We start from the raw sequence: 288,358 nt of genomic DNA, 5'->3' as shown, positions 1-288,358 counted from the left end.
CCGTAGAAACAACTAGTGTTCTTGTACCAGAGGATGAGACTACAGGTCTGCTAAACAAGCCTGCCTACTTTCTCCCACAGCTTTCCAGCTGGAGCAACAGAATTTCAATCGTTCAGGAAGACAATTAACCCTAAGACCATTCGAACCATGGAGTTCTCACATAGAATAATTTATCTATAACTTTAGCCAAAAGAAAGGGCTGCCTAGTTATGGCACCTATAATTCACACTGTGTCAGTGGAGAGACCTTGCCACAGCCCCTACTATCCAAAAGTCACAAGGTTGAGAGGGGCAGGAGGGAACAGAAGTGGTGAAAATAGCAGTTGAAGATGCTGAGGGCAAACAAAAATATGTCCTCAGTTCAAGCTTTGGAAGGGTTAGAAAACTCCAGTTAGCTTTTAAAGCGAGCACTCCTGAGTCCTTAGCAAAAGGGACCAAATAATCTAACCATTACCACAACCATGAGACTCAAATGGAGAGAGCAGGGGGAAGTATAACAACATTTCCTGATTGTATCAGGTGCTCGTATAATATAAAACTTCAGATCTGCTGTGAATAAAACTAATTACGTGTCATGTAACTGGGGAGATAGAAATGCTCATTTATATTATTTATTTATATATAAATAAATCTCTCTGGCTGACAGATGAGAGAATACAATGGGAATAAAACAATCAAAATAACCAACAAAGGGAAACCAACAAAGCCCTTTGAACATATGACATTTGAACATATTTCAGATGGACCTTATAACATCCTGGAAGACCGTATGGTGTGGGTGTGTCACTCCTCTCTACGGGATGGAATCTGAACTGATCAATTGAGTGGCAGAGCTTCAGCCCTCATAATACCAGAGGTAAAGGATTCTCCTGTAGCTGAAGTTGTAGGTGCTGCTCCACTGGAATAGAACCATCTCTGGTCAATCCTTGTTGTTGCTATGAAGTTCTGTGTGGCCACACTGTGCAATACAGCAAAGTCCGAGGGAGTCAGAAATCTATTGCAGCTGGTTGATCTGTATGTCTGTGAACCCCAGATAAGCTTTGCTTAAGTGTGGGGAAAATGTAAAATATTGGCTCGTGTGTATGTGTATCACTGCCCTCTCCTGGATGGAATTAAACCTGAACACGTGGGTTGTAAGTCTTAATATTACTCCAGTTAAAGGAGCATTATCTCAAGTGCTAAGGGTTGTGCTTTTAAAGCAGAGGAATCTGAGTTCTAACCCCACTATCACTGTAAAATTCTGGGTGGCCAGTAGGTGCACTTTAGTAATAACTATGTCATCTTATGAGAGCACAGATTTTTTAGATCCCACATCCCTAGTGGATGCTGATCTGTGATGCAGTATTCCTTTCTCGGCCTAAACTCTGCTCAGGAGTGGGTGGCACCGCTGATTTCCCAGAAGTCCCACAACTGCAGTGACGCCATTTGCAATGGAGTGGATGGCAGCCTCCCATAATTACTTAATATTTATACTGTAGTAGCACCCAAAACCTTCTCTCAAGACCCCATTATGCTGGGCACCATACACAGTCCAGAAGGCAGTCCCTGCACCAAGGAATTTGCAATCTAAATAAATGAGACAAAGAAGGGATGCCCAGTGGCCAAGGTGACTGGCAAACAGCATTTTGGTTCCATAAAGAGACAGTTTATACCACCCTCAGTGAATGGCAGCATTAACTCGGCCACTATCATGCGTGTCACCAGTGGGTCATATTAAACTAAACTTCTGACTTACATAAAAGGAAATGGGGACCTGACCTACATTTACGTACACCCCAGTCAGTGTGCACACAAAGACACGCAAGAACTCTGGCTTCACGTCATGAAAAACAGGCCATAAACAATGATGCCGAGCAACCAAAACCAGGACCAAGCAAACTCCCTCCCAGAGCCTGCATCCCATCCCCACACACCCCCTCCTGGCCCCAAACTCCCTCCCAGAGCCTGCACCCCCCATCCCTCCGCACCACCTCCCATCCCCAAACTCTCTCCAGACCCTGCACCCCCAACCCCAGCCCAGAGCCTTCACCCAAACTCTTTCCCAGAGCCTGCACCCCCACCCCTTGCCCCAGCCCAGAGCTTGCACCCAAACTCCACCCCAGAATCTGCATCCCTCACCCCCTCCTGCACCCCCACCCTCTGCCCCAGCCTGCACCCAGCACACAAACTCCATCCCAGAGCCTGCACCTCAAATCCCCTCCCCCACCCAAACTCCCTCCCAGAGCCCAACCTCTCACCCCTTCTGCACCCAAACTCCCGTCCAGAGCCTGCACCTCTCGTGCACCCCAATCTCCTGCCCCAGCCCAGGGCCTGCACCCCAGACCGCCACCCCCACCCAAACTCCCTCCCAGAGCCTGAGACAGGTGTGGGGCAGAGTTTTGAGGGGGTGGGCTCTGGATGTTCTGAGCACCACCAAAATTTCTACAAACCTGCCGCCCCTGGGCAGGGGTAGGACAAAGCCAATACTGGGTGGAAGGCAGAAGCAGGAGGAACAAGGTAACAAAGGAGCAGGCACAGTGGTTGGCATGAGCGTTGAAAGCCAATGACCTACTGCTGTTGCTGGCTTAAGATCCAGCCTGCTGGCCCCAATCAGGGGGCCTGCTGCAGGCCAGCTGTACTGCAGAGGCTGCCTGGAGATTAGCTCTGCTACGGGCTCCGATTCCTGACACCGCCTCTGTAAAATAGGAATATTTATTTATCTCACAGTGGAGTAAGGGGGTTGAGAACTGATAAATTAGTATTTGCAGCGTGATTGGAGATTCTCTAATTATGGGCTCTATATAACAGTATGATACGATCATTCGCAGGTAACATTTGGCAAGAACTACAGCACTTAGCATCTTGTGCTTCATTTGCAAACAACCACAACAGAGAGAGAGAGTCTTTGCTTTTCCAGAAAGAAAATAGATGCTGAAGTTTTTACTGTGTTGACAATAACTAAATTATTTAGAACAAAAGACAAACTGGTAGGAACTGGAGAAAAATCTGTCAATGCAAATATACCAGCAGCAATACTATAGCCAATTAAACTGCATATGGTACCTGCCGAGAAACAGTAGTCCGTAAGGGACAAAGACTACACTGACGTACATTAAACTACTAAAGTGGATTCAAGATAAATAAGGATCATCAGAGCTTTGCAGACTGACTTGATATTTGCTCTTGGTTTCTCTACTACAGCATTCTCCATCATCCTAATTCTATTACCAGTGCTCCTAGTGCCTGCTTTATTTCACTTGAAAGGGCAAAATACGGTATTCCTGACTCTGTCATCATGCTGTCTGAAACTAACTTTTGCAGACTGAACTTGTCATCTATATTTACTCTTTGTTACACCATGAGAGTGTATGGTAATGTGTGGGAGTTGATAGAATAGCTTCTCCATTTACACATTAGTAGGCCGAACAGTGACTTTCTCTCTCCCAACCAAACTGAAAATGGTGTTACTCTTCCTAGCAGCAAACACACACTGCATATAGTACAATTTTACCCCCATCCTGGAGTTCACCTTTATTCTAAACTGAAACAAACTTAGGTTAAGATTCTTCCCTTACCTTGGCTATTCCTAGGGTTTCTCCCTGCAGGATTCCTATCTCCAGCTCCTAATTCCTCTGCCTCAGACACTAAACTCCTTTTATACTTGTTGGTCAAAAAATAATATAATGATCTGGCTGGGTGATTCAGCCAAATAGCTCTGCATCTCTGCCCAGGTTCTAGCACTTGACACAAATGCGGCAGGAATAAGCTTCAGTGCTGAAATTTTCATGTATATAAAAATTTCACCCCCTCAGTTGTCATAGCATGTAACTCCAAAGCATAAGGACTTCATCACTGGAATTACCACCTGTTGATTGTTGGCACTGCACTGGGTCTCCTGCATGAGGAATGGGCAGTGGGCAACTTGAGTGGGACCACATTCTCTCTGGGCATGGAAGGAGTAAAGATAGACATACAGTAGATGGGACACTGAATTTAATTTTACATGGAATACTTTAAATTAGGAATGGTGGGTGGTTTGGTTTATGGCTAGCATATACAATAAGTCTGATCTGAATCTTTCCTGTGCTCTCAGATGTTAGAAAATGAACAAGGCTTCACCATTCCTCTACATCATGCTGTTTCCCAAAATGGCAACTTTGTTGTGTTTCTATAACTTAACTGGTTTATGAGGACAGGTTGTTGGCCTACTGCTCAACCCTCAACCTGGAAGACCCATAGTCTTTTCATCTGGTGTTTACCCTTTGACCTCTGTGTGGGTGGTCCTAACAGGAGTTAGAACTCCCATTGGCACAGCCCTCAGTTTCACTGGCGAACGCACACACCCACACCGCCCTCACCATCCCACTGTGTCAAGATGCAGAACACAAGGAAGGATACTATGATAGGTTGGGTCACAGAAACCCCCTTGGGACTGCCACCGGATGTGCTGGGACTACCTCTGACCCCGTTTTCCCGGCAGCTTGGGACCTCAGTACCTTGCCTGGTTGTACCAATCACACTAGCCAGCTACAAACAGACCCAGGTCTGAATCATGTTCCCCAAAAGCTGCAGGCTTGACTGAAAACACCTTAAGAAGTGCTCCTGTCTCCAACACCCAGATACCCAGTTCCCAATGGGATCCAAACCCCAAATAAATCTGTTTTACTATACCTCCCTACTGTATGTTCCACTCCATGCATCTGATGAAGTGGGTTTTAGCCCACGAAAGCTTATGCCCAAATAAATTTGTTAGTCTCTAAAGTGCCACAAGGACTCCTCATTGTTTTTGCTGATACAGACTAACACGGATACCACTCTGAAACGTGTCATAAATTGTTCGCCCTCTATAACACTGATAGAGAGATATGCACAGCTGTTTGCTCCTCCAGGAATTAATACTTGCTCTTGGTTAATTAATAAGTAAAAAGTAAAGGAGTACTTGTGGCACCTTAGAGACTAACCAATTTATTTGAGCATGAGCTTTCGTGAGCTACAGCTCACTTCATCCGATGAAGTGAGCTGTAGCTCACAAAAGCTCATGCTCAAATAAATTGGTTAGTCTCTAAGGTGCCACAAGTACTCCTTTACTTTTTGCGAATACAGACTAACACGGCTGTTACTCTGAAATAAGTAAAAAGTAGGATTTAAGTGGTTCCAAATAATGACAGACAGAACAAAGTGAATTAGCAAGCAAAATAAAATAAAACACGTAAGTCTAAGCCTAATATAGTAAGAAACTAAATGCAGGTAAATCTCACCCTCAGAGGTGTTCCAATAAGCTTCTTTTGCAGACTAGACTTCATCCTAGTCTGAGTCCAGCAATCACTCACACCTCTGTAGTTACTGTCCTTTGTTCCAGTTTCTTTCAGGCATCACTTTGGGGTGGAGAGGCTCTCTCTTGAACCAGCTGAAGACAAGATGGAGGGGTTTCCCCAGGCCTTATATAGTCCCTCTTGTGGGTGGAAACCCCTTGTTTTCCTATGTAGCATCACAGCTACAAGATAGAGTTTTGGAGTGACATGGGCAAGTCACATGTCCATGCATGACGCAGTTCTTTACAGGCCGACGCCATTGCTTACATGTTAGTTTGAACGTTCCCAGGAAAGCTCAGATGTGGAGTGGTGTCTCTCAAAGTCCATTGTCAGTTTAACTGTTTCTTGATTGGGCACTTACTGAGAATAGTCTTTTCTCAAGAAGCTGACCAAATGCTTCACTGAGGCTACTTAAAATCAAAAAAGTACATAGCCAATATTCATAACTTCGAATACAAAAATGACACACACCTACAGAAAGCATAACTATAACCAGCAAATTACAACCTTTCCATAGACACTCCACTTGGCCTCCTCTATACAAGACCAGGTGTAACACTGATCTATACCAGAGGTGCGCAAACTACAACCCGCGAGCCACATCCGGCCCACGGGACTCTCCTGCCCGGCCCTTGAGCTCCTGGCTGGGGAGGCTAGTCCCTGGCCCCTCCCCTGCTGTCCCCTCTCCCCCGCAGCCTCAGCCCACTGTGCTGCCAGCACTCTGGGCAGCAGGACTGCAAGCTCGTCAGGCAGCACAGCTGCAAGAGTCACCGGCCTGCCCCCGTGCTCTAGACTGTGTGGCAGTGTGGTTGGCTCCGGCCGGGCGGCGCGGCTGCCAGTCCTGGTGCTCTGAGCAGCATGGTAAGGGGGCGGGGAGCAGGGGGGTTGGATAAGGGGCAGGGGGCCCCAGGGGGCAGTCAGGGGATGGGGAACGGGGGGGGCGGTTGGATAGGTGTGGGATTCCCAGGGGGCCTGTAAGGGGGCGGGGGTGTGGATAGGGGTTGGGGCAGTCAGGAGACAGGTGGGTTGGATGGGGGTGGGGTCCTGGGGGGGCGGTAAGTGGGAGGGAGCAGATAGAGGGCAGAGGTCAGGCTGTTTGGGGAGGCACAGCCTTCCTTATCCAGACTTCCATACAGTTTCGGAACCCCGGTGTGGCCCTCAGGCCAAAACGTTTGCCCACCCCTGCTCTATATGGTCACAGTTCCTGTCAATAACATCACAGATACAAATTACGTTAATTGTATCTTTTGGTTGATAGGGTGATTTGTTTCCCAGGCATTGGACTTGTGCTTTGACATCTTGAGTTTAATTACTCACATATTACTAGCACTGCAGAACATGTGATGTAAGTAGAAAATTCTTTGATTGTTCAATGGCCATTTCATGTAAAGCAATATGACTGGCGACAACACTTCAGTAACAAACACTGTTGTGACCTACAGCTGTTAATCATAAAATAGCATTTCTTAATACCAAAAGGTTTATGTGCTGTGTTGATTAGTACTGACTTCTTCTTTTGTTTCATGACTTTTGAAGAAGGGCCAGGAAGAACGCTGTTAGCATCTAGTGGAAGCTGGGGAGCAGTTGTCAAGGATGCCAGACAGGTACTCTAATAACCTGCAAAAGCAGGAAAAATCTGATAGCATGACACAAGGAAACTGGAGTGTTTTGTCAGGAATTCCTGTCACGCTGCATTCACAGAGGATACAGCACACCTTAGAATTGCAGCTGTATATGCTTAAAATCCTGATTCTCAGTTAAAACTTTAAAACAAATAAAGACAACACAGCGTAGCGGCATAAATTGGGTTGGGAACCTTGTTCCTGTTGTGTGCATAAGACACAGTACAATGGAGCCATGACACTGGATTAGGGCCAGTGGGCACCACTATGATACACATAATGAATATAAACTGGCCATCGGGAAGTTTAGACTTGAAGTTAGACGAAGGTTTCTACCCGTCAGAGGAGTGAAGTTCTGGAATAGCCTTCCAAAGGAAGCACTGGGGGCAAAAGACCTATCTGGCTTTAAGATTAGACTCGATAAATTTATGGAGGAGATGGTATGATGGGATAACATGATTTTGGCAATTAACTGATCTTTAAATACTCATGGTAAATAGACCCAATGGCCTGTGATGGGATGTTAGATGGGGTGGGATCTGAGTTACTACAGAGAATTCTTTCCTGGGTATCTGGCTGGTGAGTCTTGCCCATATGCTCAGGGTTTAGCTGATCGCCATATCTGGGATTGGGAAGGAAGGTTTATCTGAGAGGTTTATCGCAGGAGTGGGTGGGTGAGATTCTGTGGCCTGCGTTGTACAGGAGGTCAGAATAGATTATCATGATGGTTCCTTCTGACCTTACTATCTATGAATCTAGAATGATAAATTTTACTGCTTGATCTTACAAATAACTGGGGAAGGTTAATCTATAAAATGGTGGCAAGTAGAGGGAACTAGATACATTGCTCTGTATCACCTCCCTTTAATTAAAATAACCTCCTGTGCTCTTTCAGTTATATTAAAAATGCTATTGTGTCAAATAGTTTTAAATGGTCACTGATACAAACGCACTTGAAAACCAATTCAATCCCTCTGTGGAACAGGATGTCATTAACCCCTTAGCTCCTCCTGTCCGTGATAATTTATTTGGCTTTAATGTGTCACTTCTGGGTCATTAGTTCATATTGTAAAATATAATGCAACAGTAACTAAGGGGCCTGCTGCACAGTATGGAAAGACAGTGTGCAGAAAGACTGTGCTCCATGCATTTAACATACAGCAGAGGACAGCAGCCCAGGTAATGGCAGAATGGCAGGGATAGACTGTTGTGCTGCAATGTGTTGATTGTGTGTGGGGGGCTGTGCTAGGTTTAGGCACTGCTTCATTCTGCTGTCACCCATACCTGCTGCAAGGGAACTTGCATCAGAGCAAAAGTGGCTGAATGAGCTGTCTAGGCGCCATATGGATTCATCACTGCTGTATCCAAGTCTGCGGCCTTCCCTTCCAGGGCTTTCTACACACAAAAAAGGAGAACAGGGCCCTGCACCTTCACAAATTCTCTCTGTTATTGCATACAGGGACATTAAAAAAAAATTATCTTCCATTATGACTGATCAAATGACTATACTGGCCTAAATTTAACCTCTTGTCCCTTTCCTCCTTATCATTCACAGACCTAGAAATTAATCACAAGGGCAAAGAATAATGACAGGTTTCAGAGTAGCAGCTGTGTTAATCTGTATCCGCAAAAAGAAAAGGAGTACCTGTGGCACCTTAGAGACTAACAAATTTATTTGAGCATAAGCTTTGGTGAAATGAGCTGTAACTCACAAAAGCTTATGCTCAAATAAATTTGTTAGTCTCTAAGGTGCCACAGGTACTCCTTTTCTTTTTAAGGGCAAAGAAGTGTACATTAGCGAGATAAACGGAACCAGGGAATAGCCACAGATACCAGGAGAATTACTGCCTTCAGGTCAGCAGTCTATAACATCTTGCTGTCTGGGGAGCGTTCTTTTGGTTGACAACACAAAGAGATCCTGCTGGAACCTGGAATGGCTCTGATGGGCCAAATGCTCCTAGATCTTTAATGCCAATAATACGCTCTCCATGGACAGTGCAGCAGACTATCACACACTAGAAGAACTTATTGTCCAACTCCTTTTTAGCTTTCAGATTTAGAAGGGTTGGGAAAAAGTGAACATTTCTTTGAAAAGTGAGAGGATTTGGGCACATACAAGGCAAAAACCTTGTTTTCAGTTTTAGAAGCTTTCAAAGTGTCTCAAAAAAAATCCATAACTGACTCACTGGCAAGCAGAGGTTTATGCACTGCAATGCAGTAGAACTAGGCTCTGCAGTAATCTTGCTTCCTACACAAACAGAAAACTGAATGCATCGTAAGTGCCACAGGGACTTATGGGACCAGGGCTAATAAGTGATCTTGGGATCCAGTCTCCTCTCCATGCACTCAGTTTTCAATAATATTAAACAGGTTTTACGTACATGTATATACAGAATTGGGAGAATACATTTCATTATGTTAAAGGCCAATTCCCAGAGACACATAAGGTATTCCCAGAGACACATAAGGGACAGGTTACTGAGGGCAGGGGTTTGTTCAATAGCTATCAATGGTTGCAGGGAGAACAAAATATGAAAAGGAATGTGGGTACCTACAGGAAACTAGTGCAGACTTATCAGCTCTGTAGCCCTTAAGACTCAGCCACAGAGACTGTGTCAAATACTCCCAGTAGGGAGCAAACAGTGAGTAACATTACCACAATCCACTAGGTAGTAATGAGGGTAACACACTGTGCCCAAGAAGCCAAGACACTCATATAGATGCTGGGGGAGCCGTGGCTCTACTGCATTCTCTCCCTGACCGGAAACACCACAGAGACCAGTGGGGTGAGGTTCTTTGGCTCTAGGGGGCTGAGGGTGAAGCCACTCTATCTTACATGTTTCCCTCAGCTCTTGGTAGATTTCCAAGAATCCTCACCCCGGCAGTGGGTATCCAAAGCTCTGCACAGCTTTTCAGACATCCATAGGTTTAAGGGATGAAACCCCTTGCTAGATGCACAGAGAGTAAACCCTGCCCCACACAACAGAATGATTCTGAGAAAATGCGGAGAGTGCATATTCTGTTTCCTATCATGAGCCAAGGTATGGAGGCCAAGCTTACCCCTATAAAATAAAACGAGAGCTCCAAAGACACTAGATTATATTGTTCAGACATAATTTAAATCATTTCAGGCTTTCAATAACACAACGAACTAGCAAGCCATAGACATTTCCCCATCCATTTCTTTAGGAAGTCTGGGATGGCCAGGACCATCTTTTGAACTGTGTTACTGAAACTATAAAAATATTTCACACGACTTGAATAAAGATTGTAACAGGACTTTGGTATCTTATGCTTATGTAGAAGACCTGAGCAAATCCATATACAAAACAGTGAATATCCTGCACTAAAAATCAAGTATCTTAATTTAAATTATAACACTGGATAAATGCTTAAAAAAAATTCTCCTCATACCACCAAGCTGATAATGGTACAAGCAGAAAAGAGGTTGCCTTTCCCCAAACAGCTGACATTCAGGTTGTAACATTTTCTCCTTCCATGTGAACGTCCTGCTCATGAAATATGCTGAATTGAGAGCTCCAGAATTTGTAGTTCTCTATTTAATCAAAGAACAGGTACAGCCAGAGGTGCAAGCTTTCCCTCAATGCCCCACGAATGTGTCTCCCTCCAGACTGGACAGGGCATCTCTAGGAGAAAGTAGTTCTACTTCCATGTCTGCTAAATCCTTCACCTCTTTGCTCAGACTCTGAACAAGGGGTTACTGAACTATTATTCTGATAGTTTTTGTGATGTGGACACCTGTCCACCAGGAACTAGACTGACATTACTTCACATAGTTCAGGTGGTAACTACAGTAGAACCCCGTTTATCTGACCCTCCATTATCTGGCATTCCTATTAACTGAACAACCAGCCCACACCAGTCCAGAAGCAGGAGATCTCTCCTGTGGCCACTAGATGGTGCTGCAGCCTCGTACTTTTCCATTCTCTGGATTATCCAAATTTTCCGATCTGGCCAGAGGTCCCAATTAAATCAATAAATGGGGTTCTGCTGTACTTTCTCACTGCCAATCTGGGCTGGATTGTTACTGTTATTCCTTCTACACCAAATCACACTGTGTCAAAGCCATCCCTTCAATTTGTGCTTATACTGTAGCAGTTACCTATGACATAAACAACTAAAATACACACATACGCTAGGTTGTACTATAGATCACACATCACCATTTATACAGCACTCACTAGTTAGGGGTTGATAGTCACAGTATACTACAGTGTTGATAGAATAATTTAAAAACACTGTAGTATATTCTGACTATGGCCTGATAATTCCATTGTAATGGTGTGATGTTGCACATTGAGCATGCTATTCTACAGATGACCATCACCATAGTATCTGGGTTCTCAATGGTATAAGGCTCAAGTAAAAAAAATATACCTCAAGGGGAAAAAAAAAAAACAGAACGATACACCATCTTACATTACAAATATACTGGTGAAACTCAGAAGGATGGGAGAGTATAGAATATCCAGCAGATTGGATAAAATAAAGAAGATATGTAGAAATTGATATTTCAGTGTCAGATGCTGATCACAACCCCAGTGGAACAAGGGGTTAAAGATGGTGTAAGTCTGCTTACTGTTAAGGCACTTATATGTAAGTAGCAGCAATTAGGTAGGTTGAGATTTGACCACCACCAAAGACTTTTTCCTTCACTGTCTCGTTACAGGCTCAAGTTTTAAATACAGATCCACCTGATTTATAATATTACAAATCAAATCTTAAATGAAGGCTATTTGCCTTTGAACGCTTGCTGCTATTACTGATAGGCCAGGTTTGGCATGCGTCATGAAAGCTGCTTGACCTAGATCACGTGTTAACAGGGAAATCCAAGCAAATTGTATCACTTGATCTGATAAGATCATCCCATAATCATATCGTACACCCCACTAAACACACACCACTCCTTCCTCTACAAATGTTTTTGAAGCAGTGGAGAAGTGTACTATATCATAGGGACAAAGTGGAAGCACTGTTCTAGATTCACGAATTTACATTTTAAAAGTTGTCAGAAAAGTTTATAGGAACGTATTTACATGCAGTGTTACCTCATCTGTGTTCAAGATTAAAATACTGCAAAGTGAGGCACAGATACAAACTAAGAAATAATTAACTTAACTAAAGCACAGTAAAACACTTATTGCAGCCATTTAAAAAAAAAAAGTCACCAGTCCAGTTTCATCCAATGGTCACAACAACATGACTCAAACAAGCTCTTTATAGTATATCCCTTTAAGAAGCCGCATGAATGTCTGAGAGGACATTTTTACATGGTGCAAAGCAAAAAAATATATACACTATAGATTACAACCTACATATTGTACAGCTAAATTATAGACTATTCAAGCGTAAATTTATAACTTCACACAAAGTAGGAAGTCAGAAAAAAAAAAAAAACCTAGTAGACTCCAGAAGAAATACAGAAAAACTTCCCAACAAAAAGTGAGATGGGGGAGGGGGAAGTCAAGATGCTCTCTGAAGAGAGATTAGAAATCTGCATCCAGAGTGAAAACATTGTCCGTTGTTTCTGCCATAACTGCAAAGCGCTGATACTCTGAAACCCGCTTCTCAAAGAAATTCGTTTTTCCTTCCAGTGAAATATTCTCCATGAAATCAAAAGGGTTTTCTGCTTGAAAGACCTGAGAAAAGCAAACTTTATTAAATTGGAGTTCCTGAAATGACAACATGATGCTCCTACAAATCCTCATATGCATAATCCACAAAATGATGTTACTTACCTGTAACTGGGGGTTCTTCAAGATTTGTGGTCCCCATGTGTATTCCACACATGGGTGCGTGTGTGCTCCATGTGCCTGAAACTGGAGATCTGTAGCAAGTAGTGTCCTTTGGTCCATGCATGAATTGCTCTCCTTGTGCTCCAAACCGAGGGCAGAAAGGGTGGCGTGGACAGACACCTTTCCAGTTCCTTCTCTTACCATGAATTAGATCCACATCCAAAGCAGAGGGGAAGGAGGGCGGGTAGTGGAATGCAGATAGAGACCACACATCTCAAAGAGCCTCCAGTTAAAGGTAAGTAACTTCCATTTCTTCTTCAAGCGCTGGTCCCAATATATATTCCACATGAGTGACTGGTAAGCAATATTCAAAGAGGAGGAAAGTGCGAGGATACAGTTGGTATGGATATTATAACACTACTGTGCCCACTGCTGCATCTACCAAGGAAGCCCAGCCGAGGGCAAAATGCTTTATAAAAGGTGTGGCTGGAGCCCCAGATAGCAGCTTTACAAACATCCAGCACTGATACAGCTCAAAGAGATGCCACTGAGGTTGCTTGTGCTCTCATAAAGTGGGCCCTCATACCCATCTGGGCGAGTTACATATGCCAACTGATGAGACAGAATAATGCATCCAGAGATCCACTTAATGAGTCACCGGGTCAGTAACGTTTGTCCTTGTGAGCGCTCTGTTATGGTGACAAATATTCTTGGTGTTTTCCCATTCAGTTTCATTCTTTGTAGATAAAAGACCAAGGCCTGTTTGACACTGAGGGAGTGTAGTCTCTTTTTTTTTGCTGGAAACATGAGGTTTTGGGAATAATATTGGTAAGTGAGTAAGCTGGATCATGTGAAACTCTGAAGAGAGACTCTCTCTGTGATATATGATATATGGCAGGTCAGCCATGAGTGCACCCCATTCATTCACCCATCTGGCTGACTTGATGGCAAATAAGAAGACAACCTTCATGGAAAGGTGTTACGTGGAACATGTGACCATCATTTTGAAAGTAAGAGCTGAGAGTACCAAGCTGAGGTCCTATGTAGCATGGGTACTTGTCACTGGTGGGAAAGTCTTAATGAGTCCTTTGAGGAATCAAATTGTGGCAGGGTGAGTAAAGATAATGTGGCTTTTCACTGGATGAGGGAAGGCACTGACTGCTGCCAGGTGGACTTTCAGCTAGCCAATGGAAAAACCTGACATCTTGAGGGACTGGAGATAGTCTAAAATGGCAGTGATACCCGCCAATTCTGGTGAACGCTGTTTATGTTGTGACTAGATAGAGAAAGGCCTCCATTTAGCGAGAGAGCATTTTCTAGTGGAGATTTTTCTGCTGTGATTAAGAATATTTCAGATAGCCTCTGAATATGAATGTTTCGGGTCTGATGACCATCCAAATACCAGGCCATGAGACGAAGAGAGTCTGGGTTGCAATCTCTGATCCTGCCCTTCTCCTGATCAAGAAAAGATTGTATATAGGTAGGAGGATGGGATGACATTCATAGGAGGCCCACAAGCTAAAACATCTAGGCCGATTGGATACAATGAGGATAATCTTGGCCCTGTTGTGGCAAATTTTCTATAGAACCTGAGGTAGCGGGGGATGGGAGGAAAGACGTACCTTAGATGGTCAGTCCAGGATAACAGAAGAGCATCACCCCTACAGCCTCAGCCTAACGTTGCTCTGCAACTGTAGAGATTGAATTTCTTGTTTGTCTGGGAGGGGAACAGGTCCCAAGATGGTGTTTCCCACTGGGTGAAGATTTCAGTCAAGACAGAATTGTGTATTTCTCACTCATGGCCTGCTGAGATTTTCTGCCAATCTTCTGCACACCAGGTAAGTATGTCACCAACAGCAAGATATTCTCCTTGATGCACCAGTCTCATGAATTCAGTACCTCTATACACAAAGGAAGCGATCTCGCTCCAGCCTGTTTGTTTACACAAAAGACAGTCAATCATGTTGTTTGACATTAGCTGGATATGACAGAACCATATGAGGGGGAAGAATGCATTATAGGCAAGGTGAACTGCCCTCCTCTCCAGTAGATTTATATGTATTCTGGTCTCACATGGGAACCATGTGCCTTGTGCAGTGTGACTGTCCATATGGGCTCCCCATCTTAGGGATGCAACTATGATTATGGTTGCATTGGGTAGGGGTGGAAGAAAGGGGACTCCCGCTCACATCTGATCCGATTTTGTCCACCATACAAGAAAGGTTCTGACCTTTTACAATATTGTTACCCTGGTATTCATGTTGTCCTTGTCCGGTGAATAAACAGACCAAAACCAGGCCTGGAGGCAACAGAGATGGAGTCTGATAAATGGTGTTAAATACACACACGCAGCCATGCGGATTAGTAGGGAAAGACACACTCCTCAATGTAGTGTGAGGTCTAGGGGTGATTGCTCATGGCCTCAAATCTGTTTATAGGGAGATAGCCTTTACTGAGGATGAGTCTAAGGTTGGTCCTATGAAATCTATAGTGTTGGTGGGAGTGGAATTTTCTTTCTTTATACAGACTCCCAATGACGTCAGAAATGGCGTAAGGACAAGGTCACTGACTGGGCTTCCTGACTTGTTCAGCACGTTAGTAGCCAGACGATGTAGCTGTTGTGCCTCATCTGGGCTGCCACCACTGAGAAGACTTTTGGGAAGACCTTGGGTTCTCACCATCCCATACGGGAGAACTCTGAACTGGTAGTGTTCTTGTCCTACCATGAATCTTAGAACTTTCTGTGGTACCCATGAATATCCACATGAAAGTAAAGATCTTTCATGTTGAGGGTTGCAAACAATGTGTTCTTCTCCAGAGAGGGAATTATTGATGCCAGTGTTACCATGTGAATTCTGATTTGTGAATAGAGACATTTAGCTGGCATAGATCAAGAATTGGTCTCCATCCTCCATATTTCTTGGGATCTATGAAATATGGGGAGTAGACCCTCTTTCCTTGATGTTGGGATGGCACCTGTTCTACGGTGCCTCTCTGAAGGACAAAGTTCACCTCCCGACGAAAGATCTTCTCGCGAGAGTGGTCCCTGAGAAGATGATTTGTGATAGGGAGGTGAGACAAACTATGTTGCGTAACCTGCGTGGATGATCTCTAATACCCCCTTGTATGTTATTATTGCCCTCCAGTTGTGTTTGAAGTGGCTATCAGCCACCAAAGATCTGCAGGGCAGTACGGCATGGCATCAATATCAGCATGCAATTCTCAATGAAACCCTTGGATAATGGGTGAGGGCAGACAGTGGTTGCAGAGTTGGAGGAAGCTGCATACCTGGATGTTTGAACTCTGTCATCTGCGAGGTGATTCATGAGGGCACTGGTGATAAAGTGCCGGGGGTGGAGAGCTGGGGAGTGTGGGGGAGAGGCTTGGGGCTATAGGTTTGCTTGTGGAGCTCTCTCTTCAGGGCCAGGGTATAAATCTCCAGGAAGCAAAGTTGTTCTAGAGTGCTTAAGAGAGCATAGTGTAGCCATACGGCTAAAGCTGCTGACTCATTGCTCTTCTTACTGAAGAGATTATACTCAAAAGGCAAATCCTCAGTGGTATTATGGACCTCTGTGGAGAACTAAGAAGCAAAAATATGTTCCAGAGAGGTAAAGGTTTTAGTTCTTCCTGGAGTTCCAGGAGTCCCTGAGGTGGGGACTGATGGATCTGGGGCCGAGCCTCCAATGCTCTTGAACTCAGAGTGTGCCAGAATCACTGACTCCCAGGTGTACAGTGTAAAGCTCCCAGACAGGGACAATCTGTCCTGTGGGAAGGAGTGGGAATCAGAACTGTTAGATTCTTCTTCCTTTGCACCTTTTCTTCTTGGACAGAAGGTTTGTGCAGACCTAATTCCTAAGGACCAGCGAATGAGGACTTACCTAACTTAGACCAAGATGGAAGGAATCCTTTTTCATAGAGGCAAATCTGGATGGAGATCTCTTTATGCCTATACTTATGTTCCCTACTTTTATGAGAAGGTTTCTTAGGCTTAATTGTTTTGACCTCTAGTCCAGAGCTTTTACTCAGCAGGGGCACAACTCGCAACAAGGCAACTATACTGAGATTCTCCCCAGCCTGCATCCGACTGAGATCTCAAGGCCAGCTCTATGAGGTGCTTCCACAGACGGAGCTCTCATCCCTCACAAGTTTGAGGAGAGAAACTGTGGCTGATGCTGCACCCCAAGTCAGTAAAGGAAGTGCTAGTGTTCATTGCTGAAGCAGAAGGAACCAGGGCGGGAGATACAGTTCTTGAACTCTGGGACTCTTGGCATAGTCCTTTTCCACGGGGAGAAGCTCCCAAGAACTAAACTAACTAGACTAGCTATGAAAATACTAACACACTTAAACACTAGGTCTAAACTTACTAAAAACTATTTACAATATATAATTACAGATATTGTAAGCAGAGAAAGATCAAAGTGGACACAAAGAATTCAAACTAGGCAGTGGTAAGAAGGAACTGGAGAGGCATTGGTCCGTGCCACCCTTTATACCCTCAGTTTGAAGCAAGAGGAGAGCAACTGCAAATGTGAGGACCAACAGACGCTACTTACTACAAATCTCCAGTCTCAGGCACTGGAAGCACATGCGTGCCCATGTGTGGAATACACATAGAGACCAGCACTCGAAGCAGCAGCACCCACTTACTGGTAACTTTCCTTGGTAAAAATAAAGCAGGAATTCTCCAGCTTCTCATAGATAATATCTAGACTGGTTCTCCCCTCCTCAAACCACCAACCCTGGCAACCAGCAAGGAAGCATGAAATATCTCAGGAAACAAGGTATTAGAATAGACTTGGCTCTCACTCCACTAAAGCAGTGCAATATAAATGTTTACTTTTCACACCCTTGAGAGCGCCACTCTACCCTGTATATTGATTAGTGTTTTTTTACTTGGGGTTTGTACCAATGAATGCATCCAGCACAAAAAACTCTGTGCAACCCTTAACTTATTTCTCAGAGGTTCACTCTGTGTAATTAAAGGATTTATCCTCAGAAAGTTCTCCTGTCAGCATTATTAATAGATCTGTTTTCCTCAGAGTAACAGTATTTTTTAAAGGTCACTTGCTTCCATCTAAGCAAATTCAGCGTTTTACTGATGGGCATGCTAATCTGTTAACCTTGTGCAATGAATATAAGCGGTTCTACTTCATTATAGCTTCGTAGAACCAGAGCAACTGAATGCAACACACACTTCCAATTTAAATCCAAGTAGTAATTACAGGGCAACTCTGGCCAGAGAAACAATGGTTTCATCTGTTCCAAATAATGAAATCTGTATATTGACATTGTTCTCTATGTGAGACACAGCAGAACACACAAGTGCGATACCCACACCTGTGGTAAATTAGTGCAGCACACAGACAACTTTGCTTGGCCATTTTAACAGGCCAGTATTTCTTGGAAGGGTCATCTCTCTCAACTTTCTTACCTTAGGGAACCCAAGTTCTGTAAGTAACCGGTCTGCCACAAATTCAATGTACCGTTTCATCAAAGTGCAATTCATTCCAATCAGCCCTACTGGTAAAGCCTCTGTTAAAAACTCCTGGAGTAAAACACAACAGTGACATTTAAAGAAGGGACACTGCAACTTAAGGGGAACAAATGGTATCTACTTGGTGTATCATTTGTGATGTTTTTATGAAATCAGATTCAGCAGTTGTTTACTACTTCAATAACTTGTATCACAAAAAACAGCAAATGTCTCCTGTTTTGATCAGCTCTTTGCAACTTTCTATATTTTAGTATTTATTTTGTGAAAGAGTCAGTGAGAACTTTCATGGGTGTTTTTTACTATGTGACAGATCCAATTCTCACTAACGATCAATGGAAGTTTTGCCACTGAATTCAATGGGAGCTGGATCAGATCCTATGTGTAGCAACAAAAGAGTCTTACCTCTAGGTAAATGTGACTGAACATGAAAGAAAACCCACCTGTGCTGGCTTTAGCTTGTTCTAATGACTTGGCTAGTACTGTCAAAAATCATCTCTGCCTTTTATTCTCTGTGACAATCAAGAGTACCAAGAGACTGATTATAGGTGGTGTGTTGGAATTTTACAGTGGTTTACATGTGTGGACTAGTCATTTATTAGGAATTCCAGAAATTCTACTAGAGCATCACCTTCTTTACACATGAAAATCCTCTTGTGCCATCAGTGACACTGTACTGATCAGTCTTGTCTGCTCACCTGCTCAATTTCAACTGCATTAACAATAATCTCCTTGACCCTCTCTTCTGAAGGCTTGTTCACTAAATAATTAAATATTAGACAAGCAAAGTCACAGTGCAGACCCTGAAATACAAAAGAATGAAAGAAGTTTAGTTTCTCCTGCCCCTCATGATTTGCTATTTAAAGACTTGTACTGATAATTGTCTCTCTGAGAGGAATAAGCTTCCTAACTTCCTGCTTCATGACAATCAGGGTGGATAAAAATCAATGATTAAAAATCAGTTTTTATTTAAATCGGATTTTTTTGATAAGTTTTTTCCTCAAAAAGCATTTTATCTAAAGATAAAGATACATTATAGCTTAAAAGATATCTCATCACAGAATAGGGATTATAAATTCTGATTCTATAGTATGAGACAATATATTCATGTAATGTTTAAGAAAAGTTTTGTAAATGAGTTCCAATAGTTCATGATTAGGGCCCCAATTTTATGAGATTCCAGGGGTTTCTGTATAGATTATTTAGGTTAATCTTTCTATCTACCCAATGGGACTCAGTGCTCAGTCTAGAAGATACCATCAGAGATGCTTAGTTTTGTAGTTCTCAAACTGTGGATTTGTGTCTCCAGAGATAACATGCTTGTTAACAGCAAAAATGTTTTTAAATAAATAATATACAGAGGTGAGAACAACAGACCTTAACCCTATTGTCCCTCTGCAAATCTGTGTACACAGAGTCAATCCCTTACCTCTCTCTGAAAGTGCAAAGTTTCAAAAAGTTCAATGAACAGAAGATTGTTGGGGGAGGAATAGATCTGGACAAGGGGAAGAAGCCTGGAGATAAACGTGAGAAGGGAGGGACAGGCAGTAGAAATAGAAGTGAAACTGTTTGTGCAGCATATTTCAGAAGTCTTGAGGTCTTTCTGAGTGTAGCCTTCATTTATTTGAGATCTACCATACCATTCTCTCACAGGAAGGGAAAACCTGTAATGGCAACAGGCCATAAAAGAGACCCAGTTTGGGAATATTTTAATGAAGCTCCTCTACCTGTGGGTAAAACAGGCATGCATGCAAAATGCAAACAGTGTAACAAAGAAATGCAAGGCTTGGTTGCCCGAATGAAACATCATTAAAAGTGTTCCTTCTCAGGGGGAAGCTGCATTGAAGATGATGAAAGGAACATGTTTGAACATGCAGGATCTTCAGGTTGGTAAACTTTTTTATTTCATACTTCTTTCTTAAGGATTGCCTGTCTTCCTTCTGGACTATTCTTGAATTCTCATGTTTGAGCAATAAATATACTTGTTACTCTATGGTACTATCATTTTAGAAGCAGTTGTGATAAAAAAATAAATAACTGAAATAGGTAGATCTTCCTTTTACAATTTCACCTTTAAAGTAGTACTGAGTGTCAGTGAATGTAATGAGTAATAATAAATGAGCACTATGGTAATAATAATTAAATAACTGCATTGACTTATTTTGTTTAGGAGAATCCATCCTCAACATACAGGATTCTGAAGATGATCCACCTTCAAGATCACCATCATTTGCTACAGTGTCAGAGTTATCTGCCAATGATAATGTTTCAGTCACATCATGTATGTCACATAGCGACAGTATATCGTCTGCAGCAAAAAGAAAAAAAAACTCCATCATTCAGAAACAACTATAGATAAATTTGTGATAAGAACAAGCAGATTACAAAATGAGGTAATTGATGAAAAAACTGCCCTGTTTGTTTATGCAACAAACTTGCCTTTCCGTATGATTGAGAACCCACACTTCATTAACATGGTTCAATCATTAAGACCAGGATACAGTCCACCCAACAGATGTCACAGGCAAATTGCTGGATAAAATGTATGAAAGAGAAATTGAGCAATGTGCAAAAGGTCTAGAGGATAAAATTGTTAACCTGAGTCTTGATGGGTGGAGCAATGTCCACAATGAGCCTGTTGTATGTGCTTGCATGACAACAGAAGAAGGGAATGTCTTCCTTACAGAAATAATTGATACACTAGGAAATGCACACACAGCTGAATACTTACAAGAAGTAGTAAAAGCTCTAACAAACTGTTAAAAAAATTCAAATGTCTAGTATGCAGCTTGGTCACAGACAATGCTGCAAATGAATCCAAGATGAGAAGAAATTTAGAAGACAGTCTCAAGCTAATAACATACGGTTGCAGTGTTCATTTGATGCACCTCCTAGCCAAAGACTTCAGTATTCCAGAAATAAAGGCTAATGTTGCTGAAATTGCAAAATACTTCCGTAACAACCACTTTGCAGCAGCTGCTCTGAAAAAAGTGGGAGGAACCAAGCTAACTCTCCCACAAGACATGCGATGGAAGTCAGTAGTGGACGGTTTTGAGCACTATATCAAGAACTGGCCTAATCTGATGACAGTTTGTGAACAAAATCGTGAAAAAAATTGATGGCACTGTCAACATGTTCTCAACATTGGGCTTAAGAGAAATGTTGAACACATGCTGAGTACCCTGAAGCCTATTTCTGTAGCCTTGAACAAAATGCAGGGAAATCGCTGTTTTATTGCTGACACTGTTGAAATTTGGAAGAAACTGAGTGAGATCTTAAAAAGAGAAATATGCAATGGCAGAGTTAAATTACAAGCATTAAAAAACAAATGAAACAAGCACTATCTCCAGCTCATTTTCTTGCAAATACTCTCAGTACTCAGTACCAGGGTCAAAACTTAACTGCTGAAGTAGAGGAGTTGGCTATGACATGGACATCCAGCAATCATCCCTCCATAATGTTAACTATAATAAACTTCAGAGCTAAGGGTGAGCCATTCAAGAAATGTGTCTGCTGATGATGTTTTAAAGAAAGTCACACCAGTGAACTGGTAGAAGTCACTTAAGCACTTGGATTCAGAGACTGTTGAAGTGATAATCTCACTTTTAACAGCAGCAGCTTCTTCTGCCGGTGTAGAAAGAACATTTTCTTCCTTTGGACTACTTCATTTCAAATTGAAAAATCATTTTGGCCCTGAAAAAGCAGGAAACTTCTTTTTCTTTTCCAGATTATGAACAAACAGGAAAATGAAGGTGAAGACGACTGAGATAGCTGCAGAAGCCAATATTTTAAGTTTCTCATGTTGACCTGGCTGACCGTCTATTTAATTTTTGTTTTTTAAAATATTTCATTTAACTAATTTAGTTAAAAACAATTTTAACAAAAACAAACCTGATTTTAAAAAAATTGAATGTTTAAATTCAAAAATTCATATGCTTGTTTTGTTAAAATATTATATGTTTGCTGTTGAAGAAAAAAATCCAGAATAACGTCGTTGTTTTAGTTAAATAAAACAATTTAAGTGTCTGTCTGGTGATGTTCTCCTCCTAATACAGCATGGCAAGAAAATCCTCCAAATGTTGATCATTAACCTGTTGAATTGGAGACAGTTCACCTCCCAATGACTTCATAAATATCTGCTTCAATTACCTTTGGTAAATGAAATAACCAAACAATTATTCATTTTCTGATATAGCTGTAAAACTAATCTGAAAAGTTTTCAAAATAAATCACTTTAAAAATGTATAGTGTGTACCTTCTAAAAAATTAAACCTACATCTATCTGAGTTGTGAAGACTATGTATTAAGGTTATGACAACCAACAAGAACGCACTTTTATCTAGAAATCCGTGATTTAATCGAGTCTTCCTGACTAGATTAAATCAAATCCACCTTGATGGCAATGTTGTTGTAATTGTATTTCTCAAATCTTAAAAGGGCACTCATCTATACTGGGCAGAAATATAATTATTTAAAATCTACAAATCGTTATGTTGAAAAACAGAAGACAGGAAAAAGCAGCTGACTTTCTTCGATTTGCTGATATTAAGCATTTTTGAACAATCCTTTAATACAAATGGTATTTATGTGGAACCAAATTTAGTACTATCCTCCTGTTATGGATCATACTTTGTAATCATGTTATAGCAGACATTAGAAGTAGATTTGTGAACACTCACGGTTTCAAGATATTTTAATTATCTTTATTAAGATTTTTTCCTTCTCTCACGTGCCCTCCGAGCTCTTGCAGAAAGGAGGAGGGTTAATTTAACAAAACAAGTTCCATTACTGGGATCAAATCTAACACTGAAAAATACATTTTCATGCAACATGCAGTTAGTGTGGAGGCTTCGTTGCCACAAGATTTCATCAAGGACATTAAGAATAAAAATAAAAGAGAATTGGATAGAATATGGACAATAAAAAAAACCAGAGCGACAACAGTGAAGATTAAAACAAATCAGCCAACCAAGAGTTTTGGAAGGGTTATAGATTTCAGATAAGCCAACCTTGAATGGGCATTAGAAATAAAATTCCCAGAGGAAAATTTCTCTCTTAACTGCCTGCTGCAGGATTTCTTGCACATTCCTTCGGTTCAACAGTTGCTGCCCACTGTCAAAGAGATAATACTGCACTAAATGGACTACTAGCATAAGCCAGTCTGGCACTTTCATTATGTTACCTGATATTTTAATGGATTTTGGCAAATTTTTAAGATCTGTGGCTCTCCCGCTTAAAAGGGAATGACTGCTTGTGCATTCCCCAAATAACCATGCATTACGTGGTGCCCACAATCTATCTAACCAGTTCATCAAAACAATTCACATTTTCTTTTCTTTACAGGATTTTTATTGCTATTTTATCATTTTAGTTTTGTACTGATCCTCTCCCAATACAGATGCCTTGTGCACTTTGTACTTTTATTGCAATAACTAGCTATTTAATTACAATTATGCCATTGGAAATTGAACTGGAAAACTACGGGTTTTTTTGGTGCTGAATGACATGCCACAAACGGGCAGTTGGACCTATCGTATTTAGCATCCTACATCACATTAATCTGAAAGTAAGTTTTATAGAAAACTTCTGCTGAAAACCACACACATATTGATTGCATGAAAAAGGTTACAATAAAAATTAAACTGGATCTTATTAGTGGACATGAAGTAGAATTTATTTTCCCAAGCATTAAAGTTGCCTCAGGCTTGAGCCATACCTTGCTTTATTTTCCAGTCCTATCATGTACTTCAATAATTCTTTCATCATAACATAGCTTCTTTCTAAATTAGAGTAAATGAGAGCTACTGGCTATTTTCCTTGAGATGGAATCCTTTACCATTTTAAGCCAATGCCAGTAGATTCAACCATTGCTCTGTTGATCTTGCAAATTAATCTGTCCTTCAGCTTCTGCAGTGCTCCAGATTTTAAACATGATGTATTTTTTCCAACAGCACATTAACTGTGCAAGGCCCCGCCCATGAGGAGCCATCACTACAAGATGGGGTGAGGAGGGAGTAGGAGGATACATGTTACTACAGTGATTGGCATATTCAATATCAGAAAGATACTGGCAGGTGCAGCCTTACAAATATATTACAAGCCACCATACTTTTTAATCTCTTAAAAATATTTGAAGTTAAAAAGCGTTCCCCACTAACAGTGCCAGTAAGACAGAACCGCAGTTGTTCCACTCCACAAGATATATTTACAGTATGTTACTAGAGGAACAAGAAGGGGAGCAAGGTCAGCTACTTCTGTAGAAATACCCCCTACACTGGACCAAGCACTGCAGAAGGCCCTGTGCAAGTACTGTGTTCTGTAACTGGAGAGAGCTTCAGAAGGGGACAAGGCAACCTGTACCATCCACCACCTGAGTGCTGTGGTAGAAGCCAGTGCAAAGCCAAATGCATTCATAGACACACTCGGACCCTAGGGTGAGCAGGCTGCACCTCCATTGTAAAGCTAGAGGACACAGCCTGCACTGTAGAATCCCAGGACTGGCAGTGCAGTCCAGTACACGTGCACACCTGCTGCTCTCTGCTGCCTATTTGACTTCTGCTGCCCTCAGTGCTGGAAGCTGAGCACTGTGCTGGCTCAAGTCTGCTCTCTCCCATTACTCACCATCACTTTGTTTCTTGGGCCATGTGTCTCCAGTTCCTTCCTTACTCACACTGTGAATTAGGATTTTTTTTTTCATCTTATTTCTTTTCCTTTTAAGATGATTTAGGTGAATAGTTTTATTCAGGATGTTGATTATTCTTGCCTGGGAACATGGTGGTATTTAAGCTCTCCTACATTCATTTAACATCTGCCCAGTGATAATTTATTTCTCAATCTTGTTCCTACCCCTTCTCCCTTTAAACGTGTTCTAAAAATAGCCTACTCCCTCACAGGATTTCAGTGCTCCTGCAGTTCCCAGTAATGTCAAGGTTTGCAGACTCAGGGCTACATGCTGCACTGTGTGGAAGAGTGACCACCAGCAGAGAGGGTGGGTCTTCCTGGTGCTGCCACCATCCACTGCCTCTCACTGCCTCAGCCGAGCTATGGCTGAACGGGTGAGAGGATACCGTGGGTGTGGCTTAAAGTTAATGGACAGGTCAACCAGTTCCTTCACCCAGTCAAGATGCTGCACCTGTCCATGTAACAAGCTCTGGCAGAATCCTACTATGCATGTCAGGGTAGGCTGGGTTTCAGAGAGCTGACTCAGGCCTTTGCCCTCTTCCAGCCCCATCAGCAGTAACATGTCAAAACAGCTCCATCTTGCCAGCAACTCACCCTCTCTGCCCTGCTGGATTTCCCCTTCTTTCACTGGTGTTTGCGCCCCCCAACCTTCTGCATCCACTTACCTGCTTTCTCCCTTTTCCCCCGTGAAACCCCACCTCTTCAGCACCTGACGCAATTCTTCCTTTCCTCTCCCACAGCTGCTGATAGAGGTGGATGAAGTATTGCCCTTATTAGCATGGCTATTAGGCTCTGCTCAAATGTGTGTGGGCAGCAGCTCTAGGGGGAGAGGGGAACATGCAAAAAAAATGGTGCCTCTCCCCTCTGGCCTGGGGATTCACTGAGAGCCCAGCCACGCGCTGCTCTCAGCTAGAGGAGCATTCCCACCCCCCACACCCCCCGGCCAAATGTAACGTTCCACATATTACCTCATCTCGGCTAATGAGCTCATTGGAGAATGTCAGTCCAGGCATCAGACCCCTCTTCTTCAGCCAAAATATAGCAGCAAAAGAACCTGAGAAGAAGATCCCTTCCACGGCAGCAAAGGCAACCACTCTCTCCCCTGTTTAATACAATACACTGGCAATTAAGACTCAGAAAAATCAAATTTGCTTCTAGTTTGTCAGTCGTGCAGCTTACATTAGATACACACTGATACTGAACAGCATGAAATCATCATCCACTTAGGTACCATATTTCACATTTCATCACATAGGATCCCACAACATGCATGTACGTGCACACATCATTTACCCACCAATGAAATGCAGCCACTTTTGGGGTGAAACAGGACAGCTATTAAAAGTGTTCAACACACAGCAGTTTAGACCAGGAAGAGAGGAAAAATAGCACATCCAATTGAAAGTAAAGGGAGAATTTCAGAAGGAAGAATTTAATTGCTCAAACTGAAATCTGGCCAGGACATCAGGCCTAATACCCCTGTTCCTCTTAGTAAACGGTGGCTGTGACTAATTGACAAGACTGGGAAATAGACTTCCTATGGGAGCCTAATCTGTCTGGGTCTCAGGTTCCTACATAAAGGGAAAAGTATTCTCCTCCCTGACAGAGGCAAGACAATTCATTAAGATTTGTGAAGTACTCTGCTTCCTATAGCTTCTTCCATCTGGGAAGTTAGAGCATTATTATTTTGACTCTTGCAAAAATAGCTGAAACTCTTTAATGACCACAAATGATCTGAATCTGTTTTATGCCTTAGCCTAATGACAGCACCACCCACTGCCCAGTAGCCACTGATCCACAAAGGCTATTGATGTTAACTGCAGAGAACAGTGCCACCTACTGAATCCCCAGCACCACTTCCTGCATCATCAGGAGTGCTTCTTGGAGATCTCTCATCCAGGTAATGACTAGCCTAAGCCTGATCAGCCTCTGAGATTTAACAAGTTCACAGCCCAAGGAGTTATAGCTGTGCATGTAAACCCATACACTGAGAGGCTTAAAGGCATTTACCCAGAAAAAAATCTACACACGTGCAGGAGATTTAGTATAATCTCAAGAGCAAATACAGCAATACTTAATGATTTGTTATGTTCAAAATTCACCAGAATACTTTAATCTTAAAAAGGCCTAATCAGAGCTGAATTAATGGTGAAATCCTATAAGGCACTGTACTTTGACATCCATATTATCAGCAGATGTATTCACAATTAAAGTTGTTACAACTAACGCTAAATGAATTTATAACCACTGGGTTGAGATTTTTGAAGTCTAACAAAAATTCTTAATACATAACTTGGATGCAGAAAAATTTGTTTTCCGTGTCTAACTTTTAAGAGGTGCTCATTTATAAATGCTCCATTTTAGGAAATACATTTGCATATGGTATAATGGAAGTGCAAATATTCCTTTTCTATTACTTAATGCTTATGATAGCCAAACAGGCTAATCTCTTCAGCGGCCATTAATCTGAAATGGTTCCACTGCCTTTTTAGCACATAGGTTTAGTTTGCTGTGCAAGAAGAGTTATTCTTCTATCTGGTCAATTCCTTTCAACTGTTTTCTCTTTCCAACAGTGGCAGCGAAAGAACCAGAAAGACAAACAATGGAAGTGACTTGGGGAGGTCCACCAAGGCCCCTGCAAGGGGAATGCAGAGAAGGGTGATTATGGACTCGTGAGAAAAGCTCATGATAAGGACAACCTGCACAACTCTAGTAATCAAGCTGTCTTGCAAACCAATCAGTGGAGCATATGGGGGGTAAAAGGCACAATAGAGGTGGAATATTTTTCGTAATGGAGACATCACCCTGCAGCGAGCAATTGGGAAACGGCTAAAGGAAGAGGGTCTACGACGAGTCTTGAACCGCTACTCTATTTGCAATACCCCTTTAATCACAATAAAGTATTTGTAACACATTCTGTGCATTAGCTAGGTGGCACAATGACTCAACTTGTCTTCCACATAGGATAGACCCAAACTTTCCTCCTCACATTCCCTTCCAGCCAAAAATATACACCATAATATTCTTCATGGCATTGCTCTCCTAAGATTTAATCATAAAAGTCTTAGCAAGTTCTCTGGGAAGTGTCCCAAGGCAGGGCTCTTTCACTGGAGATCAAATAGCAGCTTGTCTAAATAAGCAAAATAATCTGTGTATCTCCACTATTAAGATCAGTAACATCAGTGTAGAAACCTCAGCTGAGGAGGGCCAACTAGACCATACTGTATCATACACAGGAAAGCGGAGTTGAGCCCTCAGTCTGGGGTTATCGATTATCATCTTGTGAGACCTATTAATTCATCTAGCCCCATCCTCCACCACTGTGAAATTCTTTGCACTACCTATTCTAGTGCTTTGGCCAGCCTTGTTTTAAGTAAATCCCAATTATGGAGCTTCCTCTACTTAAAGCATGCAGTCAGGAGACTGAGTCCTACAGCGTACCTGCCAGACAGCCAAGCAGAAAGCACTTACCATTAGCCTAGGTACTAGTGGCCTTCCTGAAGGGTGTGTACTGGAAGTTAGAAAGATATATGCTACAATACATCAATATCAGGGTATGGAATCTGCACCTGCCCCTCAACATCAGAGCTATTGTGGTGCAGGCTAGGGAAGTTGTGATCTCTATGGCTTGGCTCTATAAGTTTAGGCTAGAAATAAGAAGGTTTCTAAACATCTACAGAATAAGGTTTTGGAACATCTTCCCAATAGGAGCAGTGGGGGCAGACAATCCAGATACATGTTATTTACATCCCCATCTTGAATGTAAAAACAGTAACTGTATAACCATCCCCTCGCCTGGGGTCCCCCCCGGCTGCCAGAATGGACCCCGGGTGCAGGGCCTACAGCCTGGAGGGACCCTGGGTGTGCTGGGATGCCAGGCAGCAGCCAGGCTGCTGGGCATGCAGGGATGTTGGGTGCACAGGGATGCCGGGCGGCAGCAGAGTCCCGGGCGCGTAGGGCAGCAACCAGGAGGGACCACGGGCAAAGTTTAATCATTAACAGAAACCGATAAGCATCAAGCTTGTTGGTTAACCAGTTAAACTCTTACATCTCTAATTCAAGATAATAAATTTATGAACAGGACTATATGACAGAGTTGTCTGTGATAGCAGGGAAGGGGACCCTATGATCCAAGAGATCCCTTCCAGTTCTGTGTCCCCAAATTCACTCCTACTGCCTCCTATTTCTGCTGCCATCTCTTCTTCACCCTACCTTGGGCCACTGCATACTCTGCCTCTCTTCCTCCCACTCTACACCCCAGTGCCTTCAAGCCCATGTACTCCTCCCCATCAAAGCCCTGTTTCCATAGAAATGCATATTGTATTTTAAAGCATCCTGATGATGTATATCGATAAATATCCTGGTCTCCAGAGGTACACAGTCTGTGCCTTAAACTCTGGCACCTTTGCCCCCTGCGCCATGCACAGATCATTTTAAGAAAAGGACATTTATTTTTCTGCTCCAATGAATGGAATGCAGGTGCCATCTGCTGGTTTATTTAGGGAAAGGTCATATGGAGAAAACAATTAAAAGACAAATAGCATATTTACTGTAGTTCACACGGAAGAAATATAATTGACAACTCTAAAAACATACCAGACAATCCTAAAAAATAAGTGTCCATAAAGCTAACGATCAAATGCAATACCTGATATTAAAACCCATATAGCAAAATTTCTTGCTGAATGCCTACTGGCTGGCTCTTGCATACTGAAATATGTAACAAAGTTTTTAATATGCTCATTGGAAATCTCAAATCAGGAGTGTCTATTTCTGAATGCTCCTGAAAAAAAACAATGAAGTTGGGCTAATGGGTTCTTTTCACCCCCCTAGCAATCACTTTGCATGAAGAAGAAACAGGGTCCTGCTGTACTTTAGAATGAACATACTGAGCAGCCAGCTGACAAAGTCAGAGCTAGTGAAACATCTATGCAACAAACATCTGGCAATATGTCTGGTAAAAAGTGAAAAAAAAGTACAGAAAATACAAGTTGCCAGAGCCACTAATAGGAAAATAAGGTATAAATACCTATGTTACATCTGGCCAAGGCAGCTCTACCAGCAGATTGAAGGAAAGGAAATGGTTCCCCCCACAACTGACATTTGGAACTTGACTAACAGTTCTCAATAGTCTCACTGAAATATTTTCAGGAAAGCCACCAATAATCACTACGTGGTCTAAATTTTACCAAAGAAAAACCTTACTTGGGATGATCCCTCTTTCCCCCCCAAATACACAACGTACCCTGCACCTCATTTCTTCCCACCCAAGAGTGTCTACGCTAGTGAATCAAACAAGTTCTCACAGTAACATGACTTCATTTTTGGGGGTGGGGGTGTGTGTGTGCGCGCACGCTTGGACATGCTGACACACCCAGAGTATTAGTTGAACCCATGTTAAAGTCATAATTGCCTTTTTTATCACTTATTCATAACACAAGAAGCCCCCAGAACTTTTACACCTATGATCCCCACTGGGCCTTGACATTGGCACACATCATTAGCTCAGGATTAAGATCTACGCACTGATCTGATTTTTTCTTTTTTTAGAAATCACGGCTGGACTTGAAACTCAAGATACACGTAACCCTTAAACATAGGAGAAATTCTGCTCTGGAAGGTTGCAGCTCAGACCCAGAAAACTCCATTATATATACCTCAGATTAACAAAGGGTAATCACCTAATTAAAAAGCTACATACCAAAAGTTGAGTCTCTGTCTGCTATCCACCTCAGGGCCCAATCTGCTTTCTTCTTGACACAAGGCATTGTTTCAATTGCATTAAATAAAAATTCTCTATAGAATGAAACAAAGGTAATATTACAAACACTTATAATTTATTTGTATTATATTAGTACCTAGAGACACCAGCTGAGATTGGGATCCCACTTTGCTTGACACTATACAAACACAGTAAGAGACAGTCTTTGCCCCAAAGTTTTTACAATCTAACAGACAAAAGCTACAAGGGCAAACATACAGAGAGAGGGAAAGTCACTTATCCAAGCTCACACAGCTGGTACATGGCAGAGCCAAGAATAGAACCCAGGTTTCTCAACTACCAAATCAGTGTACTATCCACTAGAGTATGGTGCATCTCACACTATAAGCCAGATAGTAGCCAGTTCCTCCTCAGGGAGACTCCCCGTCCTGGCTCCCCTTGCAGGCCCACACAGGAGCTGGGTACAGTTTCAGCCCCTGTGGAATACAACTGCTGATTCTGGCTAGCAAAGCTAACTGTGTTCAGTACCCCCAAAGGTTGTAGAGACATACGCTTACAAGATGACACAGCAGCCATCTCCCTACCACCCATGTACCTTGGGAGTTCCAGGAGATATTGAGCTTCTCCAGTGTAGGATGCTGCCCTGGAAATGCAGCTCTGCGTGACCCTCACTACAGGACCATGGTATCTCCACACATCTGTAGCCACAGACTAACTTTTTGCTATTGTTATTACTGTTAATATTTACATTAGACTCTCTTGTTGACATATAGGGCAAAACTGATAGTCAAAGGTCACGACATTTCAATTTATAAATAACTGGCTAGGGTAGTTTTAAAGGAAGGTTTTGAAAAATATTAGCAACAAACAAGTTGTATGCAAGTAAAGTGACAGATAGCATTATTACCAAACCCAGATCAGTAAATAGCATTAAATTCATAGAACGATCCATAACCGAACTGTTTCAATCTATCAATTATATTGCACTGTACAAATATTAACTAACCCTGATAACAGTCCTGTGTAGTAGGTATTATTATTACTCCATTTTATAGATGGGGAATACAGAGCAGGAAATGATAAATGATTTTCCTAAGGCCACCCAGCGAGTCAGTATGGGAAAGAAGGCAGGTGATACTGGCATGTGCTACATGACTAGCCCTCTAGACTGCACAGCCAGTACTGAGATAATATGTTCAATGACTTTGTGACAACTTTGAGAATTACCGTTTCTTGGGATTTTTGATGTACGTGTCTATTAGCAAACTGTACATCTCTGAGTGAACATTCTCAATTAGAATCTGAAATCCATAGAAACAGCGAGCCTCTGGGATTTGCACTTCCTGGCTGAATCGCTCCACCTACAAAAAAAAGTGCCAGTTAGGGTATTAGCACTACCCGAAAGAATATTTTCAAGCCCTGAGATGAACAAAAGCAACCCCCTTGCCTTGGAGAAAGGATGGGGGCAGTTGGATTGAAACATTTCACAAACATGCATGCAAATAGCTAGCAGATTGTGGAATTATTCTTTGAGAAAGTGAAATAAAGCCGCTGTATATGTAGCTTATAAAACTGTAATCAAGAGGTATGATGTATAAGTACTGAAAGTATAAAGCAGAATACTGCAACACTGAAAACTTCACATTACACAAACACTCAGGATTTTGGTTTGATATTAAATAAAATGAACCAGTACTTCACGAAATCTCTGTGTCATAGAGAATGTGTGTCTCTTTCTCCAACCTCACCCCATACTATAATGTATTCCCTAGATGTGCGCCCAGAAGTTATATATGCACAAGGTCCAGGATGGGCCATTTTCAGGCCTACACCATGGACGGTTTAAGGTCAGATATCTTGCAGCCACAGCGTGACTACAAATGGAAAATCCATATAATCAGAAAGGGGAGATGCATCACTTCCTTGTAGACCTGGTAGATTCAGAGATATCCCCAACAAGTCACCTTCGTAAACACTGGTCCTTAGAATAAGGTTTTACTGAGATAAAGAACACTGGCAAGGACATGGTAGTATCCCCTATGGTTTTTTAAAAGTGCTATGTTAGGGAGAGAGAGTATGATTTTAACCAACTCAAAGAGAAACACTGATGACACCACTGGAGAAGTTCAATCCCATCTTCCATTCCTAAAGAGCCAAAAATGAACACAGTCCCCTGGAAGGGAGGACTTAAAGATTGTTTCCAGGAACGGAGTGGTTGGAATCCTTCAGACTATACTGGTGTGAGCCTTATGACATTTCACTCCATATTCTTTATGAAAATATGCTTATGATATGAATATGACAACTGAGATATACTTTATGCAAGATGGGTCTTGTAAGATAACATTGGAAAGGTTATAATTTACTGAATGTGATTAACCAATTTGTACGCCTGTATCTTTTCTGTATTTGAAGTTAGGAATATTGTCTATGTATCTGTATTTCAACTATGCTATTTTGGGTGATGCCCACTGCTAATACTTCAGGTACAACAATGGAAAAGCAAGACAGGGCCAATGGCCCATGAGCGAGGACAATGGACTGTGAAAAGGCTTGGCCTTCCTGCGGGCCCTTGATACTGCCACTGACTCATGTACGCTGTGATACTACAGAGTCAGGTGGTCTTATCACCTGATAATAAACATTATCTGGGACTTCTTGTAACTTTCCACTGGAAGGGAAGAGGGGTCAAGTTTGGGAAACAAAGGATTCCCGACTTATGTAAATCCTATTTAAGGGTAGGGAAGAAGGCAAATGGGACTCCTCCTCTCCATGACTTGTCTGCTCAAGAAGAAAGACTGCTAAAGCCAGCTGAAGGGAAGGCGGGGGCGGGGTAGGGGGTGTCCAGACTGAGACAGGGTTCCAGTCTGAAAAGGAATATAACTGGAACTCTGAACCACAGAAACTTTGCAACCTGCCTAAAATAACATTTAGGCTGAGAATTTACATTTCGTAACCTGTTTCTTCAGTATATTGAGCTTAGCTTGCCTATTTTGCTTTATTTGGTCAGTAATCTGCTTTGTTCTGTCTGTTATCTCTTACATTCACTTAAAATTCACCTTTTGTAGTTAATAAACTTATTTCTTGTTTGTAATATAACCCAGTTTAGGTAATTTCTAACTGAGAGGGCAAGAAGTTGTGCATATCTCCCTCCACATTGAGGGAGGGGTCAAATTTCATAAAACCTTTGTGTTTGTACCCCTTAAAAAGAGTGGGCACCAGAGCGTTGGAGCAAGCCCCTAAGGCTGAATCTTTCCAGAACGGATCTCTGTCTCTCTGTGCAGCTCGGTATGGCCCTGCCTGTGTGCTTGGCTGGAAGAGGCTTGTGAGTCTAACCCAGCAAGGTCAGGTAAAGGGGACCAGACTGGCAGAATAGGCCGACTCAGTGGCATGCGAGCACATCAGGTGACATCCCAAAGGGCCCAAACCTGTCACAGGCCTAATTTGTCTTAAACAGTGGCCCAGGGAGAACAGGTTGCTCAGATGTCTAAGCAAAACTGAAATGATGTGGAAAAGAGAAAATGCAACCTGTAAACAATAAAGAGTCACTTGATTATATTAAGTCAAAATTGAAATGAAGAGTTTTTGCTAGCCAGATGAATGGTAACTCTTGAGAAATGGGCTCATTGTAAAGATGCCTTACCAAATTTTCATTTACAATTCCATCGCTGGCTGCAAAAAAAGCCAGGACATGAGAGATGAAGTATTTTTCTTCTGATTTCAGCTTGTTCCAGTGAGGAAAGTCCTTTGATAAATCAACCTTATGGTAAAAAAAAGAAAGAAAAATATAATATTACTGTCCGTTCATGTTGATAACTCATGAAGAAAAATAGAAGAAGCTTAAGCAAATCAGTGATGCTGGGAATTATTTGAGATCAAACTTGAAAATGTTTAGAGAATTTTATTACATTTGTAATTGAATTCAAAATCAAACACAGTGAAAGCAATGAAGTACGGTAGTGTATCTGCCACCATAACATAATTTAATTGCTTTGCAGCTTATAAATGACCCCTTCCCCTCCGCCCTCCCCCACACAAATACAGATCTTTGGAAACTCAGAGAATATGCACACCATTTAGAGTCACTAGAATGACCACTAGATGTCTTATACTATAGTGTGTCTGCAAAGATATTTCTAATGGCAGAGTAGAACAATTTACTTTTACATAGCACCCTTCATCAGTCTGTGAAGCACTTTAGGATGAAAGACACTACAGAAATGGAAAACTACTTTAGATATTGAACCATACAACACTGAAAGTGAAAAACATTTCCTCGCTGTAAAGCAGCAGGATTTCAAAACTTCAATATGTGTCAAACAACAGAGATGCTTTCCAATGTGACTTTAATGATACTTGCAATTAAAGACCCCATTTTGCAACGAGCCTTTAAAATTACAAGGATTTTCTTTATGTGACATCTAATTTCTCCCACAAGGCTACTGTTTGGGACAATAAGAAAGCATTACATGTTTGCTCTTCTATAAGACAGTGAATTCTGGCTGGGGTAGAAACCACAGCTTCCTTAGCAGGGGTTGTATTTTTTTTTTTTTAAACCACGGCAGCAGTTAGGTAGGGCCAGATGTGAAAACCAATGAGACACCAAAAACTTTATTCTTACAGTTAGATTCCCAATTCAGTCAAGCATGGCACTGGTGCTAAAATGACAGCGAGTGGGAGGAACTGGTAGGATAGTTAAGTCCAAAGCAGACTGCAAAGCATTACAAAGGGACCTCACAAAACTGAGTGACTGGGCAACAAAATGGCAGGTAAAATTCAATCTTCATAAATGCAAAGTAATACACATTGGAAAACATAATCCCAACTATACATTATAAAATGATCAGGTCTAAATTATGTTACCACTCAAGAAAGAAATTTTGGAGTCGTGGATAGTTCTCTGAAAACATCCACTCAATGTGCAGTGGCAGTCAAAAAAGCAAACAGAATGTTAGGAATCGTTAGGAAAGGGATAGATAAGACAGAAAATACCAGATTGCCTCTATAAATCCATGGGATGCCCACACCTTGAATACTACGTGCAGATCTGGTCGGCCCATCTCAAAAAAGATATACTGGAGTTGGAAAAGTTACAGAGAAGGGCAACAAAAATTATTAAGGATATGTAACAGCTTCCATATGAGGAGAGATTAATAAGACTGGGACTTTTCAGCTTGGAAAAGAGATAACTAAGGGAGGATATGATAGAGGTCTATAAAATCATGACTGGTGTGGAGAAAGTGCGTTAACTTAGAGCTAAGGAGTGTCATTAGGTAGGAAGGAGTATTTAATCAATTCAACTTGGAGTAAACTACATGTATATTTAACAGCTGTCACCGTTTACAATCATCTGCCTAAAAAAAAAAATAATAATAATAGTGGCTAGCACTTCAATAGAGCATTTTCATCCATATATCTCAAAGCATTTTACAAGTGAGGAAACTGAAGCACAGAGAGTGTAAGTGTCCCATCAAAGGCCACATGCAGCAAGTCAACTGCAGAGCCTGTAATAAAAGTCAGGTCTCCTGACTACTAAATCATGGGCCTTGTCCACTGGACCATAGTACTCACTGTGTCCCTAAGACACCACACTGCAACACATATCAGGCCTGACACACTCACTAACCCCAACACACTTATCATAATATGTATCTAAAAGGTGTCTTGTAAGGTATAATATTTAAACTGATCATATGCCAGTCCTGAAAATCATTGTGTGATGTATGTATGGGTTGTGTACAAAGAGTTACATGTATTTCTAGTACACACACTCTTAAAAAGTGTTTGGAAGGCAGTGCACAAACCCTGCCTGCCCTAGATAAAGAAATGTGTATTTACCGGTCTGACCTGCTTGATTACAGGCAGGGGACAATAAGAGCACATTTACACATAAGGTAAGTAAAGCTATCAAGCTAACAACCATGGAGGAGAGAGTTTAGTGAACAAGCCAGGGGAAAGTCTCTGCATCCCAGGGAGACTTCCTGGTTCTTGAGGCAGAGACAATGGACTTTGGGAAATATAAGGGTAACAAAAAGCCATTAATCCATCACCTAGAGGACAAGAGACCGGAGCTCTTGGAATCTGTGAAAGGTGGATCCTTCAACCATTTGGGCTGAAGTCTCTGGAACCTGACAATAGATGAGAAATTGCCTCAGACCAAGATTGTAATCTGTTAAACTTTAGATACTAGAAAGCACGTTTTATTTTTGTTTTGTCTGCAATCATACCTGTCTTTTTCTCTTGCTTAGTATCACAGAATCATAGGGTTAGAAGGGACCACAAGGGTCATCTAGTCTAACCCCCGGCCAAGATGCACGATTAGTTGTGTCTAAACCATCCAAGACAGATAGCTATCCAGCCTGCTTTTGAAAACCTCCAGTGAAGAAGCTTCTGCAACCTCCTGAGGCAGTCTGTTCCATTGCCCTACTGTTCTTACGCTTAGGAATTTTTTCCTGAGATTTAATCTAAATCTGCTATGTAGTTTGAACCCATTGCCTGTTGTCCTGCCCTCTTTGGCAAAAGAGAACAACTTTTCTCCATTTTTTTTGTGGCAGCCTTTCATGTATCTGAAGACCACTCTCATATCCCTCCCTTAATTGCCTCTTTTCCAAACGAAACATACCCATGTCCCTTCAGCCTTTGCTCGTATGGCTTGCATTCCTTTGAACATCCCTTTGATCATCATTGTTGCTGGCCTCTGGATCCTTTCCAGTTTCTCTACATCCTTTCTATACATTCATGACCAAAACTGGACACAGTACTCCAGCTGAGGCCTAACCAGTGCTGAGTAAAGCGGAACTATCACCTCTCATGACTTGCATGCTATGCCTCTGTTAATGCAACCTAAAATTGCATTTGCTTTTTTTGCAACAGCATCTCATTTCTGACTCATGTTGAGGCTGTGATCCACCACAACTTCCAGATCCTTTTCAGCAGTGCTGCTGCCAAGCCAGTTTTCCCCCATTCTGTATTTATGCATTTGTTTTTTCTCCCCCAAGTGCAGCACCTTAGATTTGCCTTTGTTGAATTTCATTTTGTTGTTTATAGCCCAGTTCTCCAATTTATCAAGATACTTCTGAATGTTAGCTCTATCCTCCAAAGTATTGGCAACCCCCCTTCCACCCCACCAAACTTTGTCTCATCTGCAAACTTGATCAGTATGCTCTCTCTACCTATATCCAAGTCATTAATAAATATGTTCAATATTGGACCCAGAGCAGACCCCTGTGAACCCCACCTGAATCACTTAAATCTCTGTTCTTTATTAATAAACTCATTCTTGTTTTATTTACAAAATAATATCAGTGGTATACTCTAAAGTGAAGTGTGAGTCTTCAGCTAACCTAACAGGCTGGCGTGTACACTCTCTTTGGAGGCAGCAAACTTAATTTCTGTGAGCATCACAGTGAGACGTCTCTGGGGTTCGCTAGCTGTTAATTGTATGGGCAAGGTGTAGACCAGCAGAGTGTCAAGGACAGACTGGAGTGGCAGGCAGTTGAAAATCTCATCTCCAACAAGGCTGAGACTTGCTGAGGCAGAGAAATCACACTGTGGCTTACGGTTCTGAGTGTCCCAAACAGAACATCACACTCACCTCTTCTGCTGTCCAGAAGGAAGCCTGTGCCTTTTTATACATGTTCCATATATCTGGGTATTGGAGTGGGAAGATGACAAATCTACGAGGATTTTTTCTGAGAAGAGGCTCTTCATTTGGTTTAAAGTCATTTTCAATAGCATCTGAAGGGAAACCCTAAAGAAAAAGCAGTGTCATTTCAGAGGATTATTTCCCCGTTATTATTCCACCACTTACTTTCTTTTTAAAATAATTCATCTGAGGAAAGATAAAAAAAATTCCTCTGAATTAAACCACTGAGATATGCACATGCCTAAACCAAGTAACTGGAGGATCTTCTGCTGTAACCCTTGCTCTTCCTTCCGCCATCCCTACTATTTGTTACCATAGCTTATTGCTTTGTCTTTCTGCCTGGCTCTACCTAGAACAATTTTGAGTGTTGTAAATTAATAAGTAACATCCCTAGAAGTTTGCCTTGTACTAGGTGCAGCAATGTCAGGAAATGTCTGATTCTACACTGCAAAAAAGTCTCTGTGCAATACCATGGAGAAACCCAACTTGTATTGCCAAGATTCATGGAGCAAACAACGTTGAACTGAATGCACATGCAAGGTCACATAACCCCACTACCAGTTTGTGTCTAGCACAGCTACTCAGGGCTTGTCCATGCAGGGATGTTACATCTGATTAGCTCTGGTTTGCTCCCATTAAAGTCCTTGTGTCCACACATACTGTTTTTAAGTACATTATTTGGCGTCTCAGGTTGCAGTAATTAACCCTGTCTGGAACAGGAAAAACTTTACAGTAAGGTTCCCCTCCCCCCACCACTTTAGCGTTTGTGTGGATGCCTTCCTAACTACTCCAAGTCTGGCAGTCCTCCGACTGCTACCAGACTGCAATGCTTCATACATGCATCAACCTGTCTGTGTATCTGTGTGCCTTCGACTGCTCGGATTTCATCTTCACTGGATGTCATCCTCCTATTTAAATGCTGATGGGCAGCCAGGTGTGCCCCTGTTCAATACCAGGAAGTAGTGAGTTCACACTCCCAGGCTCATATTCCCATTATATCAGTCATGCACCTTGGTGCTTCTCTGTGGACCCCTGCAGAGCTCCTGGACTTGACTGCCCTCTTTGGAGAGCTGCACATCCAGTTATATCTGCATAAGAGTCACCAGAATGCAAACATCCTCAAGCCATTGTCATAGCAAATGACTGCAAGGGACACTCCCAGACTTGGTTCCACTGCCATATCAAAGCAAAGGAGCTCTGGCAAAAGTACCTGAAGACAAGGGACAAGAACAGGACCACTGATAATGCTCCTACCACCTTGTCCATACTAAGAGCCACTGGACAGCATTTTTGCAAACAATGCCACCTGACCCAGAGGATTTTAGATATTATACAAGAACCCCATATGGACAGCCACCCTGAAACTGCTGTGATGTAGAACTCTACCAGGAAGTATTACATGGTGTAACAGAATAAAACTGAACAAGGGGATTTAAACAACATTTTCTGGTAGTGGCTGTCCTCTGCAATGTTGAATGGAGCTGGGAGCCCCTCTCAGCCTGCTCAACCTTTAAACACTGCCCTGCCCCACTAAAAATGGTACCCACAACAGAGACTTAAAGCTATAAAGTTTTATTTCTCTGAAGTATAAAATCCCACAACCATCATTAATCATTCTCACCCCGTAAATTCCTTGGGAATTTTGAAAGTCCCCTTCCTGCTTGCTCGGTGATGCGTGCAATGGTCTCAGCGCATCTTTCCAGATGGCCAGGCCTGCTGCACACACCAGGCAATCCCCGGCTTGGAGCAATGCCGAGCTGCTGGACCTCATTTGGGGAGAGGAGGCTGTCCAGTCCCAGCTGTGCTAAAGCCAAAGGAATTATACCACCTACGGACAGATTTCACGATGCATGACAGAAAGGGGCCATGACCAGGACACACTACAGTGCAGGGTCAAAGTGAAGGAACTGCGGAACGCCTACCACAAGGCACTGGAGGCAAACCGCTGCTCCGGTGCTGCGCCCATGAGCTGCCGGTTCTACAAAGAGCTGCACATGATACTCGGTGGCGACACCACCTCCACTGCGAAGTCCACTGTGGATACTTCAGTGGCTCGCGTGCCAGTCAGGAGTGGACCAAGCCAGCAGGATGAAATCTTGGATGAGGATGTGGAGAGGGCGGGGGACCCAGAGAAAGAGGATGACTCGGAGACCTGAGATGCATGCAGCCAGGAGCTCTTCTCTACCGCGAAGGAGGCAAGCCAGTCACAGCTGTTGGAGCTTGGCGAAGCGTAAACAGGAGAGGAGACCCCTGGAAGTGGCTTTGATTTTGGGAATCACTGAAGCGAGTTATTGGGGGCAGAAGGGTTGCAGAAAGCAGACTTGTGTCTGTGATGCGCATACCACCACGTGCCTAGTCTGAATGACGGAACAGGCTGTTAATTCCCATGAAGTGAGGGAGTCAATCTGCCTCAGAGATCTCCAGGAAACTCTCATGGAGATACTGGGCAATCTGCTACCGTGGGTTCTTTGGCAGAGCTGCTTTGTTTCTTAACCCCATTAAGTGTAACTTTCCCACGCCACATTGCCATCACTGGGGGGGAGGGGGGGAGCACACATTGCTGCACACAGGCAAGCTGCATAAAGGCCAGGGTGGAAGCCGCAGTCTTGGAGAAGACCCTCCCTTGATTCCCTGCTCACCCTCAGCAGTGAGATATCTTCCATAATGAACACAGCCTGTGGAAAATGTGGGGCCCCAAGACCCATGTGCCCAGTGTACAGTAGGGTCCAGGAACACCTATTTCCCCTGCGGCTACTCACCATTTTGGGGGTCTTGTGGCTCATGTGTGCTGCCTGGGGTCAACCAGTTAGTGACACGTATGTGAATAGTGGCTGTGTTTTAAATCACTGACTCAGTGGTCTGTGTGTTGCAAACAATACTGCTTCCGTAAAATGTTGCATTTTTGCTTCACAGATATGACCTTGGGAGCCTAGTCTCCATCTTTGTTATCGCCGGCTGAACGGCTGCACAGAATTAGAAAGCAGCCATGAAGAACTAAGGAGGACTTTCTGTGTGAGGTCATGATGCACTCTGCAGCCAAAAAACAGGAATTGAAGGAGTGGCGGGACAGCAAGAGGAGGGACCGAAAGGAGAATGCGGCACACCAGAAGGAAGCCAGGGAGCGGCTCTTAAAACTTATGGAGCACCAAGCGGACACGCTCCAAGTGCTACTAGCACTGCAAACTGAGCAGCTTCGCACCCGCCATCCCCTGCAGCCACAGTCGCAAAACTCTTTCCCATGCCCCCCCAGACACCATCAACACAGACTTATCAACCTTCTGGCTCCAGTCTGTACCCGCAGCATTCCACTCCTCCCCCATCACAGCACTGCAGACTCCCAGTACCCGCTGCACTCAACACCTGTCCCTCTGCAGTTTAGCTCTGCTGAAGTTCAGTACCCACTGCATTGTACTCCAAAGGACAAGGCTGCATATGATACCTGGACATACACAAATCTTTAACTGTCCCGGGACCCCACCTCCTCCTGGGACCTTCCCTTCCCCCATCCCCCTCAGTGCTGATGTGCTTTTTTGTTTGTCTCTCTCCTCCAGTTTTTGTTTTATTAATAAAAGAATTGTGTTAGTTTGAAAGCAATCTTTATTCCATTAATTGAAAGCAAACAGTGACCTCCAAAGCAAGAGGAAATTTTCTTAAACCTTCACAGTGCATCGTCTGCACCAATCACAATCACCTCCTAGCAGTATAAGCACTGCACTCCTGAGCATAGCAACAAATATTAGTGGCTTTCAGCTTCGAATTGCTGCTTCAAGGCATCCCTGATCCTTATGGCCCCACGCTGCGCCCTTCTAATAGCCCTGGTCTCTGGATGTTCAAATTCAGTCTCCAGGCACTGAGACTCAGCAGTCCAGCCCTGAGTGAAGGTTTCACCCTCCCCTCCACAAATATTATGGAGCGTACAGTACACGGCTATAAGTGGAGGAATATAGTCATCAGACAGGTCCAGCCTCCCGTAAAGGCAGCACCAGAGGGCCTTTAAATGGCCAAATGCACACTCCATAGTCATTCTGCACTTGCTCAGCCTGTTGTTGAACCGCTCCTTGCTGCTGTCAAGGTGCCCCGTGTATGGCTTCATGAGCCATGGCATTAAGGGGTAGGCAGGATCTCCCAGGATCACAATGGGCATTTCTACTTCCCCAACAGTGATCTTCTGGTCTGGGAAGAAAGTCCCTGCTTGCAGCTTCCTGAACAGTCCAGTGTTCCGAAAGACCTCGTCATGCACCTTTCCGGACCAGCCTGGGTTAATGTCCGTGAAATGCCCACGGTGATCCACAAGCGCCTGGAGAACCATAGAGAAATACCCCTTGTGATTAATGTATTCGGTAGCTAGGTGGAATATGCATGCCATCTACTGCCCCTCCGCAGTTAGGGAAGCCCATTTGTGCAAAGCCATCCACATCACACACTTTGCCCAGAGTCACAGTTTTTCGGAGCAGGATGCGATTAATGGCCCTGCCCATGTCCGACAACATGAGTCCAACAGTCGACTTTCCCACTCTGAACTGGTTAGCGACCGATCAGTAGCAGTCTGGAGTAGACAGCTTCCACGGTGCAATCACCACGCACTTCTCCAACTACAGGGCAGCTCTCATTCTTGTGTCCATGCGCCGCAGGGCGGGGTGAGCTCATAACACGGTCCTGTGAATGTGGCTGTCCTCATCCAAAAGTTCTGCAGCCACTGCTTGTCATCCCAGACGTGCATCACGACGTGATCCCACTAGTCAGTGTTTGTTTCCCAAGCCCCAAAGCAGCGTTCCACTGTGGTCAGCACCTCCACGAATGCCACAAGCAATCTTGTGTTGTAGCTACTATGCGTGGCAAGATCAATATCGCACTCCTCGTCTTTGTAGTTTAAGAAATAACTCTACTGCCACGCCTGATGTATTAGTCAGAGTGAGCAGCATACTGATAAAAAACGTGTGATCCATTCCTGCAGACCGAAGAGGCAGAGTGCGCAGTACACAAACCATTGAGAGATGGCGCCAAATGCGGACGGAAGCACAGGGATTGCTGGGATGTGAAGCAATGCATCACGGGGCACTGGGATAGGACCCAGGATGCCCCGCAATGACCTCCGCCTTCCCACAACTCTTAGCGGCAGAAAAGGAAGAGATGCTCTGTGGGATATCTACCCAGAGTGCACTGCTCTGAATACCGCCACAAGTGCGAACACACTATTGCGCAGGCAGCTGACAGTGTGAACACACAACAGCGGTTTTCCTTCAGCGCTCTCTGAGCGGTTCTGTTAACTGCTGGCACTGTAACTCTGCCAGCATAGATACACCCTAAGGAATATTGGCTACAAATAATTTCTCACCCTAAATGTTGTTTCAAGCAGGTTGCAGAGTTTCTTGAAGGTAAACTGCACTGCTTGCAGCTTAAATCTCCAGAAATTCCTTTTACAGGCTGACCTTTCTCGCCTGGGCTCAGCCCCTGCCTCCCCCAGCTTAGTTCCTTTGATCCTTCAGGTGTTTTCAGCAGTCTTCCTTCTTGGACAGGGAAGCAGTGGAGAAGAGCCCTGATTAACTCATTCCCCAGTATTAAACAGGATTTGAATATGGTGGGAACCTTGTTTTCTAGTTTGTCCCCCCACCCCCTTCCTGTGGAAAAGTACCAGCATTTCAAGATGGTATCCTGTACCAGGTGACATGATCACATGACCCTGCAGTGTCAACACAGCATCCCAGGAAACCTCTCAGGAAGGAGGGAGATTAGTAGCTTCAAAGTCCTATTGTCCTTCCTAATGGCCCATACAGGCTGATTACATACTGTCTGGTGGGTGTTCTCCAGGTGAAAACACAGTTGTAATTATTACATAGCTAATATTTCTAACTTCAGATACAGGCCTACAAATTGAATAATTACATTCAGTAAATCATAACCTTTTCAGTGATACCTCCCATGACCCATCTTGCACACAACATATCTTAGTTATGCCATATTCATATCATAAGAATATCTCTAAGAAGAATATGGGGTATAGGGTCACATTAGGTACATTAAATTTTATGGAGGTACATTGCCAAAAATCAGCCTACAGAGGCATTCCACAATGCACAGAGATTGCAGAGTGCAAGATATTACCTCATCCACCTTGTCTGTCTAGAGACTGCAAGGCATTTTAAAGCACAATGCTTTGTGTCCAAACCAATAATTGAAAAAGTTTATTATGCAGTGCACTCTGCTGATCTACAGGTGTTTATAAAAGAGAATTTCAATCAGAGTGAGCTCTATTTTAGCATGCACATTGTAAGACAAAGCAGCTCTCTCAGGGCTGTCCATATAGCTAGTGTTTCTATTCTCCTCCGGCACTAGCTAAAAGACACCATCCTGGCAAACAGAGGTGCAGCTTATTTTCCCAGTTTGCCCATTGTCTTTTTTAACAATATCCTTCTATGTCTTCTAGGGACTCACCTCAAGGTAACACCCTCCAGTGCAAGGACAGCCTGCAGGAGTGAACATGCAACCTCACTGTCTTCCACCCATTCACCCCACAACTCCCCACCCTCCTAGCTTTGGTACAGGGGGCATACACAAGAGGGAAATAACCTCGAAAATGATGGAGGAAATCTTAAAGCAAACTCCAGAGTAGGAAGAGAAGATGGGAAGGACATTCCAAAACAGTGGGAACAATAACATTTTATCATCAGTAGCATGGAGACCAGCATTGGGACAATAAGTACTTGTCCCTTTTCTGATTTCCCTCAGCACCTGTAAGACCCTGACCTGGGCATACAAGGGCCTTATCTGCTAAAATGAGGATGATTTTCCAATTACCAATAGCCTTCTACTGAAAAAAGCAGGGAGCTCAGCTGCTTGCTTGGTGTCAGGATGGTCCTGCGACTAAGGTAATGACTGGGATTCAGAGGACCTAGCTTCTAATCCTGTGTAGGACAAATATGCAATTAAAGAATTAGTTTGATTAAGGACATGTGTGTTGTAAAGAAAGGCCCTGACTAGCAAGTACAAGGAAGGTGTAGAAATGATCAATGAAATTGTTTTTAATTGTTCACTTTCATTCATAAAACTTTGCTTATGAAGTTATATTAATAAACAACATTCATTCATAAAACTGGTTACCCAATAACTGGCTAATAGAGTTTCACTTTCAATCCAATTGCTGCTTAAATCACTGAAACTTACACTGTTTCAACATTGTAACTTCTGTTCACTGTTTGCCATTCCTTACACTTATCCATGTTGTAACCCAAACTCCACTTTAACTTGTCCCAAACTCCATTTTAAAATGCTCACTTCATTTTTGCAAAACCCTGCTGTAATCTGATTAGTGTAGTTTAGATGTGTGAATGAGGTATGTATGGATGATGGAATCAACCTCCAGCCCCAGACCGTCCTGATGAAATAAAGTGTAAACACCAACGACTGAAGATCCAGACAACAGCCCTGACAAAGCAAGAAGAGTCCACCCTAAAAAAAAAAAGAACAAAAGTACAACTGAAGAAACATCAAAGCCAGGTCCTAGGCTGAAAGTCATGTCTGCAATTGATGGGTGATCAATCACACGGAACCCAGAGGCAGCGCGACACAGCAAGACCTACAGTCTCTGGATTCAAACTGAAGCCTACAAAAAGGATGGGTGAGATGGAAGACTTTGGAGGATAACATTCTGCTGCCAACATGGAAGGCATTGGTGCATGCCCAACAGAGACCCAGCCCTTCCTTGTGCCCGGCTTTCCTGGCCAGTTAGCTGCCACAAGCTACGAACCTAAGCCACGAACTCAGGCTACAGTCAGGACTGGTAACTACCTAGCAGCTGCAGAACACAGAGAGAGAGAGAGAGTGTGTGTGCACGCACATAGGTATTAGATATTAGTTATTGTTCATAAATCAAATTGTGTTATTATAATAAACGTGACATCTTGTCTTGTCCCCTGAAACGATCCTGTGCAGTTTTGTCAGTATAACAAAGGCCTTGAAAATAATAAGTTACAAGGCCAGAAGTAATAAAGTAGGGAGGATGTCTGGTTGAAAGAGTAACTAATGAGTAAGATTAACATTTTGTCACAATTATTTTTAGTAAAAGTCTGGGATAGGTCACAGGAAACAAACAAAAATTCACAGAAGCCCATGACCTGTCTCTGACTTTTACTAAAAATAACTGTGACAAAATGGGGCTGACGGTGGGATGAGAGTCTGAGCCCTGCTGCAGTTGGGATCTGCGGGGGGGGGGGGGGGGGAGGGAGGAGGAGGGGCCTCCCATCAGCTGATAATTACAGCCCCACCATGCTGAGGCTGAAGCAGAAAATGTTTCAGAAGTCTCTGGAAGTCATGGAATCTGTGACATCATCTTAGCTTTACTAATGAGATAAGGGGAAGTTTCTAAAAAGAAGGCCTCTGACCCACAGGGGTAACTGGAGATGGTTTTAAATAAGACAAAAAAAATCTGTTTTCAAATGAGCCAACATGGCCCATCCCAACCTGTACACCTGTGTTAAAATCTATGTGAATTCAAGTGCAATGAAAAAACTATTGAGCAGCAAGGAGGAGGAGAGGAAAGGCCTTGGGAAGAAAGTCGGTTGTAAAACTTATCTGGGTTAAGACTAGAATCAAGGATGAACTGTCTCAAATAGGCTTTCAGCTGAAGTCAGTAATTGGCAATGACATCACTTGTTTGTTAAAGGACATAAGAAAGAAAACTCTTAAAGGGTTTAATACTAATACCTGCATGACCGCAGTGGAGCCAACCAATATGGGTCTAATAACTAAGGCTACGATTATGTCACAGAATCTGTGACTTCCAGAGACCCCTCTGATATTTTCTGCCCCGGCCCGCAGCAGCTCCTATCTGCTGGGCAGCAGGGGGACCCCAGAGCTCCCTGTGGGTCCCCCAGAGCTCCCACTCACCGCAGATGGCTGAGATCCCTGCTGCTGCCCAGCCGCAACAGTTGGCAGGAGCCTGCCACCCCCACCTCAGCAGCAGCAGGGGGACCCCGCAGTAGCCCAGCCGCCAGGGTAGGGATTGGACCCTCCTCATTTTGTCAAGGATATTTTTAGTAAAAATCATGGACAGGTCACGGGCTTCTGTGAATTTTTATTTATTGCCCGTGACCTGTCCGTGATTTTTACTAAAAATATCCATACAAAATCTGAGCCTTACTAATAACCCCTGGGTTTAGCCTGTTTGTAAGTAACTTGATCAAATACTTATGAATGTTTTGTTACTGTTTAGGTGTAGTAAACTGCTTATTATTTAGGCATTTTAGCCACATTTAGAGCAATTGTATTGGCCTTTGGATTTAATAAAGGTATCAAAGCCATGCTAACTCACCCATACTGCACTACGCAGACCTTTTGAACTGGATCTGCAGTTTGACTTGTGTCCACACTGCAAAATGACAAGGCTTGGATCTGAGCTATAGCAGGACTCGGGCTCTGACTCCCCCAGCAGGATCCTAGAACCCCAAGACCAGAGTGCTTGCTGACCCAAGTTAGACTGAGTTGTCGTGGACAGAAGGGGGGCTTGGGCTCAAACCTGATCAGAGCCTGGACTCAATGTGCCACGTAGATGTACCTTAAGTCTTTGTACAGTACCTAGCACAACGGGATCCTGATCTTGGTTGGGGCCTCTAGGCACTACTCGAATATAAATAACCAACAAATTGTGCTGGGATCCCTGCATACCTATCAATATCTAAACAGTGGGGTAACAGACAAATCACCAAACATACTTGGCCTCCAACTTCTGGAGGGTTTTGTTCAGATTCTAGTGAATTTCAGCACTTACAGAGTGCATTACAAGCAAATTAATTATCACAATGCTCCCAAGAGAAGATAGTATTTACCTGTCTTTTTAAGTCAAACCCCTTAACATCACTTTAAGGAGAGGGCTTAACCAAATTTCTTTATTTAAATTTAGAAAAGACAAAATACACATAAACACTTAAAATTTATTTGACATTTCCCTAGAATTTAGCAGCTACTATATGATAGAGTTCAAAAGCTCCCCAAGAACCTATGTGTTCCTGGTGTAGCCGGAACTCCCATTGAAATCAAGGAGTGCATGCTCAGACTCAGATCAACAAAGATATCCCATATTTTAAAAGCAAAATGTTTTATTATGAACTTAGCCAAACTAAGGAGACCAAATCAAAGGATGTTTGGCAGTCCCGGTGTCCATTTTTTTTAGACTTTTTTCTATGCAAAAATGTATTTCATTACACAGATGCAGTCAACTTAAAAAACAAAACACACTTTTGTTTGAATAACTTTACCAGTTATTGTTAGTAGTAACACCCTAAGTCACCAGGTCCAAGGAGAGAATGCTTCAATGCTTCACAATGATACTGAAACAATAGAGGACAGCACTGTGTCAGCACACCTGTTGTCCCTGGGAGTCATTCACACAACAGAGAACTACATTAAAACACACACACAAATAAATCCAGGAAGATATGGCTGTAAAAAAGCAAAAAGTCATGACTGAGGCTTGGTCTACATTAGCAACAATATGTTGGTATAACTACGGTGGAAAATCTACACCCCTGGGCGATGCAGTTATGCCGACCTAACCCCTGGTGTAGACAGTGCTATGTCAACAGGAGGGCTTCTCCTGGCTCCCACCTCTCAGGGAGGTGGAGTACCTCTCTCGTCAGCAGGTATTGTCTTCACTGAAGCGCTACAGCTGCCCTGCTGTGGCATTTTAAGTGTGGACAAGCCCTGAGAGCAGGAGTGCCCATTGGATACTATGAGCATAGCGCTGCCAGCCCCAAGCACTCAGACACCACAAGTCCCCGTTCACCCCCAAAAGCCATGAGAGCGTTTTTAAGCCAGTGAGATTTTGTATAGCCTTAGGGCCCGGGTTCTTCATAGCTGCCTTCTGGGGCACATTTTCCAGCTTTACTTCACCATCACAGCTCGAGGCTGAGCGGGAAGGGAGCCATGCGAGTCTAGCGAAGCTCAGGGCTCCAGGAACTGGGGGGCTTGAGAAGAACACACCCGAAGCCAGGGGAGCCGGTAGCCCCGACTCACTCCCCCCTCGCCAACCTCCGAAGAGCCGCACTTGAGACGGACGCTGACCCGTCGTCAGCCCCAGCGTCCGGGTGAATAACGAACCGGCGCTGGGCGGAGATCCCGGCTCGCCGAGCACCTGCCGCACCGCGCTGCCCACCCGCGGTAGGCCTGGCCCCGAGCCCGAGCCCCCCCGAACCAGGCTGCTAGGGGCCGGCCGCAGCGCGCTCCCTGCCCCGAGGGCAGCGCAAACCAGCCTGGCGCGTGACCCGCTACAGGGCCAGGCGCCCCGGCAGCGCTTACCCGCTCCGGCCCTACGGCCTCCTGCGGCGGAGCGCGGCCCCGGCGCTCGCCCATGGCGCGCGGCGGCCGAGCGGGTCTGCGCCACTGGCCGGAGGGACACGCTCGACCAGCGCTGCGCAGCCGCTGGAACGTTACAAACGGCGCGGCTGCTCGGTTGCGAAGGCGCGTGCGCGTTCCGACTGAGCATGCTCAGCGAGCTCGGCTGAAGCCGCTGCCCTCCCCCGGGCGGGGAGTCTGTGCGCGGCTGCGCACGGGGGCGGCGCAGAGGCGCGAAGGGGCCTGAGGGGGCGGGTGAGTCGGTGAAATGTTTTACACCCCCCCTCCCGAAGTGACAAGGGCCTGCCCGGGTTTGCTGTTCCCAGGAGCCCCCGGCCCGGCCCATGGCTGCAGGCGGCCTCCGGCAGCGGGCAGGCTGGGCGCTGCGTGGGCTGCCCTGGACCTGCACACCTGCAAAGGGAGAGGCCCGCCTCTCGGAAACTGTCATTGCCCCCAGCACCGCAGCGTTGCCCCGCGTTAGCTGCATGCAGCCCGCTGTTTAGCTGAGCTTTTCCTCGCACCCAGTCCCTGACTGTCTTACGGGCTGCCAGGAGCTTCAGCCATCAGCCCTCGCCCTGGCTCTAGTCGAGCACCTGCTAGTTGATGCCTGAGATTTTAAGTCTTAAATTTTTGTTCTTTCTCCTACATGTTTGTTCCTTGGGATCATGTGACCTCGTGGCAGAATGATTTCGTGAGTTGGTGTCAAAACTTCTCCAGCTTCCTTTGATCCACACAGGGGGATTGCCTGCAGCAGCAGCTGTCATTTTGCCTCTTTCTGGCGCTGTGTAGTGCTTTCTCTGTGTTGAACCTGCATCCCACATGTTCACTACAGGCCAGGTTTTTAAAGGGGGAAAGTACCTAGTTGATGCTTTTGAAAATTAGTTGCCTAAATAGCTTTAAAAATCTGGCCCTATACTATCACAGAATATCAGGGTTGGAAGGGACCTCAGGAGGTCATCTAGTCCAACCCCCTGCTCAAAGCAGGACCAATCCCCAACTAAATCATCCCAGCCAGGGCTTTGTCAATCCTGACCTTAAAAACTCAAATGAAATCCTTCTAAAAGGCATAGTTATACAACCTACAATATAGTTATACAACCATGAGATAGAGTGACAACAAGTATTCAAAAATCATGACAGGTTTCAGAGTAACAGCCGTGTTAGTCTGTATTTGCAAAAAGGAAAGGAGTACTTGTGGCACCTTAGAGACTAACCAATTTATTTGAGCATAAGCTTTCGTGAGCTACAGTTCACTTCATCGGATGCATACTGTGGAAAGTGTAGAAGATCTGTGTATATAAAAAGATCTTCTACACTTTCCACAGTATGCATCCGATGAAGTGAGCTGTAGCTCACGAAAGCTTATGCTCAAATAAATTGGTTAGTCTCTAAGGTGCCACAAGTACTCCTTTTCTTTTTGCAAAAATCATGAGTTATACACTCAAAAGTTATGAAATTGAAATACATACATGTGGGTTTCTCTTACTTTGCCATTCTGTTTCTGAGCCTTTAGAGCAGGGGTGGGCAAACTACGGCCGCGAGCTCCCACTACGGAGTAGGGTCTGGGGCTTGTCCCACTCTGGCACTCCAGCTGGGGTGCAGGCTGTGACACGCAACTCCCAGAAGCCACAGAATGACCCCCTCCAGCTCTTACACGCTCCAATGGGAGCTGCAGGGGTGTTGCCTGCAGAAGGGGTAGTGTGCACAGCTATCTGGCCAAGCCTCCGCATAGGAGCCGGAGTAGGGACATGTTACTGCTTCTGGGAGCCACTCGAGTTAAGCACCGCTCAGAGCCTGCATCCTGGAGCCTCTCCCCATGCCCCAAGCCCCTGCCCCAGCTCTGATCCGTCCTCCAAACTCCTCAATCCCAACTCAGAGCACCCTCCTGCACCCCAAACCTCTCATCCCCAGCCCCACCCCAGAGCCCACAACCCCAGCCAGAGCCTGCACCCCTTCCTGCACCCCTAACCCCTGCCCCAGCCCAGAGCATCCTGCACCCTGAATTCCTCATTTCTGGCCACACACCCTCCCATACCCCAACCCCAATTTTGTGAACATTCATGGCTCACCCTACAATTTCTATTCCCAGATGTGGCCCTCAGGCCAAAAAGTTTGCCCACCCTTGCTTTAGGGTACACTAGCTTCATATTTTTGCTGTCTTCTTTCCCAAAGAATCCATATATCAAAAACAGGTCTACATTTCTATAACATTCAATACCATTTTGGACTTGCACTCACATGCAATTCCTCCCTCCTTTTATAATTGAAAACTTATTAAAAATCCTTATGGCTATAAGTAATTCCCCATCCTGCATACACCAAAGTACACACTTTACTCCATTTGTTGCGTACATAAAAGTTGATCTTTCTGCTGAAGTGTGTATCCTTCTAATTACATATTTTAATTTTGTTGCCTTTGTGTGCTATATATTTGTTATGATACATTTCAGTGATGTTTTTCATTCTGACAAGTGTATTGTTCCGTCTTGCCAAAATCAAGGATTTTCTAAGATAAATTATCCTGTTACTCCTTTGCATTGGTTGCCTTTTGGAGAAACTAAAGTGCCTTTTCTCCACTATAAGAAAAGGAGTACGTGTGGCACCTTAGAGACTAACAAATTTATTTGAGCATAAGCTTTCGTGAGCTACAGCTCACTTCATCGGATGCATTCAGTGGAAAATACAGTTTTTACAGGGAGATAGCTAATGCATTAGTTATCCCCTGGTAAGAATACACATTTCTCCACCCTGAGGGGACAGACTATAATGCTGACTTAGATGTTAAATTAACCATTATGCATAGCTCTCCAACACGAGTTTCTACAAGCCATTACCCTATGATCCCACTGAGAGTTACCAAAAGCAACTACAGCATTTGCTCAAGAAACTTCCTGAAAAAGCACAAGATCAAATCCGCACAGACACACCCCTGGAACCCCGACCTGGGATATTCTATCTACTACCCAAGATCCATAAACCTGGAAATCCTGGGCGCCCCATCATCTCAGGCATTGGCACCCTGACAGCAGGATTGTCTGGCTATGTAGACTCCCTCCTCAGGCCCTACGCTACCAGCACTCCCAGCTACCTTCGAGACACCACTGACTTCCTGAGGAAACTTCAATCCATCGGTGATCTTCCTGATAACACCATCCTGGCCACTATGGATGTAGAAGCCCTCTACACCAACATTCCACACAAAGATGGACTACAAGCTGTCAAAAACACTATCCCCGATAATGTCACGGCTAACCTGGTGGCTGAACTTTGTGACTTTGTCCTTACCCATAACTATTTCACATTTGGGGACAATGTATACCTTCAGATCAGCGGCACTGCTATGGGTACCCGCATGGCCCCACAGTATGCCAACATTTTTATGGCTGATTTAGAACAACGCTTCCTCAGCTCTCGTCCCCTAAAGCCCCTACTCTACTTGCGCTATATTGATGACATCTTCATCATCTGGACCCATGGAAAAGAAGCCCTTGAGGAATTCCACCACGATTTCAACAATTTCCATCCCACCACCAACCTCAGCCTGGTCCAGTCCACACAAGAGATCCACTTCCTGGACACTACAGTGCTAATAAACAATGGCCACATAAACACCACCCTATACCGGAAACCTACTGACCGCTATTCCTACCTGCATGCCTCCAGCTTTCACCCTGACCACACCACACGATCCATCGTCTACAGCCAAGCTCTGCGATACAACCGCATTTGCTCCAACCCCTCAGACAGAGACAAACACCTACAAGATCTCTGTCAAGCTTTCTTACAACTACAATACCCACCTGCAGAAGTAAAGAAACAGATTGATAGAGCCAGAAGAGTTCCCAGAAGTTACCTACTACAGGACAGGCCTAACAAAGAAAACAACAGAACGCCACTAGCGGTCACCTTCAGCCCCCAACTAAAACCCCTCCAACGCATTATTAAGGATCTACAACCTATCCTGAAGGATGACCCAACACTCTCACAAGTCTTGGGAGACAGGCCAGTCCTTGCCTACAGACAGCCCCGCAACCTGAAGCAAATACTCACCAACAACCACATACCACACAACAGAACCACTAACCCAGGAACTTATCCTTGCAACAAAGCCCGTTGCCAATTGTGCCCACATATCTATTCAGGGGACACCATCACAGGGCCTAATAACATCAGCCACACTATCAGAGGCTCGTTCACCTGCACATCCACCAATGTGATATATGCCATCATGTGCCAGCAATGCCCCTCTGCCATGTACATTGGTCAAACTGGACAGTCTCTACGTAAAAGAATAAATGGACACAAATCAGATGTCAAGAATTATAACATTCATAAACCAGTCGGAGAACACTTCAATCTCTCTGGTCACGCAATCACAGACATGAAGGTCGCTATCTTAAAACAAAAAAACTTCAAATCCAGACTCCAGCGAGAAACTGCTGAATTGGAATTCATTTGCAAATTGGATACTATTAATTTAGGCTTAAATAGAGACTGGGAGTGGCTAAGTCATTATGCAAGGTAGCCTGTTTCTTCTTGTTTTTTCCTACCCCCCCCCCAGATGTTCTAGTTTAACTTGGATTTAAACTTGGAGAGTGGTCAGTTTAGATGAGCTATTACCAGCAGGAGAGTGAGTTTGTGTGTGTATGGGGGTGGGGGGGATGTGAGAAAACCTTGATCTATGCAGGAAATAGCCCTACTTGATTATGTAAAGAGTTGTCACTTTGGATGGGCTAGCACCAGCAGGAGAGTGAATTTGTGTGGGGGGTGGAAGGTGAGAAAACCTGGATTTGTGCTGGAAATGGCCCACCTGTTGATCACTTTAGATAAGCTATTACCAGCAGGACAGTGGGGTGGGAGGAGGTATTGTTTCATATTCTCTGTGTGTATATAAAGTCTGCTGCAGTTTCCACGGTAAACATCTGATGAAGTGAGCTGTAGCTCACGAAAGCTCATGCTCAAATAAATTGGTTAGTCTCTAAGGTGCCACAAGTACTCCTTTTCTTTTTGCGAATACAGACTAACACGGCTGTTCCTCTGAAACTTGACAACTCTGATACTGATTGTGTGGCTAACACATCTCCTTTGCCATCAGAGGCATTTGCATGTGAATGTCTGCAGCCCCACCCTCCATTTGGGCAAGTGTCATGGAAAAACAGTTTAAAGCATTTTAACTAAAGGAATTAACAGAGGTTTCCTGCCAACCCTCCTATTTCCCCTTATTAAGGGTATTTCTAGATAGTGTGATACTTAAGGTACAGAGTTAATGCACATACCTCACAGCACCTTAAACCCCTGTGTGGGGCTGCTTTCATTCAAAAGTAAATTGGTGTTAGTTTTGACAACAGTAGTGAGGGCCCCATGGAAGATTTCAGAGTAACAGCCGTGTTAGTCTGTATTCGCAAAAAGAAAAGGAGTACTTGTGGCACCTTAGAGACTAACCAATTTATTTGAGCATAAGCTTTTGTGAGCTAGAGCTCACTTCATCGGATGCATACTGTGGAAAGTATAGAAGATCTTTTTATACACACAAAGCATGAAAAAATGGGTTTTTACCACTACAAAAGGTTTTCTCTCCCCCCACCCCACTCTCCTGCTGGTAATAACTTATCTAAAGTGATCACTCTCCTTACAATATATATGATAATCAAGTTGGGCCATTTCCAGCACAAATTCAGGGTTTAACAAGAATGTCTGGAGGGGGGGGGTAGGAAAAAACAAGGGGATTTGTGCTGGAAATGGCCCACCTTGATTATCATACATAATAAATGATCAAAAATATTTTGATCCTGTCACTAAGTGTGCACCAATAACATCTGCTGCTCCTATTAATCTGCCAAACCCCAGCTTACACTGAAAAAAAACAGGACCCCCCTGCAACTAAAAAAAAGGGAAAGAAAATAGAAAAATCATGTGCCAGACCCCAGAGAACACTTATCCCTTCCTACACACAAGAGCAGTCTGACCTGGACTTGCAAGCGTTTATGGGGAGCAGCAGCCTTGTTACGTACAGAAACCAGAAAAAGCTACCAGCGTCCAAACTTCATGTAAAACCCAAATAGGTTTTTGGATTAAACAAAGAGTTCTGAAAGGGCAAAATACTGAACACTTTACTCCACTGTTCTCTCTGGCACCTGGACCTATAACCTTGGTGTTATTTGACTCATTTACCTTTTTCTCACTTCTGTATTCAGGCTGTTGCCAAATCCTGCCATTTCTTCCTGGCCCATCCACACAAGTTCAAACTGTGCACTTGCTAACCAACTGTGACATTCATGTGACCCATTTACAGCATGTACAGCTGAGTTGTGTCATAAGAGAACAAAGAGGGGTCAAGGACTGTGCCCACCTATGCGTCTGTACAGCATCTAGCACAATATGGGTACTACTGCACCTTCACAGCTACCACAGTGTTTTGCTGTTTGTGTTGGTGCATTCTGGGAAGATTTAGGCAGTTACCTGTAACACCTGAGCAGTGGGCAGATTGATTGGAGGACATGCATATAGAGAAGTACCACCTGTACCTGGGTAATGCACATGGGGATGTCCTACCACACAGACAGCTAGAAGGGAGGAGGAGCAGCCAAACTCGTTACAGAGGCAGGATAGCTAGGGGTGTTCCTGTCCAACCTGCAGAACAGCAGGTGTTACTAAGGGCATGTCTACACGTACAGCGCTGCAGCAGTGCAATTGTACCAATTTTAGCTGTGCCACTGCAATGTGTCTGGTGAAGACGCTCTCTGCTGACGAGAGAGCGCTCTCCCGTCAGCATAATAAAACCACTTCTGTGAATGGCAGAACCTATGTCGGCAGGAGAAGCTCTCCCACTGATGTAGCGCTGTGCACACAAATGCTTATGTTGGTTAACTTGTCACTTGGGGGGGGGTGGTTTTCACACCCCTGAGCAACACAACCTATGCCAACATAAGCTGTAGTGTTCCAGAAAACCCACCTAGTCGTCTGGAATGAGTGAAGCACTTGACCGCCAGGTTTAGAGAGTATTAATCATGTATGTGAGCACAAACCATAGACAGAGCAAACAATCCCACTAATTGTGAAAAGGATGCAAACTGGTCAACTGCAATTCTCCCCTCCCCCTTTCTTGCTCTCCTCCATCTATCCAAAATCCTTCCAAAAATATGCCCATTTGACTCCCTTCACTGGTTTCACGTCATCCTTTGCACTGAGTTCAGGTTTCTCATCCTCACTTGCAAGGCCCTGCACTATTCTGCTCCTGCCTCTCAGTTCCTTAACTGCACTCAAGCCACTCACAGGGCATGGGATTAGAACCCAGGAGATCTGGGTTCAGTTTCCAGCTCTGGCACAGAATCCCTGTTTGACATCACTTTGTCTCTTTTGGGTCTCAGTTCCCAAGCTGTAAAGAGAAGACTAACACTTTTTAGGCTTCATCTATACTGGAAAGTGAAAGACAAAACTTTTGTTGTTCAGAGGTGTTTTTTTTTAAACACATACACACACACACCCCCACGAAAGACAAAAGTTTTGTTGACGACAAGCACTGGTGTGAACAGCACTTTGTTGGCAGGAGAGCGCTCCTGCGAACAAAACTGCTGCCGCTTGTGGGGGATGGAAGGTTTGTTTGTTTTTTTAAATCGGCAGGAGACCTCTCTCCTGTCAACAAACAGCAGCTACACTGCATGCCTTTTAGTGGCACAGCTGTGTTGCTAAAAGCTGCGTAATGTAGACATAGCCTCAGAGGCATCGGAATTTCCTGGCTGGAACAGGCTGGCAGTCCATCTAGCACAACATCCTGTCTCCAACAGTAGCCACAATCAGATGCTTCTGTAACAGGTGACATGGAACTTCCATTCTCCTACCCTTTGTCTTGCTATTTGGATTGTAATTTAATTGGGGCAGGGACTGCCCATGTATCCTTAGCACAATGGGGTCCACGAGATGCAAATGTATTTCAAACAACTAATTTCTCCTTTTGCACTCTTCTCCTGTTCTTGACTTCTACACTATCCTCTGTAACTGAAACAACTTCCCTATCCTGTAAGTGCTCTCCTTAAAATACATCTCTAAAGCCCTTCCACAGCCAATTGAATTCTACTAAAAAAAAAAAAGACTGCTTTGAAAATGCCCTACATTCCTGGCCCTTTAGGATATTAGGTCTGATCTTGTTTATTTGTCCAGTCCAGACTGTAAACTCCTTGGAGCAGAGACAGTATTTCCATCTGTTTTGAATAGCACTGAACTCCCTGTCAGCTGTCTATCTTGAACCTTGCATCAAAACAAGACAAAAAAACCTCTGAAAAGAGTCAAGTGTTCTCCATCTGCATCAGATCACCAGGCAGATGGGAGGCAGCTGCTTAGCCACAGAGATAACTACATTGTAGTCTGCAAGGAACTCAAGCCCAGAAAGTAATCAACCAACAGAGTTTATTGTTTAAAAAAGGTGTTATTGGGAGCAGCAATTTGGCCCATCAGAAGCCATAACAAAGAGGTACTAATTCTACTGCCAGGAAAGACAAGACACATCATCTCAGCAGAAGAGAACCAGAAAACTTCAATATTGTTGGCAGGGATTTGATACCAGCCCATTATAATCCAATTGCATTTTCCCTCCCAAGTCAAAAACAACATTCTTTGCACCTTAGAACAAAAAAAACCCACCCATCAGCTATCACAGCAAGCAAAGTGTGGAGATAGTCACAGTCTAGGGAAAGTGTCCTTACAGAGGGTACGTGACACAAATGAGAGAGATTTAGGATCATTTTGTCTGGAATAGAGGATTACAGCAGAGCTGAGTGAGTGATTCTAAATTATGATCAATTCCTTCCTTATTATCTTTTCCTGTAGTACGAGAACAAGAGATAATTCAATTCACTGATCACCACCACTTTGTCTAAAAGTGTAAAGAAATATTACACAAATATCAAGTTAGCCTGTGGAATTCACTGCCATTGGGAACCAAATCAAACACTATGGCCAGAAAGGTTGGCGGGCTTGATAATTTTATTAATACCATTTGTAGTTATATATGTGAACATAATGGAAATCAGAAGGATGTGTCTAATCTGTTTTTGAATACCACTAAAATCCTTAGGTAGTTGTTCACCTGACTGAGATCTGCATTGATTTTTCCCTCTCCAGAAATTTAGGAGAGCCCCAGACTCTTCCTCCCAATCATCCTCCATTAGCTCCATGTGGTTTGTCCATTCAGCTGCGTCATTATGAATAGTTACTAAAGCATGTGTCTCTAAAACAGGCTTGAACATATTCTGTTGATATCACAGCAATAAGTAGCTGAAGATGTCCCTCAGTTAGTTTCAAAGCTAGTCTCTGCTTTGACAGAGGAATGGGGGATGGTCCATGTAGGAAAACCAGAGAGTTTGGCCTTCCTGAGCCAACACAGCCATAAAAATTCTCTTCAGATGTTTGCACAGGAGGAAAACATTTGTCTTAATCAGCTGTTACATTTTTTCCTGCCTCTTCACTCAGGGCTTGTTAACATGGGTTTTTCACAATGGAGTAGCTGAACTGATGCAAACCCCTCATATGGATGTGTTGCACTGATGTACTGGCAGATGTACTGCACTGGTGTAAAAATTATTTGTACTAGCAGAGCTTACCCCAGTTTCAGTAAACAGCTCTGATGCAAGTCACTTTTTACACTAGTGCAGTACATCTGCCCTAGGGGTTTGCATCAGCCCCATGCCCAAACCCCAGTGGAGACAAGCCCTGAGGTCATATTAAGAGTGAGGTACTGGGAAGCATTTCCAGCTAGCAGAAGTGGCCATTCAGCAGGCAGATCAAAAGACCTTGAGAGCATGTACTATGGCCCAGGCTACTGAAAAAAGGTTAAACAAAGTTAGGCCTCAGCACTAGGGGGAAACCAAACAGCAATGATACTTTAAGGCTTACAAACATTGCAGGGGGTTGACTTACCAAACACAGACAGAACTAGGACTAAGATGACCTTTAAAGGTACAGAGAGGAGCCGGGGTGGGGGGAGAATTGTAAATATGACCTTTCAGAATTTCTACTTATTTTCCAGAAATTTAACCTTCGTTTAGAATTTCTTGGCTCTCCGGGGTGTGTATTTTTTTAATAACAATATCCTAGAAGGAGTGTTGTAGCAGACATACAATAACTGATAAGTCTTCAAATTCTTAGTCTAGGGATTCTGGCCTTTTCTTTGAGCTCCATATATCCACTGGATTCTTACTCATGCTTGCCATACATGCAGTCTCTCCCTCTGTGAAAGGCTCATAAGAGGGCACAGGAAGAGGGCATCCAGGCTATCCTCAGTGGTTGATAAGTAGAAGAGATGGGAAGACATGTCTGTGCAGCATCCAAGAACACATTTGTTCTAGATGTAGAACAATTTTCCTCTGCTTAAGTGAAATTTTTTTTGATGAGAACAATAACTAGCCTATAGACTTCAGTACTTCACAGACTGCACTAGGGATTTACAACAAAGGCATCTATTAAGGAAGCAAGTCTGGTGTTCTCTAGCTGAAAACAGGTGGATAACAGCACATATAAGGTACTCTTTATATCTTCGCTATTTTGGCCAGCTGGTGAAGATACTTCTATTAGCCAGTATTGCTCCTACAAATAAGTGACTTAGTCTTAGGACAAAAAGAAAAGGAGTACTTGTGGCACCTTAGAGACTAACCAATTTATTTGAGCATAAGCTTTCGTGAGCTACAGCTCACTTCATCGGATTCATACCGTGGAAACTGCAGAAGACATTATATACACAGAGACCATGAAACAATACCTCCTCCCACCCCACTCTCCTGCTGGTAATAGCTTATCTAAAGTGATCATCAAGTTGGGCCATTTCCAGCACAAATCCAGGTTCTCACCCTCCGCCCCCCCCACCACAAACTCACTCTCCTGCTGGTAATAGCCCATCCAAAGTGACCACTCTCTTTAAAATGTGTATGATAATCAAGGTGGGCCATTTCCAGCACAAATACAGGTTTTCTCACCCCCCCAACCCCATCCAAAAACCACCCACACAAACTCACTCTCCTGCTGGTAATAGCTTATCCAAAGTGACCACTCTCCTCACAATGTGTATGAAAATCAAGGTGGGCCATTTCCAGCACAAATACAGGTTTTCTCACCTCCCCATCCCCTTTTTTTTTTTTCAAAAAAACACACACAAAAACTCACTGTCCTGCTGGTAATAGCTTATCCAAAGCGACCACTCTCCCTACAATGTGCATGCTCATCAAGGTGGGCCATTTCCAGCACAAATACAGGTTTTCTCACCCCACCCCCCACAAACTCACTCTCCTGCTGGCAATAGCTCATCCAAACTGACCACTCTCCTTACAATGTGCATGATAATCAAGGTGGGCCATTTCCAGCATAAATCCAAGTTTAACCAGAACGGGGGGGGGGGGGACAAGGGGAAATAGACTACCTTGCATAATGACTTAGCCACTCCCAGTCTCTATTTAAGACTAAATTAATAGTATCCAATTTGCAAATGAATTCCAATTCAGCAGTTTCTCGCTGGAGTCTGGATTTGAAGTTTTTTTGTTGTAAGATAGCCACCTTCAGGTCTGTGATTGCGTGACCAGAGAGATTGAAGTGTTCTCCGACTGGTTTATGAATGTTATAATTCTTGACATCTGATTTGTGTCCATTTATTCTTTTATGTAGAGATTGTCCAGTTTGACCAATGTACATGGCAGAGGGGCATTGCTGGCACATGATGGCATATATCATATTGGTGGATGTGCAGGTGAACGAGCCTCTGATAGTGTGTCTGATGTTATTAGGCCCTTTGATGGTGTCCCCTGAATAGATATGTGGGCGCAGTTGGCAATGGGCTTTGTTGCAAGGATAGGTTCCTGGGTTAGTGGTTCTGTTGTGTGGTATGTGGTTGTTGGTGAGTATTTGCTTCAGGTTGGGGGGCTGTCTGTAGGCAAGGACTGGCCTGTCTCCCAAGATTTGTGAGAGTGTTGGGTCATCCTTCAGGTGTTCAGTGTTGGGTCATCCACTAGCCATCACCTTCAGCCCCCAACTAAAACCCCTCCAACGCATTATTAAGGATCTACAACCTATCCTGAAGGATGACCCAAAGCCCTCCTTTCTCACTGATTGGTTTGCTAAAGCTTTCATTTTGTGGACCAAGAAAAATGGAGTTTACAGCCAGTTTGTGAACCACTGCAGAACCAAGGCAAGACCCAGTGGCCCAGTAGAAACCCTGTCAATTAACTACATGTTTGCTCACTGTCCAGAGCATATTGGTGGCTTAATGGTACAGTTTTCCTCCTTAAAACACCCTACATTTTTTTCATTTAAATCTGCACTCTTAAATTGAGTTAGCATATATCAGCTGCTTGTTGTTGGGCCCCTACCCCTAAGCACTGCCTACTTGTCTGTTTGTTCTTTGACTGAAAGCTCCTCAAAGCAGAGACCATCACTGAGAGTTTAGGAAGTGCCTATTGCCCAGCAAATAGTGGGTGCTACTATAAATGAATCATGAACACATTTAACAATTCAAAATGTATTTTGGACTTTTTTAAAAAGAGGAATACATTGAACTAAACTTCCCTTCTACAAGTGTAACAGTAACCATCTGGCAATACAGCACCTACTGGTATCTCATATTATGGTGAGCATTGCAATCTCTCTCTGAATAAGTGTACCCTCAGAGAGAAACGTGTTAATGAAGACTGGTGCTTTTCTCCATAGGTAATACCTTAAAACATTCCATTAACTAAGGCTAACCATATTTGTTAAGAGTATATGAAGCTTATACCATGGGAGTGTGGAAAAGAATGTGTAGGATTATAAAACAAGTCATTTATACTTTTGACTTTATACAATCCAACTATTTCAGTAAGCCCACTCAAATGAATACAACATTCGAAAGTACCTGGCATATCTGGTCACATTGACCATATTGTAGGTGTAGAGTGACCAGGTGGGTGAGGTAATCTCTCTTACTGAACCAACTTGTATTGGTGAGAGAGAAACTTTCAAGCTTACATGGAGCTCTTAAACTCAAAAGCTTGTCTCACTCACCATCAGAAATTGGTCCAATAAAAGATATTACCTCCGCCTTGTCTCTCTAATGTCCTGGGAATGACACAGCTACAACAACATGCATACATATTGCTGGTTTGTCATTCAGCATGAAAGAGGCTGAGGTATAAATCTCTGAAAAAAATTGAAAATCTTGATACACTAGTGGTAGCTACCACAAGAGAGAACACAGATTACTTTGACAGTCCTTATAATGCACTACAATTCTCATCATATAATCGAGCTAATCACAGGGCATATTACTTAGTTCTATGGGTCATTACCAAGGCTATGATTTAGTCATGGGTATTTTTAGTAAAAGTCATGGACAGGTCATGGGCAATTAAAAATTCATGGGCTGTGACCTGTCTATGACTTCTTATAAATACCCCTGACTAAATCTTGGGGTGCCGCTGCTGAGGGGGAGCCGGGGCCAGCGGCACCAGCTGTCAGAGGCTGCCGCAGGCGCCCCAGGGACCACTGCTCAGGTGGTCCCTGGTGCCAGCCGCACTGGCTGCTGCTCGGGCAGTCCTGAGGCAGCTGGACCCAGGGGACACCTGAGTAGCTGGCCCTGGAGCAGGCTACTTGGGCGGCCCTTGGGTCAGCCACACTGGCTGCTGCAGAAGTTATGGAGGTCTCAGAAAGCCACAGAATCCATGACCTCTGTGACAAACATGGAGCCCTAATCATTACTACTGAACAAAATAAAATGTGTGGCTATGAATGGTTACCACATATGAAAATACTTTACAGTTCTACAGCACTTTCTATCAGCTCTCAAAGGGCTTTGTTATGGAATTAAATATCATAACATAGAATCGTAGGACTGGAAGTGACCTGGATAGGTCATCTAGTCCAGTCCCCAGCACACATGGCAGGACTAAGTATTATTCTAGACCATTCCTAATAGGTGTTTGCCTAACCTGCTCTTAAAAATCTCCAATGATGGAGACTCCACAACCTCTCTAGGCAATTTATTCCAGTGCTTAACCACCCTGACAGTTAGGAAGCTTTTCCTAATGTCCAACCTAAACCTCCCTTGCTGAAATTTAAGCCCATTGCTTCTTGTCCTATCCTCACAGGTTAAGAACAGTATTTTTTCTCCCTCCTCCTTGTAACAATCTTTTAGGTACTTGAAAACATATGTCCCCTCTCAGTCTTCTCTTTTCCAGACTAAACAAATGCAATTTTTTGTATCTTCTCCCATAGGTCATGTTTTCTAGACCTTTAATCATTTTTGTTGCTCTTCTCTGGACTTTCTCCAGTTTGTCCACATCCTTCCTAAATGTGGCACCAAGAACTGGACACAATACTCCAGTTAAGGCCTAATCAGCGCAGAGTAGAGCAACAGAATTACTTCTCATGTCTTGCTTCAACACTCTGGCTAATACATCCCAGAAGGATGTTTGTTTTTTTTTTGCAACAGTGTTACACTATTCACTCATATTTAGCTTGTGGTCCACTATGACCCCCAGATCCCTTTCCACAGTACTCCTTCCTAGGCAGTCATTTCCCATTTCCTTTGCGAGGTAAGGAAGTATTCTCAATTCTACAGATAAGACCTGAGACAGATGTGTGTAGAATGTTACAAAGTCCGTCCATGGTGGAATTGGGAATAAAATCCAGGTTGCTCTTGGCTTCCTGTTCTATACTTTAGCCACACAAGCATCTTCCCTCCAAAATCAACCTTGAGGGATTTCCCCCAACCCCACACATAACAATTCTCAATTACTCCCTTCAAGTATTTCACAGAAAACCTTCCAAAATCAAAAGCTGAAAATCCATGGAAAGTAACTTTTCAGTTAACATAGTGTTTCTCAACGACCAGTCTGTGGACTGGCACTGGTCCCTGAGATCTCCCTGACACAGTTTAGAAAGGCAGTAAAATGGTCCTGATAACAAGAAGGTTGAGAAACACTGATCAAACACATAAGGAATTCAGCACATCTGAGTCATTTGTTCAGTGACAAAATTTGCAAGACAGTTTCAACACAAAACAATAGGCAATTTAAACTAGGATAGGTAAGTTAACAACACTGTGGAAAATATGACGCACGCAATGAGACAGGGAGAATCAGTGTTAAAAGATATCTACTGTAGGGAATAGTTTATAATGTAACTGGTGGCAACAAAAAAGGCTGCCACAGTTTTGGGGTGCAGAGATATTTCACAAATCAGGAATGTAGTGTCTTCTCTACACAGCTTTGGTGCAGCTGCATCAGGAACATGATTCCCTTTCAATTATCCAGAGGTCTTGGAGGGCCCTCTAAAAACTTCATATGATCAGTTTAAGATAAACAAATTTCAGTTTTAACATTTGGATTTGGGACAAATGTCAGAAACTGAAATTTGGATAACTGGGGATTTGACTATATCATAACCAGTCCTGGGCAAACCACTAGTAGAAAGACAAACTGGAGGGAGTACAGAGAAAAGCAGCAACAATTTTAAGACGGCTGGAAGGACTGACGAATGAGGAAAAAATTAAAAGTTAAATATATTGAATGTGGTCAAGAGACAAAGGGAGGGAGAGATAAAAATCTAAAGAGTGTAAACACAGAATGGAAAGGAGCTATTAAGGATAGTGGAAGGTGTATAATTATGATATATACTACATATTGGTTATGACAGGATGACATTAAAAAAGGAAATTTTAGGTAGAATAGCAGGGAAAACTTCCTGACTCAGGGATATATTAGACTGTGGAATGATATTCCAGGGCTGGTTACAAAAGACCCCATCAATAGATACCTAAAAGATGTACCTACCATAGATAACAGTACAGCAACTACAGGGAGAGGGACTGGATGACCTGCATCATTCCCCCCTGCCCGCCATTTGAATGATAGAATTAAAGATGAAGGGCATTTTAACATTTTCTGCCGTGGCTCATCCTTGGATGGGTGAATTTTAAGTAAATCAGAACACCGCATTAGTTTTGTATATAGTCCATGCTTTTACAATTAAAAAAACCCCACACTTATCTTTGGAAGGGAAGAGTAAAGTCCAGTTTCTCATGCGTTTGAAATAACTAAAATTCTGCAAGAAATACGTTTGCTTTTGCTTGCAAATTTTCTAGTCTATTACTCTTCTCTCCACTTTTAGATTTCATGAACAGAAATCTCACTTGCAATAGCAAAAAACAGTTGTCATTTCAAAGCCAAACTGGGAAATTATACCAGCTAAGTATGAGAAAAAAAAAAGATCATTTTTTAAAATCTAGAATCCCAGAACAGGGTTGCAACATGGAATTTAACTTAGGTGAAGTGTATGATTATTTGAACAGTAACTACCATTAAAATCCAGAATTTGCCAGGTGATCATGATGTGGTATATCATTACAATAGGAACCAACTATTGATCTGTTGGCAAATGTTGACATTTTATTGGAGGCTGCTGTACTACTTAGAGAATTATGAACACTTGAGGAATTAGGCCATAAAACTGAAATATTGCAAACTTTTCTCCTTTTTTTCCTTTTATTTATCTACCGCATCTTAAAAATAAACTAACAGAAGGGCTTAAGTCAAAGGGAAACAAGTGTATGATTTTAATAAACATTTTTCTTATTAAAAACCTTGATATTGCTTAAATATACCATACAGAGAAAAGCTATTTTATAAAGCAACATACACATTTCAAGTCAATGATGGCAACATAAATTATTCTGGTTTATCCCTCTGCTTATGTCATCAGAGTGCCTTGGTTGTGTATATATGGTGAACTACTGTATAAGACTAGTTACCTGTGTAGTTTCTGCCTAGCTATACAGTACAGGTTTTAAAAAAATGTTTATGCTATATACAGAAATATATATACATATAACATATATTTATATGTTATACATACACATACATTTTTATACATATACACACAATACATATATACACAATACTTTACACTTACATACGGCCTTTGATCAGAGGATCTTGGATGAGTTTTACACCATTAAGCCTCACAAAGCTTTTGAGAGGGAGGCAGCTTCTTTATTTTATGGACTGTGAATCTGAGGCCTGATCTATAGTTTTTGTACCAATATGAACTATTTCAGTTAGGGCTGTGATTTTTTTTTTTACTGAAGTATTTATACTGGTACAACCCCTAGCGTGGACAGTTATACTGGTATAAAGGTGCCTTATACCTGTATAGTGTATTCCCTTCCCATGCAGGAATAGCTATACTGGTATAAAGCACCTTTATACCAGTATATAACTGCATCCACATCAGGGAGGTTGTACTGCTTTAACTATACACCACTCTAGTAAAAGCAGTGCAGCATGTGTTTAAGTCTTTGAGCTGAGGGCTTGTCTAAAATAACTTGCTGAAAGTCACAGTGGCAGATACAGGAACGGAATCCAAAATACCAGACTCCCAGTCCCCATTACCTAACCACTTGAAACCTTCCCCGTGCCTATGAGGGCTGTTCTTGGGAATGCTATTATTATTTCATTAATACATGTGGAAATATTTCTCCTGGTTTACTTGGTGCACCTGCAGTTTAACTAAGCAAGTCTAGAAGAGTTAGTCTTATAAAACAATCTTCAGAGTCAAAGTGGCACACATGGTGATCAGTTATGGTCCCAAGCCCTCCTCCATGCATGCAAGATTTAGAGGTGCTACAGAAGCAGGATGCTGCATTTTTAGGTAGGGTGGAAAAAGGAAGGAGCTTAGGTCACTTTTGGTCATCCACCTCCGCTTGGCACTCAAAGTGGCATTAACCAATTTTGGTGGAAAACCAGTTTAGCACCCTTCAGCAAGGAAAGGTCATTGCAGTAGGGAGTCTCAGAGTAAAGGGAAAAGTAGGAGAACAATAAAGTCTCATCAAAACCCATCATCATCAGTCTACTCTATTAAGTCTTAGTAAGCATCACAATTTGATAGCAAGGGCAGCCAAAGGTGCTCCTTCCTTTACTAATGGCCTTCCAACATTTATAATGGAAATCATTAAAGCATTAAGAATTTAATGACAAGAGTACTAGGCTACTATATGTTCAAAGACTACCCTTGTAAAACCAATAATCGCTTTATTAAAAAAGAGTGGAAATACAGTAGGTCCCACTACAATGAATCTGCAGATTTATTCCATCATAATCCATTTTGATTATTAGGGAGAAACTTTCCCTTAAATTCTGCATTTTTGTGAAGAGAAGGGATTGCCTGGCTTGCTCCATTCAGGATTCTCTGCTAACTGTAAAATGTGAGCTGAACTGCTTCCATTATTTATTTATTTATTGTTTATTATATAGTGCAGATGCAGATCAATTTTTCAGTTAAGAAATTGAGATTTTTAATGGACAACTGTGTCTGGTGTAGGCTGTTAAACTAAAATATTCAGAGTTACATAAATAAAAACTATTGTGTCTTCAATATGACTTGGTATTTTGTCTATAATTTCTTTATTAAAAAACTGTAACAAGATACTTAAAAAAGGCTAGATACAAAAGTAGTTAAGCTGCTCACGAACATTAAAATTTTCCAAAATGTATCTTCAATAATCATGATCTTATAAACATTTTACAGTTACCAGAAAGTGCCCAGGCTGAGTTTACACAGTTGAGATACCGCAGTTCAAGTGTCTGGTTATAACTGGAAGTGGAACAATCTCCTGACTGTCTGCTTACTGAAACAGGGATACAAAAATGTTGATTGTGAAATATGAAATAATGTGCATTGGCCTCATCATATGTACAAAAAACCTCACTAAAGGTACAGATTACATGCAAAATATTAGTGATGGGATCTAATGTGCCAGAGTTCAATGCAATCAGAACAGAAATTGCAATGAAAGTGGTTTCATAAGTAAAAGTGAATGATTCCAACTCTTGGATCTGAACTGTGAAGAACTTTTTACAAGTTCAATATACATGATACACAACTGCAGCCAACCACAAATTAAACACCATAAAAAAAGTTAAAATAAAACACAGAACATACTTAATTTTTTATTTTGAAATTCCCTACTCCCTCTATACAAGAACCTTTGCTGAAACACTTTTCACAAAGGCAGCAGTGAATTTTCTGAACATTTTACATATTTTCCCTCAGCAAAAAGATAAATCACAGTGTAAATTATATTGTTCTGCTGTCATCTTTGGCTGGGGTTAGGCCAAGAAGTTATTGACTAGCGAACTGTTACAGTCAAACATTGCTAGTTCTCCTTAGGCCTGTAGGTTACAAACTTAGTACAGGAATGTTTGCATTTAATCAATAAAGTACCACCAGGGGTATGACAGCATCAACTTTCATAAACTTTTATAGACAAATGGAAAAATCTACAAAACTTAGCTAGTAATATTACACAGCAATACACACTTTTTATACTCTACACAAAACCAAAATTCTTGGTCTTAATGGCGAGTAACAATTTCTGTTTCAGAATCTGTTTAGAGGAATAGAGTGGGACATAAAGGCGAGAAATGCAAGTGTTTGCTGTAGGAAGATGTTGGTCATCTGGTGGTCTTATTGTGATGGATGGCATGGGCTGGAATCCCTCCTCACTGGCAGGCAATGATGGGCTTGATGTCCAAAAGTAAACCTAAAAGAATAGAAAAAGTAGGCTGTAACTTTTGCTGGTCTAGAAATATTTAAACTGTCTCCATGGTATAAACATTGGTATCACATACTGATCATTATTTTGACATGAGTAAAATGGGAAAGTCACAGGGCAGTCATGGTGCTTGAACATAAAACATTCCTTGTAGTGTAGAGACTCAGTGGTTACACTGTGTACTATTATGATAATGTTAAACTCCCAGTCATTTCCTCTCTTCTTTCAACTACAAATATAAAATACCACATTTATCAAAGCAACTTATCAAAAGAAGCAACACTCTCCAAATGATATTAACCACATCTTGGTGCAGGAAGTTGGGATTTCCTGTCCTTTTGGGAAGAGGATAACGTCTGTGTATCAGAAACTTTTATATATAATCGAATTAGCCACTTTATATCAAATTACTATAAAATACAGCACTGATACCAAATGCATTAATAGCTAGCAATTGCAGTACCAAGAGTTTACTTGAAAAGTATTAGAAGTGTGAAATATCCTCTTGCAGAGCAAAGTGAATACTGCATTGCACCCTGAGTTCTTTGCCTAAACCAATCCTCTCTAGATTTTCCTCTTTTTACACCAGTCCTTGTTTTCTTTTTTGCAGTTCATTCAAAAATGAGAAGGTTCACATCTCTGAGGTGATCAAAAGAGAACATTTTAAAAAAGTGGGTGAATACACTGCACAACAAGCAAACTTTTCCAATCCTCCATAAACGCAATTCAAACCTGATGCTCTGACCACCTGTTAGTGTGAAACCTCTAAAACATGGACTGCATATATGCTTCAGAGTTCTGAGATATGGACAAAGAAGGATACACCAATATTAATTTTCTTGTGAACAAAGCTAGGTTTCATATTCAGTCTCCAGAGCTGAAAGCCTACTGCACTAACTCCCTAGTACTTACTTTGCCACTCTACCAGTGTAGAAAACCTTTCCGTTAAAACAAACAAACAAAAAATACTAAAAAGCAATGCTGATTGTTGAAAAACAGTCTTAAGCAACCTTTTACAGGGGAAGGACAACTTACTAGATCTTGTCTTTCTGTCATACTCATCTTCTCAACTATGGACCAAAACCAACGCTTGAACTGCAAAAGCTTCTCAGCATTTTCTCCTGTTTGAAACAGAATAATTAAATTAAATGTATTTGACAATGAACATTTAGAGCACATGTTTTATATACACCAGCAAATAAAATACTTAGGGTCACTACTCCTCCCCACAAAACCGGCACACCAGGAACAAGGACAATTCTATGTCAAACACACATTCAAAAGTGTTTACATTAAAGGACTAGACTGAAGAACACTGGTGTAAACAACTAATAAAATTAAGACACCATGTGATTTACTAACTAGTTGTATCTAAGTTCGTAACAGTTCAATGAAATATTGCTTTAAAAATATTACACTACATCAATCATAACTCTAAATATATGGTCAGGCCAGGATTTGGCAGGAAAAAATAGCACAACCTATAATTTGCTCTCCTTGCATTCTGATGGATTATTTATATAGTGATACCCTGGAAAGAGTTGTGTATTGTTCTCTTCCATTTTGAGTGAAGATGCTTAAAAGTGGCAAATAATAGGGTCCGGCACACTGAAAATCCTTTTAAAATATTATATTTAGAGCCATTCATTAAGGTCAATGAACAGAGCTGGTTTTAAGCTTAGAAAAAGTTGAAAAAAAATTATCTTTGCTATCCATCTCTATATAAAGGACAGACAGGTGAATACTGCTAAATTTCTAGCTGTACAGCTCATTTCCTAAACAGACTACATATTTCATACCTGACTCATCATTGAAAGAGGTAAAGCTGATCAGCATTTGGACGTTTACTTCACCACAGCCGTTTACCAAAAGCCTGAAATCTTCTGCTGTCAAGTCTTCTAATGAATTCTTTGGAAGCACATCCAGCAGACCTTTCCTCATTGCCTGAAAGAAAGAGTCACACGATTCACTTTACACTGATCACCTTTGCTACTGTTTACGTGAATCTCTGAGAAGTTACATACAAGGAAGTTCACAGCTCACAAATATCAGTTGATCTTCCTCTTGGCCGTTCACCTCTTCCATGTTCAATCTCAAATGGTAAAAATGTTTTTTTGAATGGAAGCTATATGGGCCCATGGTCTAGAACTTGCAGTATTCAGGCCTAGACCAGCAACAAACATTGCTAGACTAAGGGAACCAGTGACAATTATTTTTAAGGTTGGCACCTTGCAAACCACTGGTAGTACAAACAAGTGCTCTCTCTCTCACTGGAATTTGAACTTTTCAATATAGCCGTTTTTTCTATGTCCTACTCAGTTACAATATATCCACAATTCTTTTTATTACCTTGCTGCCCTCTACCTGAAATTCCCACTTCCTTGAATTATGAGACTGCTTTAAAAATCTGCCACTTTGAGAACCACTAAACTTAAAAACTAATGCTGTAGCTGTATCTCATTAGAAAGCCACTAAAATGAGAAGGGGTATGGACAGCTTCCACGTGAGAAGAGATTAAAAAGACGGGGACTGTTCATCTTAGAAAAGAGACAACTAAGGGGGGAATATGATAGAGGTCTATAATATCATGAATGGCGTGGACAAAGTCAATAGGGAAGTGTTATTTACCACGTAACACATGAATCAGAGGTCACTTCATGAAATTAATAGGCAGCCAATTTTAAAACAAACATATGGAAGTACTTCTTCACATAATGCAGTCAACCCATAGCACTCGTTGCCAGGAAATTTTGAAGGTCAAAAGTATAACTGGGTTCAAAAAGAATTAAATAATTTTACAGAGAACAGGTCCATCAACGACTGTTAGCCAAGATAGTCAGGGGCACAACCCCATGCTCTGGGTGTCCCTAAACCTCTGACTGCTAGAAGCCAGGACTGGACAACAGGGGATGGATCACTCAATCCCTCTGAAGCATCTGGCACCAGACACCGTTGGATAAGAGGACACTGGGCTAGATGAACCCTTGGTCTGACTTATTATGGCCATTATTATGTTCTTGAAATGAATATTCAGGAGATACTAACTGATAAATCATGTCAGAACTGCAATTGGGGGCACGGGAAGGTGGGGAGGCAAATGACAATAAGGACAATATAATTTCAAAGTCTAATATCCCATGGCCTACAATGGTTGGAAACAGTTTAGCAGTCCAGTAAATTGCCCTAAACACTGGTCTCTAAATCAGTGATCATAAAGCAAATATTTTTATATCTAATCTTTTATTTCAAAACAAGCTTCTAAAAACAAGACCAAGTTTTACTTTTAATATAATTTGAGACAGATTCTGGTCATTTTTCTTGTTAAAAAAATATCAACAATGGTAAGAACAAAAATTCTGCTGTCACTAGCCACACTGATCCTGCACAGAGCAGGCATAAGGAGGCCAGAAGCTCCAGTGACTTTATGCTGTCAGAGTTTGGCTTGTTATATCTCTGAGCTAAGAGGTTAAATAAATCTAGGCTGACAAAAATAGAGAAAAATGGAAGATTTTACAGAATCCATATGTCTTTGAAGATAAGCATTTCCCCAGTATACATGTTATGTAAATTCAAGATATTAATTTTTTAATCTATATGTAAATGCTGAAGTTTAACTAGTCATTGAGCTAACTTTAATTCTTCCTTTGAATTTATATCCTTCTTTCTATTCAAATGAGCTTTTAGGGTAATCGAGGTCTCCACATGATTAAGTTAGCAACTGTGTAACAAGAAACAAAGATTAATACCCTTCAGAAGTTGGACAACTTGGAATGGAACGCGGCATATGCAGAAATAGACAGAATCATTCCAAAACACTACAAAGCACTTACATGTAGAGGTTGTTCTGCTACTACCAACATTCTGTGTTCTGCATATTTCCGGACATATTCATAAACATTCTGAGGGGTGACTGGTATATTTACACCATTGGAGATAAGTTCAACCTATGATGAAGCAGCAAAAGGGGAGAGGATTTAAAAACATACTTTAAAAGCAGAAAAAAGAAACAGTTAAAACAAGAGTATCATTTCTATTACTGTATGCAGTAAATATATTGTGGTGTTATACAGCTTTTTCACTCTTAAAACAAGTTTTCAATGGGTTATTGGTTCGGACTATTACCATTACCATGAACAGAAGTTTTACATTTAAAACCAGTCCTCGTGATGAGACCAATAATAGTGGTACTGCTGATTTCTCATTTAGATTATACTAAACAGCCCATAAATACTAGGGGTGGGATATTCAAAAATACTTAAGTGATTTAGGAACACAAATCCCACAGACTTTCAATGGGTCTTGGGCTCCTGAACACTTAATCAGTTTAGAAAAATCTCACCTTAAATCTACAGTCTGGGGTTTGACAGGCTATGAACAAGTAACATTAAACTGTAAAGTCAAGTTCAGCTTGCACCTACCTGCCCTCCACCCTCCTCCTTGCACAGGTCTATTGCAAATGCTAAATCCATTGCTGCAAAAACAGCATCAGCATCCGTGCTCTGGGAGGCTAGGATAAGTTGCCGCAAGCTCTCATACATAACCGGATCAAAAAAAGCAAAGTCATGCCAGTTCACCTAAAATAAGGTAGATGTTTGATATGTAGCATTGTTTTTATAAATATATTCAACATAATTAGATCTAGAACTGATACAATATGTACACTAGCATAAGGCACCTAAATAGCCATGTAATGAGGCATTTACTCAAACACTTGGAAAGAATGGCAATCAATCAATAAATGTAATTTCCATTCTCATCCTGATTTTCTGAGGTGCAGGAACATAACACCAGATTGAAGTGCATTGGCAAAGCACAGAGAAGGTTGTAAAGCATTTGCCCACACTAAGAATGACTATAGATCTAGGCAACTAAACTCTTGGAACGTATCCTTTCCATAAATCAGCTTGGGTCAGAACAGACCTTGGTGGATTTTTCAAGAGGATTTGAAAATGGGGTCACATGTGTCACCACTCCTTTCCTCATCTCCACACTCCCTAAAACTCTGGAAAGAAAATTCACCTGCACCTTCACAGAAAGAAAGCTTCTTCCCAGCAGCTGTAAACTCCTATAGGTGGACGTTTTTTGTGCCCAGTAGTTGCCCTCCTACCCTCAACAAGCAGATCTTTTGAGCAGATCCTTTCCTTTTTTGCCCCATTTTGGGGGCCTTTGCTCCATCGATTATCTGTCTTTCCATCTAAGACAGTACTTTGTGGTGCCCCTAAACTCAACTACAGGGAATTTTGGTGCTTCTCATTTTTCCCATGTTGCCCACTCCTCTGCTGTCGTCATGAGGGAACCCTAGGAGTCTTTTACTCAGATGGTAGAGCAAGGAGATTGTCCTTCTGTTTTGGAAACGGATTGGAGTGTTCTTGTGCATCCATACCCGCTTGCTCCTTTGTCACCATTCCCCTGCCCCATTTGTTAAAATCATATCCATTTTAGCCATCAGAGCCAGTCATTGTCTTTTTTTTTTTTTTTTTTTTAAACAAACACCAAAATGAAGGCCAGGGATAATGGAAAACTTTGTTTAGTTTGTTGCATCAGGTACCATATTGAGAGGTATATTGCCAAAAGATAATAAAAATGTGATCTTGACCTAAAACAGTTAAAACATAGGCAATTGCTGGACTGCATTTAAATTTTATGTCTACACCTGAAGCAGAATTTGAAATCTGATTAAAGAATTTTCTCAATTGTTAAACAAAATGCCTTTTTGAAAATATTAACATAGAAAGAGCAAGAGAGAACTAATGCTACAGCACTGGTTCTTCAACTTCACGAGCAAAAAAAAAAAGGGAGATCAACCCTGTCCCATTTTAAATACGTAATTAATAGAGACAGATAGATATAGATGTATATAGAAAGAGAGCGAGCGCGCACATTATGTCATTGGAAACCTGCCTCAGTCAATTTCTTGGCATCCACTTGGCAAACTCAGTTTAATTGTAAGACAACAAAAAAATCAAAACTGCTTTAATTAAATCTAGTATTGCCAAACAAGCACAGTGTTAACATCAAAACATATACTTTGTAAAAAAAAAAAAAAAAAAAAATTAAAAACTAAATCTTATGTACTTAAAGGCAATTCAGATGTCTGATCAACTTACTTTTCTGCCCAGAAGAACTTTGATAACGTGTCTGTTTAACGTGATGGGACACAGTTCATTCTGCAGTAAGCACAACCCTAGAATTCTGAGAACAAAAAGAGTACTATTAGAAAATCACAAAAGGAAATTGTTTAAAAAAGTGGGATTCAAAAGAGTTTCCTGAATATTTCAACAAGAAAAAAAAAAATTAACTCTGGAATTCAGGTTGAAGCTAGCTTCCAATTATAAAACCTCATATTTAAGAATTCCCAATGCCAACATCCCCCAAAATAAATCACTGTTTCCGAAATGGTGCATACAGTACCTCATCCCATGGGGAAAGTTTTTCTAGGAAGCTTGGTTAAAAAATAATCCGCTATTTTTCCTGAAAGAACAATCATGGGTAAAGAAGGATCACTTCCTCAAAAATACCTGCTGCAACAGAACTCCACTCCTGGAGACTAAAAATCTCCACAGATATTTCTATGAAAGAAAATATCCAAAAATAACCAATAATATAAAAAGTTAGTGGAAAGAAAACAAACCTATTTTATGTGAGTCTCAGCAAAAATAGGGATAAAATAAGAGGGTTCCCAAAAATTAAAAAAAACAAAAACAAAACAAAAAAACCCCACACAGACAGGACAACTTAGGCAAAAACTTTCTGCAAAAAGGCTGTTAAAATGAATTTTGATAGCTGCCTTCTGGCTGATCAATTACACTTCATAATGGTGTGAAAAGAACTCTACATACCTGCCCTATAAATCTGTTTGGAAAATTATGAGTCTGGCTGTGTAAGTAAATATCAAATGATTGAATGAGCTTTGAAGCTATGGGTTCAATTGTTACAATAAAAAATGCAGTCAGATAAAACACAGACATGGTTCTTCTGGAATTAGGAGAATCTGCTGTATTGGAGTGAAAACAATCAAGAAGTGAGTGGATTTTTAAGGGTGTCATTCTTCTCCAGCCATAAGCCTATGGACTTCCACAAATTGGCTCTAAAAAGTGCCTCAGCAGAGCAATCCCGCATGTTTTTCCTCATGATCACCTACTTCAAAGTCAGGTGCACTGAGTCCATTAGTGCCAATGGGGTGCAAAAACATTCACTGACTTATTCAAGAGAGCAAACACTAGTCACAAGCCTTGTTCTGAAGCACATGATCCCACAAAGGAACAATGACAGATGTCAGAAGCAACCTTCTGTCACATACATTTTCAGTGGAGATGAAGCAATGTGGTAGGAAGACAACACCAGGCCCCACAATATATTCAGAACTGAAAAGTTACCTTTACTGTATGAAATAGTGTAATTAGAGGACTTCATCCTATCCTACAATAGGTTCTTATTCTGCCCTCATCGACACAGCATTGAGAACCTTCAAGCAGTGTTAGGCAATACAACTAAATTCTGTCATATGTCATTTAGTCTCCTTCTCGCATCACTCCCCAGGGAGAGAAGTTGTGCAGTGTAGTGTTTTGTTTAACATACACACTACTATGCATTTATTTCAGACAAGACAAGGTGAAAGAAGAGCACCTTGAATTTGGAGTGGAACGTGGTGAGGTTTGTGACAGCCCTTAATTTGTGACATAGTTAATTCCACAGTCAGACTAGTCACTGAGAAAGCTTAGTCTCCTGCACAGACAAGCTTTATCCCTGTGGTAGAAAGTTCCACTGTGCCACAGAAGTAGAGTTCTTGACCATGGTCCTCATCCTGGAGCTTTAAGCAGTCTCTTTAAACATTTTGGGCCCATGCCACTAAGCTCCTTGAAGGTAAGGACTGAGATCTTGAACTTTACTCAATAGTCTCTGGAAAGCCAACATATAGAGCAGAGGCCAGGTCAGATGGGCTCAAAGTAGCCAGTGTTGCTGAGGAATGCAGCGTAGGGTTCTGTACTAGTTGGAGGTTCTCCAAGGACTGGTGTCTTCATACCCAAGTATACTGCATTGCTATTATACAGACATAAGGCGATGAAGGCATATATAAGAACACTTGAACAAGCATTGAGAAGTCTAGAAAAGTGAAATATCTTTGGAGCGAGTTCTACTTGATACACACCTTGTTTTCTTGGGAAGAGAAGCCTTTTTTTCCCCCCTTCCCTCTCAAGTCAGTGCCCAACAACATGAGCAGGGTCCTGGAGTCCATCTATACCAGAGCTAGCAGGTTGTTTGTGGAAACACAGCTTGAGCACCTATTTTGTAAGAGCTTTACCAATGTGGGAAATATTGATAGTCATGATGTCCAGCAAGGATGCTCAACTGTTTATTTGAGGACTGTTTGCCTATGAAAACTGTGTGAGAGTGTGAGTGTGTGTGAGAGAGAGTGTGAGTGTGTGTGAGAGAGAGTGTGTGTGAGAGAGAGACAGAGAGAGCGAGCGAGCGAGCGCGCGCGCGCGCGCAGGAGTGTGAAGAGAGAGAGAAGGAGAACCAGGAATGATTTCAGGGAAACTCACTTTTGAACTTCAGAGCCCATGTTGACATCTGGACACAGATATCAAAGCCAAGACAGTTATGGTCTGTTCTGCTGGCTGTGCATGTGCAACTTAGACATAATGTGGATGATACTGGGGCACTTTAAGGTCCTGCTTCTCTGACATACTTACTGTGATGAAGTGGGACTGTTCTTAATGTTTCCTCTGAATAGTGTGGGGGTGCCTCAGTTTCCCCATGGCAGTTCTTAAGTATCTAGGGGGTGGGGTAAGGGTGTATGATCATTGCAGAGCCCTAGAGGGCAGGTGTGTGCAGGAGTCTGGACACAGAGAATGGCCAACACCCTGTTTCCTGGCAACTGATGGCCTGGGCCCTTCCCCCCCTTGCAAGGTGAGAGCTAAAGGGTTGGAGAACAAAGGAATCAGGTGACCACCTGGCCCGGGAAAGGAACAAAGCCCAGAGGAGGAGGGGCTGGAGGGGGTTTTCAGTTTGGGGCTGGCTGGGACATGGAGTGAAGTGCAGACGTGGTTGTCTGGCTCACTGCCCCCCAGAATGGACCCAGCTGAGGGGTCCCGTTCTCTGCACCTGCAAGCTCTGTTTTAGACCATGTTCCTGTCGTCTAATAAACCTTCTGTTTTACTGGCTGGCTGAGAGTCTCAGTGGATCCCAGGAAGAGGGGTGCAGGGCCTGGACTCCCCCACACTCCGTGACACTTACAAAATAAAAAGGAGGCAGGGAAAGCAAAAGCACAAAGATACAAATTTTAGCTTAAGAAATCAGCAAAATAGTTGCCTTTTACAGAAAGTTTATGTCCTCAGAGACCAGGGAGTCATGGGACCTGAAATGCCAATGGTGCAATAAATCTGATGCTACTAACATTTTATTTTCTCTCTCTCACACGCACACGTGTACGTATGTTGAGGGGTATTACTGCAAAAATTGAAGATTTCTCTCAAGATTTAACAGACTGAGTTGTTCAGGTTCCCCCACATGATTTCAAACCCAAGATGAGAACTCTATTACAGTTTTTATCTTTGGAGAAATATAAGCTACCGAAATATCTGAAATGCCAAGAGAACACAAGACTAGCAAACTAGCTTAATATTGTACCTGCCAATGTTTCTGAAACAGTTCAACCTTGCCTCTGTGTTTTTGCCAGGCCTTGGCGTATAAAAACCTCGTTTCCCAGGTTGGTAGAATAGTGGTGCATTATCATCACCATCATCTGTATCATCTAATTCCATGTCCACCACACTGCGACTGGAGCCATGTCGCTTTCTATTTTCCTAGTACAAAAGATTAAGAAGCAATTTAGAATTTCAGTTAAAAAAAATCAAATGTCTATCCTATTTTTGCTATCCACTGAATACTGAAACCTGCTCACTGTTGGACCAAAAGATTTTTGAGTCTCGCCATTTCAAAAGTCTGGTAATATTTGGCAATGGTGGATATTTAAATAATTGAGCAGTTACTTCGTTATTCTGAAAAACAACAAATTAAAGAAACAGATCCTTTCAGCGAAGAATAAGTAAAAAAACACTCTTCACTTTATTAGGGCTTTCGACTAATCACAGTTAACTCACGTGATTAACTCAGAAAAATTAATGGCGATTAATTGCATTGTTAAACAATAGAATACCAATTGAAATGTATTAAATATTTTTCAGTGTTTTTCTACATTTTCAAATATATTGATTTCTATTACAACACAGAATACAAAGTGTCTAGGGTTCACTTTATATTTTTATTACAAATATTTGCACTTTTAAAATGATAAATAAAAGAAATAGTATTTTTCAATTCACCTCATACAAGTACTGTGGTGCAATCTCTTTATTGTGAAAGTGTAACTTACAAGTGTAGATATTTTTTGTTACATAACTGCACTCAAAAACAAAACAATGTAAAACTTTAGAGCCTACAAGTCCACTCAGTCCTACTACTTATTCAGCCAATCGCTAAGACAAACAAGTTTGTTTACATTTATGGGAGATACTGCTGCCCACTTCTTATTTACAATGTCACCTGAAAGAGAGAACAGGTGTTCACGTGGCACTTCTGTAACCGGCATTGCAAGATATTTACCTGCCAGATATGCTAAACATTCAAATGCTCCTTCATGCTTCGGCCACCATTCCAGAGGACGTGCTTCCATGCTGATGATGTGCATTAAAAAATAATGCGTTAATTAAATTTGTGGCTGAACTCCTTGGGGGAGAACTGTATGCCTCCTGTTCTGTTTTACCTGCATTCTGCCATAGATTTTATGTTATAGCAGTCTCAGATGATGACCCAGCACACGTTCGTTTTAAAAACACTTCCACAGCAGATTAGTACCACCTTTGAGTTTTGTCAAATGTGAGATTTCTAAAAATAGCTACAGCATTCGACTTAAGGTTTAAGAATCTGAAGTGCCATCCAAAATCTGAAAGGGACAAGGTGGGGAGCATGCTTTCAGAAGTTTTACAAGAGCAACACTCCAATGCAGAAACTACAGAACCCGAACCACAAAAAAGAAAGTCAGCCTTCTGCTGGTGGCATCTGACTCAGATGATGAAAATGAACATGTGTCGGTCTGCTCTGCTGTGGATCGTTATTGAGCATAACTAGTCATCAGCACAGATGCATGTCCTCTGGAATGGTGGTTGAAGCATGAAGGGACACATGAATCTTTAGTGGATCTGGCATGTAAATATCTTGTGATACTGGCTACAACAGTGCTATGCAAACACCTGTTGTCACTTTCAGGTGACATTGTAAACAAGTGGGCAGCATTATCTCCTGCAAACTGTAACCAAACTTGTTTGTCTGAGTGACTGGCTGAAGTTGAGTGGACTTGTAGGTTTTACATTGTTTTATTTTTGAATGCAATTATATTTTGTACATAATTTTACATTTGTAAGTTCAACTTTCATGATAAAGACTGCACTACAGTACTTGTATTAGGTGAATTGAAAAATACTATCTTTCGTTTTTTACAGTGCAAATATTTGTAATCAAAATAAATATAAAGTGAGCACTATACACTTTATATTCTGTGTTGTAGTTGAAATCAATACATTTGAAAATGTAGAAATCATCCAAAAATATTTAAATAAATGGTATTCTATTATTATTTAATCACACGAGTAATCTTTGTAATTGTGCGAGTAATTGTGATTAATTTTTTTAATCGCTTGATAGCCCTACATTTTATGTGACAAGAGGAGACAACTGAGGCAAAATGGCAGGTCACTTACAGGCTGTTACATTTATTTTAAAAAAAAACATACATCTTTTTATGGCAAGCCAATATAAATAGATCCTAAATTTCCTTCATTTCACAAGTGAACCCAATGCAAAACAGATCTCTTACCTGTACCTTATCTGAGGAGTCTAGCAACCCAAGATCCAGGATACTGTCAGCTCCATTTTCCCTGGGGAGAGGGGAGGAGAAGAGGCAAGCCAAGATTTAATTTACCATTATCAATTAAATAGTCACATTCTGAGCTGAAACTAGAAAAGTTTATTTTTTAATGAAAAGTCAAAATAATAAAACTAGATATGATTCTGAAAACAGAATTTAGTAAAGAAAAATTTGAAAGGAACTAGATTGCGAATTCTTTATTGTGCATGTATACAGATGAGTTTCCTCAACCAATCTCTACAGCTGGACAGGAGGAATACTAAGCCATTATAACCAGGTTCTGAAAACAAACTGTGCAAAGTGAAGTTTCTCGACACTTTGGTTTTAAAGCAAAACACAAACAAGAATACCATATTATTTATATAACAATGGGACCTAGATACCTAACCAAGATAATGGTCTCTTTGTGCTAGGCACTGTACATATACAATGTAAGAAGTAGCCCTTGCCTCAAAGAGTTTACAATCTAAACAGACAAGGTAGAAGTTGTGGGGAAGAGGAAGTACTTTCTTATTTTCCAAATGGGAAACTGAGGGTACTAATATCAGGTGACTTGCCCAAGGCAAACAGGACATCTGTGACAGAACAGGGAACTGAACCCAGATCTGCTGGATCCTAGATCACTGTCTTAACCACAAGACCAGCCTTCCTTTTTTATCTGAATCTTTATTTAATCCTTTACCTTCCATGTGCAATAATGAGTTCCATAGCCTCATCAACTCTTGCTCTAAGGGAATCTTCGCTTGCTAGTAACAGAAGCAGCTGAGCAGGAGACAACTCCAGTAGCATACCTGTGATTTTGCTTGCAAATGCCTGGAAATAAGAATTCAAGATCTTACTGTCCCATCATTCCTTCAGTGCACTCAGTTTCAAATATGGTTTTCTGAAAACCTTCATATCTTAACACACCCAAGATTTAAAACAAATTTGTGAGTCAAATGACAAGTTGTAGAAATACAAACTAGAGAAAGTCACAAGAGATAAAAAAAATACCCTTATAGAATTCAACTATTTTAATAAATCATGAATTTCACAAGCAAAGGATAAAGAAAAGAAATCTTAAGTGAAAGATACCCATAGCAACAACAGACTTAAGTGTACTGCGCAGATTGGTCTTACTGGTTGCATTGCTTGTACACGAGGGTAAAGCCTTTCTCCAAGGGCCTGTCGATGTGCTGGAAGAGGATCAGGATCATCACTAGGATTCCCTTCTGAGGCTGGTCTAAAGGGCCTTGTGTCAATGGAAAGTTGTCTTCTAAAGTCCCTTTAAAAATGACAGTTTACATCCCTCTTGGTTTATATTTTGTGAAACTTGATAAGACTATGTTAGTTGCAAAGGAAATGTACAAATCTCTTGGATAATACTATTTATGTACAGATAAAATAGTATGGACCAGTTTGTGCAATTGTAATATTCCATGTAGTGAGTTGGATATAAAGGTTTGGGAAGGGAACAGAGTTGAATTCTGTCAATCTTTTGGAGAAACAAGGTGGACAACCCACCAAGTAACAATGGTGGTGTTTGTAATGCATTTCTTGTCTTGGCTACTGCAATGACAGGAGTGATTTGTGAGATGGGGTTGAACAACGGTCTAGTGATGCTGAAATGGGCGTATTCATTAGATCACGTATTTATATTAAAAAATGAATATGGAAAGTTATTCAATATAAGTACTCTATCTTGAAAGAGAAGCATAGTATCCTCTCAGTTTGAAGAAAGGAGAGTCCAAATTTTAGAACAGACATTCATCTATTTCAGTGGTTCTCAAACCTATTTGATTAGGCCTCCCCAAATACATAAACCACCACCACAGCTGGCCTCCAGCTGTCCCCTTTATCTCTGCCTTCTGGGTGTGCACGGCACTTCTGAATGAGACCCAGCCGCCCAGGGCTGAAAGCCAGAGCTTTTTTTTTTAAAAAACACACACACACAAGAAAACCCACACAGCTTACACCTCCCTTGACACATTCCCACACCTCCCTTGGGAGGCCCACCCCACAGTTTGAGAATCGCTGATCTATTTCATAAAATACTTGTGACCAGGACATAAGTTACAGATAAATCACGTACCTATCCCTGTCTCTTCGAGAACCAGCTCGTAAGCCACTACTCCTCCTCATTTCCCTTTCACGCTCCCTCTCCCGATCTCTCTCCCCTCTATTTCGCAATCTCTGCATCAGACCTGAAAAAAAGAAAAAAATGTTTTAAACTTCTCATCTTCATACAGTGCAATGTACTTCAAGCTCTTTATTGCATAGCTTGTGCAGGAAAAGAGCACAATTTTAGTGGACTAGATGGCTTAGCAGATCGCAATGGGATTCAAAACTGAAATCTAGTTAAAAGTTTATTTTTCAGCTTTTGAAGTCTTATGGCAGGTATATGCTTTCAAAATACTAAGGATGTGTTTTCTATGTCACAGACTCGGTGATTAAGCTATTTCAAATGGTTGCTGCCTGTTAAAGGGTTAATCACTATTATATGTGCTCCAAAGCCTGGTCTATACTACAGTATTAGGTCAGCGTAAGATGCCTTACGTTGACCTAATTATGTTAGGTACACACTACAGCCTTGCTCCCACCCGTGTAAGTGCCCTGCTACACTGACGTAACAACTCCACCTCCACGAGAGGCATAGGGCTTATGTTGGTGTAGTTAAGGCAACGCAGTGTCCCTGTAGACTCTGTTACTTACATCTATTGGCTGTCATTCTTGTAAATTTACAAGAAAGCTGGCTCCACAACTGAGCTGCTGCCTGGTCTCCACTCCAAGGTGGGCTGCGCCCAGGCACCCTGTTCCCAGCGGGGAGCTGAGGGGAACAGGGCAGCTGGGCTTCCTGCAGGAAGCTGGACACGGAGCTGAGAGCCCTGGCTCTCAGCCCCCACTCTGCCACTCTTAAGCAAGGGGAAGCACTCAGAAGAACATCAGTGTGGACACGAACCACTCGCAATAATTACTACAGTGGTTGTAAATTGACTTAACATAGGTTGATTTAAGTTTATAGTGTAGATATGCCCTGAGAGACTTTAAAAATATTGGGGTTAGGCAGAAACAGCAGTTATGGAGATAGAAGAGGTGATATTTCATTCAGACTTTGTACACAAATCCAGAGCAGCTGGATGTTTCTGCTAAAGCGATCAATGAATTTTTGACATGGACTTTAAGATGCTATTTGGAATCAGCTAACACATAACTAAGATAAACAGAAAAAGTTCATACAGTCAGATCAAATGTAGAACTCTACACAAATTCCAACTAAAATGATCTGAGCAGAGGTTCTAAGAGGAACTGTGGGGAAACAGAGCCATTCTTACCATAGAATCATAGGACTGGAAGGGACCTCAAGAGGTCATCTAGTTCAGTCCCCTGCACTCATGGCAGGACTAAGTATTCTTCTTCTATTATCCTGGCCCCCAAATAGTGTGTAGGTGAGGAACAGCTGTAGAGTGACTCCAATGCCACTACTATTAAGTCCACAGACTTCAGTAGTAGAGGATTAGAGTTTGAATCTCACAGTGTGTTCTCCATTCTTCTGCACTGCTCCAGCCACACCAAACTGTCCAAGTACCATTGCCATGTGACCGGCTCCCACCACAGCAAACCCACAGCTGCTCCATTACATTTAGGATCTTTTACCTCAGCTAGGACAGTAAGCATGCAGCTCGTAGAGTTATTTTAGTCTTCCTGAAGTGCACCGGCACACGTTCAGAATCTCTAGGAAATTGCAAGAACTAGATATTCCCCTCCCTGCCATGAAAAATTTAGTTTCTGCAGAAACTGAACTTAAATTTCTACAAGAGAAGTGCTGGTATAGCATACCACTTCACTCATATCTCAGGGACAAAGTGGGACTGGATGGGATGGTCATGGGCTATAGAGCCTTTCACATTTCAGTAGTCTGTTCATGACCATATTGGCAATGTCCAAATATAGTAGATACTCATGGCTAATTTATATTCTAAGTGAAGTAAGTTGATGGCTTTGATCTGATTCTAAGTGGACAAGTATCTAACTCTCAAAAAATACTAAATCAGTATCCCTTTTTGGCAATTTTGACCAAGAGGCAAAGAATTGAATGGATGTATCCTTTCAGCCTGGAGGAAGTTCCTTCAGGTCAAGGCTGATTCACATTTTCAGGGAATCAAGGGGAGAAGTTATTTAGCCATCTTTCTGGTTTTCCTAATGTATATTGAACTTTTAGCTTCCTGATGGCATAACAGAGTTAATATTCCAAAGTGAAAAGCATCTCCAAAGTTATGATTAATGGTAGCCACGGAATACCTTCTCTATGGTACTTACTTGTATGGGTACCCTTGTTGGCATTCTGGATACAGTCTAAGTTTGGCAGTTTCTCATTTGATAGAAAAGCCTGTGCGATGGCAGTATAAAAACTTCGTGCCACACCACTGCCTTCTCCTGGCTCATCCTTAAACGTAACTTTTACTCTGTGAACAGCCATTGGAGTTGTAGCACATCTGCGACCAAAATGATTGTTGAGCTGCCTCATCGTCTGCTGAATTAGAAGATCTCTATCTCGATCAACCTAGCAAATACATAGGCTAAATTAAGCGTTTACCCTTCTGTAATGATTGCCATAGCAAAAGATCAAATATTAATTTCAGCTTTAAATGCTATTTCAAGAGGATTTTTAGTATTTCAGAATAAAAGTTCCCATGAAATACTATGATTGGAAGGAGCTACCAGAAGGAGGAATCCATAACACTACACAGTAACTGCAACGCACCACTATTCAGTGCACCGGAGTCCCCTCCTTGAAAAGTGTTCCAAAATGTTTGCCTACAGAATTTGAAACATAACTTCCTATATCAAATTACTAAAACACAGATAGCTGCAGTGTGTGTTAAACCTTTAACAACAGAATATAAAATTATATTATGATGTTTTCATTGCATTCAACTTTTAATTAAGTTATAAATCAGGAAAATAAAACTAATTTTTTACCTCCAATGTTAAATCCCTGGATTGCTGGTTTCTAAGTTTTTCCATTTCTCTGCGGAATTTTGATTCTTTTACTTCAAAGCCACCTAATTCAGTCAAGATCTTTAAAAAACCAAAATAATAAATTAGCTGTAGAATTTAATTACACAAAATGCGGTCTATTTTCCACACAGAAAATACATACCGATCCAGGCTCTGCTCCAACATCTTCCATGAACACTCTGCCAAACAGTTCTAAAGAAAGGCGCCAGCGTCCTAGCAACATATCATGAGAAATAACCATTCCCATGAAACTACACTGGGGCCTGGTAGAACAGGGACAAAAAACAAACTTGTAATACTTAAAAAATGCAAACACTAAGTTAAACCTCTGATAGTACTCAGTTGTATATTTTTACTTTTGTTTAAATCACTGCATTCGGAATAATTTCCTGATTTTCTAGCACCTAGAAATAGGAGCTTCAGGGCGGCTCATGTTCTGGTTTGAACTGAAAGTTCAAATGTAGAGGCTGAGATACTAAACATGAAATCATTTGTTGTTAAGTTCTGGACAAAATTTAAACTTTAAGTGGCATTGTAAATTATTGAGGACAGTCACCACAAAAAGTTTTAAGTGATAATAAAACTGAAAGCTACAATAAGGGATTTGATTTTGTTGGAAGAGCTCCTGAAAAATACAGCTCAGAAATCGGCTCACATGCAACTTATGGCATATCTCTGAGTTAAGTAATACATAGGAGATGGAGTAGATAGCACAAAGCTGGCGAGAAACATTTCAAAGCTTGCCCAATTAAATAAATCTGTGCCAACCAAGTTGGTAATTTCCATTTATTTATTTTTTAAAATAATGGAGGAGTAAGCAGCTGTTCATTTTATGCCTAATTTTCAAATCCTTCCAAACTTCTCCAAAGAGACACCACTCTTCCTGAAATTCTGCATGCTGCATCTCATCTCAGGATATGCTTTTTCAGGAAGTTGTGTAAAAGTCAGAGTTTTAAAGTTACGCTTTTACAAAAGTTTAGCTTTGTTTACTTCTCCAACGTTATTCTAATGCTTTTTCCCATTCATCATCTCTTCAGATGGGGTGCCTTGAAACTCCAGATTTGTTTTGCTCATCTAACTGAGAATTGCCTTTTAGGATTTTTTTTTTTTTTTTTTTTTTTTTGAGGGCATGTATGTGAGATGAGTCGGGAGTGTTAGAAACTGAATTTAAGTGCAAAAAGAGCATTGTTGTTTTTTTTTTTTGTTTTTTTTTTTAAAAAAAACACTTACAGATATATAAAAATGACCACGTGACTCCAGCTGCTGAGATGAGCCAGAAACAAGAGTGTGGCAGTGGAGAGGGGGCATATGGAGGGGTGACATGGAAACACAATTTTAGATTTAGGAATGGAGGTTTTGGGAGAGAGAGTCGACAGAAGGGGTCATATGTAGAGGAGAGAAAGTGGTGCGTCATGGGAAAATGAAAGGGATAGCAGAACCACAGAGAAGAACAACACATAAGATGACATAGAAGTCGGTGCAGGAAAATAGGAATGTTACAAGATGCATGTTCAGGGAATCTGTCTTACGTGTCAACCCAACCTAACCATATGGCACCCAAAACAACTATACAAACAATTCATTAAGAAAAACGTAACTATTTCCTAATCGAGGCTAAGGTGTGCATCAGTGGAGTCTTATCACTTAGAAAATGTATTCTGTCTTCCAAGTAATTCTTCTACTTCAAAAACCCCTCAAAAATAGGAAAGCCTTGAGGTGAACCACACTCCTCATGCCATATAGTTCTTTACGTTCCATCTTACCATGCAAGTAACTTCTCCCTACCCAGTCTCAGGATTGCCTCCTTTGCATATATACATACATAAAGTTAAAAATTACTAGGGAATTGGAAAATTCCTTTTCTTTACGAAGGAATCTGTTTCCAAGGTACTTTAAAATATGGGATATTACTACTATTACTCATTATAAACAGTAAACATACCAATTAGCCATGTCTATATATATTTAAAAAACATATATTGACTATATTTCATAATTCCAAGGAAAATGTTTACCTGTGCATTGATAAAAATATTTCTCAAACATAAAATGTATGGAACTCTGACCTATGCTAATGAATCCTGTGAATTTCATGGTTATGAAATATTCAGCTCTAAGTTTCATATTATATCTTATATATGTGTATACACACACAGATATATTATTTCAGAACCCAGCAAAAGGGCACAATTTAGGTTCAATACAGTGTTGTAACTTGCATGGTGTGATCGGAAGAAAAAGAGTAGGAGCAAAGCTGCTGGATCCCTTAGATGTTCATTTCCAAAGGTATTTATTTAATTTAAATTTAAATAAATTTAAAATTTTATTTTATTTTGTTAAAAAAACCCAAACAAAAACACCACCACGTAAGTTGAGGAATTATTCTACGGAAAGTATAACATTTTTAGGTGTTAAGCAGACTCCACTGCTACACATTTCAACATTAACCATTTCCTAACAATGTGGTTTTTGTGGATTTTTTTTTTCAAGGATGCTTTTAGTGCTTATAAAAGGTGCTGAATCATTACTTTAGAGACCAAAGTCCCATCTAGAAGAGGTAGCAAAACAAACAGTGAGAGCACCAGCTTGTCCACTCTTCCTACGTACCCCAATCTTCTCTTCTGGAGGGGACTAATAATGAAGGCAGTTCAATCTCTAAACCCATCAAATGACCTTTGGTACCCAGCTGAGATTCCCAGTACAGACGGTAATAGTGCCAATTCCTGCATGGAACTTGGCTACCTAGAAAGTCAATCTGGATACAAACTATGTAAGAAGTAAAAGGCTTCCACTTCAGTTCACTCATCTTCCTATCCACCTCTGCTCAACTGTCGGCACTACTTTGCATCCATCCAACTTTGAAACTGTTTCAGAAGTGTCCTGAATATTTTTCAGTCTCTTAAGTACTTCCAAAAGTTTCTTACTAAAGGTTTGAAACGCCGCAAGATTTTAATGCTAATTTAGCATTATTTTATAGAACAATTTGATTTTACTCCTTGAGTACCTGAATGATGTAAGAGGTGGCCCTTCACTCTCTGTCAGTCCTATCTCTGCCAGCAAGCTGCTTTTCAACTGTGCTGCAAGATCATGAGCTGAAGGCCCTGGTTTTGAAGTCTCAGATTCTTCTGTTGGCACATTTTGTTCCTCTCCTTCCTTCTTTTGCCGATTTTGCATGCTCATAACATTTTTTAAATTGGCTGCATAAGACATTTTGGTTGGAAGAACCTAAACAAGGAGATGTCATTTAATTACATTTTAAAGCAGACCATGAACCTTTTCGAATTAGACATCCTGAATAAAAAAAACTGAACACTGTCCTTCATGAGTAGATGAATATGCTTCTACCACAATTCCAGTGTGTAAAATTTTAGAAGAACTTTTGTACATAATTTTCTTGTTGATTTTATTTATGTATACAGGACAGAACTGCACTTAATGTATGATAGACTTAGCTTGCCCCCAGACCACACATTGCAGAATTTCAAGCACAAAAGCACTTCAAGATGGCAGCAGTTCAGGCTCTGGGTGATCTAAATAGGACATTCTAGAGGTGGGAATTTTTTATTCCCTTTTTCTCTCAAATAGTCTTGATTTATTAGCATTTCAAGTAAATCCCCCAAAATTACTGTAGCCTTGAAAAAATAATTAGAGCATACATTTGATTATTAAAGGTATCTGTTTAAAATAAGTTGTTTTTTCAAACAAAAATATATTTTGAACATACTTTTGTAAGTTTTAAAATTTTAAGAGGCTATTTTAGACCCACCACTATTTTAAAAGCTACCTTCATTCTTTCCCTATGGTAAAGCATTCACAATAATGGTCTTATTTGTTTTAAAAGGGATTACACAGTATTAGCTTTCATAAGCCACACTTTGAAATAAAACAAAATTCCTATAACTGTACCTCAAGGCAGTTTCTATCCACTGTCACTTCCATTAAGCACTTCCCACTGTTGGCAGAGGATGAATATAAACCCTGACTTGGACGGCCAAATAAATCTTCTTTTCTAGCATTTGGCTGAAAATTAACAGAAGCATGCTGAGTAAATAACATACTTTAGTTAGAAATGAAAAACAAACAACAAATAAGTATCCTCAAGCATACTGTCTCTGGTGTCACCTGTAGAAGATGTGGCTGGTCTGCCAGGGGGATGGCTTCCGCCAGAGGAACTTCAAATGGATTGGGTGGAATACAACCAAGGAACGTCATGGAGTCTGACCGTCGGAAGAATGGATGGTTTTGGCCAGTTTCTGCTGGGAGGGAGTCATCATCCTTGTCATTAAGTGTAGCACCTAAATATCAGAAAAGTTTTTACTCTTAAAAAACCTTAGGAAAGGTTACACAAAATTTACCTTAAGAGTACATGAAGGATGAGAAATGAAGGATTTAAAAGCCAAGAAATGCCAAAGTTGAAATTAAATATACTAGAGGATCACACATTTCGTAGCTTATGTAAGCTGAACTGGCAGTTGGTGGGAGGTACAAGAACACAGTCTCTAACCCTAAACCTGTAGTAATTTTACAGGATACTGCCAGTAAACCTAAATTTTATTAAGTCCTCTGAGCTGCTCCTCTTCGTTGTTCCCCTTGACAGTGCCATTTGGTGCTGCAGGCACAAGAGTCTGAGCAGTAGCACTGTTACATCAGAGGTAACACAACCAGCCCCTCCTTTCATTCCCTCCAGTTACCCTAAACCTAACTTTGCAGGGTTGCTTTGGTCACCTCTCCCTTTGACTGTGCTCATTTGGTGCTGCCAGTGTTGAGATGAATTAGAACAGTTTTGACTGGGCAAAGATAAATGATCTTACCTGAGCCAGGAATAGTGTGGAGGAGCTACAGTGCAAATCCTGAGCCTCACTCCTACTGAGCTAATATAGCTCCGCATCTGAAGCAGCCCCTGATCTTCCAGTCCTGAACCCCTGGGTATCCCCAATTCTGTCAAAGCACTTCAGTCCTGACCTGCAGTTTCATTTGCTAACTAGTTTCAACCAATGAGACTGAAGTATGCAAATGAGCTAGCATGAATCAGTAAGAGACACACACACATATTACTTTAAAATAAATTCTGACAGACAATTCCTCCTTTATACTCTTGCCAAAACTCAAAATAAAGACTGCATATTTCCCCTGGAGGAGCTGATAAGTATCAACAGTGCATTCTTCCGCATTCCCCAAAATGTTCTTTGGTGCATATGTCAACTCCTGCAGTGGAAACAGAACCCAAAACTAGTTGAGGGCCATATTCCGATTTTGGTGAAGAAGTTCTACTGATGTCAGTAGAGTTCAATTTACAGAAGTAGATTATACCCCCAAATTGTGATTTTTATAAAAAACAAAAGCCAAGAAAAACATCTTGAACTTTCACTTGAGTACATCCATCAAAGACTCTTAAATTCCATCACTTGAAAGTCTCACACACAGGTTGGGATCACCATAAAGAAGCTTAGCATATCAGACTTGCTGATCTTTTTACAAATTGAATACAACAGGCAGAGAAAAGTGAAGCAACTTCCCCTATGGTCACAAGTCAGTTGCAGGGCTGGAAATACATCCCAGATCTCCTATCTCCCCAGTCTGGAGTCATGTCAGTTGAACCACGCAATATCTAACTTGTATTTAAATGGCACCACACAGTATCTGAGCACTGGTATTTTAAATTGGGTGCAGAACAACAAGCCTCCACATTCTCTCCCCACACTCATTCACTTGGGAAAATAATCAAAACAATCACTCAGTTTATGGATTCTGTGCTCTTGAACAATGATACTTTCCCAGTTGTGCTAGCAACAGTTTGTACCAACTTGGAATGAGTCCTGATCAAGTTCAAACCTTTGTTGCCATTGTAAAAACATTACTGCAATCATCTCTCTCTACTGTAAGGGGAGCATCAACTAGGAAGAGAGAGAGAGAGAGACACACACACACACCTAGAAGACAGACGTAGGGAGAAGATGGAGGACAAAGGATAAAAGAAAGGGAAAAGAAATTTTGTAAAGTGATACCTGTAAGTGGATCATTACTAAAAACAAAGAGCTTTACTCCAAATTTGTGTTCCTTCACGCCATTTACATAGTATATTGGAGTAGCAAAATTCCCACCCAGAAAAAAAGTGTAGTTAAAGCTTTATTAAGTAGAGCCCTGCGCAGATACAAAATTTGTACCTGCATGCAATCCGCAAAAATGGTCTGTGGATAGTCACATACGCAGATATCCGTGAACATAAAGCGGATAATCACAGATTTGCAGGGCTCCACTATTTAGCCAAAGGGGGAAAAGTATAGAGGATGTCCCATCTTGGTATATGGCAGAAATTCTCTCATACTAACTTTGATTTGTGTCATCATCATTTTCATGTTCTGAATCTTCGTTGTCAAGACCCAGTTCCAAGAGCTCCCGAGTCCTGTAAGAGAATAATCAGTTAGTCCTCTTCAAGAAATCATTTTGAAAATATAACACTAATATCATGCAATAAAAGTGACAGAATAATTAAAGGGTGGTTAGCCTACCATACGTTTAGTTCTCTGAAGAAGGTGCCCTCCTAACATCAGCCTAACTGGCCTCCACTGTGTTACACTGGGAGTTGACTCACAAAGTTTGAAAGTATTTCTTGACTACTTTTCAACACCCCCTGTCCCACCCTCCACTGATGCACTCCTTCTGATTAATACCTGAACTGAGCTGTAGTTTCAAAAATTCAGCTTGGGGGGAGCTGGGAGAAAGAGGAGAGATTCAATGGTTTCAAATAAAGAGAAAAGGAATTATCACTTGAGTTAGGTTACAGAAGGGTTGTACAGTGGATAACACTGTCAGAATTATGACAGGTCAGATACCTTTTGGAGAAAGGTAAGCTCTATAAATCCTTTCTCTGGGACATTGTAGTATTAAAAAATTGCATCTATAGGACACAGTTAAAAATGTACTCCAAATGTACTCTTTTAGCATGCAATTTTAAAAGTATGTCAACCAGTGGCAAATAGTTAACTTATTCTTGTTAATCGACAGTCATCTTACCAATAACTTTCCGAATAAATTTCAGTATGAAGTATGCCAAAGAAGTGGAGCTAAAATGGGGGAAGTGTGAAATCTTATAGTGTCTACCCTCTTTTTTAAATTTGATGGAGAACTGAGAGTTCATTAGATTGTACCGGATGAGAGACTTGGAAGAAGTGCAATAATGAAAACTAAGAGCAGAATGGTACACTACAAGGACAGAGATTTTTGTTGTATCTCCATATATCTGGCAACCATAAGCAAGCATCAGCGCCACAAAACTCAAAAGGGCAAGGGAATTGATGGGTGAAGGTTGTCATTTATTCTCCCTCCAGGATGATGAATTGCACCTTTAAATGGGAGATTTCTTTAACACCCCCCCCCCCCCTATTCGATTTGAAAGCCAACTCTTTATTCCACACTGGAAGCCACATGACCCAAGTAGGGAGAGGTCAATAGAGAACACACACCTTTGGAAAGTATTTAACTATTATCAAACGCCAACATGTCTGTCTAATTACTATTCTTTTGTCAAGCAAAGAGACGGAACAGCCACTAAAGAAAGCCAGACAGGCACCTGGAAGGCAGAGATCTCTAATTTAATTACAGCATTTCCTACTACCAACATTTCCTACTAGCCATATGCTTATATTAGCTGGTTTTTGCTCCAGTTCCTACAAACCTTTTTGTATCAATACCTTGTACTATCTTGTCCTTCTCTGATGTGCCTTATGTCTGAGGAGCTTTAGGTGCCTAAACCAAATGGAATTAACTGCTATGCAAATTGTGTCAGTGTCACATGGATCTATTACATGCCACAAACCATTCTTAAAGTTCAGGTAGATTATTCAGTATCTCTTAACACAATTAAAGCTAGCAGAATATTAAAGCAGCTTGGAAAAGTGCTATTTGACCAGGGTATTATTTTTGAAAGTAAAATATTTTTTCATCACCACCATCATGAGAAAAATGTGGAGTAGACTGCATGTGTGGGCTGGTAAGTTTTCAAGCCAACTTTATAAGGGTGCTTTAAGGATGCTTCAAGGTTTTGAATATTTGCTTCAGTGACACGGTGCAGTGGTGAGCACGATGATTGCCAAACATTGCTACCTACCACAGAAGAACAAATCTTTTGAATTTTCAGGCTCACAGCACATTAGATTTCTGCCACTCTAGTAAGGATTTGTTTTTGCTAGAGTTGGCTTAAATACCTTTTCCGTTCCAGCTGAGGAGTGTCCAATGTTGTCTGTTGGTTCATTGCTTTAATCCAATAAATAAGGGCCTGAAAAACATATGCTACGTGCTTCAGTGAGCAGACATCCAGAACAGGAAGAACATCTGAGTGCTCATCATTGTGAGAACGCATCAGAGAGAGAGCATAGTTTAGAAAGTCTCCACGTGCCGACATCATTCCTTGACGGGCACTGAGCAAAGTAGCACGCCTGTTAGGGAAAAAATTGATATATAAATGGTGCTTAGATAGTACAGTGGTAAGGTGCCTTAGAAATTCATATATTAGTTATGTAAAGTATATGAATGTATATCCTCTAATACCTGTAATTCAAAGATACTGCAATTCTACCAGTATTGGGAAATGAAGTACAATAATTAAAACATAAAACCTTAAGTTTAATACGTATAAATAGCCAAATGATTACATTTGTGACTCATATTTAAGAAAGAGTATGAATTTTAGGGTTATGACAAAAATCAGTCTAGTTATCAGCAAGGAAAGCATCTCATTTACCAAAATATATATTCATATTGAAGATAGTAATAGTAATTAAGGAAGCCTCCTGTTACATTATAAAAATAGTTACACATTTATGCTTGAGGTCCAGGTTCCCAAAATGTCACAGTGAGTAAAGAGGTTAAACTATAAAATGAATAAATGCATATAATTGAAACATGAAATGAAATTTCACACCTTCTACCCTCAAGTGTTCTTAAACTAGCCTCCTCACGTGCCGTCATCCTCTCCCTTCTCGTTGAGTTCTGAGAAGCATGCAGGGGATGGTTTGGATGTCCAGGGTCACCAGCAGATGCTAGTGCAGAACCATAACGCAGTTGAGCTTCAGTGGAGTCCATGATGCTAACCATCCAATTCCAAGTGGGAATAAGCTTTTCCTCTACATAGTTCTGAACAAAGATGAGACATAATGAGTTAGCAGCATCACAAGCAAAAACAGAAAGAAAGGCAATTAAAGTCTGAGGTATTGACAAGACATCTCTAAATCCATCGGATTTAATGTAAATACTTAAATCTCTCTATCATCTGCCATCTCTCCTCACGAGACCTCCCATTCCTGAAAGCCAACAGAAAGATCCACTCTGCTGTTAGCTGCTTCCCATAAACATCACTACTCTAAAGAAGCCTGGAGCTCCCACCATGCAACACCTCCTTATTCACCACCTCAGAATCTCTCAAGGTAATCTTCGCCAAACATTCTGACCTCAATCTTGGAGAGCCCCATCTTGTGTCATTTGATGCTGATGACACACAACCCACCTCCCAGATGCATATTTTCAGTGTTCCATCCAAACTCTGATATTTCTGTTGCTTCGTAAGAATTATCTTCCCCCTCCAGTCTCCCTCTCTTCCATTGACTCCACAATCTTTATCTTCAACTCCACTTTACCACTGTGCACTTGAGTCCTTGACTCTATCCTACAACTCTGTGCTGTCATTTTCTAACCCCTCAATCTGTTCCCTTGACCCCACCTCACCTAATGTCTCATTCTCTTACTCACTGCCCCCCTCTTCTTCAAGCTCTCTCCCTCCCTGCAGACTTCAAACATGTTATTGTATCTGTTATGCTAATAGGATCCTCCCCTTGACCCCATTTGTATATCCAAACAACAGCTCAACTCAAAAACTCCTCAAATCTGGTCTATATACTCACTGCCTGACTACGTCATTTCTACATCACTTGAATGGCCCACCACCATTTCAAACTCAATATTCAAAACTGTAACCTTCCCAAAATATCTCAGTTCACTGTAAACAACTTCACCATTCTACTGAGTTTCATCATATTAGTGTAATATTCAATTCCTCTCTGGCCTCCACCCCCCCCAAGCTGTTATCAGGTCCTCTCTTTTCTTCCGATCCATTTATAATGACACCAATCACCAAAGTACCTAAGCATTGTTTCTCCTCCACAACTAAGACAGTCAGCTTTCTCCTCTCGTGTCCCACTACAGAAACTTCTTTCCACACCCCGAGCATCTTTTGCCTCAATTTCTGAAGCACGCTCATCTCGGTAGTCTCCAAATCCCACCACACTGCACTGTGCCCTAAAGAAAATAGCATAGCTAAAAATCATCTTACTCTCCAGCTGCTTATACAGTGTCACTTGTCTGTGACTTCCTCTCACCTTTGTATGAAGTTCAAGTTCCTCATCTTCATCTCCAAATTACCGCTCCCTATTCCCACTGCCTATGTTCCTCAAGCCTTCCTCCTGAAAGCCCCATGTCTATTTTCCAAACATTCAAGTCTTCTTCCATGGTGCCTCTTAGACTTTGACCTCCCTTTCTCCCCACGTGCCAGCTGTCATCCTTTTACCCTTTCAAATTCTTCCTTATAGCTCACTTCTTCTGTGAGTACCACCAAAAATTGATGTGCAGCACTCCAGGGCCTAAATTAAACCTGCAACATCAGGGAGACCTGAGGAGTAGAACACTGAATGGATCTCTCAGATGAAGACCTAAGTGGATGGCTGAGGGATGATAAGGGGTTGGTCCTGAAGAGATGTTCCCTGAACAGGGGCAGGACTCACAAGTAGGGAGGCCTGGGGAATGGAACACTGTGGGGAGTTCTCTTACAGGTCACCTGACCTGGGGGCCGAGGCAAGAGTCAGGAGACTTGCCTGGAGACTGGGGCCCCAGCACAGAGGCTAAAGGAACTGGGAACACAATGCTGCTATTGACTCTTGAGTTGGTGACCTGGAGTGTTCTCCCTGAAGAGGGGAGTGGAAAAAAACTTGTTTCTACATATGTTTATCGTGGGTTTGTTCCTGCATAGGTTGACTGAGTTTGTTGAGAATGATTTTACTGCAAGGTGTTTTGTTTGGGGTCAGGGAAGGGGAACTACTGTGCTGGTGTACACAAATTATGCCCAGAGATGAGTTTTGCAAGCCATAATACATTATTTCAAAGCATTCAAACATGGACAGAAGGAGCTACAAAAATGCCAAGAAGCAATAATGCAAAGTTTGTGTGCACAATTTCATCTCTAAGATCTGAAAATTTTACACTAAATGGTTTTACAGAGAGATTAGATTACTCTGTGTGAAATATGGATAATTCAACGTATTAAAAACATTTAAAGTTCTACAGCAATTAACTGGAATGCAAATACAAGTATTTTATTTTTAAAAAATGTTAGCACTGAAACCAGCATTAATGTCGAGAATGTTCTAGTTGCACCATACCTGCAAGTTTACTGCATCCTGATAAGTCAGTTTCACTGCAGCGGGGATCTGGGAGTATACCAGATGATTGTATTTGGGAATCAAACCCATCAAATCAGATATCTGTCGGATCACAATACTGTATGCCCTTGCTAAGCTGCTTGCAGATGTTAAATAGCTGCTTGCATTGCTAGCTTCTAAAGCTGCTGCTGCTGCTGCAGCACTTGTGCTGATGGTGCCACTTCGACGTAAGTTTGATGGATCAATATAAATCAAACCTGCTGAACTTGCTGAAGATAAGAGAAAGTATGACACCATTAATGATTTTATATACCCTTTACTAATTCTTGTGTTTGACAACAGAAAAAGTTATTAAAATAAACTAAACTTGTAAGTGATTAAACATGAATAATGTACCTGTACTGGCCCTGCAGCTCTAACTAATAAAACTTAATTCTAATATCTTCTTGGAGCAGGAGTAAATACTGTATTTTACTAATTTCTTAACTAAAGCTTAAAGAGGCAAAGCACTTTAAGACTGTACATGTCCTCTTAAGCTACACCAAAAAGATATGTGGTTAAGAAAACATACTTAACACTTAATCCTATGGGCTAGTCTACACTAATGCTGGAAGCTGACCTATGTTACGCTATTTCAATTATGTAAGTTACGTAACTGAAGTCCACATAACTTAGGGTCAACTTACAGCAATGTCTATACCATGCTATGTTGACTGGAGAAGCTCTCCCGCCAACTTACATTCTGCCTCTCGGGGAGGTGGAGTACAGACGTCAATGGGAGAGCGCTCTGCCACCGACTTAGCTTGCCTTCACCAAACCTGTTAAATCGACACCAGTGCATAGATCACAGCACTGTCGATTTAGCAGGAAGCATAGACAAGTCTTACTAAACGGCAAAACCAAAACCATTTATAAATGATGTACGTGCATTCCCTTTGCTGAGACTTGCCTGCTGGGGCAGATGTACTTGATGGAGCCGTGCTAGTTGTTCTCTGATTCTGGGTGTTGCGTACAGCCCACTGCATTGAACGGGGAGCTTGGGCAGCACCATTGGCATGAGAGCTATTTGTGGTTCGCTCTAGAGGCTCATCAAGCATGAACGTCTCCTGCTCTATGTCATCACTCTGGCTACTGCTGCTGTCTGAATCACTGGAGTCATTTGACTGAGAATCATCCTCAGAAAAAAATGCTGGAACACTGCTAGCACCTATGTAGGAAAACAGTGTTTACTGTAATTTACTTATAAGCAGTGATGCACAGTCAGACTATTGTACATATATAATAAGTGTTTGAAAACTTCTTCCTGAAAAAGAACTACACTTGTAACATTCAAGTACCATGCTTACAGAATATCCAGAAATGCATTCTAAGAAATTGTCCTTAAAATACTATTGCTAACTTTCCATGACAGTTTTATGGAAAGGCAATCAAATTAGTTTTACTTATGTTCTGAAAGACAGTTAAATGATTAAGGAACATTTTATTTAAAACCACAGTCCTTTTCACTAACAGGTAATAGAGCAGAAAGTCAATGTAGGAGTTTGACCTTCAGATGACTTCAACCTCGGATTTAGAAGGATCCAGCTCCCAAACAAGAAGGCAGAACAGTTGCTCTCAAAAATACTTAAAAGTAGTGTTCAAGTTACATAGGGAAAAGAAACATTAAAACATTTAAAGCTGACTTTTACAACGCTCCCAGGTATTTTCACACTGATGCTAATAGCTGCACAGCAACAGAATATAGGCAGAAAGCCATACTACAGGAGCCCATTTCTCTTAAGAAGGCTGCACACTGCTGTCTCACTGTAGACAAACATAAGACATTAAGTGAGAAAAACAGAGGAGAAGGAAGCTTCAGAGACAAGATTACAGGAGGAAAAGTCTAATTTAAGTGCTAAGGGACTCCCCTACAAATTGGGGGTAGAACTAACTATTTCCCCACATTTCCCCTGCCCTTTACTGCCTTTGGCACTAGGCAGCATGTGACCCTTCAAAGATTTTGTACCAGAAGCCGACAAGTAAAGTCTCTCCCAACCTGTATTTAATCAGTTAGATACTTTCCTTTATCACATATGCCTAAATCCTGGCTTCCAAGTTTAAATGAAGACCAATGCAAGAGAGGATGAAATGGTGTACCTGCTTCTGATCCCGCAGTAGCTGCAGTGACAACACTTCTACGCCCACTAGCATTATCCTGGTTGCTGTGGTTACTCTCACTGTCACTTTCTGTTTCAGCTGCTGCTAGTAGATCCAGCTCCATGTCACTGCCTGCAAAAATGAAAAAATACAATATTAACATCTAATGCTTACAGGAAAATAATTTAATATAAAAGGAATTTGTGTAGTCCTGCATATTTACAACACCTCATGCTTATAACAGAGCACTAACCATCTTAAAGCCATCTCACTTCTACACTTTTATTTCTTCTAAGTTTTGAGAATTAAGAACTCATTAAGAACTCAAGCCACAAGATTCTACATTTAAAGTGGCACTTCCAGCCTTATTAATTCTGCCTGTGCATATGTACTACATAGTCTTTAACTACAGGATCATGTTCTGTTTCAAGAAATAAAATGTACATATAAACGGAGTATCTTGGAAGCAGCTGAAGCCTTGAGTTGGATAGTTTCTAGTCACATTTCAGTTTTGGACAAACCCAAATCCGGATAATCAGGATTACCTGCAAATAAAATGGTTCAAAAGGAAAATCCAGGGCAATCCTTTAGAAACATAGAAAATGCCATATTTCATCATACGTTTGATCCAGCTAGGCTGGCATACTGTCTCTGACAATGGCTGATACCAGACAATTCAGACAAAAGTACAACAGTTCCCATAATAGACAATTAGGAAGAAATCTTTCCTAACCTAACACAGTTTGTGCTGGTCTTAAGGCCTCAAACATAAAAGATTTATATCCGTCTTATTTTTCTATCTGATATAAACGTACGTTAGCAGTTCAAATTATTCTTTTCAACCTGTATTACTTAGCATTTGGCAATACTGTATTTTGTTTGACATCATGCTATCCATTTGCCTCTCTTTATGATGTCTCCCCAGTCGTCCTATCTTCTCTAGTCTTGAAGAATCTAAATAACTGTCATCTAAAATGTTTGCCTTCTCTCTATTCACTCCACTTATTACATCATTAATATTTGTACTGAATAAAAACCAGTCCTTTTATGAATCCTTGGAAAACCCCACCTGATCTTTTCTCATATTTAATACTGACTATTTTGACTCATTTTTTAATCTCTGCCCGTTTCTGGCCCGTAACTCTTGTGAGGGACTTTGTTTAAATGCTTTTTGAAATTTCAAATAAATTATATACCTCAGTTTTTTTTTTTCTACTATTTTGCCGATAGGCTAAAAAGAATTGGTTTTGCTGTTTAATAAGGCTTGTCTATGCTTCCTGCTAAATCAGCAGTGCTGCGATCTATGCAGTGGTGTCGATTTAGCAGGTTTGGTGAAGGCAAGCTAAGTCGATGGCAGAGCGCTCTCCCATTGACGTCTGTACTCCATCTCCCCGAGAGGCGGAATTAAGTTGGTGGAAGAGCATCTCTAGTCAACATAGCATGGTATAGACACTGCTGTAAGTTGACCTTAAGTTCCTTCAGAACTCTTGGGTCATCATCATCAGGGCCTAGAGCAATTTGTTAGTCTTTAGCTGTCAATTTGTTCCATCACTTTGAAACCTCAATCTGTTAGTGTCCCATTTATTAGCTGAAAAGTGAAACTATGAAGTCTGTATTGCCTCAAAATTCTCTGTGGTGAAGACCATTGCTAAGAAGCCGTTAGCTTCTTTGCAATACCTTAAGCCTCCTTAATTGCTCCCTTTATTCCTTGGTAGTTCAGCAAACTCATCTATTCTTTCACAGGCTTCCTGGCTCTGATGTATACAAATTTCAATTTATTACTTTCTTTATGCTGTATTATTGTTAACTGTACTATTGTTAACTAGTTTGTCCAGAATCTTGTCTTTTAAAGGGGTGGGAGAGGGAGGAAGAGGAAGGAGAGATGCTCCTTTTGCATTATGAATGAAAAGTGTATACCATCTTCATCATGCTCATCATGTTGTCCTTCTGCTTCAGCATTTTCTTCTCCATGTTCTTCTTGTTCATCATGGTGGTCTTCTTCTCCAGCTACTCCCTCAACCACTTCAACCTGGAAAATGCTTTTTATTTTTATGCTGTAACATGTATATTTATCTTCATTCTATTCAAGTACAAGCTGTCTGCTTTTTCCTGAATTTTGTTCTGTGAATCATACTGCAAAGTGACAATTCTGTTTCCTGCAGCAATACTAGTATAAAATGGGCATACAATTCTGGTAGAGGTGAGGAGGAGGAAGGCATTTATTTGCACTGGTTTGTGTGGCAGCTCATTTGACAGTTCACAAATGGAATATTATGGAACAGACAAGACATCCAAAAATAAAAGTTGCCTTAGACATCAGAATCTAATATTGAAAGGGAAATGTTGGCCACAAACACCAGGATTAACTAATCCTTTCTGAGTTTGTAGTTGTTTTTTTTTTTTTTAATCATCCACCTAGAAAACTACAAAGGATCTTATCTAAAGGACATCTCCTCTTGGTGGACCTATGCTCTGAAATCTACACATGTTAACAGATTGTTACAACAAAATATCACCTAACACACTTGAAACATGCAGCATGTAAAGGACTGAGTGTTACTTTAACAGTGTTCTGAATCATGTTCTAGTTTTGCAAAATTCAAACGTTTAAGAACGTGTCTACACCACCATTCAGTCCAACCCCATTTCCGTAGCAAGACTGAACCATGTTCTAATCACGTCAGGCACTACTGTCTTGTAACGCAGACCTTCACCACACTTTTTTCCAGTGTACAGCAGACCTTACTTGCAGCATTCCTGGAGGCCACTGCAGTCTCTATACCATGTATATGCTCAAGTACTGAATTCATGACTTTCTAGCTCAGAGGTGAGTGCCATTGATTATGCACTGATATTTAAACATCAAAATGCACATTATGTACCAAATTGAGAAAAATTAAGAAAATAACCTCTTCCACATCTGCTGATACAATATCATCTTGCTCTTCATCTCTGCCACGAACTGGCTGTGACTGGCTGATCCGTCTCTGCTGAGGATTCCTTATAATGTAGGAGGACTGAGACTGACTGGAACTACAACAAAATAGAAACATAAGTGAACTATGGCAACAGAAAAAATTACACTGTAAATATTTTTAACAAAGTAGTAGTCATTCATTTCCCTTCTCACAACAGAGCTAATCTAAAAATCTCGTGGAAGTGTGAGGATGGAAGAACAAAAGGACTTCCTCAGATTTAAATTACTATCAAATTAGGAGGACCAGCCTTTTCCTTTCCTTTCTTCCAGATAAAGAAAACACTTTCAAATTAGACTAAAATGAACAGTTAGATTATCACTTACTCAGCACATGTTCACCTTTCTGCAAACATACCCAAACAGAAGGAATTAATCAGTGTGTTCATGTACGTGGGACGGGATGACAGCACTAGTCAGTGAAGAAAGGAAAGTACCATGGGCACTGGCAAAGTGCTGCTCTTACCCAGCCATTAGTACTTCTCCAGTACTGCTGGACACCAGCATTTTTTCTGCTTATCTTCTGTCTAAAGTTACTTGATCTAGAGTGTCTCCCCCTGTGATTGAGCTTCAATATCATTACCCCTTACTGCACTTGGGCTGGAATCAGACTGTCTTCATCTCTCTGTGTTCACAATACAGTCAGAGATTTGCTCTCATGCTCATTGGGGGTCTCCAGTAGCAGTTGCATTTCTCTGGACTCAGCCAAAACAATACCAGATTACCCTCAGAACAACTGACTAGGTTTTTTCCTGCCTCCCATGCATTGTAAAAAGCATCCTGTATTCACACCCTTACAGGTCCAGATGCAAAGTACACAGGCAAGTTATTCTTTTATGGTGTTCTGGTGGATGCTGCCACACAATTTTTTGTGATTTATACACTCATGGCCAAGTATTCTGGAAACATTTTACTTGTAATATGGAGCCTCTACATTCTGCTACTAAATACATCAAATGATTCTTTAAAGAACATTCCAAAACCATATTGTAGCAAGCACATAACGAGATGAATAGAATAAGTAGTTAACTTTACCTGCTAGATTGATCAGACGATGGTCTTGGTGGTAGAGGCTCCACAGAGAATAGTTCTTCACTGCCTTGCATGGCATCTATACTAGTGCTAGCAAGAGTAAAGGGTGCAGTAGGACGCGCAATACCCATCCGGACTGGAATAATTAGGGATTCCGCTACATTACACAACTCCTCCACAGCATAGGGCAGCAGTGCTTGGAATACTCGTTTACATTTTCCAATTGGTTGTGGAATAAAGTTGCTAGAAAAAAAATGGTGGAAAGAAGAATCAAATAGGTCATCTTTTGAAAAAAAGTGTTTATAAGCTATATATGGGTAAAAATTATTAACCAATGACAGAATATGAGACAATATGTGTAATGCATTCTCAAAACTAAAGCAAAACACTCAGTCACACTGCAAGTGAAGCAAGTGAAGATACAGAAATTGCAATAATTTATGATGATGCTGGTCAAAAGAGGGTTAGAATTAGAGCTACAGGGGGAACCGTCTTCCCATCCTGCAAAGTTTTCAGAGAGATTTCCTAACTTTTCCTGTTCTGCACCAGTACAAAACAAACAAAAAACAAAAACAAAAAAACAACAGACTCTCACCCCTCCCCCAGAACAGCCAACCTAGGGATTAGGGCATTAACATGGGATGAGAGATGCCCAGGTTCAAATCCCTGCTCTGCCAGTCTCCTACATTCCAAGTCAGCGTCCTAACCATCGCCAATAGTTATTCTGAGGTGTGGGGTCTCAGTTTTTTCTGTTGGAATAGTTCCACTTTGAAGACATTTCCATTAGAGCAGGTACTTGAAACTAAGTCTCATCCCAGATGAGCAGCCAACCACTGAATATTCTGGGGTGGGTGAGCCTACCTGCCTCCCTCCCTCTCTCCCCCAACAAAAAGTTTGCTTTAGCTTTTATCAGCATTTATTGAAAAATTCTCGAGATTTTTAGATTAGCTCTGTTGTGAGAAAGGAAGTGAATGACTACTACTTTTACTGAAAAATTCTCAACTAATTCTAGTTTGACTACTTCTTGTTAATGTAACACCTGACACTAAGTCTGGAGACACTACTACAAACTGCCAATTGTGCTGAACTGTGTGACTATATTATGCATGCTGTTGTAGCTTGTTGGTCCCAGGATATTAGAGAGACAAAGTGGGTGAGGTAATATCTAGCTTTTGAGCTACACAGAGCTCTTGTTCAGGTCTCTGTAGCGTGAAAGCTTGAAAGAGAAGTTGGTCCAATAAAAGATATTACCTCACCCACCTTATCTCTCTAATTATGCTATGGGAAAATAGAGACTAAAAGAAGAGTCAAACCATTCCTTTTTATATGAAACTTAAATATCATATGAATCCAGATCTCCAGAGGTAAAAGGCTAGTTTCAGAAGCCTCATGGATCAACTATCCCCACAGGACCATTTTAGTGTTTTCCTTATTAATGACTAAACACCAGTTCATACACATTTATTTATGTAATGAGTAAAACACAATCCTTACTTTTTCTTTTTGGATGAAGCCATTTCCACACTAAGAATAACAAAAACTCTTGCCACGGAACGCAGAAATCTCATTGTAACGGCAATAGCTTCTTCTCTACGCCCTGGAGTGTATTTATTTTGTAGCTCCTTTACGAGGGTACCCAGCAAAGTATCTAAAAGCTATGGAAACAACATTATAATGCATTATTTATGTGGTAAGAAATCACACTAGAAATGCTTAATGCATTTTGTTTCAAGTGTCTAAATTAAAGATTCACAGAAAACTGGTATCTAAAAATGTGCTCGTTCCCTTAATGTAAAAAAGGCATATCAGTAGATCACATAAGAGCAGAATTGGATGGAAAACCCCATACCCTTTGAAACTGAATTAAAAACCAACTCTTAAACGTATCAATATCTAATGGATATTGCAGGATGTACAAAATTAATTTAAAACATGGCTAAGAGTGCTTACCAAAATATCTGCTGTGCACTTGACAATAAGGCAATGTGTAAAACAGTCCAACCGAATTGTACCACTTTGCTGATTAAGGTAAACTTGTTCTTCAGGCAAAAGATGACCTATTCTACTGCTTGCACTAAGACTTGGAAAAAACAAAGCAAAATGAAAAAAAAATTTATATAAGTTGACAGATCTCAAAAACAAGAGTTTAAAAAAAATTGAAACAATATTTGCAAATACACACGGGTCTTTATTCTCCTGGGAGCCAAACATGATCATAGATTTCAACGCATTCCAGTCTTGTAAAACACGTTCCAAAGCAAGCTGAGCAAATCGTGGAGGTTCTAAATCGTGATCAGGCATATCAGAATCTAAAGAGAAAACGAGGCAAGAGTGGTATGTGAGAAAGGGAGTGAAATGCAGAGACCTACATATTTTTCTTTTCATTGAAAAAAGGCTCACCTTCAGGATTTGCAGTTTTACGATTACGATCTTCCCTAATTCTAGGTGGTCTGTACTGGCAGTGTTCCACAGTTTGCCTGGCAACTGTCTGTACTAAAAATAATAGAAGATGTTCCCCCCTGTAATGCAGAATACATTAGTAAGAAAAATATTTAAAAACAAACCTGTCACATATTTTATTCCCTCTACTCCCTCACCCCAAGTCACTACAAATACAAACTTGCCTGCTATTTGGCATTGTGACCAGATTTGTAGTGGTAAGCAGTCTGTAAAGTAGGTCAAGACGAGCAGACTTCTGACCTGCAATTAGTGTTTTACACTTGCATTTTTCCCAGCAATCACAGTAGGCTGTTGGGGATGTTCGCTTGAGCCTGAAACAATTAAAAATCTTTGCCATCACTGTTCAGAAATTCATTTTTAAAATATTTACTGAAGACGGCTTTTGGGTTTTTGTTTTTTTAAATAAATTTCATTTTCTACTATAAACTTTTTGAAACAGTAAACACACATTTTAGAGAAAAAAATTACAATGCCTAAATAACTCAACTTTAGTTTATTGGTGTTCTGTTCTACTACTGATTTAGCATGACAGTTTCACTACACAGCTTTTCACATTTCAGATTACTTTTTTTTTTAAAAATAAAAGGGATCTCCAAAGCATCAAAAAGTTAAACTGAAAATCCTTTTTTCTACTGAAGAAAAATCAAAGATTCTTAAAAATGACAAGCACATCTTTGTGGGTATGAGCTGATAACTTGTTAATTTATATATGTTTGATATTAATGAAGCTGGGCTTAAGCGGTTTAACGAAGTTACCTGGACTGTAGCTTCAAATTTGTAGCAATCAAATATTTTGGATGTATATTTGGTTTTAGCCCATTTATCCCTTGCTCAGGGCTACTTGTTAGGGGGAACATACTTTAAATTTTTTTGATACTTCATAGCTTTGGTTCACATTTTATTCCTATATAAGCAAACTTCGGAGGTTGTGGTTGAATGTGTTAACCATTTACTCTGTATGCCACTGCCTCCAGTCAAATAGCAGAAAGACTAAAAACATTTATGGATATAAAAAAATGTATGGATATAGACTGGTTCATATTACGTTAATTTTTAATAGTTAATATGCAAGTATTTTGTAGCATAAATTAATGAATTTGAAACAACTACTAATCAGAAGAGAAAGCAGTTAGTGAATGGAACCAATTAAGACATCAGTTTGTCTAACTCAGTGTGTACTTACTTGCAATCATGACCTTTGTGACAAACCCTTGCACATTCTGTGCAACAACAAAGAGATTCCAGTAAGCCACATGTTCGGCATTCAAAAATATCCTAGAATGAAAAAAATCTCCATTTTATAAACTTGAAGTTATATGCATAATTTCCCCCTCATGATGGATATCTAGTATCAATATTCACTTCAATATCAAAAATGTAGTGCTGGAAGAGACCTCAAAAGTTCATCCGGTCCACCTCCATCTTCTACAATAATACAGGATTAAGTATATTACAGTGTACTTACATACAGTAAAAGCTATTTTATCCGGCATGTTAGGGGGATGGGAGATGCCAGTAAGTGAAAAATGCTGGTTAAGGAAGAGAGTTTGGGTGCGGGAGGGGGCACAGGGAAGTGGGTTGGAGCACTGGGGGGGTGAGGGGGGGTGTGTGTGAGTGTGAGAGAGAGACGGGACGGAGGCTCACCTTGGGCGGCTCCCCGCAAGCGGCGATCTGTCCTGGCTGCTCCTAGGCAAAGGCTGGCAGGCTGCTCCACGTGCCACCCACGCAGCTCCCACTGCCACAGTTCCCAGCGAATGGGAGCTGTGGAGCTAGTGCTCGGGGCAGGGGCAGCATGCAGCGCCGCCTGCCGCGCCTCCACCTAGGAGCAGCCAGGACAGGTCGCTACTTGTGGGGAGCCACCTGAGGTGAGTGCCCCCCAGATCCAGGGCCCAGCACTCGCTCCCGCGCCCCAACCTGCTGCCCCAAGTCCCCTCCTTCACCCAAATGCCCTCCCAGAGCCCACGCTCCACACCCCCTCTGCCAGACTATAAACCTCCTGCCAGATTATAAACCGGAATGTCAATGAAGATCAGAAATGCCAGTTTATAGAGCTTTCTGGTTGGTGAAGTGCCAGATAAAACAGCTTTTACTGTACATTGCTTTCTTTTGGTATTCTTTCAGTAAAAGTGAAGCTATTAAAACTGAATGTCAAACTAAGGCAAGACTGAGCAACAGGACAGTTCTGGGGGAATAAAAGCAAGCTGAAAGGAAGACAACCTCAATTTTTAGAGCTGCATTAAGGCTTAAAGGGTGGCTGTAGTGGCCCTAGGGTAAAAATGGACTTTAAAAGTTGTTGAGTAGGTGCATTTTTGTTGGTTAATCAAAGACTGCAATGCCTCTAAAACCTTGCTTTTTAAAATATTCCTTTAACACACAATAGAACTACTGTGAAACATTTCTGCTAGTTAATCCTTCAGACTATAGAATACTCTGCTCACTTACAAATCTATGTCCAAGCTGTTCAGGGAAACAGCCCTAGAACTCTACAAGCAACAAGGTTTTGACCAAAAACAGCTACCGATTTATGTTTTCCATTTTGAGAAGTGGAACTAGATAAAGACGACTATAGCACAACTCCAAACTGTTAAAATGAATTAATAGATGAAGTTCATCTATACAAGAATAGGGCCACTGGTGTTCAGTAACACTAACTCTAAAGTACAGACAATGCATAGTTTTAAACACTTTTTAATAAGTTAAATGGGAATGTGTTTCCTTACCTGATTAATGTGCTCTGCTCCAGTCCACGTAAAGCTGCATGTATCATTACAACACAAAACATATAAAGGAGAATCATCTGGGTTTGTGCCAGATGGGCAAACCATTCCCATGAACACATCTTCCTCTTTTTCACTAGAAGTTGCCTCAGCTAGAAAAATTCAAGCATAAGTCTTTTAAAACAAAGTTTTTCATAGTAAAATCCATTTTAAAAGAGTTAGAAATATGAACGACAAAATGCTCCCAATAATATTTAGAAGACTTCTCCAACACACTCTAGGTCTTCCCTACAAAGAACACCTGCAGATAACTATGATAGGAAGTTAAGCAGGTGCTTAAGTCTTTGCAGGAAGGGGACCTAAATGTGTACAGTTGCATCAGATATTGTATTCCAAACCAGAAAGAATAAACTTAAGTAGTGGATCAAGTGATCCCTTTATATTACAGGAGTACTGTGAAGTTTAATCATTCAGCACTTTGAGAATACTATCTTAATTCATTAGTGTTTGTAAAGCAACAAGATCCTTGAATGAAAGGCCTTGTTAGAGCAAAGTAGTAGTATTAACAAAACTCCATAGCTATTATTAATACACATATTAGTACATGTTCTCAAATAGCAAATTATCCATGACACAGGCACCATATTTTGGGAGGGGTAAATTTTGAACACCAGCATTTACCCGAACGTATGAAATTTTACATAAAAGAATGTATGTTAGTTATGCATTCACTTACTGTCTCTCTATGTATGCCAAAACGAAAATTAAAAAAAGGAAACAGCTTCGTATGCATAAAACATATTTGAAACTCATTTACCTTTGGCAATTTTCTGTGCAGTTTCCAGAATGGTAATTGCAGCAGGGTACGCTCTGCCACTAACAGCAGACATAAATGGTGTCATACCTCTTGCATCTCTAGTAAACAAATTTGTAACGTTATTACCAAGTAAGTCGAAAAATGCTGAACTTGTAGTTACAATAGAAAGCTATGAAAGAGGCCAACTTAAACCTATATAAACAGGAATTAGCCTGGATAAACGAGGCTGCTGAATATTAGTACATATAAAGTAATAACCAAAAAGAATGAATTTTTTTGTGTAACAGAACAAAACTGGAAAGATTAAAAAATAAAGTTAGTATAGCGCAGACACTAAGGAAAAGCAAGGAGTTGGTAATTTAATAATTTACCATATATTTAAAACTGTCATGTTGATTAAAGGGAGAAATGCAATTAATTAAGAGTGTCTTTTTTTTACTGTAATAATCTAAATAGTCTTTCATGAGAAAAGAATTCAAATGTTGCTTTAGTCCTCTTTGGTATCTTATAGCAAACTTTTATTGCACAATGGGCAATATGTCTGTCAAAGTTCCAGAGTTTCCTGACACTTAAGTAGTGTCCCTTTGTTTCTTAATTAGTATGAATTCTCCCTACTATGAATAGTTTATCAATTTTATCAATCTTGTCAATTGTGAAAATAGTTAATTTCAAAGCCTTGTCTTATCCAAAGATATTAAGTTGGATTCCATTTCATCTTTCTTCACAAAGAATCTCTAGATCTGGTGTCAATTTCTTATGATACACCCTTCTCCAATACAGCAGTATCACAGTGTTAAGTGCCTAGATTAAATATCCTCAAAGGGATTACTTGAGAAGTAAAGTACTCTGTAATCCATGTATCTGTGTGCACACACTCTTGCAGACATTCTGCAGTAATACTAGTTTAATATACCGTTTCATATTTAAAATTTGCCTACATATTGAAGACATTTTAACCAAGATGTTCATGAGTAAGTTTCAGCTCATGTACCATCTTCAGGGGACATTTGTTTTAAACAATGGCAGCACTTTTCATTTGAAAACCCTTACTTGGCTGATAGTAGTTCTCGAAGATAAGGTTGTAAAACGACACTATCACATAACAATTTCAGTATAAAATGAGCATTTGCCTTCCGATCCTTTGATTCTACTACAGACGGTTCGGTAGAAGGACCTGTAATTAGAAAAAATACTTCTGTGGAAACAATCCCTAAAGTGGGTCCCTCTTACAGGGGGTCATTTAATAAAAATAATTTCATCAAAAAGACATAGTTGTATTAAGGTTATCATCAATCATCACCTTGACTATGACAGTCTTGGCAGTTTCAGCAACACATGCATTTCACTGTATATAAAGGACGTAAGATTTGCGAATGTGAAATGTTATGAGCTGAAACAGATAGCACAATTTCATATTACTATTGACAGTTTTCAAATGCACAAAATTTACAGGTAAATAAAAGTTTGTGATGTTCTATTGAGCTGTGTTTTACATAAAAAACAGTTTAAGAATAGTGGTAAAATGCTGCTTCAAGCCAAAACTATCTGTATTTACAAAGAAGGAGCAGTTGGGATACACAAAACCTATCAAAAGGTAGCTTTTGTGATTCCCCCTTCCCCCCTTCTAAAGCATATCCAGATAAAGAGCAGGTTCTCACCTGGTATGGTGGAGGTGCTAGGTCCTGGGCCAGTGCCAGTCGCTGCTGTGGTAAGAGATCCCACAGCGGGGGCCAGGATAAAATCAATGTCACCATCTTTCAGTAAACAGAACAGCAGGATGTACATCAATATATAAAAAACATCCCTAACAACAAGCTTTTTCTGCAGTATCTAGCTACACTATACATCTGTTCTTTATATTTAACTGACAATTTGCTTTTAGCAAAAAGTCATGTCATTAGGCTGACATCAATGTAGCCAACATTATAGCAAAGTTTGGTTGTTAAAAAAGTTTGGCAACAGCATTTTAAACAAATTTTGTTTATTGTACCAGTTTGAATAAGTGCTTTTAAATTCTAAATCACTGCTTCCATACAAAAAGTACATCTGACTAGTCCATTACTAACATTACTTACTCTTCAGGACATTTTTTAAAATCTATACATTTCAGTCTCATACACTAAATTTTAGATTCACTTTTAAAGTCATTAGTTTCTTATTGTTTTTTTTAAAACATGTTTAGTTTTACACTCAATTGATACGTTAGCAATCTTACCAGGATCCATTGCAGGAGGATCAGGAACCCAGCTGGGAGGAGCTATTGGTGGAGAAACTGGGTCCTGGTGATCACTAGATGAAGCTCCAGCTTCATGTCTACCCAATCCAGCTGCTCGCAAGGATCTTCTCATCATCTCCCTTAATCTCAAACTGAATACAAACCAAACAGAACAAATTCACTTCCACATTAAGTATATTACCTAATTATAAATCAAAGAAAAACTTTTGTAGTTAAAGGCAAACCAAACTTGTGGGGGGAAGCACTTAATGAAATTAGAGGTCCTGAAGACAGCAAATAAATAGGGACACCTTGTGAGTTTATCAATGACTTAGAGCAACATAGGTACCATACCCTCTCACCCCCACCAATCCCTCAACAGCAATGATTAGTTGGGGGAGAAAGGGGAATAAGAGTTGCAAGAATCCAAGAAGCTTGCAGAATGGATCACTATAAAAGATATTAGGAGTATCAATTACAATATTACTCATTTATTTTGCCATCACAGAAATTACACTCTAATATATACAGATCACACACACTGAAATCATAAGCCTATCCTAGAAGTTTTAAGATGTAAATATAAGTAGCAATTTTCAAACACTTCTATAACACTTTTATTCCTAGACTCTCAAAGCACATTATAAACAGCAATTAATTAAAGCCTCAAAATCTCCAGGTTGTAGATAAGTACTAATACACAGTTGAAGAAGCTGAAGGCCAGAGTAGTTGAGACATGCCCACAAGTCTATGCTAGAGCTAGAAACAGAACCAAGCCTGTCTGGCCCTCACTCCTGCACTTTAAACACTACATCCCCATTTTCTTCTCCTTAATCTGACAACAGCACCTCATGCTTGACCACAGCTAAAAGGCAAAAAAACCAAAACCCCCTTCCCCCGCCTTCGAGGTTAGGCTTATGATTGCAGTTTGTGTGGTCTGCGTACATTAGAGTGCAATTTCTGTGATGCAAAGTAGATGAGAATATTGAAATTGCTATTCCTAATATCACCTTTTATAGTTTCATTAATATACAAGGGGTACTCAAAGTACAAAACAAGCTTGTTAAAACCAGTTTATACCTTCTGCTGCTTGATGATCCTGCCCGATTTCCTGGACCATTGCTTGATACTACTGAGATTGCATTTGCAATAGCCTCAACCGCAGAAAGCCTTTCAGCAAATGTATTCCTTTCAGAGCGCTCTGCTTCTGAAACATTAAGAAAAACATTTGGTGCCAAATTTTAAATAAAGTATCATTATAAAGAAAGGAGTTAAAACAAGGAACTTTATTACATCATAAAGACTTTCCTGCAAACTCTTTAATTTTTGTTTGTTTTAAATTCAAATTAGTCTTCCAGTTGCAAATTCCCTGGCTCTAGGAGGAAAGTATGTTGATGGGAAATGATTGCACAGAATATGCTTTATGATCTGCAAAAACATGGATCCTATGTTTTTCATTTTGCAAGTAGTATCCAGATATTACTGCTGTGTGCCTTATACATGTGTGTAATAATTATTGGAATAAGACTCTGAATTCAATGAACAAGGTGTAGAACTATTAGTATCTCTATATACAACAACCCAAAGAGTCTTAAATCTCTTCTAATGGCTGTACAAACACACAAAGGTCCTGAGTGCCAAAGGGAACCAGCATTTGAAAAGTCACTGCAAAAGAAACAATTGCACAGAGCTCCCCTCTGAAATTTCTCTGAGGTGTCAACCCAATAAAGTTCATCCAGATACTGACGACAAAACTATATCGTGCAGGCAATCATGACAAAAATCTATGATACAGCAAATAGGATCAGCAAGACATTTTCATTGGTTTGTGTATTAGAAAAAAAGTTTTACAAAAAAGTTGTAAAATTTGCATCTGATGAAGTGAGCAGTAGCTCACGAAAGCTTATGCTCAAATAAATATGTTAGTCTAAGGTGCTACAGGTACTCCTTTTCTTTTTGTGGATACAGACACTAACACAGCTGCTACACTGAAAAAAGAATTGTACAATTTAGTATAAACAGTTTCTCTCAAAGAGAACCGTTTTGTCTGGGTTACAACATTCCTGTGAAACAGAAAGCCACCTAAACACTACAGCACTGTGCTAACTAAAAATCCAGAAATTACTAAGGGCATGTCTTCATTACGTGGCTGTTTAGTTGCAGCACCAGCGCTGGGAGAGAGTTCTACCTGCGCTACAAGAAAAAAACACCTCCACAATACCTGCTTCCAGCCCTGGTGCACTGTCCACACTGGCACTTTACAGCCAGTGCTTGGGGGGGAGGGAGGGGAGAGGGGTGTTCTTTCACACCCGAGCAAGAAAGTTGCAGCTCTGTAAAGTGCCAATGGAGACAAGCCCTAAGTCATTTACTTTTAGTGCTTCTGTCTGGATAATGAAAAATTATATCGACTATATTCTTCTATAGTCCTTTACTTACTTCCCTATGAAATATTCTAGTTCAGAATCTCAGAAAATAGGCACCAATAAAAGTCATAAGAAATACTGTTCAGCAACATACAAGCTAAAAACAAAACATTTCAAGTTAAGTAGTTAATGCAGTTTACAAGGTCATTTTCTGAGTTTATTTTATTCAGGCAGATAATGTGAAACTGTAAAAAACCACCACACTGGATTTATATTCTAAGTTAAAAAATTTCACAAGCATTTCCGTACCAGCATTTAACTAGAATTGCGTAAGGTTTCTACTTTAATATGGTCAAAGTTCCAAGGTTACAGTATTGGTACTGTCTATATAATAAAAGCATACATAGCATAATAAGTGGTACCGGTATTAGCATATATATTTAACATTGCCTGACATTTTCTATTATAAGACCCTATTTCAGTTGCTTATAACTTTGCCAAACTCAAATCATTTGGACTGAAACTTCATGCTTACTGTTTTAGGCTTATGTCTTTTTCAAAAAGTTTAAGCCAAATTGGTTCAGCTGTTTCTCAGAAAGATGAACAGTTTAGTCCATGTTAAAAATTTTATAACTGTTTCATTGAGAAGCTCAAGCACACCCTCTTCAGAACCTGGAATTAAACCCATTATTCCTGAGTCAACATTCCTTTCTGCCATCCCTGTCTAGTGGCAGGTCAACAGAAGATAACCTTCTACCACTACTGCTACTGTTAGCTCAAGTAGGGAGGTCTGTGCATGGGAACTAAAGAGCCCAACCCTACTTACGAGGAGGGGAGTAGTCAATATTACTCCACATGATGGAATTTTTATCTTTTTGGATTTTAAGTTTTAAAGAAACCTGGTAAATTACATTATATAATATATAAATTATAAAAAAAACTGTCAAAAGAATGTTACGGTTGCACAGTCAAGTATTCGAAATTAGGAAGAGAGAATATTAAGGTTGCTAGCCAATGCAACCTTATTTCAGCCCTCTTGTGGATATGCATATTAATAGTCTTTAATTACATGATCACATAGTATTTTTTCCCACAGGACCACTGCCTCAATCAGTGCACATGATGGACGGTGCTCTGGGAATAAGTGTTGCGTAGTGAATGAGGCGGTTGTCTGTAGGACCCCTGCCTCATTTCTGTCACAGAGATTGGAAGGTGTGTAATGAATGAGACAGGGAATTGCAGGAAGAAAAAGGATGGTCTTGCAGTTAAGGCAGCTGTATGCCACTCTAGAGAGTTGGATTCTGTTTCTGCCTCCCCCAGTACCATATAGAAACTCTGTGGCAAAGTCACTAACCAAAATTTCCACTGGTGACCACTATGTGCTCCTTGGGTAACCAATCAGAGACATGTGGGGTTTGACTTGTGAGTGATCCACACTTCTACAACTGAGATTAATGAGAGTTGTGCTCTGAATGTAGAGAGTGTTTTAAATGGCTAAATACTTTGAAAAAAAAATCAGGCCCACAGCTTCTCAAACTGGGCTCCCAAAATTAGTTGGCACTTCTGGATTTAGTCTCTCTGCTTCAGCTCCTCATGCGTGAAATAGTGATACCACCACCCAGTCACCACAGTGGCCTTATGAAGATAAGTTCATTAATGTCTGTAAAGAACCAAGATACTACTATGAGAGCACCACAGTAAAGCCCATGAGGAAGTTAAATCTTTATTCAGTGCAGGGTTTGGATGGTGTACAATAAATAAGGAATGGGGCCACACATTGAATGATGAGGATAAAAGAAATATTGAATAGCTACCCATTTGGTGAGCACTGTCCATCTTGTGCACTGAATGAAGTAGCCCTGTGGAAACAATAGTATGTGATCATGTAATTAAAGACTATCATAACGCATATGCAGAAGGGGGCTGAATTAAAATGGCAAAAGTAGCCCTAATTCTGGCATTTCCTATCTTTTGAGCATTTGACTTTGCAAACTTAATGTTCTTTTCATGTGTTTTTTTTTTTTGATGCAATAGTATTTTAAAAGCTATAAAAAATGTCAGTCCCTTACAACAACAGAAAGCCCTTTGTTCATATTTTCCAATACAGATTTCTCAATGGAAGAAATACCAAAGACACCACTAAACATTAGACTAGTTATTTGATAATCCTGGAAAGAAAATTTAAACAACTGTGTGCGTACGTGCGTGCGTGACCCCAAGCTAACAGTGATATAAAGGGACAATCTAAAATTTTCAGATCTGGGTACTCTAAGTTTGTCCTAAAACCATAGTTAGGTACCTACATAAAGTAGTGCTGAGCTCCCATAAATCCCAATGAAGTAAGTGGGAGCTGCATATGCACCACACCTTTGAAAAGTTGGGCCATTTATTTTAGGTGCCACATTTTAGGCACTTGTTTTGAAAATTTTGGCTCTCCTCCAAATATTCTTGAAACTGTATTAAAAAAAGGTAGTTTCAAAAAGACACTCATGATACATTGCTCACCCTCTTCCTCTTTAGTTTCTTTGTTACTGGTTGGGAAGCATACAGATACGCAAGCATGTAGAATATTACGATTTCCATCACATCTGTGGCTGAGGAACGTCTGCAGCATTTGTAGATTCTGATCCAAGACAACAGCTTGTTCAAGATTCATCAGGTATTGTCTGCAGGCCTCATAGTCACATCGGAGAATATGCTGCATTAAAGTCTGTTTCTGTGCTCAGAAAAAGGAAGAAAGACTTTAATAAAATGGAACAAAAAATTTAGACAAACAATTCTAGATACTTCTGGCTTTGCATTGAAAAATGAACATGCAAAACTTAAGTCTAAGATGTTCACTAGTAACACAGGAAATGTTGAATACAAATATACCAGAAGAACTTTTTTTTTAAATGTTATCTCAACATCATTTCATATCGAGTCTGACTGTCATTTCTACTATAACCAAATAATAAAAGGAAATTAAAGAAAAAGGACATGCTCAAATACCAAGCATCTGTCAAAACTACAAAAGCTTGGCTCTTGGCATCATACCTGGTTACATCAATTCAAAAGATAAAGGATTTCTATGATTCATGACTATGTAACAGAGCAAAATGGTAGGATTCAAGGAATACAGCAAGTGGTCTGTATAAACTGGCTTTTAGAGGGTTTTCTCTTAATGATTGGTAGAACCGGGATGGAAAGGTTGAAATTGTCTGGGTGACCACTTTTCCTCCTACAGATGTCAAGTACCCCAATGCGAGACTCAATATAGGTCTAGTACAGGGGTCAGCAACCTTTCAGAAGTGGTGTGCTGAGTCTTCGTTTATTTACTTTAATTTAACGTTTCGCGTGCCAGTAATGCATTTTAACGTTTTTAGAAGGTCTCTCGCTATAAGTCTATATATTATATAACTAAACTATTGTTGTATACAAAGTAAACGAGGTTTTCAAAATGTTTAAGAAGCTTCCTTTAAAATTAAATTAAAATGCTGATCTTACGCCGCCGGCCAGCTCAGGCCACTGCCAGCCTGGGGTTCCGTTCACCTAGGCTGGCAGCAGGCTGAGCGGGGCCTGCGGCCAGGACCCCGGCTGGCAAGGTGCAGGCAGCCAGAACACCAGACTGGCAGCAGGCTGAGCGGGGCCTGCGGCCAGGACCCCAGACCAGCAGTGGGCTGAGCGGCTCAGCCCGCTGCCGGTTTGGAGTTCCGTCCGCCAGCTCCTGCCAGCCAGGGTCCCGACTGCTGGCCCCACTCGGCCCACTGCTGGTCTGGGATCTCGGCCCTGCCCACATAGAGTGGGTACCTACCTTCTCCCTGGTTCTAGACCATTCTCCTCCTCTCTCTCTGCACTGCGCTGAGGGTGAAGGAGCAGGCTGGGGGTTGGGGTGTAGGGTCTGGCCAGGAGCTAGAATGAGGGAGGGGACTCTGGGTTGGGGCAAGAGGTTTGGGTGTGGAGTGTTTATCTGGGAAGCTCCCATTTGGTGCGAGGGGAGCAGGTGGGAATGTGTGTGTGGGGGGTGGGGTAGTGCAGAAGCTCCCGTTTGGTGCTCAGGGTGGGGGTGGGAATGTGGGTGGTACAAGAGAGTCAGGGCATGGGGTGTGGAGGGGGCTGGGAGCGTGTGAGGAGGGTGCAGGAGGTCAGGGCAGAGGGCTGGGAGTGTGCGTGGGGGGAAGCAGGGGTCAGGGCAGGGGGCTGGGGGTGTGGGCTAGGGTCCTGGGGTTGCTCCCAGCTCCCTTCCCAGAGCGGCTCATGGCAGGGGGCTGGAGGGGATATGCCCTGATTCCACCTCCCTTCCCCAAGGTCCCATCCCCACCTCTTCTCCGCTTCCTCCCGGAGCGGCAAGCATGCTCCCTCTCGCAAGGGCCATCAGCTGATCAGTGGCAGGGAGGGAGAGGAGGAGGGGCAGGAATCCCGCAGGCTGGGGGAAGAGGCGGGGGAGAGGGGAGCTTGCTTGCCCTGCAGCAGCTGGCAGGACCAAGCTTCTTCACCCTGCCCCCGCGGGGGAGCGGAGAAGAGCGGGCTGGGGCAGGCAGGATTTTTAATGGCATGCTGCTGCCTGCCAGGGTCCTGGCCTGGGTTTGGCAACGGGCTGAGCGGGGCCGGCGGCCAGGACCCCGGCAGGCAGCAGTGTGCCATTAAAAATCGGCTTGCGTGCCGTCTCTGGCACGCGTACCACAGGTTGCCGACCCCTGGTCTAGAATGATGTGCAGCAGTACAGCACACATGATAAATCCATTCTTTAGGGAATCTGCTAATATACCACAGCAACCATTTAAGAGGAAGTAGTGGAGGTTCTTCCAGCATGTTTGGCATTTTGCATAAACTAGTGTACAATATACTGTATAATTATTTATACGGTGCTGAAGGCGTATATGGCACTTTACAGAGGATTCAAGCAAGAGGTCCTTCCCCAGAGATTTTATACGTCACAACAGTGGAGATTCACAAGAAATCACTCCTATAATTTCTCCTTTAACATTTCCTGCACTAGTTCAAATTACAGGCAAATTGTAGTGCCTTTACAGTAAGATGGCAAACTTCTGATCACTTGAGAAAACACATACATTCATAATAGAATAATACAATATTATGCAAGACACACTAGTCAATATTTTAAACTTTAGAAGCATAATCCCTAATAATTCTAACAATTATAAAAGAATAATTTAAAAATCTCATACTGGAGTTGTGTCAAAGACCTTTTGGTTTACTAAATAGTTGTGTTTGGTTTTCATGTTTATAAAAGATTACTTAATTTAAAACGACATCTAAGAGTAGAAATGCAATGGTAATTTAAAGAGTTAAATATCAAGATGCTTTAATTTACCGTTTTTAAAAAGCAGTTATTAAGATTACCACGTAGTAATGAAGTAAGCAAAACACAGAACATTACCTCAACAGCCATGATGATGATAGCAGCTTTCTTTTTGATGGTTGAATTAGCAGGAAGATTTGTTAAGGAATGAACACCCATTCCAAGACTACTAATAGGTGGAAGATCAAGCCAGTCGGGATCCCTTATTCCACCCATGCAATCTTTTGCCATTGGATAGATAGTTCCATTTCCATCTCTAAGAATAATAGGAGATTCCTACATAAAAATAAATTAACACCAGATCACCATTTTTCAAAATCATGTAATATGTATTTCTACATTTAAATCCCTCCTAAAGACTCACTTCTGTTATGCTGCCTACAGGAAATCTAGTTGATTTGAAATTCATAACCTCTTAGATTGAGCTCCTTGGGACAAGAACCACCCCTTCTTGAATGACTGGGAAGGGCCTAGCACAAGTGTTAACTTACTTTAAAAATGAAACCTCAATTAAAATGAAATATGTATCAATCCTAACAATACCTGGATCTTTGACACCATAATTTATTGAAAAATACTTACAAACCCGAATGGAAACAATGAATTCTATACATTTTCAGTGCCTTTGACAAATTTTCTTACATATCTTTACTAAAGATGTGGATCATACAAAAGCTTGCAGAAATCACTGAATATTATTTTTTCTGTTTCTTCTTCTAAACACCTATGTATGCCTGCAGATCCATTATTCACTTATGTCACCTAAGCAAGTCATGGACTGCCTACACTACATAGAAAACATATCAATATTGCTGTGTGATATATTTTCTCTATAGCCTTTATATAATAATCTGCATCAAGAAATAAGCGATATGCAGTTAAAGATGGCCCCCTTACATATTCATTACAATACTGAGTTAAGTCTGTTATTCAACCTTAAATTTGGGATTACCTGACTTGTGTATTTAGCCAGGCAAATTCTACACTGATTTAACATACTTTTGACCCGTAATTTCTATTATTTTAAAAGGGGGAGGGGAATGACAAACTTAAAAGAAGCAGATTAACATCACAGGATTTAGAAACTCTGATTTGCAAAATATTGCAAACAAAGCATGCAAGTCCACAGCCAGCCCTATTTGTCTTTACACCAACATTGGAACCTGATCAACCTTGATGCCACAGGAACCCAAAGAGGAGGCTCCATTTAATAAGATCGTGGGTCTGAGAAACATTCAAGAAGTTTCAGTCTTCTGGAAGTGCTTCCAGGAGACTTAGTAGTTCAGAATGCTCCTAAGAGAGGATGTGCTGCACAGCCATGTGTCAGTGATCACATGTTCATTAAGCTCCTTATAGACACATTCACTTCACATCCTATTAGACAGATGCTTAACAAGCTTAACACACTGAGCATGAAATAGTTTTTACTATTTTCAAATGTTCAGAAATGGGTCAGATGAAAATCTTCTTTCCTCCTGAACAAAGCCATATCTGCTGTTCACTGAAGTCTTCACTGAAGCAGTGGCTACTTCCTCTGTAATAAAAATACTTTGCGCCTTCCATCCAAGGATTTCAAAGTTCTGATATGTGATTTTCAGACATGTTTAAAAGTATTTAAGTGCCTAACTTTCAATGAAAGTCAAGGGAGTTGGATGCCTAGCTCCCTTAAACCATTTAAAAATCCCAGCTCTTCCAAACCTTAAACGAGTTTTAGAAAAGTAAGCAGCATTTCCATTTTACAGATTAGGAAAACTAAAGCACTAAAGCACTTTAAATGACTAAATTCTAACAGGGAAATTAACAAGAGAACCCAAACAAACCTGTCCAGCTGTAAAAATGGCAACACTTCTCTCATTCTGACCCAGGAAAGCAATGCTGCTAGTGGGGAAGTTATTTTCTTGCTCAGCTTTCCCTGTAGCAAGGTCAAATATGCAGTATCGAACCCAGTTCCCAGTCTTCAGGACAGCATGCACTCCTTCATGGGTACATGAACAAGAAAGAAAAAATTTAAACATCTCTCGTTGATGGCGTTCTGTAATACAACAGAACACACATACAAACCATTGCATCTCTAATAATTTGTTAAATCAACGCAGACAAGAATGCACCTTAATTTGACAGTTGAAATGTTTTCTACAAAGGGGAAAAAACACTTCTAAGAAGTGCAGCAGGGTAGTTTACAGAAAACACTTACCTTTTGAATCTACATTCACTGCTAGAATCTCTGTTTTTTCAGGAATACACAGCTTTTTAGGAGTCCTTTGGAAGCAGTCTGGAACTTTTGGAGTCCCGCCAGTTTTGACTACCTAAAAAACAAGAGCAAGATTTCAATATGCAAACAGCATGAGGAAATTGCAAATTCCTGTTTTTTTATTTCTCCATCCAACATACCTGGAGTTCATCTATTCTGAGCAGCCTACAATCTTGGAGAAGGGAAGAAGGATCGGGATCTGAACCAGAGCTGCTCTGACAGTTTGCATTACTGGATGTGCCTGGAAATTTCACAGCAACATAGGCACCATCCACTTTTAGTACCTACAAGCAGAAAATATTAAATATAATTGATGTGTTACTAAAAACTTTGAGATAAAGCTGTAAAGTAGTTTTATGTACCCTGAACCTTTTTGTCAGAGCATAGAAGTTTGATCTGAGACAGTAAGTCTTAACTCGGAAGCCCCTAGCTATTAGGGGTATTATTCTTCTGCAGTTACTGGGTTCCTGTGCACCTATTTGTTTAGACGGATTTCTTCATGCCTATCCCTAATCCAGTATTTGGAATGACTACGAAAAGGAGCCGCATGACAGTAACCGGTGAACAGAGTGGTCTTACTTATCTGCCCCAATCCAATCTCAAAAATAGTTTACTATTAAAACTCGAGTCTAAGAATGCAGCCACACATACCCAGGAACATTTACACTACATGCATCTTTCCCCTTACAAAAGCAGTCGAAAGCCTCAGACACTTCTTCTGAAATTTTAAGTGATACTTGCCCTTGAAGAGTTGCTCATTATATATGCATGACTGGTATGCTTGCCAAACAAGTTCCTCAGTTTAGCATTGCATTCATGAATCACCAAACTGCAAAGCCATCATGTCCCTTGGTCATTCCAGCTGCAGTCACCAGTCTCTCAAAAGTACAAGAGAAAAATAAGCAGAAAAAGTGTAACGTTCCTTTAACTTTTGAGGCTTCTAGGATGAATCAAGGTCCAATAATACTTTCACCTTTTGGTCAAAACCAGGTAATGAGACCTGCCTTCAGATTTACTAAGGCCTTCATCACAAGGAATAATGGTAACTCTGAAGCTTTTGCTAGCCTCTCAATTAAGTGAGATTGGTGCAGGTACCCTGCCTGCAAGGAAAGAAAAGAAGTATTTTGTTCACTAGTCAACTGCTGCACCCTCCTCTACTCCGATGGAGTTGTAAGGAGTAGGAGAGCTTCCCTCTAAATCTTCAGGGTAACAGAGACTCCTATGGACTCGCAACCCTTCTCCCAACCAGTTTCAGGCCACCAAGTGCTTTGATGGAAAAAGATGCTTTAACACCCTGTATCAAGAGAGATGGCACCAAGGCTGGCGACAACGTAACCGGCAGTGTTACAGGCAGCGGTGCCAAAGCATGAGGCACACTCACCCAGAGATGGGAGCGAGCTTGATGCCCTATTCCGCGTCAATTAATACAGAGCGTACAGGATTGACAAGTTGTAAGAACATGGTGTAAAGCCACAAATCTGGCCCTGTCAAGAGAGAACATGTTCTAGACCAGAGTTTAGCTAGCAGGAATGGTAATAAAAGAATGATGTTGCATGGAGGACTCAAGCAGTTTGATCCAGGCATTCCAGGGAAAACTAGGCATAGAAAGTGTCAGTAAATAATCTACACTTGAAGGGAGGCTTCAGTGCCAGTTTCTCCAGCGATCTGTGCTGTAGACTGAGTGTTTGAGACCACAGTGAAGCCTTGGCATAACCACTGCTTTAACGTATGGGAGCTCACAAATGACTGTTTAAGTGTTGCTATGGAAGTCTTCACTTGTGCCTCTTCTAAAAACAGATGGCTCTGTACAGTCTTAACTTCTATCACGAGCACGGAGAGCTAAGAGGCCATCTTCCATGTTTCCTTCTTTCCCATCTTCAAGACTTACATAACCTGCTACAGGGGAAAAAGTTGGCGTTCTCTCCAGCATCTAACAGATCAACACATCTTCCTAAAACAAATCTGCTCTAGACTTCTTCTGATCACACTTCAGTAACCATTTAAAGCAACTGAGCTGCTTTTTATATAGTCAGTAAAAAAGAAATACAGACAGAATAAGAAAAATGCAGTGACCCTAAAAGGAAACGGTTTTTTAAAGGAGAAGCACCAAAACTGAAAATCTTTATTTAGAAAGAAACTAATGGTCATTCAGAGTTGATTTAGGAAAACCAGGGAAAACCTTCATTCAAGAAGATTTGGGAGAGAAGGGATTAGAAGCGAGCTCCTGAAAAAAAGACCACTATGGTAGCTCCTTCATTGACAAATGCTACAGTAGTTATTGGCTTTTGTGTGTGTCAGACTAGTCAGGATAGACCACCCACTGACGAATCAAGCAATCAACTGCGAAGTAAAAACTGGATGCTCTGATCCCAGTTATACAGAGAACACAGACCCAAGAGTTTGGATATATTATATACTTGCCTTTAGAAAAAGATCAGTTGACCAGTATACAACAGCAAAATTTTCGTAAAATTAGTCAAGTTGCTCAGACTCGTTTTTATTCCCAGTTTATTTTAGTCTCAGTTCAATGAAAGAAGCTCACTACTAAGCCCTGGTATTTTATTCTTTTTAATAAAAATACCTGACTTAGAAATCTCTTTCAGAAACAGAATTGTTTGCTAGACATTCCACACTGCTAGTGCAGCTTCTCACAATTTGTGCAAATTCCATCAAAAACTAAAATACAATATTCACTTTACAATTTTAGCAACAGAATATATGCATATGTTGTACACAGTCGTACATTCAGTAAGAGTTAGCCTCTGAGAGTTGTCATTAAATAGACAAAACTTATTTAGAACAAAGACAAGCAGATAAAAATGCTGACGTTTAAATACGTTTCCAAAAGCAATATTCAGCTTCCATGGCATCTGCTCACTTTCACTATTCTCTCTTTATATTCCACCGTAGTTTTTCAGTATTTTAAAATTTGGTTGAAAAGGAAATATTTTAGTAAGTTTGCCACTTACCACACAAAGATATACATTTACTAACATTGAACACACACACACACGCTTTCTTGTGCATTTCATTAAGTTATACTAAAAAAGTGAAGTGGAGAAAAAAATATTCTGAATGATCAGGAAAAAAAAATTTCAATGGTAAGTTCTGTTCCTCAGCAACAAATGGAGGCAATTCTGCTGAGGTTCTTCTCCTTAGGGCTCAGTGTAGAAGTCTATGTTAGACTGACACTCTCCAGTATTAAAGAACATGGAAGATGACTATTACAGAGCTGATCCTTTCAGAAATTACATTTTTCTGCATAAATATTCCATCTCTCCACGGTGACTGGATTTCCTCTCCAGAAAGCAGCACAGCTAGCCAAGTGAAAGTGCAATTTTACATTTTTAAACCAATTCACCATGGGACTGAACAGGACCAGTTTAATAGCTTGCCCTATTTCAATATAATCCATACTTATTTTAATGTAAAGAGAAGACTACTTCCTTACACTCAGAGCATGTACAAAAGGCCATGCCTAAAGGAATAATGGATTAAGACAAGTACAGCCATGAAAAGGAGCTACATACCCTTTCAGAGACTATGTTAGATGTGTGTACGTCTAAGGCATCTTTCCTATGGGGTTGAGGCCCAAGGCAAAAATTCCAGAAACTAAGACAAAGACTAAATGAATTTGAAGCACTGCCTAAAAAGATACATCCCAATTTTCTGGCCAAGCTTTTTTACCCATTCAATCCAATTTGGGTATTACACACAAGAGCAAAAGAAAAATTTTGGCTTATGAACTTAGAAATGTACACTATCTTGAACTCTCAATCTGATCCAGGATGTGTTTGATGGACTGAAGCTGTTTGGGGAAGCCCTGGACACTGCCAATAGGAAGCTTCAGAATGGAACTGCAGCTGCCAAAGTACAAGACAGAAGCAGCTTCAACCCAATTTCCCTACACTTCTGATTTCAACCATTCCAAGCAGCAGCATCTAATAGTTAAAATAGCAGGTGCAAGACTTTGGTGCTGAATAATATTCACTCCCTGTTCCTGTATCCATCTGTTTTCACCACCTTGGCAACCTTCTAATTAGGATCTCCTTGACTCATAGGGCTTCCAGGAATATGCTTTGGATTCCGTTCCAAACCCATGAGGATTAGGATTAAAGTGGAACATCAAAACTAGGAAAAAAAAAAAATACAGGTGTGGGAAATAGCCTGAACCTACATCCAAGAGCTTCCATCTGATAAGTTCTGCTGCTCTCCTGTCTTCCAGTGTCTTTTAAGGATACAGGTTTCAGAGGAACAGCCGTGTTAGTCTGTATTCGCAAAAAGAAAAGGAGTTTTGTTTCATATTCTCTGTGTGTATATAAAGTCTGCTGCAGTTTCCACGGTACACATCTGATGAAGTGAGCTGTGGCTCACGAAAGCTCATGCTCAAATAAATTGGTTAGTCTCTAAGGTGCCACAAGTACTCCTTTTCTTTTTAAGGATACAATAAACTAGGAGTTACTGCACTCAGACCATTCCTTCTGTGTAGTACAAAAGGAACAAATACACATCAGTATATCTGAGGTGTCTAAGGTAGCAGGCCTTAGGAGAAGATTTTCATTGAAGTTTCCTCAAGCTATGGAAGTCTCACAAACCCTGATCTGTCCGAGCCCTGATTTCATACTGTAGGAGGTTGTACAAAACATCTACTTTTCCAAAGATGGTGGTGGCACACAGAGGGACAACTGGGAAAGAATAGGATTGAGTCCATTTCAAAACTGGGCAGGTCATCTTGTCTTTTTGACATGTCTGATAACTGTTTGCAATTTGGAAGTCTGTATGCATCTAAAAATTAGGGATACATGCAATGTATAAATCTAAAATAGGAGGACCCAAATCCTCTTTTCATTCACTAAAGAATTAAAAAAGGTTAAACAATTACCAAGACTACTGTTGCAAGATGAACAAGCCTGGCTATTGTGGAGGCTTGCAAGACAGAAGCATAATGAACAGTATTTTTCAAGTGGATATTAACAGTGTCCCCAACTTGTTCTACGCAACTTCATGGACAAAGACGCTAAGCAATCTGAATCAGTAAGGTTGCAACGTGCATTTCTCTGCCCTCTTTCACTGGAGATTACAAGTGCATGTCTATTTTTGCATGCTGGGTTCTGGAAGCTACTGTTTATCTAAATCTTTATTTTGCTATCTATTTTTATACTATTGCTTGCAACTTAAAATTGGCTGACATTTATATTGTATTGTACATTTTACAGTGCTATATAAATATATAGGTAGTAAAGTTTCCCTACCTTAAAGAATTTACAATCTAAGAGATATAAATGGCTATTAAAACAGTACCATAAATGAGTAATTGTGCGTAAAACACATTCCTGGCCATCAAGAGTTCACATTCTAAAATAAGTCAACTCGATATCTCATGATTAGAAAAACGAGGGCAAAAGGATGGACATGAATAACAGCAGTGCAACTGTGTGATTGTTTTGGTTGGTAATACAAGAATTGGAGACAGAATTATTTTTTCCAAACTGTTCATTCATGCCTGATACCATTTCTTGGAAGAGAGGAATAGGTTTTGTAGGCTTCATTTCTGTTCAGACAAAGGAGAGTCTGCAGAGATTACTGGAGAAGGAGGGAAGCATTCTTGAAAGCAGTGGGATTGGTGGGTTGGGTAAAGATCAGCTGGACCTGTCCCTTTCTTTTTCATAGCTTGAACATTTTAGTTTTACTTTTAAAAACATTGTTTGCATTATTATGGTGCCATCTAGCCTTCTATATTTAAAAAAAATCAGCAAAGGTGACTGAGTTGTCCTGATGGGTGGGCCTCCTTACTAGCAATTGTGGACATATGTAAGTTGTAAAAATTTACAGGCAGAAAGACTGCTATATTTGCACATCACAAAAACAGTGTGCACAAAACAAATTCAACCTCATTTATTTTATGTGTATTACAGTGTCACGTAGAGGTCTCACCCCAGATTTAGCACTATTGTGCCAGGTACTGTACACAGACACAGCGAGAAACCGTCCCTGCCCTGAAGAGCTTACAATCTAAACGGAAGAGACAGACAAAGGGCAAAGAGATTAAATGGCTTTTGCAAAGTCACAGACCACATCAGTGGCAGAAATAGTAACAGAATCCAAGTATCCTGATTCCCAGTTCAGTGCCCTATCCACTAGAACACACAGTCTCCCCAAGAGAAACCTGAAAATGCTTTCGGGTGTTCTTACACAAATAACTCAATCCTCCTGTATGCAGCAATAATCCATATGAGAAAGTGGAAATTCATCATGGGATCTTCCCCTTTCAGAAAGGGAAGCAGTGCAAGTTTCTGCAGTTCACTACAAATTGTGCCGGCTTTTCCGCAAGTTTAGAGAATACAGCAGAAAAATGCCCAACTGACCTCATCCCTCCTAACTAATTTCACGAAGCCAGAACCAAAGGAGTGTTGGAAACAAAGGGCAGTGCAGTGTAGAGACAGTACCTCCCTCTTCGGCACTCTTGATCCTGCGCAAGATCTCTGAAGGCAGGTTCACCTTCACATGTGGGTTCAGACAGGAGCTTGGGGTCCTGAGATATATAGGAACAGACAAACTGCTGTTCTTGAATAAAGTAAAATGTCCTGCTGGTGCCATTTAGTAAAAAGTGAAATAAGATTATTCCCCAGTTTCCAGTAAACATGCCAGTTTATTTCTACTCTGAATCTTGTTCTTGTTTGTTTTCCGGGGTCCCATTTTATCAACAGATTTGTTCAAGCAAATTTTCAGGTGATGCTGTCTCAAAAATGTAGTTTATTTGACCCACCGGATTTTGCTGGACAGCCCAGGGGGCTAAATTCCTTCCTTTATAAGAACTTTTGAGCAAGGCCAAATCTTTGTGCTTTCTTCCAATGCTAGGCTTGAATCAAGTCCAGGGAAAAATCAAAGATTACTTCTTTCACAGTCAGTGTCTTGGACTCAGAGTGTGTTTGCAGTTGGTGAGCATCAGTGATTGTGTTAAGAACAAACGTTAAAATATGACAAAAGTTGTGCTAGGAAGAAGCACAGCAAACAATACTCCCATCTGTCCCCAGAACTGGGTCACTTTACAGCCAAAGTAAAACCAACTGAACAGTCAGCCAATCGAAGGGAAAGGTTGTTTCACACCAATTAAAAGGAAAGCAGTCAGAATTCATTTTAAACAAACCTTGCCAACAGGAACATTCTTAACATCTTCTACAAACACGACTTCCCGAAGAGACCACTGCTCTTCATTCACTTTCTCTTCTTCTTTCGGCGCAGGAGTAGACCGTCGTCGTTCTTAAACGACAACAAAATAATAAGTACCAAAAAACCTGCAACTTGAAATATTTCATCTAAATATAGCAGAGGTCTTACTTTATGCCTAACACACACACTTTGCAGAAGTGTACCATTACTCAAACAAAAATTTAAATCAGAAGTAAAATTTAGTTTGATTCTAACACTGTCTGAAGTCAGGGTAGCATGACAGAATTTCTCAATGTCACTTAACTGTTTTGCCAATAAATCTCTACCAAACAGTAAAGCTGTTCCATAACAACAAAAAGAAACTAAAAAAAAAAAGTCTATTAAAGCTATGACTTCCTTAGTTATGTTAATTCATTCCTAGCCATGTCTTTTTATTCCATATGTTAAAGATTCAGAGTATTAAAGTACCAAATGTTCTTGTAATGTTACGGTAATTACGATAAAGGAACCTAAAAAGCTGAAGTTAGCATAAGATCCCTAATTCAGACATGTTAAATATGCTGCATTAATTATGACATCCTTGCAAAACTCTGCCAACTAGCCCAGGGCAATATTTGACAGATGAATAAAACAGTATTACTGTGGTAAAAGTCATAGAACACATTTTGGACCTGGGTTGCAATGTATTCATGGCAGTCTTATAATTTTGTTTTAAAGATCAACATCTGAAGAGCAAGTGTTAAGATGCACATTTGTATTCTTGTTAAAAGCGTAACATGGCTGAGTTAACATTAGTATGAGGCCCTTTGCTTCCTTACTTATAAGGGTTCATATTAACCAATAATACATGAACATCTGATTTCATATTTTTTTAAATAAAGAAACAGGAAAGGTTCATAAACTCCACACATTTATAGCCCTGCACTTACAGATTTAAAATTCCACACAAATGTATAAGCACAGGGCTGAAAACATGGGGTCTTTTAATAGCTGGAACATAACTATGTAAACACAAAGATTTTAGTGCTTAAACTTTTCTATGAAGAAAGATTAAACAGACAGCTATTTTAAGTCAAAAAACAGTTACTGAATTCAAAACTAATCTATAAAAGTTTTCTATTTTGAAAGCTTTCTATTTAGATATTGGCTATAACAAAATTAGTATTGTAGGTCAGAACCTAAAGTTCTCTAATCTAGGTAATTATGTGACTCTTCAGTACACTTTATGTGCATAACTGGAGGGACGGGGTCAAAATGAGGAAGTTGTTGAAATTATAGTATCAGACTAAGAATCCATTATGGCTATACTGATTAAAAGTCACAAAGGTGGTAAGGTAGAGACAAGTGCTTTTGAGTTTTTAATGTGGTACATTTGGTATTCTGAGAACTGTTGATGCAAGTAGAAAACAGTTTTATAGCATATGTGCAATACTGAACTTCTAAATTTTTAAAACTGTTACTTTGGGTATGTGCAATAAGAGTGGAAGAAGGTCCTCAGTGGAAGACTATCCAATTGGAAGCTTGCTCTAGTTAAGCTGCCTGAGCAAAATACATAGAAATGTTTTAAAATAATCTGGAAGTGCATAAGGTATATTTCTGCTACCCTTGCACACTTCAAAAACTGAAGAATGGATCTTGCTCAATTTTTCAAAACCAGTTCAATTCTAGATTGAAACCAAGCATGGAAAATTTAATTCCAGGAAGTTCTAAACATACAAAAATAGTTATACAGAGACTTTCGTTATAACCAACTACAGTGTTTCTACCAATGAGCATCACATATTTATTGACTTTTGTATAAATCTACAAGCTCCATGACTGAAATTTACTATATTTACTTTAAGATACCCAGCACTAAACTCCCACTGTTATTCTAATAAATTCTACATTAGAAGGACACTGGCAAATCTGAACTTTCAGCATCCATGGATTAAAGACTACTGTGACTTTTTTTTTAAATTAAAGTGAACTGCAGTTAGGGTAGAAGAGCCAGAATGCATTTTGCCAGTCAGAAAGTTACATTTTCAAAGATTTCTGTTAACTACACTATTCATAAGACATCTCCCATTTACTGATTTTAAAATTACTTGTAAAGTGCACTCTTCAGTGCTAGAGATAAATTAAAACAAACACATTGCGATTGACTTAATGTAACTGTGATAGATTACAGTTATATAGACAGGTTTCAGAGTAGCAGCTGTGTTAGTCTGTATTCGCAAAAAGAAAAGGCGTACTTGTGGCACCTTAGAGACGAACAAATTTATTTGAGCATGAGCTTTTGTGAGCTATGCATCCGATGAAGTGAGCTGTAGCTCACGAAAGCTTATGCTCAAATAAATTGGTTAGTCTCTAAGGTGCCACAAGTACTCCTTTTCTTTTTAGTTATATAGACAGTACACTATTAAAGTAAAACTTACTGTATGGCATTGATGCGCTGCTTGCAATTGAAGATGCATCACTACACGTAGAAGCTGGGGATGGTGGTGGACCCATTTCAGTTTTCACCGGTTCCTGTTTGCTTTCAGGCCTAGGATTTAAGAATTTAATTATATTTATGAAAAAAACATTACCAGAATGAAAAGTCTATTTCAAGGTTTGGACAAACTGTTTCTTGGGCTTGTTTTGATGAACAAAAAGCTAATCTAGCCAAGCATTTTACATTGTAACTTGTGTAAGAGATAAAAATACTTTTCTTTTTGCAAACACTTAAACAGATTTCTTAATTTAGAATGAAACAGTAAAAATCCTAATATAAATCTAAATTTCTATGCTTTTAAACATATCCCATTATAGAGCTACTAGGATAAAGTTATATCTAGATGATGCTATGTTCCTTACTCAAAGTCTGGCTGTATAATTGTTCTCAATGGAGAGCTGAAATCCCACATTTTGGAATGTTAAAACATCCCCAAATGTGAACTAAATTGGTAGGATAGGGAGGGAAGACGAGAAAGGTGTTTATTTATTAAAGTGACCTATAAAACTCAAAATAAGTTGTAAGAAAAGTGTCAAACTAACACAGGGGTCTCAAACATGCGGCCCGCGGGCCGCACGCCAGCTCCCCTCGGCACCCCAGCCTCCCCCACGAGCGGCTCCAGCCCGGCACACATCACAGGTAGGGCAGGCTCCCTCCCTGCCTGCCCTGCCCCCGTGCCGCTCTGGGAAGTGGCCGGGACCTGGGGGTGGGGGAGTGGGAAGAGACAGGGGTTTGTGTGTTGCCCTGGCCGCTCCTCCAGGTACCTCCCTCGAAGCTCCCATTGGCCGGGAACAGGGAACCGCGGCCAGTGGGAGCTTCAGGGGACGTGCCTGGAGGAGCACCAGGGCAACACACAGACTGAGGTCCCGGCAGCTTCCCTGAGCAGCGCGGGGGCTGGGCAGGCAGGCAGGGAGGGAGTCTGCCCTGCCCCCGGTGCACGCCGGGCTGGACCCACCCCCAGAACCCCTCCTGCAGCAGAACCCTCTGCACGCCAACCCCCTGCCACACGCCAACACCCCACACCCACCCTGCACCCTAACCCCCTGCCCTGAGCCCCCTGACGCACCCTGCGCCCCTCCTGAACCCCCTGGAGGCAGGAAGGGGGTGGAGCTGGGGTGGGAATGGGGACAGGGAAGGGGTGGGAAGAGGCGGGGCAGGGCCGGGACCTCATGGAAGGGGTGGAGTGGGGGTGGGGCAGCAGAGGGGGTGGTCAGTGATGCAGCCCTTAGGCCAATGTACTAGTGCTCATGTGGCCCTCGTGGTCATTTGAGTTTGAGACCCCTGAACTAACAGAAACAGTTTGCTCTTAAGAGTACGTGAAAATTTTCAGGCCAAATCAATTTTTTTCAAATCAGAGTTATCAGTGGGCTAACAGGACTTTTTAATGGAAGCTGGATGCAACCCTAACTTTGGAGAGAGTACTTAACACAGCTTTTCACAATATAATGAGTACCAAGACTGAAGCAATTTCCAGCTTCCTAAAATACATAATTGTTCAAGTAAAGTTTTACTACCACTATGAAACAACACAGCAGACAAAAGAGTCTCAGTCTTCACATAACACTCCTGTTGTTTAAATGTCCATAGTTTCGAACACTTGTGGTGACATCTTGATGGCAATTAAAATGTCTGCACATTTAGGTAATTTGAAAATGCAGACTTTACCAGTAAATCCGAGTCTCATTTTGAGAAGGAATAATAAAAAAAAAACTCCAGATTTCGCTCAACTCCATACTCCTTATCTAAGGTCTGACCACTTCCAAATGTTTTCCTTTATATTTTGGCATCACCGATTCAAAGCTCTCTCAACTAAAATATTCAACAACCTATTTAGTTGATAAAGTAACTGAATCACCCCTTTTGGATTGTTTTTTCCTTCCCCCCCAAATTGTGTGTTGTCAAGTTATAACAAGATGTTATAAGCTAGCAACCATGTTCTGTTAAAAAATATCAATAGTTTACCTAATTTAAAGTCTCCTGCTATAATATACAGTACATAAGAGCATCATTTATTGTTCTAGCTAAACAATAATACCAACTGGAAATGACATTCAGCCAAAAGCAAATAAAAGCTAAAGCAATAAATATGGTCACATATAATACATCAGTAATTCAGTAACACAAACCAAAAGCAATACGGTCAAGTCAGCTACCACCTCTCAAAACAGGGTATCAGCAAGACATTTTTCTTTCAAATTGTGTTAACTTGCTGTTTGCTATCCAAAATTATAGAATAAGTACTGAAGATCTACGTACTTCTAATTGCAACAGATGTGGTGCAATTTCAGTCCCTCACCAATAATAATTAAAAGCTATTATTCCAATTTGGGAAAGTAAATATATTCCAAAAATATTTTTTTCTCTACAAAATAAAAGAAAGTGGACTAATGCCCTCTGGAAACTATGAGACTTTACCTTGAATGTTCTTGCTTATTTTACCGCTGTGATTTTCAACCTTTTGTCATTTGCAAACCGCTAAAAAAAAAGTTTCAAATGGAGAAGTGAACCCCTTTGGAAATCTTAGACAGTCTGCGAACCCTCAGGGGTCCGCAGGCCACAGGTTGAAAACCACTATTTTACTGAATTTCCCTAGAGATTACCTTCACCCTTTACATCTGAGCTATACTAGCGATCACTCTGAGGAGGGAATGACAGTCAAAAGCAGGAGGAGGATATGGGAAAGAGGAATGGTAGTGGAAACATCTGACCCAGTATTAGGACAAAGGAAAAAGTAGTGTCCAATGCTGTGAGAAGTGGCCAGGGCACCAGTGACATCTGGCAGGTTATCAGTTGATCTATCCAGGAGGAAGTAATGGCTGAGCTGGCCATTTGGTAGGTACCATAGGGAGGGAGAAAAGTGGCCTTAAATTTTTACTTGAAAGAAGTTATTTAGACAAAGCTGGATTTCTGATTGTTGGTAGACATTAGGGTAAATACATATTAGATGTCAACTTTCCAGAAAAGGGTCTGATTAAGAACCAAGGAAACACGCAAACATTTTAGCAACTCCAAACTTCTACAGTAAATGCACTAAGGCAAGCTCAAAACCTTATAAAAATGATACGTCCCTTAATTTTTGGAAATTTTCAAATAAGTACTATGAAGTTAAAAAATATATTAACATATTGATTTTCAAGTTGAGTAGGGTAAAGAGAAGAGACAAGCACAGTCAAATGACCCAACAGGTAAATAGGGCACACTCTTCCACTCACAAATTCCAGAACAAAATTTACTGGCTGAACTAGACTGAAGCATAAATATGGTGCTCAGTAACCCTGTAGACTTTTAGTCAGGCTGTCTGATATTAACAACTCAGTTATCCCAATAGTCTGTTTTCCCCTCTCACATCAAGCAATCCTACTAATACCAGAGAACACTGGAATCACCAACAACTGCCCTATAAAAATCTCTTTTAGTGACCAAGAGTTTTTTTAATGGTTTTGTAGTTTCAACAAGTGACAGTGTCATGCCTCTGTTTGCTTGCCTGCCTACCCTGATCCCCATCACTGATAATTCCTCCTTCAGATTCAGTTATCCTGAGATTCTTCACAAGACAGTCCTCCTTTTCATATGCCGCTCTGTTTCTAAACCCCATCAATTTAATGTTAAAGAGTACAGTAAAACCCGAGAGTTACAAACAGAGTTATAAACTGACCACACACCTAATTTGGAACCAGAAGTACACCATCAGGCAGCAGCAGACACACACACACACACAGGCAAATACAGTACAGTACTGCGTTAAACGTAAACTACTAAAAAATTGAAGGGAAAGCAGGCTTTTTCTTCTGCATAGTAAAGTTTCAATGCTGAATTAAGTCCATGTTCAGTTGTAAACTTTTGAAAGAATCATAAAGTTTATTTAGAGTTAGGAACATTTCAGAGTTACAAACAACCTTCATTCCCAAGGTGTTCATAACGCAGAGGTTCTACTATATAAAGTGGTTTGTGTCACTCACTCATTACCCCTAAAATAATCCATTTTACTGAATAGTTATTTGCCAGGTAATCTCCATCAGTGACATCAGGAAAGAGCTCACAGCAGCACGCTGCAGAATCTATGGGGATTTTGTTTAATTTCATCAGAGTCTGCTAGAAACTTCATGAAAGCTTGATGCAAACTCGTGATTGCCAGTTTCAATTAATCGGTATCTCAATTAATATCGATATTAATGTTTAATTAATATTTTGACAAACTAGTAAATTTTCACTCCAAAAATATATACAGATTCTTTTTAGCGCACTTACTTTGCCTCAGTAGTTTTGCTAGCTTTCTCCATGTTTTTCAAGCTCTCTGGTGATCGAAGCTGGAACCTACAGCTATCGTTCATATTCCAAACCGATTCCATTAAGACACCCACTTTAGGAATTCCAGCGCTAATTGAAAAAGCCACGGCTCCAGCATGATAAAGGGGATTATTTCTCAGGCATACCTACAGACAAGAGTTAGAAATAGCTGAATATTTCTATGTAAGATCAGACAAAAAATAATATTAATTCAGATAAGAGCACAAGAAAACATTGAACATACATATATCTCTGTGAAAGTGTCTCATTTCCTCAGCAATTAGAAAGGGAAAACTTTAGGGGAGGATTCAGAGTAGCAGCCATGTTAGTCTATATTCGCAAAAAGAAAAGGAGTACTTGTGGCACCTTAGAGACTAACCAATTTATTTGAGCATGAGCTTTCGTGAGCTACAGCTCACTTCATCGGATGCATACCGTGGAAACTGCAGCAGATATTATATACACACAGAGATCATGAAACAATACCTCCTCCCACCCCACTGTCCTGCTGGTAATAGCTTATCTAAAGTGATCATCAAGTTGGGCTGGAAATGGCTTCTGAGCTGTAGCTCACGAAAGCTTATGCTCAAATAAATTGGTTAGTCTCTAAGGTGCCACAAGTACTCCTTTTCTTTTTAGGGGAGGACACAATAGGTACAGATGCAACCAGCAGCTGCCAGTTGCAAAATGGCCATTTCAAATATGACTTTACCAAGCAACTACAACCTTAAAGGGCCAGGCTCAGAAAAGAATGCTAGGAAAAAATGTTCCTAGAGAAGTGCCACCCTCCCCTGGGGAGTCAATAAGGACAAGCAGCAGCTCCTTGGAAAGCAGTGTTCTGGCAGTGTGACTAGAACCATTATTATAATCCCATGGCATGTGATGTTGAGCCTCTTAGGTTGTTTTCAGACCTTTTCAGGACCCAATCTGGCAAATGCTTATATGAGTAACCTAAGCATTTGCCAGATCAGAGCCTAATACTCGAATGACTTATAAAGCAGTATTCTCAATAGAGTACATCAAGTGTTTAGTCCTACAGCCCATAATACATTCTTTACTACTTTTTAAAGCAATTCAAATTGAATTATGGACAAATAACTACCCCTTGGGCAAAGCTCATGTACACAGATTTTAAGGAGATAAAACAGTTGTAGATTAAGCTACCTCATCTGTATTTTTGTTCATTACTTCTAATGAATGTGTAGAGTGCAATTAGTTCAAATAATTTCAAAAAACAAAAGAAGTTACCTACCATTCATAACTGTTGTTCTTCAAGATGTGTTGCTCATGTCCATTCCATTCTTGGTGTGCGCACACCCACGTGCACAGTTAGAGACTTCTGCCTTACTGGTATCTGTAGCGTCAGCTGCGCCACCCCCTTAAGTGCCGAGCTCATGCACCAGTATATTAGGTGCTGATGACCCTACACCCTCTCAGTTCCTTCTTGCCAGCAACTCTGACAGAGGGGCAGGTAACGGAATGGACATGAGCAACACATCTCCAAGAACAACAGTTATGAAAAGTAGGAAATCATTTTTCTTCAAGTGCTTGCTCATGTCAATTCCATTCTAGGGGACACACAAGCAGAATCCTCCAAGGTGGGCTTGGAGTTCACGGACTTGTGGCTTGCAACATAGCTCCACCGAAACCAGCGTTCCGGGTCAGCTAGATAAGCGCGTAATGAAATGTTAACATGTGTATGGACGACCAGGTGGCCGCCTTACAGATGTCCTGGATAGGCACTTGGGCTAAGAAAGCTGCCAAAGAGGCTTGAGCTCTGGTTGAATGGGAGGTCATGATCACCAGAGATGGCATCCTTGTATGATCGTAGCAGCAGTGAATGCAGGCAGTAATCCAAAAAGAAATTCTTTGAGCGGACACTGGACAACTTTTCATCCTGTCTGCCACTATGATGAACAATTGCACCAACTTGAGGAATGGCTTAGTCCTTTCAATGTAGAAGGCTAGCGCCCTCCCAATGTCTAGGGAATGCAACCTATGCTCCTCCTCCGACTTATGCGGCTTTGGGAAAAAACCAGGTAACTAAATGTCCTGGCACGTATGAAAACAGACCACCTTAGGCAGGAAAGCCGGGTGCGGCTGCAGCTGGACCTTGTCTTTGTAAAAGACCGTATAGGGTGGTTCGAGGTAAGAGCCCTGATCTCAGAGACTGGGCAGGCAGATGTTATTGCAATCAAGAATGCAACTTTCCAGGAAATGGAAAGGAAAAGGAGACAGCAGGAAGCCAGAGGCTCGAAGGTGGGTCTCGTGAGCCGCGACAGCACAAGATTCAGGTCCCATGGAGGGACGGGGTCCCTGATGTGCGGGGAGAGGTGCTCGATGCCTTTGACGAACCTGGTAGTCATGTCCTGGATGAAAACTGACCTACCTTGGAGCGGCGGATGGAAGGCTGAGAGAGTGGCCAAGTGGACCTTGATAGTTGAAAGGGACAGGCCTTGGAGCTTGAGATGCAAAAGGTAGTCCAAGACCAACTGCAGAGAGGCCCGCTTGTGCCGGATGCCTTTATCTAAGGTCCAACAAGCGAACTACTTTCATTTGGCCAGGTAGGTCGCTCTGGTGGAGGGCTTTCTGCTGCCCAACAGGACCTGCTGGACACCAGCCGAGCACTTCTGCTCCTCCGCATTTAACCATGCGGCAGCCAAGCCATAAGGTGCAGCGCTGCCAGGTTTGGATGCAGAAGACTGTCGTGGTTTTGTGACAGCACATCCAACTGGAGCGGTAGCCATAACAGAGCAGCCACCAAGAAGTCCAGTAGCATGCCAAACCAGTGGTGGTGTGATGAGGATTATCTTCACCCTGTCCTGCTTGATTTTCATGAGGACTCTGTGGATCAACGGAACTAGGGGGAAGGCGTACATCAGAGCACCCCAATCACAGGAACAGGAAAGCGTCCGACAGGAAGCCCCTGTCAAGCTCCTGAAAGGAGCAGAAAACCTGGCATTTCCTGTTGTGCCTGGACGCAAACAGATCTACCTGGGGAGTACTCCACCTCTGGAAGATGCTGCTGACTGCTTCTGGAAGGAGAGACCGCCTCAGCAGGACCTTCTAGTCTCGCCATGGGTGATCTGCCAAGGCATTCCTGGCCCCAGGGAAGTCTGCAGCTATGAGATGGATGTTGTGTTGTACACAGAAGTCCCATAGCCTAAGGGATTCTTGGCAAAGGGTAGACGACCTGGCTCCATCTTGCTTATTGATATAGAACATAGCTGCTGTACTGTCCATCAGAACCTGGACCACCCTGCTCTTTAGGTGAGGTAGGAAGGCAGGCAGGCCAAGTGGACTGCTCTGAACTCCCTGACATTGATGTGTAGGGAATGATCAAGACAGGACCAATGACCGTGCATGCTGAGATTGCCCAGGTAGGCTCCCTATCTCAGGTCTGAAGCATCAGAGACTAGGGTAACCAACAGAGGGAGGGCCGCGAACTGAACTCCCTCCAATGCCAATGCAGAATTTTTCCACCATGCAAGTGACAACAGGATGTGGTCTGGGACCTTCACCACATGGTCTGTGCTGTGTCTGTTGGGGACACAGACTGACACCAGCCACGCCTGCAGCAGCCTGAGGTGGAGCCGCGCATGGCAGACCATGTAAGTACAGGCTGCCATGTGGCTCAACAACCGCAGGCACATATAAGCGCCGGTAAGAAGGTGGGCTTGCACACACAAGATCAGGTCTGCCATGGCCAGGGTCTCAGGGAGGAAGGTCCTGGCCCGCGTAGAGTCAAGGACTGCTCCAATGAACTCTAAGTCGTGTGCTGGAACTAAGGTTGACTTTTTCTCATTTATTAACCGCTGCAGGTCGCAATTGGTGGACCAAACTAGGTCGAGAGGACACTGCATCTGATCCCGGAATCAGCCCTTTATTAATTAACAAGTTTTTGAGATACAGATAAATTTGCACACCTCGGCGCCTCAGGTAAGGAGCCACTGACGCTATTCACTTTGAAAACGCTCTTGGAGCTGACAAGAGACCGAAGGGCAGTGCGTGATTGAAAACGGCAGAGGCCCAACACAAAACAGAGGGAACGCCTGTGCCCTGGGAAAATGGAAATACGAAAATACACGTCCTTTAAGTCAAAGGGAGCGTACCAGTCTCCAGGATCCTCAAAATGCCTGCTTCCAGCTTCCTTGGCCTCTGGAAGAACCAGGCTGGGCAGAGGAATGGGAAGACGAAGGGTACTGCCACTTAAACCCTTTGTCTCTGTCCTTCCTGTAGGAGCTGGACTGGGGGACGCCTCAGGACCTAGACAGAGGAGGCGGGAGACGGAACGGCTTTCTAACCTACTCAGGGGTTTGCAGGCCTGAGGAACAGAGGGTAGCACAGGAGTCTTTAAAGCCGTGGAGCTGTGCATCTGTCAGCTCCGAGAAGATCCCTGCTCCCTCAAATGGGAGGTCCTGAAGGGTAGTCTGCATTTCCTGGGACAGGCTGGAGGACTGCAACCAGGAGCTGCAGCTCATGACCATCACAGAGGCAACTACCCTGGCTGCCAACTCCATAGCATCCCAGACCATCTGGAGATCGTCTCTCGCCACTACCAAGGTGACAAACTATTGTGGAAGGCCCTCCTTGAACTTGCTGATGGAGTCCCACAGTTTGACATTGTACCTGCCTAGCAGGGCCTGATCGTTAGACACCCAAAATTCCAGGCTGGCAATTGAAAAAATTTTGCTGCCAAACAAGTCCAGCGTCCTGGCATCTTTATTTTTCTGTGTGCCGCTTGCCTGGCCCTTTCGTTGATGGCAGACACGACCAGGGACCCTGCTGGAAGGTGGGCATACAAGTATTCAAATCCCTTGCCGGGACATAGTACCTATTTTCCGCCTTCTTGGAGGAAGGTGAAACAGAAGAGGGGGTCTCCAAAGACTTAGCAATTTTCAGGACCCCTGGGTGGACGGGCAACGGGAGCCGGGCCGGGGTGGAGGAGGGTATGACGTTAAAGAGGTCATCAGACTCCTACGCTAGGGGGAACAGTGCTGGCAGCGCGTTGCATGCCAATGCTAAAGTGCCGGGCATGGAGTCCGATTGAGCGGTCTCTGAGGCAGGACGAAGCGCAGCCTCCTTGAGGAGGACCCTCAAGTGGATATCCCGCTCTTTTTGAGTTTGAGGGCAAAAGTTTTTGCAGATCCTTCACTTATCCTTTCTGTGGGACTCCCTCAAACACCACTTGTGGGGGTTGCCAATGGGCATCGCCCGGCTGCACGATGAGCATGGCTTAAAGCCTGCGGAATGAGGCATGCCCCACTCCGAGGTGAAGTCCCCAATCGGGAATCTAACTCCTAAACTACTACTCTACCACTCAACTTAACGGTCTAACTATGTACCTATCAACTAAATACAAAGGAGACAGAACAATGGACTGTAAGAACCACTAACATTCTTGCCATGCAAGACAAGGCACTCCAACCAAGCATCATGGGCGGTAAGAAGGAACAGAGGGTGTAGGGTCAGCAGTGCCTCATACACAGATGCATGAACATGGCACTCAAGGGGACGCCACAGCTAACCCTATGGATACCACTAAGGCAAAAGTCTCCGATGACTGTACACATGGGTGTGCACACACTTAGAATGGAATAGACAGGAGCAAGCACTCGAAGAACTGCTGTTCAGAGCTGGGTAGCAATGACTCCAATACACTATTACAGAGTTGTACACAGCTGTTAAGAAATGCAGGTAATCCCAACACCTACCTACGTGGGTTTCAGAGAGCAGTATAAAGGGGACCTTAGGCTTGGTCTACAGAGTTTTTGGATTGACTTAATTATTGTGGTTTAAAAAACAAACAAACAGTTTCCGAGGTCAAAAGGGATCACTGTGATCATCTAGGCTGATCTCCTGTATGACACAGGTCATAAAACTTCCCCCAAAATAATTTTTGAACTACAGCATATCTTTTTTAAAAATCCAATCTTGATTTAAAAATCACCAGTGTTCGAGATTCCACTACGATACTTGATAAATTGTTTCAGAGGCTAATTACCCTCACTTTAAAAAGTATGACTTATTTCCAGTCTGAATTTGTCTCGCTTCAACATCCCGCCATTACTATACCTTTGTGTGCTAGAAAGAAGAGTCCATTATCAAATGTTTGTTCCCCATGTAGGTATTTATAGGCTGTGATCAAGTCACCCCTTAGCATTCCCTCTGTTGAGGTAAATGGTAGGGCTGTCCAGCATTAAAAAAATTAATTTCAATTCATTGTGCTGTTAAACAATAATAGAACACTATATAAATATTTTTGGATGTTTTTCACATTTTCAAATACATTGATTTCAATTACAATACAGAATACAAAATGTACAATGCTTGCTTTATTTTTTATTATAAATATTGGCACTGTAAAGATAAAAGTATTTTTCAATTCACTTAATATAAGTACTGTAGTGCAATCTCCAACTTTCATGATACTTACAAATATAGATGTATAAAAAATAACTATTCAAAAATAAAACAATGCAAAACTTTAGAGCCTGCAAGTCCACTCAGTCCTACTTTTGTTCAGTCAATCACTCAGACAAACAAGTTTGTTTACATTTGCAGGAGATAATGCTGCCCACTTCTTGTTTACGTCACCTCAAAGTGAGAGCAGGAGTTCGCATGGCACTGTTGTAGCTGATGTTGCAAGATATTTACATGCCAGATGCACTAAAGATCCATATGTCCCTTCATGCTTCAACCACCATTCCAGAATACATGCTTCCATGCTGATGACGTGTTCTGCTCAGTAACAATCCAAAGCAGCGCAAACCGACGCACGTTCATTTTCATCGTATGAGTCAGATGCACCAGGAGAAGGTTGATTCTCTTTTTTGGTGGTTCAGGTTTTGAAGTTTCCACATCGGAATACTGCTCTTTTAAAATTTCTGAAAACATGCTCTAGATCCCAATCAGATTTTGGAAGGCACTTCAGATTCTTAAACCTTGGGTCGAGTGCTGTAGCTATCTTTAGAAATCTCACATTAGTACTTTCTTTGCGTTTTGTCAAATCTGTAGTGAAAGTGTTATCCTCCGAGACTGCTATAACATGAAATATATGGCAGAATACGGGTAAAACACGGAGCAGGAGACATAAAATTCTCCCACAAGGAGTTCAGTCACAAATTTAATTAACGCATTATTTTTTTAACTAGCGTCATCAGCATGGAAGCATGTCTTCTGGAATGATGGCCAAAGCATGAAGGGGCACACAGATGTTTAGCATATCTGGCATGTAAGTACCTTGCAATGCTGGCTACAAAAGTGTCATGCGAACTTCTCTTTTCACTCTTAGGTGACACTGTAAATAAGAAATGGCCAGAATTATCTCCCCTAAATGTAAACAAACTTATTTGTCTTAGCGAGTGGCTGAACAAGAAGTAGCATTGAGTGGACTTGTAGGGCTCTGAAGTTTTACATTGTTGTTTTTGAATGCATTTATGTAACAAAAAAAAAATCTACATTCGTAACTTGCGCTTTCACAATAAAGAGCTTCCACTACGGTATGTGTATGAGGTGAATTGAAAAATACTATTTCCTTTATTGTTTTTACAGTGTAAATATTTAATACAAATAATATAAAGTGATCATTGTACACTTTGTATTCTGTATTGTAATTGAAATCAATATTTGAAAATGTAGAAAAATATCCAAAATATTTAAGAAATTTCAATTGATATTCTATTTTTTAACAGTGCAATTGAAACGGCCATTAATCGCAATTAATTATTTTTTTTTAGTTAATCGCGTGAGTTCACTGCGATTAATCAACAGCCCTAGTAAATATATTGAGTTCCTTGAGCCTATCACTATAAGACAGGTTTTCTAATCCTTTAATATCATTCACATGACTTTTCTCTGAACCCTCTCCCATTTATCAACATCCTTCTTGAATTATGGACATCAAAACTGGACACAATTCCAGCAGTGGCTGCACCACTAACACACACAAAGGCATAATAACCTCTTTACTCCTACTCGAGAATCTCCAGTTTACACATCCAAGGATCATATTTTCCCCTGTGGCCACAGAACTGCATTGAGAGATCATGTTTAGTTCATTACCCACCATGATCCCCAAATCTTTTTCAGAACCACTACTTCCCAGGATAGAGTCCCCAATTCTATAAGTATGGCTTACATTCTTTGTTCCTAGATGTATACGGTTACATTTAGCCGCATTAAAACACATTACTTGTGCTCTGCTTACCAAATAATCCACGCCTCTCTCTGCCAGTGACCTGTCCACTCCCCCTATTTGTGTGTTGTCTGCAAACTCTATCAGTAATGATTTTATGTTTTCTTCCAGATCATTGATAAAAATGTTAAATAGCATAGGGCCAAGAACTGATCCCTGTAGGACCCCCGCAGAAACAGACATTCAACGATGATTCCCTATTTACAATTACATCTCAAGACCCAGAGTTTGCCAGTTTTTAAATCTATTCAATGTGTATGCCATGTTAATTTTGTACTCTTCTACTTTTTTAATCCACCTTTCTATCCAAACAAAGCAGTAAAATCTATACAACCCCTTCTCTGGAATTAAGGGGTATAAAGGTGCCTTACACTGGTATAGCTAATGTGACAAGTGATGCTTTAGAAACACTGAATATTCAAAGCCTACTGCTAGGGGCCTACCAAATTCATGGCTGTGAAAAACGCGTCAGGGACTGTGAAATCTGGTCTCTTCTGAGAAACGTGGCTATTGTAGGGGGCTCACAATATTGCCATCCTTACTTCTGCGCTGCCATCAGAGCTCAGTGGCTGCTGGCCGGGTGCCCAGCTCTGAAGGCAGTGTCGCCGCCAGCAGCAGTGCAGAACTAAGGATGGCAATACCGCAACCCCACCCCCAACAATGGCCTTGCAAGCCCCTCTCAGCCTCCTTTTGGGTCAGGACCCCCACCGTTACAACACTGGAAACTTGCAGATTTAAATATGTGAAACCACAAAATTTAAGATTTTTTAAAATCCTATGACCTTGAAATTTATCAAAACGGACAATGAATTTGGTAGGGTCCTACCTATTGCATTGAGATGTGACAGATGTTATGGGCACATGGAATATTCAAAAACAGCTGCATCTATTTTAAATGTTATTTGTATTCCTGGCTCAAAAGATGAACTAAAGGGTTTTCTGCAAAAACTGAAGTCACTGAGGGATAACTGATGCTAATCCTCACCAGTGATACAAGACAAGTAACAAATCTGTGGAAGTTTCGCTCTCACCTCCCTCAAGGCAAATAGCATATACTGGTTTGACCTGGTAAAAGGCCTGGGAGACAAAGAACTTGAAACGGTATAAAATACCAGCCATGAACAGAGGAGTCACTCACAGTCAAACCAAGAACAAACATGAGACTGTGAACAAGAGAGGCAGGCCCTGTGGAGAAGGCCTAAAGTACGTTAGTCCTACTAGGGTCCCTATGTGGGAGATTAACTGACCAGGCAGTCACCAGGCATGTATATAAGATGTTTTCTTTGTAATGCTTTTATTCTGAACAAACAGAGAGCTGACTGATCACCAGTTAACCCTGTCATTGTCCCTGAAACAGGACTGCAGGTGCTGAACTAAAGTCAGACCTAGTGAGATAATTACAATAAATTGCAGAAACCTGCAGCCTGAGTCCCCAGTCTGGGAAGAAAGGATCATGGGATCCCATCCTGAGACAGGTCTCAGGCCTCTATCCGTCACCTAAGTGGCGTGCCCTCAGGGATACCAGCAGGCGGTCAGAGGTGCAGTTAGCTGTGACTGTAACCGCTTATTCCTCTAAATTTACAGGAATAAGCTATACCAGCATAGCTGCATTGACACGTAGGGGATTGCAGCACTTTAACTACAGTAAAAGTGATACAACTTTTGTGCACAGACAAGGCCTTAGTGTAAATGGAGAATAGAGCCTGATATGTTTTTGACAACCAGTATCCCCCTTCCAAAACACTTAAGACAGCTCACAATACAGTGGTTGTACTTACTTGCGTGCCAACTGTGATATTTGGCATTGAAGAGATGCCAGCACTAGACTTGGGCTTTTTATTTTTTGCTCTGGCCTTTTCTAGCATCTTCTTCCTTTGGCTAAAAGGAACTACTCCCCTAAGGAAAGAAAACAAAATTATTAAACCAAGAACTACAAAAGAAGTGTCTGTTCATAGTCTTGAGCTTCTCAAGACTACAACTTTGGGCCTGTCTATATTGGCAAGTTTTGTTGCCAAAAACTGCCTTTTGGTGACAAAACAGCAAGAACGTACACACTACAATGGGACTTTTGTTGCAAAAAACGCCCAGTTTTGGTAACAAAAAAATTCCACAGCTATGAGAGACTTGTTTTTTCCCCTCCCTTTTTTGTCCATAAAGAGGCTTCTGCCAGTATCTCACAATGCCTGCCCTGATTGCTCTGCTCAGTGTTTTGATCTCTGCTGCCCTGCAAGCATGCGCCCCTCCCCTTTCAAAGCTCCAGGAAGTAGCTGTGTGCTGCTCCATTTGGGAAACAAAAAGAGTAAATAACTGGAATGCTCGTGTTCTGCCCGGCACTAGGAACACAGCAGCAGGCAGACTGCTGCTGCAGAGGGAGGGGGTCAGACTGCTGTGCTGCTTTGCCATTCCTCCGCACTGAGAGCTCACAGAGCTGCTCATGATGCTGCTTTCCGCAGCTGGAGGGGGCTGTGGCAGAACTTGGAGAGGATCCCAAGATGTGTGGGGATCAGCTCTTCCTTCCCACAACACTGCACTGTGGGATACATACCCACAGTGCATTGCTCACCCTGTCGATGATGGTGTCCCCAAAGTAGACATGATTTGTTGACAGAGGGAGCAAGTATGAACACCCTTTGGCGATTTTTGGGTGTTGAGGTAAGTTTTGTCAACAAAACTTGGTAGTGTAGACAAGCCCTTAAATGGAAGGCATGGTAAAACACCACTCTGCCAAAAGCCCTCAGCAAAAGTGACATCTTGCTGTCCCATATTCACTCCACCTCACTCTCAAATGCTCTTATATCAAAATGCTCACTTTACAAATCATTTTTTTAAACTGCCTGTACTGAAAACTCAACATACTATTTAAAAACCTAAAACTTTTTGTCCTGCTTTCTATACCACAACAGAGAATCTAGAATCAAACTCACTTTGCAATTCTGCTAAAGAAACAAGGAAAAAACACCACTTGCAGCACTTTCAGTGTTAAATGCAGATATAATTTGCACTATACAGAGATGCATTCAGGAAAAAGGGGTCAATTTCAAGTCATCTGATCATAATGGCATTTTGAATCTAGCTCAACAAAGAACAAGGTAATGCTATTTAAATATATTTTTAAAATACTACATTGTCACACCAGCCTGACAACGCAGCAGATGGAAGATGTGCTGCCATTCAAGAGATTGAGGATGAGAAGCAATTACAATATTCTCCCCACTATAACTCTATGTAAACACCACAAGAGCTTTTTGTATATGGGTTCTTACTGCTCTACTCTGTACTGAGTGCCAGGATCAGCTCTGGATAGCAGCAAGGATACATGCACCAAGGGCAAAACAGGTAACAAGTACAACTTGAAACAATTTTCTTGAAATGCAAAAGCAATTAACTAGCAAATACCAACTCTTTTTGGCAATCAGTCCCTAAACATATTGAGGCTGTCCTCACCATGACTGGCAACAATTCCCAAAGCTCACCGGCCTTTTCCTTCCTGGAGAAAAGAGTGGTGTTGGGAGGTTGTATGTTTTTTAAAGCACCGGTTAAAAATACTTTGTCCTGGTGTGGTCATGCCCTAAGTGAGATTTCCAAGTCATCATATTTTTTCCTTATCTAGATACTTTCTCCCCCCAGTCAAGTTAGACTGATCCAGCTACAACTCAAATGAAAACCCTAACACCCTTACCTTGATTTTAGCAAGTCAAGTTATAACCTCAGACTATACAGCTAGAGGTGGTAAACTGTGCATACACGGATACAAAAAGAGTTAAGCCAATTTTATTTAGATAATATGGATTTACATACAAGACACCTTTTTACCATAGCCTAGCCACAGTATAAACAGCATAGTATGCTCTCTCTACCATGCCTGTCAGCAATTTAGATTTTTTGGGGAAAAGAATCATCATGATTAATAGACGCTTATGTCTCCATAATCTGATGACAAATACATGATCATCAATGTTGAAGTTAAGCATACCTAACTAGTGAAGGGCCCTGCAGGATAATTCAATTTGTAGTTAATTTTTAAATAGCATAACAAACAAACCTCTTAAATACAATGGGCTTATTATTCAAAAAAGGTAAGAAGGCATGCAAAAGTTTCCAGTATTACGGTCCCCACAAAGTTGTGGTTTACTGGTTGCTATGCTGAGTGATGCTCTAGAATGAACTGTGTTTGCAATGACATTGGTTTTACAGTCAAGAGAAAAAAAAAAATCAGAAAGTTGTGATTTCTACTACCGCTCTGCCCCAAATTTCAAAATTAGGAGTAAAATACAGCTTCCTCATATATCTGGCTGTGATTTTGTTTGGCTTCTGGTTAACATTTAGCAAACACCCCAAACAGAAAGATATTTAGTATCTCAAATTTTCGGTGCTTGCAAGTAACTGGTCAGCGAGTATTTAATCCCACTATAACAAAAGCTACTGGAGATCCCTGCCACTGTAAGCAAGGCTTGTTTAGATTTAGCATAACTCTTAAGTGAAGCACAGGTAAAAACAAGGTGGGCACTGAAAATGGCACGGATATGCATGTCAACTCATTGTAATTAGAAATGTATTTTCATTTTTTTACATGCTTGGAAAAATCATCATCAACTTCTACCTTTTTATGTCCAGAAAACTTGACATTTTAAAAATTCAGTGAAGTTTTACAAATAGAAATGTTTTAACAATTTATGGGAGGTTATTTCATCCAATTTTTCAGCATGCATTTAAGCCAACAATATAGTTTATGAATCAGACTGCCTAACATTCTAGCCACAGAGCTCTATGGGAGAAAAAGGACAGTGTACACAGGTAAGTTTGTTTTCTATATTATTTGTAAAGGCCTGAAAGATACAAAATATATTAAAACTACTTTGTGAAACTATGTAATACCGGGGGAGAACATTCAGCCAACCAGCATTTATTTTCCCAGTAAGAACAACTCAATTATCTGGATCTGCAGATGACAACCCAACTTGACAAGACAATTTTTTTCATTATCTATATTGCACAGTCTCAGTCTAATGTCCTAAATTTTGTAGCTCTTAGCAAGGCTTTCATACTCTATGCAGTCAGTCATCAGAATCCAACGATGAAAGTACATCTTTACAGGCACGTCTGGACCCTTGACACCTCAGTCAGTGGCATCTCACTGTATTATATAGCTGCTCCTCAGCTACAATACAATAATGGTATCAGTTTTACAACGTTCACTATGTTTCACAGCACTATTAGCAAAAACAGCCTTCTCTAGAATCATTTCTTTACCAACTTTTCTATCACTATCCTATCTGAATACTAATGAATTTAACTTCACAAAGTATCACAATATCCCATTTTACAAAAAACAAACAATCAAAAAAAAACCACCCCAATAATTTCAATTACTTCCTCAAGGTCACACAGGAAGCTTGTGGCAGAGCAAGGAATAAAACCCAGATCTCTTGATTCCCGCCAGGTCCAATGCTTTAGGCACAATATCTTTCCTCTTTTGTAATCATAGCGTGCAATAATACAAATACTTCCCTCAAGGATAGTATAAGCCATGAAAGCAGAGTTACAGAACTTCATCACTAGAACTATAACATGTGAACTGCAAGGAAGCTTTGTCATTATAATGAGTTTGCAGATACTTTTGGACAAATATATTCAATACCATATATACTTACCACCAGTACAAGTTGTTCTCTAGCTGAGCACAGGTATAAAGAGCACAACAATGTAGTGAAACTATCCGTTCTCCCTGCAGCTCTGAGTATGTCTGTGCAGTGTGTTCCAATTTAGAAGCTACAGAGCTTAAAGTTTCATCCACCCAGGTAGCAACCTAAAAGGAAGGGGAGGCGGAAAAAAACAACACTGCATCCTAAACAAACTCTTTACATTTTTCAGGATGAATCAGTTTGGGAAAAGTATCATCAGCCCAATTCTTCACTCCAGTCTTAGAACTGGCCCTTTAAAGTTTTGATTAATCTGGTAAATTTTCCCTTCCAGTTCTGGTCTCAGCCAGAAAATGAAAGTACCAAAAAACTGAAAGGGTACTCCTGGTCAAAGCATTTCAGCAAATTTGGATATTTAACCAAACCGCATTTTAACTCTAAACTTTCTGAGATTCGTCTATTATTGGTCAAAACAAACTTACTGTTTGTATAATCTGTTTTACTGTACTTGGAGCTCAAAAATCTTTAAATCCTTAATATTTTTTGCTACAACTCCATTCCAGAATTAGTCCTCTCTAACCTGAGATTTCAGTGCAGCAGTAAAAAATTAACAGTTTTTTGAAATTTGGTAAGATGGACAGGCTTTCATTGCTTAAGAGTCCCTGGAGGCTGGGACCACATTTTAATCTTTGCTCACAGAAAGACCTCAGAACTGCCTTTGATTTAAATTGCTACAGTACAAAAGAAGATAATTATGAAAGCTGAACCTGTCAACAAAAATTATTCACTATGATCTTTATAATGATATTAATTTGTACTACTGACTTATAGCTGCAGACTTTGGTTTACTTATTCTTCATAGAGCAAAACAGTGGCTGAAAAAACCCCAAAAGTTTTATCATGAACTCAACAACAAAGAAAAGGATCTCATACCTTGTTATTTTCTGTGGCTACAGTTGCTCTGATACTATTTGCAGAAAGGAGCACTATCTTTTCGTTGGTTAACCCCAAAAACATTGCTCGTGGATGATGTAATGAAGGATTCTTTGAAAGCATAAAAGAAGTTATTATTTTATAAATTCATACATACAGAATTATTTTAAAGATAGATTTAAGGATGTACAGTACCTGTGCATTTCTATAAGGCTCTGATTCACTCCATTTCCACTGATAAAGTTCCCCTTTACTGCTAACTGCCACAAGCTCAGAATACAGAGCTCCAATAGAAATAAACTTTGTTCCATCCTACAAATGAAAAAGATGAAGTCTAAAATGGCAGTGCTATATACTAAAACTTTTTGAGTAACAGCAGATTTTAACAAACAAAAAATGTCAAGTGTGCAAAACAGAGCTTACAATGGTTACTGAAATTTTAATCAAGTCATCTGTACTATTAGAGTTCCACTGAATTTAAAATTCAGTAATAAAAAAAGAAGTTATCTAATGTGTTGCCTGAAGCTGATCATACTTTCGGAAACAAATAATGAAATATTCAAGATCTTTTATTCAGGAAGTTATTTTCCTTCAGTTCAGTAATATCACAATTTGCCAATCACATTAAAAAAATTCAATTCACAGCCACAAAATATTTATGACAGTGTGGTTTTTGGTTTAAAGATACAAAAGGAAGGATATTTAAATGTTACAGATAAGTGTCCTATTAGGGGCAGAATTTATCAGTTTGGAAAAGTCTCATTTCCATGTGGAAATTTTTGCACCCATTACCGTTATCAGTGACTACTAAAAATACCATAACCACAAGATTTGAGAAAAATATATTTGAAATCTTTTACATTATACATTTGACAGCACCTTTGTGTACAGTCAATTACATTTTTGGTGACTGAACATGTCTTTTTTCACACCCTCCTGGAGTATGGTGAGGAGTAATGGGAAGAGAGCTGAACTGACAACAAGTAGCAGGCAGATGTGCGCACACAGAAAAGGGGAACTGGAAACAAGGCTAGGCATGAGCATTTTTGTTATTGCTCTTATTGCCTCTGAGCCTCTCACCCTTCTACACATTTCTCTGCATCTGTATTTATTTTGAAAGTTGTTTTTTTAATTCAAAATACATCATTTAAAGGGTGATCAAGAATTTTTTTAAGATAATAAATTAACACACCCAAGTTGTCAGTGTTCCCTTAATTTTAAATTCTGTTAGTGTCTCAGTACCACAACCCAGTATGCGCATCTTTACATGCTATTACTTAAAGGTGACACTCTTATCCAGTTTAGCCCCATTTTCTTTAGTTTGTCAAGGCTCCCATTTATTGGGACTGAAATTTGCACGTTCTGTATCATCCCTGAGAATTTTTATTTGTATTTTAATTTTAAGTTTCAGCAAAATTTGTTTGACTATTTTTAAATTATACAAGCATGGCTGGGGAGAGAGGGAAAGGGGACAAGATACACTATCTTATCTGAATTTTTTTGTTAAAAGTCAAAATATTTTAAGCAAGAAATTATCACACTTGACTTTTACATAGCTCAAGGTTAAGGCTCAAGACATTAGAAGAAAGAAGTTCAGCAGTTTTAAAGTAATAGACATTTTAGGACTCAGAACCCGCAGTCAAAGCCATATGGGTGGACTTCTGTGTCCACATTGATCCCCAGTGTCTTGAACGGGAACTCCATGCAGGTAAAGAAAACCTGCCTATGCAGATCTGACTACAGGATCAGGGCCTTAATTTGTCAATTTCATGCACAGGGTGACAGAATTTAAAAAACAGTGGGATTTAAGACCTTCTCAGTTCAGGATAGTCTTCCAACTTAAAATTAAGATTAATTTTCTTTGAATTTAGCTTGTTTTGCAAAACTAAGGTTTTAAAAATCAAACTGGTTTTCGTTTGGGTTTTTTTGGGAGAGGGGAGGCATTTTGGGGACAGGTTGATTTTGTTATTAAATTGGTTCTGATAGTTTAAAGATACAAAAGTTTTAAAATCAGTTCCTCAACTGGAAAATCAGTTCTTCCAAAAATTTTCAAGATAGCTCCATTAAGAAATGGCTCCATTTTAGCAGGCAAACTGAGTAGCTCAGATTTCTCTCTCTTTCTCAAAAGCATTTTCCCCCCCTCCCCAAAGAGCAAACAACAATAAGGATGAGGGAGTCAGAGGTTAAGGCTGGACATTAAAGCCATCACACTCCCCCTTTTTGCATATGCTTTAAAAGTTGTGTCTTTATAGCATTATATATATTTATAAATACATAAATACAAATAAAAAAAGTGCATTTCACATGATGTATACCATATGTATAGTAATATACTATTACGTAACACAGATTCAGCACATAATCTGATCTCCCCCGTTATATGAAAAACCAAAAATTCTTCCAAGAGATCAGGTTATTTCTTTCATTGGATACTGATTGCAAATCAACTGCCATGTTGTGAGCTCCTATATCCATTTAGATTCTAGTAGTTTAAAAAGACTAGGTTTTTTTTTTTTTTTGCCCCCAGAACAGTCAAGCACATTAAATTGCCAGAGGAATTGTTTATAAACACACAAGTGTATAAAATGAGCACTGATCAACAATACACTCTTATTTTCATAACTCCTCAGTAATTTTGTGCATTGTTCCTCAAATGAATGTTTTAAAATCCTTAGGGAAGAAATGTCTAAAACATGTTTTGTGATGTACCCTACACACACAGGAAACCATACATAACATGGTATAATTATGTCATTTGTAAACCGTAGATGAAACATTTATAAATATTCCAAAGGTTAAGAGACCTTCAAGGTAGGGGTGTGTACACACACACACCCCTCTGGATTTACACACTCATACTGTGGCTAGAGGGGCCATCATATTATGTAGGTTAGACCCAGAATCAGACAAGAATAGCACTTTTAAATGTACCCATATTGCTGACAGTATCTGTTTTTTTAATTCAGGCTTCCCAAAATGTTTATGGATAGTCTTCATTCACGTGAAACAAAAAATTGCAAGAGCTATTTATCTGATATCATTACAAAAATTGCTTTAAAAAAAAAAGATGCCATTTCATAGTTACATTTATAAACAGAGGCCCAAATATTCACTCCAAGATGACTCTGAATTAATGAAATATTACATGCTATGTTGACTTAAGGTAAGCTTCCTCAAAAATTGTAAGTAAGTTTCATCTTTGTGATAACTGTATTAAAAACAACACATTTACAATAGTTGAGTGTGAAGTATTCACTAGAATATGCATATGAAGTGTGAGCAGTAAATTATTACTAGTTAAAGGTTCATTTTACAAATGCATCTTATATAATACCAAAATACATTAAGATATTATTCAGTAACAAATTTAACTAGGAAGTATACACATACAGCATTGTATGAGAGGATATAATATGAATTAGAGTATTCTTTATACAGAAAACAGCAACCCAAGAACAGCTAGGTAGATGGCAAGTTGCTATCACAGCTACTGAATAGCTACCAGAGTGCTGCAGAGAAAAATAATTCCATTTACTGGAGGATTTGGGTATTCTGAAAGTTGCTTTCTCTCTGGTTTGGAATGAAAAAAGAGAACTTTGAAATTCTCTGCAAAATGGAAAGCCTTGGGGTCCCCAGCCCAGGGACAATCTGATCAGCTGGCTGCCCTGGAGCTGTGGACTCTCGACATCTGGGAGCCTGGGCTGCCAAGGAGCCATACCACTCAGGACTTCCAGGCTCCCTGTCAGCCAACCTCTGAGCTCTAGAGGAGCAAGAAGCCTGGAGGCCTTGCTTCATGGCAGCCCAACGGATGAGATGTAAATGAGCCCTGGTTTCTCATCAGTCAGACTGCCAAGGAGCCACGTGGGTAACCTGGCAGGAAAACAGATAGGATTCCATTGGAATTCTGCTTGCTTCTTGTAAAAAATGAATAGTCCCTAATTTAGATGAATTAGCATTCTCTAACTGAAAAACATTCCACTGTGAAATTTCCAACAACCTCTGACAGCTACGAATTGGGTACACCTTATATTTATTACCCAGTCACCTTCACTCCCTATACCCCAGCCTCTACCTTCACTCCCTATACCTTCGCCTGCTTGTTTGTCTCATCCATCTGTCATGTCCTGTCTTTTATACTGCAAGCTCCATGAAGGAGGGACTCAAGTTTATTAAAAGATTGAATAGCTAAATAGAATGGAACACCAACCCGTTGTGGCCTTCAGGTGCTACTGCAATCTAAATGTATAGTAATAAAATAATAAATATAAAGTCTGTACGGAATCTCAGTGATTTTATATAATTTGCTAAATATTTTGTCTACATGACTTTCTTCATCCTACTGTTAAGACAAGTCAGAGGGTCAAAAGCACTGATTTAACAATTCAGAGTTACATGTTTAGGTTGTACTTCAGAATTCCAGGCATGGGTTGAAATGCACTTATTCAAAAATGAACAGTTTTTCCAAGTATCCACACTGTTCAGCCTGAGTACCAGGATGGAGGAAGTGGTAGTCAAGGTCAGCAGATAGACATGGAAAGTGACAAACCTCTGCAAGCTCTTTACCGCTAGCTTGGCAAGAGGGCAAATAAACCAGAGAAGTGGGAAGCCCAAAAATAGAATATCAAAAGAACTGCTGAGCAAGGAAGACGAGAGAATGGGTAAAGGAAGAAGACAGACTGATATTGCAGACTGACACAGAGCCATTGAATTGCCTGGAAGCGGTCGGTCGGCAGCAACACTCTCAACCTCATGGAATCTAACAGGGCCTCAATGAACTCAATTTTTTGAGTGGGAGCCAAGGTTGACTCTGCGATGTTTAAAATGAGTCCCAGAGAGTCGAGCAAACGCAACATGGTGTCGACGTGGGTGAAAAGCTCCTCTCTGGAGCCACCTTCAGCAACCACTTGTAAAATGTCCACCAGTTTGTGCGTGTTCTCTTGGAGGAATTCCGCTTGGATGCCCTTGGATGCAACTACGTGGCATAAAACATCCCAGTGCAAACAACAGTAGGGAAGCGCTCCAATACTTTTGATGTCAAAGGTGGTGAGAGCCGCTATGGGAGCGCTTGTGGCATCAAATGCAGCAGGGACGAAGTCCCCCACACAATTCTGGTGCTGTCTCCATCCCCACCATGGGGACGGAAGAGTCTGGATGCAGTGCTGACCAACATGAAGGTTCAGCGGCTCACTCCATTAGAGGGGTTATAGGTGAGGCAGCCTGGGGAAAGTCCTGGACCAACAGTGAGGTTGGGACCAAAAGGCAGAGGAGGTCTGCAGCTGTCGTAAGTGTACAAAGCATCAACACATTTGGTACTTGTATCTCCTCATTGGTACTGAACTCAACGGATACCCAGAGGCCAGAACCAGGGTCAACGATATGGGGTTTCTGCCCTTCCCACTCAGTAACAGGGAAGCGTCAGAAGTACTCCAGCCATTCTGGTGGCAGATCCAATTCCATGCTGGTCCACGTTTTTCCTGGGGGAGGTGGAGGAGTTGCCCTGCAACCTAGAATAGTCCCGAATGGTCTTATGAGACCTCTTCCTTGGTGCCGATGACAGAGAACAGCTTCTCCACCTCTCTCGCAAGGCGCCTACCCTAGAAGGAGGGGCAAGAGTGCTCTCCGAGCCCAAGGCTGATCTTTGGCCTAACAGGGCCTTGGTACCAAATCAGGCCGCATGTCCTGTTCAAGTAGGGGCTTCTTGAGGCAAAGGTCCTGTGCCACCTGAGTCCTCTTTTTAAATGATTTACAAATCTAACAGTGCTCTTTAAGGGGCGCTTCACCGAGACCAAGTCGGAGTCACTGTGGGGATCACACCTACACTCGAAGAACAGTGTTTAACCCCAGTAACAGCTTCACCAGGGACACTATCAACTAACACTAACTACTGACTACTAGCTAACTTACTATATATAATAAACTAGGCTAAGACTAAATAAGAGGTTGTGAGACTACAACACCACAAAGCTCTGGCTCCAGCCATGGGCTTTGAGAAGAAACCGAGGGGGGTCAGGACAGCACTGTCTCATTTTGCCAAGGGAGGGGTCATAGCCACAAGCACCGCCCGTCTAGAGGTACAGCTAAGAAACAGACTCCAGCTCCAGTGCGCTGGACACGCACACACCTAGGTGGAATGCACACTCTGCATCTACTCGAATACCTGAAATTTTAGCCTGGGCTCCCATGGAGATGGAATATGGGGTGCAAGCGGGTCCAGCTACCAAGGCCAGATGGATACTTAATTACTATTTGTGCAGCTCTTGATCTTCACTTATTTAAATAACCAAGCATGACAAAACAGAATAAATGTAAACAGAACTGAAAGAACTGAACTAATCAAAATACAAGCCTCTTTTAAAGGAGCTGGACATGAATATGACCATTCACTCCAATGCATAAGTGCAACTCAACAGGAAACGGGAAATTGTTTAATGGAAGAGAGAGCTTAAGTTCTTTGAGATTTCTCTGGTTGTTGCCCGCATGAGTGGCAGCCACAGAGATGAAATAGGTCAGAAAAGAAGTGGCAATTGAACCTCAGTTGTAAGGGCATGAATAGCAATAATATAAACAAAACTAAAGCAGCACATTAGGAATCATTTTACTTCAATATCACACTTACAAAAAAAATCAAGATTTTTCCAGGGAAATCAGAAGTACAGACATTTCTATGGAAAAATAAGATCAGTTACATGCAATGTACTAAGCATATAAAGGAGCCAAAAAATTCTCAGTACCTTATCTGGCCACCATTGCAAGTCTTCCCCTAACGAGACTGGGCTTTGAACAGGTGTATTCTTCTTATCCAGGTTTGGCTCCCCTTCCTTGCTTGTAGAGCCCCTTTCATTATCAAATGAGGCTCCATCAAGCCACCTTCGTTCACGCAAACGTAAAACGGACTCACGTTCACGCAACAGCTCAGAGTCTCTCTCTAAGGGAAGAAGGAGAACTGGTATGCAATTGGGTCACACCAGTGGGATAAAAGTAAGCCACTCTCTAGTAAAGACCCTTCAGGATGCAACTAACAGCAGTTAAATCTATTCACAAAAATTTAAAATACTGATATATAAAAAAATCCTGACATGCAACATTCAATATATTAACCCTTTCAAGCATATGTACTTATTACTACCATATATAACATATGAATGAAACTAAAAATAAAGTTATTTCTAGAAATAAGAAAATCAGGTAGTTTGTGCACTACTGAAAGCATAATGCTTCATTTTTTACTCAGAGTGGTAAAAAGCCAAAATGTATTTAACAAGGTAATTTAAGGTTTTATAGTACGATATGCCCTGAAGTTTTACCCTATGATGGTTTATCTAATAACAAGATCATCTAATTAATCTATGACATCTGTTAGATACATTTAAGCAAGCCAAAAAAGAGTATTTATTAGAGAGTCTCATAACAAGTTTCCCAAAAATAAGAACTTGAAAAGGTTAAAGACAAAGCAATCTTTTTAAAAGGCTCTTGTAAAAATTTGATAATCCAACCCCTTTTGTTTAAAGCAACGTTTTACAGGACTGGATTGAATACATTAAAGCATATCTGGTGGTGTGGTTTTTGTTGTTGTTGTTTTCTGTTTTGTTTTTTTAAGTATTCAAATGAAAACTTTTCAAGAGTCAGACAAGTTTTAAAAAGGATCCTTGTAGGAAAGTGTTCCTTACCAAAATGCTTCCCCTCCAATTGGCCTACAAACTGTCTAAAGCCAGTACTCTGCAGTTCGCTCATGCAGATAAATTTTTTAAATCAGGTAATCAAACTAACTTTCCAAGAGTCAACTATGCATGGAAAATAAGGATTATAAAATTCGTGGTAACGTCTTACATAGAATAACCTTAGGAAAGGGAAAAAAAAGGAGGGATTTAGAAGGAGTTATGTCAAATGTTGAATATTTGTACATGCACATAATGCATTTAACCCATTAAGTACCTCATTTATGTTCATAAGATTCAATTGGAATTACATGTATGAAATGGTCCCACTACTGTATCATCCTTTCAATAAATTCCTCAAAATCTTGGGTCTTTTGCTATACTAGACAAACAGGAACAAGTTTTTACATAAGTCAAACATGACACCTTGCCCTGTAGGTAAAGTTCACATAACATTGAACCTGCTCATTCGGAAACATACTGACCCTCGACTGATAATTTGTATCAAGCAATTATATGCTCAGCAGTTAATATACTAATGAAGAAAACAGAATTATGAAACAGGTTAGAGCTGTACTAAATGAGCAATCATGGCAGAGGTTGGATTAACAGTTTGTAAAATGCTCTGGGCACCTATTGAGTAGAATTATCTTCAAGAAGCTATGAAGAAAAAGCTACAGATTCTATGCCATAAATATTAAGATTTAATACACTTTTCTAAGCATTTGTAATGACTTCCTACTATTCAAGGTGTTCATTAACCTTAGACAGTTACAAGCCCATTTCCAAAAATGCTTCAAAAAGAGCACAGTCCACCTCTCATTTCCCTCCCCTAAATTTAAAATTGCCTTCACTCATTTATTATTAAGTTAACTAGTTAAGAAAATTAGAAGAGCACTGCATACTGAGCAACCTAAACCAAAGAAACTAGCTTTCAGAATGCTGCATGTCATATCAAATTTGAGTATTACTTTTAGATCAGAATTAACATTCTCAATTAGATACATGAAGATAATTAGTAGGCATTTGTGGTTTCAAAAATAATTAGTAGGTATTTGTGATTTTAAAAATTTCATGCAAAATTTCTTTAAAAAAATGATTAACATCAGACAAACTTCAAAGTCGCTCTTGTGATTTTTGCAGAACTTACCTGTTCATATTCAAAAATTTTACTATTGATATTATCAAAACTATTAGAGACTTAATGTTTATCAATTAATCAATTTGTGCACACAAATCAAAGACTAACTAGTGTGTACTATCACTAGCTTTTTGCACAGGAAACTACTTATTACAAAGAAAAAAAAAGATGCAAAATTACCTCGGGATGAGCCTAGCCTGGAAAGTGATGAACGCCGAAAGGATGGATAACCAAAGTAACTAATATCTTCTGAAAACATAGCATCAGCATCAATAATGACACTTGGGTGAGCAGAATGTATGTCAGCATCCAGAAGAGACATAAGATCCTCTATAAGAGGAGACAAGGGTCTTAAGTGAATAATCAGCTACTTAAAACATCAACTAGAGAGACCATCACCAAATAAACATCAAAACAAAAAATGTCCTACTTATAAGTTGAATTTCTGCTCTTCAGATTCACCAGTGCAAACCGATGTGCCTCCTATGCACCCACGTTTACAATCAAGCACAGTGGTCCAATGTATGCAGCCAATTTTCCCTACAGGAACTGCTCTGTCACTTGTCTAACCAAGTTTTCTGGACAAATCTTACCCCAAAACAAAAAAAATTTCCACACCCCAGAAATTCAAACCTTAGTCACACACTTGGGAAGAGCAAAGCATCAATTAAAATAAACAGCCAAACTCCATAAATTAGTTACCTAGAATTAGAAAAGACTAGTGTAGCTATTAGGTAAAGCTGTCCCTCCAAAGATCCTACAGCCTTTCCCCTCTGGTGCCAAGCAAAAAGACTACACACATTTCCGAGTGGCTGCCCAGCAAATTTGCTTCAGAGATTAAGAAATTTCTTCACTCCCGGAAACAGTCGCTGTGCTTTCATAGAATAAGCTTTGAGGTCAAACTTCACTATCTATATTAAAATGAATAAAAGGATGTCTACAAAAAAATAGTCACTATTTCAAATCTATACAATAAAAATTAAGAGCTAATTTGAAATACTATGAGTCTAATCCCAATTACTACTCAAAAAAATCTTAGGACCCTAAATACACAGACATTCACAGTGTTTCCTCTACAAGTGCCTATTATCAAATGAGTCTAATATAAGGTAGGAACACCAAATTCCATAATAAAAAAAATACATAGAGCTAACATGTCAAACTTAATCATCATAGAATACAATACACCCAGCTTCTTCAGCCATGACCTCTCCTATTATGGAATTTGTAAAGCCTCTAAATTATCATACACCCAAAAAAATGCAGCAACAGTCTAGATTTAGTGGAATTAATTTTAGAGTTAAATAATAAAAGCTCTTAACCCTGGCAGGCAGATAGTTATTTCTACTTGGACTTTTGGAATTAAGAAGGGTTTCATTTCTTGACCTTGAAAAGGTCAGTCAGTGAACCTCCATCCCTCAAGACCAGAAGGGCCACATTAACATTTTCTGAAGCCAGACAAATAGTCCAGCATCCAACAACAGCTACTTGCTTTCTCAGCAGTCGTAAGACATTTCATATAAACAGACATTCACTGATGACAATCATAAGAACATAAAAACGTCCGTACTGGGGGAATAAACAGAACAGGGCAATTATCGAGTGATCCATCCCATCATCCAGTCCCAGCTTCTCGCAGTCAAAAGGGTTAGGAACACCTGAAGAATGGAGTTGCGTCCCTGATCACCTTGGCTAATAGACATTGATGGACCTATCCTCCAGGAATTTATCTAAATTATTTTTTGAACCCACTTATATTTTTGGTCTTCATAGCATTCTCTGGCAGAATTCCACAGGTAGACTGTGCACTGTGTGAAGAAGTACTTCCTTCTGTTTGTTTTAAACCAGCTGTCTATTAATTTCACTGGGTGACCCCTGGTTCTTGTGTTATGTGAAAGGGTAAATAACACTTCCCTATTCACTTTCTCCACACCATTCATGATTTTATAAACCTCTATCATATTCCCTTCCCCTCCCCCCATTTAATAGTCTCTTTTCTAAAATGACCATTCCCAGTTTTTTTTAATCTCACCTCATATGGGAGTTATTCCATACCTCTAATCTGTAACTTTTCTTTTCTTTTTCTTTTTTTTAAAAAAAGATGAGGTAACCAGACCTGCCTATATTGTCAGACCATCCGAGTACAAACAATGGTGTAGGAAAAAGCAATGACCTTGCTGTCCAAATGTCTACCAGATCCTTCCATACACACACCAGAGCAGCCTAACCTCATTGTACCTTGTGGCAGCTCTCTACAAAGGAACAAGGTGGTCTAAATCCACCACCAGTCTGTCCCTGTCCATCCAAATGGCTGCAGTGCACATCATCCCAGCCCTTTTCAATAGAATTAAGCTATAGGGAGCATCTCTTGGAGAAAGCTCTCAAGCATTCATCCAAGTTGAATAACCTGCTTCCTCACCTCAGCTCTTCTATCAGAGATGGAAATTTCCTATACAGGACAGCTAGAATTTAACAGGCATCCCTCCAGCCATCTTGTTCATCCGCAGGTGGGAAATCTTACAAGTCAGCACAACTCCTCCAAAAATTTGAACAAATATTTAACTCCTCAAACATACATACATTTTTGGCTCCTGAGTCATTAAGAAAAAACAGGAGGAGGGCACAATAGCAAACATTTATCTTTCTTCTTGTAAGACCAGTTCCACTTCAAAAGATAAAATTTCATAAGATGACATTTTAAAAACTAAAGGAGTCCCTTCTTTCTTCCATTCTCTACACCATCAAATATATGTATTACATAAAATTTTGGATGGAGGAGCCAAATCCTCAGTATCCTTCTAAGAGCCTTCAGGTATTTTCTTTGAATTCTGTGGAGATACAAATAGATTCAGCAAAACTAAAACTTTGCCTAAGAAGTTTGGGTGAGAGAACACAATATTCCATTACTTATTCACGGAATTCTGCCACATGATTTTATGCTCCATTGTTCAAGAATCCTATCCAATTTGGTCACTCATGTTTCCAGCAATGTTAACTCATGATCGTATATTTCTCATTGTTGAGCAAGATATTATGATCCTGATAGCTCTGTCCAGCTAAGAAGGGATTTATACCTACTTCATCTGAATGAGCTACCAGTGAAAACTGTGGTAAAGAGAAAACTAAGTTTGACCAAGCCCAAATAGTTCAAAAAGTGCACCAACAGCAATCTATAACTTTAGAAAACAACTCATCACCGCACACATTTGTCGGTATTGTGTCTGGATATTGTCCATCTTGGAGATCATTTTAAGAAAAAAATGGATATTCTTCAACTCAGAAAATTTTTAGGGACCCCACTTTTCATCTTTTTCTTATGTTCAGCTCAGGGAGCTAACTCATACTCACTATGATGTCATACAAATACACCAGACAGTGCTGCACCTCTAAATCTTCCATATTTCTTCCTTCTGAACAATCAGAACGTTAAGGAACACATTATTTTATGTTCCACTATCCAAAGCAATAAGTAATGTCACTGCAATTATGTTTCACAAGTTTCCCTAGAATCAGTTGACATCCAACACATCTCAGGAGCTTCTAACAAAGTGGCTGATGCACTCTCCCATGAAAGTTTCCCAGAATCAACTGGTTAAAATCGTCCTTGAGATGTGGAAAATATTGTTAGTCTTTATGTACTTGGTAGTATATTTAGAGGTGCATGTGTCTTATTAACTCTTTTTCCTAGAGCTCCAGGAAGAAATCCCAGCCAGCATTTCACCCTAGCTGTGATTTGGGGTGTGTGTCATAAATATAAAGGGAAGGGTAATCACCTTTAAAATCCCTCCTAGCCAGAGGAAAAATCCTTTCACCTGTAAAGGGTTAAGAAGCTAAAGGTAACCTCGCTGGCACCTGACCAAAATGACCAATGAGGAGACAAGATACTTTCAAAAGCTGGGAGGAGGGAGAGAAACAAAGGGTCTGTGTCTGTCTGGGTGATGCTTTTGCCGGGGACAGAACAGGAATGGAGTCTTAGAACTTAGTAAGTAATCTAGCTATTATGTGTTAGATTAGGATTTCTTCAAATGGCTGAGAAAATAGCTGTGTTGAATAGAATGAATATTCCTATCTGTGTGTCTTTTTTGTAACTTAACATTTGGCTAGAGGGATTCTCTATGTTTTGAATCTAATTACCCGGTAAGGTATTTACCATCCTGATTTTACAGAGGTGATTCTTTTTACTGTTTCTTCTATTAAAATGTTTCTTTTCAAGAACTGAATTTTTTTTCATTGTTCTAAGATCCAAGGGTTTGTGTCTGTGGTCACCTATGTAAATTGGTGAGGATTTTTACCAAACCTTCCCCAGGAAGTGGGGTGCAAGGGTTGGGAGGATTTTGGGGGGAAAGACGTTTCCAAACAACGCTTTCCAAATAAAAATAAACCCAGATAAAGTTTGGTGGTGGCAGTGGAAGTCCAAAGGCAAAGGGTAAAATAGTTTGTACCCTGGGGAAGTTTTAACCTAAGCTGGTAAAAGCAAGCTAGGAGGTTTTCATGCAGGTCCCCACATCTGTACCCTAGAGTTCAGAGTGGGGAAGGAACCTTGACAAATGTATTCTTCACGCTGAAAATGAGAACCAGGTATATGTGTTTCACATAAATTGCTATGGAGGAACAAAATAAAAACCTAATTAACTAGGCTCCCAAGATCATTTTTACGTTCTGGAGAATCATCGCATTTTTTAGAACACAAAGCCCCAGGCAAGATTACAAGCTGGCTCACTTGCCGTGAGTTGCCAGCTAAGAGCTGAACCAGGACACCTGATCATGTCTCTGCCAAATGGTACTCTTCTTTCCATAGTCTCATTTACATTGCTTTGTTTTATTTATTAGTAATGTATTCAATGGAGTCTCCTTATTTTGCCACCAAACAAGACTAGATTTTTTTAAACTAGGTCATGAAAGCAAGCAAGCATTAATTAAAGGTGACCTGAAAAGGAAAAACAAACTGGGCTTATACCCCTTTTTTGCTTTTTTTGATGATGTTTAAAAAAATGCCTGAATGTACTGCCAAGTATTTTCTGCTCCCCCATTTTTAACATTAAAAATTCAAGTCAACTCTTATATTTCCTAAAAAACTATGTCGATTAAAGTACTAATGAAATTATGGCAAATAATATACAAGAAGCTGCAAATTGAATAATTGAGGGGGAAGGGATTTTCTACTCAGATTTTAAAATTATTTTGTTTTTTAAACACTTATTGAACTCTAATGAACACTTTTTTAAAAAAAGGCACTTCCATGCTTCGCAGATGTGGAGCAATAACCGGCTATAGTGGATCACAGAGCACCAGGTGCCCATCAGGGAGAAAGGAACAATATGTGGAGATTTCAATACCATATCCTTATAATTAAGGGGACAGAGTTTATTTTAAATACTTCTGAAGAACTCAATAAGCCCTCCAGCCTTGACATTCCCGCTCTTCCAAGGTTTAAAATTAAGCAGAAAACCACAACTTTCAAGCATTCATTCTACATCATCAAAAACTAAAAGGCAAACTTTTAAAGAACAACTATTCAGGATCACCTTTATAAAAAAAAAGTTACTTGGAGCTATCACTTGAGAGACTGGATCGTAAATGTTGGTTTTATTGTAATTTTTTTCCTCTTCAAATCTATAGCACTGTAACTTCCAAAGAATACCCAGAGGCAAAAGGAGAGGAACAATTTCAGAAAATAAAGAAGGTTCAGAAGACTTAGGGCAAGGTTATGCTTGGTGTGAATGAGAAATCAGATAATCAAAAATTCAATTTGTATCTGTTATGGAGTCTTCTGAAGGAGAGTGTCACTATTTTTTCCACAAGAGATGCGGGAAGGTATTCTGGTCCACCATTTTTCCTGGAGCCTATACTTTATCCTAATCCTAAAAATTAACTTGACTCTGAAGAGCTAGAAGAACTGCTAAATTTGTAAGCAAAATTCAATATACAAAAGAATAGAGTCACAGGCATATAGTCATCATATTTTTAAAGTTGGCCTCCTGGCATGTCCAGATCTTGACTACAGTTAAACACTCCTTGAAGGGTGACAATTCTTAGTTATCTACTTTAGTTTTTAAAAAGCTAATGTAGTTTATGAAAGACAAGGGAAAGTATATTCTGAGGACTGGGAATTCTGGATTAACTGCCCAGACTGGAGCTGAAGGGTGTCAAAAGGGCCATTTCTGTTGTCGTTTCCGATCCCTTTCCCCACAAAAAATTTGAAAATAAATCCATTTTCTCAGGGGTGGTAGAGGGTCAGATGAGGAGAAAGATTACAATTTTAATGTCAGGAAGTTTCAGTCTTATCTGGAAAGGTTTGGTCTTTCCAAAGGGAGGATCATAAAAGAAGTTAGCTAAGGAAGGAACAGTTTTCTAGGCATTTACTGAAAGCTTACACATTGTGCTCATGACTAATTATCTTACATTGATTCAAGACAGTCTAGAGTCATCAGCTGAAGTCACAGTACTCGCAAACAGAAACACGTTGCAAGTCATAGATTGTCAGATGGTCCCTGCAAGCTTGCCGCTATAATCTGAAGTAGTACTAAATCAAGAGAATCATGAACTCAGCACAGGATTGCGTTGGAAAGAAACTCTGGTCTAAAGAGTGACCAAGGGTGCTTACCTCCAAAGCTGAAGGCAATTTCAGGATTGATGCATCCTTGTTTTCTCAGGAGTAAGAATATTTACTTTGAATAAATTTGGGAAGAGAGTAAAATGAACTTATTTCCTCAACTACATCTCTGGCAGATAGATTGTGCAACTAATTACTAATGAGAGAGATGGAACAAAAGTGCCTTAATTTGCTTTCTCTGTGTCTACAGATTCAACCAAAGGACTCTTGATTCTAAAACAAAATAAAGAAGTTTGTCAGATGCAAATGCAGGAAAACACACTTTGTCCAATCACATGGTAGATAAGATAGAGATGAAGGAAGCCCATGGGCTTCTTGGTGAACCAGATGAGCAGAAAAACCCATTAGAAAAATATAGTAAAACGTCATTCTATCATACAAAAAGAAAAGCTACTATGCACGCAGAGTTTAGACATTTGATTTTCATACTATGCACCTAGCCAGAAAAAACAAACATTAGAGCTGGCTACTACATACTTCCACGCATGTTTACTCAGTAAGAAAAGTCCAATTACGGAAATATTAGTCAATGCAAGAAAAGGCTGAAGGACTTTTAAAAGCAATTACACAGAAAAGACACTCTTTCGAAAAAGGCTCAACCAGCATGACAGCAACGCTCCAGCACTGCTATAAGATTCAGCTATGAGAATATTTTGAGGCTAAAGAACAGAAGTCCTCAATAAAACTGTCAAAGACTATTAAGCTAGACCTTATTCAACTCTTACACAAAATAATATCTTAATAGAAAGCTGAACACATTTTTCTCTAAACAATGCATCTCAAAAGTTCACATTACCATATAAAGACTAAAATTAAAAAATCTGAAGAATTAATTTCTTCATTAGAATTAGCATCTATGGCAAACTGCATGGCAGTCATCTCACTGAACAGTAGCATAGTTTGTAATGCTGATGATATGAAGCCCAGCATCCAAAACTCACTTGTGTTACCCACAAATTAGTAAAGACAATAGTTAGTTTTTTTTAAAACATCAAAGCTATTCCCTTCTCCGGGCTTCCCAGTGCAACCTGTTATCCATGTCTTAGACTGAAATCTCCTGGATGCAAGGACTATCTTCACTGTGTACCTTGCACAGCACAGAGCATATTGTTGATGTTCAAATACAGAGAACTGAGAACTTGTTTGCATTTTCAGATAACCCTTTTAAGACAGGAGAGCTCAACAGTATTTGAAAAATGGAAAAAAGGTAAGTATCATGATATACAAACCTCCAGGTAGATATGATTCACTTGCTGTGTCATCTCCATCATCTCCATCTTCATCATCACGGCTCAGCAAATTATTTACAGCAAGATTTACATCAAGATTTGTCCGCTGGAGTTCTCGTATAATGACACTTCTGGACTTTCCTTGTAAAACAACTTGTGCCTGTAAAATGCAGAACACTTATTTGTCATTTCCAATTCACCAACCACCACTCTGAGTGATTTCTCTCTACAAGAGCAAAATTTCCTGAAGTAACGAAAAGTTGGAGCGTGACTGCTGATTTCTCAAAAAGGCAAGCATAGTATATGAAGGCCAAGGGTCAACATTTTGGTTCACCAGTACATGGAAATCAAGTCTCCAAATGAAAAGCAAGATTTTGGGTTTTGTAAGTCCCCAAAAGCCACATGTGATAGTTTGCATACGGTAATGAAGAACGCCAAGGTGAAGAAGCTAATGAACAAAAGTAATACAGCTGAAAGATAAACTAGTTTTATGGGAGCGAAGACTGCATTTTCATTCCTTTTCCCCCACATTTCCTTTAAAAAAACCCAACTGCCTTTTCACCTCTCAATATCACCTTCCGAAGTGATACTGTGAGAGGTGAAAAGTTATATACAGCTGTTATGCATTATTGCTGCTTGATTTCATTCTATATTCCCAGATAAAAAAACAGATTAAGATGGAGTTAAGGTTGAAAGTACACAGTAATTTAAATTTTAGAGTATTATCTATTTTACTCTAAAAATTACCATGCGTACTTTCAACCTTAACTCTGTCTTAATGTGGTTTTTATCTGGGAATATAGAAAAAAATGGGAATGTAGTAATTATCACACATCCAAGAGTGCTAAACCCAGAACATTCATAATTAAACTTAAAAAAAATACAAATGGGTTAAGGTATGGAAGTGTGCAGTTGGGGCACAGGAACAACCTTAACACTGCCCTATCACACCATGTAATAACAGAATTATGATTAAAACATTTTAAAACTTGTGCTCCTAGATTGGATTCAACCAATTTTTAAAGAAAGATCCGCCTGCCCCCCATTTCTGCCCTTCAGGATGCAAGGGGGACAGCATTAAGGTCGTCTGGGTGCCCTCACTATGCATTCACATATACCTTAACAGGATTAATTTCTTTTAAGTTTAAACTTTGGAAACTCAGGAAAACAATAGTAAAATGTTTGGTTTGGGGATAATTCATTTCTTATAATATAGCTTTACCTTAATTTATTGATCTGTATGTTCAACCATAATCCTGTTTTAAGATGTTTGTGTCTAGGAATATTTTGGTGGGTCTTTCTTTAATTGAAAATTTTCATATATTAAAAACTAAACAAGAAACCTAAGTGTGCCCATGTGATATTTCTGTGATTTGAAGATAAAAAGTAACAACCTTAAATCATTACTTTTTTTTAATTAACTTATGGCCAAAAATCGCTACTATGCTCTGGCTGCTTTATGCCACTCAGGTGCAGCACAAAGCAGCCAGAGCATACTGACTGGTTGAGAGAGTTTACCGGTGCTTTCTTGCATCAGAGTAGTGTAAAGCAGCTAGCGTATACATCTAGTTCCTCCTCCCTTCTGCACCCACTGCATTCCCCTAAGCGCATATGTACACTTCTCTCCTTTCCCCTGTATACTCCCACACCCTGCTATCTTCTCTGTTGAATAGATCTGGTACAACAGCTTTTGGAAGGGAATATTCAGGATTAATGGGTTTTGGGTGAATATTTTTCATAACCCAAAAGTTCTTCTGTAAGAAGAGGGTGGTACATAAAGTCTTCTCTTTCAGAGACCCTCAAGAAAAAAAACCCATTGGTTCAAAAGTCAAAATGCTCTTGGGTAAGAGTATGCTGTCAGGAGGCTTAGAGAACCACCAGAACCACTGAGAACAAAGGGAGATGGTGATCATTATGGCAAGGCCAGGTTCTTCATAGAATTCTCTGTAGCAGATTATTCTTCAGCAGAGTCTGAAGAAACTCAGCTATGAAGAACAGAAAAAAAAATCATCAACCATAAAAAAGTTTTTCAAATGCAGCCTATATATCCAGATTTCAGTGACTATTAGCTATTTAGGAAGTCTGAGAAGTCTATTATTCTGTTGTTAAAATCATTATGGAGAACAAAAAAGTGTTGGCCACTGGGTGCTAGATTTCTTAAAGGACACATTTTAAAATTTCATTTTTAAACTACTGAACTACTTAATGGATTTACTCGTAAATTCTCAAAAAATTCATTTTATACTCAAAGAGTAAGGAAAGAACATACTGTACTTTTCTGTATACAAAGATGTTTAATCCCTGCTGTAAATGAAAATCTCAACTCACCCTTAACTACGGAGCTGAAACTGGTTCCATAATGTTGTTAATCCCTTCCTTTCTGCCAACACTGGCTCTCTCCCGCCTCTGTCTCATTCAAACACATGGGCTGCCATGCCCTCCTGTACAGACTTTTAAAGACTGAATTCTCAACCTGCTGCTTGCTTTTTTTTTAAATAAAGTCTACCCTCCTTTGCTTATGCATCTTTTCCTTTTTCTTTGTTGAATCAGGTCTTGTAAAACTCCCTCAATCACTAATGACAAAAGCGTTTAAGCTTTTATACAAAAAAAAAAAATTCGAATGCAAAGGAAGTTTTCCAAATGTGAAATGAATGTAAGTGGATGAAGTGCTGTCTTCTTAAGTCTGCATGTAGCAGTGAAACTTACAAGAATCAGGTCAATTTCAATCGGTTGCCTACTGCTTTGATCCTTGAGGAAAGCAAAGAGCATGCTTAGGACAGCCTCTGATGACTATGGGAGGACTATCGAGTACTTACCCAACTGCTCTTACAATTCCAGGGGGTAAGAATGCCTCAAACTGACTTTCTTCCATCTGTATTGGACACTAAGAGTGTTACAGTTTCTAATGTGGACATGAGAACAGTTATCCAGGGCTTTGTGATCCGTGGGGATTGTGACCAAAGTGTTTCTATTGGACAAACAAAACAATCCCAACCAACTCCATCTCCTTTACCCTCCTTAACAGAGACTCATTTGCCTGTACTGTCAATAACCTTGACATCCATTCTTGAACACAAACTCTCCTCCTGCAACATCCCCCATCAGCAGATTACCAACTCTATCACAATGTGTATGTATGCCATGCCTCATCTCCACCTCTAAGTTCTAGTCCTTGCCAACAACTCCCTCATGTGCAAACTCTCAGATCCAAAGTCATCACCTCCCCATATCTACCATTCTCATCACACATTCCATTATGAGGAAACTGGCACTAGTGTGTCCTTGAAATATCAACTTGATAAATCTAAAAATAAAAAAATTCAGCTAGACAAGGTCAGGTTTTTCAGATATAAGAGGAAATTAAAAGGCAAAGAACACAATACCAAATAGAACCCCACCAACTATCGATCTTTAAGCAGTTTCCAAATGTTTATCCACTCAGGCAAAGTTCTGCCAGGTCACCTACCTGTGAAATGAGTTCCTCTGGAATTACTGATGCTGGAATCACTGGCTGTGGCTGACTACCCAACAGTCCAGATCCTCTATCACGTCCAGTGCGAATAACTCTGGTTTGCCTTCGGGAATCCCGAGCTCCAGCTGATGATCTACCAGACGATCCTCCTCCACTTCCACCAACCCCTGAACTCCAGCGGCTTCTAAGGGATTTACATTTTTATTATTTTAAACAGATCTGTACATTTTCTGAGCTATTTTAAAAGGGTAAAATGTATTGGATTTTATTCATTGGAATCTTCACATCAGACACCTTGTGGGATACATTTCATTTCTATCAGGCTGAGAAAAGTACAACTGAGGATGAGCCATGTCACCTCCATGTAAAAGAGAGAAGAGCCTGTCAGCTTGAATTCTCAGTTGATTTCTCCAGAGCAGTGATCTCACACTAATAAAGCATAAACAATGTAAACAGCAGTAAAACTGGCCAACTCAGAAGAACTGAAAGTGTAAGCTTGGGCTGTATAGAAGAAATTGTAAGAACAAGAATTTGGGGGTAATAAATGTTATTGTTCATGACTCTACACCAGTCATGAATCTTGGAGTTTCTAAAAGCAACAGTAACATCAACAGGAAAGTATTACATCCAACTGTGCATAGCATCATACTGAGAAGTGAACATCAGAGGAGGTTGCCACATTCAGCCAACAGAGCTTCAGAGACTGTCAAGACACTCAGCTGGCTGTCTTACAAATATCTAACAGCTCTTCTGACCTGTTCATCTAGAAGAGGCCACTACACAAAAGAAATGTGCCTTGAAGCATTCAGTCATTTCCCTGATGTTAAGGCCTTGTCTAAACTACGGAGGTAAGTTGACCTAATTTACTCAACTCCAGCTATGTCAATAACATAGCTGGAGTCAACATACGTTGGCGTCTACACTGTGCTGGGTCGACGGGAGACACCCTCCCGTCGACTTAGCTTATGCTTCTTGTTCTGGTGGAGTACCAAGTCAATGGGAGAGCAATCTGCAGTCGATTTAGTGGATCTTCACTAGATCCGCTAAATCGATCCCCGGTGCATCCATCACCACACCATCAATCCCCAGTATACATGCCCTTAGACAAGCTTCTCCAACTACTTCTGTAGTCTATCTGCAGGGGACAGATGCTACCTGGTCTGAACCTATTCCATTTGGAATAGTTACTAACGCTTGGTATTTACTCCTGTATATTTCTCCCGGGGGAATTCTGTGCCACTGCGCAATGCAGAATTTGCACAGAATTAATATTCTACCCAGAATTTCCTTTCTCCTCCACAGAATTGGCATTGCAGAGCTGCTGGCTGCCACTAGGGGCCACTGGAGCTGGCAGAGCTCACCTCCTCAGCTTGCAAATAGAAGCCACTGCTTGTGGGAGGGGGAAGGAGCTGGAGGGTTCCCAGCAGCTGCAGTTCCCAGCACATCCTCAAGGAAGGAAGCAGTGTGAAGAAAATTCCACACAAGCCTGGGGCCCAGAATCAGACTGTTTTACCTCCTGGATCCCTGGGCTCTGGAAGGATAGGGGATGTGAGTGTCTGGACTTGGGGGTAGGGTGTGCAGCTAGGCTGGAGGGAGGAGGCGGGGGAAGGAAGTGCAAGTGTCTGGGCTCAGGCAGCACTCAGCAACTGGGCTTGGGGAGGGGGGAGGCAGAGAAACAGGAGCTGGGTTGTCGTCGGGATTTCTTTAACTCTCTACTCCTGGGGGAGGTTTTTGTGTGTCTATTATTACAGACATAGTTGTTCACAGGTACTTTGTAATAAATTACCAAAATAATTGAAACTGGCATGATTAGATAGTGTTATTTTGCAAATAAAATATGTAGAATTTTAAAATATTGTTTATAGAATTTTTATTTTTTTGGAGCATGATTTCCCCAGGAGGAGTATATGTCACTTCACAAGGGTGAGTAAACAAACATTCTTATTTTACTAGAGCCCTACCAAATTCACGATCCCTTTTGGTCAATTTTATGGTCACTGGATTTTAAAAATCATAAATTTCATGATTTCAGCTATTTTAATCTGAAATTTCAGGGTGTTGTGATTGTAGGGGTCCTGACCCAAAAAGGAGTTTTGGGAGGGTTACAAGGTTATGGTGGGGGGGTTGTGGTATTGCTACCCTTACTTCTGCGCTGCTGCTGGTAGAAGCACTGCCTTCAGAGCTGGGGGGCTGGAGAGTGCGCTGGGATCCCAGCTCTGAAGGCAGAGCCACCGTCAGCAACAGTGAAGAAGTAAGGATGGCATGGTTTGGTATTGCCACACTTCCTTCCGCACTGCTGCCTGCGGGGCACTGCCTTCTGAGCTGGGTGCCTGACCAACAGCCACCTCACTCCACCCCCCCAGCTCTGAATGCAGTACAGAAGTAAAGGTGGTAATACCACGATCCCCCTGCAACTCCCTTTTGGGTCAGGACCCCCAGTTTGAGAAACATTGAGCTCTCCTGTCAAATCTGTATAGTACAGGGTTAAAAAAAAATGTCACACAAAAGACCAGATTTCATAGTCCACGACACGTTTTTCATAGCCTTGGATTTGGTAGGGCCCTACATTTTATAGATAGGGTAATTGAGATTAACAGAAGTGACTTGTTCAATGTTAGTGCCAAAAAAAGGAACAAAACCAGATCTCCCAATTTCTAGATCCATCCTCAATCCACTCGATCACAGCTACCTTTTACTAGTTTAAAGCAGCCACAGAATTCCTTCAGATGGATCTATGCTGGAGTAAACCTAGGTAACTCGCAGCATGCTGAGAATCTGAAAGTCTCTCTAGTTTATCATTAGATAAGACCAGGTTTTGGAGGATAAATCAGCCATCCATTCCTTCAGAAAGACAGCTTTTCTGACCAATGTAGATGCTGTCATATTGCACACTGAGGCTTAAGGATATCAGATATAGCATCTCTGACAATTTAATCAACAGTATTAACAGAACTAGTTAGCAAGGATCAGCCTCATCTTTAACAGTTTCAAGAAGAGAAAATACAGAAGACCAAACATCTGATCGATAAAAAGAAATATATATGCTATCTGAAGCAGCAACTGCTAAAAAGATTCCTAGGAAAGCAGTTCAGACACACACACACACACACAGGTGCTGGATTTAAAAAAAAGGACTGGATGTCTAACTACAATTTTATAGCCCCACAGCACGAGCCTGAATCAGCTGACAGAGTCAGCTGTGGGAGTTATATCGAGTGTAGACTCATCTATATCTTGTTTTTCACCTCCATCTGTGCAGTCCTATACTCCAGGATACAAGGAATTAGTCGGAATTATAATAGGCATATATTGTCTACATGGTTCAAATAGTCAAGTTATTTCTATCAATGCACAGTTCAAAGAGCATAGTTCTCAAACGGTACACAGTGGGCTGCTAATGGTCTAAAGATGGTCTGTCACAATAAAGAAAAAGTACACAACTGAAACACATCATCCCAGAAAATAGGAAGCCTGTTAACAAGGCTCTGTTGGGTATTCCTTTGGCGTAAGCATCAACCATGAATTTCTTGATGGCAGCAAAATTGGAGAGAGCGCAAAAACACAAGTGAACAGAAGCAACCATACAATAACTTGGACAAATAAGAGCAGAGGCTTTGAAGCAGCAAGGAGAGATTTGATACTAATATGTATAAAGTTGTACATTCCAGGAGATAAAAATACAGAGAAGGTGCAATATTTGGGAGGAAAGGGGACTGGATGTAAGTTAGTATTGAATTAGACAGTTTATCTTCACCTAATTTCTAGAGGTCCTGTCTATATTGCACTTTCCCCTAGCTAGGAAACCATTTTTAAAAAATTGCACAAAACAGTGTTTCTGGCTAATGTGGGCTGACTATAACTTTGTTAACTCCAGTTTAAGCAGACATGGGATGTGGATCATGAGAGGATTTCTAGTTTAAGTATTCCATAATTTGAAAAAGTTGGAGAACCAATGTAGTACGGTAGATAATCCCTTTCACTACAGCAGTTAACATTTACTTTTGTTGTGCTGATTTGGCATCCTACAATTAGCCACTTTTGAATTGTTCCATGGAAGGTCTGAAGCTCCTTAGGGTTGTTGTCCTGTTCATACAGCAGCATCAAGCATACTGACTGTGCTCAATTGAGAATATAATATAAAAATTCAATTTAGTGCTCTCTAGATCCCAGCTAGAAGCTGCATGCTTTAAGCGACACAAGAACTGTTCCAACACCAAGTTTCTACACACTTACAGACCCAGACATTTTTTAGTTTGCCTTAAAAATAAGATTAGGACAAAAGGCTCAGACTCTTTAACTGTGTTCCCTGTAAGCTCCTCGCTTAGGCAGCCGCGCAGGAGAGATTTAAGTGCCGCCCAGCTGATTAGCTGAGTGCGCACAGCCGGCAGCATGTGTTCAGGTGCCGCCCCCACCCAGGGATGAAAGTAACTTAAAGGATTTACAAATACTCCAGAGTCTTTAGGAGGGAGCGGGGCCTCAACCAGAAGAGGCGGGGCCTTTACATCCCTGGGCCCTTTAAATCAAGAGCCCCAGGCTCTGGCGGAGCTTTAAAGGGCCAGGGGCTCCGCTGCAGTAATGGCAGCCGGGAGCCCCTGGCCCTTTAAATCACCGCTGGAGCCCCACTGCTGCTACCCCAGGGCTCCTGCACTGGGGCTCGAATGGCAATTTAAAGGGCCTGGGGCTCCAGCTGCTGTTACCGCCCCGGGCCCTTTAAATAGCCACCAGAGCCCCGCCACCGCTACCCCAGGGCTCCGGGGATGATTTAAAGGACCCGGGGCAGTAGCGGCTACCGGAGCCCCGGACTCTTTAAATTGTCCCCAGAGCCCTGCTGCCGCTCCGGTGGCTATTTAAAGGGCCCGGGTTGGTAGCTGCAGCAGGAGCCCTGGGCCCCCACTGCCACTTCCCCAGGGCTCTGGCAGCAGGGCTCTGGTGGCAATTTAAAGAGCCCAGGGCTCCAGCCACTGCTGGGAGCCCCAGGTCCTTTAAATTGCCATCTGGGGAAGCTGATCTGCCCCGGTATGGCACATGGGCTCTTGCCGGTACGCCATACCAGGGCGTACCAGCTTACTTTCACCTCTGCCCCCACCCCTGCGTTGCTCCTCCTGCTGGCTGCATAGAGCGGGGGATGGGTGAGGGTGCTGATGTCAGGGTATCCCCCTTCCCCGCCCATGTACCCCAGCTCCAAAGAGCAGAGGAGGGGAGACAACTGGGCTCAGAACAGAGCAGGAGAGCTTCCAGTGAGTGTCTTAAAGAGACAGTGCACTGCTTTCCCCAGCAACCAGCACGCACGCACACACACACACACACACACACACACACACACACACACACACAGTCTCTTTCACACTCACCTCCCAACACATACTTGTATATTGTTGTTGTTACTTCTTGGTACTTCCTGCAATGCATATATATTCTCTGTAAATTTTATTCTTTCGAAGCGTGTTTAGTGTTTTGACTGGTCTATGCATTTCATAATTTTTATTTCTCTTACACTTACATTTAATTGTTTGAGTAGTGAGTTCTAAAATGCTTAACCTTTCCTGGCTGGAGTAATTATCCCTATGGTAACTTTTTAAAAATATCCATTATATCTAGGTTTTTTGTTTCTACTGGAGGCGTACATACCTTGATGCACATATTTATTCCGCACATGGATGGAAAAAATTAGAGGGAACATTGCGCTCTACATAAATTTCATAGGGTTTCATTTCTTGCATTTTAAAATCATACAAAGCACTAGCTAAAGTTAGTTTATTCTTTGACATAAGTAAGGGACATATTCCACTTTGGTCAAAAGCCATTGCCTCTCCTCCATTTAACCAAGCCGCAAAATTTCCCACATATTCAGGGACTATGATTACAGAATTTCATAATATCCAGTGAAATATTCACTAACAAAATGTGGCAGTGTTCAAAATGTCTTTAAAAAGTCACAGAATGCAAAATCTATTATGATTTAATAGTGGAGACTAAGGTACATAAATATATACACATTTGACTTCAATGGAACATCCATCAATTTGAAATCTAGTCAATTTAAAATAATGAAAACTAATGTAGTATTCCTCCGAATTCTTTTCTCGATTTTTGTGGTTTTGCAATCACTTTCTTTTTTTATTTTTATTACTATTTTTATTATTAAAGCAGTTTGTTTCCCCTTACTGTGTGAAAGACCTACACATACACGGTAAACCAACTAAGGTACACAGAAGGGCAAAAATAAAACTATGAACAGAATGTTGCCAAATGCACAAAATAAACCACAATTTTTTCCCTCTGGAATCCCTTTCATTTAAAAATTTTAAGTATTACTTTAATACTAGTAGTCTAAAAGATTTCCAGCAGAAGTGTGGTGTTTAAATAGACAGTGTCCCTTTAAAAATAAGTCATGGCCCAAAATTCAAACACCAATACTTTTTAAAGGACAACACAACCAACAATATGAGTTTAGTTTTGGTTCTACGTATTCTGAATTGGTTTTGTCCTGAATACAGAATATCTTCAAATCTTAGGTTCTGAGTGATGAGTTGTGATTTAATAAACAGGGTTTTTTAGTTGTGCCCTAGCTAAACAATTGCTGCATTTAAACTTCTTTCATACAAATTGTATACAATTTATATATGTGTATACACACATACCCAAATATGGTACAAAAAGATTGCAGCCTCAATCCTATCAAAACTTACCCAAGGGTGTTGCCTGCCAGTCTGCCCAGAGTTTCAGAACCAGACAGAAACCATGGGGAGTCACTAGTCCTGCCTGGCCTGGATGTCCTTCCTGCCCCTGAGCCACTGCTCAACTTTGAACTGAAAGTAAAAGATGGTAAATCAGTCACAAAACAATCCCAAATGGGTTAAGAACAACACCTGGAATCCCAGGTCTAAAGTCTCAGGGACTTAGTCTGGTAACATACCAGCTTAAGCAACACCCTTGGGGAATACTCCAAACTAATCTAACTGCAAAACAGTAAGGTGTATACTGAGATACGAAAAGCATGCCTAATAGATATTCATGTCAGCAATCCATTGTTTTCTTCTTACAAAAAACAAACAAACAAACAAACAAAAAACAAAAACCCCATCTTTTCAATAGAATAACTGCAAACACATATTATTCTAAATTACTTTGAAACGAGGTAGCCTCTGAACTTCATGTTTAATTTAAGGTATATGTACAGACTGCAATTGTCAATGTTATTTCTGTAAACCAGAGGCAACAACTTGCTATTTTAGCATTAAAAAGATTGTTTTAAGCCCACATTTGAGTTATTTTGATAGTAGTCTTATCAAGAGCACTTACCTGGGCTAAAGTTAATGAAAGTCCTTCCAGTCAGGACCACTGTCAGAGTAGGTTCAATATGGGGCTTAAACACACAAGTCTGTTCCTTTCAGAAAGTTTTTTTTTATTATTATGTTAAAGAGATTCTGTAGGACTTTTATCATCATTTTGATACTAGGTATACCATTTCTTTCAACACAAAAATATAACTATCAAGCTAGAACTGAACTGTTTGACTACATCATCACAACCATTGTAGCACACCTAAAGATTTCCTACATGGTACTAGCATTCATTTTAAATTTTGAGGATAGATTTCAAAGACAAATATATAAGAAAATCCAGATTTATCCATTTCAAATATCTGATGAGTACAAAAAAAAAAAGTATTTCTTACCCATCATTATTGTCAGGTTTACCCAATTCCAGTCTGTCTGGCTGAACTGAAAAGCCAATCCTGCAGACTCTACCGTCCTAGTTTTAAAATAAGAAAAACATGTGTCCAAAATTGAAATGCAAGGCAGAATTAGAGAAAAATCAAGTCTTCAGTTGCTTAATTAATTCAGTTGCATTAATTTAATATTAAAAAGGATTATGTTTAACCGTATGGTTTCAAATTTGTTATGAGAACAGATCTGAGTAATTTACCTCAAGAAGAAATGCAGCATGATTTGGTCCCACCACACACTGTTTAATAGTAGCCTGTTCCAATACATTCAAAGGGGGGTGGCTGAAAAAATAAAAAGTGAGCATGTATAACATTTTAAAACTTTTGAACTCTGAACAAAAATTAAGTGCTATATGGAAGATGCAATGATGATTACTGATATAAAACATTTAAAATGACTAAAAATGTACATTAGTTGAAGCAACTATGATGTATTTTCAGTCATTACGCATGGAAAAGGCAAAACAAAACCTTAAAAGGTGATAAAGGAATATTGTATAATTTTATTTCAGTCAGCAATAAAAAGTGGAGTCTATACTCCAAATTAAATTCAGTTTATGAGCTTGATGCTTACTAAAATAATCAACAGCTAGACTTCCTACCTAGACAAAAGTTACCTTTTCAAAAATATATATAAAAAAATAAACATTAGCAGTAGAAATGTATATCTACAATGTAAACTTTTGCTTGTCAGTCAGAAAAATTGTTTTGCTGAATGGTTTTACAGCAACGGCTAATATGTCTTACCTATTTAAATTGTATTTGTTCAGCTTCTCTGAAACTTCCCTTAACCTGCAAAAAAAAAAAAAAAAAAAAAAGTGCATGCTATATATATGAAAGATATCCTGTATTATATGCAAAGTTCACTTAATCAGAATATTTGTTTTGTGACATGATTTATTCTGCTCAACCTCTTACCACAGCAGCATAACTACTTGCAAACACATGGACTGCCACTTAATAATGAAGTTACATTTCAGAACACAAGTCATAAGACAAATTGTGCAATTCAGTGTTGGACACAACATCAGTAGGCAACAAAGTTATATTATAGCAACGACTCACTACTAGGTAGTGATGAAACCCAGTACAAACACTGCAAGATGCCAGGACACTGCACTACAATTTTGCGGGAACCAGCCTCAATTCAACAATCTACTTTAGGATTTTATGCTGCCACCCATTACCACAGAACCCAAGTACATCTTTTTGCTCCCATTTCTCACTCATTTTTGGTTGTTGGAAAGAAAAGGGCATACATTATTCCTGTCTTGTCACCATACCCTTCCTAGCCAATACATATTCCGTAACACAGGCAAACAATGATTAAGGCTGCGATTTAGTCACGGAATCCGTGACTTCCAAAGACCTCCGTGAGTTCAGCTCTCCCCCAGGGGGCGACTACCACCACTCCTGGCTGTCAGTTGAGGGGGACGATGGAGCTCCAAGGCCCCATGGGTGGTGGGGGTCCCTGGAGCCTGCACCCAGCTGCCCAGGCTCCCCATTTTGTCATGGATATTTTTAGTAAAAGTCAGGGACAGGTCATGGGCTTCCCTGACTTTTACTAGAAATATCAGTGTGGAACCATGGAAGATTTTAAACCAACACATGATTCTCAAATAAAAATAGTGAGGGGAGGGGGAAAAGCTCAAATATAAACATTGTCAAATAAAGAGATAAACGATAAATGCAACTTGATGTAGGAGATCAAAATAGGTAGACAATTCAGAGAAATATTTATTATTCAATAGTGCCAAAGATATGGACCCAGCTCCAAAAAGCTTAAAAAGTCTAACATTTACACAAACATCTCTGAGATGCTCTTTATGACACCTAATTGATTGAAAGATCTGAGCTTGAACAGAACCCACAAGAGCATGTATCCAAGGCCAAGGGCTGCTCCACAGATGGGACAGAGTCCTCAGGGACCATGCAGTAACTTCCATTCCCCCTCCCCATCTCCGAACAAAGTTTGTTTCTAGGCAGTGAAGCACTCTCAGATTGAAGATGCTTACAGTGCAATTTAGCCAACAGATAAGCAGGAGTTCAGAGAGTGCTTGCTCTAATTCTCTCTCCTCAATGATCACGGTGCCTAATCTTCAGAATAAGAAGATTCAAAGACTTAGGATCTACACACTTTGGTTCCAAATGTCTGCCAGATTTAAAGGTAATACTTTAATTTTGTTGGGAACCAAAGCCACGGGAACTCTTACCCTATCAACACTGTACAAATATTGCCTGGATAAGGAAAAACTAAATGCATATAACAGTCTTTATGGAGAAAAGGGGTAAGTCTGGTACAGAGAGCATCTTCTCTGTAAGCAATAGTCTCCCAAGCATTTCAGAGCACAGGAACACTTGAACGCCTACACTGCAATGTGAGGTGAGTGCAGCACATGTAGACACAGCTAAGTGAGCTGCAACATGCTCTATGGCCCTCACCCCCAACAGGCACCTTGGATTCATGATCCCCAGTCTCTACACCAGGATCTTATTGGGCCCTGAGGAAGCAGCATTATGGCTATCCTCCCCCATCTGGATATAGGACATTTAAAGTCTCTTTACACCACACTCCAGATCTTTTATGCAGCATAAAGGAAATGAAGCAGAGGTGAAGATCTCTCCCTCAATGTTTAATTACAATCCATAAATGGGTGGAGGTATAAATCAGGTATAAAGGTATAAATCAGGACATGCTCACTTGTATTAGTAGGATTAGCAAAAAGATCAAAAGGTACCATATGACCTTTATGTAATTAAACATTTAACTATTATAGGAGAGCTAGTAGTCCCTCCTATAGTTAAGTTTGCCTAAAATTTTCATTATAAGACTCTCTTTTCAGTTACTTATAACTCTGCCAAACATAAAATGTTCAAGTTGCAATTCTCCATGCCAGGTGTTTGCCTAAAAAAAAGTTTCATTTTTATTTACTTAATCATTTTTTAAAGTTTCAACTAGAACTGTTCAGATGTTTCCAAGCAACAAGATTAAGAAAAAATGTTTTTAACCCATGTTACAATTCTTGCAACTCTTTTGTTGAGAAGCTCTAGCGCACACATGCTTTGGAGACAATGTGGAGGGGGGACGATGCCTTTCATACTCTCTGGTGTGGGGGATGTGCCTTTTGTCACCCCTATGAAAATTCACTCAAATTTGACCAAGTTATGAACCTTCAACAAATGACAATTCACACATCCTCAGTAGAGGCTTGTTAAAGTTTGACAGTGATATACAATCACCAACCACCTGACCAGAATGGTGATGGTAAGATTAGCAGGGCTGTAAAAATAGAAAACTCAATAATAATTATCCCCAATAACTCAAAAACTCAATAATCCCCATATTAACATATCACCTCAGGACAGGATGTAGAAATAAAGTTTCTTGACACCACAAATAACTGCTTCTTGGAGCAGCTAGGTCCTGGAACCCACAAAAGGAGAGGCAATTCTTGATTTAGTCCTAAGTGGAGCACAGGATCTGGTACAAGAGGTGAATATAGCTGAACTTCTTGGTAAGAGCAACCATAATATAATTAAATGTAACATGCTTGTGTGGGGGAAAACACACCAAAGAAGCCCACTACAGTAGCATTTAACTTCAGAAAGGGGAGCCACACTAAAATGAGGATGCCAGTTAAACAGAAATTAAAAAGGTACAGTCACAAGAGTGAAATGCCCACAAGCTCCACGGAAACTTTTTAAATATGTCATAATAGAGGCTCAGCTTAAATGTATTCCCCAAATTAAAAAAAACATACTAAGAGAACCAAAAAAGTGCCACCATGGCTAAACAAAGTAAAAAACGGTTAGAGGCAAAAAGGCATCCTTTAAAAACTGGAAGTTAAATCCTTCTAAGGAAAACAGAAAGAAGCATATACTCTGGCAAGTCAAGTGTAAAAGTATAATTAGGCAGGCCAAAAAGGAATTTGAAGAGCAACAAGCCAAAGGCTCAAAATCTAACAGCAAAAAAATGTTTAAATGCATCAGAAACAGGAAGCCTGCCAAACAATCAGTGGGGCCACTGGAAGATTGAAGTACTTAACGGAGCACTCAAAGAAAACATGGCCATTGTGGAGAAGCTAAATGAATTCTTTCCATAAGTGTTCACTGAAAAGGATATGAGCAATTCTTTTTAGGTGACGAATCTGAGGAATTGTCCTTGATTGAGGTGTCAGTAAACGAGGTTTTGGAATAAACTGATAAATTAAACAGCAATAAGTCACAAGGACCAGATGGTATTCACCCAAAAGTTCTGAAGGAACTCAGATATGAAACTGTAAACTACTTACTAACTGTGCTACGTAAGCTATCACTTAAATCATCTTCTGTACTAGATGACTGAAGGATACCTAGTGAGAGAGATTCTTTTAAAAAGACTCCAGAGGTGATCCTGGCAATTACAGATCGGAATGCCTAACTTCAGTACCAGGAAAATTGGTTGAAACTATAGTAAAGAACAGAATTATCAAACACACGGATGAACATGATTTGCTGGGCAAGAGTCAATGTTGCCTTTGTAAAGAGATATCATGCCTCACCAATCCATTAGAATTCTTTGAGGGAGTCAAATAAACACATGGACAAGGGTGATCCAGTGGACACAGTGTACCTGGACTTTCAGACAGCCTTTGCCCTGGCCTACACTATGAGTTTAGGTGGAATTTAGCAGCATTAGATCGATTTAACTCTGCATCCGTCCACAAAATGAAGCCATTTTGTCAACCTAATGGGCTCTTAAAATTGATTTATGTACTCCTCCCCGACGAGGGGATTAGCGATGAAATTGACATCGCGGGGTCGAATTTGGGTTCGTGTGGACGCAATTCAATGGTATTGGCCTCCGGGAGCTATCCCAGACTGCTCCATTGTGACCGCTCTGGACAGCACTCTGAACTCGGATGCACTGGCCAGGTAGACAGGAAAAGTCCTGAAAACTTCTGAATTTCATTTCCTGTTCGGCCAGTGTGGCAAGCTGATCAGCACAGGTGACCGTGCAGATCTCATCAGCAGGGGTGACCATGGAGTCCCAGAATCGCAAAAGAGCTCCACCATGGACTGACTGGGAGGTACTGGATCTGATCGCTGTATGGGGAGATGAATCCGTGCTATCAGAACTCCGTTCCAAAAGAAGAAATGTCAAAATATTTGAAAAAAATCTCCAAGGGCATGAAGGACAGAAGCTATCACAGGAACCCGCAGCAGTGCAGCATGAAACTTAAGGAGCTTAGGCAAGCCTACCAAAAAACTCAAGAGGCAAATGCCCGCTCAGGGTCAGAGCCCCAGACATGCCGCTTCTATGATGAGCTGCATGCAATTCTAGGGGGTGCCCCTACCACTGCCTCACCCCTGTACGTGGACTCCTGCAAGGGGGGAGTCTCACGCAACAGGGATGAGGATTTGGGGAACGAGGAAGATGATGAGGAGGGGGAGGTTGAAGATAGCGCACACCAGGCAAGTGGAGAAACCGTTCTCCCCGACAGCCAGGAACCGTTTATCACCCTGGATCCAATACCCTCCCAACCTGGGCTCCTGGACCTTGAAGGCGGAGAAGGCAGCTCTGGTGAGTGTACTTTTGTAAATATAATACACGGTTTAAAAGCAAGCATGTTTAATGATTACTTTGCCCTGAAGACTTGGGATGCATTCGCGGCCAGTACAGCTACTGAAAATATCTGTTAACGTGTCTGGGGATGGGGCAGAAATCCTCCAGGGACATCTCAATGAAGCCTTTGCAAAAGGTTTCTGGGGAGGGCAGCCTTATTGTGTCCTCCATAGTAGGACACTTTACCACGGGAGGCCAGTAGCACATAGTCTGGAATCATTGCATAAGAAAGCATAGCAGCGTGTGGTCGGGGGTGTTTGCTGGCATTCAAGCAACATCCGTTCTTTATCTCTCTGTGTTATCCTCTGGAGAGTGGTATCATTCATGGTTACCTGGTTGAAATAGAGGAATTTTATTCAGGGGACATTCAGAGGTGGCCATTCCTGCTGGGCTGTTTGCCTGTGGCTGAAAAAAAATCATCCCCACTGTTAGCCATGCGGTGGGGGAAGGAGTGAAACTATCATCCCAGAGAATTGGGGGGGGAGGGGGGGTTAGTTGGGTTTGTGCTGCACATTAACATGAAAACATCAGCCCCTCCTTTTAAACGGCCAATGTGTCTTTTTCAATTTTAATCTCCTTTTTTTCCTCCCACAGCTGCAAATGTTTCAATGCTGTGACTAGCATCTCCGTCGAAGAGGCTAGCGCAGATAAGGCAAAAAAAACGCACTCCCAATGAAATGTTCTCTGAGCTCATGCAGTCCACCCAAACTGAAAGAGCCCAGTAGAATGCGTGGAGGCAGACAATGTCAGAGTCCAGGAAAGCACAAAATGAACGCAAGGACAGGAGGGACGCGCAAGAGGATAGATGGCTGGAACAACAGAAGAAGTGGCGGCAGCATGAGGAAAGGAGGCAGGATGCTATGCTGAGGCTATTGGAGGATCAAACTGATATGCTCTGGCGTATGGTTGCGGTGCAGGAAAGGCACAGACCGCCACTGCAGCCCCTGTGTAATCAACCACTCTCCTCCCCAAGTTCCATAGCCTCCTCACCCAGATGCCCAAGAACGCAAGGGGCGGGGGGGGAGGGGGGGCGCTCCAGGTACCCAACCGCTCCACCCCAGAGGACCGTCCAAGCAACAGAAGGTTGGCATTCAATAAGTTTTGAAGTGCAGTGTGGCCTTGTCCTCCTCTCCTCTCCCACCCCACCTGCTGCTTCCCTCCTTCCCCACCCCTCCCAGGCTACCTTGGCAGTTATCCCCCTATTTGTGTGATGAATTAATAAACAGTGCATGAATTTGAAACGACTATTGCCTCTGCAAGCGGTGATTGAAGGGGGGACGGGAGGGCGGTTGGCTTAAAGGGAAGTAGAGTGAACCAAGGGGGCGGGTTTTCATCAAGGAGAAACAAATAGAACTGTCACACCGTAGCCTGGTCAGCCATGAAACTGGTTTTCAAAGCTTCTCTGATGCGCACCGCACCCTCCTGTGCTCTTCTAACCGCCCTGGTGTCTGGCTGCGCATAATCAGCGGCCAGGCGATTTGCCTCAACTTCCCACCCCGCCACAAACGTCTCCCCCTTACTTTCTCAGATTCTGTGGAGCATACAGCAAGCCGTAACAACAATGGGAATATTGGTTTCACTGAAGTCTAACCGAGTCAGTAAATTGCGCCAGCGTGCTTTTAAACGTCCAAATGCACATTCTACCACCATTCTGCACTTGCTCAGCCTGTAGTTGAACAGCTCCTGACTACTGTCCAGGCTGCCTGTGTACGGCTTCATGAGCCATGGCATTAAGGGGTAGGCTGGGTCCCCAAGGATAACTATAGGCATTTCAACATCCGCAACGGTTATTTTCTGGTCTGGAAAGTAAGTCCCTTGCTGCAGCTGTTCATATAGACCAGAGTTCCGGACGATGCGAGCGTCATGTACCTTTCCCGGCCATCCCACGTTGATGTTGGTGAAATGTCCCTTGTGATCCACCAGTGTTTGCAGCACCATTGAAAAGTACCCCTTTCGGTTTATGTACTCGCTGCCTTGGTGGTCCGGTCCCAAGATAGGGATATGTGTTTCGTCTATCGCCCCACCACAGTTAGGGAATCCCATTGCAGCAAAGCCATCCACTATGACCTGCACATTTCCCAGAGTCACTACCCTGGATAGCAGCAGCACAGTGATTGCGTTAGCTACTTCAATCACAGCAGCCCACACAGTAGATTTGTCCACTCCAAATTGATTCCCGACTGACTGGTAGCTGTCTGGCATTGCAAGCTTCCACAGGGCTATCGCCACTCGCTTCTCAACTGTGAGGGCTGCTCTCATCTTGGTATTCTTGCACTTCAGGGCAGGGGAAAGCAAGTCACAAAGTTCCATGAAAGTGCCCTTACGCATGCGGAAGTTTTGGAGTCACTGGGAATCATCCCAGACCTGCAACACTATGCGGTCCCACCACACTGCGCTTGTTTCAGGGGCCCAGAATCGGCGTTCCATGGCATGAGCCTGCCCCATTGCCACCAGGATGGCCAAACTGCCGGGGCCCATGCTTTGAGAGAAGTCTGTGTCCATGACCTCATCATTCTTGACACCACTCTGCCATCGCCTCCTCGCCTGCTTTTGCAGGTTATGGTTCGCATATACTGCATGATCATGCGCAAAGTGTTTACAATGCTCATAACTACCACAGTGATCTGAGCGGGCTCCATGCTTGCCGTGGTATGGCGTCTGCAGGAGAGCAGAGTGGCAGCGGAAGCGGTGATTCAATGATGATGGTTTGCAGACCTACTGCACTGTCTGCTGCCAGGACACAACAGCTGAGTGGGCTGCATGCTTGCCGTGTTATGGCAAGACAAGAGCAGACGAGCAGAGCTGCAACGGAAGCAGCCCTGTGAGACCACCAGGAGAGCAGAGTGGCAGCCGAAGTAGTGGCTGATGACCTGCAAGGTGAATTCATGGGAGCAAGAGAGTAGAGCTGCAGCGGAAGCAGGAGCCCATGACAGACAACATGGAGAAATTCGCTACCGAGACAAGAGCAGGAGAGCAGAGTGGCAGCGGAAGCGGTGATTCAATGACGACGATTAGCAGTCCTACTGCACCGTCTGCTGAAAGAAATATGGCGCCCGCACAGAAAAAAGGCACGAAACCATTGTCTGCCATTGCTTTCACGGAGGGAGGGGCAACTGACAAGTACCCAAAACTACCCACGACAATGTTTTTGCCCCATCAAGCATTGGGAGCTTAACCTAGAATTCCAATGGGTGGCGGAGACTGCAGGAACTGTGGGATAACTACCCACAGTGCAACGCTCCGAAAGTCAATGCTAGCCTCGGTACTGTGGACGCACTCTGCAGACTTAATGCGCTTAGTGGCGGGGGACACAATCGACTGTATAAAATCTCTTTCTAAAAATCGACTTCTATAAATTTGACCTAATTTCATAGTGTAGATATACCCTTTGACAAGGTCCCTTACCAAAAGGTCTTAAGCAAACTAAGAAGTTTTGGGATAAGAGGGAAGGCCCTCCCATGGATCGGTAACTGTTTAAAAAGAGAAAACAAAGGGTAGGAATAAATGGTCAGTTTTCAGAAAGGAGAAAGCTAAATAGTGGTTTCCCCCAAGGATCTGCACTGTGACCAGTGCTATTCAACATTCATAAATGATCTGGAAAAAGGGGTAAACAGGTGGCAAAATCTGCAGGTGATACAAAATTACTCCAGCTAGTTAAGTCCAAAGCAGACTGTGAAGAGTCACAAAGGGACCTCACAAAACTAGGTGACTGGGCAACAAAATGGTAGATGAAATTCAATGTTGGTAAATGCAAAGTACTGCACATTGGAAATCATAATCCCAACTATACATACAAAATGATGGTGTCTAATTTAGCTGTTACCACTCAAGAAAGATCTTGGAGTCATTGTGGATAGTTGCCTGAAATCATTGGCTCAATGTGCAGCAGAAGTCAAATAAGCCAACAGAAAGTTAGGAAGCATTAATTAAGGGGTAGATTTAAAAAAAAAAAAAAATCATTATTCCACTATGTAAATCCATGGGACGCCCACACGACTATACAACATGCCAAATACTACATGAAATTCCGGTCACCCCACCACAAAAACAATATACTAGAATTACAAAAGGTACAGGGAAGAGCAACAAAAATGATCAAAGATATGGAACAGTTTCCATATGAGTAGAGATGGAAAAAATAGACTGTTCAGCTGGGAATAGAGATGACAAACGGGATATGATAGAGTCTACGAAATTGTGACTGGTGGGGAGAAAGTGAATAAGGAAGTTTCAGAGTAACAGCCGTGTTAGTCTGTATTCGCAAAAAGAAAAGGAGTACTTGTGGCACCTTAGAGACTAACCAATTTATTTGAGCATGAGCTTTCGTGAGCTACAGCTCACTTTCGTGTAGCTCACGAAAGCTCATGCTCAAATAAACTGGTTAGTCTCTAAGGTGCCACAAGTACTCCTTTTCTGAATAAGGAAGTGTTATTTACTCCTTCACATAAAACAAGAACCAGGAATCACTCAATGAAATTAATAGGCAGCAGGTTTAAAACAAACAAAAGGAAGAACTTCTTCACACAACACACAGTCCACCTGTAAAACTCATTGCCAGGGGATGTTATGAAGGCCAAAAGTATAAGTGGGTTCAAAAAAGAATGAGGTAAGTTTCTGGAAGTTAGGTCCATCAATGACTATTAGCCAAGATGGTCAGGGATGCAACTCTATGCCCTGGGTGTCCCTAGCCTCTAATTGCCAGAAGCTAAAAGTGTGGATGTCCAGGGATGGATCATTCTATGATTGCCCGCATTGTTCAATCCCTCTCAAGCAACTGGTATTGACCACTGTTGAAAGACAAGATACTGGGCTAGATGAATCATGGCCATGCTTATGTTCTTATGAAAATTCTGAGGAGTCCATCTGAACTAAGTGTGCTCCAATCCTGCAGGGACAAAGCAGGACATTCCCTACAATTGCTATTCTAGGCTGCTGTGGTTTCAGAAAATGGCACTGAGAGCAGGAAGACTGTTTCTCCTTTTCTTCCATTCTGCTTGGATGCTAGAAATTGGAACACAAGAGAAACAGGCTGATTGGAATGCAGAGAGGTGAGGAATTTGGAAGGTGGTGGAAGGAGAGTGTATAGAATCTATTGGATGGAGAAGAGCAGAGCAGGAGAAGAGCAGAGCAGGAAAGGAGGCGGGTAAAGAGGTTGTACAGATGCAGAGGGGAGGGTGTTGGGACACAAACAAGGGTGCAAAATGGAACAGGAAATCGGAGCAAGAGACAGGATGGACTGGTTGGCTAGAAGCAGGGAGGACACATAGTCAAGAGGTAGATAGGTTGCACAGAAGAGGCAGACAGGCTGTGGGCACATGGGTCTATAAATACTACAAAACAGTCACCTCTGGAACCTGGAATTGAATCAATTCTTACCAAGTCTCAACATTCCTCTGACGTCAGCAAATAGCTGTGATACCCACCAGCAAAGTATGTGCCTCTATCCCCCTCTAGTAGAAGTCCACATGGCCTCTACCACTACCACTTACACCATATGATCAAGAAGAGATAGAGGACTGTACTGGGGATCTTAAGATCCCAAACCTGCTGATGACCTAAGATCACTATTGTTCCATATGACGGTGTTTTTTTTAAAAATGTTAACATATAAAAAAAGCTAGGAAATTATATTTAAAAACCTAACATTAAAAGAATGTTAAGATTGCTAAGCCAATTGTTTGAAAGTTAGGAAATCCCAAAATTAAGGTTGCCCATGCAACCTTAATTCAACCTCCTTGTGCATAGGCATCATGATATATATAGCCTTTAAGCATATGATCACATACTTATTTTCCCCAGGACCCCTGCCTCGTTTAGTGCACAGTATGGACAACACTTTGGGAATGAATCAGAGTTGTGTAGTGAATGACACTGTTTCTGTAGGACCCCCTGCCTCACTCGTTGCAGAAGTTTGAAGGTGGGTAGCGAATGAGGCAAGAGACAGCAGGAGGAAATAGGACTGCCTCACTGTTAAGGAATTTGAACATCACACTGTAGAACTGGATTCTAACCCTGCCCCCGCTACAGAGTTCCTATGTGACTCTGGCCAAGTCACTCACACTTAACCCAAACTTTTCATGGGGGAATCACTAACTGTGCACTCCTCATTTTCTAGATGCCCAACATGAGACACCTGGGGCCAGATTTGCAGAAGTGCTGAGCACTCACAGTTGCAACTTAGGTCAACAGGAGCTGTGCTTTGAACATATAAAATACTAAGCACTCTGAAAAAAACCTGAAGTGTCATTACTGGGCTTTAATATGAATGAATATGAACTTACGGGAAGGGGGAAGCAGCTCACACCTTTAAGTCATGGCTTCAAGCTAGCCGCAGAATTAGGCCAACATCAAAGCATCAGTTGTACTTAGTTCACATTTGGAAGGTTCTCTCTGTAGAAAGTAGGGATAGAGACTGGGGGAAGGGGGGGTAAATGAAAGCTTAGATGATAGAGAATATGAATGTCATGTAGGCCAATAAATACATTATGTGGGTTGTATGTTTGATACCCCTGCTCAAAGAGAACAATCCAGGAAGAGGGCTTATGAAAGTGACAGCACCTTGAACCAAATTCATCCTTGGTTCAACCCACACTGAAGTCAAAAACACAAGGCATAAAGTTGGTCCCTGAACATAATGGAGACTTTTAGAACTGCACAGGTACTTATGTGGTATACTTGACAGACTATTTAACTTTCTGACTCCACCTTTTCTTTAGCACACAGCACAGAAATTATTTCCCAAAAGGGAAAATAGATAAGATTATCACTTAGATCAACATCCGAACATACTACACTAAATAAAACAATCTTTACAGATCTATAGTCAATATAAAACCTTATTCCATCAGATGGCATCCCTTCCTTCACAGTAGTCAGTGAGCCTCAGTAGTAGAGTGCTGTTAGTAACAAGAACACAGTGGCAACTGGTTTAGGGAAAAGCAGGCTTTTCAAGATCTCCTCCAATAGAGTACACATGCAGTTTTCAATTATGAGTGTGCTACAGTGCCACAGGGAAACAAGATACCGGTTCAGGGAAGGACCAGATTTTCAAGTCTCCCCCCACTTTCTGGAGGTGACATGGGTGCAAAGAATTGAATAAGTTACTGAGGACTACAGCTATCCCCAGCAGTCTGAATGTCAAGCAGTGTACTTGTGACATATGGAGCCTGGTGGCCTGGAGCTAAATGTGTGAGAGAAACCTCAGAAGCCAGGAGCCACCTGCAGATACACTTTGAAGTTCCAGTAATAGGGAATTATGTAACATATCCAATTTTTTCACATCCACACCTAAGTCTTTGGTAGGCAAGGGCATGTTTATGGATTATTTTAACATAATTCCAAAATGTACTAAAACCCATATCTTGTGAAACTTACAAACTACTTTAGGACATGATGCAATAAGGAGGGTAACAAAACACCTTGATGAAAGGTATGAGCAAGAACAGACAAAGGTAACATCAGTAAGGCAATGTGGATACTCAGCAAAGCCTAGTGCATAGCATAGGGTATATGCAAACGGAGAGGTTCCCCCCCCCCCCGATAAATTAGCAAATGATTTGTTCAGCTACTTTCTTCTAGCCTACAGCATAAGTGTGTATCCATAGAATCACAGAATATCAGGGTTGGAAGGGACCTCAGGAGGTCATCTAGCCCAACCCCCTGCTCAAAGCAGGACCAATCCCCAACTAAATCATCCCAGCCAGGGCTTTGTCAAGCCTGACCTTAAAAACTTCTAAGGAAGGAGATTCTACCACCTCCCTAGGTAACGCATTCCAGTGTTTCACCACCCTCCTAGTGAAAAAGTTTTTCCTAATATCCAACCTAAACCTCCCCCACTGCAACTTGGGTTTTTAAACAGCGAGAGGGCAGTGGATTTGCAGATCACATTCTTCAAGCTAGAAGATGATCTTGAGAGGACTGGTCCTGCAAGCATGGTGGTTTCGACACATTTGGTTGGCTTTTCACAGGCACTCTATAACGAGGTGGTATTCCCCTTTAGGGGCTGGGGAGCCTGAGGTAAGCCTGTACAGTTCTGAGGCACAGTTCTTTTAGAATAGATGATTGGGCCTGGCAGAGAAGGCATCATCAGACCAAGCTAGGAATGGGTCAGGTGACTGCCTGATGAGCATCTGATTCCTATAAAGGCTGAAAGAGCTCACTCTCAGGGCTTGTCTACACTACCCGCCGGATCGGCTGGCAGCAATCGATCCAGAGGTGGGTCGATTTATCATGTCTAGTATAGACATGATAAATCAACCGCTGAGCGCTCTCCCGTCAACTCCGGTACTCCACCAAAACGAGAAGCACAAGCAGAGTCGACGGGAGAATCTCAGCTGTCAACTTACCACAGTGAAGACACCGCGGTAAGTAGATCCAAGTACATCGACTTCAGCTACTCTATTCACGTAGCTGAAGTTGCGTATCTTAGATTGACCCGGCGTGGTAGCGTAGACAAGCCCTGAGAAGGGGGACCCACAGAAAGCAGGCTAGTTCCAGGGGCAGGCCCTGGAGAAGGTGAACTGCCATGCAGATACTCTATAGGAGAACTCGGAAAGTGCTGCCAGGAGTAGCGAAGCTCTGGAAAGAAAGCCCCGGGTCAGGGGAAAGGCAGCTATTGGATTTATGCTGAACTGTTTTACTTTTGGTGTTTGCTAAAGATTGTCAGTGCAATGAATAAATGGTGCCTAAAAAAAGGGACTGACCAGACCCTGGGCATGGCATTTAATCATTCCAAGGCTAGGGAGACAGAACAGCAGCCTATACACACTCACAATCATTAAATGGGAGACATCACATCCTCTTCTGGATCATATATATGGTTGTGTATTGACCTATAATCCAGTCCAACAATATTATCTTAAAGGTACGTTCTGAAATAGTATAGGACGAAAAGTCAGTTCTACTTTTCGGATGAGCAAAATCCTCCAAATCCAAAATTAACCACCTCAACTCCACTTTCTCAACACCAAAAGCAGGTGCAAAAGCCTCTAGTCTTCCTAACTTACAAATACAATAATACAATTGTGAATACAAAACACAGCAGCACATAGATGATCAATGTAAGAACAGTCCAAAGTTAAATTTATCAAATTAAACCTACGGACCATTGTTCTAACTGCAATATTACATTTGAAAATAATTCAGTAAGTCTCACATTTTTAATTTGCTTTAAAATGCAGCCAAAATACAACAGCCAGTATTGTTATGCTGCAGGAATGAGGGAGACTTGTTGCATAACGTGCATTTGGGAAGCTACAGGCTACATAGTGCCTTGATTGTATAACTAAAATCTCTTTCAATTGCTAATGGTAAAACTGCATCATCTAAATATAGAATGTTTAACAAAAATCATTTTCTGTTTTATATATCACCAGATATTGCAACCTTGTTTTAGGAGGGAAACAGAGGGGAAAACTGTTTAGGAGACAGTGCTGGGCCACAAAAACAAGCAGCCATACTTTTATCAGAAGTGGGATTTCAGGCTGAATGACTCAAAACTGAAAAGCCAGTCAGCCTCTAGGATGAATAGGTCACTGTACTACTTTGCCTGCATTTCCCAAAAACTGATTATTTCCCCTCTTCATCTACCAGTACAGCAGCCACAACATTTCCAGGTGCTTCCCCCACAGTCTATCCAGCCTTCTGGTTTTTTGCCGAGAAACTCATTAAGCATCACACTATATAGCTCTTGCTTCATATTGTGCCTGAAGCCATACTGTTTAGGGTAGCAATCTTGGCAGATATAAGCTGTCTCAACCTGCTTTGACTGAATCACTGGCCCTGCACAGAGGTGCAGTTTTTCAGCAGATATTAAAAACTGAGGTACTGGTCACTCCTGGGAACAATAACTTTTTGCAGGAGTGGGACTGTTCTGATCACATTACATTCTGGCTACCTATTTTCCCACCGTAACAAAATACGGTATTGGATACCTTAAAATTCTTTGCAACATTTCTATGTACTGTTAAATAGCTCCAGAGTTCTATCCTACAGATGGGCACATTTCAGAAGTGGGTGAAACAGTCCTGACAGCAAAGCCTACGAAATGCTATATAAGTAATCCAAAGGAAAAAAAATATACAAATGAGATGGACCACTATGTGTCCAGTAGGAAGTAAAAAGAGGGAGCCTCTAAAAAACAAAACAAAACAAAAAAAAAACTTCTGCCATTATACCACTGAATAAAAGCAAAAACAATTTTTTCTTTAAAGTACTTTTTAAAAGGTGACCAAGAAAGGTCAGGGTGGAAGAAAAGGTCCCCATACTTTGCTTCTTTATGCAGTATAAAGAAAGCCTGAAATTTGGGGAGAGGTAATTTTTTTTCCATTAGAAATTCAGATTTTTGTCTACCCTCTTTAACCTGGAAGACTCTACAGGCAATTGTTATGAATAAGAAATCGGACACAATATAAATGAAATCTGAGAGGGGAAGCTATTATTATTTGAAATGTTTAAAACATGTGTTTGGATAACAGTTAAGAAACACTAGAGAAAAGTGTCAAAGATTTGACATCTTCAACCCCTTAATATTACGGGATGAGAAAGCTCGTAATCCATATTTCAAATCTATGAGTGCAGCAAAATCCGGGAAGCAGAGACTTGATATTTTTGGTATTTCAAAAGAACAAGCAGCAGGTTTTGGGGTCTTCTTTGAGGTGGGGGTTAAGTTTTCAGGAACTTTACACAAAATAGAGAAGACAATTTTGCATGTCACCTATGAAGGGTGATTTAAAATTTTAATCTAGTTGTAAAAATTGAACAATTTTTAAATAATTTGTAGGAAATCTTCATTTTACCTGTTTGTTATGGGGCCAGATCGTCCTCTTACCTAAATAAATAGCAAGACTCATTGACTTTAATGGTGGCTGAATCAGGCCAATAGCTTGTGACCAAGGAAGTGCCACTCAGGTAAATGCATGAAGGTGGCTAAGCATTTTGATGATTGTATTAAGATAAGTTATTAGAAAATTTAGTGCAACACAGACACTTATTTGTACATATTACGTAGTGTCAAACTGCAAGGGGGTGAAGTTTAATACTAAAATCCAATTAAATTATTTGTTTAGTCTGATCACTCCCAACCAGCAGCAGGGCCTCATTGCACTAAGTTTGGAGAAACATACAGAAAGACAACTTCGGTCTCAAAGAACTTACAAAAAGACAAGAGATATAAAATGTGTGTGAAAGGGATATATAGCATATAAGTAGTCAGGGCAATGACAAGCATAAATTTTTATATATATAAAAACTGAACAAAGACTTGGACCTACTATCACTCTGATGATTTTTTTATATGTTATATCCTTCTCCCCGACGTTTTATGGTTTTTGTCATCTATTTTTATGACAAGAACTTCATTTTAGGTTTAAGGATATTTTGAGAGAGTACCATTCCAGCTGGATAGGAAAAATGTGTTTCATTCCACAGGCTAGTGGGGGGGAAGGAGGTGGGATCGGAAAGAACTGTTGAAGCAGGAGTGGATAAAGTGCAAGGGAAACTGAGGGGGAAGAGAGAAGATGGCAAGCAAAATAATAAGCAGGGAGAATTAGATTAGGCAGAGGAAGAGATGCTGCAGCAGGAGAGGTTCAAGATGAAGAGACTAACAACTACTAGCAATACAGCACATGAAAAAAGAAATCCAGAGTCTAAGTTTGAGCTGAGTGAATGATATTAAGAGGCAATGCAGGATCCTCCTGGCTATTACTGCTGATTCCCATTTGGAAGGGAGGCTGCCAAGGCTAGTGTCCTGGGAAGTGACGAAGAAGTCTGTTTTACATTAAAGCACTACTGGAATACAGTAATAATGGTCCTAAATTACCCACATCTTCGGCTGTGGCTAGTACTGGCTGCTTTGAGTAAAGAGCAGCAAACAGCTTGTGCATGTGTGTTTTTCTACACAATATTTTGTATTAAAAGATAAATTGAGAAATTATGAAAGTCTCCCACCTTCATGCTTCCATCTGCTAAGTTACAATTCTATTGTCACAAACTAAATCAGCAAAACTGAACGTCACACAGCAGTAACACAGTAAAACAGCAGTGATCAATTGCTTCTGTTGACTCAGCAAAGAGGTATTAAAAACAGCAAAACATTTTGAAAACTCCCTTTGTAACTGGTATTCTTTAGTAAAACCATTTTATCTATGTATGGTATTACAACTAATTCATTGCAGTTGTCTTTTAAAACTTGCAGTTGCAGGTTCTCACTGCACTCCTCCTACAGTTTGACCAGCCTTTAAAAAAATAAATAAATAAAAAGGCATTTGGGAGCATTAACCTATTCCCAATGTAAAATGTTTTTGAAAAATACAAAATGAAATGAGAAAACCAACTGGAAGAGGAGGGGCAGAAGACACTTTGGAAAGATCATTTCTGTCAGGAGAAGGGAGCTGGAGCAATAGGGCATGGGGAGAGCCTGAACCAAAAACCTGGAAAAACGAACAAACTAACGTAATTAATTTCCTCAATTATTTTTAAATCTACAAAGAAATCCTTAGGAGCCATTTTACAACATAGTTTTGGTGGGGGTTTTTGAATAACAATCTTGTCCCAATCCACATCTATCAAACTAATAAGTACAGAGAAAGACAATGCATGCAAAATATACCATTATCTTAATCAAAGGCCCATTTTGTAACTGCAATAAGATTAATTGTGTAGTAGTGTTGATAAATGCACAAACTGTTTGCATTTGAAGCATTTCTCCTCAAGCCCCAACACACCTAAGATGTACAGCCTGTCCTGTCTTAAGATTTAATTATCTAGACTTGGCAGGAGAAGGGCTGGGGGGAGAGCACTCTCTCATTCATCAGTAGGAAAGTTCCCTGGGCAAACGGGGACCAGCAGCAACAGAATGAAATGCAGAATTGAGACAGTTCTGCTTTGCTAAAAGACTTATGTTTCTCAACAGGCATGGTAAAGGCAAACTCCATATTTAAGTTCTGCTCTGCAATTAGATTCCCACACAGGCAGTTTATTGAACTTATGTACATCCAACTGCAGCATCAGGACCTTAGTAAACATTAGCCACCGATGGAGGATACAAAAGATGGGGCTGGTCAGCAGGATTGAGGAACTACATCTTAATAAGCCTCACAACTTCCCCAACAAGTGCTATGTTTGAATCTCAGATGGGTTGGAGGTACATTTGTAGTATGGACTTTGAGTAAACAGATTTAGCTCTTCAGCAACATTTTTCAAACTGTGTTACAAATCTTTAGTGTCACTTCTTTTGAAGGTGAATGTCATATCCTATGTGGTTTAGGTTCTACAACCTGTGGTTTTCACATAGAAGCCACTCAAAGAAGCAAAAATGAGAAAAACTTCAAGATTAAATAAACAATCCTTCAGATCCTGATTTTGTTTTGGAATAGTTAATCACCATCCTGAGCACTACGCTTGTATCTTGCATCTCCTTTCCCACTTTTTGATTGTGTCTTTATAGATCAGCATTTCAAACATGTAACAGACATCATCCTGCCACATACAGGACCTAGTTGTCTTACAATTCAAAAATGCATGAATAGTGATAAAGCCAACTACATATTTATTTATCTATGCTCTTGTATAAGCTTACAAATGACCAGTTTAAAACAATCATTATGAATAGAGGTGCTTCTCACATATTCACAACTTTCAGAAATTTTCCATGTTTTATCTCAGAAAGTAGGTTTTTTGTGCAACAAAATCCTGTTATCTGTCTTCTGAATCAGTGGGATGGTGCCGGGAAAATATTTCTCCAACTTAAAAGGTTCTGCCAAAAAAAGGATGGCGGGGGGAAAGAGTGGATACTTGGTATGCAGGTGAGCCATTGCTTTAATGAATTATTTCAAAATTGCTTAATGACCACAGACTCTTCATTTGAGAGGGGTATTGCTCCAGGTTAGACACAATGCAGATACATGTACAATTTGAACTGCACACTTCTCAAACTTGTTAAAAGGCAGTCTTTGCCTTAGTTGTTTGTTGCCGCAACTTCCATCTTCTTGTCCCCAGACAGTCCCCCAATCTATTCATTCTACCTACCTAAGTTTTATTCTACTGCCCATCACTGTAGTATATGACACCCAGATCCTCACCGGTATTTAGACTAACTTCCACTAAAGTCCATGGGGTAAATCTCTTTGAGATTCTCAGCCTGATTGCTTTCCATGTAAGAAGTCTCCTGCAAGAGAGACTTCATGGAGTCTCTGACATGGTTTTTTAAAATATTCTGTGCAATTTAAACCATTCTAAGGGGCAAGGAGGCTGTAGAGCTGATATGTGGTGCGGTGATAAGAATAGGCTATAACAGAAATGTTTTGCAAACTTAACTACCGAGGATGCTAAGAGTGCAACCACTATAAAAGATGAGCATTCTGTCAGTTACCCTGAACCCCCATCTGTGATATATATAATACACATGCCCCACATTTAAGACAATATTATAATTACAAAGTCATAATTGTAAAAATAAGTATAGCTGCAACACACTGGAAAACTGTAGTATTTAAGTATACTGTTTGGGTGAAGCAATGTATAGTTTACATTTATGTACAAATTTCTTTCATTTTTGTATCTACTCTATCCCTCTAAATAGTCTTTCTAGTTACTAAGAACATATGATCACACACAAAATCTGTCTTAAGCCTAACTTGTGGATTTATGGCACCAAATTTATCATATTACAAATTCATTCAGTATGGCAACTAAAGCAACTGTCATCAGGAATTATTTTAACGTATGACAATATACTTAGTATGTTGAAACTAACCACATTAGTATACGTGATTAGTTGGTTATAGGTTAAGTTTTACAATGAATTAAAACATTGCAAAAATATCTGTACTAGTCACAAAAATCCTACTTTTGTATATGATCAAAATCTGAGTATTTTTCTGATTTACGTATCTATCCTCAAGATGTGGCCAATATAATCTCAATCCATTGGGCTAATCTAGCAAGACTAGTAAACACAAAGTCTGATCCCAAAGGCAATCCTAAAACTGGAGGATGGAGGGGAAGGAGGACAAGGGATTGGAGAATGTGTGTGACCAGCCTGCTACCCAGATAAACTCTTCCGCTGGCTCTGCTCAGCTACTTGCACCTTAGACCACACTTTGGGAAGTGTATGCATAGCCAATTATGCATTTGCTGTCCTCGAAATCAAGTTTGGGGTGCAGTGGCTGAGCAGAGCCTATTACTACTGACATTTAAGAATAGGCCTTCTCCCCCCAAACCCTTCATTCCCATTTTCAATCTCAGGTTTGAGATGCCACTCAGAAAAAGAATTCAGTTTGTATATGAACATCAGATTAGAAGTTTGTCCTTGAGGAAAGTACACAAAGTATGCATACAATGCAATTTCACTTTAAAAAAAATCTTTAACAACCCAAGTGCTAACATGACTGCAGAAAAGTTGCATCAACCATACTTATTTGACAACTGAACTAGAGAACCAAGTTGTCCATGGACAAGTGTCAATTAAAAATTTATTTATTTTTGCAGTCTGAGGCTATGTCTACACTAGAAACTTCGAAGTGCTGCCGCTGGAGCACTCCCACGGCAGCGCTTAGAAGCGAGAGTGTGGTCATGCACTGGTAACCCACCTCCACGAGGGGAATAGCTCCGAGCGCTGGGAGCAGCGCTCCCAGCGCTTAGAGCCTGTCCACACTATGCTCTTGCTGCGCTCAGGGGGGTGATTATTCATTCTCCTGAGCCAGCAAGTTAGAGCGCTATAAAATGTAAGTATGGAAAAGCCCTGAGCTTCTATAAAAGTCCTTTACATAGTAAATTTTGCGACTACAGAACTAAGAAAGTGCAGACAGAGCTTTCTGAGTATTTTAACTACAGTGGACTCTCAAGAATATAGCCAATAGCAGCTAAAACCGAGAAGTTGGTGAACTTGCTACATGACTTACCCTTAAAATAAAAAAAAACAAACAAACAACATAAGCCCTAATTCATCAGTGCATAAGTCAACAATTGCTTTCTACCTGTGGTCCCTGGACCTCTAGGGGGTCCGCAGACTATGTTTAAGATTTCCAAAGAGGTCCGGCACCTCATTCAACATTTTCTAGGGATCCACAAATGAAAAAATGTTGAAAACCACAGCACTAACAGCTTGGAGTTTGGACAAAACGTCTCCTATTGGCAGGCTATTCCACAATTTTACATTATAGAGATTCTTGTAACTTTCTTCTGGAGTATCTGGTACTGTTTGACCACTATCATAGACAGGATACTGTGCTACACAGACCAAAGATCTCAACTGGTACAGAAAAGTCTTTATAGTACAAAGGTTTGCATACTGCTGCCTGCAGACCATTAGCAGTCTGAAGAGCTGGTGGTCATATGGCTTCTTATCTCCACCTCCTAAATTGCATTAGGGAGAACTACAAATATACTGAATATTTTCTAAGTCAGAAATTGCTGTAGTTGCCAGAGACATTGTGTAATCATGAATGGATGAGGAGATGATCGACAGGAGTATCTCTATTAAAACACAGTTTACCCTATGAAAGAACTCGAGAATTCCTTCTACCCCGATATAATGTGACCCAACAGAACATGAATTTGGATATAATGCAGTAAAGCAGCGCTCCAGGGGGGAGGGGTGCGGGGGGGCTGCACACTCTGGTGGATCAAAGCAAGTTCGATATAACGCGTTTTCACCAATAACGCGGTAAGATTTTTTGGCTCCCGAAGACAGCATTATATTGGGAAAGAGGTGTACAAACCATTACAGCATTTCAACAATTTTTATCTTATCTTCAAAAAATAGTTCTATTATGCAGTTGTTTGTAATTAAGTACTGTTAAACCTTTTGGGATAAAATGGTGGATTCTGGCAACAAAGACTGGTAAAGGAAAAAAATTCTACAGGTATGCAAAGATAGCTCTGTTTCCAGAAAGTGATTATTAGTATTAAATTAATCCTTATATAATCAATTGCATACAAACTTGGGTCTGTTACAGACAGGGGCATACAAGTTTTATTGTTTACTGCCTAGAAACATAAGCTACAATCAATGGCCAATACCTAAAAATGTGTATGAAGTATTGTAAATAAAAGTTTACCATCCCACGTCATCACACCGTATTGGTTAGCTTTCACAACATACAGCAGTCTAAGAAATCAATATCCTTGATCTTCTAACAGCAGCATTATGAGGAGTTTTAAACAAATTTCTAATTTGTTTTTTCAAAGGAGGGGATTGTTCTAAGACTAAGCTTTTCAGATACTGATACTTTCCTCAAGACAATAAATAGATACAGTAAAACCTCAGAGTTACCTCGGGAATGGAGGTTGTCCGTAACTCTGAAATGGTCTGCAACTCTGAACAAGATGTTACGGACTTCAGCGGAGGAGTTCGGGCTGCAGCTCCTGACTCTAGGGGCCGCCAGGACTCCCAGGCTTTAGATCGGGGGGGGGGGGGGGCGCCACTGGAGCATCACTGCTTTAGATCTGGGGGGGGGGGGGGAAGCGCTGGAGCTTGAGGCTTCAGCTCCGCTGCTCCATTCTGGTTTCAGCCCCGCAGAGGGCAGCAGGATCAGGGTTTCAGCCTTCTGCTCCCAGTTTCGGGTGTTAGCTATGAGCGGGGGGAGGGGGGGAGCACTGGGGCTGAAACCAGCACTCCCCTTGTAGCTAAAGCCCCAATCCCCAGCGCCCTCCACCCCCACCCCCGGCTAAAACCAGGAGAGGAGCTGCAGGGCTGAAGCGCCGATCCCCAGCACGTGCTCCCCACCCACACCCCCACCGACACACAGAATCCATCCCTGGCATTGGTCCCCTCAACCCCACACTGAAACCGGGAGCAGATCCGTGGGGCAAAAGCCCCAAGCCCCAACACTCCACCCCGGTCTACAGCCCTGAGCCCCACTGCTCCCAATGGTCAGAAGCCACAAGCCCCACCTCTGCCTGTAGCCCTGACCCCAAACACACACCCTGCGGCTGCAGCCCCAACACAGTACATTATTTGCTTTTTTTGGTCTGCACTGCTGCCTCATTGAGGACTTCAGGTTTCACAGGGTGTCTGGTAGACTGGTAAATCCGTAACTCTGGTGTTCATATCTTTTAAATACAGTAGACCCTCGATGTTTTATCGTAACTTATTACAGGAGGCAGACATGTCATTCCCATTAAAACTTCTGGATTAAGTTTTAATCCCATATGCATTTAAGAGACTAAGTCCTTCAAAACAAAATCCCAACACAACTGACTTGTAACTAAAGTCTTGTCTACACAAGAAAGTTACAATGGGTAAAAGGCTAATTAGAGGTCATGGACCCACCAGTTCCCTGCCTCTCCCCAGATACCCTTTCTGCATCAGCGAAGGAGCGCCTGTGGAGCCATACTCCATGGAGGTACACACTGCATCCATGGTGTCCAGCCCCGGACACATTAAAACGCTACAAAGCAAAGGGATACCCCAAGTATATTAATATCTTTACTGCCAACTGTCTCAGTAGCTAGGCACTTCTGTTTTAAAAATTAAAGCCATAAACTATTGTGTCACCTGTACTCTGCAGAAAGAAAATTTCTAGATCATCAAGTTGCAGACTGCATCTTGAATTTAAATTTATTCTATTTGGTCTGCAGAGGAGAAATTGTTTGGGGAAAATCTCCAAGTCACCTATTTTTCTAACAAATACACTACTGCTCTGGAAAAACTTCATTAGTTCAATTCATCCTAAAGAAAGATGAGCAAATCAGTTAATCGTTTCAAAAAATGAATCCTAATACGAGCCCCACATATTGCCTTCCTTTTAAACACCATCTTGTACTTTGTTTTCTCCAGAATAAACAGCTTCTAGACAACTACTGAATACCTTGAATAAGTTATTTTAACAATACTTCAACTTCTATGAGACAGTACTAAGGGACACCATCAAGGTGGACTCCAGTTATTTTAAAAAAAAAATTAAAAATCAATTTCAGGTACTACAACTGTTCAAGTCCCCTTCCCAATTTTGTGGGTTCTACAATCATTTCTTTAAAATCATTTCTTTCCTTTCCCCTGTTATTGGGTGAAATGCCTACTCAGATAAAGAGGAGACTAATTATGCTGGGGGAAATTAGTGCAAACTATATGCTAACTGCAGTCAAATTCACAAAGTGAAAAGATTTTTCCTCAAATTTCAGGTGTTACTTGTAACAATAGGAGGTAAAACATTTTCAGAAAACAGTGCTCTTTTAATTGACTTTGCCTCCTTCATACATTATGTCTGCTGCTCTAAATTTACACTGGTTAAATGCCTTATTTTAAGATCTGAGACCATCCAATATCTTGATTCACAGGAGAGTTACATGTGTAAATTCCTCATGGTTCAACAGGAAATATATCCCAAATATTAAATTTAAACACTTGATACTCATCCATTTATGATTTCAGGAGACCAACTTAATGTAGGGGTTTTTTTGCACAGAGTATTACAGTGGGCTGTCAAAATGGAATTCTGCTCACAAAAATCAGATCGAGAAGTAATTAAAAGCTGCAGTGGGGATGTAGAAAAGTGACTTTGCCTGCTGACAGTATTCATGGTAGAAAGAATAGCAAGTCTAGAAAAAGAAAAGCAAACTCTATAAAATGGAAAAAAGATGTGGAAAAGCATCTTACAGCTCAACAGGAATTTCTAAATGCATATTTATGTGAAATCACAAGTATAAAGCTATCTAGGCCCTGTTATATTGTCACATTACAGCGATAAGTAGTACTGCTATAAACAAAAATGAATTGGCATTTCCTGAATAACACCCACCACACAAACCCTATTTATGAACCCCTTTGAATTCAGTGTTACAAGTTCTCATACACATTTACCACATTTCTAGTAAAATTATGTTTGTGAAGAGGATACTTACAATTTTCTGCTCAGATCAAGAAGAAACTTGATTCAACAGAAGTCACTACTTAATAGCACTTTTACAGCTTTTTTTCTATGTATTAATTACCACATTTTTTGGAAGCTTCCTGTACTAAATAAAAAAGTCTTAAGGTGCTGGTGCTGTGGTAAAATAAATTTAGGAAGTGCCAGAAGGACTGAAGGGTCATATTCAGTACAGATAACTGAGGGGCACACACCTTGTAATTCTTGTAGACCAAAAGGCAAACACCATTTGCACATACTGGGAGCTTCTTGAATTCCTTCATTCCAGGTCACAAGCTCCCCTTGTGCCATTCATCTCTTTCAGCAGCACCACACAACTTCCTCCAACCCCTCCCTCACGTTGGGACTATGTGTACCCTCCTATACTACCACTACAACACACCAGGATCCCTCAACCTCCTCCCTGCCAGGGGTCTGTATACCTCCCATTCTCCATCTTCCCACACCAGAGTTCCCCAATCTTCTCCTCGTGCCAGCTGTCAGTTCTCTGTACCGTCCCATTACTCCTTCCCCCTATGTCAGAGGTTTTGTGTTCTCCCCATACCAGGGTCTCCTAATCGCCCCACACTAGAGGGTCCAGAGTGCTCTCCTCATTCGTCCGCCCACATTCCAAAATCCCCCATTCTACCACCCATAGGAGGGGCTCTGTGCACATCTGCTTTCCTCTTCCACCATAGCAGGTACCCTACACTGAACGCCTCTTTCCCTACCCATTCCAGTGTCCCCCATTCACCCTACCCCCAGGGGCTGTGCTCACACTCCTATTCCCCCCACTGTTATTTTTCCTTGTCTGGGAGGAAAAAGTCATTCAATGTATTAAGATGTTAAACTCTGCTGGGAGGACACACAGAGATGAGCCAGGTATATTGTTATGCTGGAAGGCATTAATGGGTGTCGTCAACCTGTTTGATATATAAATAATTGCAGAGGTGCTTTTTTAATTGGATAGCTGAGACACCATATATCTGCCATTTTTCCCCTCTCATTTTTCCAATTTTCCCCCAAATCACTAGAATTCCGGCAACTGACCCCTAGCACTTTTCTTGTTATTTTGGAATTGATCAAAAGTGGTGTTCAAAACTTACTGCATTACTGAGAAACAGAGAAATGCAGGTTAGCCTTCACAAGCTCAGCCAATAAACAAGACAGGTGATGTGTTAAAGCAAAACCTGGAGCATTCCTTCAATACACTTGGAGCAATGTGCGTAATTACATGCTGAATAACAGTCTCATCATATTTTTTAAAAACATGCTGGCTCTTTCAAGATCAAAAAATCTTCATATACCAGAAGTTAGGTGAAAGAATGGAAATATCCCAGCACTGTATCAGTGCTCACCTTCTCCTGCAGGAAGCAACTGCATGCCATACAAGAACGCATTACTGTGAAGGAGGTCAATCTCCCAGCAGTAGTTATGCCGCCTCTTTTGGGAAGCACATGACAAACAGTGTCCTGTAAGATGTGTCACTGGGTCACTCCAAAAAAGTTACACCCAACTGACAAGCTTCAGGTCAGGGCCCCCTTTTATCACTACAAATCTCTCCTTTCTGTTTAAGGTCAAAGATGAAGCAGTTTGGGTGAAATATGATCCTTAAAATGACTTACTTTCCTCACTGTAAACATTAAGCCCCCTGAATCTCAAATGTTGTTTAATGGAGGCATTTCAGCACTCTCTTTTTTCCTACTCCAAATTACTCAGTGAGACATGATCATGGAAGCAGCCTAGATCTATGCTCAAACCTGGGAGGCAGCAAAGGACGGAAGTCCATAACCAAAGGCCCATACAGCCTGATAAGAAAGAAGATTACTTGGATTTCCACCCTATAACTAAATCTAGGACTTCTCTATTATGAACCACAAACAATTTGACAGGGAATTAATATAAGCTGAGAATTTATCAATTCAGATCCTATTAAGATTTTATATTTGTGAAATTTACTAGCTGCAGAAAACTCTATTAATAAGGATTAGAAGAAGACAACAGAGAATTCTAAGATGTCTCACACCTCTTGACATTTAAATAAAAGGTTTCCTTTCTTCCCCAGGCCTGTTTTAGTTTCTTCATAACTTGCATTTTTCTCACCATATTCTAAAATACAATTGTAAAGTTTCCAAACACCACACTCAAAGATGCAATGTGTTTCCATGTCTCTCTCCCTTGCCTGAGCTACCACAGTCAGCACTTTACAGAACAGCCCTTTTCAAAATAAAAGCCTAAAACCCAGTACAGACATTTATATTTATCCCACTTTATACTTCCCTCCCCGTCCTTGTGTATGTTCTATCATTTTCACCCCCTACCTCCCAACCGCATCGTCTGTCAATTCATCGTTGATTTATATGGACAATTTTTTGCTCCTCCTCAGCCTCAGCTCAGGAGTAATGATAACCCACTTCTCAGATGGGGAGCCTGGTACAACCCCGGTGTCCCCTGACCAGTGAAAGCTGGGCGGAGAGAGGCGGGGAAGGGAGTGAGACACTCACTCGCAGAGGTCACGATCTCCCAGCACCCAGAGTCTGCGGTGTCCGGGGACTATAAGGAAATGACCATGTTTTAAACCGTGCAGCTAGGCGCCTCCCCTCACCGTCCCCGCAGAGAGGGGGCAGGGGGAGAGAGAGTTGACCCACCCCTCTGATAACCCGCTTCTCTGCCCGGTGTCCAGTGTAACTCTTCACCGACCCCGCGGACACCCACACGGCGAGGCTTCCTCCCCTTCCCAGAGCTCCGCCACACGCCGCGCTCCAGCCGCCAGACACATGGGCCCAGCCCCTCCCCTCACACACGGGGGCCGGGCCGCGCCCCTCCCCTCTCCGCCTTGCGTCCCCCTCAGCCACATGGGCCTCCCCTCACCGGTCATTAAGCTGGTCCTCGGTGCCCGGCAGCGGGTGCACCACGAAGTGGATCGATGTCATGTTGCGCTCCCCCCCCCAGAGGCAGGCAGAGGCCAGGCACACAATGGGGTGGGGGGGGCTCGGCGTCTCCCCCGGGGCGGCGGGGGCGCTCGCACCCGCAGGCAGAGTCCTTCCCTCACCGCAGCAACGCGACGCGGAGCGGGGTGCGGGGACCCGAGACGGCAGCGTCAGGAAGAGACTCGCTCCGCGCCGCACTCACACACGCACCGCCATCTTAACTTCCAGCGGCCCCTTCTCCTTTCTCCCTCCCCTCCTCCTTGCGCCGCGCCGGGCTGGGCGGGGCGCTGACTGACCGACCGCGATGCAAGGCGCGCGCTTACTGGCGCCTGGGAGGCCCATCGGCAGTGTGTCTGTAAGGTCGTAGCGGATTGGGCCAGCTAGTCTGTACAGCGCGAGTACGTCGGACGTGAAGTACGTGGAGACCACGTGCTCCTGGGAGAAGCGGTGGGGGGTGGGGTTGCGGCGCGGTGCCCGCTCCGGCGCGGGGGAGGGGAAGAGGAAGAGGGCGCGGCGGCGTGGCTCGCTATGGCTGGCGGGAGGGCGGCTGGCCCAGTCACCCGTGCTCGGCTCCCGGCGGCAGCTTGAGGCTTCTTCCGGCCTGGCGCGTCTGGGCGCTGGTCCGCCCCAGTGCTGCCTGGAGGGCTGTGCCGAGAGGGTGACCCCGGCACTGGCGGGTCGGGGTTCGGGGCCTCCGCTCTGCATCCGCCTCGGGCGGCGTCTCCGCGGGAACGCTGGGAGCCCAGGTCGGCGGCGGCTGGAAGGCGTTGCCACACGGGAGTCTGCCGCACGGGAGGGGCGGGCTGCCCGCTGCGGTCTGGGGGGGGGCTAACATCAACAGGCGCTAACTAACGACACTGACCACGGTGGTCTGGACGCTTAAATACTTGTGAGTGGAGCAGGCTAGCGATTACAGTGGCGTTTGCCAGCTAACCAGTAGCTAATACGGCGACAGCGAGTCCAGAAGAGGCCTACTCTCTGACTTGGGATGTCTTGAAGACTTTTCCAACCGTCAGGGTAGCAGGAAAGAATACTCTTTTTCTTTCCTTGCCCCAAGCAGCTGTAATGTGGGGACAGTTTAGCCCTGTTTCAGTCATGCTCGCTGGACAGGGAGGGTGAGCCCGAAACATAACTGAAGTGGTGTTAAAAGCTATCCACAGCCGCTTTGGGGAGGGGAGCGATATTCAGTCTTGACTGTGGATCGAGCCTGAGATGTTGCCTTTCAGCATCTAGCCTAAGCTTACTGTTGCTGTACCCATTTGTAAGGATCGATAACTGCACTTTGCAAAGACAGCAAAAGGGCTACTTTCACCAGCACTAGAGTCAGTTAAATAGGATTTCCGTCCCCACGATTGCAAACGACATGTATTTTCAATGTGTGTAGTCAAGTGCACTGACTTGTCACAATTTAAAAAGCATTTGTTTAAAACATTTAGATCATTCACACCCTGGGTTGCCAACATGGAAAATTGTAATTTAGTTGGTCAGCAGTTATAGTGCTTGCTGTTTTGTTCATTTGATCAAAAAAAGTTTCACTTTGGTTTATTTCTTTTATTGATCATGCTTCTACACACCAGAACAATGTTGCAATGTGTAGTTGCAAAATCACAGGGCTGCTTTTTTTTTTAAAGTAGGAATTTCCACAGTGGAATAAACATGTGGTCTACTAGTCTAGTGTGCTATTTCCAACACAAGCCACAGCTGTGTGTTTCAGAGAGTGGTGTAAGAACCCTGCAGTGAGCATATGTGAGGGAAGAGATTCCACATAGTTCTCAGCCTGATCTATTAGGTATTAAATGTTGTGCTGTAAGGCTTAAGTCAATATCCCCTTCCAAAAATTCTTGATCTCCATGAATATCCGATCCTTTGTCCATATTAAAACAACCTTCCTCTAGCATTTAACAGAAGGGTGTTATAAAAATGTCTTTACAAAACCAAAGTTTTGTCCAACTCTCTCTAACATCTCATCTACACAATGATTATATCCTCTCCTCCCTTGCTGGCTTATGATGAAAATGGCTCAGTAGACTGTGACCCTTGTCTCTAGAGAAAGAAGGGTTATGTGGAGTGTCACAGTGAGCCTCTGAGGCTAGCGAAATCCACCAGGAAACGCGGGACCCACGGAGGCAAGGACAGAGCTTTGTCACAACTGGTGTCAGGAGTGGGACTTCATTCACAGCGTGGCGGAAGAAAGAGGTTTAAAAAAAAATGCACTGGGGTTTTGGATTTTTTTTGTTTGTTTGCTTTGTACCACAATGGAGGAGGTGGTAAGAGCTTTGGTACAAGCCACTGCAACCCAGCAGGAGGCCACCCAGGTTCAGGCAATGGCACAACAGGAGTCTATGCGGCTACAGCAGGAAACCAATCAACTATTTATGAGCCAGGCGACCCAAGATCGTGCCCTTTTGAGAGAGGTGGTGGACCAGCTGAAGATCCTCACCACCCAGGCCCGGGGGTCTGACGGGACGCGAACCCTGAGGGCCACTGGTTGTCTGACAAAGATGACATCAGGAGATGACGTAGAGGCATATCTCCTCTCATTCGAAAGGACTGCTCAGTGTGAGGCGTGGGCCAGCATTCTCGCCCCTTTTTTGTGTGGAGAGGCCCAGAAGGCCTACTTTGACTTGCCTGCCATGGATGCCACTGACTATACCCGTCTGAAGGCAGAGATCCTAGCACAATCAGGGGTAATGGCAGTGGTAAGGGCCCAGATGTTCCATGAGTGGAAATACCAGGAAAACAAACCCCTGAGGTCCCAGCTATTCAACCTCATACACCTCGCATGGAAGTGGTTACAGCCTGAGGTGTGCAGGCCGGAGGAGATTTTGGAGACCCTGGTCATCGACCATTACATGCGGGGACTGCCGCCAGATCTCTGCAAATGGGTAGGTCAGAACAATCCGTCCACATACAACGAGATGATCACACTGGTAGAAAGACGGATGACAGCCAGGGAACTGACCCGACTACCCAAGGAAGGCCCCTTTCGAAGCAAGCACCCAACCCCAACCCTGGAAGGTTGGGCAGCCAAACCCCTGCGGAGTCCTAGGTGGAAGAAGGGTGGGGCCGAAAACGAGCGGGGACCCCAGAAGAAAGGGATTGGCCTGAGTGGGGGGAATCCTGGGACTAAACCCCCTAACGCCCAGGATAGGGGAGTGATTAAAAGCAATTATAGATGTTATGCATGTGGGGAGTGGGGACACATAGCAGCACAGTGTCCCAGCACCAAGGAGCCTATGCAATGTAACTTGGGGGATTGGGAGGTCCCATGCTCCCTTATCCACCTCGCAGAGGTCGCATTAGCCCCGCATAATTACACCAGGCCAGTGAGGATAAATGGAGCAGAGACTACAGCGCTTGTGGACTCTGGGAGTGCTATCACCCTCATATCGGGTAAGCTGGTAAAAAATAGCTGCTACAAGCCAAACGTGTAGCAGTGACGCGCGTGCATGGGGCCGTGAGCCATTACTCCACCATCCCAGTGGAGTTCCCAGAGGTTCAGGGAAACCCCATTGAGGTGACCGTGGGCGTAGTTCCTAAACTCCCATATCCAGTAGTCATTGGGAGGGACTATCCAGGGTTTGATAATTTACTGCCCCTGGAGAGGCTGGAGGGAGGTGGGGACCCTGAGGACAGCGACTCGTCACCAGGGGAATGTCAACCCCCAGTGTTCGCTGAGATTTCTCAGGATCTGTTCTCAGCCCCCCGAAAGACTCGGAAGACAAAAAAAGAGAGGACGGCCGTGAAAGCCTTGGGAACCCAGATCCTGACCCAGGGCCAGAAGACCTCTCTAGTAGGCAGATAGACACCAGCAGCCAACAGAGAAACTTCCACCACAGAAAGTGAGCCAGAAGCTGCCCCAAGCCATGACGGCGGCAAGCCATTGGAAGAAGCAGAAGCTGGCCCCTGGGAGCATAGGCAGGTTAGTCCCGGGAGAGAGACTTTTGGGTGGGACCAGGCGGAGGACCCCACATATGATAACGCCAGGAAAGAGGTGGCCGAGATCGATGGGATACCTGTGGATGGGAAGGTCCGGGGTCCCGGACCTTACTTTATAGTGAAGAAAGATCTCCTATACCGCATGGTGCAAATGCAGGAGCAAGAGATACAACTTCTGGTGCCACGAAAACATCAAAAAGTCATATTGAGTCTCGCCCACAGTCACCTGTTTGGAGGACACCTAGGGGTAGAGAAAACCCAGGCACGGATCCTGCAGAGGTTCTTCTGGCCAGGAGTACATGAAGATGTCCGGCGATACTGCACCTCTTGTCCGGAGTGTCAGTTACATAGCCCTCGCCCACACTTGCGGGCTCCTTTGATATCTCTTCCAATAGTAGAGGTTCCTTTCGAATGGATAGCCATGGATCTGGTAGGGCCCCTAGTAGGGCCCAACATGTGCTTGTTGTACTGGACTATGCAACCCGGTACCCAGAAGTTGTTCCCCTGCGCAATACAGCTTCCAAGACAATAGCTAAGGAACTAGTACAGATCTTTGCCCAGGTTGGGTTACCCAAGGAGATATTGACTGATCAAGGTACACCTTTAGTGTCCAAGTTGATGAAAGATCTCTGTTCATTGCTCCATGTATAAGCCCTACGGACTTCTGTATACCACCCGCAAACAGATGGCCTTGTGGAAAGGTTCAATAGGACCCTCAAGGCCATGATCAGGAAAGCGGTGAGCCGGGATGGGAAAGATTGGGATACCCTATTGCCTTACCTCATGTTCGCCATCCAGGAGGTTCCGCAAGCCTCCACGGGTTTCTCTCCATTCGAACTACTATATAGGCGCCACCCTCAGGGCATATTGGATATAGCCAGAGAAGCCTGGGAAGAGGAGCCAAATCCCAGAAGGAACATAATTGAGCATGTACTGCAGATGAGAGATCGGATAGCCTGAGTTACGCCCATTGTACGGGAGCACTTGGAGAGAGCACAGGAGACCCAACGAACCCATTATAACCACCAAGCGAAGCTTCGACGGTTCCAACCAGGGGATCGGGTGATGGTACTGGTGCCCACAGCAGAAAGTAAACTGTTGGCCCAGTGGCAGGGACCCTATGAAATAATCGAAGCCGTGGGAGAGGTGAACTATAAGGTGCAGCAGCCAGGCCGCCGGAAATTGGAGCAAATTTACCACATCAATCTTCTAAAACCTTGGCACGATTGAGAGGCATGCTTAGTCATGCAGGAGACCCTTCCCCAGGAGGATAACTTACATGAGCAAGTGAGGATATCATCCGACTTGACGCCAATCCAAAAGATCAAGGCAGCTGACATGATTAATCGCAACCGAGATGTGTTCTCTACAAAACCAGGGTGGATGACTGAAACCTATCACCATATCCGCACGATCCCTGGAGCCAAGGTAACATTGAGACCCTACCGAATCCCAGCAGCCAAAAGAGAAGAAATCAAGGCCGAAGTAAAGAAAATGTTAGCATTAGGGGTTATTGAAGAATCTTATAGTCAGTGGTCCAGTCCAATTGTTCTAGTGCCTAAACCTAACGGTACCATGAGATTCTGTAATGACTTTCGCCGACTGAATGAAATATCCCAGTTTGATGCATACCCCATACCGCGCATCGACGAACTGGTTGACCGACTGGGTCGTGCCCGATTCTTGACTACACTGGATCTGACAAAAGGGTACTGGCAGATTCCTCTGACTAAAGAAGCTAAAGAAAAGATAGCATTCTCCACTCTGTATGGACTATTCCAGTACACCGTCCTCCCTTTCGGGCTACATGAAGCCCCAGCCACATTCCAGCGCCTCATGAATAAGCTGCTGCGCCCCCATACTAGTTATGCAGCTGCATACCTAGATGATGTCATCATCTATACGCCAGACTGGGGAACCCACTTGGAGAAAGTTGAGGCAGTACTGTGCAACTTAAGGTGGGCTGGCCTCACTGCTAATCCCGCTAAATGTGCCATAGGGCTAGCAGAGGCTAGGTACCTGGGATATATTGTGGGAAGGGACATAGTGAAGCCCCAAACGAATAAGCTAGAGGCAATTCAAAACTGGCCCCAGCCGACCCGAAAGAAGCAGGTCAGTGTGTTCCTAGGTTTGGTAGGCTATTACCGACGTTTATTCCCCACTTCACCACTAGGGCAAGTCCCCTAACAGACCTGGTGAAGGCCCGAGGTCCAGACATGGTAAGGTGGACTGACGCAGCAGAGGGGGCATTTACAGACCTTCGGACGGCCCTCTGTAATGACCCCGTACTCATAGCCCCGGACTTTAACAGGGAATTTATTTTACAAACAGACGCTTTTGAGGTGGGGTTGGGAGCAGTTCTGTCGCAAATGATGGGAGAAGAGGAACACCCGATCCTCTGTCTAAGCAGAAAGCTTCTCCCAAGAGAACAGAAATACGCAGTAGTCAAGAGAGAATGCCTTGCTGTCAAATGGGCTATGGAGACACTGCGTTATTACCTCTTAGGCCGGCGATTTACTCTTGTGACAGACCATGCACCCCTCCAGTGGATGTAGCGGAATAAGGAAAAGAATGCAAGGGTCACCAGGTGGTTCTTATCCCTCCAACCATTCCAGTTCCGCATACGGCACAGGGCTGGATGCCACCATGGCAACGCTGATGGTCTGTCACGAGCATACTGCCTGGCGTCCCAAGTTGCCCAACTCTATGGTGTTGAGCGGGAGGGGGGATATGTGACGGGCCAAGGCCAGATGGCTATAGAAAGTAGTGGGAGATAGATATATTAGCTCCAGGCTAAACAAATCCCTGGTACCAGGTTAAGTGAAATGGAAGCTGCTCCAGGTCAATTAAGACACCTGAGGCCAATTAAGAACTTTCCATAAGGCAGGGAGAATGCTAGGTTGATTGGGACACCTGAAGCCAATCAGAGGCTGGCTGAAACTAGTTAAAAGCCTCCCACTCAGTCAGGTGGGTGTGCATGTCAGGAGCTGTGGAAGGAAGTTGTGCTGTTGGAGAGACTGAGTAGTACACACCATATCAGGCACAAGGAAGGAGGCCCTGAGGTAAGGGTGAAGTGGAGCTTGAGGAAGTGAGGGCTGCTGTGGGGGAAGTAGCCCAGAGAATTGTACATGTCGTGTTTCAAAAAGGTCAGCTACGTAGTTGATACTATTAGGGTCCTTGGGCTGGAGCCCAGAGTAGAGGGTGGGCCCGGGCTCCCCCTCCCCCACCTTTGCCTCCTGATTAATCACTGAGACTGAGAGACAACAGAGCCTGTGCAAGGAAGGATAACTTCTCACCTCCCTTGCTGGCTTATGATGAAAATGGCTCAGTAGACTGTGACCCTTTTTTCTAGAGAAAGAAGGGTTACATGGAGGGTCACAGTGAGCCGCTGAGGCTAGCAAAATCCACCAGGAAATGTGGGACCCACGGAGGCAAGGACAGAGCTTTGTCACTATATATATATATATATATATACACCCACACACATACAGAAAAGGTGGAATTTGCCGTACAAACTGTAAGAGGCTAATTAGTTAAGATGAGCTATTATCAGCAGGAGAAAAAATAACTTCTGTAGTGATAATCAAGATGGCCCATTTAGACAGTTGACAAGAAGGTGTGAGGATGTGGGGAAATAGATTCAGTATGTGTAATGACCCAGCCACTCCCAGTATCTATTCAAACCCAAGTTAATGGTATCTAGTTTGCATATTAATTCAAGCTCAGCAGTTTCTCCTTGGAGTCTGTTTTTGAAGCTTTTCTGTTGCAAAATTGCCACCCTTAAGTCTTTTACTGAGTGACCAGGGAGGTTGAAGTGTTCTCCTACTGGTTTTTGAATGTTATGATTCGTTCTGTCAGATTTGTGTCCATTTATTCTTTTGTGTAGAGACTGTCTGGTTTGGCCAATGTACATGGCAGAGGAGCATTGCTGGCACATGATGGCATATATCCCATTGGTAGATGTGTAGGTGAACAAGCCCCTGATCGCGTGGCTAATGTGATTAGGTCCTATGATGGTGTCATTTGAATAAATATGTGGACAGAGTCGGCATCGGGCTTTGTTGCAAGAATAGGTTTCTGGGTTAGTGTTTTTCTTGTGTGGTTGCTGGAGAGTATTTCAGGTTGGGGGGTTGTATGTAAGCACGGACTGGTCTGTCTCCCAAAATCTGTGAGAGTGAGGGATCATTTTTCAGGATAGGTTGTAAATCTTTGATGGTGCGCTGGAGAGGTTTTAGTTGGGGGCTGAAGGTGACATCTAGTGGCCTTCTGTTATTTTCTTTGTTGGGCCTGTCTTGTAGTAGGTGACTTCTAGGTACTCTTCTGGCTCTGTCAATCTGTTTTTTCACTTCAGCAGGTGGGTACTGTAGTTTTAAGAATGCTTGATAGAGACCTTGTAGGCGTCTGTCTGAGGGACTGGAGCAAATGTGGTTGTATCTTGTAACTTGTTTCTTCAGCAGGAAAACTGACTCTCTTCCTCTGCTGATCTCTGAGGGGGAGGTGTCAGACCAATGGGTAGCAGAGAGAGATAACATCTCTGCTTTGGGCACGAGCTGTCTTCTAGTAATGCTACCGTGTTATTAAAGGGAGCTTTCCCTTAGTGAAATGTGGGTGCTGCAGTGAACCTGAGCCCTCCAACTCCTCCCAGTGACAGGTTGACCGGGTCTAGCTCCCATACTCCCCCCCCCCCCCCCCGGACCCCCCATCAGCAGTTTGTTGCATTAGCCAGCCACTCTTTATCAGTCTCCCTGAACTTCGTGTGAGGGGGGGAAATTCAGCAGTGTGCTAACAATGCTATATTATATATTTGCTTTCTCTGCATTTGTTTTTTATAATGTGTACTGTATCGTATTGTGCGTGTTATCAATGCTAAACAAATACCTGTTTTAAGAAATGAAGGCATAGCACAGTAGACCTAGTTTCTATACCTGGGTCTCCCATAGACTTCCTGTGTGACCTATGTTCTGGTAATAAACTTAGTATCCACTTGATTTCCCCATTGTATGTTTGACCTCATGAGTCTGTCAGATCAAAAATTCGGGAAATCAGCTTGTTTGGATAGCTTACTTTTCAACAGCTTATGTGAAGAATTTTCAATTGATCAGCCAGCAACACTACTCCTGAGGGAATTCTGTGTCACAAAATTAAAAATTCTGCACATATTTTAAAATTCTGCAAATTTTATTTGTCAAAATAACACAATATAATCACATCATTTCAATTAATTTGGTAATTTATTTCAAAATACCTGTCAGCAAGTATGTCTGTAACAATACAGATTCAGGAAATACTTTTTCACAAGTAGATTCCTTACTAAGCATATTAGCACATTTATATGGCTCCACAGTGAGCGAGCAGGACTGAATCTCACACGCATGTCCAGTCCAGCCCCCTGATCCAAGTGTGGGGTAAGCCGGCTCAGCCCAGCAGGATCCAAGTGTGGAGGGGCTTAGTGGGTGTGGGCAACTCAGTGGGGGATCCAGGTGTGGGGAGGGGATCTGAATGCACAGGAGCTCGGTGGGGGGTTCCAAGTGCAGGGGGAATAGGACTTGCAGGGAGGTCCAGCTGAAGGTGGTTGGAGATCTGCAGGGAATTCTGGGGGGATAGTCTGGGTGCTGGGGGAGTGGAGCTTGGTGGGCTCCAGGTGCAGCTGGTTGGGGCTCAGTGGGGTGGGAGTCTAGGTGTGAGGCGCTTGGCAGGGTGATCCAAGTGCAGGGGGGTGGGGTTCAGCAGGGTCAGGGTTTGAGTGTGTGTGGCGGCACAGAGGGGCATGGTCTGAGTGCAGGGGTGGGGTTCTGAATGCAGGAGGGTGGGCCTCAGTGGGGGCAGGGTCTGGTGGAGGTCGGGATGCACCAGGGTTGGGCAGATGCCTGTACAGTGACCCCTTCCCCCTGCAACTGGGAAGCACTGGTGGCAGGAAGTGGTGGGGAAGTGTTGAACTTCCGACAGCAGGGGGAGCTTCCTGGGGTGGTCTGACCCAGCCCTGGCAGCAGCAGAGGAAGTCCTGTTCCCTGACAGTCCAGCCAGAACTAGCAACTGGAGGCCAGTGCATGATAGGAGCCACCGGCCAGGCTATCCCCAGCCCTACCCCTCCCTGGCTCTGGACGCATGGCAATAGTGAGCAGGAGGGATAGAGAGAACCACGCTCTGCCCCTTGAGGCAGTGATTTACATCTTCTCCAGCTGCTTCTTACGCCAGAACCTGATGCATCTTACCTCCTCCCCCCAGACCACTGCCCAGGAGGAGCATCTGAATCAGTTTTTTCTGCAGGAAAAGAATAAATTCTATGGGGAACATTAAGTGAAAGTATGGGACCCTTACTGAATGGGGGAGGCAACCTAGTGGTAGATTATATGGAAAAAACTGAAGTACTCAATGCTTTTTTTGCCTCGGTCTTCACAGACAAGGTCAGTCGGGGGGGGGGGGGGGTAGCAGCCTTCAGTGGTGAAAGAACAGGTTAAGGACTATTTAGAAAAGTTGGACATGCACAAGTCCAGGGGTCCAGATCTAATGCATGTGAGGGTGCTGAGGGGGTTGACTGATGTGATTGCAGAGCCATTGGCCATTATCTCTGAAAACTTGTGGCGATCAGGGGAGGTCCCGCACAATTGGAAAAAGGCAAATACATAGTGCCCATCTTTAACAAAGGGAAGAAGGAGAATCCGGGGAACTACAGACCGGGCAATCTCACCTCAGGCCCTGGAAAAATTATGGAGCAGGTCCTCAAAAAATCCATTTTGAAGCACTTGGAGGACAGGAAGGTGATCAGTAACAGTCAACATGGATTCACCAAGAGTAAGTCATGCCTTACGAACCTGATTGCCTTCTATGATGAGATAATTATCTCTGGGTATGGGGAAAGCAGTGGACATGATTTACCTTGACTTTAGCAAAGCTTTTGATATAGTCTCCCACAGTATTCTTGCCAGCAAGTTAAAAGTATGGATTGGATGAAAGGACTATAAGGTGGATAGAAAGCTGGGTAGATCGTCGGGCTCAGCGGGTAGTGATCAACAGCTCGATATCTAGTTGGCAGCCGGTATCAAGCGGAGTGCCCCAAAGGTCGGTCTTGGGGCTGGTTTTGTTCACCATCTTAATTAATGATCTGGATGATGGGATGGATTGCACCCCCAGTAAGTTTGTGGATGACACTAAACTGGGGGGAGAGGTAGATATTCTGGAGGGTAGGGATAGGGTCCGGAGTGACCTAGACAAATTGGAGGATTGGGCCAAAAGAAATCTGATGACGTTCACCAAGGAATAGTGCAGAGTCCTGCACTTAGGATGGAAGAATCCCATGCACTGCTACAGGCTGGGGACCGACTGGCTAAGTGGCAGTTCTGCAGAAAAGGACCTAGGGATTACAGTGGATGAGATGCTGGATATGAGTCAGCCTTCTTGGCAACAAGGGCACATTGTTAATGGCATATTTGGCTGCATTAGTAGGAGCATTGCCAGCAGATCAAGGGAAGTGATTATTCCCTTCTATTCGGCACTGATGAGGCCACATCTGGAGTATTGCGTCCAGTTTTGGGCCCCCACTACAGAAAGGATTTGGGCAAATTGGAGAGAGTCCAACAGAGGGCAATGAAAATGATTAGGGGGCTGGGGCACATGACTTATGAGGAGAGGCTGAGGAAACAGCTTATTGAGTCCGCAGAAGAGAAGAGTGAGGGGAGATTTGATAGCAGCCTTCAACTACCTAAAAGGGGGTTCCAAAGAGGATGGAGCTAGGCAGTTCTCAATGGTGGCAGATGACAGAATAAGGAGCGGTGGTCTCAAGTTGCACTAGGGGAGGTCTAGGTTGGATATTAGGAAACACTCTTTCACTAAGAGGGTGGTGAAGCACTGGAATGGGTTACCGAGGGAGGTGATGGAATCTCCATCCTTAGGGGTTTTTAAGGCTCAGTTTGACGAAGCCTGGCTGGGATGATTTAGTTGGGGTTGGTACTGCATTGAGCAGAGGGTTGGAGCAGGTCTCTTTCAATGCTAATCTTCTGTGATTCTAATTATGTGCTTGTGCAGTGGTGCAGAACTCCCTCAGGAATACAACATGAATTGCCCTTTAACAGCTCTCGCCAAGTGTAGCACATAAGCAAATCCTGCAGTCCTTACTCAGACATAAATTCAGTGAATTGGACTGGAACTTTTGTCCAGGTAAAAGATGGCAGGATTAGATTGCCATAATTAGAAACCCTCTCTTTCAGAAGTACAATTTATGATCAAACAATTTTAAAGAGAAGCTACCTTCCAGAATGGACCAGCTTCTATTACCACCAACCATCCCACTATAATTTCTCTGCTGTGGAGAGTAAGTAAAACAATGAAAAAACTATATAAATTGTGTTTTATAATGGAGTTGACACCAATCTTTGTCTTTGATGGGACCTTAACATCTATGTGTAACTCAACCTGTTTCCTATATTTTGTTTTCTAAAAATAGCAAAACACTCAGGTTGAATTATTTTGGAATCTCTCGAACACTGATAAGTATACCCTTGATAAGGTTAAAAAAAAAAAGCCATTCCTTTTTTGTAAAGTCTAGGGTAGGAAGTTTCACTTCTTCGCATTTCTGCAGCTACATAACCCTAATCCTTAGACATCCCAACTTGCCGTCTCCTCCCTACCCTCCTGGTGCTCTCTTGTCATCAGATAGAGGTGAGATTCTAAACTTTGCTAATTTGAAACATCTCAGTTTTTTCAGAACAGCTGCAAAGAGCTATGCCAAGAAGGAGCCCGTATAGCTCACTGTTTTAGGATTTGGTGAACCTGTTTTCCAAATTCCATAATTTCTTTCATAACACTGTAGTAAGGGTTGTAGCTGTTATCAAACTATCTGAATATAGTAATGGTCTCAAGTTGCAGTGGGGGAGATTTAGGTTGGATATTAGGAAAAGCTTTTTCACTAGAAGGGTGGTGAAACACTGGAATGCGTTACCTAGGGAGGTGGTGGAATCTCCTTCCTTAGAAGTTTTTAAGGTCAGGCTTGACAAAGCTCTGGCTGGGATGATTTAATTGGGGATCGGTCCTGCTTTGAGCAGGGGGTTGGACTAGATGATCTCCTGAGGTCCCTTCCAACCCTGATATTCTATGATTCTATAGCACAACTTTGTTCTGCATTTATTCCCAAGATGGTAGCTGAACACCTTATTAGTTTTGTTAGTACCCTCTTGTATTTGTTTCCAGACAATAATTGCATTAAAAATGGAGTTAGTTGAGAGTGCAAATCTGTATTTTAGAGCAGAAAAACATTAGTGATGTTGCAATTATTCCAATACAAGCATTATTGACGCAGCATATTCAATGTTAAGGTTAAACTTAAAAGAAATCCTAATATGTTAATGTGGAAATGCACAATTACAACACCCAAATAACTTTAATTCTCCCCTGTAGTGACCTATGCAACAATCATACATTTATGAATAAGGAATTTTAGTGTTTGTAATCCCCGTTTAAATGGACTTTTTTCATTTTTTTTACACTGTTTTGCCTCCTGGTGTCTCTACAGGGCAGAGTTAAGATTGTTTGGATGCCTTGGTCCTGCATTCCCTTATCACTCTGTTATTTCTGCAAATATTCTCCAGATCAAGCTCCCAGGCAACTGGAATCTCTTATTTACAACAGTTAGTACAGCTGAATGTTCTTTAAATCAGAATGACTGAAGTTGAGAGAGCAAGATCTTCTACATCTGTTAATAATTCTTTCTGGATGCTTTGCAGCTCAGATTTCATTGATTTTATTTCAGACAATTCTCAAATACCTGCCTTCATTTCAGACATATTCCCATTCTCCATTGTACTGTGTTTGTGAGTAGAACATTGGCTCCTGGGGAGTTTTGCTACGGACCTTGCTGCTTCTCTTAAGAAAGATATTGTTACTAGCAGTGTGTTTATATACAGGTGTTTGGAGTTCTCCAGACGCTAGTTAATTGGGGTCTCCGAGTCATTTAAATTGGCAAATGCAAAGACTGATGCTGTGGAACTCTCTTAAGGAGCAGTCAGCTTGTCACCTGCTTCCTTCCTCCCTCTCACATGCACTATTTGGAATTTAGAAGTTTATGAAACACATTAGATAAAAGACAGACGGGGGGGAAGACTGGAAATCCCCCCTAAGGGAGCCTGCCTCTTCTGAGTCTTCCCTTTTCTGAGTCCTCCTGGTGGAATTCCATGTGGGCATTTTCTGTAGCCCTGTTTATACTATAAATTATCTGAGAACATAAAAATGGCCATACTGGATCAGACCAAAGGTCCATCTAGCCCAGTATCCTGTTTTCCAACAGTGGCCAAAGCCAGGTGCTTCAGAGGGAATGAAGAGAACAGGTAATCATCAGGTGATCCACCCCCCTGTCGCCCATTCCCAGCTTCTGGCAAACAGAGGCTAGGGACACCATAACTGCCCATCCTGGCTAATAGCCATTGATGGACCTATCCTCCATGAATATATCTAGTTCTTTTTTGAACCCTGTCATAGTCTTCTCTGGCACAAGTTGACTGTATGTTGTGTGAAGAAATATTTCCTTTTGTTTGTTTTAAACCTGCTGCCTATTAATTTTAGCCATTGGTGTAGCTGCATTAGTTTAAACCCCTGATGTAGACAAGGAAAGTCATGATCTGCTCCAGTGGAATTTACCCCACTTGAAACCAGGATAAGCTCCACTAGCAGTGTGGATAAAAATCAATGATTTAAAAAAATCAGATTTTTTTATTTAAATTGGATTTTTTTGATAATGTTTTTTGAGGAAAAAACTTATCTAAACATAGTTTTAATTAAGATACATTATAGCTCAAAGATATCTCACCATAGAATAGGGATTATAAATTCTGTAGTATGAGACAATATATTCATGTAATGTTTAAGAGAAGTTTTGTAAATGAGTTCCAATAGATCATGGATTAGGGACCCAATTTTATGGGGCTCCAGGGGTTTCTGTATAGATTATTTAGGTTAACCTTTCTATCTACCCAATGGGACTCAGTGCTCAGTCTAGAAGATACCATCAGAGATGCTTAGTTTTGCAGTTCTCAAACTCTGAATTTGTGTCTCCAGAGGTAACATGCTTGTTAACAGCAAAAATGTTTTTAAATAAATAGAGAGGTGAGAAATAACAGACCTCAACTCTATTGTTCTTCTGCAAATTTGTGTTCTCAGAGTCAATCCCTTACCTCTCTGTAAAAGTGCAAAGTTTCAAAAAATTTAATGAATAGAAGATTGTTGGGGGCAGAATAGATCTGGACAAGGAGAAGAAGTCTGGAGATAAATATGAGAAGTGAGGGACATGTTTATTTTGTTAAAATATTATATGTTTGCTGTTTGAAGAAAAAAATCCAGAATACTTAATGTTGTTTTTGTTAAATAAAACAACTTACATGTCTGTCTGGTGATGTTCTCCTCCTAATACAGCATGACAAGAAAATCCTCAAACATTAATGATTAGCCTGTGAATTGGAGATAGTTTACCTCCCAATGACTTCATAAACATCTGCTTCAATTACCTTTGGTAAATGAAATAACCAATCATTCATTTTCTGATATAGCTGTAAAACTAATCTGAAAAGTTTTCAGAATAAATCAGTTTAAAAATGTATAGTGTGTACCTTCTAAAAATGAAACCTACATCTACCTCTGGGTTGTGAAGAATATGTATTAAAGGTTATAACAACCAACAAGAATGCACTTTTATGGAGAAAACCATGATTAAATAGAGTCTTCCTGACTAGTGATTTTGATTTAAAATCAAACCACCCTGTCCACTAGTGCAAATATCAGTTTGCTTTCTTCACAGTAGGGGTTTGCACTGACGCTGCTACGCTGATGGCTAAAAAAAAAAAAGGTAACTAATTCCAAGCATAGACGAGACTCAAGAGTGCTTCATCCATCAGAGAAATCCGGCAGTTTACAGACTAATATGTTCTGATATTCTTTTGGAACAATGGACACAAATGGAATTTCCAACTGGCTGGCAGTAGTGTCCCTTTCTTATCAATGAGGCCTAATTAATGTATAGCACTGAGTCAATTTTCTTATTTTTATTTATAAATTCAGTTTCAAGATAACAGTAAGGTCCAGATCCACAAAGGTACATAAATGCCTAAGTCCCAGATTTGACTCCACTCCAATTCACAGAACTCCCACCAACCCCTGTCAGTGAATAAACTCACTCTGCACCTAAGTTTTCAAGGTAAAAGTTCCTTAGGCATCTATGTTGCTCCCTTACTCTAAAGTGTCCAGATGCCTATTTCCCCCAGAAAGCCCTGGAGTGATTCACAACCTTGGGGAAGATGAGCATTCATCTGCCAATGTTGCATGTAGGGCCCAATCCAGTAGGTGTGCTTCGAGGCTGCCTATCTGCTCAGGTTCCATTCAAATACTGGCTGCCAGAAGAGGCAATGGTAGTGCCACTTTATAACTTTTATCCCAGTGGTTAGAGCACTTGTCTGGGGTGTGGGAGATGCAGGTTCAATTCCCCCTCTCACAGCCCCCTTTTTGCATTCCAGTTCGCTAGCTCCTAATCAGCTCCTAGGTCCAGTACAGTGAGTGCTGGTGGACCCCCACTTTTAGGGAGCTTCTGCTGCTCCTGATTCCCACCATTCTCACATTTTAAGGACATCAAAAAGACATTAAGGAACACTTCAATAATGTAAGTGGTACTCTAAGCACTATATCTGATTACAAAATAAATTTAATTAAAAAAATCATTAAAAAATGCATTTACTAACTCATGAAACAAATTAAAACATGCCTTAAATATAATTTTCTTTAAACAGATTAAGAAAGAATCACAGGTTTCAGAGTAGCAGCCGTGTTAGTCTGTATTCGCAAAAAGAAAAGGAATACTTGTGGCACCTTAGAGACTAAGCAATTTATTTGAGCATAAGCTTTCGTGAGCTACAGCTCACTTCATCGGATGAGTAAGTCTGATGGAGTAGGTTAGACACAGGAAATCTCTCTCACTATGTCACACTTCCCCGATCTATATAACTGTAAATGATGCCGCCAGGTACCTTAGGCCTAGTTTACACTAGAAAAGGCTTGCTGGTATAGTCATACTGGCATAGGTATACCACCAAATCCTCCTAATATAAGCACACAGTAGATTATAACTGCCCCCCACCCCCACCCCCCCAAAAAAGGGTTTTCCTTGTTCCTCAAACAAAATAAGCTATACTGGTGTCATAGGGTGGCCAACTCCAGAGTGCCTCCTCTTAGCCTCAGGGTGGCCCTGCATGAAACCCCCTGCCTCCATTTCCCTCTTCCAGGGGCCTCAATAACACCACACAAGCTTTCAGAGTAGAAATATCCTTTTGTGGGATTAATTTATTACAGAAGTCCCACAACCATAACCCAGAATTTCCCAGCACAGTCTAAACAATACAGTTTTTATTTCAAGTTCCAATAGTCCATCAACACACCTCATCACTCTGACATGTCTTATCACACCTCACCTCACCCCCTCTGACTAGGGTGTTCTCTGCCCTGTTTCCTTCTTTGGTATAGCTACAGCTTTTACCCAGAGACATCAGCAGCTTATCCCCATAGTCATTCTCTAACCTTCAGCTCTCTACAGCCCTCTGGCTTCAGCTCTCCAGCTCAGAGAGCCAGCAGGCTTTGCCTTCGCAGTCTTCAGCCCCTCTAGCCTTTTTGTGGGTGACCCCTGACTATCTTCTGCTTTCAGCAGTCTGATCTGGCTCCATTGCTCACTGAGGAACTGTTACTGCCCCATCCTTCAAGGGCAACTCATTCCTGAAGATCTCAAACCAGTTCTGCTCTTCTGAGTTCTTTGTGGGTAGCTGGGTTGGTTTGTTTGTCTTTCTTTCTCCTCCACCTCCTCTAGGTTCTGAGCTTTCCTGTGCCCTTGGGCTGTCTCTTGTTTAACTACCGGGGCAGCCCTGTCCTCCTCAAACTAGGGCACATCTGGACTGGAACAAGAGAGGTGGGCCTAATTTCATTTAAGGGGCCATTTATCCTATTGTGACTGGCACAAACACTTTTTCCCAGTTTAACTATGTCTACACTACAGTTTTTGCTAATGTAGAACTATTGCGGGGAGAGGGGGAAATCACATGGTTAGCAGCACTGAAATACCAGCAAAAGTTTCTAGTGAAGACCTGGCCATAGCAGGAGATGATGTTTTGCTGACACCTCATCAGAAGTATGCAGCGTAGTTGTAGCTGTGTTTGTCCCAGGATATTTGAGAGACAAGGTGGGTGAAGTAATATCTTTCATTGGGCAAACTTCTGTTGGTGAAGGAGACGAGCATTCATGCAACATGGACCTGAAGCAGAGCTCTGTGTGGCTCGAAAGCTTGTCTCCAGTCTCATCAACAGAAGTCCGTCCAATAAGAGACTCACCCACCTTGTACCTCATCACAAGGGCTTTCTGTTAAATTAAGGCACACGGAATGCAGCTTACCAATGGATAAGTGTGGCAAATTACCGGCACTACTATGATGGGTCTCACGCTTTCTCTTCTTGGTGTGTGGGGGGTTTCCGGGCACCATTTCTTGCCCCTGAACTGGGGTATTAACTGCCCCACTAGTGTCCTAGAGAAGGGGAGTGGAGAGGGAGGGACCCGGGCCCACCCTCTACTCCGGGTTCCAGCCCAGGGGCCCTAGGGATAGTGGTAAACCACTAGAACTAGTGGTTCCTTCCCCTGGGCTACTTCCCTCTCCTGCCCTTCAGCTTGTGGGGCTTCCTGCCCTCCCTCTGCACAAACCAGATGTCCCTTTACCTAGGGTCTTGGTCTTCTTAGCCCACCACAGCACTTCTCCAGACTCTCCTCTGCTTCCCTCCAAACTGCTCTTTGCTCCAACACCAATGCACTCTGTTTCAACTCCTCCAGACTGCTCTTTGCTCCAATGCCAGTCCTCTCTGCTTCAACACCAATCCTCTCTGCTTTAACTCCCCCTCATGTCTGATTGAAGCAAGGTTTTTTTTATCATGTGACTGGCTTCAGGTGCTCTAATTAATTTATAGCAAACTTTCTTCCCTCTACAGAGCTCCCTTCTAACACTCTTCTACTGGCCACTGGCCACTCTGTAGCACAACAGGGTTACCGCCTAGCTGGTATTTGATGAGCCTGGCTATACATTCAAGTATATAGTTAAAATATAGAACCAATGCAGTTTGGAAAAAAAATAATCTCAGTGAAGACAGGCACAAACAAAGCAGCTTGGAGAAACTCAATCAAGGTAAGAAAATGATGTTATCAATCTTATCTGTATGTGTTAACTCTAGATACTCTAAGTGGCTGTTGAAGGAGAGGGGGTTGTAGAGTTGCCTTGTGGTTGGGGGCTGGGGTTGCCGCAGGCTTGCCTTGTTTGGGGGGGTAGGTGCCAGTTTTTGTTTGTTAGTTGTTGGGTTTTTTGCATTTCAAAAAGGTGGTAACCCTCAGGCCCTCTCAGAGGTCTAGAGTGGCCTGGCCCACTTCCAGCTTTTGAGGCCCCTAGCAATAATAAAAATAAAAAATGACAACACACAAAAACAAAATAAGGCACCAAAAAAAGAGTAAGACATAATTTGAATTTTTTTTTATTTAACAAATGCTTTTCTAGCCTTTTTCTGTGCAAATGCACTAATTATGGAGGAAAAAAAAATCTAGATTTCGTGCAATGTCACAGTTGATATTAAGCATGGCGAGCCCATTCAAACGCTCTTGTCCAATAGTGGAACGGTGATAGTTCTTTACCTGCTTCAACAGGTTGAAGGTGCATTCACCTGAAGCTACTGATGCAGGCAAACTGACAAAAATACACAATGCAATTGTGATATTAGGAAACACCCTAGAGAGTCCAAGTTCAAGTATTTCCTGAAGCAATTCCTTTGGCTTGCAACCCAATTTAAAGGTCATGAAATACATTCATTTGAGGAAGATGACCTCATCACTGAGATGTTTTGAGATTTCTTTGTTGTACTGTTGCTGAAATTGTTCAGCTGCAGAAAGTAGATTACTCAGTCTGTTGAGCTGCCAAAGAAATCCAAAAAGGGTACAAATTAGTCGCAGTGACTCAAATCGATGTGTAGGACCTGATTGAATAGAGTCATTGATGACAAGGAAGACATTGACCCTATGATGCTGCTCGGCATCGGATTCAGTAGATAAGTTGTGGTTGGTGGAGAACTCAGATGAAATACCAATATTCTGTGCTACTAATTGGATTCAGTCAGGATCGCCTCCCATTGTTCACTAATCTGTTGAATGTCATTGATAAGACTTTCAATGTTATCCCTCTCAATATCAAGTGTAGCATTGCGTACTTCAATTACCAGATTAGTTTGGTGGATCATTGTAAGTAACTTCATCCACAAAGATGACATCAGAATGCATTCAAATTTGGACATGTGCTTCTGAATAAACTGAAGTTCAGTTCAAGCCCGTGCAGTCAGATTGAGATATTCAAGCTCATTTAAAGCCTTTCTCACTGAATTCAAATGCTGCGCAACTGGTTGAACACCATCAATCTGTGCCGACCATCTAGTTTTGGACATCCCATGCAGTATCTTCCAAACAGGAAGATACTGCTTCAGAATTTCCCACCTTTGTGGACTGCTGCTGAAGAGATTGTACATTTGCTGAACAGTTCCAAAGTAAGTAATTGCCTCCTTGCATGATTCAGCACAGTCATCACCTACAAGGTTTAGTGTGTGGCTTCCACAGCTGGAGAAAATACAGTTTGAATTATGTTCAAGCAGAACTGCTTGTACACCTTTGTACTTCCCAGCCATATTAGATCCATTGTCATAGATTTTTCAAGTCTGCATTGGTCAAGCCTAACTTAAAAACTTCTAGAATTGCTAGTACTTGAGCAGCAATTTCCTTTCCAGTTTTTCTTGTGAAATTATCAAACAACATAAACCCTTCTTCAACTGAAAATTTTGAGCTGTCTACAATCTTAATATATCTAATAACCATAGTAGTCTGTTCCTTGTGAGAACAGTCTGGAGTGGCATCAACAATGATTGAAAAATACTTGGCATTTCGAATCTCATCAAGAATTATTGTTTGTACAAATGACCCACATAGCTCAATAAACTCATTTTGTATGCGTGTGGAGAGATAATGGACTTGCATGCGCTTTTGACTCTCTTGTGATTCTTGAACACGTTTAACATGCTCTGATAAAAATGGGTCATGTTTGCTGAGGAGCTCAACTTAGCCTAGAAAGTTTCCATTTGCACAATCACCAATATGTTGACTGGAACCAAAGAAAACCAATCCTTGCTCAGAAAGAAAAAGGATGACATTCAGGATGCACTCAAGGAGTTTTTTCCAGTTATTAGTTTCTGTAGAAAGTTCAGTCAAGAGTAAATTCTCAACTGAACTTTCAGCTGATGCTGCCCTAATGGCTGATTTCCATGCAACATAGTTTTCTTTGTGTGATGTTGAACTCTCATGTGATGGTATTCGGTCTTTCAACTTCCTCCAACCTCTGTTGATGCTCCATCCTGATTGATCAGAGAGAACTGATGCACTTTCAGCACTTTTGTTCAAAATGAAGCAGGGTGCACAGTACAGAGATTGTTTTTCCGTACTCCAGCATAACCAGTCTCTTGTGCAGGTCTCACCGTTTGGAAGAGTTTTTGTCAGCAGACGAGTAGGGAAAGCATGATTATCAGCATTTCGTGGAATGTTACTTGGAATTTCAAAACAACTAATTTGAAGAAAAGATTGCATTTGGGCAGCATTGCTCTTGTCAATAACTCCAATGTCAGTCACAGTCAAACCTGTAGTATTCATGAATTGCTCTTGCTGTGTAAGATCTGCATCTTCCTGTTGCTGTTGAGTTTCTTGATCGTACACAGGATCTTCAGCTGCATCTGTTACTGCTGGCACATCTCCTTCTTGACTACTGTCCTCATGTTCAGGTACTGGCATTGAAATATCACCTGTTGCAGTTGCAGAGTTTTCATTATCTGTAGCATTGTTTGTTGGGTAAGATGTGTTTTCCAGTGGCTTGAGAAATGAAGTTATTGGCTTTGAGCTCTTAGATGCTGCTTCATTCAGTTGTTTTTGCCATCTCTTGCTTGCACCACTTTCAAATCTCCTCTTCATAGTGATCTATCTGGTCAATATGTAGCCTATCCATACTTGAAATATTCTGCTGTAAATAAGTAGATTATCTACACTTGAAATCTTTTACTGTAAACATGTACACAAATGCTGAATGGTACACAAATGCTGAAAAGACTTAAAACAAAGGAATATTAATTAAGAACACAAAATGAAACGGTCAGACAGGTTATTATCATCACTGAATCAAAACTCAAGCACGCAAAGTATAATAGGCTGAGCTGAAGACAAAGGGATGACATATAAATATATATATAAATAAAACACAGACATGGATAGAGACAGAGGGATAATGTCCAAAAATTTCAAATTTGTGTCCTCACAAAACTCACTGTACAAGATTGTCCTCACAAATTTTCACCTTGAATCTGGGCCTATAGACTATGAAAGCCTATGATGATGGCCAAGCTACCAAGCTAGGGCTCCACCAACCAACCGGTCACCTCTTTTAGCTACCGTATGAAGATGATAATGAGGAATTCTCAAACATAAATAATTCCTTAGTCAACTAGACATAAAACTATAAAGACACTAAAATGTAACAATTCTCTACCTTTCAACACACACTTGATCCAGCACCAGCCACTAGTAGTGGTTTGTTTATATAATCAGTTGATCTGAGAGGACACGTTCATCACAGTCTAATCTTGTGCCATCAGAACTGATATATTTTTATTAGTATTTATGAACATTTTTAGCTCTTTAATATGACAAAATTTATATCAGTTAACAAAAAAATTATGTCTTTTACCAAATCACATCTTATTTGCTTAAATTTGCTGCTCCTGCATATCCACCAATGTGATATATGCCATCATGTGCCAGCAATGCCCCTCCGCCATTTACATTGGTCAAACTGGACAGTCTCTACGTAAAAGAATAAATGGACACAAATCAGATGTCAAGAATTATAACATTCATAAACCAGTCGGAGAACACTTCAATCTCTCTGGTCACGCAATCACCGACATGAAGGTCACTATCTTACAACAAAAAAACTTCAAATCCAGACTCCAGCGAGAAAATGCTGAATTGGAATTCATTTGCAAATTGGATACTATTAATTTAGGCTTAAATAGAGACTGGGAGTGGCTAAGTCATTATGCAAGGTAGCCTATTTCCCCTTGCTTTTTCCTACCCCCCCCCCAGACATTCTGGTTAAACTTGGATTTAAACTTGGAGAGTGGTCAGTTTGGATGAGCTATTGCCAGCAGGAGAGTGAGTTTGTGTGTGTGTGTGTGTGTCCCGGAAAAAGGGGGGGGGGTGAGAAAGCCTGGATCTGTGCTGGAAATGACCCACCTTGATTACCATGCACATTGTAGGGAGAGTGGTCACTTTGGATAAGCTATTACCAGCAGGAGAGTGAGTTTGTGTATGTGGTTTTTGGAGGGGAGTGAGAGAACCTGAATTTGTGCTGGAAATGACCCACCTTGATTATCATACACATTGTGAAGAGAGTGGTCACTTCGGATGGGCTATTACCAGCAGGAGAGTGAGTTTGTGTGTGGTGGGGCGGAGGGTGAGAAAACCTGGATTTGTGCTGGAAATGGCCCAACTTGATGATCACTTTAGATAAGCTATTACCAGCAGGACAGTGGGGTGGGAGGGGGTATTGTTTCATGGTCTCTGTGTGTATATAATGTCTACTGCAGTTTCCACGGTATGCATCCGATGAAGTGAGCTGTAGCTCACGAAAGCTCATGCTCAAATAAATTGGTTAGTCTCTAAGGTGCCACAAGTACTCCTTTTCTTTTTGCAAAGACAGACTAACACGGCATTAGTTACTCTGAAACCTGTAAGCTGAGAGAGTGTGTCACATTTTGGTCCAATAGGGATGTGCATAAAAACAAGTTGCAAAACTTATCAAATGCCAAAAAATTAACAAGTGTCTAAATTTGAGGGCCCCCTTTGAGCTTGAGGCCCAGGCCAACTGGCCCTCCTGGCCTGCCCTCTGATTGGCCCTGGTAACCCTATCAACGGAATGCATGGGAAAGACAAAGATTCTTTCAAGTTGCTGTTAGGTAAGATCTGTTATTTCTGAGAGTGACTTCAACAGGGCCAGGATTTAACTCCTTACTGGTTTCAGAGTAACAGCCGTGTTAGTCTGTATTCGCAAAAAGAAAAGGAGTACTTGTGAGCTGTAGCTCACGAAAGCTTATGCTCAAATAAATTGGTTAGTCTCTAAGGTGCCACAAGTACTCCTTTTCTTTTTGCGAACTCCTTACTGTTAACCTACTTCCCAGCCCAAAGCATTGTCACATGTCATCTACCATTGAGAGAGACAGTAGTGCCATTTATAGTACAGACAGAAAGGTAGGATGACATGTATTTCTAAAATCTATTAAATTAATTTTTGAAAATTGCAGTTACTTTGTAAAGATTAGTCTGTTAGTGAACCAGCTCAAATATGCTCAGTGCAGAAACAGAGATATTTTGACTAACGGCCAAGTTCTGCAAACTCAGCCTGGGATCTGAAAGTCAAACTTTTCTGTGGTTTTGTTTTGTTTGTTTTGGCTTTTTTAAACATACCACTAATTAAGATTCTGTAAGCTAAATTCTATCCTCATTTACACATGTGCAACCAAGTTGTCTTCCAGGGTTAAGCACAAGTATAAGTGAAGGCAGAGTTTGGTATCACAACAGGAATTTAATTAGAGTTACCATTGATAATGCATGTGCTGGAATATATAGTCAAACTCCACTGGCCACCACATAAAGTCCTCAGCTAAAACCTCTCCAACGCATCATTAGTGATCTACAACCCATCCTGGACAACAATCCCTCACTTTCACAGGCCTTGGGAGGCAGGCCAGTCCTCGCCCACAGACAACCCACCAACCTGAAGCATGTTCTCACCAGCAGCTACACACCGCACCAAAGTAACTCTAACTCAGGAACCAATCCATGCAACAAACCTCAATGCCAACTCTGCCCACATATCTACACCAGCGACACCATCACAGGACCTAACCAGATCAGCCACACCATCACCGGTTCATTCACCTGCACGTCCACCAATGTAATATACACCATCATGTGCCAGCAATGCCCCTCTGCTATGTACATCGGCCAAACTGGACAGTCCCTATGTAAAAGGATAAATGGACACAAATCAGATATTAGGAATGGCAATATATAAACACCTGTAGGAGAACACTTGAACCTCCCTGGACACACACGCGCAGATTTAAAGGTAGCCATCCTGCAGCAAAAAGCTTCAGGACCAGACTTCAAAGAGAAACTGCTGAGCTTCAGTTCATTTGCAAATTTGACACCATCAGCTCAGGATTAAACAAAGACTGACTGGCTAGCCAGCTACAAAAGCAGTTTCTCCTCCCTTGGTGTTCACACCTCAACTGCTAGAAGAGGGCTTCATCCTCCCTGATTGAACTAACCTCATTATCCCTAGCCTGATTCTTGCTTGCATATTTATACCTGCCTCTGGAAATTTCCACTACATGCATCCGACGAAGTGGGTATTCACCCACGAAAGCTTATGCTCCAATACGTCTGTTAGTCTATAAGGTGCCATGGGACTGTTTGCCACTTTTATAGTCAAACTCATTATCCCAGAGTTGTTTGGGTTCCGAAGGGCTAACAGGAGTGTGTATATCTATCTATCTATATACATTGTGACAAAGTTCCTCCTCTGCCTTGATGGATCCTGCACTTACTGATGGATTTGCTCGCCTCAGAGATTACGGCAGCCCTCAGTTTGGCCACTTTTGCTAGTGGCTCAAACCTGCCATTCACTCAGCTAACCTCATCACTGGCCAGCATGGGGAAACAGAAGGAGAACAATCCCCACAGTCTCAGCTGATCCACCTAGTGGGTTGGGGGACAGGCCAAGAACCTTCCCCTCTGGTGGGACCTGCAGTCCAGGACAACTCCTCCTATATCCAATAGGGAGTTGGGGGGATGGGGGGAACCCAGGCCAGCCCTCTACTCTGGGTTCCACAACAGGGCCCTGTGGTTCACAGCTGTCTACAGTGTTTCTTGTAACAGCTGTGGGACAGCTACAACTCCCTGGGCTACTTCCCCATAGCCTTCTCCCAACACCTTCTTTATCCTCACCGCAGGACCTTCTTCCTGATGCCAGATAGCGTTTGTACTCCTCAGTCCTCCAGCAGCACACCCTCTCACTCAGCTCCTTGCGCACCCCTCACTGACTGAAGTGAGGTCCTTTTTAAACCAGGTGCCCTGATTAGCCTGCCTGTGTTAATTGATTCTAGCAGCTTCTTAATTGGCTCCAGGTGTCCTAATTAGCCTGCCTGCCTTAATTGGTTCCAGCAAGTTCCTGATTGTTCTGGAACCGCCTCTGTTACCTTACCCAGGGAAAAGCGACCTGCTTAATCTGGGGCTAATATAGCTACCTTCTATCACTCTCCTGTATTCCACCTGGTCCCGAGCCCCGCCGGGGATATCAGTTGGTGGCTCCTTCATGAAGCCATAAGCGTGGGCATGCACTTGGTGCGGTTCACCCCCGTCCTGGACACCTGTCCCTTTTGCGGCATGAGGGAGACCCTGGTGTATGTTTCCCTGGAGTGCGCCAGGTTGCAGCACCTATTCCAGTTCCTCTTAGACATCCTGTTACATTTTTGGTTGCACTTTTCCCCCCCACCTTCTTATCTATGCACTCCCTATCCATGGCCCCACAGTCACAGGACCTCCTGGTCAACCTCCTCCTAGCTCTGGCTAAAATGGCCATCTATAAAACCGGGGAGAGGAGGTTGGCTGATAGGCCCCACAGTCACAGGAGATCCCATTTCGCATTCTCCGTCCGCTCATGCATCCAGGCAGAGTTCCTCTGGGCGATGTCTGCTGGCTTCCTGGACGCCTTCGAGGAGCAGTGGGCACTGTCCTGGGTTCTCTGCTTGGTGTCCCCATCAGGTTCCCTTCGTTTGACCCTTTGACCTCATTCCTGTCCCTGTTATCTCATTAATTGTCCCCTGGAATCATTTGGCTTCCAGGTCATGTGGATCCTCTCCTTTGGCTGGGGAGGTCCTTTTGCAGTGGGTGGGCGTCTGCCCGCCCACTTCCTGGATCCCAGTAGGATCACTCTCCTGTAGCCATCTGGCCTGACCCTGTTACAACACTCACATACATACACACACTGAAGTTAGCACAAGTTGTTAATTTTACATGACCCTTTTGTAGAATAGAAATGCATTAATAATATTTGTATTTAACTATAGTACCTAAAGTATAATAACTAATGACTGTAGTTTTTCTTTAAAGAACCGAGACATTAAAGTGTTGTTATGCACATTACAACTTCTGTAATGGTTTTTAATATCATTCAGAATTGAGGCTTCCTGTGCTCAGAAGAATTTCTTATTTGAACAAGAGTAAAAAAAAAGACTCTCTCTGGTCCTCTCATGGAAAACTTTGAAATAAATTCTATTCAGAGAGCATTCTAATTATAGTCACATTGGGAAACTCTTAACGGAGTGGACATTTCTAAAGAAACAGATATGTGACAGATTTCTCTTTTGAATGGTTGAATATTTTGAAGCACTTTAGAAGGAATCTGTTGAGTTCATTGTGAGGAGAGTGCAGTTCTATCACCGTTTCCCTAACTTTAAACTTGCTCTTAAGGGAATCTTTAAAGTGTTTTCTGTGATGTGTAGGAGAAGCTGCGGGTGATTTTGGAGCTCTTTTTTTTGCTGATTATTTTGGATTGCTAAATAAAACAGCACTTTGAAAAACTTAGTTGAACTGGTGAAAAACTAGCCTGGCAGCCCTGCATATTGAGACCTTCTGTCTTTGTGGGTACCTGTGTGGGCAACATCAGAAGCTTCCCCTAACACTAACTTGCCACTGTGCTTCAATTCCTAGCCAGCAGGAGCACCTTGAAGCCTCATAGAGTAGTTCAGTCTCCGTAACACTGAGGTGGGCAACCTGCAGCCCATGGGCTGCCCGCCAGCTGTCAGGGTAATCTGCTTCCCACAGCTCCCATTGGCCAGGAATGGCAAAACACGGCCACTAGGAGCTGCAGGCGGCCATGCCAATGTAAACAAACTGTCTCGCAGCCCGCCAGAGGATTACCCTGATGGGCAGCGGGCAGTTGCCAACCACTGCCAAGTTGCCCACCACTGCCATAACCCATTCAATCTCTGGCTTCTTCAGAGACTGATGATTATGTGCATACCTAGGCCTCAATGCTGCAAAGCCTTATGCACATGCTTAACTTTAAACATCTGCTAGTGCCACTAATTCCGATAAAGTTGAGTATGAAGGTAAGGCTTTGCAGGATTGGGGCCCTATCCATTTGGAATTGGATAAGACCACAAAAGTCTTTGTACAGAAGCCATCAACCAACAGCTTTCAGTTACTGCCAGCCAGGGATGGTTTGGAATCAGCTATCTGGAAATGAAAGATCTATAGTCTCATTGCCAATCACCTGAACCATCCAGTTCCCTTTAAAGTGATGATTTTTGCTTCCAGAAAAGAGCCCATAATTCATCTACTACCGTACACTGCTTTTTTTAATCCCCAGGGAGATTTACATGAAAACAGAATCTTTCTTCTTTAAACATTCATCTATTCTCTTGTGGTTTATTCCTAGCCTGAGGTCATAATCCTGCCAGGACAACACAACTAGTTGCTGTGGAAATGATTAAATTGCCAAAAGTAGATTATGACCTCAAGTGGGATACAGACAGCACTAACAGATGAGCTCTTAAAAAAATAAAGGTCCTTTCATGGAAATGCAACTACAGTACTCAAAAAACAAGAGAAGAAAAGAGTGAGCTAGCATACACAATCATATGTATTGCTTTGAAAGTTAATGTCTTCACTGATACATCAGTGAGTCTTTAAGAGATTAAAGAAAAGTAAACTGTCAAATAGATTTGCCTTTTCCTCGAATCATAGAACTGGAAGGGACCTCGAGAGGTCATCTAGTCCAGTCCCCTGCACTCAAGGCAGGACTAAGGCCTGGTCTACATTGGGGGGGCGGGGATCGATCTAAGTTACGCAACTTCAGGTATATGAATAACGTAGCTGAAGTCGACATACTTAGATCTACTTATCCTGGTGTCTTCACTTCGGTAAGTCGACTGCTGACACTCCCACATTGACTCCACCTGCGCCGCTCGCTCTGGTGGAGTACAGGAGTTGACGCGAGAGCGCTTGGCGGTCAATTTATCTTGTCTTCACTAGACGCGATAAATCGACCCCTGCTGGATTGATCGCTCCAGAGGTAAGTGTAGACATGCCCTAAGTGTTATCTAGACCATCTCTGACAGGTATTTGTCCAACCTGCTCTTAAAAATCCCCAGTGATGGAGATTTTGGGCCCCGCACTACAAGAAGAATGTGGAAAAATTGGAAAGCATCCAGCGGAGGGCAACAAAAATGATTAGGGACTGGAACACATGACTTATGAGAAGAGGCTGAGGGAACTGGAATTGTTTAGTCTGCGGAAGAGAAGAATGAGGAGGTATTTGATATCTCATGTCTTCCTTACAATACTCCTGCTAATACTTCCCAGAATGATGTTTGCTTTTTTTTTTTGGGGGGGGGCAACAGCGTTACACTGTTGACTCATATTTAGCTTGTGGTCCACTATGACCCCCAGATCCCTTTCTGCAGTACTCATTCCTAGGCAGTCATTTCCCATTTTGTACGTGTGCAACTGATTGTTCCTTCCTTAGTAGACTACTTCATATTTGTCCTTATTGAATTTCATCCTGTTTACTTCAGACCATTTCTCCAGTTTGTCCAGATCATTTTGAATTTTAATTTGATCCTCCAAAGCTCTTGCAACTGCTCCCAGCTTGGTATCGTCCACAAACTTTATAAGTGTACTCTCTATGCCATTATCTAAATCATTGATGAAGATACTGAACAGAACCGCACCCAGAACTGATCCCTAAGAGACTCCACTTGTTATGCCCTTTCAGCATGACTGTGAACCACTGATAACTACTCTCTGGGAATGATTTTCCAACCAGTTATGCACCCACCTTATAGGAGCTCCATCTAGGTTGTATTTCCCTAGTTTGTTTATCAGAAGGTCATTCAAGACAGTATCAAAAGCCTTAATAAAGTCAAGATATACCACCTCTACCACTTCCCCCTATCCATAAGTGCTATTTTGGAGTGCTTTAATACCATTTGTCTCTTTTTAAAAACTTCATTGAGGCCCCAGTCCTGCAAAGACTTTTGCATGTGCTGATTGTTATGCACTGTGAATAAGTCCTATTGAAGTCAGTGGGAGTACTCACTGCCTGTGAGGTTCAGCACATGCGCTTCTTTTTGCAGGACTGGGGCCTAAATTTGGCACTGTTTGGGTGGCATTTTGAGGCCTTCCACAATGGGGAACAGCCAATGAGAGTGGGGTATCCTCAGGCACAGCAGCAGCAGTGGGAAACTGACTGTAGAGCCAGCAGAATTGGAGATGAGGATCCCTCCAGAATAAGGTTGAGCATTGGCGGGGCAGAGCCAGGAATCTTGCATTGCTACTGCCCTCCATGCTGCCTCTGTTCTATGGCTAAATAAGACTTCACTGTTCAGGACTTCAAAATGACACCTTGCTACCACCATTCCTAACTTCACACCCATCCCTCTCCTATCTCTGGAACTTCCACTTCTTCTCTCAGAAATTCACAACCATCCAGAGCCTCCTTATATCTCACTCCATCCCCCTCTTGTCTGTCAGAGACCTGTATCCCTTCATCTGATATTGCCGCTGCAGCTGCTCTTTCTTATGGAGGCCTTTCCTTTCACACTCTCCACCCTGGATCAGATCGAGGCTTCTCCTCTCCCAATCCTTCAGCTTCCAACTCTCCTTCCTCTCCCTTCCCACTCCCATCTTTTGAACAGCACTGCATCCATCTCTTTTCTCCTTTCCCCCTCCATGTTGCTGTCATTTACCATCTGCCATCCTCTCTGATTTCAACTCATGGCTCTCCCACTTTCTCTCCTTTCAATATCCCACCCCTCACCCTCAGAGACTTCACTTCCATGTTGATGAACCACCCAACCCCTTAGCTGTATGTTCCCTCACCCTCACTTCTTCATTCAACCTGCAGCTATGGTTCAACTCTCCCACTCACCAAAATGGTCATTCCCGAGAGTTGGTCTTCACCAAGGACTGCTCTCTGATTCATCTGTTGCTGAGTTGCCCCTCTCGGACCACCAGCTGGTCTTCTTCAACATCACCCATCAGCCTCCTCCCTTATGTCCTGTCATTCGGCCTTTCTGTGCCTCCTCACCTGCTCTCAGCTCTCTCTTCCCCACTCTCACTTCCCTTTCTTCCATTGATATGGTTGTTGACTCTCTCCATGCTTCACTCTCCTCCATTCTTGACTCTTTTCCCCTCTCTCCCATTGTAAGGTCAGCATTCCCAACCCCTAGCTCATCCCAATATCTGCTTCCTCCTCTCCTGTGCTTGTGTTGCAGAACATCTCTGGCAAAAAACCTGCAACCAGGCTGACTTCCTCCACTGCAAATTAGTTCTCTCCTACTTCAGTTCTACCTTCTTCCTAGCTGAACAACTCTATTCCAATTTAATTGTATCCCATGTCCTCAATCCCAGCCGCCTTTTCCTCAAAACCTCCCCTCCTTCTACCTCCACTTCACTTTCTGCACAGGATCTCACCAAAATCTTCCAAGAGAAAATTGACAAAATAAAACACGACTTTGCCCCTCTCCTTCAGCTTGCCTTCTCTTGCCCTCCTACAACTGTCTCCTCCTCTTCAGTCATAGATACAGAAGTTTCTTTTCTCTTGTCATCCTCTAACCCCTCCACTTGCCCCAGTAACTCCTGATCTCCCTCGCACCTACTCTCATCCCCTCCCTTACTCTCTCCCTAACCTTTCACTCTCCTCTGGCTAGAGTGACCAGACAGCAAGTGTGAAACATGGGAACAGGAGGTGGGGAGTAATATGTGCCTATATAAGAAAAAGCCCCCAAAATTGGGACTGTCCCTATAAAATCGGGACATCTGGTCACCCTTCCTTTGGCTCTTTCCCCTCACATTACAAACATGCTTTAGTTTCTCCCATCTTAAAAAGCCAACCATTGTCCCCACTTGCCTCTCCAACTACCACCCCACCTGCTTTCTCCTTTCATCTCTTAGCTCATTGAATGTGCTGTGTACAATGGCTGTTTGGACTTCCTCTCTTCCAATTCCATGCCAGACTCCCTCCAATCTGGTTTCTGCCCCTTGTACGCCACTGAAATCATTCTCACCAAAGTCTCTAAAAATTTCTTCCTAGCCAAAGCTCAGCACCCCATCTTCATCCTGCTTGACCTGTCAGCTGCCTTTCACATGGCCAACCATGTTCTTCTTGAAATCCTGTCCTCCCTTGGCTTCCATTACTGAGTCCTCTCCTGGTTCTACTCCTGCCTCTCTAATCTCTCCTTCAACATGTCCTTCAGAAAATCATCCTTATCCTCCCCTCCAACTTTCTGTGTGGGTTCCACAGGGTTCTGTCCTTGATGCCTTTAACTTCTCCCTCTACACCCTATCTCTGGGTAATCTCATCTGCAAACACAAATTCAACTCCCATCTCTTGTGCTGATGATTCACAAATTTACCTCTCTACTCCAGACCTATCTCCTTCTGTCCAAACTAAGCCTCCCTGACAGCTCCTCGTGGATGTCTAGCTGTCAGCTCAAGCTCAAAATGGCAAAAACAGAGCTCTTAATTGTCCCCTCCAAATTCTCCCCACTACCTCCTTTCTCAGTCATTGTTGACAACACCAACATTCTGCCTGTCACTCAGGCCTGTAACCAGACCATCATCTTAGACTCAGGCCTCTAATGACGAGACTATGTCTAAAAAATTATGCTTTTTCCTTCAGCGTGATGTCTCTAAGATACAGCCTTTCCTATCCCCCTATGCCAGTGGTGGGCAACCTGTGCCCCTTGCCACTTCCTGCAGCTCCCATTGGCTGGGAACAGCAAACCACGGGCACTGGGAGCTGCAGGCGGCGGTGCCAATGTAAATAAACTGTCTTGTGACCTGCCAGCGGATTACCCTGACTGGTAGCATGCGGCCCCTTGGCCGCAGGTTGCTCACTACTGCCCTATGTAGCTAAATCTCTTGCCCACGCTCTCATCATCTCCTTTCTTTCTTACAGCAACATGGTTCTCTCTGGCCTCAACAAATGCAACCTTGCCCTGCTCATATCCATTCTTACTGCTGCAAAGATCCTTTTCCCAGCCTGTCACTATGACCATGTGTGATGTTCCCCTGCATATCATCTGGACTGTTGAACAGCTGTGTCCCCTCAATTCTCAACTTGGGGTGCCTTTTACAGTGCTTTGTTGTGGAAACCACCACTCTTGGTCTGTTCACACACAGCCTCTAGCATGCAAAATCACTCACAGCTGAATTATATGCCACTCCTGAATTATATTGCACAGAGACACAAGAAAACTCTCAGTCACAGACTTGAACCCAGAAATGTGCATCTTGTACTGCCCAGTTCTTTCCTTCTGGACAATACAAGCTCATAGAAAGTCCATCATTTCATTAGTAGAAAATGATATGCACAAACACTGTTATCTCAAATGGAGGTTTCCAAACACTTCAATCCAAACACACAATGGTTTAGATAAAACAATACAACAAGTTTATGAACTACAGAAAGATAGATTTTAAGTGATTACAGGTAATGAGGCATAAAAGTCAGAATTGATTACAAAGAAATAAAAGGTAAAACACAAATACCTAACTTAACAAGCTAAGTGAACTTGAAGCAAAAAGGTGTTTCTCACAGGAGTCTAGCTGGATCTCTCAGCCAGGACCACTCCCCCAGTTCAATGATGCTTCTTTTGTCTTTCAAATGTTGTTAATGCCATGAGTAGAGGTGAGGGGAGAGAGGTGATTTGAGGCCTCTGTTCCTCATTTTTATATCTTATCCTCCTCTTTGAGAATCATCTCCAGCTGGGATTCAGGCGAAAGCCAGTCTGTTACATGGGATCCCCCAGCTGTTCCGTTGCCAAAATGTAAATTTCTCACTCACACCCTTCTTCCAGGTGATAGTCTATTTGATTAAGATGACACCTGGCTGAGGTGCTGGCTAGCCTTTTGTCTCGGAGGAACTGGTTTGGGCTGCTGGCCCAGATTTGGAATATGCCTTAAGGCTTGGCTACACTTGCGAGTTAGAGCACATTAAAGGAGCCCTGGGCACACTAGCTCACTACCTGTCCACACTGGCAAGGCACGTACAGCACTCTGACTCTGTGGCTAGAGCACTCCTGCTACTCCACCTCAGTGAGTGGAATAACATTTGGTGCGCCCCTGCTGAAGTGCCGTGGTGCCAGTGTGGACACCCTGGTCTGTTAGTGCGCTCTGATTAGCCTCCAGAAGTGTCCCACAATGCCTGTCCTAGCCACTCTGGTCATCACTTTGAACTCTACTGCCCTGCCCTCAGGTGACCAACTGTCAGATCCGCCCTTTAAATTCTCTGGGAATTTTGAAAATCCCCTTCCTGTTTGCTCAGCAAGGTGTGTAGTGCTCTCAGAAAATCTTTCCAGGTGACCATCTCTCTATGCACCAGGTGAGCCCCAGTATGGAGTAATGGCGAGGTGCTGGACCTCATCAGTGCCTGGGGGCAGGAAGCTGTCCAGTCCCAGCTGCGCTCCAGCCATAGGAATTATGATACCTTCAGGCAGATATCAAGGGATATGATGGAAAGGGTCCATGACTGAGAGGCACTGCAGTGCAGGGTTAAAATGAAGGAGCTGTGGAATGCCTACTGCAAAGCCCGCGAGGCAAACAGCTGCTCCGGTGCTGCCCCTGCGACCTGCCGTTTCTACAAAGAGCTGGATATGACACTTGGGGGCAACCCCACCTCCATTCTGAGGACCACCATGGACACTTCAGAGCCCAGTGCAACAAGGCACGAGGAGGAGGAGCAAACTGGGAGCGAGGGTGCTGAGGTGGAGGAAGACACCCCGGAATCCCTAGATGCATGCAGCTAGGAGCTGTTCTCAAGCCAGGAGGAAGGTAGCCAGTCGCGGCAGCCGGTGCTTGGGGAAGGACAAACACCAGAGGAGGTTCCCGGTAAGCACCTTTTATTTTGTGAAGGAAGTTATTTGGTGTTGGATCTTGGGGCGAGGAGGGTTAGGGCTGTATGCATGCCTCGATGCGGAATAGGGTGTTGATGTGCTCTCTCACATCGCGGTAATCAGCCTCAGTGATCTCTTCAAAGGTGTCATCCAGACCTTGGGCAATGCGCTTGCGCAGGTTTCTCGGGAGAGCAAGTGTTGTCCTTGACCCAGTAAGGCTAACTTGTCGGTGCCACTGTGCCATGAGGGGCAGGGGAACCATTACTGCACACAGGCAAGCTGCATATGGACCAGGGCGGAAGCCGCATTGCAGTAGAAGACCCTCCCTTGCTTCCCAGGTCACCCTCAGCAGCGAGATATCTTCCAGGACAAACTCCTGTGGAAAATGTGGGGACAGTGTTCATTATAGGGGCCCCCTGCCGCTGTTGGCTCTCCCCAAGGCACAGAAACCCAGAGGACAGTACAGCCGTGAAACAGTCACGCTTGACCCTGTGCTTACTCACCATTTTGGGGCTCCTGTGGGTTATGTGCGCTCGCTTTGGGACTGGCAAATTTGCTATTGTGTAGATTGTGCTTGCCCTTAAGTATGGGGGAATCATTGCTCTCGCTGGTGTGAACAATGCTGCCTCTGTAAAGTGTTGCATTTTGCCTTTATAGATGCAACCGTGAGATCTTAGCTGTCCGTGTTATCACTGGCTGAAAGACTCCAAAGAATCAGAAAGAGGCCACATAGAAGCAAGGAAGGCATGTTGCATGAAGTAATGCAGCATTCAAGTAATGAAAATCAAAAAGTGCAGGAGTGGCGGGACAGTGAAAGGAGGATCCGCCAGCAGAATGAGGAGCGCCGGTACAAAAGCGCGGTGCTCCGGCAGCAAAGCACGGATCGGCTGATAAGCATAATGGCGCGCCCAGCGGACTCTATCCAGGCGCTCGTAGCCATGCAGGCGGAGCACTACCGTGCCAGCCGCCCCCACCCTACAGCCCTTTTCCCAAACCTCTTTCCCTTGTGCCCCCATGTCACCTCCAACCCACTTTCCCCAACATACGGGTTCTTATTGCCACCAGCCACCTCCAACACCTGTAGCTTCACCACCCAGCCCTGAAAACTATGACCCTTACCCACTGCACTCAACCCACAACACAATGCAGTATAGCCATCCTGAAGTGCAGCACTCATTGCACAAACACTCCGGACAGGAAGGCTGAGTATGAGAACAGGACACACACAAATCTGTGATTTTACCGTTCCCCACCCCATCCCCTTGCCCTTTCTGTTTCCCAAGCAGTTGTGTTTCTTTTCAATAAATGGAGTTTTTGGCTTTGAAAACCTTTATTATTGCATAAAGTAAAAGATACCTTAGCCCAGGAAAGAAACAGGCACTGCAAGTCAGCGTAGCAAACATAGATTCCTACTAACATTGGATCCACTGCACTTCACTCCCGTGCAGGGCACCAGACATTACTGGTGGCTTTCGGCCTCAAATTGCTCCCTCAAGGCATTCGTAATCCTTGCTGGGCCCCTCTAATAGCCCTGCTCTCTGGCTGTTGAAATTCAGCCTTCAGGTGCTGAACCTCCGAGTCCCATGCCTGAGTGAATCGTTCACCCTTCCCTTCACAAATGTTATGGAGGGTACAGCACACGGATAGAACCACGGGGATGCTGTCATTGGCCAGGTCCAGCTTCCCATACAGAGAGCACCCATGGCCCTTTAAATGGCCAAAAGCATACTCCACAGTCATTCTGCACTGGGTCAGCCTGTTGTTGAACTGCTTCTTGCTGCTGTCAAGGCTCCCTGTGTAGGGTTTCATGAGCCACTGCATTAAAGGATAAGCGGGGTCTCCAAGGATCACAATGGGCATTTCGACTTCCCCTACGGTGATCTTCTGGTCTGGGAAAAAAGTCCCGGCTTGCAGCTTCCTGAACAGGCCAGTGTTCCGAAAGATGCATGCGTCATGCACCTTTCCGGGCCAGCCTGCCTTAATGTCAGTGAAACGCCCACGGTGATCCACAAGCACCTGGAGAACCATAGAAAAATACCCCTTCCGATGAATGTACTCAGAGGTTAAGTGGGCTGCTGCCAGAATTGGAATATGCGTGCCATCTATTGCCCCTCTGCAGTTAGGGAAACCTATTTGTGCAAAGCCATCCACAATGTCATGCACGTTACCCAGAGTCTTGGTTCTTCTGAGCAGGATGTGACTAATGGCCCTGCAAACTTGAATCAGCAAGATTCCAACGGTTGACTTTCCCACTCCAAACTGGTTAGCGACCGATGGGTAGCTATCTGGAGTTGCCAGCTTCCAGATTGCAATAGCCACCCACTTCTCCACCATCAGGGCAGCTCTCAATCTCGTGTTCTTGTGCCGCAGGGTGGGGGTGAGCTCATCACACAGTCCCATGAAAGTGGCTTTTCTCATCCGAAAGTTCTGCAGCCCCTGCTTGTCACCCCAGACTTGCATGACGATGTGATCCCACCACTCAGTGCTTGTTTTCTGAGCCCAAAAGCGGCGTTCCATGGTGGTGAGCATGTCCGTGAATGCCACAAGCCAACTCCTGTCATATGCATTACTCGCATCAATATCATCGTCGGAGTCCTCACTGTCGCTTTGGAACATGAGGAATAACTCGACTGCCAAACATGACATGCTGGCGAGACTCGTCAGCATGCTCCTTAGCAGTTCGGGCTTCATTCCCACAGACGGAAAGGGAAGACAGAGTGCGCAGTACAAAAAACATTGAAAGATGGTGCCAAATGTGGACGGAAGCACAGGGATTGCTGGGATGCGAACCGATGCATCATGGGGCATTGGGACAGGATCCAGAATGCCCTGCACCTCCTTCCCCCTTTCCACAAGCCACAGAGCCAGAATGGGAAGAGGTGTTCTGTGGGATAGCTGCCCAAAATGCACCGCTCCCAATGCTGCTGCAAGTGCTGCAAATGCGGCCACACCAGTGCACTTGCAGCTGTCAGTGTGGACAGACTGCAGGGCTTTCCCTACTGCGCTCTCCGAGGGTGGGTTTAACTCAAAGCACTCTACATCTGCAAGTGTAGCCATGCCCTTAGTAACATCATGCAGTAGAATCTTACAACTTTACATACAGTATTGCCATACATATTTTACCAGTACAGTAATGATCAGCAAATTACAAGTTCTCAAATGATACCTCACAAGGCATACTTTGTACAAAATTTATCATAGTGTAAGCAGAGTCAGAATGAGCTCTGCCCTGACATCTGGTGGTAAGCTGTGGAAAAGGACTTCAGGGGCTGATCTCGTATACATAAGCACTCTCATTTGCATGGGCACACCCACCCTGCCTAGCATGGTTGACTGCTTGCCCAAATGGTCACTTTGGCTGCTGTGGGATCCCCAGTCTCTCTGTTATTGGGGCAGGAGTAATAAAAGGTTATTATCCTGGTTATGTGAATCAAGGACAGTAGAACTGTACTTGGCATTTTATGATGGAGGGACTCGCCCTCAACTAAGTAACACTCGCTAGGCAAGGGACATGGGTTCCAAAACCCATGGAATTGAGAGAGGCTTGGGATAGGTATGTGTGTTTGGTAGTGTGGGCATCTTCTGAGGGCCCTAAACACTACTTTGTTCCCTCCTCTCTTGATGGTGTAATAGCAGAACTAATTTTGGTTCCCTTAGGAGTCTTGTTACGTGCTGTAGAGCTGAAATCACTGATACCCTAGGTCTAAGCATCAGACCTACCTTGGGGTAGTGGTGCACCAGCACTGAGGCTCTTCCTACTACCAGCTAAAAATCACTGAGAGCTGAAATCACTAAAGAACTGAAGTTGCTGAGATCACTGTGAGCTGTGTTAAGCAGGGTGGGCCTGAAGGCAAGTTGGTGAGCGAACAGCAGGATGGCTAGCTCAGAGAGCAGAGCAGATAGCTTGGCGGCTGGCGCGGAGTGGATAGCTGGGTGGCTGGTGGAGAGGAGCAGACAGCAGGACAACTAGCGGAGAGCAGAGTGGAGTGGATAGCAGAGCAGCTGACAGACAGGCGCAGCTGGTGGCGAAGACTGCAGCAGAACCTCCATGGAGAGACGTGGCACTTGGCCATCGACCCGAGCAGCGGAGCATGTAAGATACCCCCCCATACCTCCCTCCACTTCCACCCAGGCTGGGAGGTAAACTCTGCAGATGAACTTCTGAACTCTGGGGGGGTGGGGGGGACTGCACTGACCAAGGACAGAAACCGTGGGGGGGGGGGGAGGGTGACTGCTGGGTTGCTGGACTTAAGACCCTGAGGGGGAAAGGATGCTGCCAAACTTACTTGGGGTGGGTCTTTTGCTCATGGTTGGTGTTATGAATCCTGTTTGTGGTGTTTCCCCAACATAATGCCACATTGTTTCCCTCCTTTATTAAAAGGCTTTTGCTACGCTCAGACTCTGTGCTTGCAAGAGGGGAAGTATTGCCTCTTAGAGGCACCCAGGTGGGTGGTATGTAATTGTCATAAAGGTCACTGGGTGGGGGTTCGAGCCGGTTTTGCATTGTGTTATTGAAACGGAACCCCTAGATACTGAACCCGGCCCTTGTTGCTGCCAACTCTGACAGGCAGAAGGGTTACAATAGTTTTGTAAAAGTGGCAAACATAGGATACAGACTGTTATCCCTCTTTTTGCATCCTTCCACAGCCTCCCCCTTTTCAAACATAAGGGCCTTGAAAGTGAAGACATGTAGCTTCCTGGCCTATCCCCACCCTACCTATCATCTCTCATTTTCTATTGAGAGGTTGACTTACATCTCCAATTGGCCCATGATGCCAGCCTCCATTGCCCAACTGTTAAATTTTCAAACAAGCACCTTTGTGGTTTCTCCCATGCTGCTCCTCACCACTGCAGGTAGGTCCCCATAAACATCCTCAAAAGTAATGCAAAACCCCTTCTAAAACTCTCCTTTGCTGTGATACCTACAAAAAACTTGACAATAGTTAGGCTTTTGGTGTTTTGAGACCACAGCCTATCATGCTGACCAATATTGTCCCATTGTTTCCTTGGACTTCCCCATAAGCCTGTCAGTATCCACCTGTTGTCTCTTGTCTTATACTTACATTGTAAGGTCTTTGGGGCAGGACCACCTTTTTGTTCTGTGTTTGCAAAGTAGGGTCCTGGTCCATGAATACAGTATGGTAATGCAAATACTAAATAATAATAATGAATAAGCTTAATACCGAAATAAATTATCAGTAAACATTATTTAAAAACTGTAAGTGAACAAGTCAGATAATACTTATATTTAACTGTATTGTCCTGTTATATTATATTGTTAATATCCAGCACTTCCATTTTTTGAAATTCTATTAGATTTTATTTACAAAAGAAAAGAGAAATTTAAAATTGTGCAGAAAAGCTGCCAAATCCCACATTATGCAGATTTTTGTAGGTATTCAGCATAATATTAACACATACTCAGTGCTAAATTTGTGTCAGGGCTTGCCAGGGCTGAGCCCCGGCACCTCTAGGCTTGGCAGTTCATAGCCCCAGCACTTCTGGGCTTGCTGCGTCAGTTAGGATAGTAAAAAAAAAAAAAAAATTGCTGGAGCTCTGGCACCTCTTTCATTACAAGATAGGGCTGTCAAGTGATTAAAAAAATAAATCATGATTAATCACACAGCTAAAAAAATTAATTGTGATGATTTGCACTGTTAATAATAGAATACCATTTATTTAAATAGTTTGGGATATTTTCTACATTTTAAAATATACTGATTTCGTTTACAACAGAATCCAAAGTGTACAGTGCTCACTTTATATTTATTTTTATTACAAATATGTGCACTGTAAAAAACAAAAGAAATTGTATTTTTTAATTCACCTAATACAAGTCCTGCAGTGAAATATCTTTATTGTGAAAGTTGAACTTACAAATATAGAATTATGTACAAATATAACTGCATTCAAATATAAAAGTGTACAATTTTAGAGCCTACAAGTCCACTGAGTCCTACTTCTTGTTCAGCCAATTGCTCAGACAAACAAGTTTGTTTACATTTGCAGGCGATAATGCTGCCCAGTTTACAATATCACCTGAAAGTGAGAACAGGTGTTCTTATGGCACTATTGTAGCCGGCCTTGTAAGATATTTATGTGCCAGATGCACTAAAGATTCATATGTCCTTTCATGCTTCAACCACCATTCTAGAGGACATGTGTCCATGCTGAAAACGGATTCTGCTCGATAATGATCCAAAGCAGTGCGGACCAACGCATGTTCATTTTCATAGTCCGAGTCAGATGCCTTCAGCAGAAGGTTGATTTTCTTTTTTGGTGGTTCAGGTTCTGTAGTTTCTGCATTGGAGTGTTGCTCTTTTAAGACTTCTGAAAGCATGCTCCACACCTCCTCCCTCTCAGATTCTGGAAGGCACTTCAGAGTATTAAACCTTGGGTCGAGTGCTGTAGCTATCTTTAGAAATCTCACATTGGTACCTTCTTTGCGTTTTGTGAAATCTGCTGTGAAAAAGTGTTCTTAAAACGAATGACATGTGCTGGGTTATCATCTGAGACTGCTGTAACATGAAATATATGGCAGAATGCAGGTAAAACAGAGCAGGAGACATACAATTCTCCCCCAAGGAGTTCAGCCACAAATGTAATTAATGCATTATTTTGTTAACAAGCATCCTCAGCATGGAAGCATGTCTTCTGGAATGGTGGCTGAAGCATGAAGAGGCATATGAATGTTTAGCATATCTAGCACATAAATACCTTGCAATGCCTATTCTCACTTTCCGGTGACATTGTAAATAAGAAGAGGGCAGCATTATCTCCTGTAAATGTAAACAAACTTGTTTGTCTTAGCTATTGGCTGAACAAGAAGTAGGACTGAGTGGACTTGTAGGCTCTAAAGTTTTACATTGTTTTCTTTTTGAGTGCAGTTATGTAAGAAAAAAATCTACATTTGTAAGTTGCACTCTCATGATAAAAGGATTGCACTACAGTACTTGGGTGAGGTGAAATGAAAAATACTATTTCTTTTGTTTGCCATTTTTCCAGTGCAAATATTTTAAATCAAAAACAACAATATAAAGTGATCACTGTCTACTTTGTATACTGTGTTGTAATTCAAATCAATATATTTGAAAATGTAGAAAAACATCCAAAAATATTTAATACAATTGGTATTCTATTGTTTAACAGTGCGAGTAAAACTGCGATTAAGGGTGATTAATTTTTTTGTGTTAATTGCATCAGTTAACTGCGATCAATCAACAGCCCTATTACAAATTAAGCATTGCTTTTACTGTTATAGTTAAATGTAGATTTTGGGCTAGTCTACACTGGCAATGCTAAAGTGCTGCCATGGCAGCGCTTTAACGTGCCTTGTGTGGACGCGGTGCAGCACTGGGAGAGAGCGCTCCCAGCACTCTAAAACACCCACCTCCACAAGGGGCATAGCTGCCAGCGCTGGGAGCCCGGCTCTCAGCTCTGGTTCACTGTCTACACTGGCACTTTACAGGGCTGAAACTTGCTGCACTCAGCGGGGTGTTTTTTCACACCCCTGAGCTAGAAAGTTGCAGTGCTGTAAATTGCCAATGTGGACAAGCCTTTTGTAACAAAGAACTACTACTCTGAATTCTTTTCAGTCCCTTGGATTCTGTAATAATCTTTATTAAGGCAGGACATGATGGAATGAATTAGGCTAACCCTTGTGGAAATACCTACTTTACAATCATTGGCCTGGACCTTTTGCCCTTTGGACATGCAAAGAAGCTTCTAAAATTTTGACTGAACTATCTCTGCCTTGGGCTCTTTGCTCCTACCCTCCCTCTCCCTCACAGTCTAGCATTTTGGCTTCACTTCACATCTGCCCTTCTTACCCTTTTCTCCTCTGTCCTTTCCGCCATCCAGTTCACTTTCAATTTAGCTGATCCCCTCCTCAATAAACGTAACTCTCCCCCTGCAAAAAATTGTGGAATTAACATGCTGTTTGCTGCCATCACTCTGCTTGTGTGTTATATACCTTTCCCCCCCATCCTGCCTGTCTTATCTATTTCAATTATAAACTCTTTGGGGCAGGGACCATCAACCACCCTGTGTTTGCACAGCAGCTAGCATAATGGGGTCCTATTCTTGGTTGGCCCTTAGGCACTACTGAAAAAAGCATAATTAATAACAACAATCAGATGGGGGTTGTGTTTATGGTGAAGCTAAACATGCTCTCTTGCCCAGAACTTGCAGTAGAATTCAGCCTTAAGCATGGATGTCTTGGGAAGCAGAAGCAGTGTGGCCGCCAGCCAGGCACTGTTTAATACAAACTGTTTCCAAAAGGTGTGAAGTGACTACCATGGGGGAAAGTATTCAGTAGCTTTCCAAATGCCATTACTGCCCCAGCACTTTAAAAGGAATTGATGTTGACAACTGGAAGTTGAGTAAAGCTCTTTGAAATGACTGGTTTCAGAGGAACAGCCGTGTTAGTCTGTATTCGCAAAAAGACAAGGAGTACTTGTGGCACCTTAGAGACTAACCAATTTATTTGAGCATAGCTTTCGTGAGCTGTTGAAGCTGTTGATGATGAAGTGAGCTGTAGCTCACGAAAGCTCATGCTCAAATAAATTGGTTAGTCTCTAAGGTGCCACAAGTACTCCTTTTCTTTTTGAAATGACTGATACACAAGATACAATAAAAACAATCACTTTCTGGGGGAGAGGATTATTTAAAGAGCTAAGTGTTATGCTAATTGATGGCTCCAATTAGCTCATTGTGGCACCCAGGTATAAGTGAGGTTGGAGTTACCCTCAGCCAGGAACAGAGCGGTTTTGATAGAAAGAGCTCTAAGGCCTTAGTTGCTTTGGAAATTTACTCCGATTCCAGCAGCTGATAGCCAGTCATTGATATAGCTGCACCAATGCAAACCCCACGTCTCTTTGAAGAAAGCCAATATTTGTACCAGTGAAAGGAGCAGATTGCTGAGATCAGGACAAATTCCTTGTATACTCAAGGTTAAATTTAGCCAAGCTGGAGGAGAGGTCTTATACCAAGATAAAGTAATTAAAGGGGTATCTAAACCTGAGGAGAAGGCGTGGCATTTATTATTGATTATTATGATTATTATTATTATTATGATTATTATGATTATTTTGGCATGACCTTTTTGTTCATATTCCAAAGCCCAGGAGAGGTGATTTGTATTGTGACTTCATAAAGATGTGGCTTGTTCAGAATGGAATGGAAATGGCTCCTGCTGACGTGAAGAATGAGACTGGATGCAGTATACAAAAGCTTCACAGGAGTTTCATATTTACTCTGGCCCTTCAGTGGCTCATGGTTGTCCTATAAGAGAAAACTTGCTGAGATTCAGGACAAGGGAAGGCTTCACGGAAAACTAAGATATTTGAAATTCATTTATCAAATCCTAAATAATGTTTTTGTTTTGTCTGTTAGGTTTGAAGATCTTGAAGAAATATGAATAATGTACTTCCTGTTACAATAAATAATTTGGGTTGATGCTACTTCATGGATTTACGGTGTTTACATTAATCTGGATCTTGGTTCTGCATTCCTTCTGTACCCCAAGCTTGCATTATTTTAGGCCTGCTCTACCCACAAAGTTGCACCAGTTTAATAAAAGATGCAGTGTTAGTGATTTAGTTAAACCAATACCAAATCCCGTGTGGATACTCTCACGCCTGGATTATATCTATTTAGATAGCATCAGTAAATGTACACAAACTAAACAGAGATATAGCCAATTTAAACCAGTATCACTGTGTGCAAAGAGGGGTTTGCACTGGTTTAGCTAACTTGGGTTTTGTACTGATTTTGGTTAAAACATGTGAGTTCTGCATTTAGACTAGGCCTTATGTGAGAGTTTTGGATGTGGGAGGATTGAAGGAGCCTGGGTGACAGATCTGCCAGGTCCTTGTGTTGCTGTTCTCATGGCAAACAGCTATCTAGTGGGAAGGATGGTCCATTGCATATAAGCAACATATAAGCAACATAGACTGGTTTTGAAAATGCAAAAGGATTTGATCAGTGATGTGAAAGGGCACGGACAGTAGGGAATATTGTGCCCACTTTTCTGCGGGGTGGGGGTAACTTTTTCAAATGCTGCAATTTGAGCAAGAGATCTTTTATCTGGGCAGAGGAAAAGCAGCAACAAACTCTCTTTTAGAGAGTCTTGGCTTTATTATTATTTTAGGAGGGAACAGCTGCAGAGTATATTAGTCAACAGAGGCTAAGGCTGTCACCGCACTTGCCTTGCCAATTTAAAAGAACCAGACAACTATTTAAATAAGTAGGAACAATATTTTGTGCTATACCACTTCTCAAAACAGATCTGAGTGTAGATACTGTGAAGGGAAGTTGCTAGGAAACATGCATGCTGCATTGGGCTAATTTTGCAGTTAATGTGCCTATCAAAGACAGAATTGTATCCAATTCCCAGCCTCTTTGTTTCACAAGAACTGAAGTACAAAATTGCAGCCAACATGCACCCCCCCTTAAATGAAATGCCAGGAAATGCCTCGTAGGCCATTTAAAATCTAAAACACAGTCAGAACAAAATGCAGAGGAACAGAGACCATTCCAGGAGCCTTGCCAAAAGGTAAAAGTTAAGGTCCTGTTAGGGTGACCAGATATCCTGATTTCATAGGGACAGTCCCGATATTGAGGGCTTTTTCTTATCTAGGTGCCTATTGCCCCCCACCCCAGTCCTGATTTTTCACACTTGCTATCTGGTCACCCTACCCTAGGTTCTGTCCACATTACTGATACAATCAAGTCAACAACTTGTGTGCTCAGACAAGATGTGATCACTCGTCTCTCTTACCATCTGTGATATAGTCATAACTAGGTTATCAGAAAAGACCCTCTTCATGCTCTTCAGGGAAATCATGCCAGCAGGTTTAAATGTAGTCATTGCTGATACCATTCTTACCATGGTGAAGGCAGGGTTTAAGGTCCATCTCTACTGCTGTTATAACCATATTGGAGCTCCAGCAATGTTTTGACATGGCTTGTTTCTGCCTGTGTAGACTTTAGTGTTGTGCAAGCATGTTGGTTATGTTTTCACCGCTGCAATAGCCTAGGCTCTTATTCAGGTGTTGCCACTAACTGCCACTCCTGAGTCCCATCAACACACAGAAACCTCTCACCTGAGTCAAGTCATGTTTTCAAGCTGGGCTAGCTGGCACCACTGCTGGGGGGAGTTAGAGGCCAGGTTCCACTTTCACCTGTGCTGGTAATTGGCCCACCTTGCAATGAGGATGCAGGCTAAGCTACTCAAGGGCCGATAGTCCTCCAATTCCCCCGAATGACAGTCAAATTCCCATAATCCACTGGGAAAGAATCACAGCACAAAGAACCATGCAATGTGTTCCCAGAAGTCCTAGTGATACACGGGGTGGGGGCACAGCACTGCTGAGGACAAGGTAGCTCAGGTAGGGCTTTGCAGTGTGGCCACTCCCCCTGGAGGAGGCTAAAGTAACGTGGGTGCCGATTGTCCAGACTCTCTCTGCAATGAAGATACATTCTAGAGCAGTGGTGGGCAACCTGCAGCCCACGGGCCGCACATGGCCCATCAGGTAATTCTCTGGCGGGCCGCCAGACAGTTTGTTTACCTTTGCATGGCTACCCACAGCTCCCAGTGGCCGGGGTTCACTGTTCCCGGCCAATGGGAGCTGCAGAAAGCGGCGTGGGCCACAGGGACATGCTGGCTGCCGCTTCCCACAGCTCCCATTGGCCGGGAAAGGTGAACTGCAGCCACTGGGAGCTGCGGGCGGCCGTGCAAAGGTAAACAAACTGTCTGGCAGCCCGTCAGAGGATTACCCTGATGGGCCGCAGGTTGCCCACCACTGTTCTAGAGACTAGTATCAAATGAATTGCATAAAGAGATCTATATGCCAATCACATAATATGGGTATTTAAATTGAGTAACCTGATTGTACTTATTCCAGGTGTTAAGTTTAATGCTGATTGGGGATCATTATTCTTAGAACCATAGGGTCAGAAGGCACTGCAAGGGTCATCTAGTCTAATTATTAGAGCTGGTCAATTTTGTAGACTTTTTTCATTTAAAAAAAATGATGAGTAAATAATGAAGAGGATGGATCATTGAAACAAATCAATCTGGATTGTTTGGTAAGCTAGGCAGAAACAAACAATACAAGTTTTAATACAGGCAAATACAAAACTATACATCTAGGATCAAAGAATATAGGCTATAGTTGCAGAAAGGGGGACTCTATCCTGAGAAACAATGACTCTGAAAAAGACTTGGGGGGTAATGATGGAGGAAAGCACCCACACTTCCCCCCCCCCCCCGGAAGAGAAGCCAGGAAAGTGGAGTTGGAAAAATAATTTTTTAAAGAAAATTGTCATCTTGAATTTTTCATCAAAAGCGCATTTATGAACAAAATTTGAAATTTATTTTTTAAAAAACTTTCTCATGGAAAAAAGCCAAAATACTGACCAATTCTATTTTAAACATAAGGCAAAATGTGACAGAGAGGGCCAAACAATTATATAACTGCAACAGCCCTCAAAAAGATCAGACCTGTGGCACAGTTTCTTTAATAGGAGAATTTAACAGCAATTTAAAATTAAGTCAAGATGGTTAGCATAGCAATTCTCTGCTACCTTTCAGCTCTTTTATGGATGTACTAATTTAGACATGGCTAGCAGGGTTCCTTGCTATGAACTGTGCTTTTTGTAGGCACAGTTGGCTGGGAATACTTGCCATTCAATCAGACTCTTTAATTTCTCCACTCAATTTTATAATAAAATACATTAAAATTACCTTTCTCTCTTCATAAGAGAGATTGCATGGCTTTCTTGGGGAAGGAAACCATGTTCCGGATTACATTATTTTTTCTGAAGAAATATTTGTCTAATTTCTATTATGAAGCTATTTAACTTGATGATTACTCCCAGAAAAAAAAATCACTTGAATTAACCCTGAATAGTAGCACTTCATACATCTGTTTCAGGCTGTTTTTCCCACCAGTCCAGTAACACACTGATATAATTAGCCATTTTAAATTCATCTGGCTTTGCCTTAGAGGTACCTCCCCTTCACTATGTGGTCTTGAGCAAGTTGATTAGGGCCAAAGTTCCAGGAATGGATTCCAGGAATGTCGTTCTGATTTGGGATTTGAGGTGCCTCAATTTGGGATGCCTCAATTTTGTATTTTGTATTTTCAGCTTTAGACATCCCGGTGTCTAAAAGTAGGGACCCAAAATTAGTGGGGTCTTAAAAACGTTGGGCTTACCATGATGGCAACATCTCTAAAATGGGGACCACAGTACTTAGCAATGCATATAGGTGTTGTGAACATTAGTTAATTATGTAAAGTGCTATGATTATGAAGGTGTTTACTCCAAGTAACCATTCTGGAATTAACCTGACACTGTTCTCCCAGAAGTACCACCAGAATCTGATCACACTGCCAGGTCTAGAATAGATTTTGTTCCTTAATGTTACCTACCATTGCTACCACTGGTGCTCCATTGGTGGTGACCATGATGATAGCACTAGCAGCTGTTGCACTTTAACCACCATGTTGTCTAGATCTGCTTTGAGGCTAGTGTAGATATGGCCTATACCTAAGGCCTGTGGACAAACTCTGTTATAGCAGGGATTGTTCATGCCTGTGTGAACAGGAAAGAAAAGTTATAACCACATTAAGGAACCAGAGACTAAACAGGTTTCTCTAATAGAGTTATAACGTGTATCTTTTTCTGTGTACACAGGAAGAAGCAGACATATTGTAACATGGTTTGGATGCAAATATTACAGAAAATGGCTAAATGAGGGAGAGAGGAATTATCCCTTTGAAGGAATATCCCTTTAATTTTGAAGACTGTCCAATTACTGCTGTAAAGAATGACACTGTAATAGGTGGTAACTAATAATTCATCTTCATTAGAGCTGGTGGAAAATGCTGATTTGATGAAATTGAAACATTTTGCGGGAATGTATCAATTTTTGTCAAATTTTGATGAAAAATTAGGGAAGTACTTCATTTAGACATTACCATTTAGACTTTTATAATACAATATAATTGAAATGACAACGTTGAAATGAAGCTCTTTGACCTTACAGAAGGGGAACATTTCATAAGGTCGTTCTGATATTTCTGAAATGAATTTTTTTGGAAACGTCATTCTGTGGGAAATGTTGACATTTTGTTCCAATTTGGGGATGAAAGGAGATTGGAAATATGGGAACTTCCCATGGAACAGAACTCCTATGGTTCAACCAGCTCTAATCATCACCATATAAATACAAAGTAGCATTATAACTAACTGGTGAGGTTTCTGATCAGGGATGCTGAGACCAGCCTAGCAAGCCCTCCACCTACAGAATTCCCCTTCACAGCCCTTCAGATGCCAATGACAGTCTTCCAGGAGAGCAGCGATGGCTGTCTGAGGACATTACTGTTTGAGGAATCTCCTTCATAAACATAGTAATTTATATCCAAAGCACTCTGCAGATATTGATTAATCCTCATAACACCTCTGGTAAGTGGGGAAGCTTTAGTATCCCCATGTTACAGATGGGGAAACAAAAAGCCATGGGAATTCGATGTGTGGAGGGCTTGCATGATTAGTCCCATAGCTATTCCCCCTGCTGAAATAAGTATATCTACTGTAGAAATTAAACAGATATGGCATGATTCTCATTTACACCAAGATCCTTTTATACTGTTTGGCTAGCATGCCTTATTTACATCCACTTTAAGGGCCTTTTATGTTGCCAGAGCAGGGTAATGGGGCCTTAGTGTAAATGAGAATCAAGCCTTTATTTTAACAGTAAAAATATGTATTTTGGCAGTACAAAAATTACACTTTGCAGGGTAAAGGTTCCTCTCTCAGTACTTTTCAAAAACACATCTTTTTATTTGTCTCTATTTGAATTTAAAGACATAACCCGTTACACTGATAAATGGAAAAACAAGATACAGGGAACATGTTGAGTCATTGTGGAACAGTTCTGTAGTTGGTGGCTCTTGGCATTTGGTCTCATGCCCAAGAATTAACCTACCATGTCATTATTGCACAGTCACAGCCAAGAGGTTGTCTCATTGTTTCACCTGGAAACCACAAGAAAACAACATATAAATGGCATTAGTGCTCAGACACTTGACCATGTATGTCTCTTCTTCTTCTCTCTCTTCTTGTACATCTGCAGGGTTCCAGACTCACTCAGTTTGCTAAATTGTCTCAATTAAATTTTAAAACACATTTTTAAAGTAGTAAAGTGTCTTTGGACCCCATCAGTCCCTCTACGGTAGGGAGATGAAAATCCATAGAAATGGTTCAAAATGTGCCAGAGGGTAAGCGTTTGAATGTAAGCATTGTGATCTCACCCATTCCTCCATTTAACCTTGCAGAAGCCCCTATACTTTATCTCCTTGTGTTTGGGGCTCTGCAAACTTTGGGAAGGGTGGGCTGGATTGGTATCCACAAGGAAATACCAGTGGGAATTAATGTTGATGAATGTAAGATGCTGGGTGAAAGGATGATGGTGAGCAGAAAGGAGAGTTTGGCTATCAGTAGGATCTCAGGATATTTGTGAGTTAGAAGAGTCTCCTGTCTCCCCTCCAGAAGGAGATAAGGGACAAACTCAGCCCTCTCAGTAAGAGGGTACAAATGGAACTCCATTGTTTTTTCCTGTGGGAGGCATGACACTGCCCGATACCTAAAGTCAAGGTCCTCCATATTCTTCTTGCAAGTTGAATTTCATTTCAGCAAGGACCCTGGGTTCTACAACACTCATATGTGGAGGTCTAGAAATTCTGTATCGATTTAATTTATATTCAAAAGAGTTTTAAAACCAATTAAAGATGAAAATGAATAATACCATAAGCAGAGGAGTCCCTGCATTATTTATTTTGAAATTAAAATCCATTTATTTTATGCTGTCACCACATTTATAAGGTGCTATAGAACTTTGTACTGGTAACATAGAACTGCATTAGAAAAGATGTCAGGGAGGAATCAAAGGATTTTGACAGGAGGATAGAGGACAGTTGGGGCTTTTGGAACCTGTGAAAGTATGGAAGTTGGGAACATGTTAGCTGTTAAAGATCAACTCATTGAGTTGAATGGGGCAGTTCACGCCTTCCAAAGTTATTACATTAGGCAATCTGCAGGCGCAAGAAGAAAACACCTCTTCTATCATTTTCCACTTTTGATTCTTGAATTCAACATTTTCTTTCCAATCATGAAGGCTAGAGACTTTTTTTAGATTGTGGAGCACAATTCTATGGCAAAGGATTGATTCCCCAGGCCTGATTGCTCAGGACTGGAAGGTGAAATGGAGGCAAATTCTGTTGGCACAGGATATACAAGACCCTACCTATAATAAAAGTATTATATTTTTATTAGATAGGAAAACATGTTGGGAGAGAAAGGGTATATGGGAATGGAGGAGCATCGGGTGACTGGACTGACAATTATAGCTAGCATAAATTCATTACAATGTTAGAATTCTAGAAACAGTCAGTGTGTAATGTTGTTGTAGCTGTGTTGGTCCCAGAATATAAGAGAGACAAGGCGGGTAAAGTAATATCTTTTATTGGTCCAATCAAAGCTATTGCATCACCCACCTTGTCTCTCTAGGAACAGTCAGTAACAGACTTTATAAGTTTAGGTGCTCTAACAAGCAGACACAAACATGTGATGCACTTAACAAAGCAAAGCGGGTGTATACTTCTGCTCAAAGCTTATGATGGAGCAGTAAAGATTATTACCACATAGATATTTATAAAAGAATCATAAAAGTAAGAGATGGAAAACACCTATTAGAGCATCCGGTCCATCACCCTCCGCCCCGTCCATCTCGTGGAAGTGCAAGTTGAGCAAGAAATACCAAAATTCTGAAGAAAACTCCACACAGCTCTGGAGACAGGAAAAAAATATTGCCAGCCTGTAACGCAGGATGGCAATAAAATGAATACAGTGCTGCAGGTTACTCAGGGCTCTACACTCTGGTTTAGTTTATGACCTACAGCCCAGTTCTGAGGGTGGATTCAGCCCCATTTTCCAACTCAGGTCATCATTTATAACTTTAAAGGTTGGTTGGCAGCACCAATAAAGATCTCAGACTGGTACTTTGTGAGGACTTTGGAATGTTTAGTGCTACAAAAGATGTTCCAAATTCAGGTCCTCAGGATGTGCCTGTGACAGCATGATGGATACTGGCCACTACCACCACCAAACTAATACTGGTTACTGGGGAAGAGCTGTTTGGACGCGTCCTTCCCCCTAAAATACTTCCCAAAACCTTGCACCCCACTTCCTGGACAAGGTTTGGTAAAAAGCCTCACCAATTTGCCTAGGTGACTACAGACCCAGACCCTTGGATCTTAAGAACAATGAACAATCCTCCCAACACTTGCACCCCCCCTTTCCTGGGAAATGTTGGATAAAAAGCCTCACCAATTTGCATAGGTGACCACAGACCCAAACCCTTGGATCTGAGAACAATGAAAAAGCATTCTGTTTCTTACAAGAAGACTTTTAATAAAAATAGAAGTAAATAGAAATAAAGAAATCCCCCCTGTAAAATCAGGATGGTAGATATCTTACAGGGTAATTAGATTCAAAAACATAGAGAACCCCTCTAGGCAAAAGCTTAAGTTACAAAAAAGGTACACAGACAGAAATAGTTATTCTATTCAGCACAATGCTTTTCTCAGCCATTTAAAGAAATCATAATCTAACACATACCTAGCTAGATTACTTACTAAAAGTTCTAAGACTCCATTCCTGGTCTATCCCCGGTAAAGACCAGCATATAGACAGACACACAGACCCTTTGTTTCTCTCCCTCCTCCCAGCTTTTGAAAGTATCTTGTCTCCTCATTGGTCATTTTGGTCAGGTGCCAGCGAGGTTACCTTTAGCTTCTTAACCCTTTACAGGTGAGAGGAGCTTTCCCCTGGCCAGGAGGGATTTCAAAGGGGTTTACCCTTCCCTTTATATTTATGACAGATACCCTTGTGTTAACTTATTTTACGAAGAATTATTAGTCAATGGTAATCATACTGTGCTATTTCCCCCAGGATTTTAAGAAGCATAGTGGTGGAGGGGAGGTGCTGCATGAGATGTCATCCAAGCACCAACAGAACATGTGTCCATGTAGGAGCTTGGGGGGCTCTCCTCCTATGATTTATTTTAACATATAGCTGTGTGACATCCGTTAAAGGTCATTTGCTGGTGACAGAGAGGAAATTTGTGGATGCTGGTGGCAGAGCTTTTTGGCAGTGGGGCCACAATTCCAGAATTCACTCTCTGCAGATATATGATCAAACACAACCAGGACCATGTCTAGAAAGTCCTTGTAGTGGGCCAGTCCCCCTGCTCCGGCCCTGAAAGGGTTAAAGCCAGCCCTTGGGGAGGGCTGGGGCTGAGAGAAAAGGCTAGGCTGATTGGGAAGGCAGCCACAGCTGGGGCCACACCCCAATCAGGCCGCAGCTGGCCCTATAAAAGGGCTGAGAGCTGTGTGCTTAGGTAGTCTCTTTCAAGCACTGGAGAGAGAAAGATCTGGCTGCCTGGGAGAGAAGGGGGCCGGGGGCCTAGGCCGATGTAGCCTGGGAATAGGCCGAGGCAGCTGGTCCAACCCCCCTTGCTGATGATGAGTGGTTTACAGACTGCAGTCTGCCCCAGGGAGTGGGGGCTAGATGGTAACTGGCAGTAGCCACTGAGGCAAGGTGGGGATAGAGGGTTGGGGGTTCCCCTGGGTGGGGAGTTCCCCTGGGTGGGGAGACCCAGGTTGTGGGTTACTGCTGGGGGTAGAACCTTGATGTAGATGGGCACCGGGGTCTGGGAGGGACATGGGAGCCAGCAGCAGGTGAGATACCAGCCTGCAGAGGGTGCTCCAGAGGCTGGAGAGCTAATTCCCAGGACAACCAGCAGGAGGTGCCATGCTGGTGAGTGATTGCCTTGCTACAGTCCTCCAAATATTACCTTTTTTCCCAGGCCTTCCCAAATGATTAAACCCTGGTTTCCTGACTCACTGGCAAAGCTGCAGGGGAGCACAGTCTTTGGTCTCTCTTCTTGTGATTTGAATGTCTCAATTTAAATCTAGCAAGGCCCCAAGATAGGTTACGATCATTTGTTAGGTTATCAATCAAATAAATAATGGCTATTTGTTCTAATAGCCAGTAAGATCTCAGTCCCCACGAGAGCTCCATGGACCACCAATTAGAAAAATATCAGTACCTTTGATGTCTGTTAACAGGTTTCAAGTTTTCAACCAATCCCTTTAGATTGGTTTGCAGGAGGGAACAAACTGGTCTGTTGTATAGTAGTCCAGTGGGCTAACAAATATTTATTTTAGTAGTTCACATCTAATCTTTGGTTGCATGCTCTTAGGACAACTGCTGTTATTTCTGCTGTATCCTTTTCTTTGTCTTTCCCTGCTCTTCAATCCAGGCAAAGAAAGGTTGTTCCCTCTCAGTTCCTCCTTCAGCCTTTTCTGTCTGGTTACAGGTTCAGGGCCAGTGCTTAGAAATATTTACTTTGTCTGAAAGCATTTGTACAAGCCTCCAGCATTTCTAGCCCTGGAGGGACATGAGAGATGGGAACTAAGAGTTGTTGTATTCTGATAACAACTTTCCTTTTCTTCCACTTCACTTCTGTGGTGGTTTAAGTGTGGATGTCCGAACTGCTAGAATTAGAAACCCATGATTTATACCATGTCAAAGCATCTTGGAACTCCAGCTTTCAAACGTCTAAGGCATTAGATACAAACCCAGACTTAGTGTAAGTGGTGAAACTCCACTGAGTTCAGTAGGAGTTTCATCTCATAATAGTAATCTGTAATTTTAGTAGTTTGTGAGTGACTGCCAATATTTTAAATGAAGAGGTGGGGGGAGAGGAAGGTGATGATTAGAATTGTGATCTGATTTTTTTTTTTTGTTAGCTATATCATGACTGACAGGGCTAGAAGGGAATGATTTATATATTTGGCAAGCTGAGATTCTCAGCTTTTCAGTGGTTTAAAGCATGGTCAATAGGATACCCTTGTCCCTCACTCTGTCAGTTCTTTCATGGCACTTGTCCAAGGCTGAATATTGAAAATCCCAGACTTCAAACCTGCTTAATTTTCATTTCCTCCTTTTCCTCTATCTGGGTAAGGCTGCTATCCACAGCAAAAGAGTAGCACTTGGACTGTAAATAGCAGTGCTTTATTTGTGGAATCTTTTTTTCTGAGGGAAACTGACCAGGATCATCTGATCCTAATGGCTTTGTGCCTGTTGCTGATGCTGGTTATTGTAATAGTCCCCCCACGCTGTGCGGTGGACTGTTGACTGAATATTGCAGCAGGGGCCAAGATGCCACAGAGAAGCATTTCATTTTTTCAGATGTGGAATAGTTCAAATCATCAACACAATGAGTGATATGAATACCATTAGACTGCATAAGAGCTTAAGACATATTCTGGTGGAATTCTCATGCTACGTAAAAACATCTTGTATGAAGAAACTATCCTTTTTATTAAGCAGCATTTCATAATGATTTATTTAGTGCAACGTGTGCTGTAATGTAACAAGTTACACAGCTAAGACAATTAAATTAACTATTTTTTAAAAAATGTGAGAATATTGTTCATGGCTTAAACTCACAACAGAAAGGTCCTTGTACATTAGCCACAGCACTCTTCATTCAGTCCCATTGCGTCTAAGCACTGTAGCACTCCATAGCCGTAAAGAACCATTCTGGGTATGCAGTGATGGTTGCCCAGAGTTCCGGGACCTTTGGGTAAAGTATTACGGGCTAGATTCTGCTTGTCGAGGGAGTGAGTCTAGCTAAATGGAAAATCTGCCAGATGAGGAAACTGTCAGCAGAAAGCACCAGCAATCATTCTTTGCAGTGTATAACAGGTGGGGAGCCCGCCTAGCCCAAAAAAGTGGCCAGTGCTGTTTGGGAGGGGGTATGGCAGGAGATGTGCTGGTTCAGCATATCCATAGCAGCTTCTACTGGCTCATGTGGAGTCCTGGCTGTACACTAATGCTGCTCCTCTTCCTCATGAGAACGCTGAGGGAGGATGAGATCACCAGCCTCCCTTCATGGGGAATACTCCCCCAGGCTAGAATAGGGAGGTGGGGTTTACCTGCCTGTGCCAGGTTCATTGAGTCTGGGCCTCATGTGTTATTGAAATGAATCAAGGCAGGTTTAACTCCAGTTATTTTTGCATTTGAGATTTTTTTTCATTCACAGATGCAATGTTGTGTTAACACATTCATTTGTTCAGTTTTCTTCTTTAAAATTAGCGCGTGCCGGCTGAACCCCTAAGATTCTGTCAGAAAGATTTAGCTCAGTACTCTGTTTGAATGGTTTGTTCCAGATCTCATTGCTTCAGATATGACTTGGCAAAGAAAACCTCCTGTATGAAATAAATTATTCAAAATCTTACTATGTGAGACAGAACTCCTCACAGGATCTTTCAAGTGGAGTTAAAGATGCTGGAGAACGTTAGAATTTTAAAGAGAAAAAAATCCACGTCAGAAAGGTAAAGAAACAGGGATTGTTCACACACTGGCTGTCTTTGAATGAAGTTATAATTTTTTGAATAATATATACAGAAAATGTTGTGGATAATTTTAATTTTAAGGGTGATTTTTATCATATTATCTCACTCTTTAGATTTGTTGCAAAGCCAGCCTTGAGACAATAACAAGTCATACAGTTAAGACTGATGTTGCTGAGGTAGAGTTAAGGTTTTCTGTTATAGCGCAAAGTCAGGGAATATGGTCCATGCATAGTGCTGGTGTACATACTGGAGGTGATGGAACATATATAGAGGGAGGGGCAAGTGACTCTGGTAAATGTGATATTTGGGAATTATGGTGTACTGAGTAAGTTTACATTAACTCTACATTTCCTCACTTTGAAGGGTTTGTGTGGGCAGGTGTTCCCCTTAAATAACCTTAACAGTTTTGTTTTCTTTGTGGTTTTTTAGCATTGAACATTGACGTTTAACTAATATAATAGCTGGGAAAAACAAGAGTAACACGTGCTACAGGAAATCCTACAGGTTGCAGTGTGTCCACATAGATGGTTTGGTTCTCTGTGCTGCTCCTCAGGCCCCCTTTCTAGTCACATTGCCTCTTTGACCACAGCTGTGCATAATATCCTCCCACAAGTGAGAAGTTAACCCTGAATTGTCTTGTCCTAATTAGATTGTAGGCTTTGGGGCAGAAAACATTTCTCTTTCGATGTATGCAAAGTACTACAGAAATTTGCAATGCCCTATTATAATAAGAAAAGGAGTACTTGTGGCACCTTTGAGACCAACCAATTTATTTGAGCATGAGCTTTCGTGAGCTACAGCTCACTTCATCGGATGCATCCATGCACCCGATGAAGTGAGCTGTAGCTCACGAAAGCTCATGCTCAAATAAATTGGTTGGTCTCAAAGGTGCCACAAGTACTCCTTTTCTTTTTGCGAATACAGACTAACACGGCTGCTACTCTGAAACCTATTATAGTAATAGTCATTCATATGCTTCAAACAGTAGAGAAAGGTGACTCTCAAGGCAGGTCTACATGTAAAATGCTGCATCAGCAGGGCAGCTGTAGCGCTCAGGTGAAGCTACTATGCTGATGGAAGAGCTTTTCCCATTGGTGTAGGTAGCTCACCTCCCACCAGCATAATGTTGTCTACATGGTGGGGTTAGGACCATATAAATTCACACCCCTGAGCAATGTAGTTATACCAATATAAATCTGTAGCGTAGACCTGGCCTAAACTCGAGAATTTCACAGCAACATTGTAAACAATGGGAGCACTTGGTACCTCTTTAACCAAATAAATGTTGTCCTTGACAGAGGCCCCTGGCAAAATATTAGCATGCCAACTTTAGAGTCTTATCAACAGGTGAGTGGCCATTGCCACAGATGTACTCAGATACTGTTTACTTTTCTATTGTGAAATCTTCTAGTCTGATGCTATTTTGGCCATTAGTTACAAAGGAATAACCATGGTGGGCAGTAGTAAAATGTCCTTCCCAAGAGCAGGTTCATCCCTTAAGTTTTTTTTGCCACTGGCACAAGTAGATTTCAGGAAAAGCCCGTTAAAACCCTGCCATAATCTGGAGAAGGTTGCCTTCTGCTAAGGAAGTAAACTTCTTGCCTGAGATATCTGGTCTTTGTGATGGCCATGCAGTCTAGCAGTAATACAACATATGACTCTTAACTTCAGTACCCAAACTCAGTCTCTGACTCTCTATTTCTGTCAGCCAAAGAACTAAACACTCATCCTCAAGGGGGATGGAGTGCAACAACCACTCTGGCCAACCAAGAGCAGCTTGGACACACTTCAGAAGGAGACAGTTGTGACCTACTGCTACAAACAGTCATTCAGTTACAAATTCAGAAGCAAAGGGTAAGAGGGTGTCCAACACCATTGTGCTCAATAAGACTGTTGTAGACTGATAAGCTTCTTTATATTTCAGTAAGTTGGTATATAAACAGATATAAGTAACATATGGAGAAGCCTGCAGAATATGGCCTCATGCCCTTCTTACATCCTCCTGTTAGTTGCTTTCCTTGCTATGCTCCTCTCTTCTGGACATTCAGTAGATGGATTACAGCAGTTTAGATGCTCTTATCCTCTGAATATCTGATTCAGAGGCGATGTGTAAGGAGGGGTGTAAGTTAGATATTGATCAGTGGTGGTGAGTATATCCGAGTCTAAACTGGTGAAATATACATGCTGGGGTGGGGGAGGCTGAAAGAAGACATAAATTTCCAATTTAGGCTCCCTCTAGACTTAAACTCTCTTAGATTTGCCTTTGAATTTGGCCCAAGATTTTGAGGGTGGAGTTCTCAAAGAGAAGGTTGTGAACCTTGCGTGGCATATTCAGAAGAGTTCAGCACTGTCCTAACTCTGCTCCCATTTTAAGTCAACAGGATCTGTACCATTGAGCTCAATGGGGAGTAGAATTGGGACACTGCTGAGCTCTTGTGAATGTCCTATCCCTGGAAAGTTTAGAGGGTTCAGGCTACCTAGTCTAAGTGCAGTAACCACCGAAGAAGGGACAATACCTGAGCATGACACACCTTGGCAGGACTGGCCCTAGACCAAATGGCACCCCAGGTGAAGAGTGTTTTCAGCGCTCCACCCCCTACCATTTGTTACCTATCTAATACCTTATTTTTTTACATTTGTATCCCATTTCATGACTCTAATGCACGATTTGCATGCATGATTCATCCCTGTCATATAAGACGATAAACTTGCATGCTAGGATCAGTAAATCTGTATTTATTCATGCCATATATAAGCAAATACAAAAAAATAATTTCCCATCCGATTTACCCCTTGCTACAAACTAGATTGCAACTGAACTTTCAGCTTCCAATGCTGAGCACCTGAAGGCTTCTTCGGCGGTATCTTTATTTTCAACCAGGAAAAACAAAGCATTAGTGAGAGCAAAAGTCAATGTTTCTCAGTCTTAAAAAGTCCTCAAATATTGTGTTCAGCATGGCAAAAGAAGTAACAGTATTTTATATTGTCGCATAGATCGAGGTTTGATACCTCTGGCATCTGATTTAAATATGTCCTTGATTAGTCACTACGTACGCACCAAGTCTTAAAACAAGTACACTTTCACAATTACACAATAAAACCAGGTTCACAACATCACAGGTGGCTCTCTCTTCGCTTGGTTCTTATATCTCACTGAGTGGTAACGCCCCACTCCTTATATCCCTGCAAAGGCATGGCTCACAGCAGTCTAGGGGTATATCTACACTACAAAATTAGGTCGAATTTATAGAAGTCATTTTTTTAGAAATCTGTTTTATATATTCGAGTGTGTGTCCCCACAGAAAATGCTCTAAGTGCATTAACTCGGCGGAGTGCTTCCACAGTACCGAGGCACGCGTTGACTTCCAGAGCGTTGCAGTGTGGGTGGCTATCCCACAGTTTCCAGTGTCCGCTGCCCATTGGAATTCTGGGTTGAGATCCCAATGCCTGATGGGGCTAAAACATTGTCACGGGTGGTTCTGGGTACATATCGTCAGGCCCCCGTTCCCTCCCTCCCTCTGTGAAAGCAGCAGCAGACAATCGTTTCGCGCCTTTTTTTCTTGAGTTACCTGTGCAGACACCATACCACGGCAAGCATGGAGCCCGCTCAGCTAACCGTCACCGTATGTCTCCTGGATGCTGGCAGACGTGGTACTGCATTGCTACGCAGCAGCAACCCCTTGCCTTGTGGCAGCAGATGGTGCAATAGGACTGGTAGCCATCATCGTCATGTCTGAGCTGCTCCTGGTGGCCTGTGTGAGGTCGATCAGGAGCACCTGGCCAGACATGGGCGCAGGGACTAAATTTGGAGTGACTTGACCAGGTCATTCTCTTTAGTCCTGCAGTCAGTCCTATTGAACCGTCTTATGGTGAGCGGGCAGGCGATACGGACTGCTAGCAGTCGTACTGTACCATCTTCTGCCAGGCAGGCAAGAGATGAGGATGGCTAGCAGTCCTACTGCACCATCTTCTGCCGAGCAGCCATGAGATGTGGATGGCTTGCAGTCCTTCTGCACCGTCTGCTGCCAGCCAAAGATGTAAAAGATAGATGGAGTGGATCAAAAAAGAAATAGACCAGATTTGTTTTGTACTCATTTGCTTCCCCTCCCCCGTCTAGGGGACTCATTCCTCTAGGTCACACTGCAGTCACTCACAGAGAAGGTGCAGCGAGGTAAATCTAGCCATGTATCAATCAGAGGCCAGACTAACCTCCTTGTTCCAATAAGAACAATAACTTACGTGCACCATTTCTTATTGGAACCCTCCGTGAAGTCCTGCCTGAAATACTCCTTGATGTAAAGCCACCCCCTTTGTTGATTTTAGCTCCCTGAAGCCAACCCTGTAAGCTGTGTCGTCAGTCACCCCTCCCTCCATCAGAGCAACAGCAGACAATCGTTCCGTGCCTTTTTTCTGTGCAGACGCCATACCAAGGCAAGCATGGAGGCTGGTCAGCTCACTTTGGCAATTAGGAGCACATTAAACACCACACGCATTATCCAGCAGTATATGCAGCACCAGAACCTGGCAGAGCGATACCAGGCGCAGAGGTGACGTCAGTGTAGTCACGTGAATGATCAGGACATGGACACAGATTTCTCTGAAAGCATGGGCCCTGCCAATACATGCATCATGGTGCTAATGGGGCAGGTTCATGTTGTGGAACGCCGATTCTGGGCTCGGGAAACAAGCACAGCCTGGTGGGACCGCATAGCGTTGCAGGTCTGGGACGATTCCCAGTGGCTGCGAAACTTTTGCATGCGTAAGGGCACTTTCATGGAACTTTGACTTGCTTTCCCCTGCCCTGAAGCGCATGAATACCAAGATGAGAGCAGCCCTCACAGTTGAGAAGTGAGTGGTGATAGCCCTGTGGAAGCTTGCAACGCCAGACAGCTACCGGTCAGTTAGGAATCAATTTGGAGTGGGCAAATCTACTGTGGGGGCTGCTGTGATGCAAGTAGCCCACGCAATCAAAGATCTGCTGATATCAAGGGTAGTGACCCTGGGAAATGTGCAGGTCATAGTGGATGGCTTTGCTGCAATGGGATTCCCTAACTGTGGTGGGGCTATAGACGGAACCCATATCCCTATCTTGGCACCGGAGCACCAAGCCGGCGAGTATATAAACCGCAAGGGGTACTTTTCAATAGTGCTGCAAGCCCTGGTGGATCACAAGGGCCGTTTCACCAACATCAACGTGGGATGGCCGGGAAAGGTACATGATGCTCACATCTTCAGGAACTCTGGTCTGTTTCAAAAGCTGCAGGAAGGGACTTTATTCCCAGTCCAGAAAATAACTGTTGGGGATGTTGAAATGCCTATAGTTAGCCTTGGGGACCCAGCCTACCCCTTAATGCTATGGCTCACGAAGCCATACACAGGCAGCCTGGACAGTAGTCAGGAGCTGTTCAACTACAGGCTGAGTAAGTGCAGAATGGTGGTAGAATGTGCATTTGGACGTTTAAAGGCGCGCTGGCGCAGTTTACTGACTCGCTTAGACCTCAGCAAAACCAATATTCCCACTGTTATTACTGCTTGCTGTGTGCTCCACAATATCTGTGAGAGTAAGAGGGAGATGTTTATGGTGGGGTGGGAGGTTGAGGCAAATCACCTGGCTGCTGGTTACGCACAGCCAGACACCAGGGCGGTTAGAGCACAAGAGGGTGCAGTACGCATCAGAGAAGCTTTGAAAACCAGTTTCATGACTGGCCAGGCTACGGTGTGAAAGTTCTGTTTGTTTCTCCTTGATGAAGCCCCTCGCCCCTTGGTTCACTCTACTTCCCTGTAAGCTAACCACCCTCCCCTCCTCCCTTCAATCACCGCTTGCAGAGGCAATAAAGTCATTGTTGCTTCACATTCATGCATTCTTTATTCATTCATCACACAAATAGGGGGATGACTACCAAGGTAGCCCAGGAGGGGTGGTGGAGGAGGGAAGGAAAATGCCACACAGCACTTTAAAAGTTTACAACTTTAAAATTTATTGAATGACAGCCTTCTTTTTTTTGGGCAATCCTCTGTGGTGGAGTGGCTGGTTGGCCGGAGGCCCCCCCCCTGCATTCTTGGGTGTCTGGGTGTGGAGGCTATGGAACTTGGGGAGGAGGGCGGTTGGTTACACAGGGGCTGTAGTGGCAGTCTGTGCTCCAGCTGCCTTTGCTGCAGCTCAACCATACACTGGAGCATACTGGTTTGATCCTCCAGCAGCCTCAGAATTGAATCCTGCCTCCTCTCATGATGCTGCCACCACATTTTGAGCTTCATCCTGCCACTTATTCTCTTTAGCCCACCACCTCTCCTCCCAGTCATTTTGTGCTTTCCTGCATTCTGACATTATTTGCCTCCACGCATTCGTCTGTGCTCTGTCAGTGTGGGAGGACAGCATGAGCTCGGAGAACATTTCATCATGAGTGCGTTTTTTTTTCTTTCTAATCTTCACTAGCCTCTGGGAAGGAGAAGATCCTGTGATCATTGAAACACATGCAGCTGGTGGAGAAAAGAAAAGGGATAGCGGTATTTAAAAAGACACATTTTATAAAACAGTGGCTACACTCTTTCAGGGTAAACCTTGCTGTTAACATTACATACATAGCACATGTGCTTTCATTACAAGGTCGCATTTTGCCTCCCCCCACCGTGTGGCTACTCCCTCAACCCTCCCCCCTCCCCATGGCTAACAGCGGGGAACATTTCTGTTCAGCTACAGGCAAACAGCCCAGCAGGAACGGGCACCTCTGAGTGTCCCCTGAAGAAAAGCACCCTATTTCAACCAGGTGACCACTCTCCTGAGGATAACAGAGAGAGATAAAGAACGGATGTTGTTTGAACGCCAGCAAACATACACTGCAATGCTTTGTTGTACAATGATTCCCGAGTACGTGTTACTGGCCTGGAGTGGTAAAGTGTCCTACCATGAAGGACACAATAAGGCTGCCCTCCCCAGAAACCTTTTGCAAAGGCTTTGGGAGTACATCCAGGAGAGCCGCGAATGCTAGGGCAAATTAATCCTTTCACATGCTTGCTTTTAAACCATGTATGATATTTTAAAAGGTACACTCACCGGAGGTCCCTTCTCCGCAAGTCGGGTCCAGGAGGCAGCTTTGAGTGGGTTCAGGGCGTACTGGCTCCAGGTCCAGGGTGAGAAACAGTTCCTGGCTGTCAGGAAAACCAGTTTCTCTGTTTGCTTGCTGTGAGCTATCTTCTTCGTCCCCAAAACCTGCTTCCGTGTTGCCTCCATCTCCATTGAAGGAGTCAAACAACATGGCTGGGGTAGTGGTGGCTGAACCCCCTAAAATGGCATGCAGCTCATCATAGAAGCGGCATGTTTGGGGCTCTGACCTGGAGCGGCCATTCACCTCTCTGGTTTTCTGGTAGGCTTGCCTCAGCTCCTTAAGTTTCACACGGCACTGCTTCGGGTCCCTGTTATGGCCTCTGTCCTTCATGCCCTGGGAGATTTTGACAAAGGTTTTAGCATTTCGAAAACTGGAACAGAGTTCTGATAGCACGGATTCCTCTCCCCATACAGCGATCAGATCCCGTACCTCCCGTTCGGTCCATGCTGGAGCTCTTTTGCGATTCTGGGACTCCATCATGGTCACCTCTGCTGATGAGCTCTGCATGGTCACCTGCAGCTTGCCACGCTGGCCAAACAGAAAATGAGATTCAAAAGTTCGCGGTTCTTTTCCTGTCTACCTGGCCAGTGCATCTGAGTTGAGAGTGTTGTCCAGAGCAGTCACATTGGAGCACTCTGGGATAGCTCCCAGAGGCCAATACCGTCGAATTGTGTCCATAGTACCCCAAATTCGACCCGGCAAGGCCGATTTAAGCTCTAATCCACTTGTCAAGGGTGGAGTAAGGAAATCGATTTTAAGAGCCCTTTAAGTCGAAATAAAGGGCTTCATCATGTGGGTGCAGGTTTACATCGATTTAACGCTGCTAAATTCGACCTAAAGTCCTAGTGTAGACCAGGGCTAGGACAGTTCAAGAAAAATGTAGGTCTTGGAAAGTCTGGAAGGTTTCATGAGATTCTACAAATGTCCAGAACATTTTGGGAGATTAGTGAAAAATGAATCCACATATGGAATACCTGAAACATTTTACTTCAAACTTTCTATTTTTTCCCTTTTGTCACTAACAACAAAAACAGCACATGGAGCCTGGCGCACCCCCTACCCCCCCCCCCCCGAGCCTGGCACCCAGCCCATCACCTGGGTTGCCTGATGCTAATTTCAGTCCTGTACCCCGGAGTATCTTACTACGGTTACAAAATATCTGTACGTAAACAGGTATTTGGTTTTTATAAACAAATACATTTTATTTTTGAAATGGTCATATTACAGCAGGCATACTCTAAAAATACACAAACAATTAGCAGGCCAACCAATGCATCCATTGTTAGAGCTTTCAGGGGCAGCAAAGACTTTCCAAAAGTGGGGGGCCTAGGTGCCCTCGTCCCCTCTGTGGCCCCACCCCTGCCTTTCCTCTCCTCCTCTGAGGCCCCACCCCAGGCCAAGCTGGAGAGGGGCCGGGGAGCCCAGGCCCCTCCCCTGGGTGGGGGGCCTCCAAGAGCAGCCCCCGGCCCAGGGCAGATGGAGGGTCTGTGGCTTCCCACAGCTGCCTGCGACCCGGCTCCAGCTGGGGACGGGGCCTTGGAGCCGCAGCCCAGTCATGGTAAGAGCCGTGCAGGCAACTGTGGAGAGATGCAGACCCTCCACCTGCCCTGGGCAGGATCCCAGGGAGCAGGGACATAAGCTGGAGACTGCTCTTGGTCGGGGGGGGGGCCCACTCCAGGCAGGTGGAGGGTTCACAGCTGCCCAGGCTGGCCAGCCAGGCTCCAGCTGCCATGGGGCTTTGGGGGGAAAGAAGAGGGGTAGGGGTGGGTCCTATGGTAGAAAGAGGATGGGCCAGGCCTGCCCACTTTCAAAAAGTGGGAGGGCCATGGTCCCCCCCCCGTTCCAGCTGGGTCTGATTTTTAGGGCTGATCTTTCACTGTCTGGGGTGGCAAAGGCCAGAAGTGTAGAGAGGCAGAGGACACAGCCTGTGAAGCCAACAGAGCATTGTGCATCTCTCAACAGTGATGAAAGGAGACGTAGCACTGATGGAAAAAATTAGATTCTATTTGGAGTTGTTTTTTTTTAACAATGAAGGCATCCCTGAGATGAGGCCCTGAGGGACAAAATGGGGAAGAAGTTCTGAGAGCCAAAATAAAGTTTCAAGGAATTTATTTTCCTGCTTTTAACAACTTTCCTCCACTTGGGCTGTCCTGTTGCACCTCATCTTCCTCTAGACAAGGATTTCCCCCTCAGTCATCTGACTGACAGGTCTGGAAGCATTGCACGGACATGGTGTTCAATTTGCTCAGCCCATGGGAGGAGGCCGGCTCACCTCAATCTGGTGCAACAGTGAGTGGCTTCAGAAGCAAACTCTTGCATCAGGTGGCAGCTCTTCATGGTAAGCTGGCATTTGTTTCCCTGAAGTGCTTGAAGCTGGGGTAAAACCCCAGAAAAGTAATAACTTGTGTGGGTCCTTAATGGTTTAAAAACACAGCTTTTCTTTTGAAAATCAAGTCACCACTTTGGGCCTAATTCTCCACTGTCTTGCACCTTGTGCTGTGATTGACCCAGGTGCAAAGGGAGTGCAGTGTGGATCAGAAAGATAGCCCTGAACACTCACTTTGCACAGGTGTAAGTGAGAACACACAGTGCAGGACAGTGGGGAAGCAGGCCTACTCTGTTATCCCATTTTTCAGTTCTTCCTCCTGTAACACTGGCACCTAACATTAGTCACCTCTCTGAATATGCTCATCAAGGTCAATGCATTCTAGCATATGGTTGATTACAGGGAAATTTTCTGATGTTGCCATCATTAATATATGGCATCAGTTCTTCAGGTTCAATCAGCCCACCTTCATTATAGCATCTGGGGAAAGGAATGTTTTGTCAGACACCTCAAAGGAACATGTTCCACTTCTTTTGATAAGGCCTCAGTCAACTTCTTAACAATGTAGGAGTCCTTTCGTGTTTCCCATCCTGCTTAACATGTTCAGCAGGGCTATTCTAGAACAGCAGAAAATGGCTTTCAGTTGGATGGCATGTTCAGTATCTGATAGACTTAGGTTGTGGCAATTCCTGAGCTATTAGCTCAGTCACCTAGAAGAACTGAGCTAGAAAATGCCCTGCAGAGTGGAATAAACCCTTGTGGACTGATAATTAACTAGCAGTATTAGCTTTAAACCTTCTTTGAGTTATGCTGCTCACAATTACTTTTAGCTATGCCAGTGTGTTCCCCCCCGTGAGTCCGGCAAATCTATAACAATGCTAGTGGCATCTAGCTGAGATTAGGACACATACGTGTCATTTTCAGCAACAACTGATGCAACAACATGAGGAAGATTGTAGTTGCAAAAGTCCTTAAAGGCATCAGCTTGTGACTCACAAACCTTTATCATAATGCTGCTTCAGAAAATTGCTCCAAAGTTCACTGAGCAAATGGACATTACTATTCATCATACTGTTGTATTGAAAAGGTAAAACTGTCATCTCAAATAAATGCTTCTATATTCTGAATGGGTTATACAGTTTGTTCCTTGTTCTCTTGTTCACTGAAATATCATGTACTCTTACTATGATGTTACTCATTGTTGATGTGATACTTTGAGTAAGAGAGCCTGTGATGTAAGAGCTGTAAAAGTCAGGTACAAAGGGGAGTACCTGGATCAGCTGATATTATTTGAACTATTTAGGTACTAGTGTCAGGAATCAGAACCAGTCTCCAGGCAACCTAAAAAATGCAGCTGGCCTATAATAGGCTGCCTGATTGGCTACACTGCCCGACTGATAAGAAGGGTCTGCAGACTGGCTCTTAATCCCAGCAGCAGTTTAGCTACTGCTCAAAATGCTTGCCCACAGCTGCAGTAGTTCCTTGTTCCTAGTCTTGCCCCTGCCTTGTCTCACTTCAGGGAACTCAATGCTGACCCTTGGCTCTGATTTCTGGCTTCAGATCTGGCCTCTGACTCTGGGTTCTGACTCCAGCTATGAGCATTGGCTCAGGAGCCTGGCCTGTGACTCCAGCTCTAACACTAATGACCAATGACTCGTGCTCCAACCACTAGGCACTACTACCCACATCCCGGTCACTAAGGTAGATGAGCATGAAAACAATAAATGATCATTTTATTTTTCAAGGCCAAAATTTTCAATCTTAAGTGCCTGAACTAAGCCTCCTTAATGACTCCTATAGATTTAGTTCCTAAATGAAGGCACCCTTGTCTGAACATTCTTGACAATTTTGAAACATGCCTCCCCTACTAAGACATGCACAGAGCATTAACATACAAAAAATGGGAAACTATTTACAATAACAAATAGCCTTTTCCAGTTAGTACAAAAGTATTAAACCTAAATAATTGAACTCCAAATAATACAAACTGAAAGTCTCCAAATAACCAATAAAAAGGGCCAGTTTCTCAGTTACAGTCACGTTGTGCTCAGCATAGGCTCTGGTGGTGACAAAAGTGGTTTGATGCCACTTTTGCATGTCTTCATATTCTCAGGCCAGCCAGGGCCCTGTTTAACCCTAGGTGTAAGTCAGAGCAGCCTCAGGGATACTCTAATTTAGACTTGGCTGCCCTCAGCCCCAACAGGCTGTTCTGGCAGCTGAAAATCGCTGGAGTGCATCTAGCCATTTTCCCCTTGACCCTGCCATGTTCTGGCTACAAGTCCTAGGCCGTAGAGCTGTTACCAACCCTATGCCACATTAAAAATCCACCTAAGCTAGATATTCGCTAGGGGTAGGGACTCCCTAGCTTTACATTGGCATAAAGGGGCTGTAACATAGCTGGCAATCTGGGACATAATCTTTTTCAGATACTGTAGGGATGAGCACATGATAGATACATAGAGAAGTGCTTGCATTGTACCTTCAAATACCACTTTGACAATGGAATCAATCCACTGTAACTCTAAGCAATAACCACATTGTCTTTAAATCAGCATATATAGTACATCTCTCTTTAATTTACATTTTTTCCTTTTTTCAAGATTGGGGTAAGTGAAGCAACAAAAGTACCAAGGAGGTGAACATTGATGGAATAATTTTTTAAGAGGGATAGTAATTGTGTTACTGTTCAGGCAAAATTCCTTTCACACTTTTAACTCATGGCTTCCTCAAGTGAGGCTCTGAAGGCAATGAAGTCAGAGGCAATTTTGACCTGAGTAAGGATTGAATTGAAATTCCAACAAGTTCAGTGGGCTGGGCGTGTAATTACGACAACACAAGCCAGGCTAGCTAAGCCTCTCTTGGGAGAACAACCTTAGGGTATCCATCTTCATGGCAAGCCAATGAGAACATGGATGAATAATATTGAGCAAGACCTAAGAGCTCTTTATGTGCATTACCATCCATGGGAAAAATATGGCATTGACAGACAGAGGTGAGGGCAAATTGTGACAATGGCCAAGGACCTCCAGGGTCTATAAAGCCAACTGAAGTAGGAAGAAAGCCTGAGATATGAGGCCTGAGCTATAGTAGTGGGCAAGCTTTGCTAATATAAAGCAAAGGTAGCAAAAATTAGGCTGTGAGCTAATATCAGGCTCTGCCTGCTTGCAAGTTTACAGACTCTGACAAGAACAGGGCTGATAATGCAGAAACACACATTTTTAAGAAGTGCTCAGCACAAAGTACTTATGCAAACAAATTTCAGAAGAGTGGTAACAAAACATCCCGATAGAAAGGATGTTTACAGAAACATTCCTCCAGGATAACAGGAACACACTGACCCCCTTCTAAAAGATAAGGTTAGCATAACAGTGTGATAAATAAAAATACTTTAATTAAACCATGTTAATAAAAGTGTTTTAATTAAACTTAAAGAAAAGGAGTACTTGTGGCACCTTAGAGACTAACCAATTTATTTGAGCATGAGCTTTCGTGAGCTACAGCTCACTTCATCCTGCAGTTGATAGATTTCCACTCCATACGGCTAAATGCAGTGCCTTGCATGAAGTGAGCTGTAGCTCACGAAAGCTCATGCTCAAATAAATTGGTTAGTCTCTAAGGTGCCACAAGTACTCCTTTTCTTTTTGCGAATACAGACTAACACGGCTGTTACTCTGAAACCTTAATTAAACTTATTAACCAAAAAATGGGTAATAACTAGCCACATTAGGGGGAAGTAACTAATTATGCCCAAGGGACAGTACATAACTGGTTTATGTCAGGGTATATAAAGGCACCTCTAAGAGTGTCTTCGCCCAGCCAAGGGGGGAATGGAAAGGCCTGTCATTCATTGAACTGCATGCATCGTCACGGACATACGTATCCTCATAGAGTCTGCCAGGTGCTATTACCGTGCTTTGTCAACAATAAACCTGGCTGGGTGCCTTTGACCTTAACGGATCTTGTGGTCATTGGGCGGTTCACTCGAGGTCTGCTGTGCCAGCTGTCTGCGCAGAGCTGGGACAGCACACAGGAAAAACACACACGCAGCCAAACATGTAACCACACTGGTAACCCTCGACTACTGATCTGGTATGTCAGCAAGCTGTCCTCTGTAAAAATCGCAATCTAACATAATAAAAAACTACAAGCTAAAAAACCCCCTTCATCCCTCCCTGCAAATCCCCACAGAGTGTAATACGGTATGAATATGCTGGGTTGCTAGCAAAAAAGGTCCATATAAATTTTAAGAATATAGTGGGGAAAAAACATAAAATAAAGTCCGTAAGGCTAAGGCAAAAAATGTAACCTTAAAATGTAAAATATTGCAAACTATAACCATGGCTGTTAAATGGTTCAAACAACATGCCACAAAATTGGCAGGGCAAGTAAAAAAAACAAAAACAAGTTTAAAAAAGCAAAAAAGCTACAAAGCCTTAAAATGCTCCCACTCTCCTAACATAGCAGCAAGCAGGCCAAAACAAAACAAAACCAGCAAGCACGAAAACAAAACAAAACATTAAAAACAGCTGTAAAAAAACTACAAAAAAATGTGCCATCTCCTGCTATAAATATTTGTGGTCAACAGCAGGCTTCAGGTAGCACATCTAACCCCACCGGGGATTGAGTAAAGTCTGAGTTAAAAAGCGAATAAAGACTTCAGGATTTGATCCACAGAGTATTTTGCCTATATAAGGGCTGAAAACACCTGTGCACATTCTCCCAGCTTTGGTTCATATGTTGTATTTTAAAAAAGAGGAAATAAATGTGAATAACTATATTAATGCAATACTGTGATTGAAACTTTACGAGTGAGAAAATACTCTATTAGAGCAAACAGTACAAGCGGACACCATATAGAGTGACACAAAATAATATGTATGTACAATGGGGCCAAGTTACACTTGCTGGGGAATCCATAAATTGTCCAAAATGTTGAACTGACTAACTTGTGTGGGTATGAAATACCAACCAGAGTGTTTAATCCATGTAGTGTTTTGCATTTAATAACTTTCTGGGAGACAGCCACTGATTGCAGTTCCCATGCCAACTGCAGGATTGTGACACATTTGCAGGCTGCTGATGTCATAAAATGACTGCTGGAATATAGCTAAAGCATCTGCAGTTTGTTTTTTAAAACTAACTTCTGGCCAGAGCTTGCAAGACAATTTTTTCTCACACGAGTGCAAGTTATCAAAAGTTGTACTCGTACGCTAATATGGTTTAAAGCTTTAAGATGTCTTTGTGCTGTCGCTTTTTGGAAGATGCCAAGCGAGATTTGAGAAAGGCAGATAGAGAAATAAGGAGACAGATAAGGCTGATGGACATGCATCCACATTACCTATGCAATACACTCCTGCATCCACACTGCCTGTGTGATATACACCTGCATCCACACTGTGAGTGTGAAGTACACCCGTATCCACATTGCCTGTGTGCTATACATCCACATTGTCATCCACCATCATGCCTCACAGTTTGGGAGAAGAAAGTCATTAAAGCAAAACTGGAGGCAGAGCGAGAACTGGACAGGTAAATGAGCTTATTTATTAGCCTTCTATAGCCAGTAGGACTCTTTAAATTGAATTAAAGGAATTTGACAGCTGAGTTTTGAGTAAAGTTGAAATGGGTAAACAGGATAATAGACAAAGCTCAATTTCAGGGAAATGTAGGAACTGTAAGAGTTTGAAAAAAATGGTAATGTCATTGTCTAGAAGGTATGGAGATAATTATATAAACAGTGCCTGAGTGTTAAATATTGTAGTCTTCCTATGGAAAAGAAATAGGATATCATTTAAAAATATTTAAGGCAACAAATTAAATGTCAGACTACGTGTAAAAGTAAATGAGAATACATAGATCTAGTCTTGGGCCAGATTCCGATCTTACTGTAAACCCAGAGTAACTCAATCTATTAAGAGTTGGGTATTATTTATTATGAAATTGAATTCAATGGCGCTCCAGATTTACACTGGCATAAAGGAAATCAGAATCCAGTTCTAAATGAGAAGCTGTGATAAATGATAAACTTGCCATTTGAGTTAAAGGTTAATGAGCAATCTGAAACAAGAAGGGGTAAGATATCCTTTGCCAGAGAGACAGAAGCATATTCATTAAGAGGTGGGAACTTTGGTAGGTTTTAATTAATAAATTATTTGAATATATCTTATTTACCTGCAGTTTTTCCCCTACTCAAAATTTAAACTTCTGTTAAATATTGTGCTTGGAGGTGAGGTTTTGATTTTTGCCAGTTAAAAATGTGATGCTGCCAGTCCACACAGAGGTTTGAATATTGGCTTATATTCTCTGCTGCGCTCAGTCTCCACGGAATGCGACAGAGCTGGAGGAGAGGGAAGCCCCGGGGAGCTGTATAGTGATCCTTGATCCCTGGTTGGGTTTTACACTAACCCTAGGAGGAGTGAGAGCAGCCTTGGGACTGCTTTAAATTCTCTCCATTGTAACAGCTCCTCGATCCTTAGAATAGCTGTAGTGCAGTCACAGCCCCGTTGCACATCATATGCCAAAGGCTGCAGGAGGAGGTGGACGAGGTGCTGGAACATGAAGATACTCTGGATTTTCACCAGCTGAATTCGAGTCAGAATTTGATGCATAACATCAAATTTTGAAGTTGCAACTCATGCAAAACCCGGTGAAGTTTTGCCTGAGTAAAAACAGATTGAGGGCTCCAGGATCTGGGCCAATGACTTCAATGAGAGTTTTGCCCGAGTATCAGGTCCATAGTGTAATCCTTGCCACCCTGTTTCTGAAATTGGCTACATTTTCATTATGCATCTGCTTGCACTGCTCTGACTATAGTCACCACATGAGAGAAGAGTTTTTTTGGTCTAGAAAAATCAAATATCATCCTCTCTCAAAGAACACTGAAACCCATATGGATGCTGTAAGTTTCCAATCATATCACTCCTTTTCCACAACATTTATTCACCTAAGATTAAGTCTCCTTAAGTGATTGATGAGAAAGTCCAAGGAGGCAGCAGCACAGAATTCATGAACTCACAAAGGAAGAAAAATAGATTTCTAAATGTTGTGCTAAATTGAATCATCTTAGTTTTGTAGAATAGGAATAATATTCCTGGAGCTGGGCTACACTGGTAATAAACTGCTAAACTCATCTGACTTGCTGTGTCCAGTTTATCGTTTATTGTCCTATATACTCTGACATCACACAATCTATTGAATTTGGTATCTTATGTCCCATTCAGTTTGTTACAGTTGAGACTGGGACCTTCTATTGGATATTTTGTAAATGGTTTGAATGAGAGTCATGTTTTTGGTTGATTAGTGTCATTTCACATTGTAAATTGTTATTTTAATGGTCCAATCAGCCACCATCCTAGCTCTGCACAGGAGACATTTAATTTTGTGTGTGCGTGCCTGAAGAGTGTGTCTCATGTATAGATCACATTTAACAATTTCTCACTTGAAAATGGAGTTAGTTATAACCATTCATTTGACAATTTAGGATGATTTGTTAAGTGGATGTGCACTGGTGTCTATTGGCTAATGGGGAGGGCTGGCTGTTGTGTGTTTAGGGTGACAGAACTCTTCATCTTCACAGTTGTCTCATCCAAAGAGCACACAAACCCTCGATTACTGAAGGACATGGATATTTGTTCATTGATGGTGTAGCCAATTCCACAAGTAGTGTGCATCAAAATATGAACCTATCTCCATTAATATATGAGAATAGACCTTACACTTGGATTTACTTTGTCATCAAATAAATGTGTTCTTATTCCATGCTGTATACAAAATTAATCTTAACTCCGTTTTTTAAAATTTTTTTGAAACTTTTTATTAAGGCAATGTTACACTAAAATGTTAACAATACTACATCATATATTACTTATTCAAATAACCTGGTAAAGATTTTGTCTTGCTGGGTGGGGAGCCCACCTCTCTTGAGTATGCTAGAAAGGGTGACCAAATTTCTAAATACCTATCCTCTTTTTAGTGCTCCTCTTGCGTACATACTTGAGGTTTTCTATTACAAAGATAGTCCATATTTTTTGATACCACAATTCCGGGGTGGGGGGTGTCACATTTGTAATAATGTGGCATACAAAGTTAGCTGCTAACAATAAGAAATTAATTTGTCATTCGGTTTAAAGTATAGATCCTTTAGTGGAGTATTAAGTAACCAAGTCAGGGGATCTCCAGGAAGGCAGCATTTTGTCTTTAATAATTTCCTCCCAAAACCATCTAATTTCTGCATACAACCACCACATGTACAAGCACGTTCCTCTTTCCCCACAAGCCTTCCAACGGAGTGCCTCTGTAGTAGAAAACATATGATGGATCTTAACTGGAGTCAAATGCCATCCATACAGTAATTTATTTAAAAATTCTTTATGTGCTGCACAAATTGAAGATGTTTATCCCCTTTCCCACAGAGACCCACTCATCCGGATCAATTTATTTGTCCAAATCTCTCTCCCATCTTTTCATCTTGGTTGTTTCCTTATCAATGTCTTTTTCAGTCAAAATTAGATATCTTAGAAATTGAACCTTTTGTTCCGGCTTACTCCTAGATCAACTCCTCAAATGTGGTTGAAGGTCTAGATAAAGCTACTTCATATCCATATTTGACAATACAATATTTTACTTGTAAATTTTGAAAATATGGGATTTTTTTATTATTGACATTATTATATACCTCTTGGTATGATTTCAAAGCAGGACCCAGGCACAGATGTCTGAATTAAGTAATCTCAGCTCTTACCCACAACAAAGAATCACTTTGATACTTCCTAGGGATAAATTTCTGATTATTAATGAAAGTAGCTAAGGGAGAGGACCTCAGCAACAGGAATTTCAAAAATTTGACCAAAGCTTCTAAGGGTGGTCTGGATGAATGGATGACTTTTTATTTTTGGTGACCTAAATTTCTTGTTTTATTTTTTTTATTACAGCATTCGAAGAAGAGTTAATAGGATGTTGAACTCACGCCATGACCATAAGCTTTTAGCTCTGATGGATGTTAAGGGGTTTGACCCAGAGGAAGTTACAGTGAAGGTGAAAGATGGGAAGGTTAAAGTGTCAGCTGAACATGAGGAGGAGCATAGGACCCTACGAGGGAAGGAATACAACTACACAAACCTTACCAAGGAGATCAGCTTGCCTCCAGGGGTACATGAAGAGGAGGTGATGTACACTGTAGGACCTAGCAGTATGGTGAAGATTGAAACTCCACGCAAGTGTTTTCCTTGCCTCCTGAGTCTAATTTGAAGACAGTGGACTCTGAGCAGCAGTAGTACTGTACATGTACATAGCACAAACTCCTCCTCCGGTGTTTTTTAACTCTACCTTTTAAGCATAAGTTGGCAACTGTTCTGACCAGTTTAGAAACAAACAATAGTGCTGCAAAACTACTTTTTTGAGTGCAAGTCTTTTGGTTTCATTTTGAAGGGTTTCTTGTGACTTTGTCAGCAGTCAAAAGAAATAGGGACATTATCCAATATAAAGATAAAAAATTGTTTAGAAATACTAAACTATGGTAACTTGTTAAGTAATAAAAGACCCATATAGGTGTAGCATAATTCCAGAAGCTGACATTGCCACTGCTCATTGTTTCGGAGATTAAGCCTAGAAGGGACCATTATTATCATCTAGTCTGACCTTTTGCATAACACAGGCCATAGAATTTCCCCCAATAATTCCTCCATCAAGTCCATAATTTTTGTTCGAGTTATAGCATATCTTTTAGAAAAACATGCAGTCTTGATTTAAAGGCATCAAGTGATGGGAAATCTACCATATTCCTAGGTAAGCTGTTCCAATGGCTAATTCTAATGGTTATTTTTAGTTGGAATATATGTAGCTTCAGCTTCCAGCCTATGGATCTCATTATGCCTTTTTCTGCTAAAAAGCCATCAACTATCAAATCTTTTCACTGCAGAGGTGAACAAGTCACCTCTTAACTTCCTTTTGGGTAAACTAAATAGACAGTTTCTTAAGTTTCCTACTATAAAGGCATATTTTCCAGACCTTGAATCATTCTTATAGCTCTTTCTTGAACCCTTTCCAATTAGTCAGCATCATTTTTGAAGTGTGGACACAAGACATGGACATAGTGTTCCACTAATGGTCTCACTAATACCACTTCCCCACCTTTCATGCTGTACTTGATACGTTCTCCATTCTCCAGCACTGCCAACTGCCTTTGTATTATATTCACTAAGAACAGGGATGAAATAAAATAGTCAGTTCCATTCAGACATTTACTGGGCATTGTGGACATGAATATTTATACACTTTTGTTTTCTAGGTTACCATAGGTGTATCCCTATATTTTTAGGAACACAAATAAACAAAAACTAGGACTAGTTGGAAATTTTCTATTGAATTTGTTTCCATTGAAAGAGAAAGTGGTGCATTCAAAATGGTGCTGTGGTGCCTTATTGAGGCTGTAGTTTTAGGTGCTTTATTCCTATTCTCATCTATAGGCTGGGGTTCCTGGTAGGATTACATATTCCATGATGCACCATTTTCTCCTCTCTTGGTGGGAGTGTACCCACAGGACTCCCTGGCCATGGTTAATCATGGGAGATGTAGGCCAGTCAGAGATCCAAGCCCATACAGGAAAATGGGCGTATAAGGCATGGAACTACAACTCCGACGAGGCATTGCAATGCCCTTTCAGGGCCACAAGAGTCTCACAGGCAGAATGCCCGAGAAAGATGCACGGAATTGATGCACTTCCTAGATGACATGGTCCTGCCCCTCCCTGGCCAGCTCCATGCTCTTTCTAGGTTGTGGCAGATGGATCTGGACTGTCTCAGCAGAAGAGAAGTTATAAGCAGTTTGTGCCACCATTCCCCGTTCCTGGCAGACTTTCTGTGACCAGAGACCTTCAGCCTGGTTTTCACCAGCAGACATGAATAATACTTCCTCGCTTCACAGGGGTTTGTGTTTAGAAAGCACCTTGACTAGAGCTGGGAAAAAAGCTGAAATATTTTTTGGGGGCCAAAAAATGGTATGTTCAGATTGATTGAAACATTTCATTTCACAAATTCATTTAGAATTTGCCTAATTGTTTCAACTGAAAAAGATCAGAACATTTTATTTCAACATTTTCAAATGGAAACATTTTGATTTTAATTCAGTGACTTTTCTTTTTGAATTTTACAGCCATTTTATTATTTTATAGAAAGTAAAAACTTGAGAACCAAAACATTTTGGGTTGAACAAAATGTGTCGATCAACCCCAAAACAATTTTTTTTTTACTTTATTTTCACCAAAAATTTGAAAAACATTAACTTCGGGTTAACCTGGAAGGAATTTCTATTTTTTGGTTCAGCCACTAAATCACAAAATTGGCTATTTGCACAGCTCTCCCTTTGCTATTGCCACACATGCAGGCTTTACTCATGGTTAGGTGACAGTGCTGAACACAACTTGTCATTGTCTACATTGTCCCAAAAGTCATGGTCAGTATCCTGTCAGCTAACTTGATTCTTTACTGCTGCGTTCAAACAAGGCAAAGTTCTGTAAGGAAGACAAGCCGTCCATGATGGATTCACCCACCTCAGCCAGGCATGAGGGATCCTGGGGAGTGTGTATGTGTAAACCATCCCCAATCTGTCCTCTCTGACAGCAGCAGACCCAGAGCTGCCGAGAGGGATTGTTGGTGGGGTGCTCTCAGCTCTGCAGATACAGGAGCAGCGAGCTTAGCCCTCAACACCAGGATCACTGTACCAGCCACTAAGCTCACTACCCTTTGAGGAGCTTAGGCTGTTTCCCTCTTCACATCCATCCTGCTGGCTTGTTGCATTTTCACAGGGGGTGGGAGCGCTAAGCTGCTGTCCTCCTTGCCACCTTCAATTTGTCTTTTCCTCCTTTGGAGGGAGATGAAGCACTTCCATCTGCCCTCAGATTACTAGCTTCTTCAGAGAGGAGGCAACACAGGTCTCCTCAGCCATCACCCCCAGGCTATTTCTGATCCTCTAGCCCTCCCTTGTTTTTTTCCACATGGGGCTCTTTACTACCCCTAGCAGGTTCATTGCGGGGGGGGGGGGGGGAATGTAGATAGCTCCCCAGATCTAGGCCCCATAAGACTGTGGGGGCTTTTGAAACAGCAGCAGGAGATTCCACATAGTCAGTTGTGGCAGCCCTAACGGCCAGATAGACTCATAGTCTTTAAGGTCAAAAGGGACCATCATGATCATCCAGTCTGACCTCCTGCACAAGCTCACCCACCCACCCCTGTAATAGACCCATAACCTCTGGGTCTGAGTTACTGAAGTCCTCAAATAATGATTTAAAGACTTCAAGTTACAGAGAATCTTCCATTTACACTCGTTTAAATCTGCAAGTGACCCCTGCCCCATGCAGCAGATGAAGGCAAACAACCCCAAGTCTCTGCCAATCTGACCTAGGGAAAATTGCTTCCTGACCCTAAATATGGTGCAATTTAGACGTTGAGCATGTGGGCAAGACTCACTAGCTAGACACCTGGGAAAGAATTCTCTGTCGTAAGTCAGAGCCCACCCCATCTAGTGTCCCCTCACCAGCCATTGGAGATATTGCTGCTAGCAGTCACAGATCAGCTATATGCCATTGTAGGCAGTCTCATCATACCATCCCTTCCATAAACTTATGAAGCTCAGTCTTGAAGTCAGTTAGTTTTTTTGCCCCCTTGGCTGTTGATGTAGGAGGCTACTTGGGTGAGATTTCCACCTGCTCTCAGGAAGAAAAAGGAGAGGGGGAGTCGAACAACATTATTCTCCCTGCCTCACATTTTACAAAAAGGAACCCTCTCGGGTGGTGCAACACTTGAAGGACAAAGCACTTTTATTTCCAAAGCTCCCACACATATTGAACAGCAGTTACCAGCAGATGTAAGAACAACTAAAAGCATTTCCTGCTTTAGGATAGAACTGAATTGATAGTCTGGGATTTGATGGAAACATTTTCATATTGAAAGAGAAAGAAAGGCCTCAATACACACTTTTAGCAAAGTGTTAACAAAATATTTAGACCAGTTGCCTAGCAGCTTGGTGGGTATTTGCCACTGCAGATCTCACATAGCTCTCTGGTTTCCTGACTGTCGTGCATCATCACTGTAAAATCCTAGAGTTCTTTTCATTGCTGTTCTAAGCAGAGGCAGGAGGATCTGGGAGATATAGTGGTCTTGAAATACTGGGCAGGCAGATCTGCTCAGAGATTGCATTTGCTGCATCAGATTTGTGCCCCCTGCATCCCAAGTGGAATTCACCCCTAGGGAAAGACAGGCTGCATTTCCACTCCCTCATGGGTTGTGCCTGGAGAGGGCAGCTTTATTTTACATTAGGACTCAATAGGAGCAGGTGCAGGCAGGTTGCACTATTCCTGGCTGCCTGGTTAAGGCCACTCCCCAAACAGCACCACCTTGTTTTCAGGCTGAACTGGTCTCCAGTAAGCCTCCTGGAGGAGGGAAGAAAAGGTGGCAACCTCTTTCTGCTGCAACCTCTTCCCCCCCAGCTCCCCTGAGCCACAATGCAACCCCTCAAGCACGGTGTCCTGTTCACTCTGATTTGTGCTGGAATAAAGCAGGAATGAATCTGAGCCTCTATATTGCCTGAACCAGCAACATGGGTGGTAGTTTGGGTGGCAATGCCACTAGGCAAGAGGTGGAGCTTTAAGAGCCTAGTGGGGAAAAAAATTGCATAATAATGAGCCTTCCCTAGGAGCCACATGAGATGTGACTGGTTGAGCAGCATTACTCTTTATCCATAGTACAGATGCAGAACGGACAGCAGCAGCGCAAGCTTCCTACCCTGCCCTGTCCGCAACATGCCTCTTGAGCAACTCTGGTCTTCGTGATCCTGGAAGCTTCCTCTCTGTCCTTTTATTGTTACAGCTGGTTTCCCAGTGATACTCAGGTACAGAAAGCAAAGTCCTGTCTCGATGTTCAGAAGCAGGTTAAGGTTCTACAGATTACCCTATTGTCATTCAGAGATGGCCAAATAAGAGAACAAAGGTTACAAGGGAAGTGAAAAGAAAAGGGGTACTTGTGGCACCTTAGAGACTAACCAATTTATTTGAGCATGAGCTTTCGTGAGCTACAGCTCACTTCATCGGATGCATACTGTGGAAACTGCAGCAGATATTATATACACACAGAGATCATGAAACAATACCTCCTCCCACCCCACTGTCCTGCTGGTAATAGCTTATCTAAAGTGATCATCAAGTTGGGCCATTTCCAGCACAAATCCAGGTTTTCTCACCCTCCACCCCCCTACACACAAACTCACTCTCCTGCTGGTGCCCATCCAAAGTGACAACTCTCTTCACAATGTGCATGATAATCAAGGTGGGCCATTTCCTGCACAAATCCAGGTTCTCTCACCCCCTCACCCCCCTCCAAAAACCACACACACAAACTCACTCAGTAAACAACTACCTCTTTCATCATGGACTTCAGAGAACACCCCACCCCGCTGCAACCCCATCTCCTCAGGCTAGTCACACGCCCTGCAGGAAAGGTGCTAAAAAAAGACAAAGGCTTCTGCTATAATATGCTCCCAAAAGGTCCAGTCATTCCACTGATCTGATTTGATTTGGCTTGGACAGTGCTAGTCTTTCCAGCCTTGTGCTTGGACACATTATTCCAGAAGCATCTTCAGCGAAGGCACAGAATTCCAGGGAACAACCTGCTAGGGCGGAGGTGTTGGGAGCTTGTTCCTTGGAATTGGATGAAGGTTATTTTGACCTTGACACACTGGATGATTTAGTGCCAAGGAGATTTATGTGCCTCCTCTAGCATACATTCAGCATCCCAGGTATCATACAAGAAGTTGTTGAAATGGAACTTTAATATGTATATAAAGCTTGATGCAGAATTGCCAACCCCACAGGTTCAAAAATCATGAGACTTTTTTTTAAAAAAAAAGATTATATTGTATTTTTTGCTCTGCCTTTTGATTTTTGAATGCCCCCTGCCCATCGTGTGTGTGCGCGCGCATGAGCTGCCAACTCTCCAGAAAGTATTGGGTATGGTGATTTTGACCTCCACTTCAGGAGCTCTCACTCTTATCTGTGCCTGTCCCCTGCCCAGCAGTTAATTCTGTCCCCCAATCTCCAAATCAATCCTGCCCCCCAGTCCCCACATCAGTTCTGCCGCTCAGTCCCCACACCCAGCCCCCAAGCGATTCAGATCCCATTCAGCCCCCGAGGGGTGCTGCCCCCCAAATCCCCAACCATCCCCTGGATCAATTCTGCCCCTCAGATCAATTCAACACCCACCACCACCACGAAGCCTCACCTCTGCTCCTCCTGGGGGTCTCTAAATCCCCCTTCCAGGACTTGGGGGAAGGGTGGCTGTAGCAGAGTCCCTTCTTCCCCTTTCAGGCTGGGAGAGCAGCTGTAGGGGTTCTTCCCACATACCCCTGCCCCTTCTCAGGCTGGGTGCTTCAGGGGGGGATGGGGAGGAGCAGAGGCTTGGTCTGGCTGCTCACAGGATGGGAGAGGGGAGCAGAGCCACTCTGAGCTGCTCCATCCTCCCCTGCCCTCCTGCGAGAGTGGTATCCAGTTCCCTCCCCCCACACACTTATTGGGTTTTATTCATCGATTCACACAGCTAAGTCATGAAATGGATCCAGTTCCCCAGAGCCAAACGCCATCCCCCCCAGTACCTCTTCCACCCATCCCTCATGCCAGTACCTCTGTCTCACCAGGCTCCTGTGTCTCCAGTGCCTGCCAGGTGTCTGCCTGGCATAGCTGCACCAGATCTGTGGGGGGGTCTTGCCTGCCCGGTTCTGGGCCATC

General features: G+C 42.1%; 3 protein-coding genes across 4 annotated transcripts; 1 reads left to right on the top strand and 2 right to left on the bottom strand.

Annotated features, from left to right (window-relative positions):
* Positions 1–11,923: 11,923 nt before the first annotated feature.
* RRM2B (ribonucleotide reductase regulatory TP53 inducible subunit M2B) lies at positions 11,924–49,648 on the bottom strand. 2 transcript variants are annotated; one of them, XM_048841393.2, is made up of 10 exons: positions 49,497–49,626; positions 48,458–48,529; positions 38,157–38,312; positions 34,206–34,322; positions 31,790–31,923; positions 30,542–30,636; positions 25,809–25,942; positions 18,858–18,962; positions 18,100–18,213; positions 11,924–12,572 (listed from the first exon to the last, which is right to left on the bottom strand). In XM_048841393.2, the coding sequence occupies exons 3-10, from the start codon at positions 38,196–38,198 to the stop codon at positions 12,420–12,422; spliced, it is 894 nt and encodes a 297-aa protein (XP_048697350.1). In that variant the 5' UTR covers positions 38,199–38,312; positions 48,458–48,529; positions 49,497–49,626; the 3' UTR covers positions 11,924–12,419. The 2 variants fall into 2 exon arrangements, with proteins under 2 accessions (XP_048697350.1, XP_048697348.1); XM_048841391.2 differs by lacking the exon at positions 48,458–48,529 and having other exon boundaries at positions 49,497–49,648.
* Positions 49,649–66,075: 16,427 nt separating this feature from the next.
* On the bottom strand, positions 66,076–206,885 carry UBR5 (ubiquitin protein ligase E3 component n-recognin 5). Its single transcript, XM_048841402.2, has 59 exons — positions 206,578–206,885; positions 179,002–179,046; positions 178,455–178,536; positions 178,204–178,280; positions 177,215–177,334; positions 170,520–170,709; positions 167,054–167,213; positions 159,392–159,541; positions 157,147–157,358; positions 150,611–150,727; positions 150,416–150,526; positions 149,495–149,649; positions 145,622–145,739; positions 135,608–135,792; positions 131,301–131,410; positions 128,861–128,973; positions 121,854–121,997; positions 121,657–121,768; positions 121,283–121,437; positions 119,541–119,738; positions 116,666–116,876; positions 112,878–113,004; positions 111,798–111,949; positions 111,241–111,336; positions 110,633–110,756; positions 109,583–109,680; positions 108,769–108,917; positions 107,232–107,323; positions 106,213–106,359; positions 105,989–106,107; positions 105,771–105,897; positions 105,539–105,668; positions 105,083–105,243; positions 103,592–103,831; positions 102,492–102,615; positions 101,500–101,611; positions 99,583–99,714; positions 98,396–98,653; positions 97,447–97,715; positions 94,941–95,152; positions 94,225–94,455; positions 92,350–92,423; positions 90,143–90,315; positions 89,927–90,040; positions 89,025–89,245; positions 86,163–86,283; positions 85,982–86,080; positions 85,319–85,562; positions 83,094–83,205; positions 82,142–82,286; positions 81,705–81,835; positions 80,972–81,032; positions 78,727–78,902; positions 75,204–75,288; positions 73,515–73,670; positions 72,927–73,040; positions 70,896–71,040; positions 70,132–70,217; positions 66,076–69,084 (listed from the first exon to the last, which is right to left on the bottom strand). The coding sequence occupies exons 1-59, from the start codon at positions 206,637–206,639 to the stop codon at positions 68,872–68,874; spliced, it is 8,397 nt and encodes a 2,798-aa protein (XP_048697359.1). The 5' UTR covers positions 206,640–206,885; the 3' UTR covers positions 66,076–68,871.
* A 70,928-nt stretch (positions 206,886–277,813) lies between these two features.
* ODF1 (outer dense fiber of sperm tails 1) lies at positions 277,814–282,011 on the top strand. The gene is made up of 2 exons (XM_048837192.1): positions 277,814–278,118; positions 281,520–282,011. The coding sequence occupies exons 1-2, from the start codon at positions 277,823–277,825 to the stop codon at positions 281,833–281,835; spliced, it is 612 nt and encodes a 203-aa protein (XP_048693149.1). The 5' UTR covers positions 277,814–277,822; the 3' UTR covers positions 281,836–282,011.
* Positions 282,012–288,358: the final 6,347 nt, after the last annotated feature.

Source organism: Caretta caretta, chromosome 2, assembly GCF_965140235.1.
Source record: "Caretta caretta isolate rCarCar2 chromosome 2, rCarCar1.hap1, whole genome shotgun sequence".
Classification (NCBI taxonomy): Eukaryota; Metazoa; Chordata; order Testudines; family Cheloniidae; genus Caretta; species Caretta caretta.
The sequence above is the reverse complement of the archived record's forward strand: the minus strand, read 5'-3'. Positions and strand labels throughout refer to the sequence as shown.

What these genes read in the sequence shown, in the direction of transcription:
- RRM2B (XM_048841391.2), bottom strand. Translation starts at nt 49,550, where the DNA reads ATGGGCGAGCGCCGGGGCCGCGCTCCGCCGCAGGAGGCCGTAGGGCCG. An exon ending in CCTTCTGGACAGCAGAAGAG is followed by an intron (nt 34,323 to 38,156) that starts GTGAGTGTGATG and finishes TTTTACCATAAG; the next exon opens with GTTGATTTATCAAAGGACTT. An exon ending in CAGAACTTGGGTTCCCTAAG is followed by an intron (nt 12,573 to 18,099) that starts GTAAGAAAGTTG and finishes TGCTTTTCTCAG; the next exon opens with GTCTTTCAAGCAGAAAACCC.
- UBR5 (XM_048841402.2), bottom strand. Translation starts at nt 206,639, where the DNA reads ATGACATCGATCCACTTCGTGGTGCACCCGCTGCCGGGCACCGAGGAC. An exon ending in TAGCACCTCCACCATACCAG is followed by an intron (nt 110,757 to 111,240) that starts GTGAGAACCTGC and finishes TTCTAATTACAG; the next exon opens with GTCCTTCTACCGAACCGTCT. An exon ending in TGATGAGCATGATGAAGATG is followed by an intron (nt 99,715 to 101,499) that starts GTATACACTTTT and finishes TCATTTTTGCAG; the next exon opens with GCAGTGACATGGAGCTGGAT.
- ODF1 (XM_048837192.1), top strand. Translation starts at nt 277,823, where the DNA reads ATGTCTTTGTGCTGTCGCTTTTTGGAAGATGCCAAGCGAGATTTGAGA. An exon ending in GCAGAGCGAGAACTGGACAG is followed by an intron (nt 278,119 to 281,519) that starts GTAAATGAGCTT and finishes TTTTTATTACAG; the next exon opens with CATTCGAAGAAGAGTTAATA.